Source organism: Durotheca rogersii, assembly GCF_024521655.1.
Source record: "Durotheca rogersii strain YMJ 92031201 chromosome Unknown GGS23scaffold_9, whole genome shotgun sequence".
Lineage (NCBI taxonomy): Eukaryota > Fungi > Ascomycota > Sordariomycetes > Xylariales > Xylariaceae > Durotheca > Durotheca rogersii.
Genome location: NW_026251240.1, coordinates 928,804 through 1,193,153, shown reverse-complemented (window position 1 = coordinate 1,193,153; position 264,350 = coordinate 928,804). Strand labels below are relative to the sequence as shown.

The window sequence follows — 264,350 nt, the reverse complement described above, 5'->3', positions numbered from 1 at the left end:
CAGAGGCTCTTATCTACCACATATTAGAAACTTCTCTCTCAACCCTCAATTTAAGCAATTACAACGGTCTCGATTTTGGCCTTATTAGAAATAAACTCATGTTATCATAATTCATTTAGGCCTTCCTAACCAGTTGGTTAATAGCGGTTGGTTCTGTCCCGAGTTTCCTTCAATCAAGTCTTCGTAATACTATGATTCAGTCAACTGTGACATAGTTGGTAGGGGCCAGGTTGTCCATGGATACGTGTTTATCCTTCCTACGATTTCAATATTCTCTCAAATTACCCTTCACGTGCTGCAGAAGTACGTCTACCCATTGGTGTCAGTACGCGCTTCGTGGTTGAAACCCGCCAAGGTCTCGTCGAGAGGAAGCCCCATCAACGACACACTCCGCCGCAGTAGCCAATTCCACTCTCTTTAGACTACAAACTGCCGCTCCGCACGACATCGCTCAACTGAAGGTCTGCCGGGATGTCCTATAATTAGCTTCCAGTGACTAAAATACAGATATTAAGACCGCCCGTGCCTCCATACGGCGATTCCGTAGGGCAAGGCCGCCTATCTGTAACTCGTCTTGAACTGGGGGCTACCCTCCATCGACCGACACCGTGATTAGGCAGCATCCATTAGACCCCGCGACTACTTACCGCTCGCTCGATCTCCTCAGTATAACCTGGCCATTGCCACCCTGGGGTAGCTCTGTTGGCATCTACATCCACACCCGCCCGGGCAAGCATCAAGGGTGTGAAAATTAGAACACAACTTGTGGCTACTAGCCTTACGCCACCTACAGATATGAAGGCATCTGCTTACCAAAAGGCTCCGCGCTTGCGGTTGTCGGGGGGTGACGAGCGCGGCATACCCCTGGACGCTAATATAATAGAGGCGCTTATTCTGCTGCCTGGAGATCCAGCCCTCCCGATCGCTGAATCTTAGTAACGCCCAAGCTTCACTAGAGCCTATCACGGTTGTCTCTGCCGAATGGTGTGGCCTGTAGGTGTGTTGACACGGCCGGCGCAGTAAAAGCGTGTTTCCATTGGACGATACGGCTCCGACGTTGTGTTCATAGCCATTGGTGGGCTCGCCAGGCACCCGTGGATATCCATCCTCCAACCGCAACGATGTGCCTTTCGTGAATTAGGCCTGCAGGCCAGCACCAACCTAGGACAGCTCTAATTCCAGCAGGCTCACATTCCGATCGAGGTACCTTTGGTCATTCGGGACGTCCCGGCCACCGGCAGCCTCCCTCTTCACAACTATGATATCGTTCGAAGTCGCTCGTTCCGTCATCCCGTATGAGAGGATCTCACAGACGCAATGGATCCTTGGCCTTGCTCCATCGACGGCACTGGTAGGGCTCGCTGGCTTGGGGTTGGCTCACCGTTCCTCTCCCGAGTGCCTATTTGGCTGTTCCTCTCGAGGTCGAGGGATGGACAGTGTTACTATGCGATAAGCCTGGGGCATTCGAATCCTACAGACTTTACGCTCGCACATCAACTACGGGGTACTACCGTAGCTACGAACGCTTCCTATCCAGAATGTATCCCCATTTTGCATAGCCCTCAAAGCGTGTAGATAGAACCGGTTCAAATCCCGAGCATACTTGACTAATACGGCACAGTGACCCCCCTAAAAGCTGAATCCAGGCCAGGTCCCAGCGTGCTACTGGTTTCAGTCGGCGCAACTAAGGTAAGATTCCTCGTAGGAATGTCATCAAGGCCCGTCCGTGTACGCGGTGGCGTAGCTGTCCTCGCTCTCATAGAAGTCGGAGGGGGAGAGAGGGGGGTGTTACTAAGCTAGCAGTTGATCCTTGCGGCCCTATACATAGTTGACTCCACGGTACTCAGTAAGCCTAGCCGGAGCGACTCAGCCCTGTGGTTAGTTTTCGTCCATCCCCTTCACGGCATGGCAGGACTGCTTCAGACGAATCAACCCTGTTGGAGGGGAGCGGCGTCTCTGTCTGCTCCTATAACCTAGCTAGGCCATCCCTCCTCGCAGCAGGGCTGCACGGCTATCCATGTTCAGGGAGTAGAGAGACTCGCTAACGATAGAATACCCAATAAGTACAACGCAACACAGCACATACCAACTAACGACCTAGCATGCTCGGCAATTTATTGTACGAGTACCAAGTTTACCATCTCAATACTTGAGCCCGCTCCACACCGCAACGAGAGCCTCGGGTGCGAGAAGGCACGTGTAGAGGAGCAGGAGGAAAAACAAGAAACAAGAGAGACACTGCTAGGGACCCTGTCTTCCAAGGCGCACGCTTACCCCGTTCAGGGCGGCGATAGCTTCGAGCACTGACTCCATGATGGCCGATCCCACTCGCGTAGGGCCTCGCCTGGCTTGTTGCCCTGGCCATAGCCTCTTTCGGCCCACAGCGGGCGCGCCTTCGAAACCAGAAACCCGAGCAGGAAATCGTAGGCCTTCCCAGCAAGGGCAGCAAAAGGACGCATACGTACAATACACCACACACAGGGCCGAGCCCTCCCCCTGCCCGCCCTAACGTTACGTGATTTTCCCCTTCTGGTCCCGACTAAGGCTAGCCCAGCTCCGGGGGCGAGGATCTTGCCCTCACGCTGTGCCGGGGATGCGACTTCGCGTGCGTGGCTAGTCTGTTTATGCGTCACCCTGCTCGGCCATGCCACCCATCGCCAGGGAACGATATTGGAGATAGGCATGTGCCATAGGGGCATGGGAGGTTATTGTAGGCACGCATGCATACATCCATCCGTACGTACATAGGGTACATACCTACCTGCCCACCTGCGCCGATATGCTAGATAATGTTCCGACCTGCCCCTTTGCTACGGGTTGCCCTCCGATCCGCAATCCGAATCCAGAGCGCTGCATAGGCGTACGTAGGACGACGAGTGGGGGGTGGGAGGGGGGCCCTGAGGGATCAAATATCACGCAGATTATCCCATCGGTAGGTTTCTCTCTCCGTCTCTCTGCCTTTCTATCCCCTCCCCTCCCCCCTTCTCTCTCTCTCTCTCTCTCTCTCCCTGGCGTGCCCGAGATGGAGGATGGCCCTGGACGAAACCAAACGAGGTAGGTAGGTAGGGTAGGTCGGTAGATTAGCTGCGTGCGACGGCGTCCGTCGCGGTGCATGACACCAGAGAGGGAAAACATGCTATCGGTACCTGACCTGGCCTGACCCGACCTGGCTGCCCTCCTCCGCATTCCCCCTTGAGGCTGTCGTGAGAGGCGCCCTGGTAAAACACGCCCCAGTCGGCCTCGCCGCCCGCGCGCATGGGCCCGTACATATATATGAGTATGCGTACCATGTTATCGACCAACGCCAAGCCCCGACTATGCGGATAGATATCGATACCTACTTCTCTCTATCTATCTATCTATCTCTCGCTCTATCTATCTCCCTTCCTGTCCGGCACTTCCCGCGTTCCCTGAGCCACTGGTGGGACGTTGGGTTGGGGGCAGCTGCTGAGCTGACGGAGGAGCGGGCTGGAGCTGAAAGAAAGAGAGAAAAAAAAAAGGGTGAGGGCGATTTGCTGCGCCGTGGGAGCGACGCAGCAGGATTATATGCATTACGCATGGACTTCCCTCAGCAATTGCCGTGGATATCCGCGATCCTGAGCTACGGCCGCGTCAAGGTGAGTCGAGTGGTTGATAAAGCCTCGATCGCGTTTGCGGCTCGCGTAGCTATAATACGGAGTCGCGTAGCTACATCGCGGAGGAAAACGGATTTGGAGGTAGAACGTCACGTTTTTGATGTATAGAGCACACGCCTCAATAAGAGGGAGTGTCAATCTGGCTATGATACTGTGCACGTGTAATTATTAGGGTTATTATTCCACTCTCCTAAGATACCTAAGTACCCAAAGTTGTCCCCACGGGCGTTGAATAGGTAGTAGTAGTAGGTATTAGTACACTACTACCCCAAGTGGTCACAATCAAATTATAAGCGGTTCCGGCTATACCTGCTGAACGGATACGTACCTTCAGTAATTTCTACCCTTAGGCAACGTGTGCGTGTCGCTGTTGTGCGCCTGGCACGCCCTACCACAACCCACCATCATAATCATATCCATGTCGATATCCCCACCCAATATCACGAATCCGGCTCCAACCATGGCCACGTCTACTCCCACGCCCGCGCCTCCGTCTGCGTCTGCATTAACCCCGGCTCCGGTATCGTCACAGGATGCCCAGCCCACAGTCCGATTCACAACAGCCGCGGAGCTGTTCGAGCAGATTGACTCCGTTCCTGGAGATATTCTCATCGTCACAAGTAGGTAAATTTATCGATAATGACGGGATTTCGCACTAATTCTGCCAAGATGTCTCTCGTCAAGATTTTACCGCCATCGAGCACGAGAGAGAGACCCGCCGGCGCAAGATTCGGTTCCGACGTTATTACGCCAGCACCCAAATTCTCATTGTCACGATCCCGACCATAATCCACGAACAACTCCATCGTAGGCTTTACGAAGGTCTTTGCTTCCAGGTCAACAGCGCGGGCCTATGGGAGGACTGGAGTTCCCTCGGCGGTGCTACATTTCGAGAAGGCCGCCCCAGCGGAAATAGTGGGGAAGGCGATTCGTCTGGTGGGCCACGGTCAGCGGGACGCGGAGCTTGGCCGACGCTGGTCATCGAAGCCGGGGTTTCGGAGTCACTAAGGCAGCTCCAGGAAGATATGAGATGGTGGTTCGCCGCATCGAATCACGACGTCAAGATTGTCATTCTAGCCAAATCTGGGCGCAGCCAAAACAGAATTATCCTACAAAAATGGATAGAACAACAACGACAGCCTCGACAAGGAGCTACCTCGACACGATGGGCTAGTACCTTAGAGCCAACGTTACACCAAACCATCACCATCACCGGGGATTCCGCGAACCCAGCATTATACAATGTTACTAGGGGAGCATTGGTGTTGGAGTTCCGGCTCCTTTTCCTCCGGGATCCGCGTCAAGGAGAGGGAGACTTTGTCGTTGACGTTCCGTCTTTGCAACGATACGCGGCGGCCGTTTGGACCTAGTTTGAAAGCATTTCTCTAACTAGACGATACTCCCAATTCCCATGCTGTGGATCCTCAGGCATCCAGAATGGAGGCCTGTGATTGGTGGAATTGAAGAAAAACACGCAACAGCTAACTGTTCGTAAAACGCTGTATTTAAGCCCTTTTAGCAGTTTAGTTTTTACACCTTCAATTGATCAACTAGGTTTACCTTTCAACTCGTCTTGCGTGCCTTACGATTAAGGCAGCGAGGCCACGAAAGGAACCGCCACCAAAACGCACAGTGTGTAAAATGATATCACCTTCTCTCCCCAGGAACTAGAAGTAAGAAGATTGACAGGATGAAGAAGTCAAGAGCGGTCGCGGGACGTGAACTCAGTGAACTGGCATTTTTCATCTTTAGGACTCGAGGGTGTCGTAAAGCACCGCCCGCGAGTAAAGCGGCCGTCGGGGGTTATGAACGATTGAAAGTTGGCGAGGTGCAACCGATGCGTAAAACAACAGAGAGAAAAAAAAAGCAGCGTCTCCTATTCCCCGTTATCATGATGGCTGTTCTTAGTAGTGCTAGTAATATCACCGAATTCGTAGAAGAACCTAGGTATCGAACCTCGGCCTCGGGCTCCGCTGACCCCGAGACGAAAGGGAAAAAAAAAACATCAACGCGGTCCCTCGGCTGCTTTGTTCGCCTGCGGGTCCGGCTCCCGACAGGCTGGCGCCTCGTCTCGCTCGCGGGCATTGGAGCTAGCTAGCTTATACATTATAGAGGCAGGCATGTTCTGCCGTTGCGGCGAGGAGTGTGTCTATAGTATGCCCTAGCGGGCTAATTAGGTGCGAATACGGGGTGGGGGATAAGGATGCTACCCGCGCGTCCGGGGCAGGCATGCGTAGACATGTGTTAAATATTCACCTGAGGGTTGACTTGGCGCGCATCGAAACACCGTTCGCACGCACGCATACATATATGTGGATTTTTATGGAGGTAGGTAAATACAAGGAACGTCGCTGTGTGTACTCACAGGTATGCGTGCGTAGGTATGGCGCACCGGGGGAGGGGGGGCGGTAGCGCCGACGACATTATCATCGATATTGATATTGGATAACTGCGGTGAAGCAAGACCGTCGTTATTGTATTTATCGTCACGCTAACGGGTAAGGTAGACGGACAGGCGGACAGACAGACAGAGAGAGTATGAGTAGGCCAAGAGTCGTCTCGTCTCCTTATCCCCCGCCCGCCGCTCGGCGCCCCGTCGTGGAAGCAGTTCTGGTCGGCAGGGATGGCGATCCTGCGATACAGAGTATTGCCCGTATTTGGCCCACGGGGGCTGTTAACGCAACGCCTTAGCAGCCGCGCTCGAGCAGTAACAAACGGTACATTGGCCTCCTGGGGTGTGCCCCGGGTGGGTGACGTTTGTACCGAAAGTTCTCTCGCCCTTCTCTCTCTTCGACGAGTACACATGGCTGCAAGGTAGGTATAACGTATTTCTCCGTATGCCTCAGCGTGCGCGCAGGGCTGGCCAGGGGTGGTGGATTAGTGGCGGTCCCCTCCCCCCTCAGACCGGACTAACCATCCATTTTCGACCTCTCTCATTTCCGTTGCGATCTCGCATTGGCCTTCCCTCGCTCGTCCTCCCCCTCACCTGAAGCCCTCCCGTCCCACGAGGCGTTTCCATGTCATATCATGGGAAATTGTCATGAAGAATATGCGGATGCAGAGCGACGGTTCGGGAGGAGAGGTGGAATTGGGGAGAGAGAGGGGGGTGGGCAGAAAGGATTAGTTCAGATATAGACGACAGGGGGAGACCTTGTTTCCTCTCGCTACGAGTCCCGCGTGCGGAACCCATTCCACATTCTCTCCCTCTCCTAGTTCTTTTTTTGTCTCGACGTAGAAACCCCTCGCTCTCAAACCTACTCATACAGGTCCGCCCATCATCCCACGTTGTTCGATCCTCGAAGATGGCGGGATGATCGGAGGCGAACACGGGGGCTTGGGGACGGGTCCAGCCCACCACTCGCGGGCGTCCCGGTTCTACGGTAGCAACGCTCTCTCGTACGTAATGACAAGGCGGTGTGTATAGCTCGACGGGCAAACAGCTAGGTAGCTAACCTACTTATCCCTTCTGAGTATACCTACATGCCTCTGCATGTGGTGGCCTACATGTCTACCGACGACCTACCGGTGTACCTCGCCACCATGTATTTTGCCCGACGCCGCCCCCCCGTCGACGACCCGTCCTAGCCCCCTACCGTACGCTACTGTGCGCCCCGCTAGCAATGAAACGTGCATACGTACCGAGTCGGGATCCCTTGACTTCGCTAGGGGCCCAGCGTCGCGCCCCATAGCGCTATCTACGTATTATCGGTAGCAGCGCCGGGAGCGGGCCTCCGAAAGAGAGCGAGAGAGACAGACACGAGAGAGGGAGCGAGAGAGACGAGGAGGGGGGGAACGGTGACAAACGGACGCGAAGAACCCGGGTTCCTAGGATGACAGTGGCGGTCCGATCATGAAGAGGAGGAGGAGGAAAAGAAGAAGAAGAAGAAGAAGAAGAAGAGAAATATAGACAAAAGTCCGCCTGTCAGCTCGGAAGGATGGCCTCGCGGTTGGCGCAGCCCACTAAAAGAAAATCGAGCAGCCACCGCTTCTTCGTTTTTTTTTTCGTTCTTCCTACTTTCTCCTTCTCGCCCGCCATCTTGTCTCTCGCTAGCTGGTGTCCGTCCTCCTGTCTCGACGGCTGTTGGAGCAGGCAGAGCTTCAGCTCCCATGCAGGCGTGCCGCGCGAACGTTCGTGCTCGTGTAGCCCGCAACGCATGGTGTGCATGTCGTGTGCTGCGTCGTGTTCGTGTCGTGTCGTGTCATGCTGCTGTGCTCCGAGGAGAAACCTACAATCCCATAAACTTGTTCCTCATCTCGAGGTCGCGAGGTTTCATCCATACACCCCCCCACCCCCCCCCCTTTCCCATCCGCCCCCATTCGATATGTCTGACGGGCGGCCGGCCGGCCGAGCTGATTCGATCCGCGACGGCGTCGACGCATCAGCATCATGATATGTGTGCACGCCGTCCATCCAGCTCGGTAGCCCGCCATCCGAGTCCGGTCACAGCCTACCGCCTACCGCCCCCGTCCTCTTTCCTGCGCGATGTAGGGTCCGTAACGTGATGCTGACGGATGCTCCTATCTTCTACTCTGCAGTGCTCTAGATTGATCTGTTCTGTTCTACTCTGGTCTGATCTGGTCTACTCTGCGTGACATACCTGCATGTACACAGGAGCGAGCGGCCACGCCGATGAGGAGGAAAAAGGGGGGAGGCGAGAGGAGATCTGACAAAAGACACACCGAGACCACGTTTTGGCTCCACGTGCGCGCCGAGGCAGGGGCCGCCGTGACGACGTGTGCGTGTATGGAGATTGTGGCATGTATGAACAGACATAGGCCTATTCCAGATACATGGACGATGAATGAACCCCCCCCCCCCCCCCCCCCCGGCGCTCTAGGCGAGCAGCATCGCCCATCCCGTCATTGTGCTTCCTTAGCACCCATCCTCCCCTTCCCACCCCTCCCCATCTCCCCCTCGCCCCTCGTCCTTCATTCCTCTCCTCTTCTACGTCGAGTCTAGAAGTCGTACTAAAATCGTTGGAGCCAATACATACACGAGCGCAACGCATGAACAAGTGTAGTAGCTCGATCTGTACTAGCCCTGGGTCCTGCGAACTTCTCCAGGTTGGGGGCGGCCCTACTTTCCGCCACAGCGCCATCGCGCGCGAGAGGAGGATGGATGTATGTAATGCTTGACGAAGAGGAGGGAGAGGGGCCCAGCCAGCGAGCACCGGACAGGGCCGGACAGGGCAGGCCAGGGCAGGGTAGGGGGGCGAGCAAGGTGAGTTAGGTAGAGGGCGAGCACTTCCGAGTAGGCACTGTAGCCGCCCCCAAAGTGGGACCAACGTCGACGCTGTGGTAAGGCTGAGAAGTTGCTGGGGCCTTCTCGTCCTATCCTGTTTCGTCCCAACCTGTTAGTTAGTCTCTAGTCTATCCATCTGTCAGTGACCAGGTAGGCCCCGTAGGGCAATAATTACCTAGGATTATCTAACCCGGTTGGCTGAGCTGTTCTGGCTATAGCATGACTCAGATAGCCAAGTCCGTCAGCCAGCTCCACCCTAGCGCTCTCCCTCTCTCTCTTTCTCTCTTGAAAACTAGAACTCTAGTTCACCAGCTAGTTCCTCGACAGCTCTTCGAGAAACAATCAGCGGAAGGCTGAAAAAGGACCCGCCCTTGCTAATATCACGCCCAGATGAAACTATTGCTGCTACCTTGGTCAACGACGTTGGCCGATCACATCCGCCCCTTGTGTAAAAAGTTGATGTTTCCAACGCTCACGTTACACGGCTGTTGACGCATTGTCTATAGGGTATTATACCTAGTCTCCAGGACAGAGCGCAGAGACGACGTCGTGTACCAACACCTGTACGTCAAACGCTTCGGGATGCGTCACCGAACTCGGCAAGTCCATCGTGCCATGTGCTACAGGCACACGTTACGTGCGACCGGGTCTGCGAAGCTGAGGAGACAGCGATGCACTATTATGCCCATGTCATCCATTCACCCGTCTAGTAGCGAGAGGAGAAAACAACCATGATGCCGAGAAGTCCTGTTCGGCTTCCTTCTCGCCTAAAGCGGCCCTGTCGAAATCCCCAAATCGGGGTTAACCGTCTCTGTCGTTCGAAACGCCGATGTAGTTACGCGCACACGCCGAAGGATTCCTCGTCTCGACCGTGTGATTCGGGTGCTATCGAATCGAAAGAGCACAAGAGCATGGCCATTGCTAGGGCCTTACCTTGCCCGTCCGCTCCCCATGTCGTGGACGAAATTAGCAGGCCAGCGAATCCTCCAGCTTACTTACGCCTTAGTGGTTTCAAGTCCCAACGTCCCCTCGTGGTGCTGTTCGACACAGGCACGCGGAATTTGCCATTATACACGGCATTCATCCACTCATCCATCCGCCCAGTCGCAAATCCCTCCATCCATACTGATGGGTCCCGCTTCGGTCTGCCCTGTGGAACGACAAAGCCAGACACAAGCCTGAGAATAGAGCCTCGGCTAAGAAGAAAAATTAAAAATAAAAACACACAGGGCAGAGCGGGACCGAGATGGACACGACATGAATCCTCGACAGCAGCTTCCAAGCAAAGAATAGATCAACGCCTACACGGCATATCCGGATCAAGTGGCATTTCGTCTCCAAGAGGTCGAAGGCCGATCGTAATTGAGAAGGGCTCGAATGCCTGCTCCCCGGCAGGCTGTGACGGGCTGCGGGCCTGCATCTCAACTAGAACCCCCTCCCTCCCTCCTGGTGTATGTAGGCATGTACCTGCCTCGTTGGAGTAGTTGTCATGCACTCATTTGCAATAACTATGGCAGCCACTCGCCGGCCAACCCAAGGAGCCAGGTAGTCCCCCCTATCGGAGGAGGGCGACGTGATCGGCGCCACCCCCTTCTAGCCGCAAGGGGGAGTAAGATAGCAGAGCTGAACGTGATTCTGCGTAGCGTTGCGCCGTGCTAAGCACGTATTCGTTCTCGACGCAGTCGGAGACAGAGGCAAGAAGACAGAGAGAGAGCCGTGCACGTAGACTAAGAGCCCACCGCTGGATTACCCAGGATCCACCGGGCGGTTTAGCTGAAGATAGCCTGCCCGTCGCTGACTGCCGGCGGTGGACGTGGCCATCCCCAATCCCCGTCCCATCCGCCACCATGCCTATCTCCCACCCCCCTCTTTCACACGTTTACACGCGCGTGCCCTAGGAGTTGTGATAGAGAAGAGCTGCCCCGCCCCTCCTCGCCTCACCCCGAAGAGGCACAGCCTTAGCTGGAGACGCTAACGGTGTCGGAACCGCAGGAGGATGGATGAGTGGGTGGATGGAAGGCTGCTATCGATCGATCAACGTATGGGTGAGAGGAAATTATGTCCCTACCGCGTATTGGCTTTTTTTTTTCTCCCTCTTCTCTCTCGGTTGGCACGGGGGTATCCAAGTTATCGGGGCCATAAGGATGCCCCGTAAGGGTCGATGTCACGAGAGCCGGGCCAGATATGCACGCGCGGGTGCAGGTAGTAGATGTAGGCGGTGTAACGTAAGAATAAAAGGGAAGAGATTTTCTTCTTAATAACACGAGGGCGTGAGGTGAAAATTTTCGGCTCTGGAAAGTAGAAGAGGGGGGGGGGGCTGGGAGAGGACGGAGTGCCGTTGTGACTTCGGGCCGGCAGCAAATTTCGATCACCACAATCTGATGGTAGTCGACCGGCTCGGTCGACGGATCGGGTCCAGGACAAGCGCGTGGCAGCTGTGTGTGCTACGGAGCTTCTGAGCGACGAGAGGTGGGCGGCGCCTCGGCGGCACCACGGCGCACGGCGCATGGTGCATCTCGTTCCAGGGCGCTCGTCCAGTCCCCTCCCTCTGGTCAGCCATCGCCCCATCGACGAACCCGGCCGCCGGCATTGTGCAACCTGCCGTCTACGTGTAGAGTCGTATGATGGGTAGGCGGGCGAACGGGGACGAGCGATGAGTGCATGCCGTCTGTAGGTTACTAACAGCAGGCAGATGAGAAAGACGTGGGCGGATCGACGATAGATCACCAAATGGGTTTTTTTTTTCTGGTGGAAGAGGCGCGGTGTGGTCACCGTTTGTACGGACGAGGTACATTACTAAGGTACGATGTATTACTAGACGTCGAGTACCTACAGTGGGTACTTCCCTATGTAGGACTCCATGTAGGTCATTACCACTGTACATGTAATACAAGTAATCAGGCCCACACATTCTATGGATCAGTTCGGTACAGTATAGCTCCTACAGTACCTGTGACACCTGTCTTGCTCTGAGGCAGAGAGGTAGCAGTACCTACTGGAGGGTGTACCCAAGTACGTAGGAGCACACGAGTACCGGGAGATACATTGCCTACGCACGTATCTACCTTCATAGTGAACGTACATAAGCAGGGCAAGAATAGCCTATGCGTGTAAGTCATAATCACCGCTTAGGTAAGCCCAAACGGAAGGTGGGCAGCTGGGTGTTAGTCAACCGAGACGATGAGATATACATGAGACAAGGCGGAGGAGAGAGAAAAAAAATCACCATCCGCCTTCTTATTTGCCTACCAGATGTAGGGACCACCCATGCACAGTTAGAAGCAACGCGCGTGCATGCATACGGGCGTGATCACAAGACGCGAACGACAGGTGAGGCTGTAATCCCAAGTTTTGGCCGGCGCAAATTTCTCCATACTCGTCGGGATGTAGACAGGGCCCCCCCCCCGTTCCCCTTTCCCGCGCCGTCCGCCGGGGAATCGTCGAGGAAGTGGTCCCCGTGAACCCCGCGAGCCGGATGAGAGGTGAGCTAATAAGAGGTACCTGCCTGTGTGCTTGTACATAGGGGCGGTTAGGAGGTGTCAGGTATGGGTCCGAGGCGCGTGTGTAGGAGAGGACTAAGACGCCAGCTAAGACAGCTAGCTAGCTAGACAGACGAGCGCGCCCAACCAGCCAAACCCATCTCGCTATGTTTCCGGCTATCCCAGTCAGCTCGTCCCTCGAGCACTCCCCATACTCAAGCCGTACGGGCAGCAGGGTGGGCACATAAACAAGTAGGTACCGAGGAGGAAGGGTGCAAGTAGCTAGGAAAGTGTAGCGTCGCACCATCATACCACGACGCCGGGCCTGGACCAGAGAGCGGGACAGGGAAAACGGGAAAGGGGCGAGGAACTGGAAGGGGACTTTGGGTGCTGCCTCTGGTATTGCCGTTGTGTTATGACTATTAGCATTAGCAGTAGGGGGAGGGCCAGGGCAGGCGGGAACTTTTGTTAATTTGCTATTCGGGGCCGATGCCCGTAAAGAGAAAGGAAAAACGAGACCCAGAGAGAGAGAGGGAGAGGGAGATAGGGGGAGCCAGCGAGTGTCCGTCCGCCCGGTCTCGGTCGTCTAGACGGATGGGACAAAAGCTCCGTACGCAGCTTCTTGGGATGATGCATGGTGGCGGGCTCTCTGACGTTCTGCTGGTATCCAGTGAGAAGACGGGACGAGAGATAGTCGGACGGCGAAGAGATGCCTCGGTATCTGCGGCTGCGGCAGTGGGGCACGCCAGACCAGGTTGCCCTACCCTGCATCTCGATCTCGAGTTGGTACCAGTAGCAGCATTTAGTGGTTTATTGTTTTTTTTTCTCTCTCTGTGCCTCTCTCTCGATGCGCTCGCCATTCCTTTCCTCCTTTATGTAATACGACGACGAGCATGGTATCGGTGTAGGCATGTACCCATCGTGTTTGTCCTGCCCCTACGTTCGGGGTCGGATGTGGAATCGACGATCGTATCGGCTCCAACTAGACTGGAGGTCCTCTCTACCTACACACCTACCTACACACCTACCTAGGTCAACGTGTAAGTACACATAGGTGGGGGTAGGATTGTCGTCGTGCGACGAGAGGAGAGCGGAGGGCTTCCGCAGGTCGCTCGGTGCCGTTGGGGCGCGGAAATGAAGGCAGGGTGAAGCTCGATGGATGGTGCTGCCAACCCGCCTCGCCGCATTTCGTATGCCGTATTCTTTCTCGCTCGTTTCCGTTAGATGAGATGACAAGCTCGCGTGTTCGCATGATCACATTACGTCCCAGCGGTTTTACCACGCTGGAGCTCTCATACGCGTCCTCGCCACCCGCGGACGAGTTCACTACATCAGGGCTAGCACCTCCAATACGTGCCACCTAGACGTCCCGCGAGTCGAGGGGGCCTGGGCTTATAGGAGGCGTACCACGGCAAATTTCCAGAGTCACATCGCAGGACAGTTGGAACTGGATCGGAGCCCTGCGCCGCCCCGACCGCGATGAAACTCGTGCGACGAGAGCAGATATCCTCATGGTGCCTCGGCCCTTGGGTCTCCTGCTCTCACACAGTCGTAACACATGGAGTGTAGGTGAGATATGAGGTAGGTATGGCACATACCGTAGACACCGCTTGCTCGTCGCCGAGTGGGACGACAAGGGGAACTTTTAACGGCCAAAGTGGAGCGCGGTAGAGGCTGGGCAGGTCGGCGATGAAATGTACCTATGCGCGCATACTAGATTGAGTAGTAGGTACCTGACCCGACCTGCCTCCCCTTCAGGTACCTAACCTACAATAGACCGGCCGGCAGATAGGCGGCAGGGGTGCCTATACTAGCTGCCAATGGTATGTTTGGGTAATGTCCATGGAATACCGGGTACCTACCTACGTCACCTATAGGTACATGCCTCCTAGTAGGCAAGGTTCCTACCAGGTTGTGCATAGATACGCAGCGCATGGATTATGCTACCCAAGACACGAAGTAGCATAATACAGGCGATGCCTACGAACAGCGCTGGGGCACCTAACGTCGTAACATCGGGACGTCGGGCGCGTGGCCTCCTGGTTCCGCCCTCCACTATACAGGCTTAGGGGCAAGAAAAGTGATAGACTTTCCACGCGGGAAAAAAAAAAGAAAGAAAAAAGGCAAAGGCGGGAGAGAAAGAAACGGAGAAAGGGAGCAGTGGGCGAAGGAGAAAAAGAAAAAGACAAGGCAAGGCCGCGTGGCATGATGCTAAATGCACGGTCAGCAACCCGTTCACGCCTCTCCCTTGGTTAGGTGAGGTTCGGCGAGAGCTAGCCTTCCCTTGCCCATCCCATCGGGAATGGATAAGGCGCATGGGGCCGCGAGGTGTCATCTAAGCAGCAAATCAGTGTCATGTAGATAGGCGACCAGGTAGCCGAATAGCACAGGACGGCCATTCCCCGAAGAGGAGGCGGGCCCGGCGCCGTATTCCTGTTTTGTGGTGAAGGCGGAAATGCAGGTAGCGATAGAGAGCAGCAACTCGTGCAGGTGGGGACCGTTGGCACCGCCTGAATCATGATCTGGCTAAGGGAGCACCTCTCCGGGCATGGGCGCTCCCATACCTGACAAATACCGAGCTCTATTAACCCGTTATAGCCTTCGTCAGCCCTATGAGAGCGAGGTCCCCCATCCGGGGGGGTCAGAACAGCAGACACCGCTCATGTCCACCCCCCCCCCCCCCCCCTCCCCTCCATATTGCCGGTCTATTTTGCCGATTGAGATGGCCTCCGTCTATTGAGATCGCCTTCTGGGATGGTCGGACCCGCTCGAGAAGTCCCGAAAAATCCGCATCGAGGCAATTGAGAGGGCATCATATCGCCCCGGTTTACATTTGAAACGGCGAGGAGTCGACGACGGCGGGGGCGAGTGGGATGATGGAAGGCCGGGCGGGGACGAGAAGCTATGTACCTAAGCCAACGAGGTCCCCCCGAGACCCTTCCCCGCAAGGAGCGTGGAGGTAGCAACTCGCTGTTGCATTTTAGTCTGAATTTCGAAGACAACCCAGGGGCCAAGAGAATCCGTCATGAAGCCGGCGTTTTAGCGACCAAGGGAGAATCGCCTTCTGCGGAAACTCACTGGCAGGATGCGGGCGACAGATAAAACTGCAGCCTCAGGCCGATTCCCGTTGATTGGGACGACCCCCCTCCCTAGACTGCTGGAAACTCCAATACGCGATAGCTATACCACCAACCGCCAATTAGCAAGTCACGCGGTGGGTGAATCGCAAATAGGTATTCCCGTAAGGCTTGATAAGAATGGCGTTCTAGAAAGTCAGCCTGAGCTTCTCTCCCGAGCTGCCTAATCCAGAAGGCTAAGAAGAGGGATCGACGGCAGGCAGGGGAAAGCCTCGGAAATATCCGCCAGGCAAAATACCGGACGAGAGTAAGAGAGATGCGTTGTCATCGCATATGCACTTCACTTTCTAGTGCCTACCCGTTCCTGAGATCGGCGCTCTGGCACGGCCAGCCAGAGGCGAGACGTGGATAGTGTCACGATAAGTTGCCGCCGGCCAGCGAACAAATGTCGTCGCGGCACCTGTCCCGAACGGTCGTCGATGGTGCGAGGCCCGCCCTAGCCCTAGCCAATCCTCGGGGGCGTACGGCGGACGTGCGTGTGCCATGGCACCTAACGACGCTTAATAGGGTAGGAGGGCCCTTGAGGCGGGAGAAGGAGAGAAGAAGGAAACGGAGAGGGAGGGGATGGAGGAAGAGAGAGATGCCATTGGGAAACAGGCGCCGGATGCTACGATCATGGCATTGTGTGATATGCCCTCCCCGTGCGTCGACGCCAATGAGTTGGCAGGGCGTGGTAGCAACCCGAGGATCCAACCGGGGGGGGGGCTGCTCGATAAGGTTTCTTTGCAGGTGAAAAAGGGGTCTCAGGAGCATGTTATATTGGAGATGCAGAGCGTACACCCGCGCCGGCCTGCACTTTTGGCTCCGGCTGATCAGCCCCAGCAGCCGGCGAATGGCCCGTCATCGCGGGGACGCGTGGGCGATCAGACTGGTAAAATCTCACGCCTCTCCCTTCCGGAGGCTGAAGAGGGGCGTCGGTAGGCCGGGGTTCTTCGGGCAACTATGTAGGCCTTGGTCGAGGCGGAAAGGTGTCTCACTTGGGTGGCACAAATCGTTCGGCACCGATCTTTCAGCCATCTCTGGGCCAGCACCAGGCGGTGGCGGGTGAAGGACTTTAACTACGCAGTAACCACTGGTGACTGGCGGTTGGCGACATGCGCATACGCATGCGCATGTCTGGATTCGAACGAGGCGCGCTGGCTTCTCAGAACTTGAGAATTACCTGCCAATCACCGACCCGCTAGATTGGTGATGCATTCGAGTCGGGATCCTCATTTGGGGGCTCGATAAATACGATGTGACAGACCCCTCTCCTCTTGCCAGTCTCGTTTGCAGTGGTTTCAGGCGAACGAGAATCAAGTCGCCCCGACTGCGGAATAGCGCCTGTAGTGAATCCCGTAGGCGTGATACGACCATACCCCGTGTGCACTTTACTGCAAGGGCCATGCGTCGTGTGAAATTCATTCGGACACGAAAGACCATACGCATGACGAAATGAGCAGTAACAAGAATCAGGCACGAAAGCCTGGGTGTATCTATAAAAATCGAAAAGGAGAAAAAGACGAAAAGACGAAAAAAAAATTTTAAATGATAAAGGGAAGAGGAGGAGAAATTAAGCAGAAATAGGAAGTAAATAAAAAGAGAAAGAATAAATGGATAGATACATAGGCAGGTAGTTAGGCATTTCGACCAACACATGATAAATCACCTCGGTGTACTTTTAAAAGTCCTATCGGGGGGGGGGGGGTTACTGATGGACCTCCCAATCACTCGATGCCTAAGGGAGTCGAAAAGATCGAACTGCCAACTCAGGTCGGTTGGAATTCCGGTTTCTGGAAGGGCGGGTTTTCCCCCCTCCTCTATTTCCAACCGATGCAACCTGAGAGTTGCGGGAGAGAATAAAACAGGAGCACCCACAGGGCATGGCTGGTGAACGCTGGCAAAAGGCAAAAAGCCGTCATGGCTCAAGACGGCCTAGGCGCTTCTGTCTACCGATGGGGGCAAGGGGAGACGGGAAACGGGTGCGCCGTAATAGCAATTGCTCGATTGTCGGCAACGTCAACCGCGACGAATGCGATTCGAGTGGTGCTCGTCTGCATCGCGGCCTGTCGGCACTTAAGCTCGAGACCCAATGGATCACCCGCCTCCCGGCCATCGCGGCCGTCGTCGTCCGCCCTCGCCGGTGTCGTCTGTAACGAGAAAAAAAAAAGGCGGGATATGACAAACGAGTAGGACGAGAATGTCTCGATGAACACGCATCGCATATGTATGCAGTAACAGCGAATATCGTTGCCCCCCCGGTGGGCACAGCCGCGAGCCCATGCATATCACGCGACCAGCGTCCGGCAATAGAATCAATCAGCCGGGGATGTTTTACTTGTCGTCAGCATCTCCGTCACGAATGGGTGGCCGGAAGGGGGTTGAAAAAAAAGCGAGGGGGGCTAGTAGGGAACTATTTTGCTGCTGCTGCTGCTGCTGCTGCTGCTCGGTGTGAACCGAACACGCGTAGTGCGAAAAGGGAAGTACGGGGTTGCGAGGGGACGCGACGGCTGAGGCTCTCTCTCTCTCTCCATCTCTCTGCGCCCGCTCTTGTTGACCGCCTTGCATAATATAGGCAATAGGCAATAGACCTTGCAGGAGGACTATCCGTTCTCACTTCCGTGGTTAGCCAAGAGTTGGGCGCAGCCTCATCGCCTCAGGCCGTGGATCTCGTATTATGGGTTTCGGTAGGGACCTGGATATGAGTGCGGATGGCAATTAAGCGTGGGTGGAGCGGGGAGATACATCGGGCGGGCAGCTGGCGTCGAGAGACAAAATGTGGCGTCGCCCCAAAGGGCCGTGCTGCCCTGAGTCAGGAGACAGACAGATGGGCTGGAATGGATTCAGAGCGATGCAGCCTTGCAAGGTTGCGTGCAGCTTGGAGCTGCAGGTCATGGCGGGCCAAGCCCTACGTAATATGTCGAGTATGCGTGGCGGTCCCGTCCTGGAGCGAGTGGCCGAATTTGCCGTCGCACTGATCTATACCTGTGCGTGTGCGTGTGCGTGTGCGTGTGGCATGTATACATATCCCTACCTGTGTGATATATATACCTGAGGAGGTAGGTAGGTAGGTAGGTGTGAAGCCCGGATGCAGGTATTGATGTATGGCGCCGGGGAAGATGGAGAGAGGTGGATGTAGGGTGTAGGAGGAGGCATCACCTATACCTCCGTGATAATAATACCGGGTGAGTTAAGCACCTACCTAGGCACCCTGCCCAAGTACACTAACTACCTCAAGTACCTAGACAGACTCATATAGGTTAGCTACCTAACGTAGCTATCTGCATATGTCCACCTAAGGCTACCGGTGGGTGTGCGTACGTCCCCATACATACATGCGTACATACATAAACGGCGGGGTTGGGGAAAAGGGGGGGGAGGGGGGCAGCTAGACCCGAACAACGAAGCACCCGTACGACCTGGCGAGCTCGAACTGTGCGCGCGCATCAGGTAGTTGTGCATATTTATTGTGGGCGGTAGGGGTGTGCCCGCTATTGGTTTGCCTATAAGGTAGGTATTTCAGTCTTTTCAGCGGTCGAGTCTCCCCGTCCAGCGAGTAACGTCGGAGCGTCGCCCACTGGCGGAACCGCCTAGAAGACTGCTGGTTAGCGCCCTATTACCAGCCAATCTTCCCCTCCGACACCTGCTCGATTCCCACCTAGTCCAACCTCCCCGGTCCGCCCTCAGTTAGCCTACTGGGACCCGTACGCCGATTCCGTGCATGGCTCTGGCGATTTCTTCGAATTGCATCGAACGTTGCCCACCTCCCGGCACCGTCCGAGACGCAAGACCATGGCGAATACGTAGCAGTCTGCCTCTCCTAGCCTACGATACCTGCATACCCGACGGTAGCATAAAAATGTCTGGGGTATTGGCATCTCGTCCACCGCAAGGCGCTACAGGCAGCATACCTAGGTACCTAGGTTACATCTGTGTCTCAACCTGAAATTTTGGCATGTGGCATACATATGTGCATACCCATCTCTCCCAACCGGCGGCCAGTGAGACGGGAGCGAGACAGAAACGCTCCCTGCGATTTTACCAAGTTCCAGTGGCCTACGTGCTCGTACGTAGCAGTACAACATACCTACACAGGTACCCCGGCGGCCGTGGGAGGTAGGGCGCGCCGTTCGCTTCCAAGACGCTCGAGTCCTAGCCTTACATGCAAGCTAACGGAATCAACGTCCCGCAGCTGGGATGGTAGGGTCTAATGCCAGCGCGTGTAGCGCGACCGGGAGAGGTATACGATCCCAACGCAATAAGTTAGCGCTGAACAAGACCGTTCGACCTATGGCGTCGTCTAGGCATGGTATTAATTACCGCAAGTCTGGAAATCCTAAGCCTGAGATGGCAGTTGACACGAAATCAGAGTCGCACTATGTAGTAAGTCGCCCCGAGGGCAAAGCCGCTGCTGCTTCTGCGGACTTGGACGGCAGGTAGAGCAACCTCTTGAAAGAAAGGATTCCGGTCTAGTATGGATGTGGGAACATTGGCGATGGTCTCTCTCTGCTTCTCGGCGGGCAGGTCGGGGTTGGTTATGTAGGTAGGTAGGTAGGTTAGGTAGGTAGGTTGGTATAGGTATCTCTTATCAAGACAGTTGACAAGGAGATGATGGCTCAAGACCTGATGGTGGTATCCAATTTTTTTGATAGGCAAGGTGGCGTGAATCCCACGAAACTGTTCGCTTGTTGCAGTCCGGCTACGGCTGTAAGGGCACCTCCATGCGATCGAGGTGTAATCGCAAATGCATGTGGCGGCCGGGCCGGGTACGAGAGAGGGCCAGTCGGTCGGTCTCAGCCCCCTTCGGTCGCCTTCCCCCTCTTATTCCACGCGGACAGAAGCTTGGGCCAGCCTCCCTCGGAGGTTGTGCGGGTCTGTACGTCTAGGTAAGGTAGTTGGGTACAACGACAACCTTTGTGAAGGATGGAGGTCGAGAGCTGGTTCTAACCCTTCCCCCCCCCCCTGAAAAAAAGGAATAGAAAGCAGTTATGGATGGCGAAGCCCTATGGTTATGTCGTTTGCGTCGAGGCAGTTAGACTAGGTTCGCATCCGTTTTTGTCGGCACTGAAAACATCGTGGGTAGCGAGCAGGTGGTGTACTATACTCATAAGTGGTAGAGGAGGTACTATATGTACCCAGTATAGCGGGCAGACACTTCTTCGCCAATCAAGAGACCGGCTTATACGTGCCCATGTACACAGCATACCTCCCCGCGCGGTGCGGTGAGATGCTTATCGCTTTTGGCTAGCGGCCCTCGTTTCTCTCCCGCTCCCCACCCCTCCCGCGAACCCGTCTCTGCTCCTCCTCCTCACCAAAGTCTCCCGTCCGTTGTCAAGAATTACTCGCACCCCGAACTACGATCGATGGCTCCAGGAACGGCAGCGGCCGGTTGGCTGAGGGCCGACCGGCTTAGCAGGCAGGCTGACTGGGCCAGACTACCTGCCGGTCTTCACAGATCTTGCATTACCCAAGTGGCAACGAGATCTTCGGCATATTTGGACGTCTCAGCGCCTCGCTGGCAGCCAATTCGGACCTACGTCGCGACCGCTCGCGAATCATGTCTCACCATCGAACGACGAGTGCCGTTAGAGGCGAGATCGAGGCCGACCGCACTGTGACAAGGTGGTGCCTGCGTCCGCGCGCGCCGCCTAGGCCGCCTGTCCTGTCGTCTGCCGGCGGCGGTACGGTATGTAACCTCGCACAAGGTCAGTCTCCCGTTCTCCTGCTCCTCCCCTCCATCGTCCCACTTCCACTTCTCCCCAATTTGTATTCGCGCCTCATACCTCCCCCCCCCCCCCTGTTCTTATCAAGCCCGGGCGAAAGAGTCTCCGGAGTATATATAATCATTTGCGCATGTGGGTAGATCCGTCGTGAAACTCGTCTAAACTTCCCCCAGCCACGGATACTGCAGGAATAGAAGGAGTCGGCAATAGATGCCTCTCCCATATTCCTAGGACGAGAACATCCATCGTGCGGCGAGGCGGAGATCGCATCCGATCTGCATCGGGTCTAAGTTGGCACGATTTCCTCATCCGTGACTGATTAGAGATACGCGGCGGATTGTCGCGGACATTCCCATCACGAGAGGATCACGGAGGGGCGGGGAGGACCCTAGTACCCGGTTTTTTTATTGCATGGTGGCGGGGTTGAAACGAGGTATCAAGGTACCAGTAGGGAAGGAGATTGCGTTCGGGATAGCAGAGGCGTATGGGTTTCTCGTCGCTTGGTCATATTTGCCCCGGGACATCAGTACCGCCGCTTCGACGGATGCCACGATGGCCACGCGGGATATGCAGACCGGCCTACCCGCGAAGCCAGGTGTGAGGCCAAACTCATATTCGGAGTCCGCGGCGGGCAACGCCTAGGATCCCCGAGAACCAACCACGCCGACGTGCTGTTCCTGTGTATGAAACGGGGGCACAGCGGGGTTGAACACGAGCGGGATGTAGGCACCAACCTTTTTCCCTTTTCTTTTACGGTGTACAGACTAAATCCATGGTCGCGAGGTTGATGTGACCTACATGCAATGCAATACCGACATGGTAGGCGATCCGCTATCCTACCTACTGGCAGATAGCAAAGTCAACGGCGACACACCCACGCTAGGTAGCCCTATCTGGACAAGGAGTTTATACACTACCACCTCGATTAATTGGTGCATACAGTACGTACCTAGGTACCTCTGCGTCAAGATTCGAGCGGTGCCGTCCCGCCCCGGCCGTTTCGCACGCGCGATATCTTGGGGCTGACCGGATTGACGTCGTCGATGGTGCTTGGCGGGTGGATCGCTAGGTGGTCTCCAGCGTAGGGCGAAATAGGGCCAATATGACGATGCTCGGATGGGAAATGCGTGCCATAGGGCTGGCGGAACGCGGGATCCGGGGCTTGCAGCCATTCCCCGGCGCGCGCCGTAGAAAAATAGGGGGAGTTCGTCGAAGCGCCAGGGACGTTTTAGATGTCGCTGCCTAGAGAGGATTCACGTTCATGTATGAGCAGCTCGGACCAGAGATCGCAGGATCGAACCTCGGGCACTTTCAACTCGGCGGCTTTTCTTTTAAGCCGCTCCCGATAGCTTCGCATGTATACGGGCGAACCCGCTCATCAACTGTGTCTGAATGAGGATCGCAGTTTCGCTCGGGGCTAATATTCCCCTGAAGTGGGCTCTGAAAATGGAAATTCGGAGTGGCCCGGCAGCCGAAGAGACCGGGCGATGCGAGCGAAGGTGGGTTTCAAGAAGCTGCTGCGTGATATACCTACCTGTATCGACGCCGGGAACTGGTGCGAAAAGTGCCCGCATCGTCTCCGGTGCACAGCCCAGTTGGGGAGACGCCTGCAATTGGCGCTGGCCTCGGCAGCGAGGACACCCGAGTCGGAGGCGCTTAATAAGTCCAGGCAGAGAAAGAAACAGAGACAACAACCGCCACCGCCATCCCCTAAAGGGTTTCACGGTTATTGCTATTCTTAGCTTTTGCTGCCCTCCAGGTGCGCATGCGCATGCAGCTCTCTGGCCACGAGATAGCGAGCAGCTAACCTCTACAACGAAGGCGGAGGCCCGAAGCTAAACCAAGGTGGTATCCGCAGGAACGAGAACGCCCGATAATCGATGACCCGGCGAGGGTTGCATGCCTGCGTGCTTAGTCCGTGGCAGCGGGTAAGCCCCCATGGGCGATGCGATGGTTACTTATACGGTGGTTGTGATGTTCAACGTTCCGACGCAAAAAGGGGGGGGGGATGGAGGGGGAGGGGAACGCTTCTCAGGTTTATTATTATCCATTTCTGTCAAGGTAAGAGTCTGCGGGGCCAATCACAAGGCGCGTCAGCAGCCGGGCTTCTCTGGCCCCTATGACCTAGGAGGCTTGTAGGGCTGAAGGCTTGGGGCGCTGTAAATAACCCCGGAGGCAGAGGGTTGCGGCTTTGGCTCTTGCATACAACGTGGTACCCGTTATATTGACACGCCGACGCAACCTGCTTAGCTGGGCCTCCCCGTTGGCCCGTCGAGGTGGGCGGATTGGCTCGGAGGCGTAGGACGTTGTTGGGATCTCTCGCTGTTAGGTGCGGCGAGTCGCTGGCGAGAGCCGCTCCATATCCCTAATCCCAAACCCCGTCGCCGCCCTGCAACACCGTGTCGGGACAACGTGTTGGGGAACAGAAGCCATGCACGCCCGTCGACCGCGCGGCGCAGAGTAGCTATCCATATCACCCAGTCCGTGCGATGTAAGCGTCCTGCGTGTCATCTAGTTAAAAGCCGGCGTGTTCTGATTTGCCTATTCGTAAAGATGGGATGGTTATCTATCCGCATTCGCAGCACCGTAAGCCGTTGGACAGGATCGGGCATGTCCAGGCGCTCCTCTGGACTGGTGCGGGCATCACCTCTGCCGGCAAACGGAATCGATCTATCTCGCTCCGCCTGCTTATCTCTACCTACATGCGGCCCTATCACGAACGCATGCGTAGCTACACCTACATTCTCTAGGTACCTACCTCCTGGCAAACGCTGCCTCCGACTATCGATGCCGGGTTCTGCGGGGGTCAAGGGTCTGTCCCGTCGTAAGCGTGAAGTACGCCAGGTTAGGTACCGACGGAGGCAAGATGGAATTTATTGCCGTTAGGAGAACTTGTTGGTTGGTTGCACCCAGTGTCTCTTTTGAGAATATCTCACGAGCTTCCAACTGCGGCGGTGACAGCCAGGGTGGGTCCGTTCGCGACCTCTGCCAGAGTACCTACCTGCATGCCTCCTGCCGGTACGGAGAAGTACATATACGAGGCACTTCGCAAGTGCCGGGAGCGAGAGTAGGTAGGGCAGGTACCGTCTACCAGCGAGCGACACCTGGCGGACATGGATCATGTACCGCCGAAGTCAGCGGAGTAGCAGTGATCGGACTAGTCTGGTGGGTGGGCTCTGTAATTTTAGTCATCAAGCCGCCTTTCGTCGCACGCGTCTGGCTCGGGCACATCCACAAGCGGTTTAGGACGTCGGTAGCTCAGGTAGGTTGAGGCCGGGTCTCTCGTCGAGATCCCTGGCGGTTAAGTAATCATCTTATAATCACACAATTACGTCCCCCAGAGACGGGACGGAGGGGAGGGATGGTATCTGGGTTAATTAGCAGAGTTATTTATTGCGATCCTCCCCCTGCAGCCAGGGATGCCCCGACTAGAGAGCTACCTCGACGGCCGTGCTGTGCGTGCGGTTGCCCGAGGTATCCCTCTCTCTACATATATAAGGCTTCTTAAGGCTGAGAACCCCATCTTTTTCCCACCTTCATCTGGTTGAGGCTTAATTCGGGCTAATGGCCGTCCCCTACCACGGTCCGATGGTAATTCTGCGTGGGATCGCGTAAATGCCACGAGAGAGCTATCCATGGTCGGACCGAAGACACCTGCTCCCTCCCAAGACTCCATATTTCGACAGACGGGAGGGGGGCGGAAGAAACCGAGTGCACCGCTGCAGAAGAGGACAATCGGCAACGGATGCAATTAATTAGGGGCTGAGCATAGCGGCACCCCGACTACGTAAACATCATGCGATGATCATCGCATTGCTATGGCGTCGTCAAGTATCAACTGTCTTATATAGGTACTTCTGTAAGTAGAATAAGAGGCCAAGTACGGAATGCATGCCGGTACTAGAGGCAGGTAGGTAGGTGCAGAACAAGTGGGAAGAAGAGGTATAGTAGTAGGCCGGTAGGTCGGGTGCACAACAACTTGAGGCAGCTGGACACGGAAGCGTATACATCCCTCCTACCGCGCCGAAGATATGGAGGTATCGATGCACCACCCATCCTGGACGGGGCAGCGTAGGGGGTTCGGAACTTGTTTTGATACATGCCATGGTGGCCTTGCGTATGTATGCCCATAGCTCACGGGCAGAGAGATACTCGACGTGCGCACGCACATACCGACTTGCGCCTACAGGATGGGGACATGCATCCATGCGTCGTCTACGTATCGCTCACCAGAGGGGGAAGAGGGGCATGGATGGCAGCGTCGACGAGATGGGTAGCAGCGCGTACACATACACACGCACACGCACGCACGCACGCACACATACGGCGGCCAGCATTGTTTTCTGAATTCGGCATAGCATACGTGACATGCAGGAGGACAGCAGGAGGACAGCATATGGGAGAAGATGGCGCTTCCTAGGCCGCGGTCGATAAGTTGACGGCCCGGTACGTAACAGAGAGAGAGAGGGGGGGGGGGAAGGGGAGAAAAGCGAAACGCAGAGGCAACAGGTAGAGAGAGAGAGAGAACATGAGAGGGAGAGAAAGAGAGAAAGAGAGAAGAGAGAGGGAGGGCGGGAGAGAGAGGAGAGAGGAGAGAGCAGAAAGACAGCCGGGCCAAGTGAGCGAGAAAGCCGGCTGCAGATACTACGCAGGTATGTATGTGTGTATGAATTAGGTAGGCCTGTACGTATACCTACCTGCCTACCTATGTATTGTTATAACCACCTCCAAGATGTACACACATACATCATATTGACCTCTCCCATCTACTACCTAACCTGCCTTACCTACCTAGGTGCCTCCTCTGCTAACCTTGGATACCTAAGCATTATCTAGTTTAGGTAGAATGCGTGACGTTAAATATACTTCTTCTTCTTGGATACCTAAGCGTCTGTCCTGCGGATGCCTCGATATTTCACCTCTTACATCATGGATATGCCGATGTACGAAGGTACGCGAGAGCATCCCGTTCGCCTCCCGCCCACGCGTATGAGCGGTAGGAATCGAGTTGCGGATGTGCGTGGAGGGGGTATACACACGCATCGATGCCCATAACACGTCGCTACGTATGCATACCTGAGATATAAACTCGATGTCCGGGGGGGGGAGGGGAGGGCAGGTAAGCAACCGACTTACCCTAAGCGTGCAAGTCCACGTCTATACGCCAGGCGTGGAGGAATGCTAGCAAGCCTGTGCGGTGGGTATGTGTGTACCTAGGCCTGGGTAGGTGTAGCAGGTAAGTGTGCAGTCCTCGGGACGTGCATCGCAACTCGGATTTACACGAGAGAAGAAGAAAGAAAGGAAGAAAGAGAGAGAGCTAGCTCGTCATGGAAGGCGGGCAGCAAGCAGTGCAGCAGCCCTGTGCCGACTGGGAGGACGGCAGCAATCCTACCATCCACATCAGTGCTGTGCTGGATGTACCTACTATAAGGTACCTGGTGTACGTACCTGCCCTCAGGGTAGGAGGTGGGTGGGTAGGTTAGGTAGGTAGGTACCTGGCTCGCACCGATGGTATAGCCAGGGAGAAGTATCCTGGACATCTGAGGACGTACACGGATCAGGTACCTGCTAGCGACATCCGCACGGATGCTGTACCTAGCCCAGCGCGGCTCGGCTGGTCGTGGGCGGGTATCTGGGTACTTCGGGCCGGCGTGGAGCGTACGTACCTCAGGTACCTCGCACCCCTCCTGCAGAGGGGACCCGCAGTCTCCTCCTGCCCTTGAGCACTTATTATGGGAGGGTAGGAAGGCATGTACCACCGCTCCTATGGCCACCCCCCGGGCGGCGTCTCGCCCCACGCCCCCGGTACGTAGCCCCCCTCGCCATCCCCGTGCTGCTGGACACACGCCCCCCACCCCGGTCCATCCTGGGCTGCAGGCCCACTCTTGCTGCGACAGACTGGGACAGGCAGCCCTAGCACCCATCGAGTGCCCACTCTCGCGCGCTACCACTACGTACCACCCTGTCTTGAAGGGCTGAATACCTTCTTCTCTCACGTACGTAGGGCGTGGGTGTGGGCTGCTCCTTGGAATTTCGGTTTTCATATGTACCTATATCCTCGCCCCTCCTCGCTTTCCTGCCGCCGTTCTCAGAAGACGGAGAACGGAGCAGACGAACGAGATAGGAATGATGCCTTGTAGTGTTCTTGTTTCTCTTATTTCGTTTTCTGGACCCGCCAGAGCCTGCCATTGACGGAATCTCTCTAACCAAACCGAAGAAAAAGAACTCCCTCCCCCTCCTCCTCCTCCTCCTCCTCCTCCTCAAGTCGAAGCTCGCGTAGCTGGAAGCCTCTCTCTCTCTCCACCTACTTACCTACTACTTGCCTACCTACCTACCTACCTACCACCTACCTGACCTACCTGACTTACCTTCATCCTCCTCGTCTCCTCTCTTCCTCTTCCTCCGCCTCTTCCTTGTCGTTCGTGCTGATCTGCTCCTCCGGCATAAGCGTCCTCTCTTATTGACCGATCCCGCCTCGCTGGATCCCTCCACCGCCGCGCCGCATACACTTCGACGGGGCCTCGAATACCTTCCTACTTAAACGCCCGCCGCGGCAACTGGACCTTGCCCAGTCTATACCTGCTATCGTCAACCTGAGCTCGCCTAAGATCTCCCTGGCCCACTTACCCTTCTCTTTCCCTTGGCCGCCTTTCCCAGTTTCCCTGCTGGCTCGCCTGCTTGCTTGCCTACCGGCTCGCCTGCCTGTCCGTCTGCCTGTCTGCCTAAGGATTTTATATTAAGGGAGGAAATTGGGGAACAGGACAAAAGTTGAGCTGGATTTGGGGACAATTCATCTTTCCCCCTACTTCTTCCACTTCCCACCACTACCCGTCGATACTCCCTGTCCGCGCCTCATATAAGCTTGTCTTTCCCCCCTCGCCGCCGGCCTCCTCCTCCCCGGCCTGGTTCCAATTGCCTATTAAGACGCTCCCGCTTTTTGGTGTTTTTTTTTTTTTTGCTCCTCAGTCGACTCGCATTTCTTATTTTAGACTTGTTTATTTGCGTCTTGCTTGTTGGCCGGAGGGTCGTGTTCGGTGTATTATCATCGTGTTGTTATTATGACATGTTCATTACTATGACGATGCTTTACGGTCTCCTACTCTTTTAGAATACCCTCGCACAATTGCTTTGCTTCCTTCTCTTTTTTCCCCTCGCCTCCCTTCCTCCTCGTTTCCTGGTTATGAGGTAGGGTCTCCGAGCAATTGCCGCCGATCCCGCCAGCTTCCACAAACGACGTCGGTCCTGCCGATACGAGAGTCTTGCCACCGACATCCTTACGGCGCTCCAACCCCTGGATCGAGCATTGGGTCATTGTTGGATCTTATTCTTCGCCCACAACAGCGCTATTAACCGCCTCGTCGACTCCACGCGTCTGGTAGTTGCCCTATCTTTTTCTCTGACAGTCGCTGACGGCTCGGGATTGACACATTAGCCTCTCCCTTGTCGTGCATCCTTCTCAGCTACCGGTTGTTAACCTCAAACTGTGGCGAGCCGACCATTGGCTCATGTCAAATTGAATCAGCTCCCGTGTGCTCGAGTCTTTGGAAAGGAGGGCGCGAAGATGGAGATCCCTAGATACGCTCCGAGGGAGCCAGGAGGTCCACCGCCGGCTATATACATCGAGGGTGCGAGTCACTTCGATCACCATGGCGGTCCGGGTCGGTCTCGCCCGCAACCTTCGAGATACTCTCCCGCTCTAGCCTCTGTCCCCGTGTCGATACCCAACCTTCGCCGTCGCGCCGAGGACGACGCGCCGCCGCCTTTAATCCCTCCAAAATACATACCCGGCCTAGAACAGCCGGGCTCTGTCAGACACGACCGTATACCTTCCGTCGATTCGAATGCGAGCTGGGAAAGTTCTAGACACGATTTAGAGCACGATCGACCTCGGTTCGGCAGGTGTGACAGCGACCAGCCGATAGTACGGCCCCACAGAGACGAGGGCTACCACAGTCTCAACTCGACGATGTACGTTAGCTGCACAGCGGCATGATTCGCCCGGCGCGAGTCGGAACAGACTAACCACCGAGACTTTAATCCAGGTCGCAAGACTCGCTTCCCAAGAAGTTGTTCATGACCCACGATCAGTACCAGTTCAACCGGCAGAACAGCGAATATGATATTGCGTTAATCAAGAAGCTGGACTCTCGACGGACCTTTGAGAACCGAACACCGCCTCGGCTGCCTACCCTCAGCGCTTCCGCTAGCGACGCATCGTCCCGTTTTGCCGGGCATTCCCAACGTCCGCACCCTCAACTTACGCCGCTGTCCTTACCTATATCCCTTCCCATCCGGCCGAGTAATAAATTGGTGATGGATTCGCCCGGACGATACACGGACACCCCACCCCAGTCTGCACTATCACCCCGCGGCGCGTCGTTCTACGGGGCTTCTAGCAACGAATACCGCTCTCCGGTGGAACTTACGGACCCGGACCGGTCGCCCTTCTCGCGGACGAGGAGGAACAACAGCGGCTCGTTCCCGGATGACGCGACTATTTCCACGCATAGCAGCTACGAGAATATCGTAGACGACAACGACTTCTCGATGGGGGATGCATCACACATGGAGGACGTCGTGACGCGTTCGGAACACCATGCTACCGGGCAGAAGAGGCGGGCATCTTCACCGCCTGGCGATGATGTGCCGATGCAAGGCATGCCTGGCTCCTACGACCTGCTACGACGCCGCGAGGGAGCGTCGAGAGCGTCACCGCAGCCGCGCCTCGCTGCCATCCCTCAGGGCTCCGTTTCGTCCGTTTCTACGACACGCAGCGGGTCCTACGCCTCGACTGTTTCGCTAGCTACTAACTTCTCGAGCATGAACTCCTTCACGGGGAGGTCGCCGGGCGGGTTATCCAGCGGAGGATTGTCTCCCGTCGACATGATCGGGAACTCCCCTTACAACATTCCCAACCCCCACAACCACTCACCACGCGCCTCGTTTGCCCGCCCACCTCACCAGCGGAACCTCAGCGAAACCCGGCGGTTGACGTCGCCCCGCAAGGTAACGGAGGTACCCAAATCCGGCATCTCCAAGATACCTGGTGGCTTCTTTATGTGCGAGTGCTGTCCGAAAAAGCCGAAGAAATTTGAAACGTCAGAAGAGCTCCGGTAAGTGGTGTGCTGCACGCGTCTATTGCTTAGCCCCGGCGATACACGCCCGATTCTACGGTGCATGGCTGATCGTTAACGCGGGTCTGCAGTGCGCATGAGGCTGAAAAGCAATACGAATGCACGTATTGCGGCAACCGGTTCAAGAACAAGAACGAAGCTGAGCGTCACCAAAACAGCCTCCACGTCCGGCGCCACAGCTGGTCATGTTCGGCGCTGCTCCCAGCGCGCTACGACCGGGCTTTTCACGAGAGCACCAATCGGCCAGGGGAAGCTGACACGTGTGGGTACTGCGGAGACGAATTTGAGCGCCGAGGCGGCGTTGGGCGCCCACGACAGCCAACGGAGCAGGATTGGGAAGAACGGCTGAGGCACCTCCAGGAGGTGCACAAATTCCGCGAATGCAACGCGAGCAAGAAATTCTACCGCGCGGATCATTTTCGACAGCACCTGAAGCACAGCCATGCGGGAACGAGTGGTAAGTGGACGAATATGCTCGAGAATGCCTGCATGCTCGAGGAAGAACCTCCTCAACCAGCACGATGAGCGAATTGAGCCGACCAGCGGAGCGATGGGTTGGGTAGCAATACGGCGCGGGGTGCTCGAGGAAAAATCGATACGTGGTGGACGTGCATTCATGCAGGCGGATTGATTTGTCGGGTTGGGGTAAGAGAGACGTCTTGTCGATGCACGACAACCCGCCACCGCGTTCGATTGGGCACTGAAGCCGAGGGAGGGCTTTGGTCAGTTGGGACAAGACCGGATATGCAGTGCGACTCAAGTCTCACCGCATCTAGGAGCAGACTCCGTTTCCTCTGTCGATCTCCCGCACGTCAGAGCGTTCCTCGCGCGCCCGGCGACGGGGTCTGCGGGCGCCGGCCGTCACGAAGCAATCCCAACTGGAGCCATCGGAGCAAGGAAGAAAAAAAAAAGAGGGAAGAGAAAAAGAAAAAAGAAAGCCGAGGGGAGGAGAGAGGGGACTCGCTAGTGATGACCGACCAACCCTAGCGTCAAGTATGTGGCTGGCGATATCAGGCGTCGCTACGGCGCCATGGGGGTCGGACGGTGTGGATTTGACGTTATCAATGGTGGATTTACGGGATACGGCTGCTTACTGACGGCACTACTCAATCGCGATGGGTATCTGATCTGCTTGGCACAGGAGGGCCCGATGCGGCCTGTCAATGCTCGTTCCAGAAATCGGCATGTTGAATAACCAGCGCATATAACCACAAATTCCACAGTTTTTTGTTTCCTGTCTCTCTCTCTCTGTGTCTTGTCCCTCTTTAGCGGTGGAGACGGGATATAGCGAGAAGAGAAGGGGGGCCGGGGTGGCGTAAAGTTCGGCCTACGTCTTATGTAAAACGGGAAAGAGGAAAACAAAAGCAGAAACGAATCTAGGTGTTGGCTGCAATTCTGGGAGGATATCTCAAATGAAAATGAACAATTTCTTCGAGTGGGCCGTGTAAGCTGACGATCGTGCTGACGCTGACTCTCATCCGTCATGGGGTCCTCTGCGTCTCTGCACCCGTATATACTTGTTTCTACCTATCACTCTCTAGGACACCAGCCCCCCGTAACAGGCGGATGTGGGTTGTGATACCTCGGTGAGAAGTTCGTTCGACTCGGAGATGCCATGCGACGCCCGAGGATCGTGTCTTGGGGCGCGAACCTGACCGAGGCCATCGTCTTTCAAACCATGGGAGCTTGCCTACGTATACGCCGTCACGCTGCATGCCGCTGTGGGGGCGAGATAATCTACGCGAGTGATGCTACCGGGATCACGGAAAATCGACGAGGCCATGCCCATCGGATCCGACATTCCCTCGGGCGACGGAAGTCGTTTCTGGAAGTCGGCATTTGGTCCGACGGCGGATAATACCTAGCGTGCCACGCCTCGAGGACCAGAGCGTCTCGGACCGGAGGTCGAGATGATGGTAGTGACGAGTAACGAACGCGCAGTTGCCGACTACCTACCCGCCTTTTCTTGGGACTTGGGAAGACGGGACTACAGCACGGGAGACAAATAGGCAAGACAGACAGCTAGAGCGGGATTTCCTTCCCGATTGCATACGGGACGGCGGCTTCAGGCTTGGTGCCGGGGTTACGGATGATGCTGCGGGCGAACGCGCTCCCAGTGAAGTCATCACGTACTTGAGGTACCTAAGCAACTCCGCGGGATTGGTGCAAGACGAAATAAGCCTGGCAGAAGTCACATGACTCAGCCCTACCGGAAAAAAGGTGTTGAAACTGGGATCACCTACATACATGGCACAGCCACGGACGCCACAGCATCTGTCCACGGGGACTGGCGGCGCTTACTCAGACTGAGCGGGATCTGATCTTTTATGGTTCCGATTTTCCAAAGCGACCGCTTATGTAATGCAGGCGAGATTGATAGGGCTTAAACTACGACAAGTGGGGGAAGGCCGAGGGGAAGGCCGAGAGGGGAGGGCCCTGATTTTTCGCGGGCGGATAATTCACGTCATCCATCAACTTCCCACTGATGAACATACCTAGGTATACCTACCACCTCGGTATCGCACGCGCGGTGCAGTCTCGTCGGGCGTATTCTACGTAGGGTCGAATCCCGCGTACAATCTCCGAGGCTTATGCCGTACCTACCTGTCTACTCTGGCCTGCCTGGGTATACTTAGGTATTGTAAACCATGTCGATATCTAGGGTGCCGGGGGCGGATAACCTCTACGTCGGAGGGTGAGCTGGCATCCCTCGACTTCCCACCCCCGCGGTCCTGACCGTGACGAGGGCTGACCTGGAATTGTAGGATCTGGATTCTAAACCTCGAGTCATGGCGCAGCAAGCTATATGAGTACAACATCACCCACGTGCTCTCCGTCATCAAGTTTTCCTTCGAGAACTGGGGCGAGGAAGCTAAGCGCTTCCGGCACATGAGCATAGACATCGACGATGTCGCAGACTCTGATATTCTAGTGCATTTTTCCTCCGCCGTGCGATTCATCGACGGCGGTCTGTACCCGCCGCCGGCCCACGGCGCCGGCCCGGGTGACGTGTCTGCGGGGACGGCCGATGCGACCTCGCCTGGCGCGGTTTTCGTACACTGCGCGATGGGAAAATCGCGTTCCGTGAGCTGCGTAGTTGCCTATCTCCTGTACAAGTACCCCCACCGCTTCGGGGGTAAGCCGCCTACCTCCTCACCGGTATCGGCGGCCCAGCGACATAAGACTGCCAAGGATGCCGTGCAAAACGCGCTGAAGTGGGTTCGCCAGGCGCGCTCGCTCGCGGAGCCCAACGACGGCTTCATGCACCAGCTCGAGCTGTGGTGGGAGATGGGATGCCCCGCCGACGACGACAGCGCCGTCGAGCGTCACCCCGTCTACCAGAAGTGGCTGTACGGGAATGTGCTGAAGGAAGCCCGATACTTGAACGTGGCGCCCGACGCCGAAGACATCCGGTTTGAGGACGAGGTGAAGTGGGGGAGTGAGGGCTCCGAAGGCTCAGAAAAACAACATGATGGCAAGGAAGTGCGTTGCAAGAAGTGCAGGCGTATGCTCGCGACTCCTGGGTTTGTTGTCCCGCATACCCCCGTAGGACAACTAGATACCCCCGGCTGCGCTCACATCTTCGTCGACACCCTCTCTTGGATGCGGCCGGCGCTGGAGGGCGGCGCTCTCGAAGGTCGCCTGTCGTGCCCTAACCCCAAGTGTGGCGCCACCGTCGGCCGCTTCGCGTGGCAGGGCCTCGAGTGCAGCTGCAGAGAGTGGGTGGCGCCGGCCTTCTCGCTCAACCGGGGCCGCGTCGACCAAGTGACGTCGAGACGGGCGGATGCCCCCGCAATCCGGCTGCCTCCAGGACGCAACGGTAGCTTATGATGTGCAATACTTCGCGCCCGGGCCCAGTATCGAAACGATCACCCGCATAATTTACGCCGTCTCACTTGGGTACACGTCTAACGAGTGTCTTATGCCAGCTGCTGCTGAAACCGCAGCTCTGTGGTCTCATGACAGGCAGACCGGCTGCGTGGGTTACCTCGCACTAATTCCTCCCATAAGCGCGAGCTGGCGATGCTTAGAGCCGTCGACCGATCTAGCCAACGCCCTCTTAGTTCCTTGGTAGGTATCTCACCTAACCCGCCGCTAAGTAAAGCGAAGGGCCGGGTCTAGGAGATAGAGGCTGGCTGAATTGGGCAATCTTTCTCGGCATCACTTCCATATGTATGAGCACACACACACACACACACACACACACACCCGCCTTATGACCCCTCCTTCTCGTCCCCAGAAGCTGTCACAAGACGGCCCCCAATCGCTACACATCACAGACCGTGCCGCCAACCGGGGTTCCTCTTTACGGCACACTATCCGGTTCCGTGCCACGTCGGCATGGCAAATCCGCACTCTAGGCTTAGGGCTTACCAGGTCCCTTCGCAAGAAGACCCGGGATGAACCTTGCTTACCGTCTAATCCTTGTGGGCATTCCTATTTCCCCATAGCGCGTGCGCGCGCGCGCGACGTTGTCGACATCCCGCCCCCCCTCACATGTGTCGTTACCGCTGTCGCTGTATGCCTACCTGCCTACAGGGACTTGCACCCCTGGTCTGCTAGCTGCGAAGCGTATTTCGCCAGAACGACGATGAAGCCAGCCCCTGCGCATCCTCCTCCAGCTACGCTGTACGTTCAGCCCTTCAGCGCCTACGCGCACACGTACGTGATGGGCCCGGGATTCGGATCGGGATTAGCCTGCGTCGGTCTCTCTTGCTTTCTCCCTGGCGGCCGGCGACGCGAGGCCATATTAAGCGAGCAGGGCCTTCCAGATAGGAGAGCGCTAATGCGTTGCGACCCATCATCAGCTCGGTCTGAGGCAGATATGAAGTGTCGGTGTGGACAGGTGGAACATCCAATCACCGATGCCCTTAGCCATGCTGATCTATGTACCTACCTACATACTTCCCGTGCGGTGGCACGCGATTGCAGACACGCCCCTCGCCATCCTCTCTCTCCTCCTCTCGACGGTGGGCAAATTTGGTCGCAGCCGTTGCCGTAGCCGCAGTACACGGCAGCACTTATTGCGCCAATGGCCGACGGCCTTTTGCCCCTCGGGCGCGAAGTGGAGGGCGGCCGAAATTATGTGAAGGACATGGAACCCGGACTGGTAAAACAGACGAGAGGAGAAGGAGTGGCTCAAGCCGGGGTTTTCCGCTGACGTCAAAACCGACGATGACCTGTCGCGCTACTACGGGCCCCATGGACCCCTAATATCTCTATAAGCCCAAACAAAAACCGACAACATCTTACCTCGGGATGCGGTTGCGGCTCATGTTGGGGGTCACGTTCCTGTAGAACTTTTTTTTTTGGGGCGGTATCGATGCGGGTTTGGGAGAATTCGTTCGTGGCGGCCCGCCAATTCGTCTCCGCCGTCCCCCGTTCGTCTTACCCGACTTGCGCCCGAAGCGTGCGCAGGCCGCGGCGATAGGATGACAACCAAGCTGCTCCAGGCGCCGTGGGGGGGGGGGGGGGAAGAGTAAGGGTGAAGATTTCCCATCACACCACTGAGAGGTTAGTTAGGCCATCGCGGAGGGACATTTCGCCTGATTACCTACCAAAGCTCCCTAGGGCTGACGGGTACGAGTCAGGTACATGGCTACACACGCCCACACGTAGGCTGGTGGTGGCTCCGGGCTACCAACGTATTGGAGCTTGGGTTTTAGGGCTGGAAGCTGGAAAAAAAACGATAATAAGAAGAAAAAAAAAAGTGATGAAATCCCACACTCCTCCCAAATGCGTGGACTTGCCGGATCAGACGAAAGCACCACGCAGCAAACCCACGTAGCAAGGTCGCGGCACAGGAACAGGGTAGGGTAGATAGGTAGATTTGTCACTCGATTGCCCCCCCCCCCCATGTTTCTGTCATCATCTTCTACAATCTGTCGCGTCTTGCCAGGGTGATTTCTATATCGTGATTATTACCGTCATCATCATTGTCGGCCGTCACCTCCTTAGGAGGTGGAGGCGGCGACGAGAAAAGTAAGCCGTTAACCCCCCCCCCCCCCCCTGGTTTAGCAATTCCACACGCGTATCAAACACGCCAAACCCGCCGTATCTGCCACGCGCGTGTATGAGTAGAAAGATAGCCAGGCGGATATATGTTTCTCCCCCCCCCTGCGGAGCAGCCACCTACGTCACCTCGTGGAAGGCCCGTCTCCCAATGCAGGAACGTGGGACGACGGCCACTCGCAGCCAGGGGAGAGGGGGGAGGGGGGGTGTGATGGGTGACAGGTCACTCGTCCCCCCCCCCTTCCCCCGCGGTCCCCGACGACGGCGACGACGGCGATACGAGACAGACTCTGACCTGCCGCGAGGTCGTCGCGCGCGCGAGGAAGCAACGCGTGATGCGCCACCGCGGCGCCCGCGTCGGTATACGTGTGCGTCTTGGTATACGTGCGTGTATACCTAGGTATACGTTGCGGGGGGGCGCGTGATTGGCGGGGCGGAGGTCGAAGAGCTAGGTCCCTGGGATGTAAGGTATGCCCGTATATGTGCGGACATGCGCGTAGTAAGAGCATGGGATGTAATGTAAGTAGGGTTCGACGGGACGGTTGCTTTTTGGGGGGGAGGGAAAAGGGGGGGGGGGGGGGGGGGAGAAAAAGCGAGGGAGGAAAGGGGGGGCGAGATGGATTGGTAATGCGGGCGAGCAGGATGATCGAAAGAGATCGGGTCGATAGAGATTCGAAGATGGGGCGATCGAGAGCAGAGCAGAGGACCGACGAGGCGGTGGCTAATACCGCCCAGCACAAGAAGATCCTACCGACCGATCGATCGACCGACCGACGGCGTGGGGATTTCCTGCTTCCTATTCCGTCCTGGCTGCGCTCCCACGGACGTGTCGCGCGTGGGGGGATCTGTCGAGTGCGTGGGCAAGCAGGTAGGTAGGTAGGTAGGTAGGTAGCTGGCGCGCTCTGTGCCCGCCTGTCTCTCGTCGGCGCCATTAGCGATTCGCGCGCGGGGGAAGGCAGCAAGCTGCTTGGTAATGGGCGCGTGTGCGCCACGAAACAATTACCCGAAAAAGGGGGAAGGGGGAAGGGGGAAGGGGGAAGGGGGGTCGCCCCTATATCCACATGCGGAAATGTCCCTGGGCTGTGTGCACCCTGCGAAGCAGATTTCGCACACACGCGCGCACATCGCGCTGATCAGGTATGGATACGCACACGCCGAGAGCGGCGCCATGCCGTGCTACCGCGAACAAGCGGTGCCCTCCCCTCCGTGATGGCACGCGCATTCTCGCGGCCGACATGCTTCCCCGCCCCGCCTACGTGCTCACTCGCCCATCTACCTACCTACCTACCTACCTAGGCAGGCAGGCAGGCCGGCTAGTCGCCGACGCCGACGCAGCTAGCTGCGCACCACCCAGGAGACGGAGGGGGAGGGCCGGTGTTGGTGGGAGGGGGGGAAGCGGACAGCTAGATAGATGCCAGACGCCGGTCTGCGTCCCGTACCCACCCCGTCTCGTCCCGTCGCTCGCCCGATTAGGCAGGCCAGGCGCATGCGCATTTTCCCAGCGCACGCGCGCACGATAACCGGGAGGGAGGGGAAGGGCGGAGGGGGGGCGGCGCTCGCGCTGGCGGCGCCTCACGACGTCGCCGGACCCAGCTATCCCACCAACCTGGTCTCATCCGCGTAAGCCCCGAAAACCGGGGAGGGTGTAGGCAGGGGGGAGGGGGGAAGGACGCGCCTCGAGCGCAACACGGAGATTAATAGGGCGATAGACGGCCCGGACAGGGGGGGGAGGAAGGAGGGAGGAAAGGGATGCGCGCCCCTCTCTCCCTGCCCCTGCGCTCGCAGCGGCGCGGGATGGCGAGGGAGAGAAAAAAAGAAAAAAAGGGAGGAGAAGGGGGGGGGAGGGGGGAGAAGCTCGCGAGGACGTGCTGCTGCGCACCACCCACTCCCGCCGCCGCCGCCGCCGCCGCCGCCGCTGCTGTTGCCCCGTCGGGGGGGACCCGACCCGCATGCCGCGGCCGACGAAGCGGCCGACCCGCCCACGTTACCGCGTAACCTGCCCCCGCCCAGAGCTAGGCAGGTAGAGGTAAGTCTCCCCCTTAACCTACCAACGTCCCCTGGCCCCTCCCCCCCTTCGTAGAAGCCGGGGAGCTCGTAAGTCCGAATCGACTTCAGCCCTACCGCCCTGCCTGCCCCCTGTTAGTAGGTAGGTAGGTAGCGAATTCACCGCGTGACTCGCTGCTTTTTTTTTTTTTTTCATTTTTTGCTTTTCCTCGCGTGAGGCCCCGACCATGGTGCTGCTCTGCCTTGCCTGCCTGTCCCGCACTCTGCTACCATGTGGTATATACCTACATCGCGCTCCACCGCGGCGCACCTGCGCTCCCGGCCTCTCTCTAGCATCCCTCCGTCCCGCCCAGCGGCGCGAGGTGCGCGGCGTGTGCGCGTAACGCGCCGCGTAGAATAGGGGGGGAGGGGCGAGTTGTTGGTGGCGCGCAGGGACTAGTATGACGAGGAGGGGGAGTAGGGTAGACCCGAAGTGAACGCCGCGGTGGCTTGTGGCCTCGCCCAGGCGCGTGCATACGTGGGAAAGGGGGAGGGGGGGCGTGTACGCAGGGACGCAGTGAGAGCGCCCACGTCGGGCGTGTGTGTAGCCACGTACGGGGACGTCGCCGCAGCACCTCCCTGCCCGCCTGTCTCTCCCTCCCCCCTACCCGAGTACTCATGAAGCCGGCCGCCTGTGCGCAGCCGTGCGTCCGCACACGCAAAGTAATCCAAGGCAGCCTCTCACGCATACCTACCGAGTACCTAGCGAGCAGATAGGCAGGCAGGCAGGCAGGTACCAGATATAGGCGACGGGGCGGATCGGGCGTACCACCCACATGCGCACCTAGGCGTATAAGGCATATGCGCGCACGTACCTATACGACGACCGCGGCGGCGACCGCGGCGGGACCCGGGAGGATCGCGAAGCTGGGGGAGGAGTGGGGAGGGGGGGGGAGGGTGCTTAGGGACCTACTCCATGCGTATGTATGTACCTACATTATGTACAGACATACTGCGTAGTACCCTGTTAGGTTTTCCTAAGCTTAGGTACGTCCTCGGTAGCTAGGATCGATCGAGGGTGCCCCGTCCTGCTCCGGGTCTGTAGTACGTAGGTAAGTATGCTGCTGACGCTAGCAGTGCCTTTCTTGTTCTTATCTCTCTCTCTCTCTGTCTGTCTCTGTCTCTCTCCTTTTTTACCTAAATTGGGAATTACCGAGGACCGGGGGGGGAAGGGGGTGTATGTAGGCTTCCCTTTCCTCCCTGCCCTACTACTGTTACTCTTCTTGTCCTCACACATACGCACCCCCCTACCCCCCTTGATCTTACCGGACGAGGCTCACTATGGTCGGCGAGCGAGCGGCGACGGTGATTTGTCGGCAGTAGCCGCAGATGGGCGGACAGCGCGTACGCAGTTGGCAGGGTTGCTTGCCCATCCGCTTCGATGGCATCTATGGATGCATGCATGGATGCATGCATGTATGGTTATGTGTATGTACACACAGATGCGTGGGATATGTGAGCGTGATACTGCATTTCCCCTGTACGAAGAGGGCGCGCCGCGGCGGCAGATAGGCGGATAAATGGATACCTCCTGTGTAGAGATGTACAGATAACTTACAAACACACTTTCCTACCCACCTTTCCGTCCGGGATTGTCGCTTTAGGAAATAGACGAGAGGGGGAAGTGATGGAGTGGAGTGGAGGAAACGAGGAGCGGGGAGAAGGGAGGAAGGGAGGGGGCGAAGGTGAGGTGAGTGGACAGAATATACAGAGGTAGGGCAAGAAGGCGAGAAGGATCAATATGCATCTCTCCACAGGTGCGGAGTACTAAGGCGGTCAGTCGGAGAAGGGAGCGGCTGGGGGGAGTTTCTCGAGATTTTGGCTAGGCGCCATGTCCTATCCCATTGTCCTGTTGTCCTGTCTGTCTGTGTACCTGCCCGTTTGGCTCCCTGGCGTGCTTGTCGAGGACTCCGTGATGGCGACGGTGATGGCGACAGAGAGAGACAGAGAGGGAGGGACGCAGTCGACCCTTACGACGTCGGATAAGCAGCTGCTGGCTTCAACACCCGGATAGCCTCCCACCCCATCCCCACCAGGCGATCAGCTGCCTCCTGGTCTATGTGGGTGCCGGGCAACGAAGGGGGGAGAATGTACGTACGTCCCTCCACCCCACCACCACCGTCCCTACATATATTGCCATGATGTGTCGGCTATCGTCTTTTCTAGGCCTAGATATGGAGCCCGCTAACACATCAGCACGTCTGTGTCAGAGCTTGGGGTGTGGTAGGGTGGCTGGTTGATTGGGCTTACGGATTTCCGCTGCTGGACCGAGAGCAGGGCAGACCTACCTACCTACCTTACGTAAACGTCAGCAGCACTGGAACTTTGTCGATACGGGTGCTGACGGTATCCAAAGCAAAAGTACGGTAGGTAGGGAAGAGGCGGCACGTAGGCAAGGCAGGCAGGTGATGTAATGACACTATCGCCGGGGGGTAAGACCGAACAAGCGTACATCGAACCCTCACCCCCCTTTCCTCCCCCCTACTTTACGATGAGCGGCGGTGGCGGTATCTTCTCGACTGGGGAGGAGGGGGTTGTTAGTTAGAGCTACCCGGTCAGGTCAATGGGCGCGTTTCCGAAGTCGAGACTGGTTTGGTTCGGCTAACCGCCAGGATCTCGCCAGATCTCGACTTTAGATGGTCCATATACCTTCCATCCCCCTTAGGTGCCTGACAAGCTGGGTAACACATACACTGTTACGAACACGGTGAGTGGAGCAGCGTTTCCATCTTGAATCAGCCCCATTTTTCCAACATTCGTCAGGTTTGTTCGCGGCGATATCGTGCTGCGGTGCTGGCTAAAAGCCGATACCCCTGGCGAGCAGACACGCCATTACGATAGCATGTCTTGTTAAGGGGACACCGTATCGTCTTTGCTTTTTGCTGTACGCCAGCCGCCACGGGGTTCCGGATAGAAGCATTATAAGTAACGCACACCTCCTGTGACACGCTCGCCTGAGGGGGTCACACGACATGGGGAGAGAGAGAGAGAGGACCCACCACCAGGGCTTAGCGGCAACGAGGGTCTCCGTATGTCGTATACAGTACGTGTAGTAGCACAGGGGAGGAATGGATCTTGACTTGCCATACGAGTTACACTCTCGGCCCGGTCCAGGCCGTGCCCAAACTTAGCACTATCTCCGATCCTACGCAGGGTGTGTTCCAAATTAGAACGCGCCGGCAGCCAGGGTTAGACAAGGATACAAATTTTCGTGGAGTAGTGCATAGTAGGGCGGTACTGAGACGTCTTACGTCGGGCTTTGGGCAGCTAGGGAGCCTTTCGCTGCGCGAGTGCTACGCGTAGCCGCCCCATCAGCCACGGAGACGCCAGCCCTATGCAGCCCAGAGCGAAAAGGGGGGATCCTATTAGCAGAGCGGCAGCACCCGCCCGGTCGAGAAGGAGAAGCAACGAGGAGAAGCCACCGGATTGGTCGCTAGAAGCGCCTCCACGGCCGCGGCGCCGTCGACACGCCTACGACACTCCTTTGCCGTTCCGAGAGACCCGGCCAATCTGCGGGTTCGCACGCGCACTGTTGGCAACCCCCCCCCCTCCCCCCCCCTCAGCGGGAGGTTCCAAGCGTGCCGATTCGGCGTTGGCGTAACTCGAGCGTCGCCCCGTAAACCGGTGCAGCTTCCAGATCGTTAGACCCCAGCATACACGTCCTTTCGGTGCTCTGGTGGCTTGTCGTTCGGAGACGCACACCCCTTTCCAGGATTATCGCAGTCGCCAAGGCGTACGTGTCCCAATAGACCATCTCACGCACGTCTATGATCTGAATGCAGAGTTAGATCTTTCTTCCAAAACCCTAGGTATAATGTAACTCCTTCGTGACTTGAGCCTCATCCCCAACCTTTAGGATCGTGAGGCGGTATGTCCACTCATTGATTCTACCTACGTCCACCCTTAAGATCTGAGGCGAGCCGTATACACACGGTGTGCTCTAGGGGCCTGGTTGCACAACTAGGCGATATGGCCCCCAAAGGCTGGTTATTGTGCGTATGGCGTGCGAACTTGAGTGGGATCTCGCCTTTTGTGGCTGAGTGAGACAAATCATGAGGACGGAAAGGGGCATATTCCGAGCTCAACCTAGTCCGCATCGCGCCTCGACAGCGCCAGCAAACCGGTGGCGCATAATCACTACTGTGCAACCGACGGTCATCGGCCCTACACAGAAAACAGGCACGGATGGAGATGTACTCGGTTTGGTGTATGCAGGTCTCGTTCGCTTGGGTCCTGCGCCGCACTAGGTGATGATTGGGATGGCTGTCCTGTCCTCACTTTATAACATCCCATGGTGACATCATCCCACGCTGAGAATCAACGTTACCAACAGATGAATCTGCTTCTCGGGTGCCCAATGGCTGTCTTGATGTCTCACCCAGGGGATGCCTCGTAGGGCGCTTTGCCAAGACCAGAGGCGCATCCAGACGACTCATCGGCAGCGGCATTAGCCCAATGCAGATGCTGGCGCACGGCTGCTATCTGGTGGGAAACTCCTCGCTCCATGGGGTAGTCCTAGAGGTAGATAGATGATCCGAATCTATTATATGATAGAATAGGGGAGGGGTACACCAATCTGAGCGTCAGCACTAGGTGATATGCGTCTCTTGTTAGACATCCCCACGTAACAGGAATATTCAAAGAGGGACCCCGGCTCGTCAACCGGTCCGAAGCCGGTTGGCAAAGCCCTGTATACGTCTCCAAATGCAGCTCGACAGCGCCGAGAAAAGTAGGGCAGGTCGCATGCAAGGCGAGAACATGAGATACCAGCAGAAGCGGAAAGAGAAAAGGAGAGAGTGTGCGTGCGCGTGTATGCACTGCCACCTATACCCGGGAGGCTTGCGTCGTCCGACTACGAATCTGTTGGGACCTTGGTGTTCTACAGTGCAAGTGGTGACGCATGACTTAAAATTGCGAAAATTCTCGTGAATCTTGAAAAGACCCTGTGGCCGACGCCAGAATCAGTAGCGGGCAAATTTCCATCCGTTATTAGACGTCGTGGCTCGACACCTCTCGCATCCTGAGAGCGGCGACCTGTCGTAAGAGCTGTGGTAGATAAAGGCTTTTTCGTCTGGTTGTTCTGCTGGGGAGGAGACAATAAACATCTGTACTGTACAAGAGGGGGGGGCACCTTGGCATCCCAGTGGTGACATGGAGGAGTAATCACGGCTGATTACCGTCGTGGATCGGGACGACTGCGATGCGGCACGCCGGAAATCGACGGGTTGGCGGAGATTGGGTTCGTCCCAATAGCTCGTGTCACTTATTGTAGGGCTAGCATCAGAACGTGCCTATGCCCCAGCCCATCCAGAGAAATCTCCGAATATCGCTAGACCTGATTCCAGGCTTACGCCGCGTCGTGCTTGTTGCTTTCGTGCAACGGCTTTTTAAAAATGGTGCTGCTGTGACGTTTCCGTTCGGAGAGGACGGCGGGAAATTTCTCAGTCGTCACACATCTATTAGGCATTGAAACCGCAGAGTCGTATGCCATGCGTAACCGCCGAAATGAGTGCCGCTGGTTTATCCTCGTGACCTTATCGGCAAAGCACGAACTGCACTTATGGTGCATGAATTCGTCAATATGGCAAGATGACTGGAAGATCAACCGCCTCTTTAAGCATCTCACATCACAGCATTCGCTGTTTTGTTTCTCGGAATGGCGTCAAGCCTGCAGTCGTGTGCTGCTAACACTGAGTAAGCGCTAGCCTCGTTCGGGAGGGTTGCAGAAACAGTCAAGTGGTTGGCTGGGTTAGGGGGAGTATACGACGGCATGGTTAGGTCGCATCGTAATATCCCAAGTGTGCGTTAAGTATGGACGGCGTGGAGTGCCGGGAATGAAGCTCGCCAAATATTTCTTTTGATGCTCGGAAGGTTGTCGGCGTGGGAGGGGGGCGAGATGGTCGCTGTCGAATGAGTTGTCGTGCAGCATATTTGTGCCAGCTCCGCGACCATTGTATGCTGTCAGCCTTGACAGGCAATTTTGGGTTGTACGACCCATAGGGCAGAATCAACGACCACTTCGCTTGTCAGCTTGCAGATGTTCCTCTTCGGTTACCAGTGTGAAGGACCCGTCCGGTTGAAGTACACACAACTGAAAAAATAAAAAATAATAAATAATAAAGCAGTCAAGTCTGTCGACCGAGTGCATATGTAGCGGGGATACATTTGTGGGTGTGGCCGCAGGAAGCAGTAGGTGCATCCCCGTAGGACTATCCCAACCCGAGATACGCAGCGGTGCGTCAGGCTCACCACCTTGATAGGTCGATTCGCTTCTCGATCGGGAACATTATGTAACCGTAGGGCACTTCGGCCATGTATCGTAAGCGGTTCGTCGGCGATCTGTTGTGAGTAGTGATACCATTCTGCCAGCCAAGAGGGCTACCACACAAAGCACCCAATACGCTTTCCGAGGGATGCTTGTCCCCGCACGTCGTCCATGCGATACCGCAACCTTCTCTGTGGCCTGGGGTCGAGCCATAGGAGACCGGTGAGAACAGCCGTCCGTGATAAGAGCCAGTTGAGGCCGAACCTGCGTGAGCATGGGTATGTCCGCTTCTCAAGGCAGGTCTCTAGGAACAGATGGGAAGAAGTTGGGAGTATTGAGACGCTCCCGGTTCCTCTTAGCCATCTCCGCTTGTCGTTTCCTATCTAGGCGTTGCTGGTAGAATGTCCTGTATGCTGTTAGCGACTGGTGGCGTGTGCGCCGAAAGGAAAGGGGGGGGGGGGTGACTTTTGCAACGCAAAGATTCGTGGCTCCTCCTCCGCCTTATCCTATGCACGTTAGTCTGCAAAGTCTTGGAGGTCCGAGTCGGAGACGTACTTGGTCGCCGGGGGTTGGCTCGTCTTTCTTTTCTGGCTTTTTGGCGTCCTCTCTCTTCTCTTCGTTGTCCTTGCCCTTTTCCTTCCCCTCGCCCTTTTCGCCCTCTTTCTTCTCCTGTTTCTTCCGCTGCCTCTCTTCGTACTCCTTCTTCACCTTCTCGAGCTCTTCTTCCATCTCCTTTTTCTTCCTTGCCGCAATAGCCTCGTGGTCAATGATGGGAGAACAGAACCCCCTATCTTTCAGGTGACCAGGGCATACGTAGAAGAAATCCTGGAGACAGGCAGATCAGGAAGAAGGCCCCGGAGTGGAGGGGGCGACATCTCAACCTACCTTGTTCTCCGGGGTAATGAGCACGCTGGTACTGGGCTTGAAGCAGATATCGCAGGCTTTGGCTGAAGTGTCAGCCACCTTCCGATGGTGCCAAATATTAGGGAACGACATGGTTAACTATCTCCTGCTCGGACTCGGATTGAGAGGTAGACGGGCACTGAGGATCGAGAAGGGAGATAACTAGAGGGGGGGAAGAGACGATAGGCGACCGATAGGCGGATACCTGTGTGTGTCCCTATAGCATCCCTACGGTGACGGATGAACCCCAGACGGGAGACGGGAGGCGGGAGACGGTGTGTTGCGTCTGGCTGTGCTGTGCTGTGCTGTGCTGTGCTGGGCATGCCTGACGAAGTAAGGTGGGAGTTGAAGCATTGGAGATTTGATCGTAGGAATTGGAGGTTCCCGAGGTCAGGTTAGGTACAAAAGATAGGGCGGGGACGGTGGGTATGTGGTGTGGTGGGGTGGATCGGGATTACCTTGGGTAATTTCAAGAGGTAGGTACGTACCTATACAAGCGTCAATCTATAGGGTCAGCCACATTTCGATGGGGTTATGCCACACAAGCCGCACAAGCTGCACAAAAGCCACACATGTGTAGGAGAAGTCTTGGCGGCACCGTGGATGAAACACTCATTTTCCAACAGCCAATTACGTAAACAGGGCTTGGAAATCCAGCTGCGCGTTCTATGTACATATTGATGTACACGCTCGCACAGATTCCCTCTAGCACTGCATCCAAAAGGTACCGGCACGGGTACCTGCCATTGGGCCCCTGTACGTCATGTCTCGCGGGCGTGGCATCATTGTATGTCGGCAGACGACAACCTCGACCGCGTCGTCTGCAACACACGCCCAGCTCGTCAATTGCCCGACTCCCTCCGCCTACAGCCTTCACCGAGCGTAGCCGGCAGCATAATTCGATATACTGATTCCATTATATTTTCATTTCACCTGATACATCCCCGAGCCGCCCCCCCTGAGGCTGCCGCTTCAGGCACCATGGCCGGTCAACTGAATGTCCAGAGGCTGGACTCGGTATTCCGCACGCGGCCAGATATATTAGAATCTATCCATAAGGCTGCTGGTAAGTCCTTGTCGACTGCAGTGCTTACTTCGTTAAACTTCTGGTGTCGCTGACTATCTAGTTCAGACTCACCCTCGCGAGTGCAGCTGTTTAATAAGATTGCCGATTTTGTATATGAACAGATCGGAAACCCGTCATCTTCCGGGCCCGCTGCTAAGCGGCGGCGAGTCGACGTCGAGCCCTCCCAGAATGGCAGCGCATCGAATGCCGCCACAGTCGCGACTTCCATCGATGATGTCGCCAGCGAGGATATCCTGCTGGAAATCAAGGATATATCCATCTCCATTCCACAGCGAAAGAAGTTCGAGTTGTGCTTTACCTCTAAACATATATATGCCCGCGTCCCAGGCACGACTGCCCCCGTGCCCGGGATCGTGTACGCCTGGAAGGATATCGGTACGCGCGTCCACGCCAGGCCAGATCGCGCGACTGCAGCTAACAGTTCGCGCAGAGTACGCTTTCTATCTCCCTGTTCCCGAGAAGTCTCAGGTGCAGCATAATTACATCCTCCTGCCGCAACATTCTTACTTCAACCTGAAATCCACAACACCATCGGTAGATCCTCTCGTTTTCACCGTCTCGGCCGGCGCGCCCAAACCAGGCTCTATTGGCGGGCCGAATGCGGGGGCGGCCTCTGCCGTGTCGGATTCGTATGCCACGCTATTCCACTGGGCCATAAACAAATGTCTCAAGGCGGGAGGGGGAGACGTGCAAATCGTCGCGGCGGACCCTTCGAAATTCCACAGTAAGGTCCGGCAGCCGCACCGGCCCAAGGAGCCAGCCGTCCACGTCAAGGCGTTCCGGGGCTCGAAGGACGGATACCTGTTCTTCCTAGAGAACGGAATCCTGTGGGGATTCAAGAAGCCGCTGATGTTCATACCGCTGGAAAAAATTGCGGCCATCAGCTACACAAACGTGCTACAACGGACGTTCAACATGGTGGTCGAAGTCTTCTCAGGCGAAAACGGCGGCGACGAGGCGACGGAGGACCTCGAATTCGCCATGCTCGACCAGGAGGATTACGGGGGCATCAACGAGAGCTACGTCGCGCGCCACAAGCTCCAGGACCGGAGCATGGCGGACCGGCGCAAGGCGAAGAAGGAGCTGGTAGAGAACGCGAAGGGCAAGAAGGGAGCGGACGATGCCAACGGCGAGGGGCGGGATGCTAACGGCCACGTCACCGAGGACGACGGTATGACAGAGCTAGAGCGGGCGCAGATGGAGGCCGAGAAACAGCTGCAGGATGAGGAGGACGAGGAAGAGGAAGACTACGACCCGGGCTCCGACGGCGACAGCGACGGCTCGGGAACGAGCTCTGAGGGGGACGACGATGACGACGACGACGACGGGGTCGAGGACGGGGGTGACGACGGTGATGAGTGAACTCACACCACGAGATAGTAAACCGCAGCAAACAGCAGGGCACTAGGCACGTAGGTAGATATAGGCAACCACGAAGCGTACCCCTTCTAGAGGGGAGCGTTACTTAGATGTCGTGCACATAAGCGGAATGGTCGCGAAAAATAATATTGATTTGGCCCTCGCAGTGGCCCGCGCACGTCAGTGATTTAAATGTTGGGGGCAACCAAACCTATCGATCCTATACACGGGAAAGCAAGACAGCAACTCCGCGTATGTATGTACCCGTATGAAACCGAGGGACACCAAACCTCCCACGTCAGCCCAACCTAACTCGTGGCAGAGGGCAGCCGACGCCTATCCCGGAGCGGAGCGCAGGGCCATAGCCCGGACGAGGATGGGTTGGCTCGGGGGGACGCCAGCCGCGTGGCGCTGGCGCCAGCGCCAACTTGTGTAATTGATATAACTAGTCGAACATGCCGGGGGAGCACCCCGACGGCCCCAGGCACTTGCTCTTGCCCAGCCTGCTCTCGGGGCTTTAGAGGACGCGGGGCCCTGAAGGTGAGCAAGGGGCGGAAGGGGAGGGAAAGAATAATCATTCGCGTGCTCTCGAGCTGCACCACAGCCGGAGCCGTCTTCCCGACGATAGCAGCAGAACAAGACAGGGTGGCGCAGCCCGCGTCGAGGGGCTGCGGAGACTGCGTGTGGGTTAGTGGTGCCGACCCCGGGGGAGCTGTCGACGGCGTAGTCGAGCGAGGACTCGCGGCCGCGAAGGAGATGTCGTCGCGGCGCAGCACCGGCATCCAGGGTCCTATTCGAGCAGCGGGCGACGGGGCGCTACGTCGAACAACTTCGGTTCGCAGCCGTGGCGTCGGCGGGCCTGCCGCCACCGTTGGGCACAAGGCTTGCTCGTTTCCTCATCGTTCCGCGACTCACCCATATTCTAGGCTGGGTTGAAATTCTCGTTGGGAGTGTAGGACGCACCCGGAACTGAACCTCGCATTTCGTGGGTCCGTCGCCGCTGCGACCCCCGGAGATCACGCCGTTTCCGTTCGTCCGTCTCTTGCACAGCTGTCGACTTCTGCTTTTTTCTGGCAATAGAAGGGGCCTCGGCTGCGTATAGGGCCATGCTGCCTTGAGTCAAAGTGAGAACGGGGTTCCTGTTGAGTAAGCGGGCCATGCGGATATTACAGCCAAGGCTCACGTATAGTGGCTACGTAGACACCGGCTGGGGAGACCTCCGGTGCACAGTAGGACCTCAGATCCGTCCTCCACCGAGGCGACATAATATAAATCTGTGCAAGTCTTTGGCCGTCCCAGGTCACTCTAGATCAGTGCAAGTAGTTGCTGTGTGCGATTGCGAAACCATTCGTCTGTCTCAGGCTCAACTGCCTACGCCTGCTCTCTGCCTATGTTACAGTTAGGGGGGGGGGGGCGTATACAGTGAAAAGAAGAATACTGGATGGTCTGTACGGCTCTCTCCCTTGGTGATCTCTCTCTCGTTCTTGTTTCGCTGCGTCGGTGTGGTAGCGAAGACAGTAGCATTCCATCTCCCAGTGTCTGTCTGTGTCCGTAATGGCAATACAACTGTGTGCTGGATGGTTGTCATAGAGTAACGGCTGATTCCCCAATGGCATAGAGTTGCGTAGTAGGGTTCGGGATAGTAACCTTAGCTCTAAGGCCACGACTTTTCGGGCATTGCTAGCTTAGTAGACAATCATTAGGGTAACTAACATGCTTGCGTGTTTCTATTAATGGTCCGTATGAGGTATACCTACACAGGTTAAATTACCTCTAGATCACAGCCAGTTCCCACTTACAACGACGAATAACGTGTATCTGCCTAGGAACTTTCGTCGAGTAGCTTATTGGTATCGCAGTGATAATACAGCTGATAGTGGATTATTATTCCTGCCGTGTGAGGCCGCGGTAGGGTTTCTAGTTACAGGTTGAAACCTGGGGTTTGTTCGACTCAGGCAAAACCCATCTCATACCTAAAGTCTTCGAAGTTCAATAGATTTAGCTGGTGCTTACCACGGCGGAGTCATAAGCCCGATTAGGGCGAAGGGGCTTCATTCCTTTTCCATCCTGAAGTTGTTTCTTAAATCCGCCCTTGAAAATACCCATGTATTAGGGGGAGATTGTATGGGGAGTATGTAGAGGGGTGGAGTTACGAAAGACATCGCTGTGTCTTTCTCCACAAAAAGTTTTACACAAGCAACACGTATAAAGCTGAACGGCGTAAGGCTAACTTGGAGGTCTGACATCAAACGTATCGTCTGATGAGATACTCAGACCACACTAAGAAGAAGCTTCTTAACGGGAAATCTTGAGAAACGTGGTAAAGATCTAAGAAATCGATGTGGAGATAGTGAGGTCTGACATCCGATGTATCGTCGGATGTACCCCCCCGACGTATCGTCCAGAAAGTAGACTCTCAGACTTCACCTCCATATGCGGGCAGTAGTCTTCTCAACTATGTAGGCAGGCAGGTCGTCGATCTAGAGCCGGCCGGCTTAGTTCGACGTCATCCCGGTACCTCAATCACTCCTATTTTTAAGCCGCAACGTGCCCGTAAGCCGTTGTGTAGGTATACTCGTAAACGGGGCTAGGCAAGACGGCGTTGTCGATCCCCTGATGAATTTCCTGTTCGTACGCCAATTGGCATTGCCGGGGCTCGGCTAGTTTAGCATGTCTTGCTACTGCCCGGACAGATGACCGGCACGGGGAAGATGAATCGTAGTCTAGGGAGTTCATTCTCTGGCGCGAATTTGTTCATCCGCCTGCGGAATAGCATCCCAGCTCCTATCCTCGTGTAAGCAGGGGGGGGTGAGCAGGAGGTATATGTATTATAGGCGTAAAAGTATCGTCATCCCCTGGGCTCGACCAAACTTTCTCTCCTGCACCTCGACTGGCAATTCCACTAGGAGGCTCTCTCAACCGTACTCATAATCGAATAGGGCTGATTGGCGGCAAGCGACGTGCAGGGTTGGCAAGGGGCCGATGTCGTCTTGATAAACTCCAGTTCAATGCAAGCTGTGCACCGGATTCCATCACAGCCACGCCAGTAGTTATGCCATCATATCCCGTATCCGTATTCGGTATAAGCAGCAATGTCTAATTAGTCTTGGAAGCTCGAGTTCCGGCACGCCGATGCGACTCTGCCCTCCACATCTGCCTCTGTGCGGGATCGCCAATGCTGCTGGGCTGATCGGGCATTTATTTAGAGTTGAAGGGCGGTTAGCCCGCAGCATTTGCGCGCACTACTATCGCCGGTAGGGTAGTTAAGGAGACCCAAGGAGCGGGCCGTACGCAACCCACGAATACTTAGCTGAAATGGTGGGATCGCAAGTGAGCATTGATAACTTAGAGGTGTATGTAGTTGGGGGGTTGATCACTCCTTTGCTGCTGGTATAATTATAAGATATCCACGTCCCCTCTAGTCAAGGTAGTGTGCGGTAACGGCCAGAGTCTCCCGCGCCACAACTACGACCGAGTTCGGAATGGAGGCGATCCAACGTATTCTCCCGGGGGGGCTGCTGGTGTCCCTCCAAGTGGTGCTGGCAACACTGGTACTCGGCACCATCTATTCGCTTGTCACTGCGGAGCGGCCCTTTGCCGGGTTCCCAGTCATCGCGCTCGAGGGCAAGAGTCCGGTAAAAAGTTGGACGTGGCATGGCCGGGAAGCCATCGCAGAAGGCTTGCGAAGGGTAATACACATATGTTTGGGCACAAACGCGATCCAGCTCGTTGCCGCTGACCTCGTTCGCAGTTCTCCGGGCCCTTCCAGGTCATGTCCGGGACTGGCCCAAAAATTGTCCTGCCAAATCGGTTCGCCGACGAGATTCGCAACCACCCTTCATTTGATCTCAACGAGGCATTGGCTAAAGTATGAGCTCCCTGGTATATGCCGTCACGCTGCCCTCCAAGTAGCTGACGCCGTGAAATAGGATTTTATGGTCAACTACCCAGGCTTCGAGCCCCATCGGCAGCTGCGAGGAAACCATCTATTTCTGGAGACAGTGCGGGTGAAACTTACACAGTCTCTCAGCTTGGTCACGACGGATCTCATCGACGAGACAGCCTCGTCGCTCTACGACGTGCTTGGCGATGGCGACGAATGGACGACACGAGCAATTAGACAGGACATGCTGGAAATTGTCGCCCGGCTTTCGTCCAGGGTGTTCTTGGGAAAGGACTTATGCCGAAACCGGACCTGGCTTGAGATCGCTAAAAACTATACTGTCGACTCGTTCATCGTCTCGAACATTATGAGGGCTGCCCCGGCGGTCCTGCGTCCAATCGTCTACATATGCCTCCCTCAGTCGTGGTCACTAATACGGGCCGTCCGGGACGCGCGAAAGCTTATCAACCCCGAGGTGGAGCGTCGCAAGGCCTTGGTCGACGCGGCTCGTGCCTCGGGCAATAAGGCGTCCAAAGTCGCGGATACCATCGGATGGATGTATGAGCTGGCGAAGGGCCGCAAGGCGGATTTGGTTGCGGGCCAGCTCTTGCTCACGATGGCAGCCATACACACGACAACAGAGACGACTTGCCAGGCACTGCTCGACATCTGCCAGTATCCCGACGTGGCCCGGCAACTTAGAGAGGAGGTTATCCAAGTCGTCGGCGAGCATGGGTGGGCTAAGACGTCGCTATACAAGCTTAGGCTTATGGACAGCTTCCTGAAGGAGGGACAACGACTCCACCCCATGGTTACATGTGAGTCTCCCATCCCTCCCTCTTCGGCCCCGGTATGGCTTTGCTAAAGGGAAGCCTAGCAACTATGAACCGCTACGTAACGGAAAACGTAGAACTCTCGGATGGGACTGTACTGCCAAAGGGCGCTCAGGTTATCGTGGCAACCAACTTCATGGACCCAACGATTTACCCCGAGCCTGAGAAATTCGATGCTGCGAGGTTCCTGAAGTTGCGACAGCAAACCGGCCAAGAGAACAACTGGCAGTTCGTCACCACAACCCCGTCCCATACTCTTTTTGGACACGGTCAGCATGCTTGCCCGGGACGGTTCTTCGCCTCGAACGAGGTGAAGATCGCACTATGCCATTTCCTGCTGAAGTACGAGTGGAGATTTCTTCCGGGCGAAGACAGACCAGCTCCCCAACTGTTTGAGTCCGTCTCCAGCGTTAGGCCAGACTCGAAGGTCCAGGTGCTGCGGAGGAAGGCGGAAATTGACCTTGACAATTACTGAGTCTCTCAAAGGACATTGTTCATGCCTAGTTTTTATGGGCCGGACAGCCCTATTGAACTGAGATCAACCGTAGGCATTGAGAAGGAACTGTGCGTACGCGCTGTTGGGGAGCCCGTAAATTGAACAGGAAATGCCCTCTATCTGCAACCATAGCCCGAGCGAGGCTCGTATATAGGTAAGGAATCCTATCGACATAAAGGCGAGGTATCCGACAATGCAATATTGTATTAAGTCCGGCCCATGGTTACTGAGATATAGTGGTCGCTAGCCTAAGGGGCATAAGGATATAAGTAGAAAAAGGGCATGGACAAAAGTCACACATTCGGCCATAGCGGCACGAGCAAGAGACTTAAATCTTCGCGATTAGGATAGGTGCATTGATTTGAAAGAGAGAAATTCAATGGTGCAAAGAAGTCTTTAATTTGAGTGAAGATACCTCAAGGCAATAAATAGTAAATGGTTATGTTGGTGGTGGTGAAGTCCGTGTACGAGCCTTCTGTGTCCCCTTCTCTTCATAATAGGTATCACTGCGCGCTTGCGGGGTGGTCACTCTGAATAGGCGTATGGCTTGACGTGTCTCTCCGTACAACTATTACAATGCGAGAAAAACTTCAACTCCTCTTCTTCTCTCCCTTCTTCACTTCATCTTGGGATCACAGAGTACGCAAGATTTCGCGTAAGTAATAAATTGTCACCCCGCAGCGCATTGATATCAGAGCCTTCCTGCCCCGCGATCCTTGCTTCAGCTTCCCAGACAGCCTTTCTAGTCCTTTCGTGAACCCGACCGAACGCCCACTCCCATAGTTGGGTTTTTTGCGCCAGCGCAGTTTTTGTGCGAATGACTGTTGTCTACGGGTGATGCGAGAACCCCGCGAAGAAGAGCTATGAGAGAGATGCTAAAGGTCACATATGCCTGTGTGAACCCTAACATTCTCTTTCGCGTGCCCTGGGGAGGTATTGGACCTTTTCTCTCTGGATGTGCCTTACTACTAGATCTAGTCCAGATCTAGGGCTATCCTACAGGAGCCCATACAGGGTCTGATTGCAATCTAGCATCGCATCCTCAACCGACGCGGGCGGTAGAAAACGGGGCTAGCCAACTCGCGATTGGGTACGCACCCGGGGCCTGGCAGAGCGCAATCACGATCTCTTCTGATGGATCATGATGGAAAATTCATGGACAGTGGAAACGCTTAATCTCCGTTTCACCATGATCCAGCTAGACCTGGGATGGGAAGGCTTCATATATGTGATCTCCTTCGATCTTGCTGCGGAGCTTGTAAAGCCCTTCTTACAGTCGGAATCAAGGCGATGCGCTTGCCAAAGTCGATGCGTTCATATTGCCTTGTTATTATCTATATTCGTAAATAGCTTTAACTGTAAGATAAGTCCCGTAAGGAGTAACCCGCCGAGAAATAGAAGTGTTATAGTTCCCGTTTAAATGTCGATATTAGCAGCTCTGAGTCGTACTTGGAACGTATTTGGTGCTTTCCGTTCCTGGAATGTTCTACAGAACGCCAGGAGACCTTTGGTGCGTGGTGGTCGCTCTCGGATGTTGTGGTAATTCGTGATAGAGGTTTATCAATCAAATTCACGAATCAGGAGACCGGAGCCAGTAGAGAAAGACGCTTATCAGAGTCAAACCTTTCGTCCATCGTTCTTTAAAGACGTGGTTCTGACCACACATGAGAGCAGCGGACCTGATAAATGTGGTAATGTCCCGGGTCAAAATTCGGAGGAAGAGGCTATCATGTGGAATATCAAGGCCGCAGCGTATCTTCTGAGTGACTTCTGGCCCCCAGTGGTTGGGGATATCCATGTCCTCATCCTTCAGCTCCGAAGACGGCCCATCCCGCACGTCTTCAGGATCCGGTAAGTGATATTATGGATAACCGTCTGATTATTTGTGGTGCTCCGGTTTGTCGGGTAATTCTTCCGTTCCCAGAAGGCCGGATAACTGAGACTGCCTTAGGTCTGTTAGGTTTGGGTTGTATCTCTGCGACGTAGGTACTCCATCGGCGCTTCGGTTGCCCAAGGTTCCAACGGCTACCTCGGGGTCAAGTAATGCGCTTTGTAAGACCGGCGACAAATGGTGTGTAGCCTCTCCTGGCAGTCTTCGATTGGCATGGACACCGCGTTGTTGCGTAGCTCGGGGCAACGATATGATGGCGTAGAGCCCCAGGCGGGCAACTTACTCCTAGTGGCCCGTAGGACGCCTGGTACTACACAGAGACAGTGGTAGTAAATGATGTGCAATGGGTGGCGATAGAAAAAGAGTTGAATTCTAGTTAGTATAGTAAGGAAGAAGCCCAAAATGAGCAAAGCGAAAGACATACAGGAAAGTGAAGGCCAAGTGCCCATTGTGCAATGCCGCAAACGACAATTGGCCAAGGTTGAGCTTGTAATATCGGTAAGTATGTGGACAATTCTCGGGTCGTAAGATAGCCGTAGACTGGAAGGACAGGTCGTGGGAGCGGTTGGTGTTGTATGGTTTACGTTGAATTACTGACAGTCCATTTTCGGTGCGAGCTTCTTAACGTTGGCCGCATTACACCACTTGATCACTAAACCTTGGATGGGTCCATTGGAGTAATGGGTTGGCTGATCAACGTTGAATCAACCTGATTGCGCAAGTCTTGCCGTCTGATTACTGCTGCCCAGCTGACCCGAGGGCGGCGGGGGAGCGGCTGTAGGTAGGCGAGTTGCTGTCTCGGCATATAAGGCTGCTAGTTCCGTATTCCCAACCCCCCAGCTTCAAAGACTTATTAGTAGCCATCGTATATTTTGTGTCCTATTCGCAGACAATATTATTACAGGCGCATATTGGCCAACGCCACATTATACCTAACTTGTTAGACAGACATGAGGTTAACTACTAAACGTACTGAACTACCGCAACCTCCAAGATATAATTTAAATATGCTCGGTCCTCCCCACGAATATTTCTATAACGATAGGATGCAGATAAAAGAATGCTATCGTTTCGTATTGGCATCAGTATCGTGCATTATCTATAAGATCGGGATGCCATTGCGTCTGGGTTGCAAAGGGGGCGATGCTCTATCGTATTTCGCACCTGGTTGTCATTACGCACGTTGCTGCTCCGCCCCCCCTTTTCTGAAAAAAAGGCCCTGTCAGTGATGACTCAAGTCTAGAATGTTCCCTCTTCTATCATGCAGCGCCGGGTCCTTCTAATGGTGTAAGCCAGCCTGGTATCTTTACGAAACGAAATTTCCCGTGTTCAACTCGTGGCGTGTAAGCAGTTCTTGCCATTTAAGAGTTAGGCAGTGGTTAAAAGATGTCGGCATCCCCGCCGTCCCACTCGGGGTCCGATTCGTCGGGAGAGTCGAGGAAGTCCTCCATGCCGTAATGTCTCTCCGTCGGTCTGTGGTTGTCGACGTGGATATCTACGACATCGCATAAGCCGTGGATAAATTTGTCATCGTGCGCCTGGTTCTTTGAAATTTTCTTGATCTTCCGATCCCGTCGGCTCCGATCAGAGTGATCGGCTGTCAGCTCATCCTCGCTCTCTTCGTCACCTCCGTGATGTTCCTTGAGGAGCATCCCGCTCCCCCTGAGTCCCCTGAGCTCTCGACTGACAGCCGAGATCCTTACCATTTCGCTCTTGGTAAGATACGACGTTTCACGCTCCGAGGACGTCGGCGTTGGAGGCAGCTCGGAGATGCGTGTGCTTCGTCGCCTTGGTAATATTGTGGATCTCGGCCCCCCATGCTTTTGCGCCTGCTTACCTTCACCGGTCCCCTGAGCTTCACGGGCAATTTTAGCGGACGGCAGACGGAGGGTCTTAAAGTCACACGGTGGCTTTGCCCTCCTCTTAAAAACTCGAACCAGTCTATCAACCCAGAACTCTCGGAGCTCTCGGCGCTGACGCCAGCTTATGTCCAGTGCGATCCTGAAGGCGAGCCGGCGAAGGTGGCAGAGGCTCGGCGCACTCTCTGCTAAACTCTCAAAAAACATCTCCGCTGCTTTTCGGCCCCACTTTCGCATGTGGAGGATTTCGATAGACTGCATCGAAGACGGCCATGTCGGTACTTCGTGTTCCAAGAGGAGTTGATCGTATTCGGGTTTGTTGTCGGCATAGTGCTCGTGATGTCGGAAATAGGAGAGATCCATATAGAGATGGGCGAGGTTTGGACAAGCCGACCCTAGGATCGGGAGAAAGCCTAGACTCAAGGATTGGCAGTGATTCAGGGTGAGAGCTTCCAGAGAGTGGCCGCGAGTGGCCAGGAATACCCCAAAATCCGTAGCCGTAATCTCCCAACAGTTGATGAGCTCGAGGTGCCTCAGCGTCGTCGGGAGTAGACTTAGTAAGGAGCCATTAGCTAAGGTACAGGACTCTAAGACGAGGTGCTTCAGGTTTGGCAAGGCTGATATGCAGCTGGAGAGTTGAGAGATCCTCCGCTGACTGCGTTCCTGTATTTGCTCGTTAAGTTGTTGTCTCTGTGGTAGACCCCAAGATGCAAGCTGATAATTAACGAAGGCCACCTTTCGGAGACCGGCGAAGATCGGGTTCTGGTGGGCCGTATGGAGCTTGTCTAAAGATAGGGAGTCGGGAGTGAGACGAGAATTCCAACGCCAAGTGCTCAAATTTGTAGGCATGGCTGCCATCTCATCCCCCACCCCGTCACCCGCCGTACGTGACAGCATCAATGTTTCCATTAGCTCGTTCACTGCGGGTACGAATCGAATACGCTCATCGAGCCGTCGATAGGGTGGTTCGTCCAGTTCATGATACAACTCCAGCTGGCAGAGATTTGGAAGACTCCGTATTAGAGGCTGGAGATTCATGTAGCTTCCGTTGTACTTTCTGGCCAAAGTCGAGGCTACTTCCAATCGCAAGATCTTAACCTTCGGGTGGTAATTGATCGCGGTCGTAGCCGAGGGCAAGGCCAAGGTCTCGAGGAATTGGCCGAGGCAAGTTTGGGGAGCTTTGGTGTAGCACCACTGTCGGTCGAAAGGGGGGCATTTGTATAGGCCTGCCAATGCGGGTTCGGCGAAAGCCCGGCATGTTCGACTTGCGGACATCAATGTTCCGACCGCCTGCGCTATGTCTTCGCGCCGCGACGATGGATCGCGGATTGCGGCGGCAGCGGAGTCAAAAATATTCTGGAGGACGTGGTACGGCAGTGTCTGCCAAGGAGGATAGACCAAGCGCGCACGCGAGGTTGCAGGAGCGGGCTCGGCTGAGTTTGGTGTGCTGGGCATGACGTTCTTGGGAGATGTTTTTGAGACGGCACTACGAGTCCGGCGGGTGGCCCGTTTCTTTGGCGTCGAAAGATGGCAGTTATTGCGGGCCTTGCGCTTCTGGGGCGGTAACGAATTACGTGCGCGAGGACTAGGAGTGTCGGAGTCATCGCCATCGTCAAATTCATCGTCCGGTGACGACGACAGAGAAGTAAAGTAGGCGGCGGTAGACCGCGTCTCTCTGACCGGTCTCTTCAACTTGGCGACCCGAGACGGGTTGCTTCGTAAGGCTCGTCGAGGGCGATCCATTGTTAGATGGGAGGGCGGCAATTCGATCGCGAAAGCGGCATAGACAATCGAGGCGCCACGCTGGCGAAGGGAGGCGGGCAAGTTTGCATGAACAGCAGCTTCGGGGAGAAGACGGTCGGAGGGGTTGTTGGGAGGGAGAGATGATTGGGCGGGTAAGAGGACGAGCCAGGCCGGAGGAAGATATCGTAGGCTGGCGGGATCGGGGGAGCCAGGAAGGTCGGGTATGTGTAGGAGGTAGGTAGACACGTTTGGCGGTGGTGTGTGTTGTGTGTGTGTGGTGTTCGATGTGCACAATTCACTGACGCATCTGCGGACGGCGCGAGGGCGATGCGGGTCCACTTAATAAGGTTTGGCTGACGATTTCCATTGAAGGATCGGATCTGCGCTGAGTACCTCCGTCCTGATGCACCGCGCCAAGGTACCTGAGGGAAACCTCCAGCCATACCTGCACTACGACGTAGCTTCTGGTAACGGGCAAGTAGTTTAGGAGACAGGTTAGAAGGTATCTAGGTAGGTACCTACCTACAGGTAGTGGTACATTAGGCTCACAGTTTACCTACTCCGGTACCTCCTCAAACACGACCGAAATCGTAAATCGATGAAAACAACATCGTTTCCTTAGCATGTACCCAGGAACCTCGTTTTCTGGGCCATGGACGCGTCCCGGCAACGTACCATATACCTACGCAGGCAGGTAGGCGGGTGCCGGCATCTGGTTGAGACCTCCGGGGGGACATGTCCGGTTGGTACGCTGGGTAGGTACCTGTAGGTACCTAGGTAGATAGGCAGGTACCTGGGCTGGGCACGTACCTAACGGGTTCCTGTCGCACCACATGAACCTGGCGTATGGGCGAAGTGCGCCCCGTCGCCAGTTGTAAATACCGCCCATTCTGCGAGAACTGCTGCAGGCATGCATTGCATGTAGGGACCTCTTACATACAAGGCAAGTGGCTGCATTGCGTGTAGGCAGATCGGAGGCCTATAAGGACCCAGCTACCTACCTACCTACCTACCTACCTACCTACCTAGGTAGACTGGAACACGTCGCCCTCTCACCCCCAAGATCAACTTCGGCACGTAAACCGGAAGTTTCGGCGTGGATGCTCGCCGATTAGCAATGGCTCCTCTCTGGTTATCAGCAAGCGGCCGACGAGACGGTGGCTGTGGATTGGGGTTTTGGGCCCGACTACGGACTTGCGGACTAGTACTCTCTCGGGGCTGGCTGGAACTGCCGGTCGCCCACGGCTCCTCTTTGAACCCGCGGGCTCATATAGCGTCCTGCGAGACAGAACTCGCTCGCCCGACGCGTTGCCGTCATTCTTTCTCTGGCTCGATTGGGGAGGTAGTTAGAATGACATATATACCTAGAACGGGATTGTCTATAGGCCCGAGTTGACGAAAGAGCCAGGAAGAGGGAACGAGAACTTCCGGGAATGATATGGTAGGTAGGTATACATTAGGTGTCTAACTTTATTACATTAGGTAGGCAGGTACCTATAGTTATGTGTCTCCCTCAAGTGCGACGAACCCACGGCGTCATTTGCGACGCCCCGTGGGTTGTTCGTCGTAGGCGTGTTCACGTCAACTCAATGTGGCTTTCGCCGATTGCTATCGCCCTGCCTCCTGGCCGTAGAGCCCCACAGGCCTTTCCCCTCCATTCTCCTCTGCGGTGGCCAGTCAAACGTTCCCCTTTTCAGATCGATCTTCCTATTCAAGCATTTCTCTTCTCGCCATACCCTGTTCGCTGTCGCTTGCTCCTCGAAACACACCTGCATGGACCCGAAGAACAACGCCACCTAGAAGCTGGGAGTGCGACCCTCTTCGGGTGCCCGGGATAGCTCCAGCGTCCCGCGCTAACAACCTAGTTTCCAAGTTAGCCTTTGCAGAGCTGGTTACTCGTAGACACCGGTAACGGGGGGGTTTTTTTTTTCTAGGGTTCGCGGACGGGTACAAATCGTTAACGTTTAACACCTGTAATGGAGAGATCTGTTTCGAAGTTTGCTGCCCGGCCCCCCTTGTTCAGGGAAAACCGCACGAGAATCTACGTCGCGATGGGGTCAGGTTAGTCCGAAGAGGTAACGCAGACTGGGTTGCGTCGTAGGCAATAAGTCGGTAGTGTGAGTATGGGCGACCTGGGCCACCTTGGGTGACCGACCGGGGCCACCGCGTGAAATTGAACGAGCCGATGTGGGCCAACCAGAGCCAGTCCAGGTACGCGGACCAGGTACCTGTCCACGTCCAGCGCTTGTTGAGATACTCGGGGTACTTCGCTGTGCCCAGGCCGCCCCGAGCGGTGGCCGAATAGGGAGGTAACACAGTGGGAACCCCCACAGACAATCTGTGGCTGGTAACGTCCGCACGCCAGCCGTCAGCCACACGAGAGAGAATGCGACCGTAGCCACGGCCCTTCTCACACCCCCTGGCTCTTCTTCCTCGCTCCAAAGTCCGCCTAAGATACATTAGTTGGGAACGCGTCGACCGCCGGCTTCTTCCACTTTTCACGCATCGCATCGCGGACATCTCAGCTGCATCACATGTCCTCCCATCCCGCCCTTATACCCGTCCTCTCTTCTCTACTCACGACCGCTGTCACGATTTCATGCACCTTTCTTCCCCACGGCTGCCGCCGCCCAATTCCCTACTCTTGCGTGTAAACAAATCTTATTCCCCTCGGACGCTTTTCTTGAAGAAAGCATTTCCCTTCTCACAACTCCCGTCTCTAGTCCTTACTTCTCTTCCTCGTTGCAGCTTCGTACTGCACTTCTTCTTCTCCTTTTTCCTCTTCTCCTCCTCCCCTCGGTTGTCGTATCTGGCGCCTCGCGTTTCAAGATAATGCTGGAGAAATCCCCCTAACTTCCAATTGGTTGCGCGGGGACGGTGGTGCATCTCGCATCGCCGGGCTACTTTCACACAATCCTCTCTTTTTCCTCTGAAGCAGAAGGCCGCGACACCGTGGCGAGCTGCGCCCATGTCCCCCTTCAGATATGGCAACCATCACCCCGTACAAACGCGACTTACCTTTTATTCACCGTGCCTGGAAGACGGCCGTCGATCACTTGTCCCCATACAGCATGGGCATCAAGTTGTCGTCGGCAAACGGTGACAATGTCGTCAACGGCGACCACGTCCCTCGTGCTATCAAAAGGCGTCGCATAACTGACTCGCCAGAGTCGGCCCCGAACGGCGCCGTAGGTCGCTTGCTGCCGGAGAATCCTGATGATTTCGAGAAGGCCCTTCGGGTCCACATTCTCCAGATCATCCACAAGGATAGCTCTAGAGCCACGAGCCTGTCCAACGAGACGGGGTCGCCTAGCATCAAGGAGATTCCCGCGATTCGGGTCCGCTGCAAGCTTAGCATTTTCCGATGGAGAGCGAACAAGGAAATCCGCGTTCTCCATTGCGACAGTCAAGTCTGCAGCCTCAGAGTCATCCGAGACGTCGATGAGACGGGTAGCCGAGCCAGGATTGACCTGAACTCGCCGTTCCACATCCCCGCGGAAAACATCTATGTCGAGCGGGACGACGAGCGCGGCTTTTCCTTGGACGACCACTACTTGGTCCAGGCCGAGTTGGAATCGGCTGGTGATCCCAACTGGCCGCCGGCCGACCTCCTGCCCAAGGAAATCGCCAGTGACATCCTCTCAAGCCGGCCGCAGCACTGGGTTTTTTCCTCGCAGTTCGTCTACCGGCTTAAGAAACATCGGACCGGCGTCCCGATAAAAATCAGGAAACGGGTCGGTGAGGAGACGCCGCTCGATCTGCTGATGGACATGGATTTGAGGTGGTCGACGGGCCATGCGGCAGGATGTGTCCCTGAAATAGAGACCGTTCCGCCGGATGTCAAACCAACAGATACGAACGGAACTTTGGAGCCACTGACAAACGAGAGCATCAATGGAAGGATGGAGAGCGCCCCGAACGGCGCCCCGAGAGATGACCAGGACACGCTGATGGACGAGGATGAGGACCATGAAGAGGCGGCTACTCCGAGTCGTCTGTTGAGAACGAGGGAGAAGCAGAACTATAATCTAAAGCTGCTAAGTGATAAAGCCCGCGGTAAGGAGCGCAAGGAGCGCAAACAGCGTAAGTTGGCAGATTCCAGAGGCCAATCTGGGCAAGTTACTTGGATTCCCCCCAACACTGGGGATGTCGTATTGAGAAATTATCAATGCATTAGATGCTATGCCCTCCACTCGTCCATCAGCCAGCTAGTATCACACATCAAGGTTCACCCTGAGTTCAAGTTTGATGTTGATGCAAACACCTCCCGTATCTGGATCATCCCCCATGACCAGGAAACCCCTCGCCGGTCAGGGTCGTCTTTGCTCGAGACGCCGAGCTCGGGGGAGGAGGATAGCGATCTAGGGGATAGTGTATTCCCCCAGAACGCCCAAAGAACACTGACGAGACCCAAGTCTTCGCAGGTGAGCCGGGAAAGACCAGCCGTTCAAAATGATAAGCTCATGCTAATTCGTCGCAATAGCCATCATTCTCGAGCAAGCCGAGAGACACTAGGCAGCTGGTTCCCAACATCAAGCAGCCTATGTATGATCGGCTCAGCAAGGCGCTGCTCGAGCCCGGCTCGTTCGTAGACCCGCCGGATATCGACGATACTTGGCTGGTACAAAAGCACAGAGATATCATTCGCGACTACAGCGACGTCCACCAGGACGAGAAAGAGTATATCTCGGAATGGGACGCCTATGTGAACAAGGAATGCGTCACCTCGGAGCCTCACTTGCAAGACGTCTATCTCAAATTCGTCCAGGTTAAAGCATCGTGGTTGCTTGGGTCTACAAGCCGCATGACCGAGTTCTCAAAGCATTTAAGCTACCTCAAGGCGAGAAACGCGCTAGCCGACTCGACAATTTCCGAGGCCCTCGCAACCTTGCGACAGGCGAGGTTGATAAAACGTCCAGAGCAACCCGAAGCTACAAAACCACCATCTCCGAGGACCGAGTACCGCAAGTCGTCTTCCGGATGTGCCGTCTGCGGTCAACCGATCCGAGGGCCGTTGACCTTAATCTGTGCAAACCTGGTCAGTTTCGCTCGCTTCCACGCTCCTCTTCGATAGTTTCCGGGCATCATATGACTAACGGCAGGTAGGACTGCGATAAGCCACTCTACCACGTCGAGTGCGTTCGTGAGGAGGCCAAGGTACCAGTACAGAATCGCAAGTGGCGCTGCAATAGCTGTTGCTGCACCTAAGCCTAACGCCAGGACAAATATTGTGACGAGTCCAACCTACATCGGCCAGTGCTCAGAATCGGGTGACGCAGCACGATCGATTCAAGCATTGATGTATAGGAAACGGAGACAGGACTTATAAATGGTAATCATTACGAGGCCCAGCTCGCCGGTAACCCTAACTTGTTAGCAGCGGACTCCGAAGGCACTTGCAAACCTCTCTAAGCTCTTAGCATTCTTGGAGCGCTCTCCTGCAAAGGTTCACGGAGCACCTCACAACACATTGCGTAATGGACACATCAACATGGAATGAATAAAAATATCGAAGATTCCCATGATCTCCTGCCTGACCTTTTTATGCCCAAGCTCGTAAAATAAGCACCCGCCAATCCCGCAGTCAACTGACACGGCCGGTCACATGGCAGTGATGATTGTCTCAATATAACCTCTATTTTCCCGAACGAAATGTATACCCTCTAAACGCATTTATATTTCTATCATAATCTCTCATGATTGACAGTATTCCTTGAACGCGGGCAGCAGTCTATACAATTCCTGAACTGTGGCTGAGACCGACCTGGGTTCTCTAACGCCACTTTGTTCGGGTCTCGTCCTTTCTCGAGACGACAATCCGGCCGATACTTAAATCTACCTCTGGACTTTCCCCTTCGAATAATGCCACCAGTTCCACACGGCATCCCTTGCACCGTGCCAAGAAGTATTCTCTCCTGTGCCTTCTCTAGCATCCTGACTGATGTTCTACCACAGCACGAACGAAGCTTACACTTTAAGCTATCGGGCCGGTTCTGGGGTGAGAACCGTGTGGCCGAAGTGGAACTGTTCGGCCCAGAACTCATCACACGGAAACACGAACGGTGGGTAGTATACAGCATACTGATGTTTCGTTGTAGTTAATTAGGTAGCCATGGACCCAAATATAGGGCGGTCACTAGTTGAAGGCTCGAACAGGAAAGTAAACCTTCACAGTGAGATATGTCAGCACGTTCCTTGAATAGCAAGGTATAAAAAGACTATGAAATGAGATACCTCTAGTTGAGGCACGTGTTAGATAACAGGACCCCTTTGGATCTATATATTTAAACTGCATAGGAAGACTCGATGTGGACAACCTTCGGGCACTTGCGGCCTCATACCCATGTTGACTGAAGGGTAGGTAATGTCTCTTTAGACCTTCTCCCGACGCGGGCGCACTCAGATGGAAATATCGTACCTACATGGAAAAAAAAATTGTTACTTTGGCTCGGTAATAGGTATTATGCGTCAAGGAAATCTAACTATTCTACTCCACGAGGGGCGTCCCCACAAACCCCGAGCTGGTAGTTATTCCATCTCCAGACTGACACGACATTTCCTGCAGAACCTACTAATTTATAGATAACTACATAATAAGGGGTATCAGGTGCGAATCTCACGAGGCGCCAGGAATGTGTCTCTAGATGCTTTTTACTTGACGATTCCTGCATACATAGCCGAGTCATCACATGACATCTCATTCATGGGAATTAATTAAACACCGGCTATTCCAGGTGACATCCCGTCTCTCCCTTACTGTTAGCCGATCCCGGACTCTCAAATCTCCCTCATTTAGGCAATGATCAGGCTCACCTGGCCCGAATGCCCCCTCTCCTCCCCACTGCTTAAAGAGGAAACAGGCAACGCTTCTATGCCCAAATCCCGCCGAGCAGACGGGCGTCACAAGCAGGGTGTAAGACTGAGAGGGACAGAGACGGGGGGCATGTTATTGAACATGCTGTTAGATGCAGACACACAACCGCTCGTGTGTAGGTTTGTATGTACCCCGCATCCAGCCATGGGATGACCGTGTCGTCGACCCAATCATGATAGCAGCAAGGGTTGCACGATAGTGACCGGCTGCAGGCATCATGCGGGTGTATGTTGTATCTCGGCTGCCCGTCTCTCAGGAGGCGGGATGGTGCATGGGAAATGTATAAAGGGGCGGGGAGTTATCGCGACGCTGTGGGGGGATGGAGGGAGGGGGAGGGAGTATTCGTCCGCCGAGAGTAGCCAGCATCCAGCTTATCGTCAGAGAGCGAAGCTCAACGTTCCGTGGCCTAACACGGACTGAACAAAGGGAGTCTCGCAAGTCGCAGGCCGAGTCTAACCCAATCCCGGGGTAAGCCAAATCCCTCTCTAGAGCACAAAGAGCATGCGCCCTCCTCCGGGATCTCCCAGAAACCCGAGCTCATCGTGGAAAGCAGAATGGCGCAGGTTCCCGAACGCAGCGGGCCGCCGCCTGGACGGGGGGGCGACGATGGAAGAGAAATAATAGCCCCAGCGCAGACGCAGCACGAGAACACGAGGGAGAGCGAGGGACACAACGCCGAGAAATGGCCGGGCGGGAGCGACGCTGAGGGCGGTGGACAGTACGCGCAGGTGGACCCGGCTATCGCCAGCCGCATCGCGGCGAACGTGGACGACTTTATGGTGAGCGCGCTATGCTATGTGTTCTCCAACCCCCCTCCTTGCACTTGGAGAGCAGCTCGGCAGTAGGGGGGGCGGACAGGGCGGCAAGGAATGCGGGCTAAACCCGCGTGCGTGCGATCCCAGACGCTCGTCAACGAGGCCAACGAGGCCAACGATAGGGAGCGCGGCATGGCGCTGTCCCACGCCTTCAAGGTGTATCCCAAGGCCATCGCCTGGTCCATGATCCTGTCCTCCTGCCTCATCATGGAGGGATTCGGGACGTCGATCGTCGGCTCCTGTACGTGTCCCCCTCCGCCTTTACTTGCCTTGTTCAGCACCCCGTATCGTTCGACGCCCGTGCGTGTGCGTGTGAAGGGTTGATTAGTGCAAGCTTACGGTTCTTCCTGGTAGACGTGTCTTATCCCCCTTTCCGCGACCGGTTCGGCACCCTAGCCCCCAACGGCGAATACCAGATCCCCGCGGACTGGCAGAACGGCATCGCCGGCGCGACGAACGTCGGTGAAATCATCGGTCTGCAGGTGTGTACCATCCCCTATACCCCTCTCCCCCGGGCCTTCTTCCTTCCTAGATAGCGTTGGGCGAGTCTGGTTGCCAACAAGAAGCGCGCTAGATCGCCGGCGTCATGTCCGAACGCTGGGGGTATCGGTGGACCCTCCTGGCCGCGCTGGTGGGCGTGTCCGGCTTCGTCTTCTTCCCCTTCTTCGCGGAGAGCCTCACCGTGTTCCTCGTCGGCGAGCTGTTCCAGGGCATGGCCTGGGGCATTTTCCAGACCATGACCGTGGCCTACGCCGCCGAGGTCTGCCCCGTGCCCCTGCGCCACTACCTCACCAGCTACGTGAACCTCTGCTGGATCATCGGGCAGTTCATTTCCGCCGGCGTGCTCGCCGGTCTGAACACGCGAATGGACGAGTGGGGGTGAGTTTGCATATATTCCTAATCTGTGGGCGCCGCTCCGTTCTAAAGGAAGCACCGTTTGCCTAGATACAAGATCCCGTTCGCCCTGCAATGGATCTGGCCGATCCCTATCGCCATCGGCACGTATCTCGCGCCAGAGTCTCCTTGGTGGTGCGTCCGGCACGACAAGAAAGAGGAGGCCCAAACTTCCTTGAAGCGACTGGCTAGAAGCTCGGGGTTCTCGCAGCGGGAAGCAGACGCCGCCATGGCATGTAAGTCCTAACGGCATCAGCCATTGGAAACGAGGCAGCGTGATCAAGTAAAAAAATTAACAAATGCGTCGTAGTGATGGTGTACACGGACGAAATGGAGAAGCAGGTCTCCGAGGGGACGAAGTACTGGGATTGCTTGCGCGGTATCGACCTCCGGCGCACCGAGATCGTCTGCTGCACCTGGCTCGCGCAGGCCATGTCCGGTACGGCGATCGGCGGCCTCTCGGCCTACTTCTACCAGCAGGCGGGCATTTCGGACTCGAACTCGTTCAAGCTCGGGTGGGGCCAGAGCGGGCTCAACGCCGTCGGGACCATCGCCAGCTGGTTCATCCTCAACTTGGTCGGGCGGAAGACGCTGATGCTGGGCGGCATGATGGTCATGTTCGTCCTTCTCATGTGAGTAGCACGGCGAGCGGGCTCGCCCGCCCGCCTCCCACTTCCATTCCCACCTGCAAAGGCCGCGCACGCACGCACGTTGAGCCGGTGCTGACCAAGCCGGCCCCCCCCCCCCCCCGCGCAGCATCACGGGCTTCATGGGGATCCGCGAGACGCCGAGCACAGCGGAAGCGTGGACGGCGGGCACGATGGTGCTGCTGCTGAGCGCGACGGCCAACTTCTCGGTCGCCCCCGTCGTCTACACCATCGTCTCCGAGGTCCCGTCGACCCGCCTCCGCTCCAAGTCCATCATCCTCGCCCGCAACGCCTACAACGCCATCAACATCGCCTTCGTCAACGTCGTCTCCTACCGCCAGCTCAACCCTGCCGAGTGGAACTGGGGCGCCAAGGCCGCCTTCTTCTGGGCCGGCACCAACGCCATCTTCACCGCCTGGGTCTACTTCCGGATGCGTGCGTAACCCTTATCCCCCCTCCCCCCCCCCCCCCTTTTTTTTTTTCTCGTTGCTGTCTGTCGTATCTACAGACGCTTTCTGCGTAGATGGGCCCGCTAACATCAGCGCGATATCCCCCCGTTCTAGCCGAGACCAAGGGCCGCACGTACACCGAGCTCGACATCCTATTCGAGAACCGGGTCGCCGCCCGCAAGTTCGCGCGCACCAAGATCCAGACCCTGGTCGAGGGCACCGAGGGTGCGCAGAAGGAGCAGGGAGGCCGCGCTGCTAGCAACACCGCGGAAGCGGCCCGCTAGGGCCTCTGCTCGCCAGGCGGGAAGCGATGGGCGTGGACGAATAAGGCTTGGCTAATGAAGGTGATGATGAAAGACGGTTGCGGCTCGTGCTTGTTGCCCTGGAGCTGTATTTAGTAGGGAAAAACACGCACAAACAAGCTGAGGAAAACAGAGCCGGTAGTTATTAGAAGAAAGCGAATTTCGCGAGTGCCACATATTGGACCTGTAGTCTAGACCTCGATCCCAGATGATAGTACCGATATTGATGGAATGGACACCCAAATGATGGATGCTTGCAAACTTGGCCGCCCCTCTCTCGCCTTCTATACATTAATTAAGTACACGGTGACGCACCTGTTCCCAGCCTCTGACGGCGGATCGTCCGCCTAGAACCTATACTTGCTGCCCTTCTTCTTGTCGTCCTTCTTCTCCTCGTCGCGCTTCAGCCTCTTGCGGCTCTCGTTCGCGATCATCTCGTCGAGACCCTCTTCGCGCCTCCAGTTGGCCCCTATGCCCTCCTCGCGCCGCCCTTCCTCGAACTTCCTGCGCATCTCGTCCTTGCTGATGCCGTCCACCAGCGCGTCCGGGTCGAACGACACGTCCACGTCGCCGGGCTTCTTGCGCTTCCGGCCGCTGTCGTCGTCTTGGCCGAGCACACGCATGTCCCCGCCCGCGTTCTTCAGGTCGTACACGCGGTCGCTGCCGAAGAAGCCCTCCGCTCGCGACTGCTTCTCTTGGACCACTGTGTACGCTGACCGGGGGTGCGTGCTATCTTCTGTCTCGTAACCGCGGCGTGATTTTCGTAGGTCCAGCTCGCCCGCCACCGACTCGGTAGTGGTGCCATACTCTGTTGGTACGCTACTAGCCAGCCCACCGGGCGTTTCCAACCCAGATGGAGTCTGCAGGCCGGCGCCCATATCGGACTCCTCTTCTTCTTCTTCCTCTTCCGATTCTTCTTCCTCTTCCTCGGACTCTTCTTCAGGCTCCTGCAGTTCGCCCCACAACGTGCGCTCGACCGGCTCACCCGGTGGGGGAGCTGCTTGCGACGGTTGCATGATACCAAAGATATCTCCACCGTATAACGGCCGGTTGTATTCGTCAACGGGAGGCTTGCCGTAGCACCCCGGGTTAAAGCCCCACTGGGCTCCCGCAGGGATGGGTGCGTTGAGTCCGGGAATGCGAAGGGAAGGATAAGAAGGTGGGGGGCCAAATCTTTGTTGGTTGATGAGCCACGGCGGCGGAGCGCCCGGAGGTATGCTCAATGCCTCCTTGAGAATATCGCTTAGCTCTCCAGGACGTAGGTGCCGTAAATCTGTTTCGTATTCTTTGCCTTCATAATAGACCTCGCCAAAGCGCGTCAGTGACGGCTTGCTCTGAAATCTGAAAAAGGCATCGTAGAGCTTTTGGTAGTCGATATCCAGCTTGCCTATCTTTGGCTGCACCCTTTCGCGCTGCTTCTGCTTTAGAGTCTGCTCCGCCTGCTTTTCCAGCACGGCGTCTCTCATTTCGGTAATGCCGGTGTCCGCAATGAACTTGGGTAGCTTGAATGCGGCCTTCTCAATACCTCGCTTGGACGAAAGATACTCGCGTTTTAATGACCAGTGCGAAGGCACCGGGACCACGTTTCGTTGCGCCTTAATCTGCACCAGTAGCCGAGGGTCTGACGACGATGTATCGTGCCATTCCACGACTTCGGGCTTCTTCACCAAAGCCTTTAGCTCCGCGATTGACAGTTTGTTCAGCATCTTGCGCTTTTTCTTGGATAGTTTTGGTTGCGTGCCACCCTCCTCTTCTTCGTCGGGTATATCGGCGTCCTCATCAAAGTATACCTCACCCTGGTTGCCAGCGTTTGCTTCTTTCGCAATGTCGTCTTCTTCTCTAGATGCGCCAAACTTGGTGAAGATATCCTTGTACATAGAGTAGGTAGGGTCCTCGTTATCGAAATCGAACTCTTCGACGGGCCCATCGGCGGGGATCTTGTCGGGCGAGGCTAAATCCTTCTTGACGTCAAGCTCTACCGCAGCGTCGCCATTGGATACTTCTTTGGCCGACTCCGGCTCACCATCCTCGCTTGGCTCAGCCTGGGGCGTATCTTCGGCTTTGGACGGCTCCTGGATGATATTTACATTGGCACTCGATTCCGGCGCCGACTGGGGACATTTCCAACGTACCTCGGTCTTGGTCTGCTTGTCCGCCTTCTTCTTTGCGCGCCGCTTCTGGTTCTTGCTCAACTTGGGAGCCGCCATCTTGTCGATTTGCTCGGAAGAGCGCGCGTCTATCGCTCGAACCCGATGCGTCGATGCGACAACTTCAGGCACGGAGGCCCTTTCCGCTCTCGTATAGAAGCGTCAGTAAGAAGCGCAGGGAACTCGAAGAGCGGCCGGAACTAAATCGCGGATGTAGGGGGCTAGGCGTAGGAAGGGGAACGATCAACAACGGTTCGATGACGAAAGATCAAAAGCGAGGTTTCCAAGATGTGTCGCTAAGGCTGACGTGAATTCCCACACGCGACTCCAGAAGGAGAAAAGAGCTAGTAGCAGTGAAGGCTCTAGTGCTACCCTACGGACTTTTGTTGTTACTTAAGCATTTACCAGCCGCATAGGACCCCACGCCACCAAGGAGGCGCCTGTGGCGTATGTCTCCGCCATGCTATGGTACCTGTAGGTACCTATGTACAGTGGCAGCCACTGAATTCCTTGTTTGGAGTGGGTGGAGTAGAAGGTTAGGTACCTCTCTGGGCAGGTATGAGTGTAACTATCGATAGAGGAGGTACATGTCTGCAGTGTGCCCGTAAACTATCTTGCAGGTACCAATCTTAGGTAACCTCTTAAAGGGGTGGTATTCGGTGGCGGGATTCCCTACCAGCGCCAGCTTACGTAGATGTACCTGTACCTATCTAGGTACATACTGTGGGCAGAGATTCCCCCAATGCCTCTCGATCGCGTCAGCCAGTCAATTCCACAGGGGTCACCACGCGGCAGAACTCACTTGCTTGCCTGTGCGCCGAACTTGCTGAACTACCCGTTGTGCGGTCGACGGCCTCTTATCTACTTTTTCGTATTCCTCCTTTATGGATGAATCAATCTGCACTGTCCCCCCGATCTGATTGTCAATCCGCAACTGCCGGTCAGCCGACTTCGGGTCCTCTTCCAACTCCGTGTCCGTTCGAACCAACCCTCGAGAAACGTCGCCTCTCTCGCCTCGTCAACTTCCGTAGCGATGGTCTTATGAAACCCCCCTACCTCCCCCTTTCTCGAGTATATGCGCGTTGCTACTTTGTCGCTCGTTATCCCACCCGTACCAACTCGCACCGCGGACTCGATAAACGACGATGCCCCATTCTACGAGCTCCGGCTCCTACCCCAGAGATTCCTCCGTCCCGCGGCCCGGCTCCAAGCACCCGGGAGAGCGTGATGGCGACCCTAGCTCCGGCTTGGAGAAGTTCCCGGATCACGTCGACTCGCCGTCAATGCGCGCTAATGGCTCGAGGTCTATAAGTCCGGCTGGATTGAACGCATATGGTGTGGGATTGAGCGGAGGACCTCAGCTGAACGGAGATCGCTGGCAGCCGCGCAGGGACCTGTCCGAGTCCAGAGGAGTGCGCTGGGGATCTCCCTTGGGCCCCTCTGCCGGTCTCGCTCGAGGCCATGGGCAGCAGAAGAGCATTAGCGAAGCTTTCCGCACTATCAGAGGCAGGAACAGCAGCGTGAGCCAGAATGCCCACGAAATAGCGGATGCGCTGCGGGCGCCGATATCTCCCAAGCTCGTTGTATGTCGATCTACATCGCGACCATCTTCCCACCGTGTGCTGACGTGGCCCACGTCGTCTAGATCCTCTGTATAATGTGGTATATGTCTTCTGCCTTGACCAATACCTCTTCCAAGTCCATACTAAACGCCTTCCCCAAACCTGCCACCTTAACCCTGATCCAATTCTTCCTGGTCGCCTTCTACTGTATAACGTCGTCGTGGCTCGCAACTATATTCCCCCGCCTGCGCGACTCGATCCCAGCCCTGAAGAATCCCATTCGTCACCCGTCGAGGGATGTCATCTTGACCACGCTACCCCTAGCCGCATTCCAGATAGGCGGCCATCTGCTCAGCTCCACGGCGACCTCTAAGATCCCGGTTTCTATGGTGCATACTGTAAAGGGGCTCTCGCCGTTATTTACCGTCTTCGCCTACCGGTTCATCTTCGACATACGATACCCAAGAACGACGTATTTTTCGCTGATACCGCTGACTCTCGGAGTCATGCTCGCGTGTTCGTCGAATCACACCTTCAAAGGCGAGATACTCGGCATCGTCTGTGCTCTCCTCGCGACTATCATCTTCGTTACGCAGAACATCTTCTCCAAGAGGCTTTTCAACGAGGCTGCGAAAGCGGAAGCGGACGGGCAAGCAGCCAAGTCTCGAAAGCTCGACAAGCTTAACCTTTTGTGCTATTCGTCGGGCTTGGCCTTCCTGCTTACGTCACCCATTTGGTTCTGGAGTGAAGGAATCGGCCTAATCAAGGATTTCTACCACGATGGTTCGCTGGATATCTCATCACAACCCGACACCTTCGACCACGGGCGATTGGCGCTCGAGTTCCTTTTTAACGGGACCTTTCACTTCGGGCAAAACATCCTAGCTTTCATCTTGCTATCGCTTGTGTCTCCCGTCACGTACTCGGTTGCATCACTCATCAAGCGAGTGTGGGTCATTGTGGTTGCGATCCTCTGGTTTCGCAACCCCACAACTCCGATCCAAGCTGTGGGTATCGCGCTCACTTTCCTCGGTCTATATCTGTACGACCGGACAAACAACAGCAACAAGGCCGATCGCCGCGCACGTATGCTGAGCCAGAGCGCAGGACGAGATCAGCCACTTCTACCACTCACCACCAACCAAGCGACGATGTCCGGCCAGATGCCGCAGGTGTTCGAGAGCCCGATTTCGGTCTCCAACGGATCAACCCCCCATCCGTACACCAATGGATACGCCCCACAACCCAATTCCGGGGTGGACGACTCGAAGAAGAGCGATGACGTAGGCAAGGGCCGACAGCGGGGGAACAGCAACGCAGCCTGGCTTCCCCGGGGCACGAGGCAAGAGGAGACGTGGAGATACGGAGACAGGGTCAAAGCTGCTCCCTAATATATGTAATATTTTGGGCCGTCCGCGGCATGGTATATGGTGGACGAAGGCTTACGATGCATGGACATGGACGAAATACGTAGACGATTTGTTGCTTGGCTACCTTACCACACCCGAAGCCATCGAAGCCATCGCTGCGACCACCTCGTGGGTAGAGCTGAGTTCGTAAGCTGGAGCTGGCAAGGCGTGGAGCGGACCGGAAGTCGGAAAGCGGCCGGTTTAGTAGTGTACAGGCACCCTGACATGTCAACGGGATGCCATTTCGCCAGGGAGTTCGGGGTCATGTACGGGATAATGGATACCACGTTGTTCCGGGTCAGAGGCCCGGGTCAGGTGGCTGGGGGGGGGGGGGGGGGGCAAAATAGATCTAGACTTGGCCGAAGCTACGATACAACCAGCATTCTGCTTATAGAGGACTTTGCGATCTCTCGATCTGTCTGGGCTGATGCCTCTGCTTGTTAGCAAGCGGCAAGGTAGGTGCACCAAAAGGGAGCATGCTGCTAATAGCTAGCTACGCAAGTATGTGCACATTCTACCTCAGCATGCGTTCGATCTGCGGGTGTGGATGTGCGCGGCAGAGGTATGCATCTGTCGCGCATGCGCTTAGCGGGTCAGCCGCCATACAGAGTTCCCGGTCGTGTGGAGATGGCATCGGCTGAGATCGTAAAGTCATGTGACCAGCACGTGCAGTAGCGGATTTTGCGCACAGCACAGCACAGCCGGTGGAGCTTCGTTCCTTCCCTTGGGGCGTGGCCCGGACGAAGTGGCCGCCAGCGCCATTTTTCCCCGACTTGCTTCAAATTATTTCCTCCCCCTCCAAACCCATCACCACCTCCACTCCATCCATTCTCTATCGCTCGGGGCCATCTTTCAAGATGTTCAAGAGGTAAGTTCAATACGTCCGAATCTGCCCTGTCGATCTTCCCCGACGTCAATTGAGGTCAATTGAACTGACAGCTTTTTTTATTTTTTTCCGTCCGATGTAGCGGCCTCTCCTCTTTCGCCAGAGCGGCCCGGCCTACTTTCGCGGCCTCAGCACGGCGCGCAATAAAGCCCGCGGCCCTGCGATACCCCCTCACTAGCCGATTCGCAAGCACATCGGGAGTTGGCGATGGCAAGATTTACCAGGTGAGCCGGGGAGATCGCATGCAGCTAGCTGGCACGGCCCGGTTGGGCTATGGGACGGGAGCTAACAAGCACGTAAATAGGTCATTGGTGCTGTCGTCGATGGTTAGTGAAGGCCTTGATGGTGTCGCCGAGCGTTTCCATCGCATCCGAAGCAGGCTGTATTAACACGTCTGCCCCGTATAGTCAAGTTCGACACCGCGAAGCTCCCTGCGATCCTGAACGCCTTGGAGACGACCAACAACGGCCAGAAGCTCGTCCTCGAAGTCTCGGTAAGCATGGCCATGTCGAGGCTTTCGGCCTGAAGCATCTTCTGACGTTTAAAAGCAACATCTGGGCGAAAATGTTGTCCGCTGCATTGCTATGGACGGTAGGTTACAACTCGGGAAAGGGGGAGGGGATGGGGGAAAACAGTCTTTACGAACCGTAAACTCATGTCGCGATAGGTACCGAGGGTCTTACCCGAGGCGCCAAGGCCAAGGACACCGGCGCTCCTATCACGATTCCCGTCGGCCCTGCCACACTCGGTCGCATCATAAACGTCACTGGTGACCCGATCGACGAGCGTGGACCCATCAAGACCGACAAGTTCCTACCCATCCACGCCGAACCCCCGGAGTTCGTCGAGCAATCTACCACTGCTGAGATTTTGGTTACCGGTATCAAGGTCGTCGACCTTCTGGCTCCGTATGCTCGTGGTGGAAAGATCGGTCTCTTCGGTGGTGCTGGTGTCGGCAAGACTGTGTTCATCCAGGAACTCATCAACAACATCGCCAAGGCCCACGGTGGTTACTCCGTCTTCACCGGTGTCGGCGAGCGAACCCGCGAGGGCAACGATCTGTACCACGAAATGCAGGAGACCTCCGTCATTCAACTAGACGGCGAGTCCAAGGTCGCCCTGGTGTTCGGTCAGATGAACGAGCCCCCGGGTGCCCGTGCCCGTGTCGCTCTCACTGGTCTGACCATTGCCGAGTACTTCCGTGACCAGGAGGGCCAGGATGGTATGGGGATCACCCCGCATTTTATGAGTGGACGATCGCTGACCCCCCCGCAGTGCTTCTCTTCATCGATAACATTTTCCGATTCACCCAAGCTGGTTCTGAGGTGTCTGCTCTCCTAGGTCGTATCCCTTCGGCCGTCGGTTACCAACCCACTCTCGCTATTGATATGGGTGGTATGCAGGAGCGAATTACCACTACCAAGAAGGGTTCCATTACTTCCGTCCAGGCCGTCTACGTCCCCGCTGACGATCTGACTGACCCTGCCCCCGCTACCACCTTCGCCCACTTGGACGCCACCACCGTCTTGTCCCGTGGCATCTCGGAGTTGGGTATCTACCCCGCCGTCGACCCTCTGGACTCCAAGTCCCGTATGCTCGACCCCCGTATCGTCGGTCAGGACCACTACGATACCGCCACCCGCGTCCAACAGATCCTCCAGGAGTACAAGTCGCTGCAGGATATCATTGCCATTCTGGGTATGGACGAACTGTCAGAAGCTGACAAGCTCACGGTCGAACGTGCTCGAAAGATCCAGCGTTTCCTCAGCCAACCCTTCACCGTCGCCCAGGTCTTCACGGGTATCGAGGGCAAGCTGGTCGACCTGAAGGACACCATCGCCTCCTTCAAGGCCATCCTGGCTGGTGAGGGTGACGACCTTCCCGAAGGTGCTTTCTACATGGTCGGTGACTTTGCATCGGCTAAGGCGAAGGGAGAGAAGATCTTGGCCGAACTGGAGAAGTCGTAAGGAGCTAATACGGACTGCTGTTAAATAGACACTACTAGGGAAAGAGAGGGGGTAGTGACTTGTGTACATCTATAAAAGGGGAGCAGTTACGGTCTGATGATGCATCTAGCTCAATCGAGTCCCTTTTGTGAGATATACCAACACCAATTCGCCATCGTTCCGACAGGTCTGGGCGAATATGCCTCACAAAAAGCCCGGGGTTTTTTAATATCTTTGAGATCAGGTAAAATCGAGTCAGTATATACCCTCCTTCGTCCAGCTTCGAAAAGGGGATGTATATTTAGGCATTTCCTAAGTACTTCTGGGGCGTGTGGGTACCGACCCTCGTCATCGAACATATGCATTCAACAATATGAGGCAAAACGGACGACAACCGAGCGGAGACGAAGTAGACCGTAGGCGATGGCGGTACGAAGTTGGATCTCGCGTTTCCACGCAAGTAACTAATTACTATCCCACCAGAGGACAAGAGAAGGAAAAGGCTTGCTGAATCGATATAGAGCTGAGTTACCTGCTGTGCGGCTATCTACCTAAGTATATACACTTGTTGACTTGCACAACCAGACGCAGCGGCGGGTACCAGGGGGGAGGGGGGGGGGGGGAGATGTCGCTAAGGGGGCTGTAGGATTTTTTTTTTTCACCTCTCTCCCCCCTCTTGTCCTGGGAGACACGTCGGGACTAAGCCTCTAGTACCGCGCGACGCGGAGACTGGACGTCGACGGGGATACGACGCGTGTGACGGAGGAGAGGGCGGCAGGACAAGGCGGATCAAGCCGCGCTCGCCCGCGCCACGCCGCGTCTCTCGGCGCGACGCTTCGGAGGCAGTCCTACCATGGGTGGCTGGGGGGTTTGCTTCCTGACTACGTAAACGCCTCCGAGCCCTATCGCGTCGGACCCGATTCTCGGCTCCGCGAGTCGCTCCCGTCACGGCCTCCGCTTGAGCTCACATGGCCGGATGCAGGGCGATTCGTTGCGGCGAGCCCGCCGTTCACAAGTCTCTACCCGCCTGCCTACCTCTTCCTCGCCCTGCAGCAGCCAATGCGACCATTCATTCCGTGCCCGCGTGCTCGTAAATTCATACCTACGTACAACCGCTTGTCAGGCCCGCCTAGTTGCTATGCAGGAGATTTGCTCCGTTACTTACAGTTTACTCGACGCCCCCCAAGGACACACAAGTGCTTCCAGAATACGCCCAACCCTGTCCTACGCCGCCGCGAGCAAAGCTGTCCCGCCTGTGCCCCTGGCTCCCCTGCTGCAGAGGTGAGGCAGGGAGGGCCAGACGTAGGCGAGAAGCCAGCTATACAGCCCCCCTTCGCAAATATTAAGTACACCCAGTATCGCACCTCGCCCCGCAATAACTCTCCCTTTTTCCTTTCATCCCTCCCTTCCTTCCTTTCCCCCTATCCACGACGCTCTCGCCAAGCCAGTCCCTCTCTCTACCGCGCCCTCCCGGCCCCCGCCGACGACGCACCCACGAGCAACTCGGTGCCGCGGCTCGGGCTCGTCTGCAGCTCCTCCGCGGCGCCCAGCCGCACGGAACCCGGGTCCGCGTCGGCGGCGGCCGGCGGCGCTGCGTACGGCGCGAGCCCGTACCAGGCGATGGTGGCGACGCCGAGCAGGCCGCAGAGGCAGGTCAGGGCGAGGGCGGCGACGCCGCGCGCCGTGAAGCCGGCGGGCAGCGGGTCCGGCGCGCGGTTCTCGCCCGTCAGGTCGAGGCCGGCGCGGCCCGCCGCGTTGCCCGCCGTCGGCACCGCCTGCGCCGCGCACGCCTCCAGGTGGTCCGCCGGCAGCGCGAGCGAGCGCTGCAGGTCCAGCGGCGCCTCGACGAAGGTGGCGACTGCCGGGGGTGTTAGCGAGGGTCGGGGCGGTGAGGGGGGGGGGGGGAAGACTTACTGAGGCCCGACGCGACGTGCCACTCGATGTGGCAGTGGAAGAGCCAGACGCCTAGGCAAGGGGGGGTCAGCAGGGGATCTCTACCGGGGGGGGAAGGGGGGGGGGAAGAGAAGAGCGAGGAAGACGCACCGGGGTTGTCGGCGCGGAAGCGCAGGACGAGGTTGCCGGAGGGGTAGAGGACGAGGGTGTCGCGGCGCATGGGGACGGCGGGGAAGTCGGACTCGGCGACGGGGGCGTCGGCGAAGGTGCCGGCGTCGTCGGCCGAGCGGTGCAGCGCCTGGAAGTGGTGGCCGTGCAGGTGGAACGGGTGCCGGCCCGTGTCCAGGTTGTTCACCACCACCTGCACCACCTCGCCGCGCTCCAGCACGAACGCATTCGTGAACGACCCGTACACCGCCGCCTCCGTCGCCAGCTCCCCCGCCGTCAGGGCCGTGTACAGCGTCGGCACCTTGGGCGACTTGTACGTGATGTTGTTGAAGAAGGCGCTGCGGGAGGGTGAAAAGGGGGGGGGTGTCAGCGCCGGCTGCGAGTATTAGGAGGTCAGGGCAGCTTACTAGTTCGCGCCGTCGCCCAGGTTGTCCATGACGACGTCGAGCTGGACGGTCCTGTCCGGCTCCCCGAGGCGGGGCTGGTTGTCGTGCGGGATCAGGGTCATGTCGTCGAAGGGGTCGAGCTCGTCGACCAGGGTCGGGTCGGGCAGCGGCCGGGCCTCGTCGTAGACCAGCCAGCCGGTGACGTTGTAGTTCAGGCCGTCGGGGATCGTGTCGAAGAGAGTCTAGCACAGGGCGACCACAGTATTAGCATCTGCCGTGTCCTGGGAGGGTGGGTCGACGGGTGAGAATAGAGAAGCGACTCGCCGTATCCATGCTCGCCACGAAGGCGTAGTTAGCCGTGGTCTCGTTCTTGGTCGTGACCAGGAAGCTGCAGCGCTGGGCGGCCGACAGGTAGATCATCTCGGCGACAGCGGGCTGGTGGTAGACGCCGTCGACTTCGACAATGGTCATGTTATGGCCCTCAAACCAGAGATACTGCCCGGCGAAGGCGCCCATGTTGACGACGCGGAAGAGGTACGTCTTGCCGGGCTCGACGGGGACCGTGAGGTTCTGAGTGTCGTTGAACAGCGCCGCCTGGGGCACGGGCTCAGCGCCCGTGGGGTTGGCCTTGTTGATGAACCCGGCGATGAGGTCGGTCATCTGGCCGTGGTACCAGTCGGAGACGGTCAGGATCCTCTCCTCGTCGTACTGGTCCAGAAACGGAGACTCCGGGTCGTGGACGATGAGCGGCCCCCTCAGCCCGTCCGGGTACTGCGCGTTAGTGTGGGAGTGGTACCAGTACGTGCCCGGTTGGTTGATCTCGCGGCCTCGTTAGCTTTCCCCGAGCGCGACATTTCTGTCGGTTAAAGATGGAAATAAAAAGGTGCGCGGCTTCTTACCGTGAAGTTGTAAGTGAAGCTCGAGCCTGGGGCAATCGAGCACTGCGATACTTGGGCAGGGCCGTCCATGTGAGTGCTCCCGTTCATGAACAGGCCGTGGAAGTGGAGAGAGGTGGGCCGGTCGCCTAGCTTATTTTTCACGCGGATGACAATGTTGTCGCCGACGTTGGCGACGATGGGAGGGATCGGCCATTGGTCGTTTATCCCGATGGTAGCTCTCTCGAAGGCGCCATCGGGATTCGACGTCACCCAGGTCACGTTGAAGTCGTGGGTGATGGTGGCTGCCCTGGAGAGACGGAGGAGAGCGGTGGTCAACGCCGCAAGAGGGACGAGACGCCCGAGGAGAGAAACCATGGCGAGCACCTGCAGTAGTTAGTAGTTGGTGGTTTGCGAAGAAGGATAAGAAGAAGAAGGGTGCGACGGGACCCTCGGGGGGGAGAGACGATACAGGACAGAGAGAAAGAGAATGTGCGCCGGTGTTCCTCTCAGCGGATAGGAGGTGGACCTCGGATGATATTGAGTACCTAGAGCTGGGGGTCGGGGTGAATAGTGGCTGCTGGACGTCCCGGCCTCGACGGCGCGCCCTGAGACCAATGAACCAACGATAGCCGAAGTTGGAATTTCTACGGTTTCGGCTTTCTCTGCCCGCCGCGGAATTGGAGGCCGATAGGTTAAGAGGGCAGAGAGCAGCCCCCCCGGACGAGTCCAAGGCGCATAGAGCACAGACAAATGTAGGCAGGCAGCCTGAGCATTCCGTTGCCTGGCATGCCCCTACCGGATCTGCACACCTACCTATTGCTCTTCTTACCCACGGGCTTCTCTACCTCCACCCCTGGCCTCCTCCCACCTCAGGTACCTAGCGTCTCTTCGGCCGCTGCTCAGGGACCGATATCCGGAGCTGTACACACCCGCAAGCTATGTAGCATGTCTCTTACATCGACGTATGTACATATATCCTACATGCGGGAACCATTCGCTTGCTACGGAGGAATGTCGTGTAAGCGACTGGAGCTACCTGAGGTTAGGTAGTTATAGGCTTGGCCGGGGGGGGGGGGGGCAGTCCAGGGGAGCAGTCCGGTGCAGGGGCTATCTTATCAATCTAGGTACCTACTTGGTGCCACGAAAATGGACAGGGGCAGACTTTTTTGGTTGCTGTTTTCGTTTGCCTAATCAGATTCGAGACGTCAGCTGGGTTGGATGGATAATAGCATGCTGAAGCGGCAGGGAGGGGGAGGCTAGCATTCGCAGAGGAGCAAGCAGTCGACTCGAGATGGCCCTGTCACAGCGTCTACCTATTCCACTTACCTAGGTAGGTATGCGTGTGCTCGCTTTGCCCTACTTGACCTCCCCGCCCCCTCGTGTGTTTCGATCCACAGCCCTTTCTCGGCGTCTGCGCAGTGATTCCTTGCTTCGTCGGCAAACAACGGGCGTGGCTCCATCCCCCCAAACCGGTAGCACATGTGCCGTCGGTTTCCGCGAGGAAATACTGGATGCCTACCTACCTATCTAGGCGCTACCTAGGTGCTACCTCGGTGCCGCCTAGATCACTCTAGGTGTAGAGTTACGGCCAATGCATCGGGGCTCCGTACGCGCTGGCGGGGGATAGATATAACTACTCAGCAGGTATCGATGTCTACCTACCTGGCAGACTGTGGAGAGTACTTGGAGCGTCGCTTGCTTGCTTGCTTTCCCTGTGACGCCAATATGATATGTTAGCCGTGTTGAGAGACGTTGCTTGTGGGTATGTCTACGCATGGATGTCGATAAGTCGGCAGCGGGGATACGACGGGATTGGTAGGTGGGTATATTCGCTACCTTAGGTCGGTACCCACCTGAACCTAGGTACGTTAGGTATCTGTCTATAGACCTAAACCGGCACGCTTGATGATCTGATAAGATGATGTCCGAAACGGCAAAAAGTGTAGGTACCTACCGTGTTGCATACTACTACCTACACATCGCTGCTACGCTCCGAGTGGGTGTGTGGGTTGTGTGGGTTGTGTGGGTTGTGTGGGTGGATGGGTGGATGTGGGGCGACATCTATCGTCCTCAAGACGGCTAGGCACTCATACGCATCGTATCTTCGTCAACGTTTGCACTGGTACGAGAGTCGAATGAGGCAGACTGGACGTCAGTTCGGGAACATGCCGCACGTGGATGCTTAGTAGGTATATAGATACATGCCTTACTCCTCGACGCCAACAACCGGCCGAAGCGGCACCAACGAGTAGCCCGATGTGGAAAAATCAGACCAAGATCGCCGACTACCTAATGTGTGCTGACGCGGTGAAGAATTCGACAGATAATGTGGAATTAAGACCGTGTTCTAACTATCTTGCTAGGTAGATTTTACTCCGGTGCAACACCTTAGGTACTACCCAACCTATCTGCCCTAAGGTAGGTAGGTGTCGGACGTAGGTAGGTGTCTACCACAGTCTGTATACGAGCCGTGACAGAGGCCGCTCTCAACTTTTCGGGAACGCCTTTTCCATGCAGGTGCCCTCTCGAGCTCACGAGATGATCCACCAAGTACCCAGCCTTTATCGTATTGTGCCCACCCATCCGTTGCCGCAGGTAGGTACATTAGTCGGGTACGAGTAGGCATAGTAGAAGAAGATTACACGGAGCTCCCTCTGCAGCTCCATATAAGAAGCCAATTTGCATCGGTGTCCAAAGCAGCTAGGGAGAACCTGAACCTGTGCCGGCCAGGGAATAGAGACATCCGTAAGTACATTTGCCTGTCGTACTGCCCACCCCTAAGGTACCCAATGCACAGGTTGACAGGCATATCCATTCGCCAAGGAGAACGAGCAGCCAAGCAACGGATCTACCGGTGGCTCCACGGGTTGGCAAAGCTTGAATCGCCAAGCGGAAAGCTTTTCGCAGCGCTATGACGGAAGACAAAACTACATAGGTAATTACCTACCTACGCAGATCGTGGTGACATCCTTTCCCCATCCATGCATCCCATCCCCAGGCCCGAGTCCTGGTCCCCTCCCCCCGAAACCAAGACATGCCCTCTTAAGTGAGCTAAGTGACTGGTAGCCACGCCGCGAATGAGGATGTAGCTACGGATCTACCTACTATACCTACCAACCTACCTCGTTTGCGGGCAAGCTTTGATGTTTCTCATCTCGGGAGGTAGGTAGGCATCGAGACAGCCAGGCCACGATATCCCGGTGTATCCCGGCCCGTCGAGGCAGGTTTACACAAGCAACCCCCGTCTTTTGTCGTTGCCACCTCCTCGCAGCAACCCGCAGAACCGATGGATAAGTCTTCCTCCCCTCTCATCCCCCGGCCTGTGACTCGGCCACCTCCTTGTTCGAGGAGGGCATGTCCACTTCCATCCGCAGCGTTACCTAGCTGCCAAGCGAGTTCGCACTAGTAGTAGACAACAACACGGATAAAATCTAAAGGAGGGGGGCCCTTGCTAGGTAGGTAGTATCTGGGTTAGGCATTCGATTTTCTTCGTCGATCGAACCATTCCCAACCTTCCCAGGCCATTGCCGTCTTTTTCTGCTGTCATCTTTTCCTCTAGCTGGCCGAGCTAGCACGTCTCTTCTTCTTCTTCTTTAGTTCAGCTCAGCTCAGCTCAGCTCCGCTTAACTTAGCTAGTCTTCTCAACCATCCTACAATTCACCACGCGCCAAGGTACCCAGCACAAGGGGCAAGGTGAACTTAACCACCTTCACCGGCCCGTAATCGGCGCCCGTCCCGGCAAATCCCCTTGGTCTCGTCCGTAACCCCCCCTTGAAAGGTACCCCACCCAAGATTATCTGATTGCATTTATCAGATTGACAGATAATTCGCGCCCACTTTCATCTCGCACCTGAGGGCTACACATACGCGCAACGCGAGAGAGACCAGATTATCCTCCCAGAAACTCTCCCGAGGATCAACGGGGCTCGAATCTAGTAGCATTCTCGCGATATCTTCACCTTCACCTTCACCATGGCGGATCAGACCAGCCGCGTCTTTGCCCCCCAAGTCTGTCTCGTCGTGTTTCGGGAGACCCTCGAGACCGTCATCATCGTCTCTGTCCTGCTGGCCTTCCTCAAGCAGACCCTCGACGGCCCCAGCCGCGACGCCAGAGTGTACAAGGCTCTGGTGAAGCAGGTGAGCTCGCAGCATCCCGTGCTCGACTTGATGAACGTTACCGAGGGGTGAAAGCAGAACTGCTAACCACGGAAGTCCTTAGGTATGGGTCGGCGTCGGCCTGGGCTTCCTCATTTGCCTCATCATCGCTGCCGGCATGATCGCCGCCTTCTACAAGCTGGGAGCCGACCACTGGGGCGCGAACGAGAACAAGTGGGAGGGTGCGTTCGCCCTCATCGCGGCCCTCATCATTAGCGTCATGGGCGTGGCCCTCCTTCGCATCGGCAAGATGCAGGAGAAGTGGCGAGTCAAGCTAGCCAAGGCGGTCGAGGCTCCGCTACAGGTCACAGATCACCGGAGCAGCTGGGGCAGGCACTTCGCCGAGAAGTACGCCATGTTCGTCCTGCCTTTCGTTACCGTCCTGCGCGAGGGGATCGAGGCCATCGTCTTCGTCGCCGGCGTCTCGTTCTCCGCACCAGCTACCGCCGTCCCGCTCGCCGTGGTAGTCGGCTTAATAGCAGGTTGTATCGCAGGCTACATCATATACCGGTACGTTCTGGCTTCGGCGCGCGATTTGGTTAGCGTCCTGCTGACCCCGTCATCAGAGGAGGAACCGGAGCCAAGTTGCAGTACTTCCTCGTCGCTTCTACGTGTCTGCTCTACCTCATCGGTGCCGGTCTCTTCTCGCGCTCTGTCTGGTATTTCGAAGCCCAGAAGTGGAACGACGTCGTCGGCGGTGACGCTGCCGAAGTGGGAGATGGTCCGGGATCGTACGACATCGACAAGAGTGTCTGGCATGTCAACGTAAGTGATGAATATTATATGCCGTTCTTTACGTGCCTACGTTCCTATTTACTCATGACCCGCCACAGTGCTGCAGTCCGACGCTGGACGGGGGCTACGGCTGGGGAATTTTCAATGCCATCCTCGGATGGACGAATTCAGCAACGTACGGTTCGGTGATCTCTTATAATGTCTACTGGATCGCCGTTATGATCTCGCTGGGCGCCTTGAGATATCACGAGGTGAAGGGCCACTGGCCACTCACGAAGGCGAAGGCGGACTCGATCGGGCAGACTTCGACCACCGAATCGGTTGATCTGGGTACCAAGTCTCAGGAAGCCGGTACCGTGCTCGGCAAATCGGTAGTCTAAGGAAGCCAGCGGCTAGCTATCTTTAAAGAGACTATATGGAGCTTCGTGTCGCGGCTTTCCGAGAGGACGCGTGGGAGCGCTCAGCCTGTTATTATAAACTCGCAGGTGTGAGTAATACGGGAAGAGGAGTGAAATAGGTAGGCTAGTGTAAGTGAGCTTACACTGGGTACCTAAGCATATACTACTATCTAGGGAAATCACAAAACGCGAGTTGACTATCTGTATAGACTATCTATATATTAGGTAAAATACCCTACAAGACACCTCTATATTACCTAGGCGTAGCATCTAAGAATGCCGGCGAAGTAAAATTTTCTAACGTCCATCGTAGGCTAGTTAGGTACCTGTTTTCCCTCAGCTATCGCGCCCTCGGTTAGTACATACTAACCTGTATAAGGGTAGAGGTATACCTACCTACCTCACCGACCTTGCCTAGGTACCTACTGTAGATCCCTTCGACAGGGAATCGTGGAATATAGGAACACATTAAGATATCCGTCACCTCATAATCCAGTACCTCTCTAGCTTCATAATGCAGATACCTGCATACACACGGTCAGAGTGACGTGGCCATGTTCGTGGAGGTGGAAATATTAGCTAATCGAGTTTTCCTGTATCGGCATCTAACGACCCGCCAAGCGTTCCCCCACACTGCCAAGCTATCAGCTCCCAGTGGCGTTGCTGTGCACATCCAGCGCTTCGTTGCCTAACCACTCCACATTCCTGCTACCACCGCCGAAGAAGTGCAAGTTCACCACAACGGATACAGGCATAATTACTCTCTTCTCCGACAAACCCTGACTATCGCGGGTCGGTCGATTTAATCTCGGTACCCGAAAATCTCGTGATTCGATACCCTCAAGCCGGCCAATCTGGGACCTTAGGTAGGTATATAACCCACCTGGTCGTGTGAGCTTTGCCGCAGGTCGAGCTCGGAACTGATGACCGCATCGAAACTCGACATCTTCAGGGTAGTGCCTCACACCGGAGACCGTCCAGATGGGCGACTCGAGCAGCGCCGCTCAGAGCGACTCGTCCGAGCCGGACCCGCCGGGCACGCGTCTTGAGCTTATCAGCATCGCCAAGGACGGAGACCTGATCCTGGACGTGACCTTTGAGAACTCGAAGGAGACCCTGCGGGCCGCGCGGGAGGCGCAGGCGAAGCTCCCGAGCCGCGAGCCGCGCGCGGCGCCGAAGGCGAGAGTCCGGCTGGCCTTCCGCGTTCGCATGGCCGCGCTGAAGAGCACGTCGAAGTACTTCGACAAGCTGCTGGGGGGCGGGGGCGGGGGCGGGGGCGGGGGTCACTTCAAGGAGGCGCGGGACGTGGCGAGCGCGCTGGCGGCGCTGGCGGCGCGGGGCGTGGCGCCGGGGGCGGCCGCGGCCGCGGACCTGCCGTGGGTCGCGATCCGCGACGACGACCAGGCGACGCGCTACGCGCACCGGGAGGGCGTGTTCGCGGACCTGCTGCGGGTGCTGCATGGCGGCGAGGCGGCGGCGATGCAGCAGCGGGCCACGATGCCGTACGTGACCACGCTGGCCGTCCTCGCCGACCGCTTCGACTGCACCGCCCCCGTCGCCCGGTACCTCGCCGTCCGCCTCAAGTTTAAGTGGCCCGTCACGAACCGCAAGTACGCCTCCTTCGCCGCCGTCGCCGCCGCCGTCGACGAGCCCGCCGCCACGAGCCGCGCCACCGAGGAGGTCCTGCGCCAGAAGATCCTCGTCTCCTGGCTCATGAACCAGCCCGCCAGGTTCCAAGCCGCCACCCGCGAGATCATCATGGACGGCTCCTGCCGGTGGAGCCCGTTCTCCCAAGACGACGACGCGCCGGACGCCACGTGGTGGTATCTGCAGGACGGCCTTGAGGGTACGCTTCCGAGGCCCCTATTTTTTCCTTTTTTATTATTTATTCATTTTTTTTGTTGTCTTTCCTCTTACTTTCTCCTCCCCACCTTATTCGTTTCTTCTCCAACCCCAACACCACATCTATCAAGCACGCAGGGCCTTTACGATTAACACGCCTCGGGCAGAAGAGCTGCAGTACCGGCGCCACTGCATCCTGAACACGGTCGGATCGGTGACGCGGCACTTTTTAAGGCTGTACGCGTCGCGGGAGCGGCAGTGCACGCTGGGCTACGACTCGAGCGAGGCGTGCGACTCGTACCAGCTGGGGGAGATGTACAAGTTCCTCGCGCACCGGCGGCTGCTCGCCGCGGTCGACTTTTCGCCGGCCTCGCTCGACGCCGTCGCCGACCCGGCCCAGCTCCCCGTCGCCGCCATCCTCGCCGCCCTCCGCCAGTGCCCCGCCTACCAGGTCAACAAGAACCACTACAACTGCGGCCTCCGCACCCGCCTCCTCCCCATCCTCGACTTCCTCCTGGCCCTCCTCTCCGCCGCCTCCGTCTCCCCCCCCCGCGCCGCCTGGGAGTCCGACCGCGCCGCCGCCGCCTGGCGGCCGCCCCCCGGCCGCGACCGCGAGCCCGCGCCCTTCCGCTTCACCCGCTCCCTCGCCGCCGACCAGCGCCTCCGCTTCGAGCACGCCCTCGGCACCGATAAGTTCGCCAGGAAGGTCTTCACCGCCTCGAGCTGGGACTGGACCGCCGAGTAGGGGGACCAGGACCCTGGGGCTAGCCTCCCGTCGACGACGCCGAGATGGAGTCTGAGGTGAGCGGCGCGGCGTAGCGTATATCTGATTTTCTTTATGGGAAGGGTTCTCAAGAAACCCGGTTCGCTGGCGGTAGTGATAGGCAACGATCCAACCCTACGAAAGTATTCCCGTCCTTCTTTTAACGAGAGGGTAGGATCGAACCTGTATAATACACCCATAGGCATCGCGTGGTTCCCATAGTCGGCTGCTCTGCCGGATTTGGAAATTAGGAACGTTGAGATGAATAGTATCCTACAATGTCTAGCAACCTAGTAAGAACCGCACGAAGTCTAGCTCAGCGATACCCAAGTAGGAAAGCCTTCTAATAGCGCAGCAATACTCTGTATATACGCGGTCTTCCCGTCCCCCTTTTCCTCCTCTCTCCCTTTCTTGCGCGGCTGGACGAAGACGGTGCTTATTAATTCACCGACCGCCGGAAGAAATCATGACGGGGAACAATAAATATTGGGAATAATGATGATGATGGGCGCCTGGTAGAGCTTGCTACGCCCGAACGCCGATACGCATCGCCTTGTAACACAAACAACGGTACGGAGTCCTTTTCCTAAGTAGGCCGCGGCGCGGATGAGAGCAGGAAAGCCGGAGCGATTGGGCGGGATTAGCTCCTTAGAGCTTCGAGCCTGTTCCTCATCTGGTCCATCATGGCCTCCTGGTCCTCCTCCTCCTCCTCGAGCTGGTGCTGCTCCTGTTCCTTGGCCGGCTGGGCGGCGGCGGCGGGCGGGGTGCTGGGGAGGGCGCCGGTCTTGTCCATGCGGCCCTTGAGGATCTCGCCGAGGACCTTGTCGACCTCGGCCTCGGCCTCGAGGTCGTCGTCGGCGAGGAGGTCGTCGTCGAGGGGGAGGGTCTCGCCGACCATCTCCTCGATGACGCCGGCCTTGAGCAGCTCGGTGCCGAGCTCCTGCATCGTGCCGGCGAGCTGGGGCAGCCGCACGAGCGCGTTGACGTCCCGCATCACCGTCACCGACGCGCGGATGCTGCCCTCGATCCGCCGCACCGCGAACGCCTCGTTCACCTGCATCTGCACGCTCGACAGCTGCGCCTTCGACGTCACCAGCCGCGCCGACGTCCGCCGCACCCGGATCAGCTCCCGCGCGAACTCCCGCGCCTCCCGCTGCGCCTGCCGCGCCTGCCCCGGGTTCCGCTGCCCCCGCCGGTCCGCCTGCAGGATCAAGTTCTTCGTCTTCAGCTCAGCCTGCCGCACCTGCGCGATGTCCCGGTCGAGCTTGCGGATATTCGAGCGGATCAGCGCGTTGCATTTTCGCATCTGAGAGAGCACGGTTATGTCAGCGGGTGATTTCTCCTCTCAATCTGTCTTCCCCCCTTGGGCCTTATTCTTCCTCGACGCGTTATATTCTACTCTTTTTTCCTCTGCCGCTCGTCCGCTCGCTCGCTCTAGTGTCTGTCTTCCTCGAGGGAGCGTAGGGAGGGATAGAGGTAGTTCGAATTCGAGGAACGGGGCGTTGGGGGCGCGCACACACCTGAGCATTGGGGTCCGGCTTGACGAAGAGCGCCCTGAGGCCCTCCATCTCCGTAAAGGAGCGTCCCGAGGAGGGGCTTGAGAATACGGGGTGGGATAGGAAGGGGTGGGTGTTCGATGTCTAGACGAGGCTCGACAGGCCGGCTCCTGTCGAGGGGCCGGGAATGGCTGCGATCAATTGTAGGGTCGATTATAGGTGGGCGGCTCGGAAGTGGGATGTAGATGGGCAGGCCTCGCGATGGACGAAGGGACGCCGAGATGGTACTGCAGAGCTGGTAGATGATCTAGCCGGTAGGAAATAGAGACGGAGAGGCGCGGTTAATGCAATGACGTTGGTCCGGGCCTGTTAGGCTGAAGAGGAACGAACAGCGGACATTAGCGGCCATCCATTGCATGTTTGTACATGCATAACACTAAAACACTAAGGTACATTGACTAGGAGGAAGGTTGCCTGAGGGCCGACCGCTTACTAAGGCTTCCAAGCCCCGATTGTAATCCATAAAGAATACTGCGAGGCGAGACGAGGAGTATGCATCTAAAGAGGTTTTCACAACTACTAAGAAATTTATCCTGTCCGGGGGACGATTACCTGTACAAGGTCCTAACTTGAGACCCTGTAAGCTACCTATAGATATCATAGGTACCAGCACCTTTTATAACACTTTTTAGACATTAAATACCATAGGATCCGTTATTCATCGTGTTTACCCCGGGAGAACAACCAACTAGGTGTATTTTCTCACTACAAAACTACCTCTACCTACTCATAAATACACACTCCCGGGACCCAACCCGGTGTGGATCCTAAGGCATCAGCTATATGTAAAGCATCAGCGCTTCGCCCAATCAAACGGCGACTTGTATTGATGCCTTACCTACCTAGGTAATCAAACGGAGGCATGTCGTTGATTGACTGCCAACGGCACTGCCAACGAGCGCTGCCAACAGCAGCTCAGGAGCTGTAAATGAGCTGTTGAAAAGCCGGCACTTAACCCCAACTCGGTTCCCGTCAGGTACCTAACTCATGTACTTTAGGAGACACCTAATTTCTCCCCTTAGGTAGTAAATACGTAGGCAGGTAAGTCCAGGCTTTAGGGATATGCTCTCGGGCCTGGCTAAGAGCCTGCGAGGTTGCGATACGACAACCCGAACAAACATACTCACGTAACCTCTGTCAATAGGTAACCCTGCCTACTTCTTAGGAGCCCTGCTGCCTCACCGGTTCTGAGGCAGCTCTTCTGATAATCAGTTCAAGGGTCACCACCATCTTCTGTTTGCCGTTGCCCACGCCCGCCCCCTGGCAGAGATCGGCAGTGACACCTCTTCTTAAGCTTACCCCAACATACGGTGTAGCTTGCGGGGACCTATGAGAATACGATGCCTCGAATGAATGGGACATCCCCTGAGGTTGTCGAGTTTCTTCTTTCCTTTTCTTCGCCACGATACTGTGTGCTAATAGTCAAGGATAGGCAGGGCCCCAGTTCTCATCGCTTGATCTCCTCTTTTCCCGCCCGTCATCGTTTGTAACTCGTTCTGTTCCCTTCCATGTGGAATCTGTTCTCGGATCGGGAGTGTGTCTCAGGATCTAGCACTCATTGTTATCTGTCACTTTGTCGTACCTAGGTAGGTAGGTAGGCATCTAGGTACCGATTTCGCTCAAGAGGAACTCGAAATCAGTTACTACCTGGTACAATCAGGGACAGCAACAGATGAGCAAAGTTCCACTAGAACCGACTAGTCACCTACTTGTTGGCTGAGACACTCGGCAGGTCGTTGATCCGTCTCCGCCCTGGTGATGACTAACCCTGAGCGTTACGTAACGGCCTAGTCGTCCCAGGATTTAAAAACCCTGAGACGACCCACCCTTTTATTCCTTTCCTGGTCAAGCTCGCCTACCCCGCTTCTGCGAATCTAGAAAGCATCACTATCAACGCTCGAGGTAGGTATGCCAACCCCCCCCCTTGACAAGCCACCGCTAAGGACGCGCTGATCTCTCCAGACCGGCGACTACGTAGTACGCACCCGCGCAAATTACACACCATGCGGCTCACCTCGACTCTCTCCGCTCTTCTCTTCGTCGGCGGCGTCTTCGCGGGCCCAGCCGCGTACGGGATATGCCAGGCGGGCTGTGCCGGCGTCGTCATGGCATGCTATTCGGCTGCCGGCTTTACTTGGGGTGCCACCTTGGGAGCTACGGCCCCTGCCACCGTTATCGCCTGCAACGGCGCATACGGGACCTGCCAGGCTGCCTGCGCGGCTGTGCTCCTGGCACCCACCCCGTGAGGGTAGCGCGGATAGAAGAACCACCTTGCTTGCATCGGCAAGACGAGGATCAGGGTGGGAGACAGGTTGGCTGCTTTCCGAAACAGCACTAGGCGATATGGACAACTGGGCGGTAGTTAAGTTTGAACCGTGGGCGATGCGAGACGGGCTTTCAGATAGCCAAGGCTATCGAACGTTCCTTAATACACAACCGAAGGATATCTAGCGATTGAAGGCTTCGTTGTCCTACTCACGTTCCGCCCGAGGTGAATGTACTGTATCACTGCGCCTATATTAGCAAGCGCACAACCTTTCCTAAGTAAATGCTTTTAGTTCCTGTTTTACGAACCCTCCTGTAATAGTGGGACACGGGAGCATCACGCTCTGTAATACTGCGCCTTGCAGTCCCACGGCATCGTGAATACCTCGTCGCACTTGGGGCGTTTTGTCGCCCGCGTTTTATGTCACCCGAAGGACGGAGTCTACGAATGATCTTCTCGTGTTCTCTCTAGCACATCATCGAATCCGATAGAAATCCCTCGTCTTGCAGCTGCCAACAAGAGTACCGAATTTATTATACAGGCAATATCCCGTAATTCATTCGGGAAAGATACGTGAAGCGGAAATCGTCGTTGGATGTATACATACTTCCATCGAGTAAATTTGCTCTGCAGGCCGAACTTTTCATCCAGGCGGGCTACCTTGCAGTAGGTAGCTCGTCTCGGGCCAACATGAGGTGGCGTGCTGCTCCCGCCAACAACTTGCAAGTGGCGAGATATGGCGCCTCCGGGGAAGGGTGGTTGTGTTCAAAGCGGCGTGTCGGTTCTATCGTGTTCTGCACTTTTCGCGATTCCTCCTAGCTGCAAGTAGGTATCGCCATCGAACATCCTCTCTTCGTGCTGAGTCAACAGGTTGAGATAGCTCGCGAATTCGTTGGCGTGACTCGGACTCCAAAAGCGTGCCGACACCAATGTTTAAGAGGGCACATGGCGGCTTATGGAAACTAGAGAGAGTTCTGGAGGGGAAACGCCGACAGAAACCCGTCCCGCTTGTCAGTACCTACCTCAGGTATCAGGTGCCTAACAACCTCCTATGCACTTAACGCGGTTTCTCCTCGCTGGAAGCTGCATGTATGCGTGTATCACCTACGTGCAGTGTGTGTTATATGTAGGCAGGCAGGCGTTGGTAAGGAACCCCCTATATCCTCCCTCTCGGCCCCATCTTTGCCCGATTAGGTCATCCGGTAAGGTGTGTGTGCTGGCTTGGACCTGCGTACCTAGGCATCTCCGAGGAACCTCTCCGGCAAGTACACCGGCTAGGAGAAGCGTGCGAGGAGATACCTTGGGCCTACGCCGAGGGGCAAGTACCTGGCTACAACGGAGGCGAGGCAGCCCGCGACACGCTGGCGCCCAAACTGCAGGTGGCTACACGGCGCTTCCCTGGCCTAACCTGGCCTGGGTCGGGTACCGTAGGTACCTCCCAGCCCCAGCGGATGTACCTGGGGGGCCGGGCGTAGAGGGCAACTCTGCATTATCTGTGTGAGGCCGGTACCTCCGACAACCCGTACGTCGGCCAGAGGTACCTCGTCCTGCTTCTCCTGCTTTCGTGCGGCTTCGATCCGATACTTCCTCATCGGAGGGGTGCATCATTAAGCTTTTCGCAGGAGCCTCACATTTTGTGCGATTTTTCAGTCCGCCGCCCCTCCCTTCCACTGCCTTCCCGCCAATTCGAGCCATCTCAGCTTCAACAACCCGCCCTCCTGCCGACACCCACATATACCCTCTCTCTTCCCTCTCCCTCACCATCCCACCGGCTCTGCCGACGTCACCCAACCGCCTTCACGTAACCGCTTTCTCTGCCCGCACCGACGACGTCCCAACATCGGGCTTCCGTCGCTACCATGGCACAAGTCACCCCCGAAGGTAAATCCTTACCCCTCCCCCAAAGCGCAGACGACGCGGACTGTCGCGCAGTCTGGATGTTCTACGCCAAGCTGCTGTGGCGGGACGATCGCGGGAGAGCTTCTGCGTGCCGGCAGCATTTCCATCACTCCCGCTCCTCTCCCCCCTCCCCCCCCCTTCCCAGCTGGTATCAGGTCGCCTGTGCTAACTAGCAACCCTCCTACGCGTAGTTCTATGGGCCCAGCGCTCATCTAATACCGATCCGGAGAAGAATTTCATCTACCTCACAATCTCGGTCCCGGACGTACTCAAGGAGAATCTGAAGCTCGATGTACAGCCGACAACGCTCACCTTCACCGGTCACTCTGAGACCTTGAAGCGGACCTACCACCTGGAACTTGCCTTCTACGGCGAAATCGATGCCGCCGAGACCAAAATCAACCATACCTCCCGCAACGTGGAGCTGAAGTTGCGCAAGAAGGAGCTCAACGAAGAGTACTGGCCACGACTCTTGAAGGAACCGAAGAAGGTTCAATTTCTGAAGACCGACTTCGACAAGTGGCTCGATGAGGATGAGCAGAACGAGGCTCCCGAGGAGGACTTCTCCCAGTTTGGCGGCATGGGTAAGTAAAAATATCTCTACACCCCGCCCGCTCCCTTGTTTTTACTCCATCCACCCCCACCCCCCCATACCGAGGTCGCAGCCTAGCATGACGTGTTTTGACTAACTTTGGCGGCTCTTACAGGAGGTATGCCTGGTATGGGTATGTAACAGTGCTCGTCCCCACTGGGATCAACGACCGTTAAGGGAAATAACTAATACGAGGTCTTTAGGCGGTGGCGATTTTAGTGGAATCGATTTCTCCAAGCTGGGCGGCTCCGACACTGCCGCCGGTATCGACGAGGAGGAGGATGATGATTCGGACGACGACATGCCAGCTCTCGAAGGCGAAGAGGAGGAGGCCAAAGGAGAGGCCAAAGGAGAGGCCAAAGGAGAGGCCAAAGGAGAGGCCAAAGGGGAGGCCAAAGACGAGGTCAAAGAAGAGGCCAAAGGAGAGAAGGAGGATGCAGCCAAGACGCCTGCGTAAGTTCTCTAGGACCTCGGCGGATCGCCAGCTCCCTCTCCACAATTGCCCGACACCCGCGGGCTTTGTTGGTCCTGTCAGGTCCTGAGAAGATGCTTCAGGCGTGCGAAGAGGGATTGACAAGTGGCCGTGCGGTTTACGCGTGTTTCGGGAGCCGGCGAGCTATTGATAAACTTGGAGGTTAAGGTTACCCTGACATCCGACGCCGGAATCTGGTCAATTTATTGAGTAGTCAAGCTGCTTCTGCATCATGACACACAGGCCTGTCTCTGCGATACCGATCATGAGCCGGGACCGTCGCATCAAGCCTTAGAAGGTTGCTCCCCACCCGTTGACTTTCCGTAGCCTGGCCATAGTTTTGCATCACCTACTCGGTTATTACCTACAGCATTCCGCCACGTTCGCGAGCACCTAGACATTTTCGTGATGTGTCTTGGACTTCCGCAAGCTGGCCGGCCGCAGTTCCCCGTTCTTCGTATGATTGGCCGTGCCAGTGTCCTCGGATCTGTGAGTCTCTAGTTAGTACGACGCTGGTTTCCATCGTCGCCCTCTGGTCTCTCCCCCCCCCCCCCCCCCCCTTCCCCCCGGCTTCATCGCCCCTTTCCTCGCCTCGTCTGGTTTCCCGTTTCCTGTCTGAACTCGATAATCTCAGCTCGCAAGTTGTCTCGGACTGCTTTATACACCCAAGTCGAGCCCCGGAACAGCAAGTAGGTGCCTACCTAGTGTCGGGGCTCGCCACTCTCCACCCGTAGCGCACGCACGCTTGCGAGATCTCGGGTTACGGCGCGCCCCTACTTTACCGGGGTTCCTAGGTAGATCTCGGCCGCTGCACAGCTGCGTACCCGTCTCAGGTATATTGCCGCGCGTGTTTCTCCGCCGCCCCGGGTAGGGCCCTTTGCCGGTTGCGGCAAGGTCGCGTAGAACAGAACCAGCCGGCTGGGTCGCTCGTTCCGTGGATCATGGCTGCAGCGTGGCGGGACAGAGAGAAGGTCTACGGTTAGCCATTGAGTAGATACCTATACAGGGAGGTAGGAAGTTAGGGTAGGCTGGCCTCCCACCCCCCCCCCCCCCCCCCCAACTCTGTTCCGCGTGAAATGGGGAAGGGCTTGCGACGTAGGTATTGGTTCCTATCTACGTCGACTGGCGGCCCCTACGCGCCCAACGTACTGACGGTCCGACATCACGAGTATAAAGCGTTGCCTCCTCCCCCGACACTTTGCCCCCTCGTCTCCAGCAAGCCAGCCATCCATCCTCTCCTCCTCCTTCTTGCCTGTTTCCACGCCATAGCCATTGCGAAGATGATGGCTTGAATCCCTTCACTGTATACCTACAAACAAACCCATCCGTCCGAGACCCACCACCTAGTACCGATCCAGCGAGCTCTCTCCTCCCTCCCTCTCTTTTCCCTTCTCTCTTCTCCCCCATCACTGGGATAGCCGGGGCAGCGTCGCCCTCCCAGCCGACCGACTGACCGACCGGCCGGCCGGCTTCCCATCGCGCCACAGGGATACATACGGCGCGGAACAGACGAAGGCGGCCCCGCGAAGGAGCACCTGGCGAGCCGAGCCCGCAAAGCATGCCGGGCACGACTCATCCGCCGTCGCAGCGCCAGCGTGCGGCCGGCGGCACGCCCGCCGCGCACCACCACCACCACCACCAACCACCGCCGCCGCCGAACTACGCGGCCCCCCCAGCTAGGAGCGGCAGCGGCAGCTGGACAGCAGCCGACGCGGCCAAGGCGTCGCGGGACGGCGCGTTCCTGGCGGCGTGGCCGCGCGACGAGAGCTACCAGGTGGCGGCGGAGGGAGAGGCAGCTGGGCGCGGGCCGGGGTAGGGGTAGGGGTAGGGGTTGCCGCGGCGGCGAGGCGGCTTACACTGCGAGGGGAAGGGGACGTCCTGGCTGCGGGCGGGTTACTCTGTGCGGAAAGAGCTGCGCGCCCGGCACCAGGTGGGCGGTGGTGGCTTGCGGGCGGACGGGGGGGGCCCCGCGAGGCTTGCAGGCCGGGGTCCCGTGGACAATCCGGCCGCCACCCGCCCTAGCGGTCGCACACTCCGTTTCACACACAAAAGTGGCGGCGTCTCGCCGTGCTCTGCGGTGCTTCGCGGCGCAGCCGGGCGCCCGGGATGCTCGCGAGACGTCGCCGCCTGCGCTATGGGCGCCGACACGGTCTGGCCCTGAGATACAGCGCCGCCGGCAGGGTGCCGGTAGACACGGTCAGGCACCCCGCCGCCTACCTCATCTCCCCTCCCGCGCCCGCTTCTGGCGCGCTGCCTTCTTCCCAGACCGCCCTGCGGCCGCCGCGATAGGCATACGTACTTACCTACCCTACCACCTACCTCTCGTCGCCTCTTCCCGTCGAACTGAGCAACGCGTATCGCGGCTCTCGGGCAGAGACGGAGGCCTCGGCCGCGGGAAAGGGGTATGCGTGCGCGCGCCTCCCGGGGCCGAGTTACGCGGCAAGCGGCCCGACTCCGTTGCCCACGGGAGACGGGAGGAATCGTGTCGCGGGGCGCGACAGAGACTCGTCCGAGCCTGCCCACGATTCGGCCGTTCGCAGCCTAGCGCGGGAGGCAACCCCCCCCCCACCCCACCAGCGGCGCAAGGAAGGGTTGTTGGTTAGTTGGTTAGGGGGGTTGAATATCCATCTTCGCTTACACCTACGCCAGCGTCCACGTGACGCGAGCGGGATCCGCAGCGAGAAGCAAGCTAGCCCTAGCCGCCTCGCAGATCAGATCAGATCAGATAACAATGTTGGGGCGTGGGGTCATGTGGGAGGGGAGGGGAGGGGAAGGGAAGGCGCGCTCGTCGCGAGCGAGGGCCGCGGAAAAAGAGACGGCGAGGGAGGCTATGCTGTCTTGGTCCTGGCTCCCTGGGGGCCGGCGTCGTGATAGGCCGTGCGCCCTTTGAGCTGGTCAGCCCGTCACGCCCGCCGAGGAGGGACCCATCGAACGATCTATCGTCATTGTCACAAACCCCTCCCCCTCGCTGGCGGTTATTTCGGACTGGAGAGAGAGAGAGTGAGAGAGAGCTAGGGGAAGCGGGGCGGCCACCGAAAGGGTTGGGCAGCAACCTAGGACGCGTGCGGCTTGGTCGGTCTCACCTGGCACCGCCGCGGTGATCGATTAATTGCGTTCATGCCTTCGCCCGCCGATCTATCACAAAATAGTCGCCCCCCAGGGCTCTATCGGGGGGGGGGGTGGGCAGGCGGAGGACGGGGAGCAGAACGACGAGGAGGAGGGTAATTTGCTATGGTGGATATGTATGTCTAAATCCAGCATCCCGCGCTGAGACTACTATCCACCCCCTACGTCCCAGGTACTTCGGTCCCAGGCCGGCCGGCACTGCGGCTAAGCGGGATCGCGCATGACATCGAAACCCCGTGACGGGCTTCGCCTGGAGCGCTCGTCACGATTCCCTCGCCGCGGCAGATAGGCCCGGCCGGGGGCGCGCCCTCCTGCTCGCCCAGAGACGGGCTAGCAACTCTCTCTCTCTCTCTCTCAGCAACTCGGTGTGCGCGCATAACACGCTATATAAGGCTGAGAGGGAAAACCAGGCTTTCGAGCCCGTCGCGTTGCAGGGAGGAACGCGCCAAAAATTTTTTCGAGACCGCGCAGTGTCGGTGAATGGGCGCGTAGCGTTCCCTGGCCCTTCATTCGCCCGCCGCCACATCCAATATCAAGATTGGACAGCCTTGGCAATGCTTGACCTCACCGCGGACCAATGCCTAGCGAGAGGTAGCGAGGGCTCTATATAAGCTGGTGATATAGCGACCCTCGAGAGAGAAGCGAGAAGGGAGGGGGGGGAGAACTACTAACTATTGCCTATATACGGCAAGTGGTTTGCGTCTCGAAGTGGGTCAGACCCGTGAAGTCCATCAGACAGCTCTTTGCGGCTCAGCGTTCCGTCAGGGGGGGGTGCGAGGAGGGATGATCATGTGCCGGGCCAGAGCGAGAGAGACCTGGCTCTCGTCACATCCTATCACACCCCCCCCGATGTTAGAACAGTCTCTGGCTCGAACCTGGCTGGGGGGAGGTCGGTATTCGGCCACTCGCACCTCCTCCCCAGCAGCCGCGGGGGAGCACAGCATTCGACGGCCGACGCATCAGAGGAGAGATGGAGAGAGAAGACGCGCGTGCTTACTGGAGCGATTGCCCCCTCCCCCTCTCTCCTATCTATAGTATGAACGTGATAGTGGTGCTATGTGCTGCCATGATCTGGTCGCACCCGACCAATCTATGCGTATTGAGATATCTATCCCCTCGACATGGCAAAGGGAGGGGGCAGATACGCATTTCGAATCGCGTTTATGGTAAAGCCGATCTAGGCGGTCGAGGAGGGTATCTTCGGTCGATGGAGGCCTGGGCGCTCTCTACCACGGTAGATAAGTGTGCCTGACTACGGGCACGACCCTCATGCCTACCCAACTTCACCTCCCGACCTAATCAACCTAAGCGGCCTACCTCTTTGCCTTCGAGGCACTCGCGAGACGAGGGAAGCGTGATTCGCGGCATGTCGGTAGGTAGGGAAATGTTTGGTACCGGCTGGTGATGCTTGTTCTGCCGGCCGGTGCTGGCGCAGCCGCTGGGTGATGGGTGCGGCTAGTGCTGCTAACTGCGACGGGGAAACGGGTTGCTTGCGCTGGGCGTGCATATGCCGCCCGCGCGCGAATCAGCTCGGGACTAGGAAGCCATCACGGTGCGGGAGGGGTCCGCGATGCCTGCTCGGACTTGCAGCGGCTGGCGCTGGTAAAACACCACGCAGGCCGTTTTGAAAGAAAAAAATTCTTGGCTGTCCCGCTGCACGCTCTCTCGTTCCTCCGCTCAATCCCGTCCGCCCATCCGCGGAATCAAACCAAGTTGACCCGCTCGTGAAGACGCCCGCTTCTAGCGCGTGGGTCCTGCTGCAGGTATGCCTACTATCTGAATCTGCGGTGAATACCCTCCCCTAACCTCCCCCGGGCTTATAATGCCCGCCGTGGCGGAGGCGAGAGAGAGGGAAGAGGGGGGGGGCAGGGAGAGGAGGCTTGTCTAAAAGCAAAGCCCGCTAGCACTCCCCGTCTAGTCACGGTCCATTCAAACACGACGGCTCGACATCGTCGGACGGCAGCAGCAGTAGCAGTGACTGCGGGGGGAGGGGAACGTTGTGATCGACAGCGTCGACTATGCGACTGCGCTGCCAGCGAAGAGTGTGTGTGTCGTATGTGTAGGTGAACGTGGATGGATGCGGTGGTGGTGGTAATGCGCGAAGAATGGCAATGAAACCCTGACCGGAAAAGAAGGAAGAAAAAAAAAACCCAAGACGAGACGAGACCTCGCTTAGAGAGCTTGCTTCCCTAAGCAAGCAGGTCCGCGGTAGTGACGCGACGGGGAGCGACGGCGACTTGCTGGGGTTTGTCGCCGGCAGGGCTTTTGCATGTCCATAGGCGTAGGTAATACATCAGGGCGTGCTGCATATTACTGTTGTCTCTGCTTGCCCAAAGTTCGCCAATATCATCGCACAGAACCTGCCTGTCTGACCGATGTATAGTATATCCCACCCGTTAGAGTCTGGAACTTGTTATAATTGAGGACCTTAGCCGCCGGCACCCAAAATCACATCTCTTCCTGCTCCTGTGGCGATAAGGCGTAGGTGTGTAAGTCAAGGGAGTAGTGATAGCCAGGGCCATCCTTACCGTTAAGGGCCGGGGTGGTATAGCACAACAACATAATACCTAAGGCCTATCTGTGTGTCGCTCTCGTGGTTCCAGCCGTCACATATCAATCGCCCCTAACGGCGAAATGGGCACGATAAACTGTAGTAGTTCTTTACTCGCATCCATCCTAACTGCATCCGGCCGCTCGTGGGATCATGATATCGTTAACGTCGTTCTACCACGGCGTTGCTGGGTGCCTGTCCGTCGGGGATCTTCGATGGCGTTTCTCGCGGGGCATGAAAGCGCGAAGGGCGGCATCGGCAGCCCAACCTCCCCTCGCTCGCTCTCCCTTAATCAGATCCAGTTACGTTGCAGTGGTGACATGCAGCTTCATCGGTAGGGCGCGGCATCTCGCTGCGAGCGCGGCCTAGGATAAGGATTTAGGAGGGAGGGGCGAGCATCTAGGAGGTAGGTACCATCTATCACATGACTACGGGCCACCCCCCCGCGGGCCACCCCTTAATACACTAAAAAACGCTAAAACAGGCTATTTTAAATTATACCGCTTCCCATTAGTTTTAAAGCTATTTAGGAAATACTATAAATATAATTTATATAAAGCTTTATTATTAATCTAGCGTTTTTTCGGATTAAATCGGATGCGTATTACTGGGGTTATTATTAGCTAAAAACGGCGGTAAATGGAATTATATAGCTATAAACTACTACCTAATTAATACGAGTAAATATTAATTAGATCTCGACTAAATAAGCTTCTTTTGCTATGAAATTCGTTAACGAGGATTTCATAGCGTCTGCTATCCGATTTATTACTTAGGAAGGCGTTTCGATACGCCGTTTAGCTATTATATACGGCGTTTCGCGAACCACGCTAACGGCTCGGCTTCAGGGCAGGCTAGCGTTATTAGAGCTTTAATTTCTATAGCGCTTAACGAATAAGTAGGAGGAATAGCTCGCTTCGTAGGTTTTACGTTAGGAAACGCTAGGACTAGCTCCTAATTACCGTATTATTCGCGGAATTACCTAGGATATCTTAAACGTAAGCGGCGATCCACGGCCTCTTAGTAAGAACTAGCTCTATAACTTCCTAAAGCGTAACCCTTTAATTACGCTAAAATCCGGGCGTAAAACTAAAGCTTTGCGTTTTAATTACTTTAATTAAAAGGCTATAAACTAATATTTCGATATCCGGGAGGCTAAATACGGCTAGATAAAGCCTTATTTTACCTTTAACGTCGATAAGGGGGATATTATACTTAACTAAGGTAAGGAGCCTTATCTAACCTTATCCTTCCGTTTTTATACTAATTAAGGTACTAAAGCTCGATAGCTTAGTTCTCGGGAGCTTAAATACTAGAAAAGCGATCGTTAAGAGCTCTTAGCTTAGGACTTAGGCCTCGTTTATCGAATATATTAACGCCACGGGTCATACTCTTCAACCGGATATTATCTTTAAAGGAAAGGAGCTTTAAACGACTTAATTTATAAATTAATTTAAGGAGATCGCCGATTAGTACTTTATTACCTTAGATAACGGCTAATCGGATAACTATATCGCGTTAGAATAATTAAAGGGGATATTTATTAAGGAAACGAATAGCCTCCTTTCCTACGAGTCTAACGCCCGCCTATTAATCCTAAACGGCTATAAAAGCCATATAATTATTAGTTTATTTATCTCTTAATTAACTAACGTTAATTTCGTATTTTTACGATTTTTTTCTGATTTTTTATAAGCGAATATTACTAACGTATTACGATCTTAGGATAAGTTTATAGCTACCTATTTTCGGCATAATATTTACCTATATTTCCTACTAACGCATACCTTTTACGGCCTATAACTACTCGATAATAGCCCATTTAACGCTCTTAAAATAACTTATAAGAAGTACTTAAGCTAGTTATATTCCTTAACGGATACCGCGCCGATTAATAAGCTAAACTTCTTACGTTACTTATACGCGGCGAAAATCGACGCCTTTACCGAGAAAAACGTCTATACCGGCTTTAGGGTAACTAGAAATTAGTTAATAAGCCGTAATAAGGCATTAATATACCTTAAGCTTTAACAGGAGAAAGATATAACTAAAACGAACTAACGAAAGAACCTTAAAAAGGAAAGCTTAAAGGTTTAGGTCTCGACGTTAAACGCGATTAATAAGGCTAGGAAATTCGCCGTTAATCGATCTTTATATACTCGCGTAACGCTTAGGAACGTTACTAACGACTATTACGACCTTTATACGAAGCTAGCTTTTAGAGATTACTAGATCTCCTCGTTAATAGCTTAATTAGAACTAAAAAGCTAGCCGAAAAGGAGGGCTATTCCTAACCTAAATAAGCGCTTCCAATCCCTTTACGAGATACTAGCGAACGATTAAGATAGCTAATAGCTACCTAATATTACGTTAGAAGCCGTAATTAAGTAATAATAGCAATAGGAGGAGGTAGTAGTAACGGTAGCCCAGGAGGAGGCTATAAGCCTACCAAGCGAGGATAAGTAGGATACTTAATTACTATAACGCGTCCGATTACCGCGCGTAATTAAGGCTCCGGCGCGCTTTAGGGATTAATTAAGCAACGGGCATTAATCTAGTCTAGTTTTTATAATTTTTCGAATTTATTTAGGTAAGCTATTTAATTTATAAAAGGACCTGTTTTAGCGTTTTTTAGTATATTAAAGGGTAGCCCGCGGGGGGGTAGCCCGTGGTCATGTAATAGATGGTACCTAAGGTAGGTATGTGTACATAGGTACATGCCTCCCTACACACATCCACGCGCTCGCGCATAGACGATACCTACATCCCTTATACCCTCCGAGCAGACGCGACACCAGCGAAAGCCACCAGAGTAGCATCGCCATCGCAGATCGAGGTGTGGCTACGAGATCTGTCCACCCCCCCTTTGCCGCGGGTCTCCATGCCCTCGACCTCCCTCTCGGGATTTGTTCCATAGCGACCCGGAGAAGGGCCTTAGGTGAGCGTCGCGAATGGGCGCGCCGTAACGCCGTTGTCCGGTGGGTAAGTCTGCAGAAACGAGATGGCGATTACGAACCTTTCGCGATCCTAGTGTCGTACTTCGGAGTACCACGGGCGCCCGCGGCCTTTGAAATCTCCGCATGCTGGGTTGTTCCTTTTTTTCCCCCTTCTTTTTATCTAGCCGTTTCGACGTGTGCACGTAGGTACCTACGCACATGTAGATGCGCACGCGTGCGTGCGTGCGTGTGTGTATGTGTGTGTGTGTGTGTGTGTGTGTGTGTGTGCTTGTATATGTGCAACTCTCCGAGGTTCGTTCTCCCCATAGCCGGCGCCATGCGAGCTGTTGGGAGATGCCTGATCCAAGTTTTGACGGGCCTCCCTCCCCCACGGCATGGGTGCCGGGCGTCGGCGAGTCGTCAAGACACTCGGCGCGTCGGCGACGACAACTACGTCAGTGCCCATCTCAACTGTGTAATCTCGTGAGGGGGCCCGGTGATCGAGGAGGTTGTTGGAGAGTTCGCGTTTTGTCTTGGGCGAAACGAACATCCTTAATATGAAATTCTCAGCCATGACGAAATGTGGCGTCCCTCCCCCCCCCCATCCTCTTCCCCTCCCTCCTCCCCCACGGTGCCGGTCTCCGGACTTCTCGGTCTGTGCTAAACACTCCGAGACCGTGACTAAGATAACCATGGGTTACACCGTAACTCCGCCGTGGGGATCCTCGTGGCACCCCCACGAACTCGATGGAGATGACCCGTCCTCCAGTAGCTAACAATCGCGGGATCGCGGGATCGCAGGTGGGAATACAGTAATAGCAATAATAACTCTATTTTCGGCCGCGGAGGAATCGAAACAACCGCTCCGGTTGCAGGACGCACCGAACGTCTATCTTGCCTATGACCTGCCGGTACGTACCGCGTGACAGGTAAGCAGAGGATCCCAGGGATGATCCCGCCGCCCCCCATCCCGTAGGGCGTACCATCTGTCACAGGACCACGGGCCACCCCCCCGCGGGCCACCCTGCTCCCCACCAAAAAACGGAAAAAGTCGCTATTTTCAAACACGCATAACGTTATGAATATAAGGATTTAAAGGTTATAAGTTATATCAGTCGAATTGTCTTTTTAAGCTCTTTAGATTGATATAAGTTTCTTTAGATATCACGGCTTATAACGAGTAGGATTCTTTACTTAATATAGATATAAGATTTTTATATCTTATAATAATATTTACCTATTAAAAATTAATTATGTTTATTAAATAAAGCTTTAAAATTATAATGATTATATTTTCATAAATCTTACCCACTCTTTTAAAAGGTATATAATGAAAAGTATTAATAATACTTATATATTAAATGTAATAATTAAATAGAAAATGTATATAATCTTGATAATAATATATATATTTCTTTAATATTATAACGTTATATAATATATAATTTATGAAATATTACTTATTATGTTTTAAATATCTATATTTATATATAATATATATTTAAAGTATATATTTTAAAGTTATAGTAAAGATAACAAGCTATTAAAATATATTGAAATTCTGCCAAATAAAAAGTTATATAATTAATTATTTTTTAACTAAATTTATATTTTATTTATAAATAAAATATACCTATATATTTATTACTTAATTAAAAGTTAAATACTATTTATTTTAAGGTTATTTGAAACGATATATATAAGAATTTATTTATAAATATACATAATATATAATATTAAATTAATAATAAATATATTTATTTAATTTAAAGAAGGTTTTCTTTATTTATATTATTATATAAGTTATAAATATAATATTATAGTATGAATATTACGTAATGTAAATCGAATAGAATTTTTATTATTTATATAAGTATTAATAAAATATATTGATATTTTCATTGCAAAAAGATTATGAAAAAAAACTTCAAAATTATAATTTTTATAACCTGTTATATAGAGATAGTAACAAAGAAAATAAATTATATTATATATATTTTATATCTTAAGTTTCATATGTAGAATGCTAAAGAGAAATAGGTATATTATAATATTATAATATTATATTAAATATTATATTATATATATTAATATAGATATTTTTAGAAGTATATATATATATATATATTATATATATATGACTAATTTTAAAAATTGAATTTATTTTAAAAAATAATTTAATATCGGTTCATTATTTATAAACTTAAAATTATTATATATTTTCAAAACTTTCCCCTCAGTTTTACCGTCTATATTTAGATGATAACCCTGTTCGGTATTATATAACTTATATTTACTTAAAGAGCTTGAAAAGGCAATTCGATTGATATAACTTATAACCTTTAAATCCTTATATTCATAACGTTATACGTGTTTGAAAATAGCGACTTTTTCCGTTTTTTGGTGGGGAGCAGGGTGGCCCGCGGGGGGGTGGCCCGTGGTCCTGTGACAGATGGTATATAGAGCTAGGCAACGTAACCCGATCAAGTACGACGTCAGCGTACTAGGGCTGACCAACTCGATGTCGATTACTAGGGCCGTCTACTCCTGTTACCCTTGGCAGCCAGGAGACGGCTGTGGGTGTGAGAAGTGTACGAAGGGTCGTCCCCGTACACACCTTCCTACTTGGTCGCCATTTGAAGTTGAGACGAGTCTCGGCGCCGTCATCTGATAATATATCCGAAATGCGTAGCAGTCTGGAGAGAGTAGGGTTGAAACCGTCCGAGCTCGATGTGCCGAGCGGCTGCACCCGTTGTCGCTCGATCTGATGACGATCACGACGACGGCATTCCTATCCTTCTCCCTTCTTCTACCTCGACCGGGTCGCAACGTCTGCACCGTGAATTTATATAACCCTGCGGACGTTGCGTTACACACCATACCGGCAGCCCGCGAGCGTCTCAAGTCTCAGCCGGGTCTCGGTGGCAGTGCACGGGGCAACTGGCGTGGCGGCTTCTCGTGATGAATCAGCGGGACGTGGGCGGACACTTGTGGATGAGTAGGCTTCGGCGAACCTCCGGCCACGCTCGTCTCGTGTCCCACCTCGTACCCGTGGCGGACGGGAGGCGATGCACATGTGATGGACGGCTCGACGAATGGCTCGCCGCCGATGTCCAATAGCCTCGGGTCTTCCGCGGCGCGGCCACTGGGCGGCGAGCCGAGGGAGGTGGAGTCGTAGGGTGTATCTTGTTTATTCCGGGGATTAGGAGGTTGGGTAGGCACGGATTGGGAGGATTGGTGGTGATTTCTTCGCGATCCTCGGCTATCATTTCAGACGGGCGTCCTGACGAAGCCTCGCGTCGAATCGACGCGAACCCGTGCGACTCGCGAGCGCGATGGAGAGATGGGAATCTAGAATTAGGGGAAGATCTACGGAATGCCCATGAACAGGACCTTCCTCGACTTTCCCACGCAGAGCCACTCGATTGTTCGCTGGACCCATGCTGGGCGGGTTACTGGCCGTCTATCACTTTGTCTAGACCCGTCGGGAAAAGCGGAAAATCTGGGGCGGTTGATGGCCCAGCTGCCGATCACTAACCGGATGGACGGTGGGAGTTGATAAGGCAAAAGACGCTCTAATGGGTACCAAGTGAGAGCTGCAAATACGAGACGGGTGGCCGGGCTGGAATTGGGGGTTCAATTTCCTTCTAGAACATCGATGGATGCAACCCTGCAGCGATATACACACATATATGGGTACCTCAGGTACTTAGGTTCCCTGGAGGTAAGCAGGTATGTACATATACATTGGGTTAGGTACCTTCTGTGCCTAACGTCCGTGGGTGCAATTAGCACTAATGGCACATAAGGGAAGTGACAGAGCAGGCGACGTGGCCCCGGGAAGAGGCCTAACAGAGGCACCCAGCCTCTCCAGACCCACACCGGTATCGTCGGAGGTACCTACCGAATATGTATACGTACCTACCTGCCCATGTACATGGGTGCATGTAAGGAATGGGAGTAATGGATCCGCGGACCTTCGTCGGTGCCCTGGCTGTTCTTGTTACCTGGCTGGTGGTAGGGAGGGACCAGCGGGTAACACGCATCGCATCCACTCCTGGACCAGCATCGGGTATAGCCACCATGTGTTTATTAGCCGGGTATATTCGGCGCCGAGTATATGTATACCGACGAGAAATCCTTCGGACCAGATGCCACCTCAGCATCTCTGGCTACGTACAAACGTATTCAACCACGTATTCCTACATACATCCATACACACCATACTCGTCTCCCCATCGTGTTATCGACCCCGTCGGTGGGCTTTTCCTGGATCGAGAGCTGGCGAGAAGGCAGGCTGCCGTCGGTACAGCGGCGGCCGCTGCCTGAGCGCGACGGGAAAGTTGACATCATCGCCAGACGGTGACGAACAGAGGGGTACCCATCCAGCGGATCCACCGGGGAAAAAAATAACACAGAGAAACATGAACATGAGAACATGCAAGCAATAATAACGATAAATGGTGGGTTGGTAAGCAACGAGCGCGGTACACACCCCGAAAAATGGGCTGGGCCGCGGGAAGAGAGTAAGCAGCGGTTGCTGGATGGATGGAATCAATCTAATCCTTCGCGCACATAATACATCCATCCACACACGCACGCATACGCGCACATCCTTCGTTTGTCGAGGCGGTGTCCGACCTGGAATTGCGTCGCGTCTGACTCATGGCCGCAAATCGTTCTCCAGGTTGCGAGATAATACGCTGTGGCATTTGGGGTCTGGGGAGGAGGGACCGTCATCGCCGCCATGGGAGGGGGGAGGGAAACCTGGCACACACACACACACACACACACACAAGGGATTTAGTACGTATATACCCAAGTATGCGATGCAGGCATGTACATGTGTGTGTACATGTGTGCTGCGTGTGAGTGTTGAGTGTGTGTGGGCGTAGTCGACGCTATTATTAGGCAGAAGACCAAACGCCGACGGACCTATACGAGTCGTCGTTTGTGGGCAGGCGGTCAGGAGAAATGCCGGTATTGGTCGGCACGACGAGACCGTTGCGGTCAGCCAACTCACCTTTGGTCCCGTTGGACACACTTACCTGTCTAGACAGCGCATGAACACACTTGCTCATTACCCAGTCGCCGAGGCTAGCTGACGGTCACGGCCGTCGGCGCCGTCGAGGAAAGGGGATGCGAAAGGGAGAAGGCAGAATAGAGAGAGAGAGAGAGGTGGGTGTAACCTCAACGAGTCATGTATACTACGGCTCTAGCCAATATGCATTGTCTTGTCTGTCCCTGCCGCAGTCGTAGCCGTCATCTTCACTACTACCGCCGACGCCAAAAGCAACCGATCGATCTCCCATCTTCCCTCCGGCCGGCCGTGGTTTTCGAGACGCAATCTCCTAAATCCCGAAGCACCTTATTGCCTTTCAGTTTTCCCGCTCAGCGCTCGGACGGGGGGTCCAGAAGGAGCCGGGGGGGGAGGGAAGGGGTGTAAAGGGCGGGGCAGGTAGGGGGGCATAAAAGTGGACGGACGAGATGACGGCTATTATTGTGGTAATTATTGCGATTATATTAGTATTACTGCAATGTAAAAAAACGAGGAGAGGGCTTGCAAAACGAAACCTTCGGGCGAGCGCAATTCAATGCAGGCCAGCGGAACAGCGTGCTCCCCCCCAATTTAACCCCAGCCCAAGGGTGAACATCGATGCCCGAAGCCCAACGGGACAGAAACACACAGGAAACACGTCCCTCGTCACAAGATTAGTAGGCCAGGTCCCTACCCTAGCCTGCTAACATGGCAGCGAGGGTGCTGTAATGTAAGGATTTTGCTACTGTCGTTCGTGTGAGTGCGGTACTACCTGTGGGTGCGTGGCAGCGGAACCGGCGCGGATTATTGTGGGCAGGGTGGTTGCGGGTATGTGCAATACATCAGATGCATCAGAGTGCCCGGGAGCCCTGTTAGTACCGAGGTGTATGTAAGCAGTGGTAATGGCAGTAGTAGCAAGAATAGTAACGGGCTAGCCCCTATGCGACAGCTTCTTCGCTTCGCACCTCCGCCCGGCGCAGAGGGCGGATGGAGATCCGGGAGCCGTGAGCAAAGGGGGAAGCACACGCGAGCTTCGGCATCTGCTCGGAACTCGATCCACACACATACGCGGACGCACTCTCAGACAACCCTCGCCCTCACACGCGTCCTCACACAAAACGCAGACGCGGAACAGGAAATTTGCTTGCTGCAATGGTAGGCAGGTTGCAGCCCTCGACGGCCCCCGTAAGCAACCTATCATCTATCATGGTGTTGGGTAGGCAGGGAGATACCGGATGAGTCTGCGCTGGTGGTGGTGAGCGGGGAGCTAGCAAGTGAGTGAGGGTGGCCACATTAGGAGGAGAGGAGGGTTGTGCGAAAGGCCTGGGAGGTTTGGTTGGGTTTACACGTATGTACCTAGGTACCAACCCAAGGTCCCTACTATAAGATAAGGTACCTAGGTACATAGGGTATCCAAGGTAATGACGCAGACGTACATCAACATGTCTGTAGGAGGTGGGTACCTACCTCCTACCTACCTACCTAGGTAGGTATGTACCCTACGTCTCTGTCGGCATGCAACCTCGCCTACACCCTCAGATACGCTACATACCTGTAGGTACCTAGTAAGTACATACATGCGTCCTACATGTACATACATTAGGCACGTTTGGAAGCTGCAGAGATACAAGTGTGTATGTACAGGATGTGGGTAGGTACATACATCCTGTGCGCCGAACCACGCCCCCCCCAGCTTCCCAGACGGGTTGCGACTCGAGGACTTACTGTGACCTGGGGAGCGAGATTATCCGTAACCAGGAAACGGTGGACATGGGAAGCTGGGCCTGCTGGGTTTGGGGCAGGCGGGAGACCAACCCGGCCGCGGCAGTCGGATAGCCAGAGGCCAAAGTGGACCCGGAGATGCGCCTCTCTCTTCTCCCTCCCTCTCTCGTTGTCTCTCTCACTCACACAAGAGCAGAACCCTGATCGTCATCGACGGCCCCATGGACTTTGTTCACTGGGATCATGCACGGCAATCCCACGGCCTGGTCCGGGCTACTGCCCATTGTCCACTCCCTCAGAAATCGGGCTTGCAGGGACAGAAACGAAGCAGACCGGGGAGCAGGGGGGGACGAGTCCAACAGCGAGCTGCCAGCGATGTTGTACATGCTTCTTATCTGGCGCGGTATATGCGACGGGCGTCTCTCGCTGTCGCTGGCATCGTTGCCAGCGCCTGTGCGGACAACGGAAAGAAAAGTAGGTCAGTACTGTTGGGTGTCTAGCCGTTACGTGCCTCGCCCACTCCTTCGTGATTGGGTGCTGAGGGTCGGAGACCGCCCTTCGAAAATGGGGGGTTTCAAAGCTGACTCCTCTTCAGGCGGTCTAGGCTGACTTGTGGTGTCTACACCTCTACCCAACCCTACCTTACACCCTATCTTTACACCCTACCCTTCCTGCCGGACCCCCCTTTTTTTTCTCTTCCTTTCCCAAGTGCAGGGATCTGACAGGCGGTCTGATGGGACGGATTTTGCAACGTGGGGGGGTGTGAGGACCGGGCGAGACTGGGAGGCAGGCCCTGCTGCCTCCGTGCGGCGATGATTCACTTCCCACCACCACCACCGCTACCACCACCGCCGCCACCACACCTCTTTCCGATATATATTTGTTCCCATGGCCTCGCCATGTGTCCCCTCCACATGCCTCCGGTCTCCGTGTTTGATCCCCCAGATCATCTATCAATAGCTACCGCGCCGCTAATACTTAATACCTCCTCGTCGTCCTAACCTACACTCTCACATCCTTGACAACCGCAACACTACAACACTCAACCTAATACGCGCACCCTATCAGCGACGACACACAGCGCAGCACAGCAGCACTCAACACGCTCTACTCACCCAACACGCTATATATACTGGAAGCTCGACGCGGATTTCCGCAACCAACACCGAGCAACATCCACCCTCGACACCTACACAAACCTCTCTCCACCATGTATAGCCCATACGGCTCCTACAGCTCGCTCAACTCCGTCGCACAGCCGATGGATATCGCGGCGAGCAGCTACCACACCTACAACTCGTCCTACCACGAACGCTGCGCATTCCCCTCGTGGCCGCAGCGGTCGTCGCTGACCGGCTCCTCGGACGAGGAGCGCGCCACCTCGTACTTATCCGACGACGACCTGTTCCCCTGCGACGGCCTCGAGGACGATGTGCACAGCATCTCGAGCGCCGGCAGCACGACGCCGACCTCGCCGGCCGCCACCGAGGTTGACCTGCTACAGCTCCAGCGCGAGCAGGCTGCCATCCAGCGCGAGGCCATCCGGCTCATCCTCAACGAGAAAGAGCGCCGCCGCGCCCTGTTCAAGAAGCAGCAACGCCGCAGCAGCGCCGGCTCCAAGAAGAGCCCCAAGTCCAAGCCCACCCAGCTCGATGCCATCGCCGAGACCGGCGAATGAAGATAAGGGGAGGAAAAAGGAGGAGACAATTTGACCGCGGATACGATGCAACAACACGCTCTCGAAGGGTAAGCCAGCTTCGATGCTGGTATCCTCCGACAATGAGAGGTGAAACCAGCCACCGGAAGCATAGCTCTTTTGGATTCCCTTACGTGCACACCTACCCATACACACACCACATGCACATATATTATGCTACGACGATTACGACATTATGCCCTATGATACCCCCTTTTTATTGTTTTTTTTATGTAACGGCGATGACACGGCGCCACTGGAAGCCTCATATGCTCCAGCCACGGTGTCTGTGTGCGCGCAGCAAGCCCACGGCAAACCCATCTTATTACGTATAGTCCACCGGATACCGGGTATCCGGAGGCTTTCGCTTCGGGTGCATCACGGCGTTTCCCCTATCCGGCCAGGGAGTTTTATGTGCGGGGGTTGGCCCATCTCTCTAATGAATAGAGGGAGGGAATGGATGCATGTTTCAGCCACTTGCAGAGACGGGAGGAAAGACCTCGCCGACTCTCAGATCACTACAGAGATTACTACAGTCTATTCCTTTCGACGTTCTACGCACCCAGAGGCTTTCCCGAGCAGGGTTTTGTGGGGTTCAGATTGGATCTCGCGGCGGTGAGAGCGACGGAGGAAGATAGAAGTGGGCCATCCGCCACTCCCAGTGGAGGCATGGCTGGATGAACGGATGTACGGATAACAAATGGGCGGAAGGATGGGTGGGATGGCGAAAGGGAAAGGGAAAGGGTAAAAAAACAACGGAATGGGACTCACCGCAGTAGGTGATCCAGGCGTTTGGGTTCTGGTGATAGGATTGGACAGGTGGAGGGAAATCGGTGCAGTTGCACGAACCTCCCCGGACGACAAGCCAATTGGCCGCGGCTTTTTTTTCTAGTCGTACATGTAGTGATATATATCTGTATTGGAAACCTATTGGGAATGCCGAGCGGGAGGGGAACGATGGAGGGAGAGACTGCGCACGCATCTACTAGCCCTCGGGCGTGGAGGGCGGGCGTGTAGCTGTAGTAACTGAGACCAATTTCAACCAACAGACGGAGACCGTCGAGCTTCGTGTTTGAGTAACCAGTAGCTACCGCTCATGATTCGCAGCTGAAAACTCTCCTTTGGGACAGGGTAAACTCGCCAACACCATGCTCCGACATTGGCAACCCGTAATCAGACGCGAGGAGGCCGGCTCCCGTCACGCGGGCTCAATCTATACGGTACAGTGTGTCGTGGTCTCTCTGGCTCTCCATAACCAGAGTCTCTATCTACCTACGTAATATCGGCGGGTGGTTGGCATAGGCGGAAAAAGAGAGGGCTACACATTTAACTGGATTACCAGCTGGTCGAGAGAGTGTAAAGGCGGGGGGCGGTGTCTCTCTTCACTCTAGGGACTAGAAAATAAAAGGTAATAGGCTACTATGCGTACATACCCAGATGAAAGCTATTCGCGCCATCGAGTTTCCCTAGCGATTCACCCATTCCGACCGGCTGTGGCGGGCGTGAACAACCCAATAAATGTGTGATGTTGTCTCGAGCGCGTTACTAACAGCCAAGGTAGGGCCTCAAGCTGCAAAAGGCTGGTGATTAATCTCGGTTGACGGGACCGACGGGGAGGTACCTCTCGATCGCTGACGCCGTCGGGGATGGGCACGAATGAGAACGCGCCGCCCACAGACGGAGCCGGATCGTTCGCGTTGCACCTCATTCGTTGCGGCTGGCAAGGGGCGCGGACGGGACAGACAACCTCACCACAACGGGCGCGCTGGGGTGGCAAGGAGAAGAAGCCCTTGCCCTAAGCGACCACGCCATGTGACGGTGATAGGGCAGGTAGCCAGCCATGTATACACCTATACCTACACCATCACGTCTCCGTGATTGCTTGCCGGTGGGGCCCGGAGAGGTCGACGGGAACGCATAATGATCCATAGATTGCGGGTGCGTGTCGGTGAGCGAGCTGCCTCCTCGTCAATAGTCCCACATCGTGTGTGTGGCGTGTGTGTGAGTGGGCACCGGAAGCCAGAAAGCAAGCAAGAAAAAAAATAAATCCAGATACAGTAGAGCAGCACATTCATCAGGTGGGCGGTTTGCATCATAGTCGGGCCAGCGTACCTCGAGGCGGTAAGGTCTCATACAGCTTGGTAGGCCGCGTACTACTACCCACCTCTGCATGGAATTCTGCATGGAAAAAACCGTTGAGCATCGAGTGGTCAACAATGCATCGAACGAGATGTTGAAAAAAAAAAAGGTTCGATGTGGGGAGCAGGAATGGCCTCGTGGGAGCGGTGATCGCCAATGAACAAGCTACATCACGCTATGAGGTCTTGGTTGGCTTCTTGACCGCTGAGACACCGTCGAGTCTCTCCGGAGGATCGTCCGTCTAGGTGTCCAAGGGTAGACCCTCTTCTCTCCCTCTCCCTTCTCTCGCCGCCCCTCCTCCTCTTCCGCCTCCTCCTCCCAGTTCCCGTGATGAGGGACGGGCTGAGTTGGGCAACAAGAGTCGACAGACGGGAAGATCGCCGCCAGGGCTTCAGACTAAGTCGGTCGTGGCGCCGCCCGAACGCAGATGCCCATTGGGGCGGCGACGCAGCGCGTGAGTCGGCGTGTACGTACGTGTGTGGACCCCACGCCAGCGAGGAGATGCCTGTCCGCCTCTCGTTCCGTTGTGCCAGCCCCTTCGTCCAGCCCCGGATGACTTATAATAACGGCGTGGCACCCGTGGTTGCCTCCCACCAGCCACGAGCCCTATCGCCGCGGGCGAGGTCGTGTCTCTACTCCCACGATGAAACCTGCTTGCTTCCCCCCCTCCCCCCATATCCAGCCGCCAGGCCAACGTCAACTTCAACGCCGACGCAAGCAATACCTCTCCCTCCTTGCCTCGTCGACACGTATGTACAGTACATGGGATGCTCGAGGGGGAAAGGGAGTGGGATTTGACAGCGGAGCGAAGCAAGCGCGGAGTTGTTCAGCCATGCGTGGCTAGCCAGCAATCTCAACCCCCTTGCCGCCGGGGGTGCTTAGATGGGCAATAGCGTAGATATATGCTAAGCTGTGTGATGCTCGATTTACCGGGACCTTGGAGAGCATCCTCTCTCCCGTTCTCCCCCTCGCCCGCGCGCGGCCGTATGCTACCTAGGTGCTACGTAGCAGACACGATACGCACTCAAGCGAACTCAGCAGGCAGGGTTTGCAGGCCTGCACATCCCGTCGACACCTACAGAAACACAAATAGTTAGAGAAAATACAAATAACTTGCATGTATACCTACATAAAGTTGGGAAAGCGGATAAGCCGGTGTAGAATGTCAATGCTCTTCTCTCTCTCTTTTTCATTCCCGCAGGCCGTGCGCTGGGGACAGGGGGACCGGGGTGAGGAAGAGGGATTTCGAGCCACGGAGACTACCTATGGAGTTGGTAATTACACCATCACGATCGTGATCACGTCGCCTAATCTGTGGGCAAGCCGCGGCCAGCCTTCTCTCACTGGAGGGAAGCCCCACGCCCACCTACACTACCTCTGCCGCCTGCGAGCGCGGACCGAGGCCGAGAGCAAGGACATGCCTCCTTTCCGACCTCTGCTTACGGTCGAGGAAGCAGGGTTATTTGAATGAGGTGAGGGTGAGGGTGAGGTGGGTACCGACATTTCTTTTTTTTTCTTTTTCTTTCTCTTTCTTTCTTTCTTCTTCGCCTCCTCTTCCTCCGTCCTCACATCCAGATATGTATGAGTATACCCAGGCCATAACATCTTTGCGGCCCTGCGGCCCAGAAATAAGCCAGCGTAGCATTCCATCATTTCGCGTTTAATCGCCTGATTGCGCCACCGGCGTGTCGGACGAGAGCTGGGTCGCATTGGCCCGGAGGGTTGGCGACGTGCCTATCTGAGAAACCCCAAGCGAAGAGAGAAAGACGCGAGAGACATACGCAGAGAGGGAGTGAGAGAAAGAGTGTGTGTGATAGAGTTAGAGTGATGAGTGAAAAGGGGAGGGCTTTTTTCTCTTCTCCGATAAGTATCTCCTCCCCCCTCTCCCATTCCTCTCCTTCTTGGCTAGCCTCGTATGTTGGGTATGACAATATGCAAGGGACTGCGGATGAGGAGAATGCGCTGCGCAATCGGCCAGCTCGAAATGAGGCTGTCACTGGGCAAGTAAGGCGTGAGGTTGACGCAGGTCTCTCTCCCGGCAGCCGCGGGGTTAAGGGGTTAACACCACGAAGGAGAGCGAGAGAGAGGGAGGGAGAGGGAGAAGAGAGAGGGGAAGGAAAAAAAGCTCCTAATGCGCGACATCTGCAACCCCGAGCCGATCCTGGAAATGGGGTCACACGGCGGGGAGGGGAGGAGAGGGGCTTTCTGAATACGATCTCTCGTCACTTATTGTGAGGCAGTTCATACATGAGTAAAGGCATCGAGAAATTCGTGTTAGTTTAGAAGAGATGCAGTACGTCCCTACCTCTGCCTACCCGTACCTCCCCGTCCCCGATTAGTTGAGGGGATTGGACAGAAACGTGTGTGTGTTAGTTACCTAGGCTATATAGAGATCTTAGTCGTCTATCACAAGGTTCTGACATTAATCAGCGGACGCCAACTTCCGGGATGTCGAGGATGGTGGCGTCGGAGTTGACGAGGGGGACCATTCTCATACCTGCTACAAGTTCTCTGGTTACGATATCTACATAGTAATAATGGCACAGAGATGTCGCTCAACCAAGTCTTGGTCTCTGCGTGTAGAGGGCATGGGCCGGTATTCTCTAACCTCCTCGTCGGACTCAATCCGCCTGCCCATGTACCAAGGTATGTATATGCCTAGACATATGTTTATATATGCCTATATATGCGCTTATCTGTATGCATCTGTCATAATGGGGCAGGTAATCTATTTATATAGGTATAAGCGTACATATATAACTCGAGTCCATACGTCTTCCCGGGTCGGGTTCGGGTTCCAGCTGCCACCAGCCTCAACTTGCCGTCGCCGTCCACGCCTCCCCCCACTCCACCCTTGCGCGTGCATGTGCTCGAACAAGTTCAACCTAGATTCCTTCCCCCCCCCCTCCCCATCCCACGCCTAGCCACCGAGGGCACGACATGATGTGTGTGCTGTGCCCTCCTGCTCGCAAGACAGTCCGAGAGCGAGAGACAGAGACAGAGAGGGAAAATTGTGTACTACGCGCAAGGTAACGTGGGCAAGACGTCGGCACCTATCATCGGTGAGGGAAATAGGGCCCGCGATAACTCAGGCATGCACGCAATGTCGGCAAGCAGGTATGCACGTATGCACGCTCTCAATGTGATTAGGGGTATAAGTATGTGCGCATATACGTACGTATATGTGTATGTGCGCGTGCGCGTGATGATCTTGCTTCATTGCGGGGGCGCGTCCTCGACAGACGCATGAACTATGAGCTGTGGCATTACAAGTCGAGTCCCGGCGTCCTATAAGGTGATAACGCTCAGAGAGAGAGAGAGAGAGAGAGAGAGAGGATACCCTGGGAAATTGAGGTGAGAAAAGCGTGGAGGATGGGGAAACGCGGAGGAGAGACATAAAAATGGGGGTAATAATAGAGGCACCTAAGGGGCGTGCCTCCTAGCCTATCTAAATCTAGAGTCGATGAGTGCGTGTATGTGCTGTACGTGCTTAATGTGCATACGTGTATATGATAGGTGCATGTACCAACCTGTCTATAGGTAGGTGACTTACCTGCCTAAGGCATATGTTGCGTCACTATATGTTTAGCAGCGGCAGGCACCTAACGAAGCATCGTCAGTAGAGGAATCGGTTATGCTAGGTACCTAAGTAGGTGGGTGATTACCGTGTCCGTTGAAGTTGAAGCAGGTTACAGACCAGCTCAACTAATCCCCTACGAAAAGTGTACTCTCAACTAATTCCTTTTGGCAATCAAGTGAAATGTCTACGATATTCATTTTAAAGCATTGTAATAAATCGCTATTCCGGTGGTAGTGGTCGTGGTCGTGGAGCAGCTAACTACCTGAATTTAATGGTAGTGGTTAGTACAATGGCAGCAATGGGCGGTAGTAACTTAAGTAATCAAATAAACCTCATCCCACCCTGTTAGTGGAGTATGGTTGTTTTGGAAGGAGCCAATGGAATCTTCAGCAAGCCGCGACCCGCTTTGAGCCGGTCTGTATTGTATTCTTCTCAGTTGAAGTCATCGCGTCTTCTCTTCCGCCTCTTCTTCGTCTTCTTCGTCTTCGAGGTGCTACACAACCTGCTGTCTGTCTTCCCCATGTTCTCCAGGATCCAGGGGATAGCTAGGTACGTCAAGACTTTTTTTTTTTCTTCTCTTCTGTCGCCCGCCCGCCGAACCCTTGCATCCGTCCACCAACGATCTTCCTCGTCACTGCTTTTTACCGCCGGGCCCAGCCTCAGCAGAGCCGTCGCGTCCAATCACCCCCTCCATCTCCGCCCCCCCCTTGCCGACGACGAGCCAATCTTCTGCCTCAACCAGCCTTTCACGACAGTCGGCGCTACTGCGAGGAACGAAGCTCGTCAACATCCATTCTCACTTGTCCCTAATTGTCCAGGCTAACCCCCCTGCGTCCGCCCAACCACACGTCGCCGTCAGCTTTCTCCTCAGTTGCGCGGGAGAAATAGCCAAAAGAGCTTGTCTGGTACCTACGTTCGCCGCCTAGCAGCACCCAGTGCCCGAGAGCTTCAGAGGAGCGAAGATCGAGCCGTCCCCGTGCCCTCGAAGCGACGCTGGCCAACGAAACGTGGTAGCCACTTTTCCAGAGCCATGCCACTCGACCCAGCGGTATTGCCTCCTCCCCACCATCTTCGTCGTGCTCTCTCCCTCTCTCCCTAGGTCCGGTGCCTTGCTGCTGCTGCTGTTGGTATCGCAGCTGCTACGGCTGCTGCTCCTGGGTTGCGGCGCACTTGAGACCTCAAACCCGCCCCCGAATCTTTATATATGGAGAGTACGGAGGGCAGGGTTGCGTTGAAGAGGAGCAGACCGTCGGTGACAACGCCCCCCTGATAGATAGCCGTTCCCTATGCACCCCAAACGTGCTTCCAGCTCGGCAATGCATGATCAACGCCTCTAGCTAATGTCACTCACCTTGGTCCCTTTCTATTCCCAGCCTTCGGCCTAGTGGCGAAGCTGGTCGAGCCACCCGGGACGTCAAGGGCAACCAACAGGAGAAGGGAGAGGAGAGAGAAGAGGTGAGGCTAATTATATCGGGCATCGTGATATACTGTGCCCTCCCGAACATCCCCTGTCTCGCATGATCCATCGCACTACTGTATCGAGGGCGATTCGATCACCTTGGTACCCTGAACCGCACCCTGTCCACTCGGTAGGCGAGTGGCCGATTAGACCCCTGCGCGATGCTGCCAATGCATGTACAGAGACTGGGCTTAGCCGGACCCGTACCCGCTCGAGATATGGCCTCTCGGTTCTTTACTACGTAGTATGTGCGATCTGGGCCATTGAGAGGTCAGAACAACTCCTCTTTAGGCGCTGGACTTCTTGACAGAGATACACGCCTTATTTGCTCTCCCACCCCCCCCCTCTCCTTCCAATAGCTCGCCCGTAGGTGTTATGTATGTCTCTCTGCGTGTGTGCCATTTCCTCTACTTCTTCGCCTCCTAATCCAACACCCAAGTTGCTCCTGTCCAATTCAGCATTCGATCCCGAACTCGGCTGATCGAGGAATCAGATGCAACCGGCGGGCGCCTCCCAGACATTATACCTCAAACGCAGTGACACTGCTGTCACCGTAGCACTCTCCACGAGGAGGTAATCAGGCTCGTACGCCGTCTCGCTACCTACCCTCTTCCCGCCCCTGGACCTCCTTCTCAACCTTTTTTTCTCCTCCCAACCTTCTCCAACCCATTTTCTTCTCTCGACAGAAGAAGAGAGAGAGAGAGCGCCACCAACAGCAGCACGCTACCGAGCTGCCGCAACGTAGCAGCGTGCTATCGTGGAACTAGGCGCTGTCGTCGACCTAATTGCGCGCACCTGACTCGCAAAACCGGCACGGTGGCTGAGGAACGTGGGCCGCGAGAGAGAAAGAAGTAACCTATCCGGGAACGGGAAGGCTTAGGTGTTGCGTGTGATGTTCGGGGGCCGAATTGTATAGCGCCCCGCTTGCCCTCGACACTGGAAGAGATCCTTCCGAGCGGGTATACACGCACGTACACAAGTTGAGGTGAGTTGGCTCGAATTGAGACCCGCTTGGCTTATAAGAGAGATCTCGGCCCCCTCCTCATAACCGCTATCCCACCTTCCCCGGGCGGATATCTATCTAGATGTGCCAGATAGACAAGATATTAACACGTCCGTAGGTCGCGGACACAGCGATGTCGTCCTCCAGCCATCAGGCGATGCCTCGCCATCGCACCGCACCCAAGGGCTCCGCCGGGCACTCCTCGAGACAAGGGAAAGTCGCTGCCGAGTCGATAGACTTCACGTCCCCGACTACTACACTCGTGAGATATTTCGAGCCCACGGCGGCCACAGCCGCAATGCTGCTATATGGACGTGAGTGAAGAAGGAATTCGAGCCACCCGCGGGCTTGAGAGGTAGTAGAGAAGAGACTAATACCCGGGATAGAGGGCAGCTCCGTAGTCGTCGCACACCATGACACCTTAACGATCGAAAGGCGGTTCTCACGCCATTCTGCAGAGGTACAGTTGTTAGCCGTAGATACGCAGAGCGAGATTGGGGCCGGCCGGCTGGTCGTCAGCTACGACCTGGACATGACCGCGATCGTTTGGGACCTAATGACAGGCGATGAAGTCGCCCGGTTTGCTTCGTACGAGACTCTGACGTGCGCCGCCTGGATGCGTAACGGAAACGTCGCATTCGGTAGGTCTCCCACGGAGGGGGAGGCATTTTTTTTCACCCGTCTATATAGCTAACATTGTGGTGCCAGGGAACACGCAAGGAAATATCATCCTCTTTGAGCCTACCACCTCCGAGCATATCTCGGCCCGGACAATTGACCAGATACCGGTAACTGCTCTAGCCCCGGCGTCCGACTGCAGAACATTTGCCATTGGGTAAGTTTCAAGCCTCGTCCCGACTCCGCTTTCTGTGTTCGTGTAGCTTGTTCCTGACTAGCCCTTTGAAGGTATCAAAACGGCTCTCTCTTGATAGCCACTCTTCAGCCTAGGTTCACTATCCTGCACAATCTGAGCACCTCGAGAGCCCCGTCGCCGATCGTGAACTTGGCTTGGCACGCGTCATCTTCTCGCCAGAAGTCGGACATGTTGGCTGTGCAGACCAACGATGGTGACCTGAGAGTGTGGAGCGTGGCTAAGTCGTTCAGCAGCCAGGATCCCGCCAAGGTGGTCAGGATACTGAAGCGTACGGAGAATTACCAGAACGGTCCCAACTGGATGGGCTGGTCGAAGAATGGCCGCATAATCCAGTATTCCGAAGGGTAGGTCGACCCTCCATCATGCATGGACAAGGCTACGCGCGCGCTAAATCCACTCGATGCTAACGATGCTATTCGCTGTAGGGAGACCCTCTCGTGGGATGTTCGAACAAAACATGTCACCCACGACAGCATCCCGACTCTGGAACACGTCCGCGGCCTCGCCGTGTACGGTCCCGCGGCGACCTTGTTCACTCTAGGTGCCAATAACACCGTGCAGCAGTTCGATCTGAACACGCCGTCTCAGATTGTCGCTAACGTCCAGCACCCCGCAAATCTCTTGCCGCCGTCCCCGCCGGTCTCCATCGAGGAGCAGCCCGAGCAAGGGGTTGTTATCATTGGTACTTCCGAGTCGGACTCGTCTATCCCCCTCAATGCCGAGATTTCCGAAAGCGATGACGAGCACCTTTCGCCCATCGCGAGGATGGCGCAGAGGACCGGCCCTCCCTCGGAAGCTTACGATGACCAGGACAGGTACATGTTGGCGAGCCCGACATCCTCCAGAAGCCACGCCTCGACTCTCTCCAAGTCGTCTACCGGCTCCGGCACTAGAGGCCGATATCAGCCCTCCGTTATATCTCGTGGCATGACCGAGAATACTTACATCTCCGCAGGGTCTTCTCTTAGGTCCTCAGCAATGCCGCCGTACGGTGACAAGGACGCTTACTCCATTAGCAGCATGAGTTCGGCTTCTATAACTTCGTCATCGCGCTCCCATCATCACCGGCCTTCTCGATTGAGAAATGAGGTTTTGCCTAGCCCCGAGGAATCCAAGGTTAACGACCTCTTCAAGTTCACGAGGAGCCGTCTCCACGACATTCCATACAAGCATGCTCATTTAGCTGACCAAACTCTGTTGACCAATGATGACCTTCGTCGACAGATGCTGAGCATTATCTTCGGCTGGAATAGGGAGATTGAGGACCTCGTTCGGGACGAGATATCACGGCATCCTCTCGGCTCGCCGAGCCGCATTCTCCTCTCCAAGTGGCTCGGTGACATCGATGCGGACTTTATGACGGCGACATCCGAGAACATGACGTCGTCGGATTGGATGCTGCTTGCCCTAAGCGGAATTGGCGGCCAGGCCTCCCAGCACAAACTTGGGCGCGCGTACGTACAGCGCCTTTTGGAGAACGGAGATGTGCATGCTGCGGCGACGATCATGATAGGGATGGGGGACCAGAACGACGCGATTGAGATATACGTCTCTCATAAGAAGTACATGGAGGCTGTGATCTTGCTCTGCCTATTCTTCCCGCATGTTTGGGAACGCCAGGCCCAAGTTATCAAGAAATGGGGAGAGTTCGCCGTTCAGCACGGCCAGCAACAACTGGCGATCCGTTGGTAAGTGAGGAGAGCACAGGGCGAATGTCCCAGCCATTATGAAGCCTCGCTAATTACATCAACTAGCTTCGCTTGCACCGGTGTTGAATCCAGCGAGCCCTGGACCTCGCCGTCTGCAGCTCAAGTAACCTTCCAGAGCCTCAACTCGAGCATCCCAGAGATTCTCAGCCCACCGTTGTCTCCTCCGGGCCTGAATCGCGGGCCACAACGCAGCATCGCAAAGACCTCCGCGCTGAAGCTTATCACGTCGTTCGGCGAACAAGGCAAGAAGTCGAAGTTCTTTGCAGCCGGTGGCGCTGATGGGGGTCAGACTCCCATTGCAGCAGGTGTCACGCCAATTGCCGAGTCTGCTATTTCGCCTGGCGTTCAGGATCCTAGCACCGCATTCCTTCGCCCGTCACAGCGAAGTGCCTTCAACACGCCGGCCTCTGCGAAACCCACTACGCCCGGTGGCTTCGGACGGCAACGCCTCCCTTCGATCGGAGAGATCCCAGCTAACGCCCTCTCTCGTAACCTGGTGAAGAGAGATCTGCCAGTGCCTCCGAGTGACCCTAACCCTGAGGCGGGCCAAACCCCCAACCGTGTGCAGCATGCTCACAAGCCCTCCACCGAAGAGCAGTTCAATGCTGGTATATCCGTCCCCAGGTCCGCCACGGCGAGCCCGAGGATGGTGAACGAGAGTCGTCGTCAAAAGGATCCGCCTCCTCCTTCGCCGTCGCCTGCATCGCTCCACGCTCTTATGCAGCAAGGCCGCTCGAGCCGGAACGGGGCCCGAGAGCGAAAGCCCGAGGGGATGCAGCTGAAGATCCAGTCCCTCGAGACCGCGATGAATAGCGACGTGACGTCCCCAGAGCAGTCGGTGGCATCTTCCACTCGCTTCCATTGGCCGACCCGTCGCCGCGGGCCCGGGTCAATTGCCAGCTCCGTCACGTCAAGCTCCAGCGTAGGACGGGGTTACCGTGCCCAAGGGGGCCAGGGTGCCCGCGGTTTGAACGAGTACATACACAGCCTGGACACCGCACAGCATTACTCGCGGAAGCAGCGCAGCCGTGAAGGTAGCCGCCACCGCCAGGAGACCCGGAGCCGCGAGAGCAGCCGTAATCGTGTGGGCGGTACGCGAGAGAGCTCAGAGGACCGAGGCAGGGGTGTTTCTCGAAATTGGACTCCCAAACCTGCCAAGCGGTCCCCTACTTCGCCGGTCCCCATGTCACCCGAAGACCTTATCAACCTGGGCACTCCCATGCACATTGATACTAGTCTGATGGACGAAGCGATGACGCCGATGGTGTCCGACCTCCCAGAGCCATTGTCCACTGTGCGAAAGTCGAGCCAGATCCGGCATATGTCGCCGGGAAGCGCTCGCATCACCAGCCGTGCTTCGAGCCGTGCCGGTCGCCAGAGAAGTCAGGAGCGGAGGCCCCCGGCGCTCGAATTACGTGGTAGAAGCCAGAGCCGTGGTGACGGGGCTATTGTGAGATCGCCCTCATCGCCGCTGCCCATGTCGGCTCCCATGAACTTCTACGGTTCGGACGACGAGGAGGACTATAAGGCTGCCGTCGCCGCGAAGGAGTCGTTTAGGAATAGGCACAACCGCAGTGGAAACCTCAGCGCGAAGGACCCGGCGTCGCCCGCCGTCTCTCGGGCTCGGGATCGGTCAGAGAGCCGCCGCAGGAAGAACAAGACTCCTGCCGACCAGGAGGTTGCTCCCGTGGCGGCGCCGGTTGTGGTGCCGGCCGTCCAGCTAGCGCCCAAGCCACCCCAGCAGCAGACGAGCGCCCCGCAAGCCGGAGATCTCAAGCTAATCTCTGCCGAAAGACAGTTGAAGAAAGAAGCGGCGGCCCGTGAACTAGAGGAGCGTCGCAAATCTCTCGCGCGCCGCCCCTCCGCACCGCCGATCCCTCACCCAGATGAGTTGTCCCCTATCGTGTCTCGCCCACCGAGCGCGTTTGAATTCCCTCACACAATGATGATGGCTCCGAGGGACATGCCGGCCAGAAGTCATACCGCCGACCCCCATAGGAGCCCTCACGCGCACGCGCGCGGCGGGACCGCCCCGATGGTCGGTCTCCCGGCCACGCCTAAGGCGATGCGCCTCCAATTCGAGACTACCAAGCACGCGGTGCCACCAATCCCCGCATCTTACAAGGCGTCGCCGACGTCTTCGGGACAACCATCGCCCGACCGGCCCCCTAGTAACTCGCCGACGAAGTCTCCCTCCAAGTCTCCGGCCGAGTCGCCGACCAAGGTGCCGGAGAAGGAATCGGCGCCGCTCCTTACCCTCCTCCCGTCGACCGTCTACTCGCCTCCGTCGCGGCCGAACATCCCGAGATGCATGTCGGCGCCGATCCCCGAGGAGAACCCAGCCCGCGCTACCCCGCACCAGCAGGGCATGCAGGCGAGCAACCAACCGGTGCGCAGGGGCTCCGTCTCGGCGCGAAAGATGAGCGTCGATACGAACGCTGGCATGCCCGTGATCAATGAGGCGCTCAGCCACGTTGAGCGGCACGCGCGACGTCCCTCGCGCGACGACCAGATCCCTCCGCCGCCACCGCCACCGCCACCGATGCTCAAGGAACTGCAGCATCTGGCAGTACCACCTCCGCCGCCGCCGGCGCCGATCCCGGGTTCGCGTCCCGGTGTGTTTCAGGCGGCCGGGTCCGGGACGATCGAGATCGTGATGGACGAGGAAGAGCAGCCGCAGAGCAACGCCGCCCCCGCGGCTGCCCCCGAGGCTCTAGCCGCAGTTGCGGCGGCGGCGCAGCAGGCGCAGCCCTCGAGCCCGCCCGTCTCGTCGCCGTCGCGCGGACACCACCGCGGGCGCAGCATCACGGACAACAGCATTGCGGGGCGCATCAGCCGCGCGACGGAGCGGATGCGGTCGGCGAGCCGGCCCCGCGCCAACTCGATCCTAGGCAGCCGCACCAAGTCGCCCGAGGCGGTCACGGTGCCGTACGAGAGCGTGCCGCCTCCGGCCCCCTACGTCAGCAACGGCAGCGGGGGGTTCGTCTCGCCGACGAGCCAGCAGGCACAGCTGGTGGAGCGCCACCCCCGCGAGGTCCGCGCCGCGTACCGGGAGCGGGAGCAGTTCGGCAGCGGGCTGCACGTCAGCGAGATGATCTAAGCCTGCCGTTAACCTCGTTCCCTATCTAAGTTGCAATATTACGCCTTCGTCTCGTCAACTCTTGGGTTTCCCATCATTTTTTTCTAGTTTTCCCAAACTTCGTCTCTTGGCCCCCTTGGGCATTGTATCCTTCTATTCTCTCTCTAAGCGAATTTCGATCACGCGAAGGTGGTCGCCCGTTTCGCCCCCTTCTCTTCCGATTCCCTCGATTCCTTTTGCTCTTTCTGCATGGCGTCGGCGTCGTTGCCTTCTGATTCTCTACCTATCGCATTATTACTATACTCTCTTCGGAAATTTTGATACCACTTCTTGACCTTTTTGACTCTTTTTCGGATGCTAGGCCTCTCCCCGTTTAACGCGCCCGCCATTATTATCTGTATGCCTATTTTCTTGTAGTTTCAACATATGCATTACATTATTCTCCCTAATGGCATCACGGGCGAGCAATCGACGACGACAGAAAATTATCATTCTCCCCCCCCCTCCTTGTCATCCGCTCCCTTCACCCACCAACTCGGGGTTTTTTTTAGTTCGTCTTCGCTTCGGAATTACTTGTACACTTCATCCGTACCTACTGTCTTTTTGGAGGTGTGGCAAGTGAGTGGCTGGGAAAGATCGTCAATACCCACGGTCTCGGCGTCGCGCAAGCCCGCCGGGGACCCTGATCACGATTTATGACCGATGGAGCGGAAAGAAGGAAGCTAGCTATCTTTAAGGGGAGGGCGACGGAAAGCGAAAAAAGCGAGGACGAAGTCGCGACGAACCGGGAAGCCGAAGGAGTAGGTAGCTAGCCTGCGACGAGGTGGCAGGGGAGGAAGAAGAGGCTGGTTGTACAGAATGGCATTGCGGCAGTACAGTGAGCCTGCGTGATTATGATGATGACGATATCCGGACAAGACACGGCAGAGGAGAGAAACGTATAGGGGCAGGGGAAAACAAAAAAGGGGGTGGTGAAGGAAGAATTCCGAAGAGAAAAGACGTTAAAAAAAACTCTAAAAAAAACCCCCCGACACGCAAAAGTCATGATGACAAGAATGGTGCTGCCTCACGGCATCCTTGTACTTCGCTTCTAACCCCTTTACCATTTGCCTTGGGAGATTTTGATAGTCTGTTATATAGTTCGTGCCCGCCCCTACCTAGTTAATTGGAGAGTTCCTACGATGCGTCGCCGCTTGTGTGTCAGTTGCGAATGATGAAGTGTGGATGTTGAGTTAGCCTAAGCTGTTGTTACGTGGGTTGCACGGAGATGCTAAGAGCGTGTGTGCTCCTATGGGAGCGAGGTCAGGTGACAGTGATGGATGGGCAATGCTGAAGGTCGGCGCAGGGGCCCAGGGAGAGAAACCACTTCGGCGGAGGTCTCGGATTCAAATGCCTGCAACGGACAGGCTTTTCACAGGCCGCGCAGGGCAGCGACAAGGCACGCAAGGGACGGAGGCCGTAGGGGAAGCCGTGGGAAATATCGCAGCAAAGAAAGAGGGCGGGTGTGTTGGGCGGTGTGGTGGTTTTTTTTAAAAAAAAAAAGTATAGGTAAAAAAAAATAATGGGAGTTGACAATCTCCATCTCACGCCTCTAGCCCAAGTCTCCGGGTCCAACGTGTTCCGCCACACCACGCGACGGGGGAGATTCTCTGCAGAGTGAAGCCTCCCTGAAGGGTGCTCTCCATTTCCTAGGACCGCCTAGTCGACACTAGTTACCTAAGCGGACAGGCGATCACCGCGGCGTTTGCAGCGGGCGCGACACGGAGGTTCTGATGGAATTGGGAGTAGCGGCGTGAGCATTGCAAGCGCCTTCAACCGATATGACCATTACAGTCGAAGATTCGCCGTTGCTATCTCGCCTGATAAACGCCCCTCGCAGCGCTGCCGGGTAAAGTGCGGGCTATCGGGGTCGGTGCGAGGTTACCTCCGATGTTGGGCCGCCTTGAGTACCTACGTACTTGAGTACCTCCTAATCTTCCTCCAACAGATCGAGCCACCGCTACAGCTAGGGTACCAACCTGCCTACAACATCGCCGAGTTCCATCACGCCCTGTACCACCACTACCACCATACGAGATGGCCCACGACGGCCGCTGCTAAAGTCGCGGTGCGCACGCAGCGCCGTAGCGCGTACCCTACTAAACAAACCCATTCCTCCCCTCTCTCGACACCAAACCGCGCTTTCGGACCACCTCTTCCCTCCCCCCGTCGACATCCTAACCCTCCCGCCGCCATGCTCACCACCGCGCCCTACCTGCGCACGCGGCGGCCCTCGCCCACCACCGCCGAGTTCATCGTGTCGACGCTGGCGCCGCCGACGCCGGCGCGGCGTCTCGCGCTCGCGGGCGTGTACCTCTTGCGGCTGGCGCTGGCGCTGGGCGTGCTGCTGCTCGCGTACGCGAGCTGGGCGCAGAGCCCGTACGCGCCCACCACCACCACCACCACCACCGCCGCCGCCTCCTCCTCGCCGTTCTCGCGGGCGCGCGGGGCGCTGGACGCGGCGCTGGGCGCGACGGCGGCGGGGCGGGCGGTGGCGCGGGCGGCGGGGGCGGTGCCGGGGTGGGCGCTGGGGCCGGGGGCGGCGGCGGCGCTGTGGGCGCTGTCGCGGCGGGTCGGGGCCGAGGAGCGGCTGCTGGTGCTGCGCGGGCTGGGCATCCAGACGCGGTCGAGCGGGGCGTCGGTGCTGGCGGCGCTGGCGGCGGCCGACGGCGGCAGCCGCACCCGCTTCGTCCCCACCGCCAAGATCGTCGACGTCCTCCTCCACGAGGCCTTCCGCGGCTTCGAGGTCCGCCACTACCTCGCCGTCGTCGTCGACGGCGAGGACGACCTCCTCCTCGTCTTCCCCCGCCTCCTCCCCCGCCCCCGCATCCTCGAGGCCGTCTGGCGCGGCGTCCGCGAGTGCCTCTACGACACCGATGCTCCGCCTCCTCGCGCCCCCGCCGCCTCCCTGCCCCCGCCCGAGGGCGCTCGAGTCTGGAAGGCCCGCCGCCGGGATCTGCAGGTCGAGTAGGATAGCGTAACGGTGGGGAATGCCGCAGATGGCTAGTTCGGAACGATACGCAGATGGTCGAGGACGCTAGAAAAGCAGACGCGGACAGGTTGGCGGATTGTTATTAGGTACCTATAATTTGCCATTGGGTGGAGCGTGGAGTTACTCGGGGGATACACAAGGATATATCTGAAACACGGCATCCGTATACAGTGTCAACGGGTTGTCTTGTACATAATCTATCATTTCATCCTTAATATTCATTCCTTGGATCGTTGACCCAGTTCTTCTATCTTCTATCCGGACGCCTGGTCCAACGCCACAGGCGCCTCCACCTGGGCTGCCTCGGCCTCGGCCTCGGCGGCAGCGAGATCCCTCGCCGCGACCCTCTTCCTTTCGAGCGCCTCCCTCATGTCCGCGGCGGACGCGTAGCCTTTCTTCTGCGCCTCGCGGTCGAAGATCTCCTCGGGCGCGGGGATTCGCGGCTTCTCCAGCACGGGCTGGTAGCGGCCGGCCTGGCGGGCCGTGTTGCCGCCCTCGAAGACCCAGCGCGTGGGGCGGGTCCGCGCCGGCGCCGACCGGTGCTGGCCCTCTGCGCCGTCGACCTGGGCGGCGATGGCGCCGAGCAGCTGCGCCGACAGGATCTCGTCCATCTTGCGCTCGCGCCAGTGCTCCCACGCGCGGGTCGCGACGCCCGTCGCGCCGTACCTGTCCTGGGCGTTCTCCTCGCCGAGGTACACCCACCGGAGCGCACGCGTGGGGTCTGCCACCCCGTCCCGCGGGAACACGCAGTCCCACAGCACGAGCGGCACCTCGTCCGCGAGCACGTAGCTCGGCCGCCGCGGCTCCGCCTCGACGTCGAGCAGGCGGTCCACGATCGACGGCGCCTCGAGCCCCTGCCCCACGAGGAACAGCACCGCCACCATGCACCGGATCTGGTGCCACAGGAACGCGTGGCCCCGGACGTGGAAGTAGTAGACGCTCGGGGCCCGGCGCGCCGACGCCGGCGGCACGAGGCCCGTGGCGGCGTCCGGCCGGAACTCGTCGCGGTCGAGGTGCGGCAGCCCCGTCTCGGCGCCGGGGAGCTCGACGATGTCGCTCTCGAAAATGCGCCGCTCAAAGTTCATGGTCACCTTGCTCGCGTCGACACGGCAGAAGTTACGGAAGTCGTGGACGCCTTCGAACTTCTTGGCAGCCGCGCGCATGGCCTCAATGTCGAGCCAGCCGCCCTTGACCGCGGCGCCCGCGACGCCGGCGGCAGCAAGCTCTGGGTTCTCGAGATGCGCTGGCAGCGGTGAGAAGGCCGGCTGCGTGAAGAAGTAGCGGTACTGCCGCCCGCCGCAGTCGTACCGCGCTGAAAAGTCAGCCGGCGTCGTGGGGCACCAGGCGAGCATCCGGATCTCGGGCGGCAGGAGCCGGTTCAGCATCCGGCAGTACGGAAGCTCGTCTCGGACGTCGTCGAATTCGCACTCGGAAGCTTGCTCGGCCTCGTCACCTCCTTCTCCTGCCCCTAGGCCTGCTTGCGTCGCTGCCGCCGCCGCCGCCAGCTTCTCCTCGCGTCTCAAGGGCCTGTTGCTCCGGACCCGGAGCGCGATGACCTGGCCGAACGCGCTGACGCCGCGGTCGGTGCGGCCGCACTTGGAGTAGCCCCAGGGCTCCCAGTCGACGACCTCGGGGCGCTCGGGGAAGATGAGGCAGGCCTTGACGAGGGCGTTCCAGAGCTCCTCCTCGATGGACGGCGCGTTGGCGTCGGCCGAGAACTCGAAGCCGCCGAAGTCTTTGCCCAGGTACGCCAGCTTGAAGGCCACCAGCCGCATCGAGTACTTGGACGCGTCGATCTTGCGCGCGACCTTCTTCTTCTTCGGTGGCGGCGGTTGGCTGTCCGACGGGCCGCCTGCGGCGAGCTCGCCGCCTTCCTCCGGCGGCTGGGCCCCCCCCGCGCGGAGCAGCTCCTCCTCCAGCTTCCGCACCCGGGCGATCAGCGCCGCCTTAGTCCACCGCTCGTACGCGAGCCGGTCCCCGTCCATCGTCTTGAGACTCGCCGCAGCGAGCCCCGTGGAAAAGCCACACCAGCCCCCGCGGCGGGGAGCGGAGAGGGCGGTCGCAAGCGATCTCAGGAGGCGCGGGCTACACCTCCCGCTGGAGATCCTCATTCATCCCCCTCCCGATAGGGGTCGTATCCTCGAGAGGATAGGACTATTCGTGCTTTAGATGTTTTGGCGGGGGGAGGGGAAGAAAGGAGGCGAAGATGTCGTTGGTCGTTTTAGTGAAGAAGTAGAAATGAATTCCGATTTGGCGCTAGGGAGGGAGAAGAGAGACAGAGAGAGAGGTATGTAAAAGAATTGTGATAAAAAGAATATCTACCATTAGGTACATGGGGTCTTATCTACGGAGTCGCATAGCTACAACTGGGAAAAAACTCCACTTTTCGGTACGTACACCCTAGGGGTGTGGTAGGTAGGAAGGTGCAGGTTGAATATTTAATTATACGTAGGGAAGGAGCTACCCTCTGGTTAGGTCGGCCAATAGGTAAGCTAGACTACCCCTTCGCGAGCTAGGTATTTTATATAGGTTTATATAAAATAAGGCCCGAATTATTCTACTTCGTAGAATAATTCGGGCTTATTTTTAACGTAAACGCTAAAAATAATAACTTATCCGGAGGATAGAGAGATATAGAAAGTATACTTAGTTTATTTAATAACGATTTTTAGAGCTACGAACTTTATTTATTATAGAAAACCTAGAAAACGCAAGAAATTATATATAGAAAACTTATAGTTCATACGAAACTATTTTTTATAAATTCGAAACTAGTTTAAATTTTTACGTTAACGTATATTATATTAAGTAAAGCGTATATTATTTACGATAAAAAACGTATATAGTAAAACGAATTTAAAAAGAATAAAACATAAAAGAAATCTAGTATAGAAAATTTTTTTTAAAGTTAAAATTACGTAGGTACGTAATTTCTATATTAAAAAAGGGCGTTATACCTAATAAAACTACGAACCCCTTAAACTTATATCTTTATTACTTCTTTCTACGTTTCTTTTCTACTTTTTTCTACGTACCCGTATTTTTTTCTCGTAATATACGTAGGATTTCTCGTAATAATTCGTTACTAAAAAGAGCGTTAATATTTAATCCTTATTACTCTATAACCCGCTTTTCCGCCTTCCGGATTACTTTTCTAGTTTTCTTATAGACTTTATTAAAAGCCTACTTTAAATTAAAATTTCTACGTTAGCGTACTTTATTATATATTAACGTACCTTTTTATTAATTTTTTTAAAATCGAAAGCTTTTTTTAATTCTATAAATTTAACGAGCTCTAGCTCGGCCTCCCGGGGTACCTTAGCGTAAACGTAATAGCCCTTATAATAATAGTAGTAGCGATTATTTTTTATACTTTGTCACGTAGGCATGTACCCCTAGTGGGAACCACCTAGCTTACCTAAGCTAGCTAAGTACTACTATATATACCTATAGATCGCTCCATACTCTCTAATAGCTTTCCTTCTTTTCTAGTTAATTAATATATACCTTCTTACCCTTATTTTATTACTTTCCTTACGAATAACTTATTAACCTAAGCTTAGCTCTCGCTAGCTACGTAATAATTATAAGCCCGGGGTACTTTTAAGGAGCTATTATTACTTAAGTTATTTTAATATAAGTAAGTAATACATTTATCTATTTCTTAAATCTTACGATTATACTTCCTTCTTATTTCTATACCGGTACTCTATCCTTATATCTAGTAATAAATAATCGCTTACCTATTTTATTATAACGACTAATACGTCCGAATTCTCCTTAAATAAGATTCCTATTAACGTTTACCTACGAGCTTACGATAAATAGTTACGTTAATTCCTTACGCTTAAATCGATAGTTATTTAATTCGGTATCTAAAAGGACGTTAATCTAAATAGAGCTAAGTTTAACGCTACTCGAGTCGTAGTAAGTACTCTTAAGGAATATATTACTTAAAAGAACGAACTCCTTAAAGAAAACTATAAGAAAGCTATCTACGAATAAGCGTCGATCCTAACCGAAGACCGAGGAAATTAACTACTAAAGCCTAAGGTACGAACTCGAAAGTAATAAACGGCAGCGTATAATAAGCTCGTCTCCTAGTAAATAACGATCGAAGCTTAGGTTATAGCTACTAATAAGTAATATAAGGTCCTCTATAGCTAGATTCTCGTATTTATTTCTATAGGTTTTCTTAAGGTAGTTAATATGGAAATATAGTTCCTAAACCTTAACCCGACTATTTAAAATCTCGTAAAGATTTTCCGTAAGTAAATTACTCCTACCGAAGCCGCTATTAAAACGCTCGTTAAACGAAAATATCATAAGGTACTTTAGAAAATAAAAGCAGGTACCTATAATCCTAAGTAATTCTACGTTATATAATAACATACCTTCCTTCGCGCTCGCGCCTATTATATTAACGAAATTAAAGGCGTTATAGGAGCAAAGGATTTCCTCGAAATAATTAAGGCTAAGATCGTAATCGACTAAGCCATACGGGTATTAATCGCTTTCATTAAAGCTAATAAACTCGGCGAATAACTAAAGACCTTTAAGTAATTAAACATCGTATTTAGCGCTCTTACTACCGAAAATAAGTAAAAAAGTAAATTAAGTTATAGAATTTTCGTAATAACCTACTAAGGACCGACTCTAGAACCGAAATTAGGTAATAGTAGCGGCTAAGGAAAAGTAACGAACTACGAATACCCTTATAAATCTAGAAATAAACTATACTTATAAGTAACTCGCTCTTATAAAATCCTATAGAAATCCGTTACTAATTAATCTATACGTAACCTAAAGCCGATCCCGGTTAATATCATACGAAAAATTAAGGCTAAATACGACTTACCTAAATACGCTAAGCTCCGAAACTAAATCAACCGCTAGGGATAAAACGTTCCCGTAAATAATATATCTAATAATCGCTCCGGAAACGAGAAAGGAAATAACTCTACTACCTAGCTAACTAATATTAACGTAATAATAATCGACCTACGTATCATATACCTATCTACCTAAATTAAGATCTATTCTATTATAAACCTAGTCCGATACCTACTATCGGAAAGTACCGTCTTCGATAACTATAAAGCAATCTACCTTATTAATAATCGTAATCTTCTAATAAAAGGGTCGTTCGTTCCCGCTAGAGACGGATAAACGGTCGAGGCTAATACTACGAGCTTTCCTATTACTAATACGGGTCGTAAGATTATCGAGAAATATATCTTAAATTAATCTAATAAGCCTACCTTTAATCTAAAGCTTAAGGACGTCGTACTTATTAAAGATTTCTACGTTAATATTATCTCTAAAGTAAAACTTCGTAGTATAGGTATTTAGTTTTACGGTTTAAATTATACTTTAAGGAATAAAACCCTCGAGAAAAGTACTATAATAAGAAAGCTAGAGCGACGCTTTAACCTAATCTTTTTTAAATTTAAATAATTCTTTTCTTATTCGTAAATCCTACCCGTAATACTATCTATAATACCATCGAACATTCTACGTAACGTAGCGTCGATCGTAATAATACCTTATTTCCCGGAAAGAAACGTCCGGTAAAGAAGATCAAAAGATACTACTAAATTAAAAAAAGACTCCGAGGTATTCTAGTACTAGCGAATAAGGCATCTTAATCCTAAGGCGCTTAAAGCCCTCGTTAAAAACGCCCGGAACGTTAAGATTAACGATATACCTATAATTAAGTACGAATATTATAATTAAGCGATAGGTAAGAGAGTAATCTCGCGCCGTTTATTAATATATCGCTCGCTACGTCCTTTTTAAAAGGTATACTAGGATCTATTTAACTACCCGGAAGGTTACGACGGATCTAAATAACTTATCGTAATTAAGGATAAATTTAACGAAATATTATAGGTTAAGACCCTAAAAAGTAAGCAAGGTCTACTAGTAATAAGAACTCTTCGACTCTTTAAAAGATAGGTTCGGAAATAATTCCGACTCTTAATCTATAAGATACGCTACGATAACGAACGCTTAATAATAAGTATTAAAAATATATCCGGATATAAGATCTAGGTAATAAAAAAAGGCATTAATCTCGAACTCCCGCCGGCTAATACTAAAAAGCTAACCGGTAAGGGAAAGAAAGCTAAATAAACTATTATCGTTAAATCGATTAAAATAAGGATTAAAGTAAGGCTACTAAAGAAACTATAGCCGGAAACCGTTAAAGCCGCGGCATATCTAATTAACATTAGCCCTAGCTAAGCTTATAATCTTCGCATACCTTACGAGCTCTTAAATACCTAGTTTAAGTAATACTTTAGATAGTATACTCCAGAGGTAATAAGAAAGCTAACAAGCGACCTACGACCGAACTAAAACGATATCTATACATACGGATATCGCGCGTATCCCTTAATAAAAGAACGTACCTAAGACCTTAATAAGAAAGGATTTAAAGTAAACCTACGAACTTATATCGGGTATTTAATAAGATATTATACTAATAACCTATACCGAATTTAGGTTCCTAAACTAAGTAAAGTAATCCTAACTAAGGATATAGTTTTTAACGAAGAAACGTTTTATAGCTAGATAAATAAACTAAAAGCTTAGTAACTCGAACGAAAAAAGATTAATCGAATAAATCTCTCGATACGTATAAGTAATAACGTTACTTAATTAATTATCGAAGTACTAAACCTATAAAATTCGCTCGTACCATTTAATCGAAAGCTAAGTAACGAATTAATTCCCCTCGGAAATAGCGAGCCTACCTCGGGTAACGAAGATCTAAACACGACTTAATCCGCCGGTCCTAACTCGGAAAAGGGGCAGCCTCTAGAAAAAGAACTAAAGATAAATTCCGATAATTTAAAATACGAAACGGCTAGGTCTAAAGACGAATAACCGCAAAAGCTAATAAAACTACTCGAATTAATCAAGTAAGAGATATAAAAATAACTCGAAACGGAAACCTAGGAAAAATTAAACGAAGAAGCGGATATACCCTATAGGCTCCCGAATCTAAAACTTACTCTAATCGTACCCGCGGAAGCTACGGAAAGTAAGAATACTCCGATAAGAAATACAAAGTAACCAGAGTTAGATACGGCTACTAATAAAAGCACCGAAAGTCCGGAGCAACGAATATACTTCGCCGACGGAATAAATACTCGGGAATAGCCTCTAGAATAATTAACTAAAAAAACGTATACTTCCTCCGAAAAAGAAAAGTAATATAACCTATCCCCGTAAACCACTTAGCGTAAGTAACGTAAAAGAAAGGTCCATCCTCCTACTATTCGTTATAATAAAAGGAAAAAAAAAGAAAGCCCGGAAAGGAATAAAGTAATAAGTAGCTTAAGTACTAAAGTCTACGTAACATCGGATAACCTAACGGCTAAGAGCAACCTCTTAAGAGATCGCTAGTTCGACTTCGTAACAACCTTCTAGCTTAATTAACTAAAAGGGTAATAAATAAAGAACTACGATAAATATATTACGCTATACTTAATTTTCGTAGCAGCCGTTAATTAAATAAAGGCCGAACGATTAGGCGTATCGCCTAATAAAATAAGAATTTACCGTAACGATTTACTTAAACCGCTAAAGATATAAAAGGACCTAAATAAGTATTCATTAGGAAAGCGATTTAAAGAGAACGCTAGATCTAAAATCAAAGCCTTCCTACGTATTAAAATATAGCATATTATTAATCGCAAACGGATAAAAATAAAGCTAATTCTATTAATATAAATCTTCGACTATAAATTCGACGAAGATAATTTCCTTACTACCTATAAGTCGCGTTTAATAACGCGAGGAAATTTATAACCTAAAGAGTTACTCGAGAATACTTACGTAACTACGTTAGTAACGAAATCGTTCCGTATAATAATAACTATCGCAGCCTAATTCGACCTCGAAGTCAATTAATATAACATTAAAAACGCATTCCTTAACGTAGTAAAACCGGAAAGCGACCTTATACCTATAGAATTACCAAACGGATTTAAGGAAGAGGAAAAATACGCCCTCGCTATAAAAATAATATACGGGTTTAAAGATTTACCCCTACTTTAATTCAAGGAAATCGAAAGTACCCTTAACCGCTTAAGACTTCAAAGCTCTCCAGAGAAGCCGTACTTATTCTATATAAAAAAACGAAAAGTCTTCGTACTAATATACGTAAACGATATATTAATTATAAATTATAAAAGCTTAAAAGCGATAGCCTAAAAGGTAGCTCAGGGGTTAAAGGATACCTATAAAACGAAAGAACTTAAACCGGTAAAGTAATATTTAGGGATCAAGGTAATACGTAATCGCAAAGCACGAACTATAACCTTAATATACGACGCTTATATCGAAAAGATTACTAAACGCTTTAAACTAACGGATAATAGTTAATTTCCGATAATACTACTATTAATTACCGAGCTAATAAAGTATATAAGCGTTACTTCGAAATAATAAGTTAAGAAATACCAGAAGAAAGTAGGGTTATTACTTTATAGCGTAATTATAATACGCCTAAACGTCGCTTTCGTAACGTCCTAACTATCCTATTTCCTAACTAATCTAGGACCTTAGTACTTTAAAGCGATTAATTAAACGATTAAATACCTATATACTACTCGCTTCCTTAGCATAAGGTATAAAGATAAAAGTAATAACGCTTAGATATTCTTAATTAATAATAACGCTTCGTTTATAAACGATTTTAAGTTAAGAAAGTCGTCTTAAGGATACGTAATATCCTTATTTAAAGGTCCGATTATATAAAGAGCCGTTCGCTAGAATATAATATCGATATCGACGATTAAAGCTAAACTACTCGTACTAAAGCATATAACTAAAAAAACGATAGCTCTTAAACGTTTCTTTAGGAATATTACCTTAGAGCTAGGAAAACCTTAGAGGATATATAGCGATAACTAGTAAACGATAAGACTAATAATAGAAAAGAAAGAAAGAATTAATACCAGGCTACGTTATATAAACATATAAAATATATAGCTACGTTAGGAATACCAAAAGGATACCTTCGAAGTAATTTATCTCCTTACTAACTAAATGCTAATAAACGGACTTACGAAAGCTTTATTACGTTAATCGTTCGAATACTTTAAAGCATTACTTAACCTATAGGACGCTTACGGAAAAATAATCATAATAATACTTAAAGAATCGCCGTAAGTACTAACGGTACGTAAATTCTTCCCTTAATTAATTAATATATAGGTATAAAATACTACCGCTATATAAAGATAGCTCTCCTTACCGTTAAATACCGAACTCGTATTACTCCTAGATCTTAATATAGAAAAGCTACTTTAAAATAAAGAACTTAATTACGGAAGTAATAAGTAAAGCCGGATTAACGGGAAATATAAGTACTAGCGGGTTCGTTTTAATATTCGATAATTTCCTCGTATAAGCGGTCGGCCTATCGGTATAATACTTCGTATAGGTATTACTCGAAAGAAATAAACGCGGGAACGCGAGCGATCTTAGATATTACTTCCTTAAAAAATTACTCTTCGTCTTCGGAAGTCTCTTCTCCCCTTTCCCTTCCTCTAACGTCTTCTATCTCTATATCTAACTCCTATTCGGAGGCGATAACGAACGAAGCTACGCTAGATACTACGGTCGATAAACCGGCGAAAACGTTACTTACGCTAGCTAAAGTAATAAAAGAATTAATAAGTATAAAGCTAAGGGCGAATACGGTAAGGGCGGTCGATAATCCGATAACCGAAAGACTTACGCCTAGCTAAGTAAATTAACCGGAATTAACTACGCTTCGTCGCGACTTTACGGTTTCGGGAACCGCGGATATCTACTTCCTATCCTAATAAAGGGTTAAGAGTTCTTTTATTATCGTAATAAGTTTAAAGGCCTATAAATAACGTTAATAAATACTAACTAACGTAAAATAAAGCTTATATATTAACCGAGGACTCGATACGGGCGACGATAAAATAAATAACCGATAGAACTAAAGCGTCGGCCTTATATAATATTAATTCTAAACCTCGATATACGGAAGTAAGAATACTTATAAAGATACGTAAGCGTAACCGAATAAGTAGCGGTAATAACGGCCGGTACTTTAGAAAGAATCGAAGTACTCTCTAATAAACCTATTCTAAGCCGTATTACGTACGTAACTTAAGTAAAGAACTATACGACGAACTCCGTATTCTCGATTACGGATAACTAAAGTAATTCTTAGGGCGACGGTAGTAAAAGCAGGAACGGCCGGAATAACGAAGGTATTAAACGGGACCGCCGGAGCGGCCGGGCTAGAGGAAGTAACGGAAGCGGTAATAACTCCGGAAGCCGAGGAAGCGCTACGGCCTCGTTCCTATTCTCGTCCTCGTCTTACGATATTATTACGGATCGGTATAATAATAATAACGATCGCTTAGGTTACGCGAGTAACGGCGATATTATTAAAAAACGTAATCTAATATACGTAAGTTTAGGCTCGGGTTTTACGCGAAAGAACCTTACGAGTAATTAATATAGCCGGGCGGTCGCCTTCCTCGACTATTCCTTCGTATAAAAAAGGGAAGTCTTCCTCGGAGGATTCCTCTTTAAAGAATTCGTTAATAGAAACCTTAATAACTCGGGATACGGTACCTTAAGAAACGCGAGTTATTAAGGCCTAGGTACGTTACGCTAAAACGCTAGGCATAATTATATCGACGTTACCTTCGTCGATAAAAGGGTCCTTAAGGAATTAAACGATAACTAAGGCCCCGGACCTAGGAATAAAGGATATCCCTCCGCGGCGGGCTTAACTACCGGCCGAAGTTCTAGCGCTACTTCCCGTACGTATATAGGAGGTAAAAGGCTAGGTATTCGTAGCGAAGAAACCGAATACCTTTTACTCTAGCGAGGCTACGATACCTTAAAGCGTTAGTACTATCTTACGAAGCTCTTAAGTATCGGATATACTAAAAGATCGTTAATTACGGCATTATACTACTACCGGTAAATAACGAATAAGTAATAAATAAATCATTTCGAATAATCCCCTACCTATTAATATAAAGTAACTAACGATCGCTTTATCGTCCTAGAATATTTTAATATTAAGAGTAATATATTAATTATAAATAATAACCCTTACCGCGATAAGCTAAGATATTATCCTACGGTCGCTTAATGAAAATATATTACGACTCGTATAATACGCGAGCTACGCTCTACGTAAACTATAAAGGAAGTAAACTTACCTTACGATAATAAATTAACGAAACTTTACTAATTATATTAACTTACGATCGCGTAATTAATGGAATTACTTAATTATAGTTAGGTATATATACCTATAATAAATAACCTAGGAAAGAAAGGGAAAAAGAAAAGCACGCTTAATTCGAGAGCGAAAAATCCGAGATATATTTATACTTAACCGCCTTCGTAAGAAAAACGGCAGAATCGGTTAGCATAAGTAACGCGCGCGAACGTACGCGATAATAATAAAGGAAATTAAATCCTAGTATTAATACTAAAGCTACTACTATTACTACTATTACATTACTTATATAATTAACTACCGCTTAATCGAAAGTAAATAATTATACGAATAATTATACGAATAATTATTTTCATTTATAATAAACTATAAAGTACTAAATAAGGGATACGAAAAGCATATAACTTAAAAGAAAATACCACTAGTAATAAACCGAAATATATACGAATAAAGAAATATAAAAGAGCCCGAAATAAGGTACCTAATAATCGATTAACCTTAACGAAACATAATAAAACTAAGGAACAACCCCTTAGGCCACTATCGTAAGCAAAGGACTATAGTTAACCTTACTATCGTAAGCTTAACTAAGGGATATATCACGTAAATATATACCCCTAATAAGAACTACCTAGCTTACCTAAGCTAGCTAAGCACTATTATATATACCTATAAATCGCTCTATACTCTCTAATAACTTTCCTTCTTTTTTAATTAATTAATATATACCTTCTTACCCTTATTCCATTACTTTCCTTACGAATAACCTATTAACCTAAGCTTAGCTCTCGCCAGCTACGTAACATACTTATTAATTATCGCGTATATATAACTTTCCGCGTTTTCTACGTTATTTTATATACCGGTTCTTTTTACGTAAGCGTTCGCTTATAATCGATTAATTCGTTTAAAGCATACCTTATAAGGTAACGCTCTTTCCTCGTCGCCGTCGTCGTCGCTACCGTCGTCGCTACCGTCGTCGCTATCGTCGTCGTCGTCGTCGTCGTCGTTACTAGTAAAGGAGCGGACTCGGTTTATAGGTAGATTTTATATAATAAAATTAACGCCTACGTATATTATTACTTAATCGCGTACTTTTTTTTATACTATAAAGTTCGTAAAGTATAACTTACTTTATAAAATATACTAAGAAAGGAAGGGTTACTACCGCCGCCGGCGGCCGCTAAGCCGTTAATACTACCTATCGTAATATTAATACTAGCTACGCGGCAGGCGTCGCTAGCCGATAATTAATCGAAGCTTAGGTTAGTAAGCTCGGTAGTCGAAATCTTAAATATTATTCTAATTAATTAAATCCATCGCGCGCGTATTAAATTTCTTACTTTTTTTAACTACTCTAATCTTATTTCATTAAATAAAAGACTACGAAATATCGTTAGCGTTCGTTTTAAGCTTAATTAGCTATATACGAAGGTTTAAACTTACGTAGTTATAGGAAGAATAAGAGGCGTAAGGAAAAAGGAAAGGAAATAGTAAAAGTAATTAATAATAGGAAATAGGTTATTTTATTTCGTAAATAAGGAAGTGTTATAGGAAGTCGCGATTAAAGGAAGGTACGGCGCTAGTTACTAAGGAAGTCGCGATATCTTTATACGTTAGGAAGAAGCGGCGTACTTTAAGAAACGCTCCGTAATTAAAGTAAAAGAAACGTACTCCTATATAGAAAATAATATATCTACGTTACTTTTATACCCGTACTCTTTACTTCTACGCGGTTTAGCTATATAAAGATTAATTAAAGTATTATAAACTATACTCGCTCGATAAAATTAACGTATATACGTTACTCTTATTCGTTATCTATAACGCTAGAGTACGTTATTTATAAGGGTATCGTAGTAAGTATAGAAGTTAAGTAAATAGCTATATACGTAAACGGAAATCTTTATCTTCTAGCTTAGCTTTTATACTTACGAAATATATATTAGTTTAAATATTAGCGAACGTAAAAAGAAACTTACTATTTATTAGCTCTTTATATACCGTATTCCTATAAAACGGCTCGTCGAATATTAGGCCTTATAACGAAGTAACCCTAAAGTAGGCGACGTAATTTAACCCTAACGCGAATTCCTTCTCTATAATTCTAACGATAGCGTAAAGAATAGTAATACCTTACGCTTTATAAACGGTTATTACGTATAAAATAGTTAGGGGAAATTATTCTCGTATATAAGAGATACCTTTATAATCGAATTCCTAGCGCTCGCGTAATATTAATACTACCTTTTTCCCTCGAGAATCGCGTAGCTTATTTCCTTAAGTATTTTTAAACCCGGGTCCGTCGTAATCGTCGAAAGCTACTATAATTATTATTAGCGGCTTACGTTTAGGATTAGCGCCTTACGCTTAACTTATATCGTAAATAAAGCCTTAGGAGCTATTTATAAGCCGTATTTCGGAAGAAATATTACGTAATAACATTATTTAAGCGCTTATATAAAGTAATAGCTTAAAGGAGAGGTTACCGGCTAGGTCGCTAGGCGCGTTTAACGCTTCTCGGCCGTAATGAATAACGTACGTTTAAATAACTAGCGAATTAAGCGTTACGAGATAGTTAAAATTATATTAAAGTACCTTTTTACGCGTAAAATATATACGTACCGCTTCTTTAAAGCCGAAACGATTTTACTTAGTTAGTACCGCGGCTACTCTCGTAAATAAGAGCTAAAACGACTCGGCGGAGACTTACGTTAAGCGTAACTCGTTTAGCGCTTTTCGAAAAGGCGCTTAGTCCTCGCTTACCTAGCGTTAAACTACCGATAGAAATACCGACTTAGAAAAAGCTTTATACGTATTATAACCGACGAATTCGTCTACCGAAAGATACGTCGAATTAAAAATATAGATAAGCTTTAATAATACTAGGGATAATTAAAAGAAGTCGCCGATTAAGATTATATTTACGCTATTAAAAACCCGCGAGCTACGCGGAAATATCTACCGTAAACGGCGGTTAATAAACCTAAGTATACGTAGCTTTAATATATTCTTTTCGTCGATAATTAAATAGCGAAGGTTAATAAGGCGTCGTTATACCTTAGCGAAAGCGTTATTAGAAAGCGGTTTAAAGCTACGTTTTACGGGTAAACGAAAGAAAGAATATATCGTTTTCCCGCGAATGTTATTATTCGTAGCGTTAGTTAGGATAGTAAGGGCTACCGAGTCTTAAGTAAAAGCTTAACGAACGTAAGAGGCTAAAATCTTAATTAGATACGATTTTTTAGTACCGCTACTACCGTCGATTTAAAATAAGAGCTAGTTTTAGCTACGACTTTATACGTAACCGAGAACGGTATCGTAAATTAACCTCTATTCCGGATTTAACGTATTACGGATATCTAGGGAAACGATTTCCTACTCCGGCGTATCCGTAGTACTTATTATCTCGCGCTAATAAGTAAAATCGTAGAAGTAAGGGTACTTATATCGGGCTACGTATATAGCTTAATCGTAGTTTACGTCGATATCTTTATTCCTAAGTACGTTAAATATTTCCTACGTAAGCGCTTAATTCGGGAGTAGACGCGCTAGTTTAGCCTAATCCTTTTCGTTTAAAGCCTACTCTTCTTCCTTTAGGAACTCGAACTTCTCTTCGTCGGGTCCGGGAAAGTCGCCGTAATAGTTATCCTCGTATTAATAGGTTATTTAATATCGCGTATACGCTAGTATATACGTTAAAAATTAAGTACCGTTAATTAAAAGTAACTCGTCCTCGTTAATATACGGATAATTTAATATAAGCTTAACGCGGTAAAACGATTCTAGCTCGCTAGGGCCTTTATTTACGCGGTAAATAAGGTAATAATTAAGTATACGCTTTTCTACGTTACGTTAAAAAAGGCGTTAATCGTAAGCGTATAGCTTATTAAAATTCTAAATCGATACGAAGTAAAAGAAGCTTAATTTAATAACCTCTAGTACCTTTAAATCGCGTTAGAGATACTTCTTATAAGTATTACGCCCGCTAAAAACGTCGCTAGAGCCGAGCTCGAGGCTATAATCTTATTCCGCTAAGGGCCGGTAATTTACGTTACGTATAATACGCGAATTAACTTATAAGGATAGCTTATATAATATATAATAAACCTCTTACGTAAAGTAATCTCGCTTCCTAATTAATTTATTTATTAACTTCGATATAAAAAAGAGAAGAAGATTTACGTTAAAAACCTTTAAAAGGATTTACTTAATAAGGACGCTATAATTATCGGTTTTAATTTCCGCTTTAAAGTAATACTTCGCTACGTAATTTATAATAGCTTCTACGTTAGTATAAGGCGAAATATCGATATTAGCTAGCTAAGTAAAGGTAATTATTCGATTATATTAATTTAATTATTCGTCGTTACGTTACGCTTTAAATAACTACTAGGTTTTATACGGCCGTATAATAATCTCGGCGTAAGCGCGGTACGGCCGCGGGAAAAGAAATCGGCATTTTAAAGGTAGTAAAACGTTATTACCCTATCCCGCTTCTCGCGCTTTACGCTTATTAATACGGAGGTAATATACGGGGGAGTATTTATAACGTTAATAACGATTAATAATTTAAGAGAGCTAACGAAACGATAACCGCGCGTTTAAAGGCCGTAGTACGAATAAATTACCTTTATTTTAATCTAAGCGCCGGCGCGGCTCTAGGTTAACCGTAAAAGCGTAATAGCTCTAAATACGAGCGTAGTTTTAGCGCTATTCGAAAAAGGTTATATTAGGTAACGGATTACCTTCGAATTAAAATAGCCCGTAGTAATACGTATTCCCGCGCCCTTAAAATTCGTATCGATATTAATAATCGCGTAAGCCGAACTTCTTAACTAAAACGATATTACGGAAGAGCTAATTCCGAACGTAAAAATACTACGCGGTAATATAGGGATTAGTTTTTAATAGCTCGTAGGATAAGCGCATGCGTTAGATTTTAAGGGAGGAAAGCTATTCTTAAAAGCGTAATATATATTAAAAAAGGCTCCGCTAGTAAAGATTAATAAGGCTTAAGGTAAGAAAAGCGCTAGAAACCTTAAGGTATTTAGTAAAAGTAACGTACTTACGTTTTCGTTTAAATTAAAAAAGCCGCGTATCCTTTAAATAAACTATAGCGCGCGTAATACTCCTTAATAACGTATTAGCCTCGGTATTCTTAAGGTTTTTTAACGCTTACTTGAGATTTTATCGCGTAATTTATTACTATTAAGCGCCTTTTTTCCTTACGAAATATTTACTTACTATTATCGTTTATTAGCGTATAAGTATATTAAGCGCGATAAAGCGGAAAGTAAGGTATTACGCGAATCGATTATCGCGTTAACGTATAACGTATTATACCTAATCGTCGAAATCGATCTTACGCTACCTTAGATATATAAATTTAGCTTCTTTACGCGGAAATAAGGTAGGAAACGCTAATAAAAATAACGTAGTTAAACGTATAAATTCGTTAATAAGGGTCTAGCGAATAAAAGGCATAGATAAATAATAGGTACCTATAAGCTTAACGGGATAACCTTTAAAAATAAGCGCCTCCTTTAATTCTAATTTTAAACATTTTATCTTAATTTATTTTAACGTAACGTTTAGTATAATAAATTTATCGTATTAAGCCTCTAATCTTTTTAGGTCGCCTTCCGTAACTAGGCTAATCTAGAGCGCTTAACCGTTATCGACGAAGTCTTAAATATTAAGCTACTTAAAAACATTACCGTCGTTAAGTAACTCTTCTAACGCGGCGCGATTTTATTTAAAGTCTTTATAACCCGGGTAATTATATCTTAGATACTTAAGCCATACCTCGATAACGCGCCGGCGTATTTTAAACTTAGTTCGAAACTAGGTTATTTACTTAGGATTTTACGCTAGTTCGCGTAGGCGTAATAAAACGATATTAAGATACTAAGAAAGGAGGGGAAGATAGTCGTATACTTTACTAACGTTACGTATAAAGTATACGACGTAGCCGCGATATTTATATTACTAGCCGCGGATTATAAATATATTTATTACTACGTAAATCCGCGTAATAAATAATTCTTCGATTATTATTAGCTTTAATAGTAAATTAAAAGAAGGAAGAATACTAAAGTTAAAATAATTACTTACGTTAAAAAAGAAGGGCTTATCTACGCGCTTTTTCTAGTTTTTATTACGATAACGCTTATAAATACCCGCGGTATTTAAATCCATATTAAATTAATATTTCCCGTAACGACTATAATATTTACGTCGTTCCTATTCTAGCGCTAATTAAAACCGTATTAGAATCGCGTAATCGATATCGCTAACCGCGTTAGCGTTAAGGTCTCCCTCCTACCGTAGCGGCTTAATTATAAACGAGCTTTAACGATTAAAAACGCTACTAAGTTCTTAAAAGCGAGCGGTATTTAAGGGGGAGGTTTAATTAAAAGGTCGGCCTAGGTACGGTTATTCTCGCGCTAGTTTTAGCGTAAGAGGTTCTAGCGTAAAAGGCCGTAAAGGTCGGCCTCGACGTACTTATACTTACTCTAGCGCTAGTTTTAGCGTAAACGCGCGTAAAGGTCGGCCTCGACGAACTAACTCTCGCGCTTATTCTAACGTAAGCGTACGTAAAGGTCGGCTTCGACGAGTTAGCTCTCGCGTAAGTACTCGAGGAAGTCGCCTTCGGGGCGCTAGTTTTAGCGCTACCGTTAAATCCGTTAGTTATAATTATATTATTAACGAAGAAAGTAAAGGAATAGGAAAAGGGTTACCGCTATTACGTCGGGTTACCCTATGCCGTCTTCGAATTTATTATCGTAATACGTTACCTACGCGTAAAGCTACTTCTTTAGCGCTTAAACTATATACCCGAGGCTACGCGGTAATAAAATATAATCGATAATAAGTAATATTTAATCGCGGAGCCGGTTAAAGCGTCTTAAACGTAGGATAAGATCGGGAATCCTATATAGAATTAGCGGTAAAGTATAAACTATTAATAGAAAATATTAACCTAAGTAAGACGGCGTATGTTTTCGCGGTAAGAGAGATAATTTTTTATAGATATAGCGTAATTTCGTAGATTAATAAATTACTCGATAGCTTAAATTCTTCCGTATATACGACATTCTTTAACTTAAAGCGACTTTATTTTAATTAAACTAAGGATAAATTATAAGAATAAATTATAAGATACGGAAAAGAGTAGGAATTATATAAATAAAAGTAGAAACGTATAAATAAACGCGTTAGTAAATATACGTAGGGATTTTAAGGGATAATAGGGATATGCTAAATAAGAAAAACTCCATTTATTCCGCCGTTTTTATTAGGTATATATATTTTTAAAGACCTATAGCGCGTTTTTTAGCTAGTAAAAATAAAGTTTCCCCTAAAAGACACCCCTTTATAGGGGTATTTATAAGGGTATTTATAAGGGTATTTAATCCCGTAATTAATTAATATGATAAGGGGTTATGCGTATTATAACTATCCTCCGGATAGGATAAACGATTTATTACCGTAAAAAACCAGAAAAAAATCGGAAAAATCGGAAATTTACTTACGTAATTAATTAGCTTAATTAAATTAATATATAAACTTTTCAGATTTTTTACTTAGTAATATAAGAAATTATTTACGATTTAAAGGGTTTTAAAACTATATTAATAATTTATTATATAATTTATTAATAACCTTATTAACTATACTTATATCGATATATTTATCTAATTTTTTTACGGTAATGAAGTAGGTCTATTACCTAATACTTTATTTTATAAAGAAAAAAATTGCTAATATTAAGTAATCTTATTTTTATTCTTTATTTTCGTTTTTATTTAATTTATTATTTTAAGAAAACTACGTTTTTAAATAGGTTAAAACTTTTTAAAATCGTACCTATTTTTATAGTAAGAATTCTACCTTTCTAACTATCTTCTTTTTTTATATAAAGAGGTTCTAAAAAAGAATACTAAAAATTAACGTTTTTAAGACTTAATTAATTTAAAAAAAAAGTTACGTAATCTTAATTATTATTTTATTTATATTATAAAGGATTAGGTAATAGACCTACTTTATTACCGTAAAAGAAATAAGTTAAGAGGCCGATATAAAATATAATTAATAGATTTATTAATAAATTATATAGTAAATTATTAATATAGTTTTAAAACCCTTTAAATCGTAAATAATTTCTTATATTACTAAGTAAAAAATCTGAAAAGTTTATATATTAATTTAATTAAGCTAATTAATTACGTAAGTAAATTTCCGATTTTTCCGATTTTTTTCTAGTTTTTTATAGTAATAAATCGTTTATATATAAACTTATATAAAATACCCGGCTCGCGAAGGGGTAGCTCGGTAGCCTATAACTTTATTCGTATATATATAAGCTACTACGAATATAATATAAAGCTATCGGGGACTTGCATCAAACATACATACCTCCTCCTATTAGGGGCGTATGTATAGACGATAAAACTAGGGCGTTCGACCGAAAAGTGGAGTTTTTTCCCAGTTGTAGCTATGCGACTCCGTACTTATCGATAACCCACGACACCTCGGGGCATCCGAGGACAGCCGGCTAGGCCAGCAAAGCTAAGTTCCCAGCTTGCAGGTACGCACCTAGGTATAAATTAGTTCGCGTACTGCGCTCCCTCTCAACGGCCTCTACAAGATTCATCTTAAGCCCCTAGAATGCTAAGACTTTCTTGCAGCTGTCTTCAATCTTTGACGGGCAGCGAAATACACCTCTTTACACCCAGAATTAATTAATTGGTTCTTCGCCAATGGATGAAGTGACTAGCAAAATCCTGCTGCTCGGGGACGAGCAAGTAGGGAAAACGACCTTCCTCTCGTTCGTAGCGCTCGAGTACCCTCAACCATCAGTGCTAATATGCCTCGTAGACGAATCAGCGGGGGCAGTAGCGCGCTCGAAGGCCACGCTTCCGTCACCCTGTTGCGCGATGAAGACCAGCCCTTTATTTTCGAGCTACGGAATCGGAGGCGCACCTATCGTCTCGAGTTCTACGACACGTCCTATCCGGGAGATTGGCGGCTGCTGCAGCCGGATCTCGTCTTGATATGCTACGACATCAGCCAGCGGCTAAGCCTCATCAACATGACTAGAACCGTGAGTTTCCAGAATCCCCGTCCTACCCATACCGACGTTGCCTGCCTTCTCATGTCTCTAATAACGCTGTCTGCTTCCTCTGCTTCTCCAGTGGATCAAGCAGGTCCATGCCACATTCCAAACGAGCGATGACCTCCCGGTCATCGTGGTCGGGTTCAAGAGGGACCTACGGCCCGAATCCGATCCCACCGGCACCATATACCCCGCCGAGGGGCATATGGTGGCGCAGGAGATGAGGGCCGATAAATACGTCGAGTGTTCGGCCGTCACCGGCGAGCTTCTGAAGCTCGCCTTCGAGGAAATCTGCAACACGGCGGCGAAGACAGCGACGGCCAACGGCGGGCAGAGCGACGGTGGATGCATTGCATCGTAAAGCCTCAAGATAAGCCTGGGGGGCGTGGCCTTTATCCGGCCGGGGGTGAGGACCCGCAGACATGGAGCACTGAGAGGGGGGGGTCCTTCTCCCTCTCCTTTCTTCCATTCTTTGCTTCGTAAAGGAGTCTTCATCGTCATTGGCCATTTTCCGTGGTTTGCAGGACGCCGCCGCCTTGACCGTCCTCCCCCCCTTCGACGGGGAATTGGCCGAGTATTTCGACGACGATATCGAGGATCTCCTGCTGTTGGTCGGCGTTGAAACGGTCCTCCATATCCTCGACGACGGTGTTAAGGACCGGGATGCTGGTGGGGCGGATGTTGAGGACCATGATGCACTCGCCCTTGGTGATCTCGTACGGGACCAGCCGCTTGACCAGAACGGCGATGGCTTTGGAATCGTAGGGCAAGGGCTTCTGGCTCAACGGGCCCGGGGGCGTCTCAAAGTATTGCAGAACCTGTGCGGAGGGTTGTCAACTGACGGGTTCCGTCGCCCGCGGGCGCTACATGTCGTATGGCTGCATCGTTTTACCTCTCTGCGGAGCGTCTCGAGGTTCCCCGGACCTCGACGCTTCTGTTCCTGGTACTGCTTCGCTTGGTTGGACAGAAATTCGTAGACTTCGACATTGGTCAAGACTGCCGACTGCGCCTCCAAGACCTTCATCCTTGCTGCTGCAGGCCTCGAGCCCGGGATTCCTCGATGCGCGAAGGCGTAGGCAGGCGAGTGCGATCAGACTTACTCGTCGCAGAGGGCCAGGACGACGGAATTTACGGTCGAGGGGCGGGTTGAGAGGTCGAAGCTTGCTCAGATAGGTCTCGATTGCCAGATATGTTACTGTCATCTGTATGCGTGCATATGCGTTTTGTTCTGCTTTCCTGGTCCCGAGCTGTCTACGAAGGGCACTACAGTGCCTGTGTGGTTGTGAGGAAGCATTTCCCAAAGGTAGTAGGTATGGACAGAATGAGAAGGAATTTGGGGATTAAATTTCTGCTGACGTAAACTAACCTCCGAGGGTGGATAGCCTTAGGTAAGCATATATGACGTATTTGCATGGTACCTGCCTGCCAAACACATCCTGCCCCACACCTGTAGGTTCAATTCGGTACATCCTTCCGATATATGTACCTAGGTATACCTATATACCTAGGTACCTCCAATCCCGCAACTCCCCCACCGCTAGGACACCGATATGTGCCGTGGGCGTCACCTTATTATTTCCGTGCCCCGCTGAATATATCCTCCCAAGATTTCAGCTCCGCCCGTTTGCTATCCGGATAGTTCTCCCAGGTTGCCGGTGTCCGGCCGGCAACCAGCCGCTCGGTTAGGGATGCCGGCGGGCTTCGTAGATAGGCGTCCAAGTTGTAGGATGCTGCCGGTTTCTGCTGTCGGCTTCCGCGCGAGCTGTTAGCACATAACTACCAAGGTCTCCGTCTCCTCGACGGGCGAGATGTAAACCAACTTACCTGCCATCGCTGGACACCGCGGCTGAAAAGGGTGGTCTCGACGACATTAGGTGGGCTTACGGGTTGAATGGGGCCCCGGCCGAGAGAGCATTCGTTCAGATATCGTTTTTTGCTTCGTATGGGAAATCGAGCATCTTCTAGCTTTTCCTCTCTCTCGAGAAGTGAGAAGTGACAGTCTATGTCTATCTACCCTTATCTATATACAACTCCCCTAGCTCCAGACAAAGATACATGTATACATATAGCGATAGCAGGGGGGTCTCGGGATTTACCTCGTTTACCTCGCCAGCCAACGCACCTTAGGCAGTCAATGACCATTTCAACGTGAGTCAAATCGTGCCTCGATGTATTGCAATCAGGACAATAGCCTAAGATGGAAAAGCCAAATTGACAGCACCGCACTTGAGACATGTTCTCCGGTCGCAAAAGCGCTCTCTAGCTAATGTGGCGCCGCCAGGGGATGCGATTGGCCGCGGTACGCCGCAGCGCAGGTATACGTAGGGGTTCCGGGACTCGGCCAAAGCACATTGGTGCCTAGCGGCAGCTCGCTTTCCAATCAGGAAGCACAAGTTGCGGTCCAGGATAAGAGAAGTACGTATAGGGAGCGCGCGAGGAGTCAGCGGGTTGTCTACTCATATATCCTTCGCCTCTGCGATCGGTGCGACGCGGGCGCATTACCTACCTACAATATCAGAACGAAGAGGCCTCCCGGGTGCCCGGGTAGAAAGTCACGAGCAAGCCTCGCTAAGAGGCTACTACCCCGGCTGCATGTTCTGGTCGTATACGAGTCACTAGGGGTTCCAGCCGACACAAATTCCGACAACTCTATAGACGCACCTGGCTAGGGTGACAAATCATTCGTCGACAGCGTCCAGGCAGAAAGGCCGGAGTCATTTCCAAATTATTGGAGGCCTGCCCGGAGTCTCTGCAACTGGCTCATTATGCCATAGAGCGGCTTGTTCTCCGCACCTCCTCCCCCATCAGAGCTGGCGGCGGGCTTCCGAGCACTGCTCTCCGAATCTGCCTTGCCGTCGCGGCGACTAGCCTGCTCCACCTCGCGCAACAGCTCCTTGTGCCTGTCTTCGACCATCTTGGCCAAGCTGTCGATGAACTTGGTCCTCCCCTTCTCCTCCGCCGTGCCCTTCCACACCTTGGACAGCTCTTTAAGCTCCTCGATGCGGTGCGCCGCCTTCTCGATGCCCGCGACCGGGTCGGCGCCCTTGGCGAGCAGGCCGGCGATCTCCTCCCGCAGCTGCCGCAGCACCTGCTGGCCCTTCTCCTCCGTGCTGTGCGCGTGCGCCCCGGGCTCCGGCGCCGAGACCGACAGGAACGACGAGCTGACTGAGAGCTCCGAGGGCGGGAACACGAACTCCATCGCGTCGCCGAATGTCTTGACGACCGAGTCCAGCCGCGCCCGCACCAGCGTCAGCGTCTGCAGCTGCCCGATATAAGGCGGGTCTTGGCTGTCACCGTCTCGCGGCGCCGGTTCCAAGCCTGGAGTGGTCGGGTCCGCGGGTGCAAGCCGCGGGGTCGGCGGGACCCCCCCGCTCGCCTTGCCCTCCATCGGCTCCGGCACGCCGCCCGGGACGAACAGTGCGATTTCCTTGTGCAGGCCGTCCGACAGGGCCTCCGAGAGACTTAGCGTCTCGCCGCGGAGGAGTTCGACCTCGTACGCGAGCCGGCTCCCGCTCCGCAGTATGTCGTCGGTCAGCTGGGTGAGGGTGCTGGTCAGTCGCACGGCGTGGGCGTTCAGCTGGGAGAGCTGGGTCTGGGCCTGGACCGACAGGTCCGCCAGGGGAGACGCGCCGTCGCGCTCCCTGGCTATCGAGGAGGCCGGCGTCGAGGTCTGGAGCGACGGCAGGGAGGCATTGAGGTATTCGGCGGGGTCGAAAGACGGGGCGAGGAAGCTCTGGAGGAACGGATCGGTGACGTGGGAGGACCTCGGCGGGCGCGGAGGGAGCTTCGATAGTTGTCTGGAGTGGGCGGGTAGCGGCCGGGTTGAGCTCACGGAGCTGTTATGGCGCCGCCTGGAGACAGACTTGGAGTCCCAGGACATATTTCAAGAGGGGGGAGGCGAGCGGGCTCGTGAGGGGCGGCAAGTTCAGAGTAGAAGTAGAGGGATGCTGGGCTGTCCATTGTTGCTGTTCCTGACGGGTAAGATCACTGGATTTTAGTGGGTCCGATGATGCTCCTCAAAGTATGTATGTACATAGGTACCTCAGGTACTTGTGAGGTTACACAGGTTAGGTAGGTACCTAGCCTGCGTACCTTTGTTCGATCAATTAGGCGGGTGCTATCGGAATGCCGAAGAATTTAGATACCTTCACAATACTTCTAGGTACCCACATGAGATATAGAAACCCCATCTCAGCAGTTTCGCAAGGTACCTAAACCTAGTGGAGACGACCCTAGATCGTGTTGCGACAGATGACACCCCTTTAACCTACCCTACTTCTTACTACCTCCGCCTCATACCACTTCGATGCTGGCCCCCCCCAGAGTTTACGTAGGTATACTCACAGTATTAGCCCCCGTGCGCCTACTGAGGTGCCTAAGTAAGTATCGATTAAGATGCAAAATGACGCCTAGTCTACTGCGCCTGCGTTAGCTGGCTCCGTAATAAGAGGACTAGGTACCTACCTACCTAGGTACATACCTACCTCTAGTAAATTGCGGCTCTGCCTACGACAACGGTATAAGATGTAGTTGCACAGCTAAGCGCCTTAGGCCGGTGCCCCGTCGACACAGGCCGCTACCTATAGGCAGGGTTGCAAAAAAAAAAGGTTTATGTTAAGTTCAGGTCGAACTTAACTTGAGCATTCTCAACCCTGCCTATAGGTAGAGGATGGGCACTTACCAGGCCCAGCCAACCCCCCTACCTTGGTTAGCTACACGTACTTAGGTGGGAGGTTAGCTACTCTAGGTTAAGTTGGGTCTGTGGTCAATACTGCAAGCAAGCTATAAGACCGATGAGCATCGACATCGAGCCACTTCTAGTAATGAAACAAACACGTAGGTGTCTGCGCAAGCAGGCGCCCGTCCAGGTTGCCCTAGTGAGGCACCTAGCCCATTAACCTTTAGGTCTCGTCATGTCGGTCTACTCCTGTTAAAGAGGTATCCAGGCTCCTCGGTACCTACGGGCGTATACGTACCCGGGACAGGTTAAGTACCTGTCTATACCTTTTACAGGTAAATATAGGTAGCCAAGAGTCGTAATTCTCTGTAGCCTTGAAAGGCTGTTCTCTTCCTTATGTATCTATCTCCGTAGCGACAGCATCGGTAGAGGTAGGTATACATCAGGAACGAAGTGCTCGAGCTCTTTCTCGGTCTTACGCGTTTGTCTTCTCTGCCTGTTTTAGTTTAAGCCTTATCTTTATTGTGTAAATGCCATCTGCCTATGATAAGCTCTAGATATAGAACCTCGCCAGTAGCTCGTCTCCCCCCCTCCCAAAGTTTCATCCCGCATCTTCCTCCGGCTCCAACCAACTACAATACACCCAGACCAGCTATCATATACGAAACCATAAAACTTAACCCGCTACTTATTCCCTCTCTGCCGCCCCTAGCATCCCTCAAGTCCTGTACGGCCCGCGGTGTCGACAAGCCCAGCACACGTAGATGTAGTGGGCACACAATATTCCACCCGTTCTCATCACGCATTTAAGTGAGTCTCCATTCCTCCAGGCCATTCGCGGCAGACAATCATCAACCTGCCAGAGCGCCATACCACCGTCGGACAGCCCGATCTTTCGGGAAATTGCCATGCCACCTTCCACGGCACGATCACGATTCCGAGCCGACCTGAACTCGGCAACGGAGAAGCACATCGAAAACGTAGTCGATATCAAGAAGGGCGACGTCGATGACGAGATCACCTTCAAATTTTCTCACCCGCATCTCGCTGGCTCCCCCATCGAGATAAGCGTCCAAGCACAAGGTATGTGTTTTTCCTTCTTTTTAGTTGTCCCTCTTACGCGTGTTTTGGTCAGGTATGTTAACTGTCGACTTTTTACAGAAGTAGGAGGCTATCCGCACAAACATATCTTCCTCCCCTATACCAGCAGCGATGTCCCACCGGCATTCGGGAAAATCCTATCGGAATCCATGTTTGAGACCCAAGGTATGGATGTCGAGCACATGCTCACCCACCTCTCTCAGACGCTGCGAGCCGGCTTGGAAAATGCCACGTCTACGCCCGTCGGTGAGACTAACATCGTCGACCTTGATACACAAAACCCTGGCGACGACGAGGGCGAGGACGAGGACGACGATTTATTTCCCACAAGCGGTGATGACGAGGGCGGAGACTGGGACGAGTGGTCTGCACCGCAATCCGCTGGCCAAAAAAGTGAGCTTAACGAGCGAATGCGTCGTGATCTGCTTGCGGTGTACCGGGCCGGATTTCATCCGGGAAGGGTATACCACGATTCCCAAGGAGGCGAAACCATCTCCATCTCGATGCGGGTAAAAAAGTTATCCCTTTCCAAGGAGACCCTGGAGGCGTGGGACCTGGCCGCATCGGATTACATCGTTCTGCTTATTCGCTATAAACTACAGTATGCCCCTTTCGAGGTAGTTCTACAACAGCCGGTCGGACTTCTCTACATCGACTTCTGCGTCCGAAAATGTCCCAACAAGAAGCCCTCGCAGGAACAAGCTACTGCAGCCTTCGGGGACACTTCCGCGGTCGTAGGCAGCAGTCTAGGATTGTCGCCACTTTGGATTAGCAAGTCTATCGAAGGGTTCATGAACAACGAGTTCGCATCGCTGTTGAAACTCAGGCACAGACACCGTGTTTCTTGGGACTCGGCAAAGGAGATGATGCACCTCCGATTAGGGGCCGTCCCGGAATCGAACACGCTTCCGCCTGGCGGAAGCCCCCAGCCGAAAGACACCCGACGAGCGAATGGGAAGAAGGCTAAGGTGCCTTCTTTTCTCGCCGAGGATCATCTGCTGAGCAACGGAGAGATCTCCTTACCCCTGGTTGCCGCCCAATTTGCCCTACACTACCTCGTCCGGTGTACCGATTACTGCACAGTGTGCCATCGGAAGGTCGAGGGCAACTTCGAGGCTTTGAGGCCGTACGTCTGCGGTGGACTGCTTTGCCTGCACCAATATTTGAATCTCGGCTTTGGTCCAAGCATAGAGTACGAAATCGTTAACCAACCTTACGTCGTCGACCTGTTGGTTAGCTTCTGCTACGCCAGCCTGTATTGCCACTCCCTAGCCGACAAGAAATGCATGCGAGAATTTCCCCAGGGGTTGAGCCTTCAAGTGCCCAAGATTGCCCTGGCTGCGAGTTCGTGGCTCCGTTCCGGTCGTAATAAGATCACCTCCAATGATTGTACCCTTATTGACCCCGTGGACATACTTTTCAATTGGGGCACCTCCACCGCCAACATCGGACCGCGGGATGTTGATCTACAAACCGGCCAATGGGTTGTTATAGCAACGGAACAATCTGCGCCGGATTCCAAGCAGGCCGAGTCCGAGAAGCGGGTTGTGCTTCACCATGCCCGCATCAATTCAAGGGATGGTACAACGCTCTGGCTTCACCTCGTTTCTCATTACTCAGTATCTGACCATAAGATGCTGAACGATATACCCAAAGAGGGCCAGATATCGGCTCAGCTGGTGCTCTACGACGACATGGGAAGTTTGGGCAGGGAACGAGATCAGGCCTTCTCGATGCTGCTCTTGCTCACGGCTCTGCCACCGATTTCCCAGATGAGAGGCTTGCTCATGCACAAGACATTAAATTCGCTGGCTGCGTCGGATCAAATCCCACCTAGCGCCGTCGACCTCCTAAGGTGGATCGTAGCGTCGAATAGGTCGTATATCGTGCAGGTAGACGAACTTTCCGGCGCCGATGGCCCTGCAGGCGGAAAACCGTCACGGCGGCACGAGAGGATTTTCGGCGTGGAGGGCTGGATCCAATTTCGATTCGCTCAGGGATCTCCAGAGAAGGAAAGCCTCTTCAACGATGTCCTAAGCACGGTCGATAAGCCACACAAATCTATCGTTGCGTGGCATGGGAGTCCGCTAGAGAATTGGCACAGCATCATACGCCAGGGCTTGAATTACGATGTCTCATTGCACGGCCGCGCCTTTGGTGACGGAATCTACTTCAGCAGGTCGTTCGATTACAGTCTCTATTACAGTAAAAATCCGGAAGCGAACCAATCGGCGCCCCAGGAAATGATGTGGCCTGGGTCCGAGTTAAAGGTCTGCAGTGCGATAAGCTTGAACGAGCTCGTGAACTTGCCCGAACGATTCACCGCCAGGACACCATGTTATGTGGTGCAGTGTTGCCATTGGACTCAATGTAGGTATCTCTTCGTTAGGCCCGCACCACTTGTAGAAGAAGACGGCGGGAGGCCCCGAACCCAACTCCTTAGTAAGACGCGACCGGCGCGCGATTACGAATCCTTCATCCAAGATCCGTCGTGCAACGCGAGCGGGCCGGCCAAAAGTGGAACAACACTGTCTATTCCCCTGGTTGCGATCTCTTGGGCGCAAAGCAAACGCGAGAAGTCGAAGAGGTTGTCGGGAAAGGAGCCAGAGATGGAGAGCAGTGACGAAGACGAGGAGGATAGAAAGTTCTTCCTCGCCGAAGACACAGACTGCCAGGATGTGTCGACAGATAAAACCGACTTCCGCCCAGGTACCTTGGACTTGTCTAGCCTCCCGCAGTTGCCCCTCCCATCCTACGCGACCGAGCTTGCTCAAAGGGCCCTCGGACCGGAGATCAAGCGACTGGAGAAGATCCAATCTACGACGCCGCTCCACGAGCTCGGCTGGTACATCGACTTTGGGAACATGAACAACATGTTCCAGTGGATTGTCGAGCTGCACTCCTTCGACCCGGGCCTCCCGCTCGCCCAGGACATGAAGAGCGCCGGCCTTACCAGCATCGTCCTGGAGTTCCGCTTCCTGCGCAGCTACCCCATGTCGCCTCCGTTCGTGCGCGTGATCCGTCCTCGATTCCTCTCTTTCATGAACGGCGGGGGCGGCCACGTCACGAGCGGAGGGGCCATGTGCATGGAGCTCCTCACCAACTCGGGCTGGTCCCCGGCCAACAGTCTCGAGGCTGTGCTCCTGCAGGTGCGCATGGCGATCTGCAACACGGTCCCTCAGCCGGCGCGCCTCCAACGCGTGAGCAGACCCAACCCGGGCGATTACTCCATCGCGGAGGCGATTAGTGCCTACACCCGCGCCGCCAGACTACACGGGTGGGAGGTCCCCCAGGATTTGCGAGATGCCGAGCAGTAATGGTGGGAAACTAACATTCCCCCGACCGCGTCGTCTGAGCTTGAATTGGGCGCGAAATACCTAGGTAGCTGTGACGAGACGGCGGGCTTGGCTGGATTCTGTGTGGTCTTGAGTTGTTGGTGGGTGTCTGTCGTTTTCATATCTTCGCACCGAACGGAACGAACTCGCTTCCCGGAGAGTTCTGCAGATAAAAAGAGAGCCTTCTGGCGGCTCGAGCCCGTTACCGGAGGTGTAGGTAGTTGTATAGGCCATGTACCTAGTTATACCTAGTAGGTAATCATAGGTAGGTAAGATTATGGAATGGATTCCGAAACACAATGGTCCTTGGGCCTACGACCTCAGCATCGGTGTGATATCAAAGTGGTCTTCGGACAATATATTTAGAACCTGGCTGTCCCTCGTGTCCTCGTTTTCTGGGGTTTGGTGCGTCTGGTTACCTAATACCTAGTCGAAGCAGGCGGGTATCGATCGCGAGGTCGTTTAATCAACGCCCCACTCTCCATTCCACTTCTGGCAGGGCGATAAGTATGGCGTTGAAGGAGTATAGGACCATCTACAAAGAGATCTCAGGGAGAATATATATCCATTCAGAAAGGCCGTGCCTGTAAACGATGACGTTTAACGCAGGTGTCACGTCTCAAGGCGGCTCCTCGCACGGTGGGTCTGCAAAATGGCCAGGGGCAAGGGGTCTTGCTTACTTCAGCAGCATGGAGGTGGTACCTTGGTAAGTATACCTACCTAGGTATATAGGGGTATTATTAGCAGCGCTATGGACTCACTTACTTCCAACAGGCAGTTCCGCAGCCAACTTCTCTACCAGCCAACTGGTGGCATGATTAGATACCTCAGGTACCCAAGACACTGAATTAGGAGGTACCTAGGTACCTACCTATCTACGAGTGTATGAGAGGATGTACCTCACTTAGGACCAGAAGTACCTGCCTAACAGGCATGTCGACCACAATATTCACTGTTAAGCTCCATGCCATCATCCCCCCCCTCCGTAACGACGACGTCCACCCCAGACCTAGGCCAACATATCCTGGCGACTCACCCCCAGCACAACCTCGCCGTCTCAGCCTCTACCGATGTCGCCACGAGCTGGGGCATACTTTGGCAATACTCAGGGAATACCCTGGCTAAACTCTGGGGAAACCCACCTCCTCCTCCCTCCCCCCAGCCTGAACAACCTCCCGGATTCGTCATGTTCTGTGAGTGGTATTGGTCCGGGACATCTTCGGGAGGCGGGACGGGCGGACGTATGCCAAGTCGGGACGGCGGTCTGCGCTACGATGCATATGCAGATGCGATGCAGGGCGACGGCCTCGATCGACCCCGTCTCTCCATCCATCCGGCCCGTCGGTCCCATCCAACGCCATCTTACACGTCCCTGCGAGCCCATGCGCTCGTGATCTCGAGCTGCGTCTTGCGCGCTCTGGCGAGCTCGTGATCGAGCCGTTGGGGAAGATGGTGTGCTCGACGACCTCGCTCTTCGGAGCGTCGACCCGCGTTGAAACCCTACCTCGACCTGCACGCCTCTCGCCGCGGCGAGGATGGGGTGCTGCGGTCGAACTCTGTCGTGCCAGCGACGACCACAAGCAACGTGTTGAGCGCCGCGTCTATATAAAGCTACGTCCGACGTCCAAGTCGAAGGCAGGCCCACCTAGATTCCTCTCGCACACAAAGCGCTCACCCTCGACAGCTTTAGCCATCGCACCTAGACAGCCTCTACCTACTCGCGCTCTCGCACCCACCCACCCACCAGGTATCTCAGCTCCACCAGCCACCATGACCATCCCAGCCGAAGACATCTCCCCCGCGCCTGACCCCGTGCCCCGCGGGCCCGTGACCGCGACGCTCAACTTCGCCTCGCGCCCGGCGCCCGGCGTCAAGGTGGTGAACCACGTGGACGGGGGGCCGCGGAACCTGGGCGTGGACGCGCGGGCGGTCCTCATCGCCGACATCCGCGGGCGCGAGGCCGCCTTCACGCTCGACCGCGACGGGTTCGAGCTGGTGTCGGGGCTCGCGCCGTCGCTCGAGGACTCGGCCCCGGGGAGCGGCTTCGCCGACGACGCGTCGGTCCGGCGGCTGTACTACCCGGAGGTGGCGCGGCTGCTGCTGCGGCGCGTCCCCGGCAGCACCCGCGTGCTGATCTTCGACCACACCGTGCGGCGCGCCGACGCCGCCGCCCCGCGCCGCCCCGTCTTCGAGGTGCACGTGGACCAGACGGCCGCCGGCGCCGCGCGCCGCGCGCGGTTCCACCTGTCGTCGCCGCCGTCGGCCGCCTCCTTCTCCTTCCCCCCCGGCGCCCCCGACCCCGACCTCCGCCGGTGCCGCTACCGCATCGTCAACGTCTGGCGCCCCCTGACCCGCGGGCCCGTCGCCGAGCGCCCGCTCGCCTTCGCGTCCGGCGCCTCCGTCGACGACGCCCGCGACCTCATCCCCGTCGAGCACCGCTACCCGCTCGCCGCCACCGCCGCCGCCGCCGCCCCCATCGCCACCCCTCCCGGCTACGTCGGCGAGACCGCCGCCGTCGCCTACCACCCCACCCAACGCTGGTACTACGCCAGCGGCGTCCGCCCCGACGAGCGCCTCCTCCTCGAGTGCTTCGACAGCGCCGCCCTCGCCCCCGACGCCGCCGTGCCCAGCCGCGGGCGCACCCCGCACACCGCCTTCGAGGACCCCAGGACCCCCCCCGACGCCGAGCCGCGCGAGAGCATCGAGGTTCGCGCCCTCGTCTTCGGGCCCTAGACGCGCCCGAGGCTCCGCGTCCCCGCTACCGCTCTACTGCGGCCGGCACAGGTGCGCGTCGACGGGAATATCTACGTGTCACATCGTAGCGCAGCATAGTTCAGAGTAGATTGTATCGAATGAAGAGCTCGCAATATGGGCGTTTGTCATCTATTTACATGTGTGCCAAACCGCTCGTCTGGTGTAACCTAACGTGGTGCTTTTCCTTCGTTCTCCTTCGCTGTGTCCCCGCCGGGAATAATCATCGTCAAACCGCTAGTGAACGCCCGCCTATCCCTGTGGCCCTAGTCCTCACGTCGTGATCGACTAGGGATGCATGCATGCATGTTGTTATGTACTTATGCGCGCGGCGTCGACCTCGACGACCGCACACATCCAAGAGAAGGCTCCATCATATACTCTCCTCTCGCCTCCCCCGGTCAACGCCCGAATCGATCCGATCCAAATACTCGCGATCACTTGCGCTTGCCTCGGGCGCTACCCGATCGACTCATCGCAGCGCCTCCGAGACTGCTCTGTCTGCTCATCGGCACGCCGGCCGGAGACTCCTTAGCGCCTACTGCCGGAGAGCCCTTGGCCGGCACGGCGGCGGGAGAGTCCTTCGCAGCCGCCGCGCTCTCGGGAGCAGGCGGCTCAGCGTTGGGTGGCTCCTCCCTCAGATCGCTCTCTTGGATGCCCAGGGATTCTGTCAGATTCTCGAACGGGGGTCGCGGACCCTGGGTATAAGCCACGTATTTGCTCTCGTGGAGCGGCGGCGCAAAAGCCTCGAGCAACTTGCGACCCGGGTTGTTCACGTCGAGGTTGGCGCCGACACCGTGTCGGGCCTGAAAAGTCTTGAACAACTTCATCACTGCAAGATCCCTGTCTCTATCAGCGTCGTGAGCAGGAGGAGGTGCATTAGACTCCTCCCTCCTATATGCCTTCGAATACTGCGAGTGAATGAGCGGAGGAAGCTTCGGCTCATAACCCGAGACTTTGTCGAGGTTGCCTGGAAAATCAAAACTAGCCAGGGCTTCGATTCCCAGCACTTGATCATCATAGTAGTTCTGTTGGCCATGTCCACCTCGGGTGCTTCGCGTAGCGTGAGAGGGCTGTCGCTCCATAGTAACCGCAGACTGGCCTTCGTCGTCGTCATTTACATCACCGTTACCAACGACACTCTCGTCGGGCGAAGGAAGGATGTTTCCGTTCGTGTCGCGGCGTGTCAGCAGATGCTTATAGGCAGCCAGAGCTGCGGCGTTGTACGTCATGGCGAGTTCCCTATCCGTAAAGAGCTTCTCGATGCTGTATACTGGTCCTGTCTCCTTCCGTAGACCCCTTACCCTCTCGCTAGACCAGAACGGGGTGGTATTAGAGCTGTCCAAAGCCCCTCGCTTGGGAGCAGGCGACCCGTCTTCGTCTGCTCCGTTCCTCTTTCTCTTCTTGCTATCGGAGAAGCCTGGAAGTTCCTCCATCTCTCGTCGCAATCGGGTGTTTCGTTTTCCGTGCGTTCCGCCAGGGCTCGAGGGGTTGGTCAGACTGAATTGGCTCGGGTGCAGGAGCAAGGCGGAGCTGTCGGAGATTTCGAGCGCTTCCTTCTCCTTGCCTAATCGGTACTTCTTGGAGCTGATGGCGTTGATAAGGCGGTCTCGCAGGGTGTTGGAAAGGGTCTTGTGTTCGCGCTTAGCTAGTTCTACCTTGTAGGCGCGGGTCTTGTGGTGCTCTCGGAGTTTTCTCTCATACTCGATCTGAGGGAAATTAGCAGACGATCCCACGCACCGCGTAACAAGGACGAATTAAGCGGGAACACACCTTCTGGCAAGTCATCTCGTAGTCGCGATGTTCGACTAGGTCCTCGATCTGGTGAACCCATTCGGAGAAGGTTGGGCCTGCCATTTCAAGCAGACTGCGCTTCGGGCTACCGTTCCCACTGGCACTTGCGGCATGCTGGGCATTCGCGGTCTGTTGGATGTCGCGATACTCGCGGTCGATTGCGTCCAGTGGCCGCTCGGCATAGGGATTGACCCGGCCAACGAGATTCACGTCGATCTGGATCTTGTGGAGCTCATCGCGGTAGTGCTTGTCCTTGTCGCGACTGAACTTGTCTGCTAGGATGGCTAGGCGGTCGTTCACCACCTGGCGCTTCTTGTCGCGCTTCGAGGGGGCAGGAGGGGAGGCACGGCCACCTTTACTGGAGATAGCCGCCAGAGCCGACGACTGGGCAGAGTCGGCGGCGGCCATAGGGACAGGCAGGAAATGTGCGAGACTTAGTAAATGGAATTTCTGTCTGCCGGGAGCGCTGGAAATTTCTACCGGCCAAACCCAAGCAAGAAAAGAGGATGGAGAAGGAGCAGAAGAACGTCGACAGCAGGGGTCGGGCAGAGTTGGGTAGGTGGATGGTTGGCTGAGAGGGTGCGCAGTGATCGGAGAGAGAAATGTAAAAATAATACCCAGGTCGCGGGCGTGGCAGATGGCGCCTTACACAGCGGCGTCTACTTCGCTTCTCCCCCGTGTGTTCAGGCCGAAGACGAAGCACGGGGCATTCAGACGGAAGGGGGAAGGGTTAAGGAAGAGAGGTAAGAGGTGAGAAGATGCCGAGGGAGGAATTGCGGGCAGTCAATGGGTTATGGTGTGGTGTGTGGTGTGGTGTATGTTGTGCGGGTGTAGGTGAAGCTGAGAGAAGCGGAATAAAGCCGACAAATGTCAGGTAGGCAGGCTACGGGCAAGTTACAGGAGGTACTTGTCTCAGCTCCAACCACCATGTACCTGGATACATAGGTACCTAACCCAGGTAGTATAGTGCTACAACAAAGCCCGCCCTACGCCTTCTGTGGTCTCCGAAAACCCACTGTTGATCATTTGAGCTTCCGCTGTAGAGGGCTAGCACACGCCGCGAGAGAGGTACTGTGTACGTATCGAGGTTCGTCTGCGCGTAAAATCAGGATGTACCTAGGTAGGTACTTAGGTAGGTATCAGGTAGGTGGGTACGTCTGGAGGCTGTAGGTAGGTACCATGTACCTCGCGTAACACCACATCGTGCAGGCGGTGGTGCAGGTACACAGTAGTGCAGGAGGTAGGTACCTACTTACCTCTTACCTCACCTCCTAGCATTAAGTACTTAACCTTAGGCAGGTAGGTAGGTACATCCTAGTAACCCTTCCTCAATCAGGAGCAGATGCCGCTGAAACGAAATAATAGGTAATAAATCGAACACGAATCTCTTATCCCCTAAAGCCCTCTGTGGTGATGGTCAACCCATAGGCAAAGGGAGCGTGCCCTTATCGTCGATAACCCAGAGTTGCCCATTTACGTGGGCAAGTCTGGGCAGGTCTCGCAACTAGGTAACTCAGACATGGGTGTAAATAATTGTCTCTCAAGTGGGCCTTTGACCCAAGATCCATTCCAATGTGTGCTCACGACTCGAAGGGTTTCCCAAACCCGCTGTGTTCTCCCTCTACTCATTTACATATGCAGGCACATTCCCCCTCTTTCCATCTTAATCCCGAAGCCTTCCCCCGCCCCCCGTTTTGGCATCCCACACGTCTTGAGATGACATTCGAAGCTGATCGACATGATCAACGAGCTCTAGGGATCAACCGTTTTCGCTATAAGACCACAATCTAAACCCAGAGGGCAGCCAACAGCTGAGAAAGCTTCCAACCTAAGCGCAGAGCCATCTCCCAGCCTTATTATTATCTCCCACATCTCGGAGCCTTCGTCGGAACGCTTATCTCCCGCTCTCGCAGCATACGGTCTACCCCCAGCTAGCATCTAACTGCCTACGTATGCATCATGCATGCCTACCCGTTGCGTGACGCACCTAGCAGTAGGCGGCAAGCTACGCCTCCATACGCTCGCAGCTAAGTATATTCATAAAGCTTGCGGACGCTTCGGTTCCTGACTTTCCGAGATCTTGTTACCTTTTAGTCTATACCTACCTACCCATATGCTTGTCCTCGAAGTTGTCCCCAGCGCGGTAGAGAGTATTGTCGCTGTGCGGTCAACGGGACACGGGAGAAAGTGCCCTGCTCCGTTATCGAATCTCTGCGCCACTGTTACAGTCTCTTGGAAACATCATCTTCCCTAGCACGTAAAAAAAAAAACTCGCTGTTCTGATTCTTGCTGTCGGGTGCCCCGCCTGAGTACTCGACGTAATCCCTAACCGACTTGGTAAGAAACGACGATATAAACCAGCTGTCTACGAGCGAGTGGGTGCCATTAGAAGATAACATACGTTCGTGCTTGCCCTCTTCTGTCGTCCTAGTCTTGACTAGTGTTGGAAACTCGGCTTGCGCCTAGACATAAGACGTCGGATTAGGCTCATGATCATTGCGCATATAATCAAGACAAACGTCCCCAGTTGTGGAGATGTAAAGCCTCTCCGAGAGTCACAATGCTCATGCACTCTTTTGCATTGATATAGGTTACCTAATATCTATTAGTATTAGAGGTAGGCAGGGCCTTGCAGTTTCGCTCTAGCGCTATCGGTCTCGGATCGGTAACTTCTCGACAGCTTCCTCCTTCTATTTGCGCATCTTACACATTACTCCGCTCAATATCTGTTATGTCCTCTGGACAAGTAATTTAGTTTCAGCCAGTTGCAGCAGAAAGCGCACATGGTTCTCGCTAGATCTTGAACAGGTTACATTCTACTAGGAATCGTATGGATTCCTTACGTACTTGCTCTAATAGCTATATATCGTTTAAAGTAACTCTGTGGGGGATGATCATTGTTGGAACACTTTCTGCGCTGGACGTCCGGGACTGGCTTCCGAGTGCTGGATACATTTCGTTTCGGCAGCCAGCAATGCGATATACCTATCCTTAAAATAAGAAACGAACCAAGTGCTCGTGACAGCAGAGGGTAGAGGGAGGATGAGAAGGAGAAAAAAGTTAAGAGCAGAGCCTCTCCGGGAAAGTCTCGATCTTTCAACCTCCTGATTAACAGTCAGACGCGCTAACCAATTGCGCCACCGGAGACGTGGTAGGAAGCACATTGACTACGAACACTTATATATAGGTATTCACTTGGCGCATGCAACGGTCAAGCCACGTAGGGACAGCATGAGGCTGTGAGAATTATGGACCTCACTCATTTATGAGTATGCCCACTTTGATCTCTCTGGTGGTCCAAGCTTCTTAACTGCCCCCTCTTGCTGATTACTACATTATGTACCTAAGTATCGATTCTGCGGGTACTGAGATGATGGATTTGTTTATTATTTATCGGGTTCTGGAGTCGAGCGGTAACGCCCTTGCATGCACCTGTCCATCCACCCAATCGCAGCCGGCACATACGACCGAACGCAACATCACCCAAATCTCAATGCGCTGCCGACCGCACGCCTATCTCCTGGCCCTCTGGTAGATGTGGGAGCTTATACCGGCAACACTGGAGCCGTCGCTTCTCGCCGTCGCTGGTATTATGGACATTCACTCGCTCGCGACGTCACCATAGGTTAGCCATGTCTGACGGCTCGTCTCCCGATCCGCTGGGCGACGAACCCCCGAGCTCTGCGCGTCCCCATACGCTACGCACCGCGAGGAATACCTACCCGATCGAGGATCCCTCGACAATCTCCATCTCGCGACATAGCATCACGCCGAGGAGGACCTCTCCGATCAAAAGGTCGCCTAGAAAGCGTATCTTCGAACTCGATGTCGGCAATGATCTCTCGCCGCGTAAGCTCCTCGTTACCGTCGAGGCCGAAGAGGCTCTGAAGCGGGGACTCAACCGGGCCCTCAACCGCAGGCTCTTCCAGTCATCCTCTCCTATACGAGGCGACCACCGCAGAGAGGCTGCCACGACCACAACCGTGCCGTTGAATGACGAACTAGTAGATGGCGAGACACCGCGACCGCGGGGCCGACCGCGCCGCATAAGCAACGGTACTCCCATGCCGAGAGGCAAGAAGAGGGCTGGAACACCTTTGCAAAAGCCTGCTCGAGCAACGCGCCCACGAAGCGACCCGGAATCCGAAGCTGGCTTATTAGGCGATGAGTCAATCACGGCGGACGCGGGAGTTACACCCAAACCGAGGCCGAAGCCTCGAAGGACACCTAAGAATGCATCTTCCAAGACACAAGCTGTGCCATCGTCGCAGCCGTCGACCAACGAGCCGAAGAGAAAGCGCGGCCGCCCGCGGAAGACACCAGTCTCGGAAGAGATCTCTACACCTGCAGATACGGATAACAAATCTAGGAGTCGTGCGGCTAACACAATCCAAGGAAACTTAAGGCAGCTGCCATCTTCCGCCCCAGTACCGACGTCGGATGTTATAGACGACGCCGATGCTCAGCAAGAGATGCTTGACGACTACGAGGAAACCCCTATGGCTTCTACGAGACCGAGAGGCAGGGCACCTATATCGGCGAACACATCCGACTCACATGACCCGGATCTCAAGCGACGAGAACTAGGATCGCCTCACCTGGAAGAGCGCACAGACGATATCGAGGACGATGTGAGCGATAACTACCCAGCGATGGAGCCCCGTAGCGACTCGGAATCCAACCTAGAGGATATAGACGATATCCCCCGCAGCGGACAGGACACTCTTGCACACGCCTCTGACTTCAGCATGATAGCTGTAGAATCTCTTCCCTCCTTTCAAGCGTCGTTCCAAGCGAACACGAACGGTATTCCTTCAGACCCCCCGGAGATGGGCGAAGAAACAAACATGATAATCAACCAAACTCTCGAATCCTGGCGAAAAAGCACTCAATCGGAAGATGCCCACCCATCGCCGGCACGGCCGAGAGCGGATATCCCGATGGCAGGCGACAACGAGGCCAGCATGTCAAATGGCTCGCTAGGAGAAGTCAGTAAGGGCCAGCAAGGAAGACAAAAGCCTCTTCCGCTCAACCGGCAAATTTTCGCTGTCAAAGTGCCCCATATGGATGACTCCTTCTCCAGCATTCCGGATAGTATTCTCGAAGCAGCAACCCCCGGACGGTTGCCCACGAAGCCGGCCTCCGTTGCCCCGGCACATGGAAGCCCGGGTGTGTACGATGATTCATTTTCTAAGATATCCGAAGCCCTTCTCGCAGCTGCTACCCCAAAGCCAGCAACTCGTACGGCCGATCCAGCGGAGGAGGTAGATGTCCCCGCTTCTCAGGGTCAAAGCAGTTCGGTTAATAGGAGCGTGGGATCCAATTTCGGGTCGAGCAGACTGCCCACCCCAGCAGATACGTCGTCTTCGAATGCCGGCTCTAAGAGGGGACAAAGTGATAGTGTAGATACGCTGGCGGAGGCTGAAGCCGAAGCTGGCCCTTCTTCTAACGCAGGCATTCGATCTTCGCCACCCGTTATAAACCGGCCACGCGCGATGAACCCAGTGCCTTCACAATTAAGCCAAGAGGCGAACAATACGCCAGGGTTACAGCAGTCTTCTCCTCAACTACCTCCTTCTAGCAGAGCGCCCTCAGAGCCGCCCAAGTCCTTGGAACCCCCCTTGGGTCACAGACCATCCCTATCGCCTATTGTACGGGTCGGACGAACTCTCCAGAATGTAATGTCAGACAGATCCTCCCCCGAGGGCCGCGAAAGCAGCCTTGGCAGTCCTTTCAGAGGGTCTACCGGTAATGATCATATTGGACAGTCGTCAACGGCAGGCTTGCTAGCCCGACCCAACCCTAACATCACTGCCCAGTCTAGTGCCCGATTTCCGTTTAACTTAAACTCAACTCTCGCTCAACAAGCACCACCCAGCTTCTCTCAAGGCGGCCGACTGCCTCATGGCATGGTCATCGGCAGCTTCGAGGATCCGTTTGGTCCGGATCGGCCGGATTACTCAGAGACCGAGGCATTGAAGAAATCTGCATATGGCACCAACAACGACCGGTCTCAGCGTGATCACTCTGCTGCCGCCCCGTCGGTAACCAGTTCAACTAGAGCGCTTCCAAGTGAAGATGATCAGAGTTGGGTCGCAGATAGCGAAAACCGTCAACAAGGACCAAACCAGCAGCCAGACTTACGACCCGTAGGTCCGCAAAACTCCAGAGATTTTGCCTCCCGGTTCTTTAATGAGAGCCAAGGAGCGGCTATGGATACAGACACCCTCGAACCTAGGGGGATGGTCGAGAAACGGCTAGAAGGGGACGAAGATAACGGCGCAGTTCGAGAATACGAAGCGGAAGAAGATGATATATGGGATTTTGAGGCATCGCGTCCAAGTCCCGAGAAACCGGAGCCGGCAAAAGCTACACCCCAGCCGGATGGCTTGTCCGCCCGGCGAAGTAAGATCCCAAGCCCCTGGAGGAGGACCAGCAGGCGACTAATCTACCAAGACAAAATTGCGAGTCCTTCTCAAATAGAGATTGAGGAGAGCGCACAGAGCGAGGTGGAGGACGTGGCAGCAGAGCTTCCCAGACGACGGTCCTTGAATTCCCAACCTAGGGCGAAGGAAAGGAAACCCGAGACACCGAAGGTCACCCAAAGCCTACCCCATCCGCTTAAACCACGAGTCGAACTACGAGATGAACCGCAAGCTATACCACAAGAGAAGCCGCGAGATGAACCGGAAGACCATCCACAAGGTGAACTAGACGACCAACCGCAACACGAACCAGACGACCCATACGACCACCCGCAAGATGACCCCTACTACGAGTCGCATGATGAGCTGGAAGGCGAACTACATGTTGATTCTGGCACTAAAGCAAGGGCAGAGCCGCAGCAGCAAATTACGAGTCCAGAGATAGAAGCGCGGGGAAGGGCAACAGTGCCGGTAGACGCCTCCGAGTATTCGATATTGGCCCAGAGAACCGACGATGCCCCAACTACCCAGCAGAAGCCTCCGCCCACCAAGTCTCGCCTTTTCGGCGGATTCGATATCATGAGCTTCTTCTCATCACCGGCAGCGTTGCCCCAGAAGAACCCTCGGCCCGAGCCAGCGGATACAACCCGCAGGGCAGAGAGGGCTCCTCAACCTGCGCTTGGAAGACTGCCGCCGCCTAGGGAACCACAGCGATCACTATGGTCCACAGGGCTTTTCTCCTCGATTCCGCAGAAGGAATTTCAACCAAGTCTGGATCGACGGGTTGATCTGCCCTCACCTGCTGGCGCCTTGCCTTCGGACAACACAGTTCCCGATACCTACGAAGCGCCTTCTCCCTCGCCCCCCCCCTCACCGTCACCAGCACCATCACACTCGCCTGAGCCTGAATCTCCAGTGTCACCCCAGTCCTCGACTCCCGAGTCGCAAATGTATCCGCCCATCGCGCAGAAGCGGAATTTTACACCGCGCCCTGGTCAATCTGGCTCGTCGCTATTCCAAACGGGCCCGCCGTCCGCCAACAGGAGTGAAGCAGATGATAGCTCTCTTCAAGTACCAAGCGATGATATGGAATCTTCCCGCATGACGGATGACACAGACTACGAGCGCCTCCCGCCGAGGGAAAAGCCTTCGCGGTGGGATAGGACGCTCTCACCTTCCAAGTCGTGTTTCCGTTCCCCGATGAAGCCTACAACGCCGGGCCGGGTCGTCGCTTTCACGGGTGCCTCCCTTCCTCCCCCGGTCCAGGCCCAAATGCAGGCGGCAAGGCAACAAAATGGCAGCGCGGGCGGCGAGGTTAACACCTTCTTCCAGGGCCCGATCCTGCAACCGGGCGTCCCTAGAGCAAGGGAGAAAGTGTCAACGGCTTTTCCAGCCACCGCTTCCTCTGCGTCCTTCCGCGATGCTCCAACCGCTTACGACAATGACCACCATAACGTCCTCACCGCTACTAGCGATGCCACCGTTGACCCCCCCCAAACCACAGAGCCAAACGTCCATATTGACGACAGAAATCATGACCCCGCAGTAGAGACGTCACACCCTTCCGTTACTACGACTACTACTAGCGCTACCTCTATCGCAGCCCCCGCCACTGTCAATCTAAATCCGGGTTCCGCCGCCGAGGAGGAGCCGTTACCGCCACCACCACAGTGGACGCGCGCCCACTGGGCGCGTCTAGATGCTCTATTGCAGCTGCGGCAGGCGGACCCGTTGCGGTTCCAGCGACAGTGCGGGCTGCCGTCGCGGGCGGCGCGGTGGGCGGTCGACACAGCCCTGCTAGGCAAGGAGGTAGCGGCCCGGGGTGCGCGCATGGTTCTCGCGCCGTGGCATCTCGAGGTGGTGCACGCGTTCCGGGTGGCGGAGGAGAAGCGGGGAGACGGCGACGGCTGTCCTTGGGAAGCGCGGGACCTCGCTAAGCGCGTGTTCGCGCTGATCATCGGGGAGGAGAGGCGGCGGGCGGCGGGCGGTGTCAACGGCGTGGACGGGGCCAGAAGAGACGGGTGGGGAAAGAGGGATAACGGGGTAGCTAGGGAGAGAACGAGGGCGAGGAGGCAGGAGAGGGCGAGAGCGGGCGAGAGGGAATCTGAGGCGCAGGGGGAGGCGGTTTGAAGAAGAAGAAGAAGAGGGGGAAGAGGGGAAAGCTGGAATGGCGACAGATAGAGCTTGGCTAGTCTGCTTTTGCTGCGGAGAGATGCGGATACCCAAACACACACACACACACACACAACCTAACCTAACTACCCGCTCGAGGATACACACACAATCAAACGCACGCACCGCATATCCGCCGACGGACGCGGGATTTCGAAGAAGAGAGCTCGCATTGGCTGCTGCTTCGGCGAGAACACGCCGCGCACACATGTAACACAGATGTATATGCATACTGTATATAGACGGACGGGCAGGCCGGAAGGGATGGCGGGAGGGAAGGGGGGGGTGCAATACGACGTTCTTCTTGCTCCCATATCCCGCCGCGAGTCGCGTGCCTGAGTATCGGGAGCGGCCGGACGAGCGAGTAGCAGCCGTGTCAGTTGGCGAGTTGAGCTGGTTGGCCCCGGCGGCGAGCGAATGCTGTCGCCAGACCGTCTGCTACCTGCTACCACGGTAGCACTTGCTCCCACCACTCCTCGCATGTAAACGTCCGCACGCGCACGCGGTCCCTTTTTCCCCTCCCCCCCCTTACCCCCGCCGACTCGCTCCCGCCGACTCGCTCCCCCCTCCCCCCTCCCCCCTCCCCCCCCAACGTCCCGGGCCCGAAGCAGGCGCCGTGACGCCAGCAGGCCGGCCACCCGGGCGGGGAGGGCACAGAACTAGCTAGGAGGAGGCCCTTGGTTTCCTGCGCTCGGCTGACCACTTAGCTATGGACACACACACACCGCGTATATGTATATACAAGACTACACACACCATCGCTACGTCTCGAGGATGGAATACGCGAATTAGCTCCCGCGAGTTGACCGTCTCGGGCGTTATAGGCTACGGAAGTCAGACAGAGAGAGGGGGTGGTCGAGGTATAGATGGAGGTATGCAGGCTGGAGAAGGAGGGGACGCTAACATGCATACGCCGGCACACACGCAGCACGCTCTCGGAACGGACCTGACAAGACCCCTCTGATCGATCTCTCCCTCTTTTCATTTCTCCATTGCCATCGGGAGGGTGTTTCTTTTTTGTTTCTCGGCCCGCGTTCCGCTACCTAGCAGCAGTAATATTACAACAGTCGGTCGCAGTAGGATGTTCCGCTCCCGGCCCCTTCCCTTTTCCGTACCTGTGTCTACGTGCGTTTCCCGCTTCCTCCTTCTCCCCATCGCCGCCCCCGGATTTCTTCTGTCCGGCCCCTGCGCACGCGTGTGATACCAGTGGTAGGTAGCAGCGGCAGTAGTAATCGTAGCCATAGCGGTGCAAACCCCCGTAGGCAGACGACGTCGCCACACCGCCCGGCCCGTTCCAGAACCCCACTTCTCCCGTTGCTTCTATTCTAGCATCGAAGCCTGGTTCGTGTAGAGGACGTCGACGACGTTGCTCAGCTTCTCGATGGTCTGGAGGGCGGCGTCGTACGATTCGTCGCGCTCGGTCTCGTCAAAGATGATGAGGCACCCGGCGCCCTGGTCGAGGACGCCGATGATGACCTTATCGAGGATCATCTGCGAGAGCTTGCGCTCGACCTGCTGCTTGTCGAGACCGACCATGCGCGCGATGTGGTCGATCTCGACCCGGCTGAACGGCTCAATCACCTTGATCAGGTTCTGCTCCAGCATCGCGTCGTACAGCCGCCGCAGGTGGTTGCGGATGAAGGGGTCGCTGCCGAGCTCGTACCGGTACGTCGCGAGGGCGCGCTCGTACTCCTCGAGCGAACGGTTCGAGTGCGCGCGCGCAATCGCCTTCATCGCCTCGAGGTTCTGGCCCGCGTACTTCTGCGCCTGCTTCGACGCCATCAGGTTGTTCACGTCGTCGACGAGGTTCAGCATAATCTTGCACAGCAGCATGTACTGTAGCGCCGCGGTGGCCTTGGCGGGCTCATCCTGGGTGTGGTAGCCGTCGAGGGCCTCGATGAAGTACGAGTAGGCGGTGTTGAAGTCCTGGTCCATGGTGTGCAGCATGCCCGACTGCATGTCGAGGTTCGCCTGCAGTAGAGGGGGAGTATACACGGAAGCAGCGCTCGTTCTTGCGCTGGTGAGAGCGGCGCGGGCTTTTGAGTTGTTTCCGAGAGCGTGGTATACCCTAGACTCCAGCAGCTGGACCTCTACCAGAACCAACTTGTCGTCGAGACGCTTGAGCTCCCGGAGGAGGCCGTTGATGAGCGTCAAGGCATCGTAGTACGACTGCTTAGCCATGTACAAGGTGACGAGCCTGGTCTCGAGGTTCTGGCGCAAGAAGCTCCGCCTCTCGGAGGTAGCCCATTCTATACATGACTTGGTGACGGCGATCTGAATATCGGTCGTGTTGGGGATGGCGTCGAAGAGATCGAGGAGTTGGCGGACTATGCAAGACGAGGAATTAGCAGGCAGAACGTCATACCATGGCAGTAGCCGATATTCTAACGCAGCTATACAGAGGCGTGGACGTACCCAGTTTGGCCGTCTTTGCCTTCGCAAAGCTCGAGAGTATTGTCCGGCTGGTGGTCACTAGGTTGACCAGTTCCTTAGGGTTCCTAGTACAGCCGTCAGCGACGATGGAGGTGGGATGGCAAACGAGGGGGGGGCAACGCAAGCTCACTTCTCATCCCGATACAGCTCCCCTAAGCTGATGAGGGCCGTCTCGTACTCTTTGATGGCGGCGTCTGACGTGACCGACGGCGGCTGAGATATGATGTCCTTGTAGATAGCTTCCGCTTTTCGCGGGTTCGTGCTGGCGAGCGATTGCGCCTCCTTCGCAGACGGCTTCGTCGCAGCCATATTGGACAGGCGTGGGTGTTTGCTGCGGTCGAGGCTGCTACGGAGACGTATATAGGAATCGCGGCCGATATCAGGCGGGAGCCGAACGGGTGCGAGTCGAGAGACGTCTGGAATTCGAACGCCAGCGGGGAAGAGGAAGTCCTAAGCAACGCTTGCTGTGCTAGGCGGATATCAATAATCCTGGCGGTAAGTGAGAAGCGCACGCAGACCCGAGGCGGAAGCGGTGGTGCTGGCGGCAATGCTGGCGCTGGTGGTGGGAGTGGGAGTTGCTGATAGTGAGCTCAGCTTTACGGCTGCCAACGACAGGTGGAAATTGAAGGTATGTTAGGGTACGTACATACGTACTTGCGTACTTTTTGGCGGCAGCTGCCCTCAGCAACTTCGAGAGCCCTTTGCCAGGTTCGAGTTAGGGAATTTATGGGGACCCGCCTTATGAGTACTGACGCAACTCGCCGAGTGCCTGGAACGGAGCAGTGGATAATTCCGCTCCGGCACTGGGAAAATTATGTCATCAGAGTATATTGGCACAACGGAGGCACTTAAGGTAGGTACCTAACAGGTACAGGGTAAGGCGGGTATCTTCGCGTGAGGTCATCGCCATTCCGATATACGAAAACAACCAAACTACCTAACCCAACCTAACCTACAACCAAATCCTTGGCATCAATCATATTTACATGCTCGACACGGCCGAGCCAGCTGTACGCACACTAGATCAGATGAAATAGGTATACCTGTCCCCTGCTATCCGCCGCCCGCCTGGACTCCGCTGGACCAAACTAGTCAAGGAGGGCGAGAGAGGACAGGTCCTTAGATAAAAACGCCGCCGCCGAGTTCTTTTTCCCCGTGTGGAGAGGCCATTCTCACAACTCCCAATGGACCCTATAATTGTTTTCACCCATAGACTAATCGACACCCTCCCATCATTCTGAGTTACCTGCGGCTCGCCTGTGTTGCCACGTCCCCTGGGTGCGACCCTATGCCCTTCCTCTCTACGTCGAGTCGGCGCCGGCGATGCTGCTCGCGCTGCCTTCGCACATGTAAGACTGCCAGCTTTGCGCCTTGCCCGTCCGCGTGTTTTGCGCGGGACGGAAGCCGGAGCCATTGCTACTACCGCTGCTGCTGCCCTCGCCGGGAACAACGCCTCTCTCCCAGGCGGAGCTGCTGCTCGGCGGCCGGCGCGAGGCTGGCCGGTACGAGCCCTGCCGGGACGACCCGCTATATCTCCTTATCGCCGTTGCCGCCGTCATTGTCGCCGTCGTCCCGATAGTAAAGTCGTCGCTTCCTCTGCTGATATTCAAGCCGCCCATCCCGAAGTCCCACCCGCCGTACTGGTGGACGCAGTGAGGCTCTGTGATCTGGCAGTTCTCCGTCAGGATCCTGTACGTGAACTGCTCCACCTCTCGCGCGGTCGGCCTCTCGTGTGGCGCCATCGACAGCATCCGCGCCACTACTTGCAGCATCGGCTCGGCGCCCCGGAACACCAGGTCCTCCTTTTTTGATGCGTCCTTTGCCAGCCCCGCCATCCAGGACTCGACTTGCCCGAGGTTCTTGTGGAACGATGAATCCAACACCGCCCCACCCCGCCCCGCCTGCTTGTGTTTTGCGGCTCGGTGAGAAGCGAAGGCCCGTGTCTGGCGTTTCATGAGAAGGCTTAGTATCTCGAGCATCACGCAGCCCAGCGAGAAGATGTCGGCAGCCTGGGCGTTAAGGGAGGGAGTATGCGGGTGAAACGTCGACCCCGAGTGGTTGCCGTCCGAACTCCCCCGAGTTCCGGAAAAGGTAGAGTTATTCGATGAGGTTGATGGCGAAGAGGCGACAAGGGTACTCCTTCGGTGCGGTGCGGAATGGGTAGGTGAAGGGCGGTACCACTGTTCAGGGGCAGCGTAGTCGTAAGATTCCTTGTCGAATGTGGGCTTCTCCGAGGTGTTCCCTATTGCTTCCATGCTTAAGCGACCGGTGTCCGCAAAGAAGATGTGGTTATCAGTGTTGAAAAGTATTGTCGACGGTTTAATGTTACCGTGAGATAAACCGCGGCTATGAAGGTAGCAAAGCGTGTCGACGAGGCAGTGGATCCAGTTCATCAGCATATTACGCCGGTCTTGCTTTGCCAACGACTTCACCGATCCCGGCATTGTTACTAGGAGCGACTTGAGGCTGAAGTCGCTAGGCAGCGTGAAGAGGACATAGCCCTGGCCGCGATGAGTATACGACGCAAAGTAAGACACGAGGTGGCCATTTTCGATATTCCTCGTCTGGCTAATTTCCCGGGCGAACTCCTCCTCTGTGAGGGCGCCGGGCCCGGTCCTGATTGGGATACGGCGCCGAGCCAGGATCTCACCCGGCCGATTTGGCAACTCGACCCTGTCCACGACGCTGTTGAGGCTCAATCCGGCGCGCTTGTCCACGACGTCGATGGGCGGGACTTGAGGGTCCTCGTAGACTACGTGGTCGCCCTTCTCCACGAATTTCAGCAGGTAGAGAAACTGGCGAGCGTAGAATTTTTTCTCGACCTTGTCGTCCTTGGTGGCCGTGAGATCGAGCCGCTCGATTTGGTCGAGCGGGATGGGCAAGTCGTCGTCATCCCAGCTGTCGTCGACGAGGCCAAAAACCTGGTCGGGCACACCCAAGTCCAGCAAGATGAGGAAGATGCGCTTGGCCTTCTCGTCGATCCACTCCCAATACGTTCCGTCAGTCAGCCCGTCGCCAAAGGCTAGTGGGCGGTCGAGCCGCTCGATCTCCTCGGGTAGGAGGTGCGAACAGACAAACTGTCGAGTGACAGTGGCCTGGATTCGGCAAGAATCCCACCACACGACCATGATGAACGCAGCAAGGGTAGCATCAGGCACATTACACCCGATATCCACCCAGGCCAGGTCAATCCAGTCGCACAGCTTCAAGCTCCTACCACATGGGCAGGTCTAGGGGGGAGGGTGGGGAAAGGGGGATGGCTCTTATGACGATAGCGACGAGGTATAAGGTTGGCAAAGCCAGCAGAATCTGGGCCTGAGGCGGTTTATACGATGCACCTGCGAATTTGGGGGCGACTCCCGACCGATTAGGCATTTTGTCGGTGTGACATACGTCGGTCAGCACAGGGCGAACATTGCCCAGAGGCAACATTCCTCGGATAGGAATTCGAAGCGCATGTGTTATCCGACAGCTCACTACCACGACCTCACATGGTATACACAGGCAGTCGAGCAGGCAGAGGCGAGGCAGGGAGGTAAGCTAGGTAAGGTAGGTAAGGCAGGCAAGGTAGGTAGAGAAGCAGGTATGGTAGATAGGTAGGTAGGTAAAAGCAAGGTTTGGGATAGGGGGGACGGGGGTGGTTGCAGACTGGCTGACGGCGTACTTGGCGAAAAGTCGATGCTGGGGGGGAGGGGGGCCGTCTAGGGCGAATATCAGATGGCCTTCGACTGCATGATTGGACGACTGAGACAATACTAGATAAGAGAACATCATCTCGGATGTCTGGATCGACCCCTGGAGTTGATAGATAGGCGGCCCCCCTTCCTCCTTTTCTTTGCCCCTCCTCTCGTTCTCTCGCACTCTCCCTCTTCACGAATCCGCGCCACCCATGCGGGATCCGGTCTTGCGGCTCTCGATGGATGCTGGTCACTTACATACGCATATATCGACGCGCGCCTCCGCCGCCTGTTCATATCGCGCAGAGTTACTCGGCAATCGTGCCGCATGAGGCGGCGCCCGCTCTGGCGAACAACCAGCATGCCTGCCACGCTTCAGCTCGCCAACCCGCAGGCCTCCGATGCGAGGCTGGCTTGCTCCTGTAGGGAGGACATAGTTCTGCGGGTGGAAGAAGCCGTGACCCAGCCCTAGATGTGGCCAGGTTGGCATCTGCAGGCGATGATCTTCAGGAGAGAGGGCGAATGAAGGAGGCAAATACAAAAATAATATTAATAGTAAATGGTAACCGCTTTCTCGCTATCTCTCCCCATCCCCACCACCCCGCGGGCTCTAGTTTAGCATGGACCTCGATAGCACTTGGCAGGCCCTGGGGGCCGTGTGCCCACGCATGTACGCACGCAGTTGGGTGAAGGGGGGAGGACGGTAGCAAGGAGGGCGGCTCAGAGCCGAACGGCCCGGAGTACGTGCAACGCCTTGATCCGGGGTTGCGAGGTGTGAGGGGATGCCCCACGGACCTCTCAACTGGATATCGACACCTGGGGGTCTTATCCACGCCGGTTGGAGAAGACATCACATCTAACACATCTTGGGGTTTTTTTGGGCGATAGGCGATCATCTGCACGATTGCGGCGAAGCGGAAGCTGATAACGACAGTGCGAAGCGCTTCGCTGGCGGAGCATCCGGGCTACGGGGCCCCCCGGATCGCGGAAGTTGGGGTGGAGGAGGCCGCAGACGAAGAAAGAGGGCGGGAATTGGTACAGTAATATTCTTCATCGGGTCTGCCCTTATCGTCGACGCGCCAGACGAAAGATCTCCCGGGTGGGGCCCTATCGGCGCACGCCTGTGTAGGCGTAGGGGTGTAGGTCCGGGAGCGAGGACGCGGTGGTGATGGTCGTGAGGCCACGGTAAAAGAGCGGTAGGCGTTCCGCTTCCAGGATGCCCAGGGCAAAATATACACAACTACTTGGAGACCCCGTCTTCATACGTGCGATGCATACATATACAATGCATGGATACCCTCGCGCACGTTCAGTCCGAGCCCCCGCCCCCTCAAGAGGCGAGTGTGATGGCTTCTGTGTTTGGCCACCGACAACTGTGTATGCCATCGTACGTGCATTAAGAATCTCCTTCCTCGCCGGGACGTCTTTCGAGCGGAAATGTCTATGTATAGACACACGTATACACAGAACGCTATCTAGGTACCTAGGACCCCCCAATTCTGGACTCCAGCTCTTGTCCCAAGAAGGGGGGAGGGAGGGGGGAAGAGGGACATGTTGCTGCGAGGCAGTACATAGGGGCGTCGATATGCACGCCACGATGTATCAGCGGATAAATGAATTGCTGCGGTTGCATCGATAGACAGGAGCGCGTGCTATCTCGCAGTGTACGCCTCGTCATATGGACCATACACCACAGGTAGCAGCACCCAACGCTGTCCTAGGCTGGCTTGACCGCATCCCAGCCTCTTCCTGTGGAGATGCGATCGATAGGTGGTGCTCTTCTGGTAAGGAACACTCATGCTGTACCACAACCAGATATTGGACATGCAACGCTTATCTCTCGTACGAGTCGTACATGTTCGCGGGCAGGCTACACGACAGTGTCTACAGGCTCTCGTGGGCCCGTTTGGGCTTACGCTCTCAGGTGGAGCGCGCGCGCGCTCACGCTTCAAATGAGAGAGGTTAGCTAGTCTAGGGGCGGCTACACGTGTAGCTAAGATAGAGAGAGAGAGAGAGAGAGAGAGAGAGAGAGTAGATGCGCGTGTGAATACAGCATGGGTATTTGTGCGAGAGAAGATGTCCGGTATTGCTTCGCCCGAAGCGGCACGGCGAGTATGATACCAATATCCCTCAACATGTCTCTACTCGTCCAAGGGACTTTGATCTCGTGCTCTTCAGATCTGGTCGCCCCATTCGACACGGCGTTAGCCGCATCCCGTTGTCTAATACACGCGCCGCAGCCTCCTTGTTCTTCGGTCCCACTTAGCGTAGTGCAGTTTGTGGTTGCAAATGAGACGGCCTATACTAAATCGCGTCTCGCACCCAAAGTCGGCGCAAATTTGGCTAGGGGGCCGGCAGGATCTCCTTCGGAGTGGGTTGAATCGATGGCATCCCAAGACCGGCGCGGAGAAGCATCATGTCGCACGTATCCTCGTCCTCGAGGGAGAGCATAGACAGCAGTCTAGCGAGGCTGCGAACGCGTACCGATTAAGATGACGTCGCCTACCGTTACAACACGGTCTCTCTCTCTCTCTCTATCGCGCCGCGGGGGTGGGCAGGCAAACCCAAACATACAGCGATGCTTTTATCTGCGGACGGGTTACACGCTGTCCCCGGGGGCAACCCAAGAGCTCGGCAGCGTCCGTCAGCAAAGGACTCGGGCCGATGTGTCCAGTCACAGCGAGCGATACGCATACCTGACATTGGATGCGGTACTACATACCCAAAGGACGCAATCGGACGTAGATGTTTCCGTCGTTGCTCGATGATTCGTGCCCCTACGTCTGCATTTTTGGCCGTCCTCCCCGAATAGGATTAGGATGTGAGGCTGGCCGTTATAATGGGTGGACGGATTTGGATACCGGTGGTGACCTATTAGGACGTAGAAGTCGAATCATACAGCTCTGAAAGTATAGATAACCACCTCGGCAGATTGGAAGGTCTCTCAGATGGCCAGTTTGTATGTGGAAATGTGTAGTTTTTCGCTCTCCTTGTCGACTTATAATTGTACATACCTTATACATTACAGAGCACCTAGCAGACGAGCGAGCGCCAGCGTCCTCCCGTCCGTAACGTAGTATTATCATAAATCGCCCTTCCTGCTTATCTTGTCCTCCCCTCCGAGCCGGCCCAAGTCGGTAGGCGGTAGATGGGCCGTTACATCGGGTGCCCATTCTTCTCGCTCAGTTCCGTTCCCCTGCGGCCGACAAATGTCGTCATGCCTTTGTCTATGCCAGACAGCCTCCGAGCAATCTTCTGCAGGCCGACTGGCAATACATTATACCAATCGACCCAACGAGCGTAGAGGGGGGTGCCGATATGATCGCTTATACCGAGATCGATGGCCTTGATGATCTCCCTAGCGACTTCTATGGGCTCCACTACTGGCGCAAAGAAAGAGTTGGGAGTTTTGACGCCGGAGAAGAGTGGTGTGCTTAGCTGACCCGGGGTGACGAGGATCATCTTGATTCCCGGGTGCTCCTGTAGCTCGGCGGCGAGGGACTTGTGCAGGGCCGTGACACCTGCCTTAGCGGCAGCGTAGTCAGCGAGTTGAGCGGCCCCGAGATGACCAATAACGCTCGAGACGTTCACGATGGTGGCACCATCTTCGCTACGAATCATACCCGGAAGGAAGGTCTTGATAGTGTAGAAATAACCGAGGAGGTTCGTCGTAAGGCTCTTCTCGACCTCCTCCATATCCATATCGAGTAGCTTCTTACCAACCACTTCGGCGGCATTGTTGATCAGGATGGTCGGCGGTCCGAGCTGGACGGTACTATTAGCCAAGTGCCACATAATGGCGGAAGGAGGATGCATACATCACGCTCTATTTCGCCCGCCACTCTGGCGATCTCGGCCTTGTCCCGTACGTCGCACTTGTAGTAAGTCACGCCGCGGACATCGGTGTTCTCCAGCTCGGCGACGTCCAAAACAGCGACGGTAGCGCCCCTCATGCCGTACACCTCAGCAATCAGCAAACCAAGCCCGCTAGCGCCCCCGGTAATGACGATGACCTCGTCGCTCAAATTCACCTCGCGGTGCATTCCGTAGGCGATCTTGTGACTGAACCTATTTGCTATCGCCAGCATGGTGACGAAAGAAGCCCACGCGATACTAATGATCATGGGCTTCGTATTGAACTCTTGGTGTTCGGCGCGAAAGCAGAGCGGGATGATCCACGCTACGAAGGGATGGAGCAGGGTAATGTTGAGGACGCGGAGGAAGAGGTCGGCGGATATGGACGCCGTCCACGATTCGCGCACCGGCGGTCGGGGATACTGGTTCATGATGTCGGACGATGCGAGATGCGGGATCGGAGAAAGCAATTATCGGACAGCAGCAAACCGCCTGGAGCAAGTGGGACAAGTAGGAGAGAACCCGAGGGCTTGGGGACAGATTGAAATCGAAATATAGGCAGTCAGCTCGAAGGAGTCGAGAAGGATCAAGAGAAAGAGAAAAGAACAGAATAGCAAGAGACAGAGAGAAGCTCAGCTCGTTGGACCTGCCTGGCGCTCCTGAAGAAATAAAAATAAAAATAAAGAGTAGAGGAACAGCCGATTGCCAGTCCTATTCCTGTTCCTTCCCGTTCTTATTTTTATTCCTATCCCTATTCCTGCTGCTACGCAAATTCCAAGATCGCTTAGATGGATGTATTGCTATAAAGGGGGGGACTTTCCCCCCCCTATCGGACGCTTGAAACGAAGGGTCCGAGCGTTTTCCGTTTCAACCACTACCAGCTCGCGCCTCTCGGCTGCGCCTCCTCCAATCAAAGGTCGCCGTGTACTCGGCAGAGGCCCCTGCATTGACCACCTACATATCATCTTAGGGCCCCGTCATACTGATACGTGCATACATATATGTATAACAAGTAAATCGGGAATATGCACATATCGCGCTTCAACGCCCTATGTTCGTGGTGGGCACAGGTGTTACCAGGATCCTTCAGAAAACAGATAGTTACACCCTTATCCACTCAAGGAGGCAAGCTCGCTTCTAAGGTGCTTTGGGGAGGACAGAAGAAATAACCCCCCACAACCCGTGAATGTTCCCCTGGTATCATCGCCATTCGTATTTTCCCATACCTCAAAACGCCCAGCAAATGCAGCTCTTCATCGATCAACTTCACTTCTCCCTCGCCAGAATCGCCTTGTCTCGTTCGCTCTTCCTCTTCTCGAACTGCTTCTTCGTGTGCTTCCTCTCGTTCTCCTCCCGACGTTTGATAGCCTTCAGCTCTTCCTTCTTAATCTCGCTTGCCTTCTTGACAACCTTCGGCAGATGCCTATGACGCTTAATGCGCCTTACCTCGGGCTAGTTATCTACGTCAGCAAGTCGCCCCGAGAAGGGGGGAGAGCGCCCCGGATCGGAGGCGTAAGCATACCATGTGGCTGTATCGCTCGGACAATGCGTCGTTGTACTCGAGCGCCTGCCTGTGCCGAGCAGACTTGACACCTTCCCGCTTGGAGGCATTCGCTCTCCAGAGGCGAACGTTCCCGTCGTCCGATCCACTCAAGATGTACTTGGAGTCTGGGGTCCAACGGGCGCAGAAGACCCTCTGCATTCTCTTCGTGTGATACACGTCCCTCGAGTGTCCCCGGTCGCGGCTAAACAGTCGTATCGTCCGGTCGTAGGATGCCGTGACGAGCTCCTGTCCGGTAGGTGAGAATTCCACATCCATGACAGCTGCCACGTGGTCTTTGAGCACGTTGAGGGCCCGGTCGAATCGGCGCATATCGAATATATACACGTTGTGATCTTCGCTCGCCGCCGCAAAATTCATCGGCTCCACCGGATTCCAAGATAACTTGTTGCAGCTAAAGTGGATGAAGGTACGCGCAAGTGGCGATGATGTTCGGAGGTCGTAGAGGATGATAGAACGATCCGTAGAGCAAGACGCTAGCACAGAAGTCTCGCTCTGGTTGAAAGACACCGAGGTGACCGTCTCGCCAGACGCCGGCCAGCGAAGAACTTCCGGCGCAGCTGTATACCGGTCGAGATCGTAGACGGATATGACGTCGGAAGAAACCGCGAACGCATTTCTTGACCTGTGTACGCTCAAGCTTGTGAAGGCGTTGGTACCGAGCCAGGAGTGGAGAGGCGGCGAGTCGTCGGGGGTATGGTAAGGGTCGTAGATTTTGATCGATCGGTCCGCGGCGCAGGTAAGAAGTTTTTGATCGGACGTCCAGGCCATGCCCTTGACAATGTTCTCGTGGGCAGTCGTATGCCAAATCTGGTCCCTACTGGTCAAACTCCAGCATTTCACGACGCCGTCACCCGATCCCGAGGCGAATCTATCGAGGGACTTGGGATCCTTCGCCAGCGAGTATACGCCGTCGACATGTCCATTTCCAAGTTGTCCGATGACTGCGGCGGGGTGTGCGTCAGTGGCAGCGAGCGCGGGGGGAGGGTTCGGATAGGCGACGAACACGGCTGAGCGAACATGCGCTCTAGTTTCACGGCATTGAGCGCGCGCGTATACTCGCGGGCTCTCTCGAACGGATGTATCGCCGGGTCCAGGTTACGGGGCGCCTTGATAATAAGAAACTTAGAACGAGTTGTGTAGGAATTTTCGAGCCGAGCTACCTACCTTGGGCACATCGGATCCAGCAGGGTGGTATGCCGACAGCGAATGGCTTAGCGCCTTAATCTTCTATTAATCAGGTTAGAATATATGAGGCGCAAGCAATAGAGCCCAAATACTAACCATGATGGCTGTGGGTGAAGATTAACGGGCTGCTTGATGATTGATGGCGGATGTTCAATCAGTAGGTAGAGAAAAAAAAAGCTGTTTCTCCATGCCCCACATTCACGTGCGTCGAGACCCAAACACCATGTTGATAGTAATACCTACCTACGTAAGCCAGTACCAGCACAGGCGCCTTAATAAGGCAATAAGTTCTAATCAAGAAATCATCCAGTATTTTGTAATTTAATCAATGGGACTCTTATACTTCTACTTCATGACGTTTCTGAAACCAATACCTTTGAGTTAGGTATATGGAATTGGAATGGAAACGCAGGTAGGAGCCGATAATATGTGTGACGCTATCTGTTTGCCCAACTCCGGGAAGACAGTCACCTACCTATCTAGAGACGCTTACGATGTAGGCGCAGCCAAAGACAAGTTCCCCATTTTGCGACACAAGAAATCCTAGGCACGAGGGTGAACCCGACTAGGCTATGTCCTGTAGACCACAGGGACTTAAACCCATCAAAGTTCCCCGGGAAGATCCCGAAAACACTCCCACGTTCCAGCGCTTGATCCTTATAGTTGGCGGCCGCCCAGGTCGATAATTATGGGTTGTAGGTAGATACGAGCTTCGTTATCTGTCTCGACAAACGACCTTAACCTTGTTATGTGAGTTAGTAACTTAGCCGCAACGAGCTGGCTATGAGCGTTTCTCTACTCTTCAAAATCCCGCTGGCCCGGACCTTGCGGCACCTTAGTTATGGCTTGCTCCCACCTCACAGTCGTCCCATACAGCCTGTAGGCAGCGGGCCGCTCTGCATATCCCCTTAATTTGAGTCTAACGTTTAGCACTCCTTACGCCTTCCCCAACCAGCCCTCCAACATCTGGTGTTGCAGCAGACCATTCGCTCTTCAGGATCTTAGTCGTAAACTAAGAAGCCGGTGTAGTTAGTGATTCTCGGCTTCCAGCAGGGGCCAGTGGGCCGTGCGATAATTTACCTAGCTCCTAGCTGGCTGGCAAATCTTCCTTGGCCGAGGTGATTGCGCAGCATACTTACCTACCTGGTATCACCTACAGGTACTACAGAGGACACATTTCTCTCTAATCGACTCCTTACCACCCCCAACTCCAGCTCCTTCCTGTAGCGCCAGCTCAAATGCGGGCCACCAGCACGAGGCGGCGGCCTAGATACCACCGCCCAACCGTCCCGTCTTGATCCCGTTCCTCAACACTGGGTCGCTCATGGCGATGCTTCAACATCGAAAGCAACAACAGGCCTACACACCTTCGCATGCACACGCTATCCGGGTACCCCGACCCCCCTACGGATGGCACTTTAGTCAAGAGCTACCCCTACAGAGAGCACAACTCGGATTACCTATGCTAGGTTGAGTGTATTACCTATATATTGTGCATATGTCAACAGCGATACGAAATTCGTGGAGCTGTTGAGTGTTTGGAGGTAATATCTATTACCTACAGAGGAGGTCTCCCGAACCACCGAAATCACTCGTGATCGGACTGGTCACTTCTCAAAGGCTACTAGGTATTACAATAAAGCGGCTATCTGAAACCATTCACTAACTACTAGTAGCCACCAGCGTTTCCGATCATGTCGATGACTACCTCCCGTATACTCGCCATGAACCTACGAAACCACCAGATCTCGTCTTACCCATCACAGTCCACGTACCGCTGTAAGTATTACCTGTCGGCTTTGTCGGACCCTTCCCGTCCTTACGAGCAGCAAAAGCTGGAGCAGTTCGGGTGGCGCCAAAGCAGGAATTTGAGGCACCGGGCTTTAACGACCCACGTTTTGTGTCGAGCTTCATATTAAGCTTGACCACCACTAAGTGTCCTAAGCAATCACTCAGTCGACCCAGGCTCAAACGAGCCAGACTAGGTAGAGACGTATAGGGGCAGCGCTGAGGTATATAGGGATACGGAGGGCCAGGAGGCCAAGTCTAGGATTGAGGGCTAGATATAAGACAGAGCTGATAGACTCTGATGCTTCTATTATTGGCGAAGCACAAGGGTAGGACGGGTAGCTGGGACATTTTAGGCGATCGAGTTAGCAAAGGAAGCGAAGAAGGACGGGAGACGCTGTACATGCTTATTGTGTTCTCACGAATAGTGCCTGTTTTCAGCAACGGTACAGGTCGAGCGCACGTCTTAACGGCCCGTGAGCAATGAAGGCAAATTGCCTGATACTGCGGACACGATGCCAAGGTACGATACGGTTTCTGACATCATGACCATCCCCGCCGCGCCGGTCTGGACAGGGTATGCCACGCATAAGGCAGGTAAGAGGCAGAGAGGCAAAGCTTAACCCTGCATTACGTCATCGATGCATCTGGCGGAGGTACTTCGCGATACCTAGGTACCTAAGGTAATAGGCAAGTACCTGCCTCCTCCCGAGGCAGTTCCCTCTTTGAGGTACACCAACCCTTTGGGATTGGACCGAACAGGCACTAGGTACCTCCTAACCTACCTCTACTAGGTAGGTACTTGTTGCATTAGTTCCTCGGGATAGCGACCCCGGCCGGATAGGAACCTTACGCATACATTAAGAGGTACCGGGAAGCCTAGGAGAAGACGAGAAGCAAGGCACCCGGGTGCCTAATCTAAGGCTAAGAGGCATATGTAGAAAAGGCATCTCATTATGCCGGATTTCTCACCCCCTCGGGATTCACCAAAGGACATTCAAATGCTTTGCTATACCTAGGTATACAGCAGTAAGGAGGAACATACGTGTAGGCAGTAGGTACCCAGGTACCTAAAGGAGGAGGCGGGCAACGTGCCAATACACCATGCAAGCCTTTATACACCGCATACAGAAATCCTCTCCCAAACGACTTCAAACCAAAAAAAAAAAAAAAACATCCCAGACGCCACGTCCCACGAGCCAGTGAAGATGCGCGATCAGCAAAGGGCCATGCGCATGTGCTGGCTTGTTCACCAGTCAACCATCGCACACTCTCTCCCATGCTCCTATTGTATGCGCCGCCACTTGACGTAGCTCCCCTGGTCTCTACACAACCTAAGCTGTAAGAGGCGTCATCGCGGAATTCGTTGGTGGGAGAAGATAGCTGGGGGGCTGGTCGATCCTTTTCGCGGGCTTGGCTTGCCCGCGCCAGATAACCCCCAATCCCGTCGAGAGATTCCGATGTCCAGACCATCGAGGAGCATTCCCCCCTCGGCGCTACTCTCTCCCTGGCCGCCAGCATCGAGGCGTTACGAGCAGGTATGCGTACCCGGCTTTCCTAAATCAGGTCTAAGTGATCTTCCTGCCGCGGACGACCAGGGTTGGCCGCTTTGCGAGATCTGGTCCCGCTACACCGGCCATATACCTGCCGCCGTGGACCCAGCATGTCTCGTCTAATACTACCTACCTACCTACTTATGGTAAGTAGCACGCAGGTATGGAGGTACCTACAGATGGGTGCTGCTCTCGTGAGACCTTCGACGCCTCCATATTTATTTTATCTCAACATCTCGTGTCCATCCTTGTCTTTCTCCCTCTCTTTCTCTCTTTCTCTCTAGTCCAAGCACGCCTCTTGTTTTTTCTGTAGCTGACCACCTGTCGAGCCCGGCTGCAGACCTACGGACCTAGCCGAGTCGAGTTAATCGACTGGAGCGCAGAGATCACCAACACTCGTTTGCCCGTCCATCGCTGCCAGTCCTGTGGCGTGACGCCTTCATCTCCGCGACAGACTCATTCGCTACTCATAGTCATACATTTCCCCAGGATGCGCAATTGACATTCGTTATTCCACCACCGTATCTACCCTACTCGTTTGTGGGTGCGCGCTATAGATGGTCTAGGTTTGCTGCCGGTGGGCCGTATATGATCGGAAAGAGTCGTGACTTGAGTCTGGATCTGTAGGAGGAAATTCTTTTTCTAGAAAAAAGATTTCTTGGGTCACGTCCAATCGACCGATCCTTTATGATGCGTTCCTCGCTACTTCTGGCGCTGGGTAGCGCTACTGCATCATTTGCGTTACCCACGATCGAGGCGGCTGGTGGCAAGTTCTTCACAAGCGATGGTGACCAGTTTTTCATAAAAGGAATCGCTTACCAGCTCACTCCGAGTAAGTTCGATGCCGGAAGATCCCACGGACGTGATCAATAACCCCAAATGTCGCTAATCTTGCTTGTACTTAGACGATCCGTTAATTGATACTGAGCAATGTACACGAGATGCCACGCTTATGAGGAGGCTGGGTGCCAATACCATCCGTGTCTACCATGTCGATCCAAATGCAGACCACTCCGGCTGCATGGCCGCTTTTTCAGATGCTGGCATATACGCCATGATAGATATGGATACTTTTGATACTTACATCCTGCCGGTGAGGTCGCCCGAGCGTGTCCTCAGCCAACGGAACAGAACACGGAACTCTAACAATCTGGCAGAATGACCCTTGGTGGAACCAGACGCAGTTTGACCGATATTCCGAGGTCATGGATGCTTTCCACCGATACGATAATCTACTCGGCTTGTTTGTCGGAAACGAGATCATCGCGATCAATAATCAGTCTCTCTCCGCCCCGTTCATCAAGGCGAGCAGCCGGGATCTCAAGGCGTATAGGGATTCCCAAGGGTACCGGAAAATCCCAATCGGCTACTCTGCTACCGACATCGCCGAGCTTCGGCCCATGCTTCAGGATTATCTGACCTGTGGCGGCAACGCATCCGAGAACGTCGACTTCTATGGTCTGAATTCTTACCAGTGGTGTGATCCCACAGACTACCAGACCTCCGGATATTCCAACCTGCAGACCCAAGCCAAGGATTTCCCCGTTCCCATATTCTTCTCGGAGACCGGATGCAATACACCCGGGCCGCGGCTGTTCAACGATCAGGCCGCCATATTCGGCCCTAATATGGTCAACGACTGGAGCGGAGCCATCGTTTACGAGTGGATTGAGGAGGCTAATGAGTACGGTCTAATTTCGTACGGCCCCAGGGCCGACCCGACCGCCACGGGCCGGAATATTGAAGGAGGCTACACACGCGCGGGCACGCCGACGCCGGTTTCTCCTGATTTCGATAATCTCAGTAAGCACTGGGCGACGATTACTCCCACAGGGGTTGCCAGGTCCGATTACGACACGAACGCAGTCTCGACGCGCGCTTGCCCAACCTCGACGGCTAGCGGGTGGCTCGTAAACGGCAACGTCGCTCTCCCCAGCTTAGGGGAAACCTTGACCAACAGCTACTCGTCCGTACCTAGTGCTACCGGCGCCGCCGACAGCGCCAGCCCGACAGAGTCCCCGAACTCCGTCTCAGGGTCTGCCGAGATCGCCGGCATGGCTGCTGGCCTCGTGGGCGTGATGATGATTTTCGCGCTATGGTTTTAATTGTAATTTCTACCGGCAGCATGCCGCCCCCGGTGTAGCCTCCTATCCGCTTAACTTTCTATATGCGGGAAGTTTCATAACCAACATAATCAGTCGAGAGGCCAGCCCGCCGAATTTTCTCGCAGAGTCGCTACCAGCGGGGAGTTGGGGATTGGGCGTATCGTTTAATTATACTATGAGAGACGAACGTGGATGCGTCCTCAGGCAGTCGACGCTAATGACTGCCACGAGGCTAGGATTTCACAGCTGGGACACATACCCGCCTTAAACCAAATTAGCTACCTAATATACAAGTTATATCGTATCTGGTTGCGGTATACAATACCTATGGCCATATGGCTTTTGCGGCGGCAACGGACTCCAGGGACATGTTTCCTTACGCTCGAGATGTCTCGTCGTCCCTGCCGTAAAGACGTTGGATTCCCTCAACGCTGCTATCACCTAACCTCAAGGCAAGAACCCCGGGGCCAACGGATAGGTATTATGTGCCCATGGGGGTTTGCCGTCTCTATTCCTAACCACAACCTCTCCGCCCACCATCTTTTCTCAGTGTTACGAAACAATAACGTCCACTCGCTCGCCCCCCGGCTGTAGAACACCAACATACATATAGATACGCACGTATCCACATACGACCCATGACTAGTATTCCAGCTTACTCGGATAATCCGGCTCGACACCGGCGTTTCTACGCCGCCGTCCCGCCTGGGGACCGAACTCGGCCTGAAGCTACCGCGATGGCCGCGTCAGGAGCCGATATCGAAAGGGGACCGGAGCCGCCAGGGCCAGCATTCCCGGAAGTACCATGGGCGGTACCGGTACCAGCATCGCCATCACTATCGGCATCAACATTAACATCGACTTCTGCTCGGGCATCGCGGCTTGCCAGGTTCCAAGGGAGGTGTCCGAAGTTGGTTTGGCTGGCGATAAATATCCTGCTGGTGCTCTCTGTGGGGCTATTTATCTACACGGTCATCTCACAGACCGGACTTGTCAAGCCTGGTATGCCTCTTTCTCTCCCTACCCTTCTTCTTCCCCGCGGCTTTCTCGCCTATGTCTGCTACGGCTCCGAGGCGCGGACGCAAGCTCATCGAGAACCCCTAGGAAGGCGTATCGACCGCGATGGACACGGCTATCTCCCCGAGGACCGCGGTCCCGTCCCACACGCCCGCACGGGGATTGCGGAATCCGACCCCGAAGACCACCACCTGGTAGCCTCCGAGATGGGCGGGATGGCGTAGGGCCGAGGGCCGAGGGCTGGAAAAGGTCGTAGCCGCGCATTGGCTTCTCGCAAGCGATTCGCTACTGAGGGGCACGCTCTCTCTTTCGCTCGCTCCTGTCGCCACAGTGACGTACGGCGGGACCTTGCGGAGCTGGTTTATCGATACGTCTGAATTTGGCTATTAGTCTTTCGGTTACTTATTAGGAGGGTAATAGCGGTATGGGAGAATAGAGGGTAGGTGGAATGCTAAGCGAGGCACGGGGAAAATGCCCGGGCTGTTTGAAGCGGTGTATAGGTACTTTTCGATCAAGGCACTATTCGTAGCTAGGTAGATCTAGCCGTAGCGCTTCAAGAGTTTTGTGGAAAGTGACCCGATTCCGCGTCACACTATGCTCTAGTTCCTAGCTTCCCGCCTAACCTTGGTAGCGGGCGTGACTTGGCCCGGGGGCTCTCGCGCCTCGAAGTCCAGAACGCTCTACGTCGGGGGACGGACGGGGTTGGAAGAGCGGCCCTCGACTCCACGTCCTTTTCCAGTCAAGGGTTCCCGAAACGTATGGCCCAAAGATAGGCATGCAGACATACTATACATCTGGCGCCTTGACTGGATGCAGCATTGTCACCCTCTACGCATGCACGTCCGCGACATGTCTCGGGAGCGGGGGTGCGCAGCCGTACGGGGCCGCGGCTGGGACGGGTACCTGCCTGCTCATCGGTAGTGGGCAAACGGCAAGCCTTTGTAGAAGCCTTGGGCCTTCCCACCAGGTGTAGCAGCAGCATGCCGAGCTGCAGAACGGTGAAGGAGTGCGGCGAATAATAGGTATTAGATGTGGATAGGATGGTGTGAGATGGGATGTTTATGAGTTGTAGATTGGCATTTCTAACCTCCGATCCCCTGCCTCTTGTCCTCGGTGATAGATAGCATATCATTCTCTCCATATAATAGGTAGGTGATACACACATACCCAGACGATAATTATCGCTGGAACTGTTGTGCTCGTGCTCTGCTGACCGCCCCGGGTTTCCTCGCAGAGTCGTGGAGGTGGACCTCACCTTCTCCAACCTCGCCCTCCCGTTCCGGTACCCCTGAATACCAGGACGGAGTTGCGTCTACCGCCTTTGCTGCGAGCAGGGTTTCTGGCGACCAGCGTCGTCGACTCGGTGTGAGAACATACCTTACCTAGGTGTATATGTCCCGTCTGCGCACGATACATCGGAGAGCTGAAAAACTGGATACGTGGATATAGGTAGTAAATACCTGCCGACCTAGAGGTGCCTGCGGTGTCCAAATCTGTGCTGAGATGCTTGGTACTCAGAGGTGAGGATGCTGCAGCATTTTCTACGGTCCATAAATATGCATATATAGGGTATAAGATATAGCAATGAGCGGAAATATGCGGTTAGCGGTGTCATGTCGTACGTAGTTAGGTACCTTTGCCCAGGTAGCCGGGACTGGCCCCTGGCCACGTACCTGCCTAGAGTGTGTCTGCCCTGAATTGCGGCTCAGGCACCACGTACAGGCGGACACTGTTATTACGCATGCCGCGCGGGCCATCCCTTGTCAGCGCAACTCACCGTGTTGCTTTTGTATTTTCTAGCGTCTTCAACCGCTTACCGGGCCCCCATCGTAGACGACAACGAACTATAAGCTAGTTTGCACCGCTTTGAGGCGTGACCGCGATGCTCGTAGCGAGCTGCACAAAGAGTAGTACCAGCCGTACCAGTGGAACTTTACCATGGCAAGCGAAGCGGAAGCTCCCCTGATATCGCGCCGGGACGACGGGTTGGAAGATGAATCCCACACCGATGCCGAGGACGAGGCAGTCGAGTGGCCGGCCGGCCGGCCGGGGCTCTTCATCTGGCTCCTGACCCTATCCGCCGGCATCAGCGGGCTCCTGTTCGGATGTAAGCACCTACGCGAATACCCCCCTTCCCTCCCTCCCTCCTCTTGTCCGACGCACCCCGCTTACACCCCGCGACAAGACGACACCGGCGTCATCTCGGCGACGCTGGTGTCCATCGGCACGTCGCTGTCGGGGCGGGCGCTGACGTCCCTCGACAAGTCGGTGATCACGTCGTGCACGGCGCTGCTCGCGCTGGCGGCGTCGCCGGTCTCGTCGGTGCTGGCGGACCGCGTCGGCCGCAAGCCGGTGATCCTGCTGTCGGACGTGCTGTTCGTGGGCGGCGCGCTGGCGCAGGCGCTGAGCGCGACGGTCGGCGGCATGGTGGCCGGGCGGGCGGTGGTCGGCGCGGCCGTGGGCGCGGCCAGCTTCGTCACGCCGCTGTACATCGCCGAGCTGGCGCCGCCGGCGCACCGCGGCCGCCTCGTGACCATGAACGTGCTGTCCATCACCGCCGGCCAGGTCGTCGCCTACGTCGCCGGCTGGGCCTTCGCCGAGCACGCCGACCCGGCCGCCGGCTGGCGCTGGATGGTCGGCCTCGGCGCCCTCCCCGCCGCCCTCCAGTGCGCCCTGCTCCTCCGCATGCCCGAGACGCCGCGCTGGCTCGTCCGCGCCGGCAGGTCCGCCGACGCCCGCCTCGTCATCGAGCGCACGCTGGCGCCCGACTCGGCCCCCGCGCCCCGCCGCCGCCGCGTCGTCGACGCCGTCGTCAAGGATATCGAGAGGGAGATCAGGGAGGAGCAGGGCCGGGCGCCGCCCGGCGCCGCCCCCGCGTGGCTGCGCGGCTGGCGCGAGCTCCTCGGGGTACCGAAGAATCGGCGAGCGCTCACCATCGCGTGCCTGCTCCAGGGCTTACAGCAGCTGTGCGGCTTCGTAAGTGCTCAAGACACCCCTCTTCTTCTCCTCTGTATAGTAGCACGTAGACACACATACCCCCACGGACGTACATGCGGTAGCTGACAGACAGCATTAGAACTCGTTGATGTACTTCTCTGCGACAATCTTCACGATGCTAGGCTTTTCGATACCGACACTGACGTCGCTGACCGTCGCCGCGACTAACTTTGCATTTACCGTCCTCGCGTTGCTCCTGATCGACCGGATTGGGCGCCGGCGGATCCTGCTCTACTCGGTACCTTTCATGGTGGCTGGCCTGCTCCTTGCGGCCTTCGGCTTCAGCTACGTCAAGCTTCCGTCGACGGGGACTGATTCCTCCGCGCCCGGCGGAGCCTCCTCGCCGCAAGGCGCCGCCGTCATTATTCTCGTGAGCATCATGATCTACGTGGCCGCGTACGCGCTCGGGCTGGGCAACGTCCCCTGGATGCAGAGCGAGCTGTTCCCTCTCAACGTGCGGTCGCTCGGCAGCGGGGCGGCCACGGCTACGAACTGGCTGGCCAATTTTATCATCGGACTGACCTTCTTGCCCTTGGTACGTACTTCTCCCCGCGGCCCCCGAAGCCACCCCCGTCGGCGGGACCCGTATCCTTTTATCTTCCTTGTCCATATTTACTAACGCAGGAGCAGTAAGTGATCAACGCGTGCCTTATCGCAACCCACTCCTCCTCACCGATCACGGATGAGATCCCTTATTTTTATTTTTATTTTATTTTTATTTTTATTTTTTTGCAATGGGGGGGGTTTTTTTTTTCAATCCTCTCACTCTGCTGCTACGGTTGACTGACAATGCCGCAGGATGGAGTGGCTGACGCCGACGGTGACATTTGCCTTGTACGGTGCCGTCTGTGCTGCGGGCTGGTTCGCGATCTGGAGGATATACCCGGAGACGGCGGGCCTGACTCTGGAGGAGGCTACGTGTCTGCTGGAAAACGGGTGGGGTGTGAAATGAAACTGTCGAGAGCGGGAGAGCGCGCAGATTGCTCGCCGGCCCACACGACGCACGGATGGGCGGCCGGTGACGAGGCCTCCATGGATCGGAGATAAAAAGCTGGCTGGCTGGCTGGCTGGCTGGTTTCGGGTTTACCGCCACATGTGTTCGTATGTCCATAGGGCTTTCTCCCCCTCTCTCCTCTCTCCTCGCCATCAGCTTCGGCGCCCGTATCTTACCTGCGCCTGCGTGTACAACGGCCTTCATAATGGGCCGAGACCGCCCTCTCGGCTCGACACCGGTCGCTCCGACTGTCCGCTGCGGGGAGAGGTATGTACATACTAGTGTGTGCGCATGGCCTTAGTGCGGATCCCGGGGTTCTGGAGGGCGACGAAGATAGATCTGCTGCATATATGCTAGTCGGGTCCTCGGCTGCCCGGTTGCGCTGCTGCTGCGTGCATTATCTCTCCATACGACTAATTTGTATAACTATATGTGTGTAAGTGTGTGTGCGTAAAACACGAGAACCAGTCATCCGAGGGTATCTCACATAATCTAGCTACCTTAGCTTACACCATCTCCGTCGGGGTCTCCATCGACTTTTACCACGCACACACAAATTATATATATATATCTGTTTATCCTACGTAGGCTACCGTTAAAGCCGGCGTGAATAAGCGGGGTGCATGACACGCGCATATTGTTACCGTCTAGAGCACATTGTCTGTCGGCGCACGGGTTTAATACTAGTCCATGTACTCATAGGGAGTAGGTATATGGAAGGTAGACAGAATTTTGGGCTGCGACGGTGGCCAGTGGTGCGATGAGTCCACTCTTCGAATTCATATCCCTGCGCGGATTGTCGAGCCTCTTAACCTGGGTATAAACATGGATCGTGTGTTGTGTAAACGCATTGATGTTTGGTATGCGTGGCATGCAGGTCCGCCCCATGGACTCATCTCCCGGAGGCTGCCTCTAGTGCGTCACCGTGTATATGAACATGCTAGGTTGTGTCTTTTCGTCTCCTTCTCGATGCGCGTGGACAGCCGATTTCCGACCGACCTGCGAGGAGCTATGGGGGTAATAACCGGGTCGCGACCATGGATGAGGTTGCGACGGGATGGATAGGTATGTGCGGCGGGAGGTCGGCACAGCCATGACTCCATGTCAAGTCATGTCCAGGCCAGTGATGGGCGCACGGAAAACGTCGAATCCCGGCGCTGCGTGGTATGTACTACCTAATGCCTCTGTGCCCAGCCCATAGACCGGGTACCTCGTAACCCTGCGCGGGTTTAGGGATTATGGAATGGAGCCCACCTCTTCTATCATGCGTGCGTGTACATATGGCCTGTGCATACATGTGTACATGACATGTACACGCCCGACGCTGTAAGGACCGGCTAGGGCTGTAGGCAGAGCAGATGTTCTACATGGCATATACCTACATACATATGTACCTCTGCGTATTTATGGTAGCATCGAGGTAGGCGCTATCCCTCGGGCGCTCCTTAGCGCCTCCTTAGGCGCTCACCAATTTCCCTACTAGGCGGCAAGCCGAGGCTGGTTAGATAATTAGGATGCCGTGGCTCGTTAGAATAGCCGAGATAAGATCTGACACGAGGTTTGAGGAAGAAAAAAAAAATAGGAAGAAGGGAAAAGAGAGACACAGAGAGAGAGAGGAAAGGGGAGCCCCTCGATAGAGGAAAAAAAAAAGTTATTAAATTTCTTCGGGGTGTGGGATTCGACCGCGTCCAAGCGTCACCAGCCGAGTGCGGCGATAAGCCCAACGCGGCCGGGCCATGGATTTGGATGGGATGGGTCGATCTCGTTTCTTTGTGTCACAATCTCGACGGAAACAAAACCACCACACCGCAGATTTTCGACGAAGCGAACCAGGTCCTGGCCAATGCCCGCGAGATGCCAGAGTCGATCCGTCGCGCCCCCTGTCCCAACCGTGCCATTCGTTCCTTTTTTTTTCTTTTCCCTTTCCTCGCCTGTCCCTCTCGGGTCAGTTAATTGGGTCGACAATGTACGTCCATGCCTCGTCCACGCGATACGGTGTAATGCTGTGTGGCTGTCTCTGCTTAATAATACCCTAGGGCTTCGCCAGCCAGGTTTATTGCCATATATCAGATCCGAGGTCTCCACCGGCCATGGCAGAGGGCCGCGGCCCTGTCACCCAGAGGCCGAGACGAGGAGGAGATCACCGGCCTGGGTGCCTCCTATGAGTACACAATAACATAGGCACCTACAGATCAGTAGGTTACTTAACGAAGGATAGGTTCGATTCCTAACAGCGCTACTTAGTAGTCTTCGCTATTTAGCTCATCTCCTACCTAGGAGGTACCTAAGGCAAGCAAGTGACTTACCTTAGCAGACATGACATAGCCTTAGTCACGCCTCGTCTCGGCACCTTCGCGCCTTTTCTAGAACTCAGAAGGTACCACGAGAAGGTCAAGCTTTCCCAAGAGGCGCGGCCGGTCGCCTCCTAACGCAGCAACGTCTAAGCCGTAAGCGGACGTGGGCCGGTATCCGCCGCACATGACCCCCTATACGGGAAGTATTGCTCTGTACGTACCGAAGTACAAGTCTCTGTTGGAGAGGATCCCAATTGGATTAATCGACGAATGATCAAGCAATAGATCGAGAGGGCGAGCAGTATTAGTAGAGCTAGCGACGGGTGGGAGGGACGGATTTGTATTCTCTGCCTGCTCTCCCAATCCCGTCCCGGTCCTTTCGTCATCGGGGCCGGGATCGCCTAGAGGGGAGGGAGAAGGGGGAGGGGGAAAAAAACCCCCCCCCTGGAAACGGTTGTCCCGCCGCTCCATGACCTCTCGCTCTTTTTTTTTCTCTCCCCTTTCCGTTAGGGTCCATAATTTGAGGCAAAAAGGCGAGTGCCGAAAGCCCGCTCGCGACTCTGTCGTAGCGGCGAACTCGACCACGGATGTACGTAGGAAATGTATCTTCTGCCCCTAATAAACCTGGGCTCCGGTCCCATATATCACCCACTTTCTACCACACACCCTTGTGCTCTTGAAATAATGCTAGGAGCAACTACTGGAACCAGTGCCCGAAATATCTTGGAACGCATTGTTGGGGTTTTATTTTATTTTTTTCACGTTCGGCCCCCTCTCGACTATTTAAACAAGTCTGGCTCGAATCTCCTGATCTCGTAGCGAGAAGCCCTCCGTTTTGGTTCTCGCCCCGTCCCCCATCTTCCCAATTGCCTCCTCGGCTCCCGTGTCTTTGTTCCCCGGCCTATATTGCCAGGCATCTGGGGTTTCTCTTCTTTCATTTAAGAGACAATTGCCTATTACGTACACATACCGGGTTGGCATATACACCTCACATATCCGTTGGACGACGACGCTATCCTCTTATACTTATACGACGTTGTAATACCTCTAACGAGTTGTCCGCGCGCGTTTACGTTGCGTGCCAGTCGACCAACCCTAGACAAAGACGCCGATCCCACCCAGCATTGACTCTCCGTCCGGGGCTATATACGTAGCTATCGACGCCTAGAGTTAAGAGCTCTCCCCGCGCGATGCCCCGTCCCGGATCAGCCATGGACGAGGTAGACCGCGAACTCATACTGGCGTCGGAGGACGCTCGGGTCCACATGTCCCGCTCCAACACCGAACAGCAGCAAACGCAGCACCGGCCCAGCAGCGAAGTAGAGCGCGTGGTCACCGCCACGTCCATATCGACGTCGTCGAGCGACGATGCCGTGGCGCGGCGGCACGGCGGCCTGAGCCGGATCCCGACCCAGCGGGACCAAGAGAGAGACCCTACCGTGCTGAGCCGGATCAACACCGCCAGGAGTCAGCACAGCGCTACCGTCGGACGGAGCGCCACCTCGAGAACGCGCGAGTCTCGGCGGCCCTTACCCGCCTTCGGCGCCGGCAAGCCCTTTCCCCCGCCTCTACCCGACCAGGAAGAGTACGTCGTTGAGTTCGACGGGCCCGACGACCCATATCATGCCCAGAACTGGTCTCTCAAGAAGAAGTAAGTAGTAGTAGCAGTAGTAGTTCGGCGCCGGACGGACCCCCCCCCCCAAAACAAACGTGCTGTCCCTCGCGGCTAACACGCGCTCGCTCTTCTCCAGGTTACTGACGGCTGCTATGCTGGGGTATACCACCATGACGGCAGCCTTCGCGTCCAGCATCTTCTCCGCCGCCACGCCGTACGTCGCCCGAGAATTCAACGTTAGCTCCGAGGTCGGCATTCTGGGCCTGTCCCTCTTCGTCCTCGGCTTCGCCACCGGGCCGACCCTATGGGCCCCCCTGTCCGAGCTGAAGGGCCGGCGCCTCCCCATCGTCATCTCCATGTTCGGCTTCTCCGTGTTCTCCATCGCCTGCGCCACGGCCAAGGACCTGCAGACCCTGCTCCTCTGCCGCTTCTTCGCCGGCTTCTTCGGCGCCTGCCCGCTCGCCGTCGTCGCCGCCGTCTTCTCCGACATGTTCAACAACGCGACCCGCGGCGTGGCCATCACCATCTTCTCCATGGCCGTCTTCACCGGTCCGCTGTTCGCCCCCTTCGTCGGCGGCTTCATCGTCCAGTCCTACCTCGGCTGGCGCTGGACCATGTACATCGTCAGCTTCATGGGCTTCCTCGCCTTCGCCCTCGACCTCCTCTTCCTCAGCGAGACGTACCCGCCCGTCATCCTGATCGAGAAGGCGGCCGAGCTGCGCCGGCGCACGCGCAACTGGGGCATCCACGCGAAGCAGGAGGAGATCGAGGTCGACTTCGGGGAGCTGCTGCAGAAGAACTTCACCCGGCCGATGCGGCTCCTGTTCGGCGAGCCCATCGTGACGCTGCTCTCCATCTACATGGCCTTCATCTACGGCCTGCTCTACCTCTTCCTGACCGCGTACGGCTTCGTCTTCCAGGGCGTGCACGGCTTCAACGCGGGCGAGTCGGGGCTCGCCTTCTTCGGCATGATCATCGGCCAGCTGATCGCCGGCATCGTCGTGCTGCTCGACCAGCCCGCGTACCAGCGCAAGCTCGCCGCCAACGGCGGCGTGCCCATCCCCGAGTGGCGCCTGCCCATCGTCATCTACGGCGGCGTCGCCTTCACCGGCGGCATCTTCTGGTTCGGCTGGTCGGGGTACCGCGCCGACGTGCACTGGATCGTCCCCGCCGCCTCGGGCATCCTCACCGGCTTCGGCCTCATGGCCATCTTCCTCCAGGCCCTCAACTATCTCGTCGACGCCTACCTCATGTTGTAAGTTCTCCCTTCCTCCCTCCCTTCCATATAGATAAAACATTTTATATCCATAAAAAGAAAAGACATGAAGACTAACCTCGGAACCAACAACAGCGCCGCCTCGGCCATCGCGGGCAACACCTTCCTCCGGTCACTGTGCGGCGCCGGCTTCCCGCTCTTCTCGACCTACATGTTCAACGGCATGGGGATCGAGTGGGCGTCGACGCTGCTCGGGTGCGTGGCGGCCGCGCTGGTGCCCATCCCCGTCATCTTCTACCTGTACGGCCACAAGATCCGCCAGCGCAGCCACTTCGCGCCGACGGGGGGCCCGCTCGCGCCGCCGGCCCCCGCCCCCGGCGCGTCGAGCTCCAGCAACGACACCGCCATCGACGCCGGCGCCCCGCCCGTCGACCAAGCGGCGGCCGCGAGCGCGCCGCGCACGGTGACGAAGGAGGAGAAGGCGTGAGGAGCAAAAGTGTGGCAACATCGCGTTGCGGCGTTGGTTTAATGTCTTTTTTTTCCTGCTTTGCTTTGAGTTATTAGCGATCTAAGACACGATTCCCCTCCTCCCCTTCCCCCCCTCTTCTTACATCTCTCACCTCTCCCCTCTCGGGGGCATAATGTGCAGACTTATATAGACCTCCCGGTGGTTTTTTTTTTTTTTTTTGGCTTTCTCGTCCCCGGGCTTCTCGATCGGGAACGTGGAAAACGGGATACAACGAGCGAAAATAAGGATGGAACTTCGGGAACAACACGAGCGGCGCACATAAGGGGCGCGGAGCACGTACGGTACGGCGCGCATATATATATATACACATGTTATAGCACGGCAGCATGTGTCGCATAATGTTGGTTGGTTAGTTGGTTAGCGGCGCGGAGGCAGGACGACGACGACGACGACGGAGAAGGGAAACGATGCGTGCGCGCGCGCGCGTAAGGATACGACGGGATGCGGGTGTAGACAGCGGGGCCGCATGTTGTGCCGGTCGGCCCGGGGGGGGTTAGGTGGCGGGTGAGGAGGCGGCGGCGGAGAAGAAATTAATGCCCACATGGCCTGTTGTGCAGCCTCTGCGTGCGTTTCCTTGATTTCTTGGTTGTCTACGTAGTCGTAGTAGTAAGCCGCCAACTGCCCCTCCGTCCCGCCGTCCTCTGCGGGTAACAATGTCGCTCGGCATCTGCGGCGCCGGCGCGCAAGCAAGCCGGCTGTCAACGGGCCGGGCTTGTCGGCCTAGCGGCACGCAGTCACGGCCGCGTCGGACGGGTAGCGCCGCAGCTCGCAGGGCTGGCCGCGACGCATGCGCGCTTCGCGGCCTCGACCCCACCAGCCTTGGTCTCCTGGGGTTCGCTCGCTCTCGCGCTCTCCTCGGATCGCCGGCGGCGCTCTCGCCCTGGGCCTAAGTACGGGCACGGCGTATCCCTGGCTAGGGAGACTCGCGCTTAGAGTGGTGCTCAGATTGATAGTGGGAGGTGGTAGGACTTGCACGCACCGGGCTTGAAGGCAGACATACGGACGACGGCGGCGGCGGCAAAGCAACGCGAATTACGAAGACTTCTCTCGTCCCATGTCAACGCATCGCGTTTTATTCCCTTTCCCCCCCCCTTTCCGTTCGATTCCCTATAGCCCTATTCTATTGAAAAAAATAGGAAAAGAAGGGGGAAAAGAAAAGAGGAGACCACAGCACCACTGGGATGCCTATCACCTTGCCCGCAACCATCCCGTCCCCTTCTTTTTCTTTGGCGCCTCGCGTAAACCTGCCCAGTCCGCCTAGCACCTCTCTCCTCCCGCCAACCCTCACGGCCGTCAGTTCTGCCTCCGCGCATACAGGCCTTCGGCCGACGTGATGCAGTGGATGTTGGCGCCGAGCTTGTTCATCGTCTCGATCCACTCCTCGTACTCGTCCGAGTCGAAGACGATACCGCCTCCTGCCGGCTGGGGTTAGTCCTCTCGCGTGACATGTAGGAAGAAGGGGGGAGCAGAAGGGGGGGGGGAGGAAAGGGAAGGGGAAGTGGCGGAGGAGGTGCTCGTCCTTACCAGCCTGGAGGTACGCGACGCCGTCCTTGACCACCATGGTCCGCAGCGCGATGCACGTGTCCATGGCGCCGGGAATCTCGCCCCCGGCGGCGTCGACCGCGCCGTACCCGAAGTACCCGACCGCGCCGGCGTAGACGCCGCGGCGCTCGCCCTCGAGCTCCGCGATCAGCTCCATGGCCCGCACCTTGGGCGCCCCCGACACCGTGCCGGCCGGGAAGATGGACCGGAAGGCGTCGAACCGCGACTGTCCCGGCCGCAGCTTGCCCGACACCTGCGACACCAGGTGCTGCACGTGGCTGAAGCGCTCCACCACCATCAGCCGGTCCACCCGCGTCGTCCGCGGGTCGCACACGCGGTTTACGTCGTTGCGCGCCAGGTCGACCAGCATCACGTGCTCGGCGCGGTCCTTGAGCGAGTTCCGCAGCTCGTCGGCCAGCCGGTCGTCGTCCTCTGGTGTGCGCCCGCGCCGCACCGTGCCGGCGATCGGGTGGGTGATGATGCGGCCGCCGGCCTCCTTGACCAGCAGCTCCGGCGACGCCCCGACGATCTGGAAGTCCCCGCAGTCGACGTAGAAGAGGTACGGCGACGGGTTCACCGTCCGCAGGTGCCGGTAGATGTTGAACGGGTGCAGCGTCGTCGGCCGCGCGAGCCGCTGGGAGGGCACCGCCTGGATGATGTCGCCGGCCACGATGTGCTTCTTCAGCTCCGTCACGTGCGACTCGTACCCCGACTGCCCGATGTTGGACGTGTACTCCTGGTTGAGCTTGATCGGCTGCTGGTGCGGTATGGGGATCTCGGGCGAGTTGAGGACGTCGATCAGCTCATAGATGGTCGCCGTGGCCTTCTGGTACTCGCTCTCGAGGGCGGCCGGGTTGTCGGGGATGCGGAGGTAGGTGATGACCTTGATGACGCCGAAGAACCTGTCGAAAGCCACGATGGTGTCGAATAGCATAAACAGCGACTCGGGCGTCTTCAGCACGTCCTTCAACGGTCGCGCCGTCTTGGGCTCGAAGTACCGCACGCAGTCGTAGCCCACATAGCCGACAGCGCCGCCAGTGAGGGGCGGTAGGTTGAGGTCTGGCACATGGGCGATCACGTACTCGGCCAGCTCCTTCTCGAGACCGGGCAGCGGATCCACGGACTCGCCGTGGCCCTCGCCCGTCTTGAGGACCTTGCGGGGGCCGGCACCGACAAAGCTGTACCGGCCGACGCGCTCTGTGGCGGCGCTCTCGAAGAGGAAGGAGAAATCCGACTTGGAGTGGGCCGAGACCTTCAGATAGGCGGCCGAGGGCGTGATGAGGTCGGCGGAGATCTGGCCGTAGAGAGGAACCCGGTTCGGCTTCTTGGGGCCGGCCTGGGGCTTCGAGAGCAGGGTCTTGACGGTATCTAGCGAAGGTAGGATGAGATCCTACAGCAAGTAGATGAGATTAGACGACCTGCCCACCAGAGAGACACAGACGGGTTGAGGGGGGTGGGCATGTTTATATTCGTCGAGCACAGCACCGCGTATAGCACGGCGCAGAGGCGGTACGTGAGCTGTTCGACTGGGTATTTCCTTACCGCTTGAGCCATGGTGACTGGTGGCTGTTGGCGACCGATTGCCTAGGGATTTGGGGAGACGGGCTGGCGAGAGGCCATGCGTTTTGGGTGCGAGGTCGTCGGTGTGACCTACCTGTCCCTCTCCCTGCGGTGTATTGATATAGACATTTTATCGCCGACGACGGAAGGCTGGCAGGTACGGGGGTACCTCCACGCACCTGCCAGCTTTCTTTCCTGTTGGCTAACCTCAGATGTTGACCGACCTAAGCATGTACCTGGATATGTAGGTACCTATATAGCAAACATGTACCTACATTATCGACTTATCCGTAGGTGAATCAGCCGCTAGTCAACCCCGCGGGGAGGAGAATTTCCCTAGCTAACGCTTATCTGCCCAACCGTTTGTGTGGCCTATACTACACCTACCTAATACCTGCCTATACCTATAGATAGCCGACCACGGCGCTTGACCGAGGGGAAGTGGCCAAGAGGCGGGGTGGTGGATAGGCAGGCTACCCCTCACCGTGTCCCAAATGGAAAGAGACACGGTACAGATTCTACCCGATCTTGCATTCTCGCCTACAGTACGAGCCGAAATTGATAAGCACCTTATCATGCCTCGATCTCTTTATCGCCAGGATGCGTAGGTATTATACCTACCTGCCTATAGGTGCATACATACACGTACCTAGGTCATGTAGGTACCCTTAGCTCCCACACCTGGCCCGTAACGAACCCCGTCTCCTCCGATCTCGAGCGCCTCCAATTGACTGGCCCCCCCCTAACTCTCGATCGCCAGCGCCTTGGCGCCGACGAGCTTCGCGCCCTCGCCCTTGCCCTCCGTCGCCACCACCCAGTACTCGACGCGGGCGCCGCCGCGAGGGACGCGGTACACGCGGACGTCGTTGCCGGCGCCCGCCGCGCGCACCGCGTCCACCACCGCCGCGTACTGGCCCCGCGGATCCCACTCCGCCGGGTCCAGGATCTCGATCGACGCCCCCGCCGGGTCCGGGTGCCGGATCAGCGACGCGAACTCCTCTGCGCGCGCGCGCCGGTGTTAGCCTCTGGTCTCTCGCACCCCCTGTCTCCTCGTCTCGGCGTCGTCCCCGAGCGCTAGGGGACGTGCGCACACGCCCGTGCAGATAATGCTTACCTAGATATCGCAGACGGATATCTAGATAGCTGGGCGACAGGAGAGGGGGAGGGGGAGAAGGGGGCAGTGATGTTACCACCTCCTCATCGGCAGAACGTACCTTCGTCCGGAAGCCCCTTGCCGCCCTCGTCCCACGCGAGGTAGACCGGCAAGAACGGCTCGTCGGCGTCGCTCACGTAGAAGCTGTCCTTGGTCACGTCCGCGATGACGGCCGGGATCTGCGCCCCGTCGTCCGTCGCCTTGAGCTGCTGCTGCTGCTGCTGCCCGCCCGCTCCCTGCGGCTGAGCGCGCCCCTCGCCCGGGTCCTGGTTGGCCTTGTCTAGGAAGGCTATGTAGTCGCCGTCGGACGCCATCCTGTTCGCGGCTCCGCCTGCCGTTGTCGCGCCAAAGCTCCGCGGCTTCCCGGGGGTAGCCGCACTGGCGGTGGTGGTAGAAGCGGTGGGTCGGAGATGGATTCGACTTCGTAGCGCCGTCAACCCGGTGGCGGTGGCGTGGCACGTAGGCTGCTGTGCTCTTCCTTCGGTGATGGTGGAGGAGGAGGTGATTGTACGGCAATGTACAGCCGGGAGCGTCGGTCTCGATCGAAGGCTGTGTCGATGGAGCGGTATGCGAGTAGCGCTGCGTTTGCTCAGCAGGGGGAATGCGATTGATCCAGACATTGATCTAGATATAGGTAGGTATGTCAATCGCACGAATTGGGCAGCATCTCATGGAGGGGGGGCAAAAATCTCCGTCGCACCATCTAAAAAGCAAGCTTATCACGTTGTTTTTTCTCTAACTCACCTAAGTACTCGTCATTAGTCATTAAGGAGGTAGTAGTAGCCTGACTTTAGGTGCCTCAGGTACCTATTATATGTAGAGGTAGGTCGGTATGAAGGTATACGTACCTACCTAATGCATACCTAGGTAGGTACCTAGGTAGGTAGGTACCTACGTAGGTAATCACATAACGCCTTTGACGTCACCTCCGGGCACAGGACGGATAACGCAGGTAAGGTAAGATACCTAAGGTACATTCTCTAATACCTCCAGGTACAGGTGTCTACCTATACCCAGTACCTGCCTACGGCACCCAACGTGCCTGGTAGTGTGTACCTACCTGATGCGGCCATTGACCCACTAATACTGCGCCCGTCTCCTAGGGCTGGCGCCGCAGCAATGCAGGCTATCTAGACTTGCCAAGGAGGTCAGCAGCAGGACGACAAGAGAGACTGGTTCGAGGACCCCGTGAGATATTCCTGCGCGTAAGCGGTTAAAGTGACCGTGACATGCCTGCCTAGACTAGGTATGTAATACGGCCCTGTTATCCTCCGTGGCATTCCGCCCGGCGCGGAGTCGTCGCGATGGGCGTGGCGCGAGAGAGGGCGAGAGGGTTCGCCGCATCACCGACTCCCTACAAGCCCGCTTTTAGGCATGAGAACATGTCGTCGTCGTCGTCGTCGTCGTCGTCACGGCCGGAAAACTAGAAGACAGGCAGTGTTTGTATAACTCGATTTTACGACTTTTGTTTCGTGCATTTGTTCATTATCAACCCTAAGACTCAAATGCCAACCCTAGACCATGCCCATCGCGCAGAAGCCGAAAAGGGAACCAGGAACACCGATGCCGAGACAAGACACGAAGAAATGCGAACCCTCTTACGAGCTCTGCACGAGGTCCTTCTTGAGTGTGCCCTGGAACTGCTTCTTCTCCGCCGGCGTCTGGAAAGCACCGTGACCAAACTCCGAAGAAGTATCGATCCACTTCAGCTCCACCTTCTCCAACGCCTTTCTCGAAGTGTGCGTGAACATCGACTTCCGTAGCGTCACCACACGCTTCTTGACACCGGGGATTGAGCCCTTGACCATGACGAAGTCGTTGTTGACCTCGCCGTATCGGACGAAACCGCCCAAGCTACACACACCGGTCGTTAGCATGCACCTAACCGATTCTAACTCAACTGCAACTTACGGAGTAATCGTCTTCTTAGTGACGTCCTGTTCGGTCGAGCCGTTGCTCTCGTTATCACCCTTGCCGATGCGGTAGACCTTGTGGTTGACCGAGGTACGGTGGTGGTAACCTTGCTGACCGGCACGGGCTACGGTCCACTGGACGTGGGAAGGATGCCAGGCACCGATACAGGCGACCTTGCGGAGACCCTTGTGGGTCTTGCGGGGGAGCTTCTTGGTGCCCCAGCGAGCGGTGACACCGCTGAAGCCGTGGCCCTTGGTAACGGCGATGACGTCGATCACCTCGTCCTGCTCGAAGATGGTGTCGATGCTGACGGGCTTCTCGAAGAGGCCGTGGCCAAACTCGACCTTGTCAGCGACGGAGCCGCCATTGATCTGAATCTCCATGAGATGAGCCTTCTTCTGCTTCAATGGCGTCTTCCGGATCTGAGTGTGCGCCAGAACACGGACGACCGTGCAGTATTTCTTGATGCGCTCAAGCTCTCGGGTGATGGAGGAGCCGCTGCTCTCCGAGTGCTTCTTGGCGTACTTGGTAAACGCCTTCTTCTTGCTCTTGTACCAGTTCTTGTAGAATCGGCGCTTGAGTTCGTCGCCCAGATGCTCAGCCCAGACGGTAGTGAGCGATCGGAGACCACGGGGCGTCTCAATGTAGCCCACAAGACCAACAACGATCATCTGTTCAATAGATGTTAGCCATAGGCACAGAGCCAAGCGGGCTGCGTTGTTCGTACAGGGGGAGTGTCGATAATTGAGACCGCCTCGACAATTTCCTTCTTGTGGGACTTCGCGCCGGGTCGGTCGAGGTCGCGGACGATGGTCGTCATGCCCGCCTTGTAGCCCATGGCGGCGGTGAGGTGGACCGGCTTTTTGGGGTCATCCTTGGGGAAGCTGGCAACAGCGAGAGCAAATTAGCACTGCCCCAGCTAGATGATGGAGAGGAGACGAGAGGCGATGAGCGACGAGTGACGAAGCTTGTCACCGAGCTGGGGGGAGCCGGGGGGTTTCTGGCGACATGGCGTATACTCACGACTTTACCTTGCCACGGTGACGAGAGGCGCGCTTCCTCGGCAGGAAAGCGAGCGAACCGTGACGGGGGGCCTCGAACTTGCGGTGGGACATCGTGGATTGATTCTGTCCTGGTGCAGAAAGAAATCAATCAGTCGGGGGCAGTCGATGGTGGATGTGGGAGAAGCGACAACTAAGAAAATGTTCAGGAAAAGGAAATCCTTCCCTCGATAGTGAGAAGAAAAAACCTCCTGTGGGTAGCAAAAAAAGTGAAGCCCGAAAATTAACCGAAGCTCAAGTGGGGTGGGCAAAAAAACGCACTCCCGCCCATTGCACAGAAACCCTAAGAATAGTCACGTGATGCACAGAAGGCTTAGGTACCTAGGTACCTATTTACTGCTCAACCTAGCACATACCTACCTTAGGTAGGTACACCCTTGTGTTAGGGGGAGCCCCCTTGATCTATGTACCTCCTATGCATATCCGTCACAGAATCGTAAACGGGGTTATCTCGTCAAAAGAGTCTCAACGTAGGTAGTTAATGTTAAATTGATTCCTCGAGAGTAATAAAGTAAACAGTTAAAAACGATTGTCAGACTTGACGTCGCCTTCTCTAGTTTCTAACAGAGAGGGGCTGCCCGCCAACTTAGCAACTGATATACACAGTTTTGAAGCAATCCAAGCACGATGGCCAACGGGGGTATGTATCGACGTTCCAAGTATTCATTAAGCCAGGTCGCTTCAAGCGTTTCCCTCAACCTTCGGCGCCGGCCCCATGAGCCCGTTAATGCTCGAGCTCGTTGGCGTGGTATTCTTCAGGTCCCCGACCGCTGAACCGGCGCCCGAAGCCGGCCCTCCGACGTTGACCTTCTTTTCCTCTTCCCCGCTATCGTCGTAATCGTCATCGACATCCATCTTCCTAGCCGCCCGCTCGGGCTCATTTATCTGGGGCGGAGCGGGAGCGACGGGATGTTCGAGTCTTTGTCGCTCGTCAGGATAATCTTTTGGGGCCGGGCTCGGTTGCGGTCCGTCGTGAATTAAGCCGTTGATGGGTGGAGGACCCTGCTGCATGGGAGGTAGATGGTTCTGGTTCGTCATGGCATGAGTAGAGGGGTGGTGGGCAGCCTCCGACGGGTGGTAACCGTCGTTTGGGTGCCGTTGCTCCTCGACACGCCGCATCTCTTCGACCCTCCTCTGAGCATCGGCGAGCCGTTGTTCTTCTATGCGGCGCGGATCCTCGAAGCGATGAGCGTCGGGCGAACGACGATAATGCTCTCGGGGTGGCGTTGACGGCCGGCGGTGGCGCATATCCTCCATACGCGCTCGGTTTTCATCGTTAGCGGGCTTCTTGATGGAGGGCTCGTCTTCCCACTCCCGCATCCTCTTCGATGCCACAGATGCCGGGCGGTCATGATCCCGATGCATATCGGGGCCGATCGGCACTTTCGGGTGAGGCGGAGCACCCGGCTCCATGCTGCTAGGCATCCCAGGCTCCGGGTGATGAGGGTACGGAGGTTGATGCTGTGGATACGCTGATTTTGGAGAGGGCATGCGGTTGTCGTGGATGGGCCGCGGCTCCGAGCGCGGAGAACCGTTGCGGTAAGACAACAAGGAATGCGGTGGCGGTGGTCCATTGGGCGGGCCGTTGACCGGGGCCATACTGGAAGAAGGTGCCGGTGTATAGTTAGGGTTAGTAACTCTGGCCGGCCCTTGCGCCGGGGGTGGCGGAGGCTGCTGGGACGGGCCTGGCGGAGGATATTGGTTGGGAGGGCCGGGGGAAGGGCCCCTTCGAATCGGCGCCGGGCCCGGGCGGGAGGATTCCCCATACTGCCTCATCTCCTGCCGAGGACTGGGTTGCCGTGGAAGCGGGGGCGCCGGCCCGCGAAAGGGCTCCCGCTGCTCGTAGGGATTGGGCGGCTGCGGCGGGTTGATATCGCTAGCTCTCTGGCCCCAGCCGTTCGCGGCGGCAGGCCCCGGCAGTGGCCTATGAGGGGCTCCGGGTCCGGACTGCTGCATCGGCGCAGAGCCGGTCCACGGAGGTGCCTGCGGTCCCTGGGCCCCGTACGACTGGGGGTGGACGTCGGTAGGTACAGCTTGCGGGAGACTTCCCGGGGTCTGGCCGGCACGTAGCAGCTGCAATCGAGCCTTGATGTGCGGGTTGGTAGGGTCCAACTCGGCAGCCCTCTGGTAGGCGTCGAGGGCGTCGTTGATCTGATTGTTACACGACTCGTACTGCGCAATCTGTCAGTTCCCCCCTGCTGGAGAGGCAAAAGACAGCTCAGCAACTTACCAAAGTACCCAGGTCGTACCAGACCTCGGATATGTACGGGTTCAAGCGTATGGCACGGGAATATGCATCCAATGCGTCGCGGTACTGATTGATCTGGTAATAGAGCACACCAATGGAACACCAAAAGGTAGGATTCCGGCCGTCGCGATACACGGCCTGTTGGTACGCTTCGTAGGCTTTAGGATACTTCTGCTGTGACATGTAACATCGACCGAGAAGATACCAGCTCTGAGCGTCGTTGTTGTCTGCCACGTGTGAGTGAGGAACGAGCGAACGGGGGACATCTCGACGTTGGTTACGAAAAGACTCACCAGCGGCAACGGACTTCTCTAGATACTCGATTGCGCGTTCCTGCGTCTGGAAACTACTGCTTTGCTGGTGATGTAACCAGCCAAGCTGCTGCAAGACCTTGGCGTGGTTTGGGTCACGGTCAAGAACCCGCATGTAGGCCACCTTTGCGCTGTCATACTATACATACTCTAGTTAGTAGATGCTTAGACAGTGCGGCAAGGGGGCGAGTGGGGGCGGCACTTACGTCTTTTTGCTGTTCGTGGACGTGCCCGATTTGGAACCAAATATCCTCCTCTGTCAGCGGCGGAGGGGGGGAGTTTACGATGTATTTAAAGCACTGCCGCGAAACCGGTTAGCTAACAGAAGCAAGGGACAGCGCGCTTCCAGGAGACTTGCCTCTAGACTCGGACCATACTTGGACTGCTGTTTGTAAATTATACCCAGACGGAAGTAGATCTCGTTGGCCTTCTCGAAGTCGGGCTGCATCTGCATGACTTGCGAAAAGGCTTCCTCGGCATGGTCGAGGGAGCCATACCGATCGTATAGGATCCCTATACCGTACCAAAGTTTGGGCTCCTGCAGCGGTCAGCTTTGTGCGAGACGCAAAATGGGCAAGGCACGGCGACGCGCGGGGGGTGGCAGAGGGGGGGGGGGGGAGGGGGTTCTCACTTTGGGGTTCGGTAAGTTCACCAGTGCAGACTGGTAGGCGGCGTATGCCTGTTGCAAATCGTCCATCATGAGATAGCAATGGCCTAAATAAGGCAACGTTAGTTTTTAGTCACAGACGGTGCATGTGCATATGGGCGTGGAACATACCAAGACTGCCCCAGACCTCGCCATTGTTGGCGTCAATCTTGAGTATAGCTTGCAGGTACTCGACCGCCTTGTGGAAGTCCTCGCGAGTCCTGAGGATCAGACTAATGGCGTTCATCGCCGGGATCGAGTTCGGGTTGGCATTCAGCGCGCGCTCGTAGGCAACCATAGCATCTTCGAAGTTGCCGAGAAGCTCGGAGAAACTGCCTGCGGAGGGTGATTAATCGATTGAGCGACCACGCGGACCGGGCGGCGCAGAGAGGGGGGCGAGGGGGAGGGGGCCTACCTATCTGCATCCAGAGCGCCTCGTTCACGGCCACGATGTGTCGCGACGGAGTCGTCCACGGAGCCCCTGGAGCCGGACCGGGTGGAGGGGGCGGCGCCGGCGGCCCATGGTGCAGCTGCATCGCCATCTGTGGCGAGGGATGATGATTTGCCATGAGGGTCTCGGTGTGCGAACTCGATCACGCGTCACGACGGCTTCGAATGCAATCCCTCTCGGTCTTCAATGCCGCACCCTGGGGCGGCCGTCGGATAGGGACCAGGGGGAGAAGCCGCAGCGAAAAGTTGTTGTTATTGCTGCGGACTTATTACCAGCCAGATTGCGAGCAGGGCTAGCGTAGAGAAACAGGCGCGACGCACGGCAAGGCGGACAGGAGGAGAGACTCTTGTTTAATACAAAATAAAAAAAGGCGCACTGGTGCGGGACGTTGTAAGTGATGGAGGGTTACTACCGTCGCAGGTCCGCCGAGTCGCAACTTTGCAGACGACGATGGACGCTGACGAGCGCTTGTGACCTGGGGGGGGGGGGGGGAATCGCTCCCGGTACGAAGGTACCAACAACGCTGATCTACTCAGTACGGGCGACGAAGAGGGCTGGGATGGCACGACGGCGGGAGACGTGCGATGGGTTTCTCGATGTAGGCGAGGCGAGCAGCAGAGGAGGAGACGGGGAGCACGACGCAGCTATCGAGAACTGGGTGCTGGAGGAAGAGGGAGGGGAGAATAATAAGCGGTGGAGAGGCTGGACGGGAAGAGAAGAAGAGTTGGGAGGCGGCCCAAGGAAGATTTGGACGGACAACTGTATCTACCCTAACCCACGAGAGCAATATTTAGGTAGATAGAACTAGCATGGGAGCAGGTGTGGGGCGTGCCACAAGAGTTCCTGGACCTGGATGCCGCTCAGGCCCAGGTAGCCACCAAGTACCCGTCAAGTACACGGTCTAACCTCTCTTGGCGGGTCTTTGGGGTCTTGGCCCACATGCAGCTGACATGCCGCCGACTCTTGATTTATTATTTCCCTTTTGATTTTAGCCAGTTTTATTATATTTATTATTAATTTTTTTTTTCCGTATTATTCTTTTCCAATACTGCCCATTCCCTCCTTCTATCCTTTTTCTCGTCGCTCTGCCCCCCGGTTCCCTCTCCCCACCACCTTCGCAACCCCATCTCCTTCCCCTCCCCTCCCGGTCCCTGATCCGGATTGGACCCAGGCAGAACATGCATGTGTGTTGCTTACTGCGGTTTTGCCATACGGCGCTGCTGCCACCTAACCCCGACCAAGGGCGGCTAGTATGGTTCAGTAAGTAGGTATACGCCTAAACACCTCTAGGCCGACGACGTCCGAGGGAAAAAGGGTCGGAGTTAGGTCCTTCGAGAGGAGAGGAGAGAGTTGGTCGGGCGTAAGGGGGCAATGCGTTGCGTGGATCTTGGAGCCGGCATGGCGACGTAGTAGCACGTTGGGTACCTACCTATACTCGGATTCCTGGCGGTAGCATTTCGTGGGATTGTCATGAGCCACCTGGTCTGATTGCCGAGCCGAGGAGGAGACGGGGTGTGAGCACGTTACGTGCAAGGTGGCTGGTGGCTACATCTCCGTCTGCGTTTGTCGTGCATGTCCCTCTCGGCTGCGTCACCACCAACTATATGGTGCCTATGCGAGCCCGCATCTCCGACGCACGTACCGGTAGATATGTGGATGTCAGGCCAGGCCAGGTATTGGCAGCGCTGATATATAGCATTATATGCGCTGCCCGCGGACCTGCACGGAGTGCCTAGAGAAAGGTTAGGACGCTAAAGAATGCGTGTGGGAGGTAACCTAAGCTGCGCTCCCTGCCCTAAGCAGGTCAATTAGGTAGTGCACCTAAATATGGATTCTTTGCGACGTTTTGTGCATAAACGCCGTCTGGGGCACGACGGGTTGCGGCTAAGGCCCACACGGGCTAACAGGAGAGACGTAGGTTAAGGTACCTGCCTGTAGGGAGGCACATGTAGGTACCTACCTAATGTATGTAGGAGGTATGTAGGTTATGTAGGTACCTGGGTATGTGTATATGTGTGTATGTATGTACCTATGCAGATGTATGCACGTACTGGTTGGAAAACCCAACCTTACCTTCGCATCATCGAAACCGAGCTACTATATCGACGAAGGTTCCCGCGAGAATAGGAGCACGGAGGGGGGGGGGGAAGGCCAGCGCAAGACCAAATGCCCTACATATACAACCAAATAACCACGATAATAAATAACAGTAGGCAGGGTACCTGGGGGATACTTAGCAGGACTTAGCCCACGCTGCGGCCAAAGTTCCGAAACACGTACAAATTGGGTCAATCACCGGTGGTGGCGGCTCGGACGGATTCGCTCTTGCCGCTTGGCCTGGGCGAGCCCCAGAGGAGGGTTTGTTTGGTAGAGGCACGCTTGCAGGGCTTGGTAAAAAGGGGGGGGGGGTGGGTGTGGGTAGTCATATTGCATCCCTTGGCGCTCCCGTGCAGCCCGCCTATCGAAGGCGAGGTACCTGACCTACGTACATATACGTGTGGCATGTAGCTAGGCGAAGGTACCCCGGTACTGCCAGGGGTGCCTCCTTGCTGACATGGGAGCGTAGGAAGGACATGCGCCCACTTGCCTGCCTACCTCATACGTACATATATACATAGGCAAGGTGTGGTGTGTGGTATGGGTATGCGGTGCACACCCACGTATCTCCATGCCGGCCGACACACACACACACATACACACACACACACACATACACACACACACACGCACCGCACGCACACACGCTCACTCACCTCACCCTCAACCTCACACAAAACCTACGCACCCGCTCTCCAATTCCACCCACATTCCTCATTGCGCACCTCCTGCCTACATACGTACTACGTAGCATACATACATCATGCTATGTGCGCACGTATATCCGTACATGGATTAGATTAGATTGATGTCAGTACAGGCACGCAGCCCTCCCCCCTAACGTATGGACGTCCATCTGGCGATACGCATGTACGTTATATGCCCGCATACATACAGGTCCAGGTACGTACGTACATACACAGGCGGGCACGTCCTGCCCACCGGCCCACTGGCTCTTCTTACCTACCTACATACCCAGGTACCTACCTATAACCTACAGAAGTGTGCAAATGCATGTATAATGCCAACTCGGGCATGTAAGTGGGAAGGTTATCTACCCAGGTACCTACCCACCTACCTAGGTACCTATATAATATATGCATGCGCGTATATATCTTAGGTACCCAACCTGCTGCTGCATGCAAGGTAATGGTCAGGACGATGTCCAGATGCATGTATACCTATATACTATAAGTCTACCAGGTAGTAGGGGAGGTATACACGTAAGGTAGAGGTTAGGAGGTAGGTATGTACATGTGTACCTATATATATACACCTCCCGCCCGCCGTCGATTTGGTGTCGAGGAACCCGAAGGAGGAACAATCTAAAAATTCGAGCGACGCTTATCTCTCTTGGTCGGAGTATTTATCCTCTCACCAAACCCCTTCCCTGCCGACGTTTGACGCACAGCTTCCCGCTAAACATCATATTACCCAACACAGCTAAGCCTGCACTGCAACCGTGCCAGACGATTCTCGCCTGCCACCTGTCCCGTTATTCATCCAGGACACGGCAAACGACGCCCTCCCCCCCCCCCCCCCCTCCATCTGGCTGCTAATATCGATTACTGTAAATCCCAACCCAAGGTACACCTGAGGAGGGGGGCTGCAGATGGAGGAGGTAGTGGCTGCCACGGTAGAGAAATCCACCCTCGCCCCTCATCCTACTCATTCTTTACCTACCTACCATTCCCTCTCCCGTTAAGGTTGAGCACGCAGCCATTCCCCAAGGCTGCCCAGAAGGTTAGGGGAGGCGGAAGGGGGAAATCTCGACGAGACTGGTATCAGATCGACGTATCCGGCAACCTCGCCATTGCCGAGGGCTGCGTGCCCGTAAATTATGCGGAAGCTGGTACAGGTAAAAGTCGTCTCGCCGCTGCAGAGAGCGCCCCCAGACCTCTGGTGCCGTCGCTGGACAGGGGGTCTGGGGAGAGCGGCTAGGGGGGGGGGGAAGAAGGACGTCGAGAAATATACCGCCTCGCCAGCGGTCAGTCGGCTGGAATGTCACCGCAATGCGACGAGGGAATACGATAGGGTTTGAGGCGTCGCGCGACACTCTAGACCAGGGAGGGGGGTTAAATGGTGAGGCTATTGCGGGTTGGCTGAATCAGGTCAGCAGGGAGATTGGGGTGGGCGTAGCCAAGCAGCCAATCTCGTCATCTCCCGAAGATCGAGGGTTAAGAAACACCGACGATGTGGCACCAATTTTCTTTTAGACTTCGGGGCGAGAAGGGGGGGGGGGGGGAGGAAACGAGGGAAAAAAAAAAAGGTCGAATCGGTCATTCCCGTTGAGGCAGTGTACGCCTCCGCGCTAGCACAGTTCAAGGAAAGCCCACGTGTCATAAGAAGGGGCTGGAATCTCGTCGCGGCTCACCTTGCGCCGTTTAAGGCCGTCTGGCGGGTTGCGTAATTACCATGTAGGCAGTTCCTGCCCTTCTACAGCATCCCTGGGGGTACCACCGGGGGTGGGTTCATAAATTCGTATTAAGAGTTTCATCACCCGGTGATCGGGGCGTTCGCTGATTGACCTCTCGCCGTTCATTGCTCCTCCCGCTGCCTCCGCCGGTCCAACTAGAAACCAGACGTCGGGCAGGGCGTCGGCAACAGCAAGGAGAGGGCCCATCTGGCGTGGGATAGCTGTGTATTCATATATCTGCCTGCGCAGCTGCGCGTGTGTCTGCCCCGGATGCCACGCGCCGTCGCCGGGTTCTAAGAGGCGGGTCAGTCAAGTCGGTCGGGACCGGCGTTGCTGCGCGGCGTCGACGGTGGGCGACTACTGAGAGAGCGATATGCAAGGTTGCGTGCGCGCGTATGGGTATGTGTGTGTGTGTGTTGTGTGTGTGTGTGTGTGTGTGTGCGTGCCTGCGTGTGCGCGCGTGTATGTGTGTGTGTTCGCAGCGTTCGTGAGTCGGGATGTTAGGATGTCGCCTTTCGATAATCGACTGAGATTGATCATTTGGAAGAGGGCCGGTTGGTCGATGGCCAGCGTGTGATCGTCGCCATCCAGCAGGCGAAGGCAGCTTTCTCCCGCAGGCTGCACGCAGCACGCATGCAATATGTGATTTCCCGGCATAAGCGTCCGCGAGATGGGTGCTGGGAATTTCCCATAACGAGCAAGAGGGTGTGGACGGAGAAAACTGCGACAGACCTGGGCAGGTTGCACGATTCGTACAGGTAATGAGGTGTCTGGGAGGTTGCCAATCACCCTGGCTGGAGGTTTCGGGGCGGCGTACGGAAAGGCGACGCAGGGCTAATTAAAATAATGGCAGCGATAACAATAATAGCAATTAATTAATTAGATAGGTGGAATAAGAGCGAGGACAAGCTGGAGAAGGGGGCGGCCGCGCTGGTTGGCCGGTGTGACTTTTTCGCATTATTCATCGTGTGCATGTCTTCCCTCCGTCCCACTCCCCCTCCCACCCTCGACAGCCGTGTGCATGTACTCGCGTACCTAGTTGCCTCCACGGGTGCTCTGTAGGCGGTAGGTGTGCACCGATGAGGTATGTGGGTTGCAAAAAGGTGCAGGCAGGTAGGTACCTAAGGGATGAATTATTATTAGCCCGGCCAGATTGGGTAGGATGTACCTGGGTACGAAGCATTGCTGGGTGCTGCATCTCGCGCATATGCGGCCGTTGGTGCGTGGGCTTTTTCATTCGCCAGTTAGCGGCGGTCGGTATGGCTGACGTGCCACACATCCAGATACAGATCACCCTACCACCCGTGTGAGTGGAGCTTGCCGACCCTGCTAGCCGTCCTGCCTGCCTGCGTCGGGCCCCGGCTTGTCCAGCGATGATGATGATGATGGTGTGCCTCAGGAGGCACGCAGTCCGTACCGCCCAGGCGCGACAAACCTGGCTCGCCCGCCACGCCCCCCGGCCGCGAGTTACGTACCAGGCAGGCAGGTCGGGTACGGCTTAGGTACCCCCCTACCTTGGGCGTCTAGGTAGGTACCTAAGGCAGGCAGGAGGCCGAGGCCGACATGCAAGGTAGGTACCTAGGTACCTAGGTAGGTGCATACCTCTCAATACAGGGCTTGTGTATGCGTGTGTGGACATACGAGGTGTTCGCTATGCATGAGTACATATGTAGTCGGCGGAAGGCAGGCATGCGGACAGGTACCTTACGTATGAACACATGTACATATACGCGATAACCTACCATATATCTGCGGATGGCCGTCTGTCCTCGTCGTGGTCGCCGCCGTCGCCGTCATCATTACCGTCACCGTGGTTGCTCGCGGACCGACACGTCGATAGTGGTTTGCTCAATAGGAAGGGCAACAGCAAGGTCAAGCGTATAGATTTGCACGATCGTCACCAATCCAGCGGTTGGTCTGGCCGACAAGGAAGCTAGACGTCCCGCTGTGCATAGTATATGACTATAGACAAGGGGGGGATATCAAACGCGGTTAGCGCTTGTACTCCGATGAGTTGGTCGTGTTCCTCGCCGAGGCTTAGATAGGCAGCACTTTGACGACGGGCCGGCGAGCGAATCCTGTCGGGAGGCTGCCCAAGGACAGCCTGGGAGGGGGAAAAAACGGCAGGTAAGTAGAATGTTGGCGGGTAGCATTACCTGAGGGCTTAGAAGGGGGAATGGAAGTTGAAACAAACCCGTCTTGTTTTAGTAAATTCGTGGGTAGGATGACCGGGGTGGAAGGGTGGGGACGACAAGTCCGAAAGAGAGAGAGAGACAGAGAGACAGAGAGCGAGCGAGAGAGGGATGCCGGATGATGGATGCTGGGGAGACGGGGAGATGGGGGGGGGGAGAAGGACGACTGGAGGAGGGTTGCAGGGATTCGGGCAGATCGAATCGTTTGGGAGAGACAAGCGCGGGCGCTGGAGAGAGAAGCTCCATATTGGTCCCGACCGCATGAGATTTGCGATTTGCCGGCTCGCACACTCGTCAAAGTCACATGCAACGGACCTGAATGGCTGATGTCTCAACGCATCGGGGATAGGAGCCGTGGAACTCTCCTCGAGCGATACGTGTACACATGTGCTCAGCCGATCCGGTTGTACCCAGATGCAGTGGAACGGGCTGGTTATGATGAGACAATCTGTGCCTGTCTGACCTTTCCCCAAACTGACGTACAGCACAAGCCACTTTTACCGACCGGCCCTCTCCCCCCTCCCTCCCCTCTCTCCTCCCCTCCGGCCTGTGACATCGGCGGGAGTGCTGGAAGTGCGGGATCTGCCCAAGCCACGATTTGCCGCCACACCCACGCACGGATCCATGTGTCCGCGGACCGTGCGGATGCACATCTGTACATGCGTATGTATAGTACACACCTACATACCTACCTACTACGCGCATGCCCGCAGTCACAGTCATCGATCGCTGGGCGTCCTCGACGGGCTCAATCTTGCAAAGGCAAGGCGAGCGGCAAGGTCAACTAAGGCCTGCTTATCTGCATCCTTGAGGGAGGTGGTCCGCGTACATACCTACCTGGGTAAGTACCTACCTATGTATCCAAGGCACCTCACACCTTACGTAGGTAGGTACCCAGGTTACCTTAGGTACCTAGGTACCTCTTACCTCCTTACCTCCCGGACCGGGCCTCAGCTTACACTTACCTACCTAGGTACCTATCTCTATATACGGTATTGTGCGAGGTTCCCTATGGTGGACGTTGGGTACCTCAGGCAGTGACGGCTTCTATGGATAGGGTTCCTCCTCACATCACCTAAGGTAGTAGGTATTATCCGAGGTACTACAAAGTGGAGGTGGCCTGCCTACCTGTATACCAAGTCGGGTCTCACCTAGCCTCGGGTGGGTTACGTACGTCACCGGCCTTGGTCCTCACCCTGAGTCATTGCGTCTACGCACGAACGTCGAGGTAATCGTGGACAAGACCTCAACGTCGACTCCGGGACAGGCTGCTTACTCCGAGCAACACAGGATGAATCTATTATGCTTAGCTCGCTTGCTTATACATACACATCATTCCGTCCTTGCCAACGCCATTTCTCGTCAAGTCGCTAGTGCTCGTCGACCTTTGCAAAGCCCACGAACGAAGTAAAAAAAAAACCCAAAAACAAAATAAAAGCTACAATGCGCACGCTTCGAGAAGTACATTCAACTCCTCGTCGTGGGTCGAAACGAAGAAGATAAAGAGCAGATGAGACGCCCGTCTGGGTTGAACCCGTCTAGGTTGAAACACAACTTCCTCGAAAGCGGTAGACGTACACACGAAGATGACGCGGTGTGCAATTTCGTCTCATATTATTCCAGGGCTGGACAACCAGGCACCGGTACTATGTTGTTGTTCGCTGTGAGGGCCGCTGTGGACGATTCCACACGAGGTCCGATATGCTGTTCTCCGACACAAACCGGATGGGTATCACCTTCCAGGCCACGGTTTTGCATATATATATACCACTTATTCGATCCGAGCGATCGTCTTGCCGGCACCCGACATGTACAGCTAGAACGTCAGCGCTGCTCATCAGAGCGTATGCCAGCCGCTGAACCCGACTCTCAGGTGACGCATCCTTTAATACCGACTCGGAGGCTGTCCCCTCCTTCGTAGCAATACGTATGTATTCAAGCTCGGGGTAGAGATGGTCCGAAGCCTCGAGGCAAGAGCGATCTCCGCAGCCTCTCCGTGGGGCGGATACCTCAAGATTCCTCCCTCTCGCCGTGATCTTGATCAGGGTTATAGTTCGTCTCCCCCAGCACCGTCGCGGGCTGCGAACTCATCGCCGCCTGCGTGCTCGGCCGAGGCTGCGTCTGCACTGTGGGGGCGGCCGGTTGCGGGGGGGGTTGAGATGGACCACGCGGAGCGGTGCTTGGTCCTGCGCCTGCGGTGGCGGCGTGCAGTCGTTGGTCAAGTACCTTGAGAGCCAGAGCTCTCCGTCTCTCGGCTTCGGCCCTCACGCCTCCGTGGGCGGAGCGCTGGAAGCTGCCGCCCTGCGCGGCGGATATGTCTGCCTGCGAGAACGGCGTACATATTTTTATCGCGACCATCGCGTTGAAAATCTGATCTGTAATCGCCGCGACGAACGGCTTCACCGGTCCGGGGAAGAACTCGGCAAAGGCGAACGTTTCGCTCGCATCTCCTCGCATAGACGTTGCTTGCGAGGAATCGAGGTCCGGGAAGACCGTCTTATAGAAGCGCAGGTAGGTCCAGCTCGAAAGAAGGCCAAATATAGCCAAGAAAAGCGATGCGCTCGAGAGCAGTGGTGTTAGGGAGAGAATTCCGACGAAGCCGATGTAGAGCAAGGGGAACCGGGGTACGCGCAAAGACAGGACACCTCGGAAGAGGGTGACGGTATGTGCCGGAACAAGTTGACTGAAAGCAACGAGAAAGGAGATCTGCAATGGTATCGTGCCAGCGATCGTCGTCAGCCTAGGTTGTTGTTGAAAAAAACATGGTCAGCGCACATATCCGCCCTTCGTTTCCTATGGCTACGAGATGGTACTTACGTCCATCTCTCGTTCCGCGTGATCGTGAACAATGTGACCAAAACCAGAAAAGACAAGCTGTTGGGAATCAGAGAGGCCACGAGAAGGAACTTGGCGAACTCCCTCGAGGACCATGCCCTTTCCAGATACCTGCCCCCATGGTAAAGAGTGAGCCCGGCGATAGTCAAGGTAAAGATGTTATTTTCGACCAGAGTAGCCGTCAAGAAGGTCCAGGGATAGAACAGCGAGAGTTGGGGGATGAGAGTCAGCCATTCGACGACGATCTCGGAGTGTGCGGACCATTGGCGATAGCGCACTGCTGCGCTCAGGACGGACTGCAGGAGCAGCACCACCAGGAGGATGCGAGTGACGGGCGGGATGTTGAGTCGGGGGGGCATGGCGGCAGCGGATGAGATGTTGAACGTTCGGCTTCGAGTGGCTACATGAGAATTTGTGAGATGCCGGATTTTCGGAATCGCGTCGACGCCCACCTGCCCTCACAGGATGAAGATGAAAACGGCGTGCCGTTGGCCTGTGCGCGCCTGGCTGTCAGCCACATTATGTAAGTGAGGCTGTCTGGAAGGTTGCACCCCTACGAGGTAGCCACATCAATGGCCACCTGACATCTATAATTATGAGAACAGGCATACCTATCTACCTAGGTACATGCAGATGTCCCTTCTTGGTCATAACGGCATCGGTGGCTGGGAGGTTCTTAGCCTATGGCGGCCCGCTTACGATTGGATCGAAGCTCAGGTCTTCCAACATACGTGTGCAAACGGGTTACGAAGTACCTGAATACATTTGGCAGGTATCCTGGTAATCTTCTGACGTGTAACCACCCAGATACGGCTTTGCCTCCCCCGACGCTTGATCCTTTTCCCTTTACCACGAGGGGAACAATGACCTACATGTAGAGCGGAGATGCGTATACTAATAATAATATAATACTATAGCATTACATGAGGCACATAGCCTACAGACTACATCACGCGTAGCCTAGGCACTGCATCCCGTGTTGTACCAATTTGGGTTAGGTACCTAACTCTGGGCCCACTCTATACAGGTAATAAATCGATACCTGCGTGTGGGTACCTAACCTACCTCGGGTACAGGCCGTCTGCCTTAATCCTCAACCTGTCAGTTGAAGCTTCTTTCAACTAGGAGGAGGTAGGTAGAGGTATTTGCTGAATCGATGGGCGCCTAGGAATGATATACATATATATCTACGCCCCTCTAATAACTGACCACGCCTTCATCAACCCATCTATGCAACGACATCTCACCCGTCTACGTGCGGAATGTGAGGATGAGAGGTTTATCCGCGGGCCCGATTTGAACTAACCAGGTAGTCATTAGGGCGACCAGCTTCTGGGGCGGCGAAATCTCTGCAGAATAGCAGGGTTCGAGGATGTTTGGATAGCTCGATACCTATATGAGTAGGTGCCCACGTTATTAATGTAAATATCTAGGTAGGTATACAGCAATCTGTAGGTGCACCGCACGTACCTAAGGTGGGTAGGTGGGTGAGTAGCGTGCATCCATTATCTAACGTAGGATGTAGGTATGCAGCAGGAGAAGATGATGTGTAACTCTTGGCGCTGCTCAACCAACATACCTCCCGTAGCATTCTCCCTAGGCAAGCCGAGATCACGCTGTTCCACCGATGTATGTATGTAGGTGCCTCTCTTCCCGAAAACGGTATGTGGAAGAGCGGCTTACGATTTCGCGCATACGTAGGTGACCTAGAGATGTATCGTGTAGACGGTAGGGAGGCTAAAGGGGTGTGTATACACGGGCATTTGCTGTATATACCTATGTTTGTCCTGCCCCCGGGCAACTGTGGAGGCTTCCGCTCCGCTCAGGCTGTTTATTGCAGGCGCCGTTATCGATGGACACACTGAGGTAATAAGAGGGACCTCTCTACCTACCTACCTACCTCTACCTTAGGTATGGCAATATGTGTACCTAACCCAGCCTATAGGGTTCCAATAAACGTTCACTTACCCCCTACCGTATACTTTTATCCGTCGACTGTAAAAAGTCAAGAGGAGCAGAAGACAGGTCCACACCTACCTACTCCGTTGGACAACGCTTAACCTTCTGGAGGCTATCGTCGACGTCGAGCGTGCGCCGTATATGTGTGTGCATGTATGTACCGTACACATCCTTCCTTTTAGTGTGGTCGGACGGCCCTTGGGTGATGCCGACGAGGCACAGTTCTATTTTCAATGCACTAAGCCTCAAGAGGACAAGGCGACTCGTTAGTCGAATGGCAAAGGGCTTGCAGACGGACCGCCTGCGGTAGGCGAAGTATGTACTAGGTATGTATCGCATACCTACGTGGTAGGTATGTATGTACATAGGTGATACCTACACCCCATCCACCCGGGATCTTCGTGCCAGAGGTAGGGGTACGTGCCTGCTTTGTTTCCAAGGTTAACCTCACCGAATTCCATCCGTCCACTGCCAGCCCACGACTCTCATCATTCGGATTGCCTGCAGCGCCATACCCAATCTCTGGATGCCGTCACATCCACCAAAAGATCCCGAGTTGCTGAAGGCTATACTGAGCAGTCGGAAACAATCATCTGCGCATTGCCACGTAACACTCCCGTTCTACCTCCCCCTCGACTAAGAAGCACGTCCGATCTCAATTGAGATCCCTCTGTCGATTGCGAAATTCCGGGAATACCCCAGCCCAGCTACCAACGCCAAGCCAGGATGACGGCGGATTAATAAATAGTGAACCCTGGCCAATGCCGGTGGGGTCGCCTGGAGTTTCGCTGTCGTTTCCATTGTTCAAGGGAAGGCCACCTCATAGGCTCAGCCGTCTTGTCTCGCCACCCCCCCCCCCCTTCAGTAAAATCCGAGTCTAGCCTCCCTCCTCCTACCCGCCTGAACACCTGCAGCAGCCGCTGCAGCAGGGAAATGCCCTACTGAGGTTACCCTACAAACATGCATAGAGCGGGTTCGCAGCGAGCGAGCGCGACAAGGTGGTAGGCCAACGATGCGCCCAAGTACCTCGCCGGGGTGCTGCGTGACGAGGGAACAGCAGAGCAGGAAAATGGACGGGGGGAAGAGGGGGGGAAAAAAAAGAGGAAGGGAGGGAAAGGGGGAGAATTGCGATATCCAGGACAAATTGGTGCTGGCAGAATGAAAAGCGACCTTGACGACTCTGGCAATCCGGAATGCTCGTGAGGTAGGTACATACACGCAGCCTGATCATTGATCGTCGACCACATAACAGGATATACTATATGTGCGTACATACGAGGTAGCACCTATAAGCCTCGCCTAGTGGCCCAGCCAAGAAAAAGAAAGGAAGGGGAGAGAAAGGCCAGCAGAGCGGCAGCCCTACATGTACAGTGTGATCAAAAAACGCGCCGAGGTAGGACCCTACGCATCCAGAGTCAGAGGTTTCCAACTCGGGCCCTCGTTACCCATCCCGACGCGCGTGTGGTGTGTGCGGCATCCATCTCCAGGTGCATCCCCCCCCCCCATCTATACACCTCCTACAACTTGACATACTCATACATCAATATCTTACATACCGGATACCTCTTACACATATACGCACATACGTAAACGTAGGACATGAATGGTTCCCTACCTCTCATACTCTCCCTCCTAACTCTTGGAGGCCATCGGCGTTAGGCACGTAACATACGTTAGGTAACTGTGACTGACCAAGCCTCTTCTCCAGCGGACAGACGCCACCTAGGTACCCAACCTAGGTAACATAGGTAATTTGCCCTCACCAACCGCACCTAAAGGTACCCCCTGAGAAGATCTACCTACTATTTTCATCCCCGTACTCGAGCTGTGACATGGCTCGCCTACCGGGGCCGCGGTGTACCTACGCGGAATGGGTGGAAGCGCAAGACCTCGGATGAGTGTGTGCGTGCGGATGTAGGTGTAGGCAGGCACCTCGTTAGGTACCTAGGTGCTTGCCTCGTAAGGTACCTACACCTAATGAGGCGGGCATGTATGTACATACGTTCTGCACATCCTTACATGCCTCCTAAGGTAGGTACCTACCTTAGGTACCTACCCTGGCGCGTGTGGTGTGGCATGGGATCAATTGGCCTGGGAGGCCCCTGGCTGTCTCCAGTCCCCCAATCGTGTATTCATCGAATTGATGACCGATCCGGACTGGCACAGAGGCATGTACCAGCGCTGCGGAAACGCTCGCGATGTCTACCTCCATCCACCCGCGACGGGGGGCATCCCTTGGGTTAGGTAGGTACCTGTGTACATCCGACGTAGGCTGGGCGTCCCCCTTTCCCTTGCCCGGACTGGAGGTAGCGGCAGGGAATCCGCAACGTCTTTGGGCGAGTTGCGGTACCTGGGTACCTCCGTACTAGGATGATTCTGGTGTGGATCTACCAGGAAGTCACTTAGCTTGGCCCCGACCCGTGGACATGCATCTTAATCGTTCCCAGGCCTCACAGCCAGAATCTCGTCGTCTTCTTTCCTTCACCAACCTCAGAACGAAAACTTGGAATACCGCCTCTTCCGAACATCCTGTCGCTGCTCACAGAGTTGGTAGGGAACCCGGATCCAGAGCTTCTCGAAAGCTCATAGTTTGCGACCATGAAGGAGTTCCTAGACTCTAATCGAGTCAATTTCTTGATTTGGAGGTATGTTTTGGTGTTTTTACTTTATTTTTTATTTTTTATTTGGCTCCCCCCGTCCGCCGTCCCCGGCTTTCCTCCCACCACCCAAAGCGCTGGTCTTGCCCCCTTCGCCTACCCCCGTTTCTCGACGCTGTCGCTTTCCTGCCGGGTTATTAACAAGAGGTGCTAGATATCTACTAGAAGGCAGTATGTGATCTTGTAATATGCCTTGGACAGACGCCATGCATCGCCGAACGGCGCGCTATGGTGCCGTGCCATGGGACGGCCACAGTCAAATTAACCTAAGGTTGCAGATTACCGAGAGACGGCGGTCAAGTTCCAGAAGGAGTGGCACGTCGAGGAACCTCACCGGCAGCTAGACTTCGCGCAACATGTCAAAAGCCATGCGCTAGTGAATGTCATCAACAAAGGCCTCTTGTATAACTCCTTAGAAAGGGAGCATGCGCAGTCGCAGCAGGTATGTCATTTCGGAAGAAAAAAAATGCTGTGTCGAGAGTAGTATGAATGGTGGGTTTGATCCGGTTGGGATGCTCAAATCCGAAAATGGGTTCGACGATGGATGAAAACGGTGAAAAGCGAAGCAGATTGTCCAATCTTGCCCGGGATTCGGCCAAACGGGCACTGACGGATTTCTGCACAGGTACCTCGAGATGCTTCGGCGACGGCAGCGCTGGCCGAGGCGATGCAGCTGGGGATATTCGGACCACTGCTTGCACATCCGCTGGCTCAGCCTCAGCAGCAGCAACTCCTCCTGGAGCAGCAGCAGCAGCAGCAGCAGCCGTCAGAACAGCAGCCAGGAGTGGAAGCGGATAACGAAGACAAGGTAGACGCGGAGATAGCTGCATCAGCACCAGCACCCGGGACGGACATGGAAAATATCCGAAAGCGTCAAATGGACAGGCAACAACAGGCGCCGCTCCTGAATGGCTCCCCGGCTAAGCGACCACGCCTAAGTAATGGGTACGAAAATGGGGTGGATGCAGCCACAACCCCGATGGACCTGGACGGGCAGAGCCCCGGCGATAATCACGCCTACCCATCGCCCCAAGAAGGCGAAAGGGCACCAACACCGAGGCCCCGAACCGAGGGGCCAGATCGGGGCACACAGGTCGACAAAGTCGAAGAGTTAGCCACCGAAACCACCTTCCTCCCTCTGACCGGTCTCGATGAAGCGCCGACAGCCTCGCCAACCACAGGGTCAGCCAGAGTCGATGGCGACGGCGCGCCTGTGCTACTGCATTGCCAGTGGCATCCCCGAGATCCCACCATCTTGGCGGCTGCTGGGACGGATGCACTAGCCCGCATCTGGAACGTCTCTCGTGGAGCCACAGCCGACCCTGCGTCTGACGGTCACGTGAACGGCTTCGCCCCGAATTTCCACACGCTGGTCGAGGACGACATACAGCCCCGAGCCACCGTCACCGCCATGGCCTGGAACTGGGATGGCTCGGCTATCGCGCTCGCCACCGACTCGGATTCGAAGGCTCGGATCACCCTCTGGACGCCCGAAGGCGCCCACATCCATCACTTCGAGGTGCCCGAGCCGCCCGTCATCAAGTTGCGGTGGAACCCCAACAATGCCGCTATCCTGGGTATCGCGCCGGACAACGGGGGTGCGCTGATAACCGTCTACCATGCCGTCACCCCGAACTCGACGACGTATTTCCTGCCACGCCACGATCTCGAGGCCGACCCTCTCGACGCAGCGTGGACTAGCGAGACCGAGTTTCTACTATGCGGCGGCGACTTGCTGATGGCCTTGAAGTGTGTCGATGGAAAGATCACCGAGGTTAAGAGGTTCGACACTCGCGAAGGCGATAGTATAACGCAGGTGCAATTCGACTGGCGGACCTCGCTAGCGGCGACATGCGGAGAGAAAGGATTCGTCGACGTATGTTCTCCCTCGCCCTCGCCCTCCTCGCCGGTGCGAGGCTACTCTTACCTGCTAACACATGCGACTTCCAGATCTGGGATCACTCAGGCCGCAGGCGTGAGATAAAGTCTCACACCGAGCCCGCCACGATGCTGGCTTGGCAACCGTTACCGGAGTCGGCATCCTCGAGCGGTGAGCGGCTCCTAGCTTCTGGAGGCGACGATGGAGCAGTATTTATTTGGGACGCCCTCGCCCCCGATGGAAAGGCCAAATGGTCCATTACTATGGGCCCGCCCATCGTTGCGCTGGCCTTCACGCCCGACGGTGCCTTTCTTGCGACGGCCACGAGTGCTAAGATATTAATCTGGAAGGTCGGAGACCATACCATTCCACGGGCTGCTTGGTGCAGGGCACCTCACCCCGGTTGGCATAGTCCACGGATAAACCCAGAGGCGGACGAGGAAGACGAGCATTGCCTAGGTTGGGACGCGACAGGACACAGGCTTGCTTACGGCGTTAATAGTAGAGTAAGTTATCTCGGGCAGATCTGCTTGCCCGTTCAGTGTTGAGCTCACAAAATCCAGCTCGCGATAATCAACTTCCGATAATTACCAGCTCCCGCGCCCCTTCCTCCACGCTCGACCGCGAAGAGAAATCAGGCTTTATCCCCGCAACGGCTCTCGCTCAGCCTAGCCGCACCCTGTCGAGATCGAGAACTAGGCGCGGTGCTAGTTCAGCATTACGAGAAGAGATGCAAAAAGTCTCCGCTTCTGCAAGCGCCCGTAGGGTGACGACGGTGTCAATGAGACACCATAACATTACCATAGCAAGGAAGGGGGGGCCTACAAAGGGAAGGGTCTGTAGTATAACTGTAGCGTTGGATGTCAGAAAGGACTTTCGAAGTACGTGTTCTGTAAAAAGGGGGTGGGAAGGGTCGAATTACGGTGTTTACAGAACGAATGGCGGCGGGGGATATCACCACGGAGCAGGCATTGAGTCACCGCCATCGCCATCGTCATGGTGATGTACATGCATCATCACCATTGGTGGTTTGCGACGAGGGGAAATGGCGAATCGACTACTGCTCCTGGCCATTACCGTGGGGAGTTAAGGAGATTCGCGGCAACTAAGACATGGATTGGGGGCTATAGCATCTGTCAGGTATACAACACCATGTAAGGGCATCCCGTTTGTACAAAGGCTATACCTGCGATCCAAATATATGACACCGGTGTGTTTTTTTTTCTTGCCTTCTCCGGGAGCCGGATCAGAAACCTCTTCTCTTTATCTTTTCTCGTGCCTATGTTGCTTGTCGATTAGATTCTACGTCGCCCCATCTGTTTCTATTACCTCGTTCATTCACCGTTTCCCTCTCCGATCCTTTTTCCTAGCTTGGGAGACCATTTCGCAAACGAGGACCACCGCCTCAGCCGTGTGGCGAAGGTATAATAGAGAAGGGGGGGAAGACGGGGGGTTCTCGTGTCCCTTTCGGCAAGTGCACGCCGCCCTGCTCGGCCGGCCTACTCCCTAAGTCGATCGAGCCGGCGGCGTGTCCGTAAACGTCGCCGTGGCCCCGGCACGTCGTATCGCTCGCGGGGTTTCGTCGGCCGTCTGTCTTGACTCGCTAGAGGGGAGTTGAGCAGCATTCGTTTCCTAAGGGCCCTCCGGCGAGGACCGGCGTCACTAGAGGTGTTCGGCATCGGCTTCGACACCAGCGCCACCTTCATCACGGCGAAGGCGCTCGATGACGGGCAAGGTCTGGCGGGCGGGTGCCGTCGCGTCTCCTCTTGGGCGCCGGATCACGGGCTAATCCCCCCCCCCCCCCCCCCCCAAAAAAAAGGCTTGCGCGTCTGATTGGCTCGCGGGCAGATGGACTGGGTCGTAAGAATCGCCAAACGTGCAAGCGAACTCTTACTAGGCGAATCAGCCATGTGTATTATATATATAGTCCTGTGTTACCCATGTCTGACAGACAGGGCCAGGCCTGGGAGAGGGGATTGATTTGCGACAGCCACGCCAGCGACTGAGCAGCCTCGACGCGGCGATCATGGCGGACAGCCTAGGGGGGGCGAGTCGCTTCCCATCCCACGAGGCAGGGGGGTTTTCCTTTTCCCCTTGCTCTCTCGACTTCTTCGGCGTCTGGGCTTGTTCGGTCCGAGAGCATCTGGCGCTCGACCCAGGGGGGGGCCCGTGTAGCCCATCGCTGGACCTGGCCCTCCCCTGGCTTCGAGGGGCTCCACCTGTGGGAGGCGGTTCGATTCGTCGACGGGATGCCGAGTTGGTCTGCATAAAACCCAAACCCTCCCCCCCCCCTACTAGCAGATCGTGACAAGCAAGTTGGGTTCGGCCCTCATTCGCCGAAGGGGAAACGAGCATCTGACCTCCTGACACGTTTTCCACCGACGCATCCATACGTACATTACATATATACATCGGGGACTCGCTACGTAGGTCGAGGTAGGTAGTAAACAGGGTGGGGAACTCGGGGGGGGTTTCCATTCTGCTTGGCTCCCTGACGCATAGCTGGCCAGGTTAGGTTAGGTTAGGTTAGATAGGTAGGTGGATAAGTAAGGAGACAGACAGACCACCGGAGAGAGAGCGTGTTCATTTGGGGTTCTAACATATAGATAGATAAGTAGATGGGTAGATATAGGAGAAAAAGGGAGGAGGGCAGGAACAGGAAGAGAGGCCACGATAGAGACGGCTCCCTCGGTCGGAATCGGCTTTTGCCTAGGAGGTACCTGAGGTTAGGTAGTTGACCATTTGGTGTCGGCTGGTGCTGGCTGGTGCTAGCTGGCGAAGAGAGGTACCTCTACTTCGGTCTGCGCCTACGGAATGCAACACGGCAGGGAGGTACCTGACGGCTGGACGATGGCCAGGCCTGCTACTTAGGCATGTGCCCCGTTCTCCTTGCGAATGCAGGTACCCACCTCTTGCGAGGTTCTGTGCCGCTTTTATCTTGGCTTCGCTCGCACGTACTTCTTACGACTTCGATAGCTGTGGGTGCGCATGTACGTACATGCTTGAGTAACCGCGTCGACTAATCAGACGAGCTGCCCGGAGCGGGATAATCCTCGGGTTCCCGCCATCCCGCCTGTCTGTCTGTCTTGTCTGTCTATCTGTCGGTCTCGATTTCTTCTCGTATATGTCGGGTTGTGCAGCCGTGTCTCCCTACCGCAAGGTGCGTCGCCCATCTCCCGCATGACCTCGCCCATCCGCCCCCGGGAGGGAAGACGGAGGCAGCTATTCCACTCCATTCCGCAATCCGTCCGCCCTGGGTCGTCGCCGTCGTCGTGTCCTCCTCCTACTCCTCCTCCACCTCTTTTTTCTTCTTCTACTGCTGCTGCTGCCGCTGCTGTTGGGTGCTGTTGGTGCTGCTGCTTCTTTTCCCTCTTCTCCTTCTCCTCCCCCCGCCACCACTACTTGTACTTCTGCCTCTCCGCCCTCGTCACCCTCGATTGCAAACTACCTACCTAGCTACCTACCTACCTTACCTACTTACCTACCTACATCCTTGCGTGCCGTCCACGCCGCAATCTACATACTACGCACCCAAGCTAGGGGTACCCGGGATATATCGTATCATGTGTGTGTGGTAACGGCCATCATACCTGCTTACAGAGGTACGTCTTCCCGTCCACATTCCGACGGCCAATCCCAGACACGTCGATTCGACAAACGCCGCCTACCCCCACGCGCTCAGCCCGCCCCATACCGGCGCCACGGGAAGGATATTCGCTTACACGTGGGGGACGGCCAGCTACACAGCATCGACGAGACCGTCCCGTCCTCCCCCACAAACCCTGATAGGCATCCCCAAATAGGAATATCTACCTACTGTAATGTGTGCGCGTCTCGGTACATGACTATGCGCGTTACTAGACTACGGTCGCTAACCCCACGTACCTAGCGTGCCTAGCTATAGTACCTGGCCATTGTCCCTGGCCGCAGTAGCTACCTCGACAGGTCCGCACGATACCGGACACCCGCCCACCCCGCGTACCTACATAAAACCCCCTCCGTGCATACTTACCCACCTACATATCTCTCCTCCTGCCTAATCTCCCGCCGCCTTAGGTTACTCGCATCGAGTAGTAGCAAAGCCCTTCACTACCCCCTTTATCTGCTCAGGAATTTTCCCACCAGTCCCCCCCGCGAGAGGCCGAGGGAAAATAAACACAACAAGACTGAGAGCCGCCTGCCGAGCAAGTCACCCCCATACCTAATAAGGATAATCCATCAATCCACCAATAGCCTGCCCGCGTTTCCTTCCCCAACCGTCGCATACGTCCTGACGCCGAAGGGGGGCGAGAGATAAAAACAGACGAGAGAGAAACCCCGTTACGGACGGAGAGCGGGAAGCCCGTGCACGCGAGAGCGCGCGCCTACGTGCGTGTACGTGAGAGAGAGAGAGAGAGAGCGCGAGCGGCCGAGCGGCAAACCGACCGACCAGTGAAGCGACCAGCCCACCACCCACCCACCCACGATGAGCGGCCACCACACCGCCAGCCCTTTCGGCCCGGACTCCCCGCCCTCGCCATCTCGGGCCCCCACCGCCGCGGGCAGCCAGTCGCCGGGCGCGGGATCGGGCGGGGTCCCTGCGGCGGCGACCGCGGCGGGAGTGTCCGCCGTCGACGGATTTACGGCCAAGATGCGGGACCGCCAGGCCCGCGGCAAGGATCCCTACGAGTCCTCGGACGGGGGCAGCGACTGGATCGGTGAGCGAAACAGGTATCGCATCGGCGGGTACGTTCCATCCTCCTCCACCTTATATATATATATATAAACGACATACAATCTCTACCTATCTACCTGTTCATCCATTCAAGCTTTCCGTCACGCTACGAACCTATTTTCTGTTCTTGTTGTTCTTTTTTCGACAACAATACGTCGATTATGAACTGATATCCATAACCCTTGCACTCAGTAACGGTGAAGAGGAGTCGTTTGCAAGCATAGAGAGGCGCCGCGTCGCCGCCCAGGTCCTGGATAGCCCAGAGCTCCTGATGATGGCCGCACAGCGGGACAACGAGGTCTGTGAAATTTTCTTCGTTTCTCTTCTCTCATTTTCCTCTTTTTATTTTTAAGAAAACAACGGTAATCCGTGTTTCTATACCGCGTTCTCCCCCCCCCCCTCCTCTCGCCATCCACCTCACGTTGAGCTACACATTGATATATCCATCCTTGCCCTACCTCATCTCCCCCCACTTCCTTGCTCACCAACCAACCCCCTTACCGTACGGATATTTTAAACTCCCTTAAAAAGGAGCGGCAACTAACCCCCCGACAGAGTATACCCGCCACCCGCCTCCGGTACACCCGCATGTTGTGCGGGTTCGAGGAGCCCTCGGCGCCCGCGCCGGGGCGCAGGAACCCACACCGCTCCGGCAGCGGCAGTGCCGGCGGCAGCGGCGGCGGCGGAAGTAGTAGCGCCGGTACGGGCGCCGGTGCCAGCTCGTCGCGCGCGCCCGGCGGGTCCGGCGGCGCGGGACGCTCGTCGCGCAAGGACGCGCGGTGACGTGGCTCTCGCGCGCCACGCGCGAGCTGAGGACGGGACGGGAAGGGAATGGGACTGCTAGGCCGGTAATAGGGAGATGAGAGGGGAGGAGGGGGAGGGGAGAGGGTCATGTTGTAATGCGGGATGGGATGGGATGGGATGAGGGGAACGCGGAGAAGGCTTGGAGGGAAAGAGAATATACGCGGGAGCATGGGTACGGAGCACACGAGTATATCCCTGACGGACGGAGTCACCGCGCGGGGGGAGGGTGGGCAAGTGCTAGCGGGCGGTGGACAAAGCAACAGAAATCGATAACGCTCCCCCGTCCTCCCGTTGTCTTTCCGCCGCGCTCGCCCCCAAGGAGACAAAAAGCAACAAACGAGGGAAAAGCGGAGGGGCCCGGCGACGGGCAAGGTCGTATAATGAGTGTGTTGTTTACGTGCAAGGTTGCCCTGCCTTGTTTTCGTCGTCTAATTCTTCTCACACCCACACCTTTTTTTCTTCTTCTCTTGTTTCGCCATCAAAGATTATACCTAATTTAATAATGTTGGTCGGGGCTACTTATTATCCCCGGGCTTGTGTTGATTGCGCTTCCCTTTGCTCCTGGCAAGGGGTAGTTAGTTGTAGTAGTAGTAGTAGTTGTAGTTGGTGGCTGAGGTCAGGGTCTTGAAAAGGTCCAAGGTTGGATTTCATCACGCCGTCGAGTCATAGTAATATTGGGAGCGGTAATTATATATGTATATATATATATTACCTATATCCTGGAGCCCCCCCCCCCCCTTGCCTTCGAGAGGCAGGCGGGAATACCCCCACACTCTTCTTGTCGTCATCCCGAGAGAAGAAGCAGCAGCAACAGCAAGCTGTGACTGTATAAACCTCGACTCTCTCCTCACTCGCTCCCGCACCCGTCGTTGATGAGCAGGCGTCATGTCAGGCCTTCTGGCCCGAGGGGAAGAAAAAAAAAAGTGCGCTCAGTTTCCAAGTGCCAAACCTCCAATAAAATTGGTCTAAAGGGATCAAGAAAATCCCAAGGTCGTGACCATAATATATATATATATATGTATTACGGCAGTGGTAGAGCGGTAGCCGTTGTAATGCATGCCGTAGCTTCAAAACACCCGAAACGCCTTGATATGACTGATGACTGATGATATGGTGTTGGTCCTCTCTATCCAGCGAAACCGTTTTTGCTGGTCGAATAACCCCATCTCTTATCAAAAATTGCCACGTGCATTTGCCTCCCCCCCCCCTCCCCGTCTCCCGAGATTCCTAGATAACCAGCCCAGGTCCCTTTTTCAACGGTAAGAGCTTGTCTCACGCATAACGCATCGTAGATACCCTCGGGCCCCACTGGCGGTTGTCCTGCCAAGGCTGCGGCGGTCTGTGCATGCCTGGTCCTCGGGCCGCGACGGGTGGGCGTGCAACCGAGTTGGCCGCCCAGGCGCCGCCGTGTCCAGCTGCCCAGCTGCTGTTCGGCGGCGGCACCTTGGCCGCTCTCCGCCTCCGTATCCTGCGTCGGCACGACGTACATATGCAGCAGGCGAGCCCAAGCAAGATGATACCGCCGACAGCCGACGCCACGGGGATGACGATGTTCCTGTTATCGTTGATCCAGCTCCCCACTTGATCAGTGAAGCTAGACCCTTCGCATCGTCCACTAGAACAGCGACCCCCGCCTTCACAAGGGGTGCCGTCGAGGAAGTACTGCCCCAAATCGTAGCAGCTATTTGGTCCGAGAAGAGGCGAAGAGCATTGCATTGTACAGCTCTGCGAGTTACAAGCTCTGATACTGTTGTTGCTGGTGAAGGTACCGACCAGGGTCGAACACTGCAGATCACGTGAGGTGCACTGGCCGGAAGCACATGATAGACCGGCACCACTGGCGCCGCACGTGTCGCCGTCGTTCGCCTTGAGATCGGTAGGGCACATTCCGGACTGGCCGCTGCAAGTTTCCTCGGGATCGCACGAGCCCGTACTAGCTCGGCAAACCGATCCTGACGACCTGAACTGGCATTGGCTCGTACAGCAGTCCTCGTTAGACGGATCGCATACAGCGTTCTCCCGGAACTGACACGTAGTTGGATCGCAGCAGCTGTTATTACCGCACCCGTTTGGACCGCCGCAATCGCACTGCTCGCCCGCCTCTACAATGCCGTTACCGCATTGGCTTCCCGTAATGGTGACGATGTTCCGGTTATCGGCCAAGCAAGAGGACCTGACGCTATTACGGCCCAGGGCGGAACAGACATTGCCAACGGTACATGGCGAAAATTGGGTAAGACCGGGCAGGGTGGAAGGGTTCATGATGAAGCCCGCCCTGGCATCGCAGCTCGAGGTGCTAAGAGGGCAACATTGTTGCCTCGACACGGTGCCGTCGGAGCACGATTCCTGGTTACAGTCATGGACAGCGCCAAACGTATGGCCGGCTTCGTGAGCAAATACTTGCCACTCGGTCGACGTCCGAACGACCACGTTGGCCCCAGCTATCGTTCCGTTCCCGCCGCTCGAGTCTTCCCGCACCCACGAGCCCTGAGCGCATAACAGGCCCAACCACGCGAGACCTACTGCTGCGTTGGTGTTGCACGTGCTCAGTAGGGTCCAGTACGAGTTGGTATCGTTAAACTGCCCTCTCCAGCCGGAAAATAAATTGAGACGGTCGGTGATGGTGACGCCTCTGCTACAGGCGACGTTCCACGGGGCGTTGGCAGACGGAGTCGCAGGGCAATCGCGCTCGCTGATGGTCAAGTTCTGTATGCCTAGGGAGATGTTGAACGAGGTCTCGAAGAGCGCCGAGGCCGAGTTAACCAGTTGGATGATATTGGTACGTACGTCGGCGTTGGAAGCGAACTGGGCCGTGTATGTGCAATCGGTAGCGATTCCCACCAGGGCAACTCTCCGGGTGGTAGGGCAGCCTTGCGTGGATCCGATACTCCCCGCTAGGTTAACACCGGCGCCGTTTCCACCGGTTGTCCCGTCGATCTGACGACCAAAGAGCGAGTGTGCGTCTACTACCGAAAGGTCGCGCAGGTCTAGTCCACTCCGGACCGGATGCTCGTTCTCGTTGTTGAAATCTAGGGAATCAGACAAGCATGTGTTTTCGTCCAGTCCACGTTTCAGCTCAGAGTTGCTATACGAATTCGGTTTGATATCCGAGTCTCTCCAAACGACCATGTATTCGTCCTCAGCGGCGTCGGCGGCGGGGTCTTCCTCGTGTTGCGTCTGCCTGTAGTTAGAACTGGTCTGGATATGATGGTGGTTCCCGTTGACGCGGAATGTGCCCTCGAATAAAGGCTTGGGCCCATCTCGGAGGACGGATATCCTGGCCCAGCCGGTGTTGAGCCACTCGGCATGACCTGGATGTCGTAGGAAGGCGTGGCCCTTGAAGACGCGGTGCTCTGTCCTTTCTACCCTCTCGTGTCGGACGGTGCCGTCAGCGCCGAGGTATTGCACGGTTGCCGAGTCGGACAGCACGTCGGGATTAGGCTCCAGCGATATTCGGATCTTGTCCTCCCCTTCGTGGAGGAGAAATGTGAGGTCGAAGGAAGTGTGGGAGCGAACTTGGTGAGAAGGGGTATGGAGTACGGGGTCATCGAGTCGACTGATATAATTCAAGGCATTTCTCCTGACGGAGTGGGCGTCTGAGAAATGCGACAATACGGATAGCACAGCGGCCGCAGCCTGGAAGAAGCCGCGCATGTTTAGATGGGTTTACGCCCTGCTTCGAGGACAACGGCAACCTGTTTCCTCAGACCCCATGCGACGATGCGGTTCCCAGGGATATCGTCGCGAACACGTCGAAATAGAATACAGGGAAAATGAAGAGAGGGGAACAAATCGAAAAGTAGCAACGGTGATGTTCGTCAAGCCGCTCAGCGGAAGAGAGCAACGCACGGCTTGGAGGAAGGGGATTTTTGAGGGAGGAGGTGGAACGGAGAGTGAAACAAGCAGCAGACGGATACAGTTAAGGGCGAGTGCTAAATGTTATGGTTGTTGCTGGTAGGGGCTGACGGGGTCCCGGGATGGGATTTCTAATCCTGGAAAGGCTGGAGGGACTGGCTGGGCTGGATGGGTCGGCGAGACTGAGCCCGGATTTATTATTTATCGACCGCTATCCGACCTCTGCCTTGGCTGGGCTTCGTGATATCGACGCCGAGTTGCCGTGAGTTCCGACAGTGACGCCCTGCGATGATGCCAAACGATCGAGTTACGAAGACGGGGTCCGGGAGAGGGGGGAAGAATAGTCTAAGAAACCACAACACGACCAGCAGATGGAGGTTCTGGCTACGAAGACGAAGCAGGGAGAAGTAAGGGGAGAAAGAAGAAGGAAAGAAAAAAAAAAAAAAAAAGAAGGTACAGCACCAACCCGGCAGAAGGGGGAGAAGAGGAATGAATGGTTGGAAGACGTCGAAGTCGCAGAGATGGCGGGAAGAAGGGGAGGGAGAGAGGGGAGAGAGAGGTGTGGGAATTGCTGATTCGACGGGACAGACGGCGACGGAGAAGAAGACCAGAGCGAGGCCTGGGTCCTTGGTCTCAAACCCTGCAGGAAGGTTACGGTGGTCACCTTACCGGTACGTAGGTACCTACCTCCTATCCATATACACAACCCTTGGGGAGGTACCTAATCTACATACCTGTAGGTACCTAGGTGCCTAAGGACCCTAGAGCAATTGCCTAGGTAGGTACCTACAGGTATTGATCACCCGCCTGGATAAGGCACCTTGGGCATCCAATACATCCAGCGGCCGGCAGCACATGTACCTAACGTGCGCGCCAACCTACCTATCCATAGGTACCTAAGATGCCTACGAGTTATGCACATGAATGGATTGTCCCCATGTACGTACCTAGCCAACAGCCGGCCGGCGTGCCCTGCAGACACAGCCCGAGCAGAGGCTGCAAGCGGAGAGCGGTGATTGGCGCCGCGAAAGTCTGCGAGTTAGGGTACGTAACACACATCCATCCTTCGGAGGCGGGGCCACTCACGGAGAGCCGCGCGCAGGAAGGCGAAGGAAGAGGAATCGAGTCGAGATGGGAAACGAGCGTTGGGGGGGGGGGATACAAGTGTGTGCTCCTTCTACGGCGCTCCCCGGCAAGTCCGCGCGTGAGAGAGTGAGAGAGAGAGAGAGAGAGAGAGAGAGATGGCGGGCGACGGGGTGTTGTGGTGCGCAGAACTGGTTGCCCCGAGTTCACCACCAAACGTGGAATATGTACGCGCCCGGTAGGAAGCACGAGCCCTACCTAGGTACCTAACCTAGTACGTTCCACCTCTGCTACCTGGCCAGGCCGGGTATACCAGTCCACAGAGAGAGGTATGCATGTACGGGACGGAAGCAACCTGCGGGTAATTGGCCTATCATCAGTGCCCTGTTGTCCCTTGCCCTCACTAGGTACCTACCTCCTAACCCAGACTTAACCCAACCTACCACTCTTCAGGGTCTCCGAATAACAACCTTCCTTAGGTGGACCGGGGGGTACACAATACGTCCTACCTGTGAAAGAGGTACCTACCTACCTCCTACCTATAGCGGACATGTCTGGGTACGTGGGTGTATCTCCGGGACCCAGCAGTTGTGGTAGGTAGGTATTAATACGACAAGTCTAAGTTAATCTCGGTAGTCTGTTGAATACCTACCCTTAAGTAGGTCGATGCGACCTAACCGGTTTCTTCTCTCTCTTCTCTTCTCGTGTCTTCTTTCTTTCCTTCCCTCTCACCATCACGTCGTCGCTGTCCTTCCGCTTTCTTTGCCCCCCCCCCTCTGTCCGGAAAAGCTGTAGGTACCTTGGGTCCGTAGGATGAGTGGTTGCGGTATACGATGCACGCGGCGCAGGTAGGTAGTACACGTACACGGCTACGTAGTACCGTATGTAGGTGCAGTCGAACTCGAGGCATTGGCGCATCGCAGGTTCTCGCGCGCGGTCCGCTGCCGAGCAGATGAGCTGACGCCTCATTGGCCACCAGATGGTCAGTCGGCTGGAGGCATGCGATATATGGGATATCTGTGAGTATCTACTGTAACCTGCCTGCATACCTTCCTACATCTAGGTATGTGCATATGTATGTGTTCGTTCAGGACGGGAACAAGCTTGATTCTCTCTCAATGATGGTGCCCACCTCCCTCGTGCCTAAGGTGAGTAACTAATACTGCGTATTCCGCATGTGCTCTTGGTGGTCCCTTTCTGAGGAGAGTCACTCATAGAATTAATAAAGAGGGTGTGTTGAGGCGCTCGCCCTGCGCCAGCCCCGCGGCCTCAGATAACTGCTGCTGCATCCCACCACCGCCGCAAAACCCGAGTTATTAATAACCCCGTATGGTCCTACCCAGCTCGGCATAGCATAACGGATCCCGATCTGCCTCCACGGCATGCTCTTGGTGGAACCCGCCGTATAGGTAAGTAAGTAGGTATACGCAAATTCGGCATGTAGAGCGAGAGTGGCCGGATGGGAATACCAGCCAGGCATGTGCCTAACCGAGGTGGTGCGCCGTCCCCGAACCCAAAGCACCAGCAAAACCCCCAAGAGATGAGAAAACCTGCATCCAACAACCCCCCCCCCCCATGCCGCCGTCTTCCGAACATGTAGGTTGGTATACACAACCTCACCGACCTGCATACGCACGCACGTGCATGCGAGCGCGCCTCCATCTGACTGACTGACCGACTTGACAGCACCACAAACCACATGATATGCAGATATGCGCCCTCGCCCCCGCCGTCGCTTACGTCGACGTCGCCCGTAGATAGCGCCGTCAAGACTTTGCCAAGCAGCCGCCGCTTGCCAGTAGCCCGCCTAGACCGACGCCCCATGACGCGTCCACCCCTTTCCCAGCCTCATCGACCCCTCTCTCTCTCTCTCTCCACATCTCTTTTTTATCTTTCGTCTCCCGATACCCTACCTCTACCTAGCTGATCCGCCCACCCGGGCCAGCTCCATCGGGGGTGGAGCGTGTCCCATTCCCGAAGTGGGAAAATCTTGTTGTACGGGCGACATCTGATCTGAGCTCAAATGCCCGACAGAGGAGAGAAAAAGACTGCGCCGCCTTCCGGCCACGTATACTTGCGGAGCCGCCAAGCTCGGTAGGACTCGGATCTTCGGCCGCTTTTACTCGTGTTAGGTACGTCGTCGTCAGTCATGTAGAGATGGTGCAACGCTCGTAAAACGAGTGTGATAATTTAACTCCGAGGTCGGGTAACGGCACCGCTTCAACCAACGGCAAACCACGACCTGTTTGATCACCCTCGGCGTTAAAGCCGCCGCGTTATAGGAATGTACAATCAAGCTGATATAAGGTGGCTCTAAAGCTGACAAATCAATAAAAAACACGCCGTCCATATCAGCGCAACTATCCCACCCTTGGCCGAGCGATTCCTCAAAGCCTCCACACCAAAGGGCGCGCGCCACTAGCTGCTGAGCCGGTGGCGTACCGTCTTCCTCCGCTCTGTGGCTGTGCCAAACCACAATGTTGCCGTCAAATAGCATACTATACTCATAATTCTCCAACTTATCCGATGTCTTGGGACCCTTCCCCGCATTTGCGATCCAAGGCCCTGTCAGGTGTTCTCCAATCGAGCCGCCTACCTACCCACTTATATCCGTATCCAACCATTACTTCTTCCGAGCTTCGTGAACGGTAGCAATAATCTTCTCAACCACCGACGGGTCCGATAACTATTAGACGGTCAGCACATGAGCTACTAGTGGCCCGGGAAGCGCGGCATGTGACGGGGACTGACCGTTGATACGTCACCGAGCTGGTCCTCCTCGCCGGCCAGAATCTTCCTCAAGATACGGCGCATAATCTTTCCGCTCCGGGTCTTTGGCAAGTCGGGTACGATGTACACCGCCTTGGGGGCGGCAAACGGTCCGATGCTCTTCCGCACTTGCAGAATGAATTCCTTCCTCAAGGCGTCCGAGGCTTCGTTCCCGTTCTTGATGGCCACGAACGCGTTGACGGCTTGGCCGGTCAACTCGTCGGTGACGCCGACGACGGCGGCTTCGGCTACCGAATGGTGCTCGATGAGGGCCGCCTCAATCTCGGCAGTCGACAGACGATGCCCGCTAACGTTGACGACATCATCGACTCGCCCTCGGATCCAATAGAATCCTTCGTGATCACGGCCAGCTCCGTCGCCGGTAAACTAGCATCCGGTCAGCGACTATAGCAGCAAGGCATGTTCACGCCCAACACTTACGTAGTAGCCCGGATACACATTCAGGTATGTATCTAAATATCTCCTGTGGGCACCCCAGACAGTCCGAGCCATGCTAGGCCACGGCTGCTTAAACGCCAGCACACCTTCAACGTCATTTCCGTAGATTTCCTCGCCGGAAATGGGGTCGATGATGGCTGGTTCTATTCCGAAGAAAGGCAGCGAGGCACTGCCCGGCTTCGTGGGGGTTACGCCGGCCAGGGGCGTTATTACGTTCGAGCCAGTCTCGGTTTGCCAGTACGTCTGTCCCTAGTTAGAGCGCGCGCCCATAGTAATCGTCGGTGGCCACACTTACGTCGACAATCTGCGATTCCTCCTTGCCAACAACTTCAAAATACCACTTCCAAACCTCGGCGGCGATAGGCTCACCCACCGATCCCAAAACCCTCAGCTTCGGCATGTCGGCATTGACGAAGTCGTCGCCGGCGCGTTTCAACAACCGTAACGCCGTCGGCGCCACGTAGAACTGCGTGACCTCGTGCTTCGCAATGATCTCCCAGTAACGTGAAAAGTTCGGGTAGGCCGGAGTGCCCTCAAAGACCACCGTGGATATGCCTAGGAGAAGGGGCGCGTAGACGACGTACGTGTGGCCGGTAATCCAGCCGACATCGCCGCCGCAGAAGTACCGATCTCCGTCGTGAATGTCGAACACGTATTTACCGGTTAGCGCGGCGCCGAGCAGGTATCCGCCGGTAGTGTGCATAACGCCCTTGGGTTTCCCGGTCGAGCCCGAGGTATACAGCAGGAAGAGGGGATCCTCGGAGTTCATGACTTCGGGCGCAATGTATGTCGGCCACTTCTCGACCTCCTCGTGCCACCACAGGTCGCGACCCGGCGTCCAGGGGATGTCGGCGCCAGTGCGCTTGAAGACGAGCACGCCGGTGACATCGGGGCATTGCTTGAGCGCGTCGTCCACGATCTTCTTGGTGCCGATCAACTTGCCACCTCGCTTCCCCTCGTCCGTGGTGATGACGACCTTGGATTGAGCATCGATGACACGGTCGCGCAGGGAATCGGCGGAGAAGCCGGCGAAGACGACGGAGTGGATAGCGCCGATACGGCTAATGGCCAGGAGAGCGACAATGGCCTCCGGAATCATGGGTAGGTAAATCGCGACGGTATCGCCCTTTCGGACGCCCATCTTCTTCAAGACATAGGCGACCCGGCTTACCTCGCGAAGGAGCTCGCCGTAGGTCAGATTTCGGCCTTGGTTAGGCTCGTCGCCCTCGTAGATAACGGCGACCTTGTTCGGGTCCTTGAAGGCGTGCCGGTCGACGAGATTGTAGGAGGCATTGAGCTGGCCCTCAACGAACCATGCAACATTCCCGTCGGTCAGAGTCCCGGTTCGGACGGTCTGGAAGTCCCGCTGCCAAGTTAACAGCTCCCTAGCATTTCTCGCAAAGAACTTCTCCGGCTCGGTGATGGACTCCTTGTACAGCCGCTGGTAATCTTCGAGGCCTGGATGCATTGTTAGCGACGGGGATATTTGGCATGTCTCCCGCTGGACACGGGAGAGGGTGCGAGGGCCTTACCATTCAGATGAGGTTTGCTTGGATGCTCTAGTTGCGGGTCAGCTCGGCTCAGATCAGTGCGTCCCGGGACGTTCCAACCTCCCGGGTCAGGGGCTCTCACTCTCAAGCATCTTGTGGGGGGGATCTGTGTCCGGTTCCAGTCAGCATTCGGATCACGAGCTTATCGACCCATAGCAAGTATGGCGTGGGGATCTCACGGTAGGTGTCGACCAGATGGGCCTCCGCGACCACGGGGGTCTTGACTGGCTCACCCATGGCGATGGCGGGGTGGGAGGAACGATTTGGCTGAGTGTTCGTTGACGCTGCACTGCGGGGCCCGAGGAGCCAAGACGGCGGGTGCGAAGGGAGAATTGGCGTTTCGTCGTGGGTTTAAAAGAGAGGCAGACTTCACGTGCCTAGCTGGCTGGAGATATATATATTATATATATCAACGAAGGGGTAGGAAAATGTATGTAGGTATATGCAATGGCAATGGCACGGTCCGATAGGTATAAGCTCGAGTCGGAAAGCCAATTCGGTAGGGGGGAAGTGTGAAGGAAGAAGAAAAGAATGGTTAATGGGGTGGGAGGCAAGTCCTCTAGCGAGGAGGAGGCACTTTTTGTATTGCGGCAAAATATTGGGCTGGCCAACAAGAACGCAATGGCCGGGGCCCGGGTTGTATCGGGTACATCCAAGAGGCAGTCCCAGGTACTTACCACGGCCAGTAGGGGTCGGTACAAGGGTAGGCTAGGCGTTCCCCAGGCGCTATCAGATAGGCCGGGGAGTTTCTGCTTCTTCAGCCCCGAAAGCAGTGCACTACACCTCTTAGTCGCTATCCCAGGACCCCAGACCAGCATTTGGCGGGACTGGATTGGGGAAATCGCCGACTTAGGCCGGGGGTTTCGCTTGGCTGCGATGTGGGGCTCCACGCTTCCGCTCGACCGTCGACCGTATCGTGCGTTATGTAGCGTGTGTGCATCGGACCCTTGCTTTGTTCTCGTCTGGGCGATACGTTGGAGGGGGGATATCTCTCTCCTCTGCGTCCTGGCGAGCTTCCCCGCCGAAACCCCATGGGAATGCCCAGAAAGCCTCAGGCTTGGCCGGCCGCCGCGCAAGCGGGCAGACGCGCACCTACGGGCACACTCATCTCCGACACGGCACATCGGAGAGCCACAGGCAGAGAGAGGCGGGAGGGGAGAGAGGGCGAGCCAGAGAGGGCGGCGGCGGCTGGGATGGCGCCAGTGTGGAAACGCAGGCTTTACCTCTTCCTCCTACACGTCTCGGCCGCGGGACCCTTTGGGCCGGCCCCGACGCATTCCTAGCAGAGGAGCTAAGGGCCTGCTGGGCGCGGCACTCGGGGCGACCTAGGCGAACGTGGTCGAGAAACAGGACTAGAAGGATAGACGCACCCATGCATCCGCGATAGGCCTATTTTCGTCCATGCCCGCGACGTATCGCACTCTCCCGGCCACTTCTTACGGCGCACGCGCCTTACCAGCAGGCCGGTCCGCTGCTGCAGGTCGGCAAGCTCCCGGGTGGGAGAGTGCACAAGCGGGCGGGCAAGCGAGCAACCCAAACCCCGTCATCCCACGCCGGCGGCGGAAATGGCAGCGGTTCATTGGTACGTTGGACTGACGACACACCCGAGTCATTGCATTGGAGGGGACGGTGGCGTGGTAGTGCGTAGTGTCGCGGGTGAATCGCGAGGTGAGATGGGTAAGGTAGGTTGGTGACGGGGTGAACGGGGCGGGCGAATTGATGCTGGGCTTCGGCAGTAGGGTAGGACAGGTAGGTATGAGAGAGAGCACACGCATACCGACGTAGAAGATGTAGGGTTACCTACCAAGCGGTGGGCAGGGCAGGTCATACCTCACGATGCTACACAATTAGGGAGACCGTTAGTGTGATACGTGATTTTGGCGTGATACGTGGCATGGAGGATGGAAGCGGTAGCTAGGTACATCCTTAGGTGCGCAAAACCGTCCTCACCTAGCCTCCTAGTCGGGGCGGGGAAGATATAACGTCGGGCGAGGGGAGGAGGAGGTAGATAGCAGAGTAGGCGTAGGTACCCGGAAGCGGGTTGCAGCTCATCCGCAGATTAGAGCCCAGGCTAGGGACCTGCTAGGTACCCAAGGAAGGGAGGCAGCGCCAGCATTTGGGAGGATGCTTCCAACCAATCGACCTACCCCCCCGCTACTCTGCCCCGCGGAAGCGCCCGACCTCGCACAGGCAACGATAGACGTAGGGAGGGTTGGTTACCTGACACCTCCAAGGGGTTGTTGCGCTTCACCGGGTACATGGACTCACGAGCCCAGCCTCTTTCACCTACCGACACATGTCCGGTTCCACGGGTCGTTCCATCCTGTGGGTAGATGCGCGCGCCTTGCACCTCCTAAGCGGATGAAAAATAGCTTCATCTGCGGGTGTCTTTATGCCGGGATGAGGCACGCAAAATACGACCCGTTCGCCCTCCCCTTCCTTACCTACGCCGTCTGCAATGACACGGTCATCGTCGCCACTACCGCCCGCCCAACATCCCCTGCGCAGGACGATGTACCGACGTAGGTTACACCCGATGCGTGCGTGGATCTATCTGCCTACACAGGCACCGACGGGTTTCCCTCCATCTCGAGGCGACGACGTCGTGTTATAGGCGCTATATGTATGCTATAGGGAGATGCGACGTAGTAAGGGCCTAGGCAGGGAGGGCCAGTCGGGAAATGGAGCGTTCCAACCCCTCGTTCCCCCAACATTATCCCTCCCACCTCGCATCCTTCCCCTCGCAACCCCGCATTCCCGTTGCGACCAGGACCGCGCGGATCCTGGCAGCCAAGAGGCGTGTTAACCCTCATCATACAACACCTCCGCAGCTCCGTCGCCCGCGTGCCCACGTCGGAAGGCCCAATGGAAACCCGCGTATTTCTCGTCGTTTACGTACTGACGCGCGAAGGAAGGCATGGGAAAAATCAGCTTGTCACCAGGCCGACGCCCGCTGCTGCGCGCGCCTCGCAACTTCTTGTCGTCCGCTATCTATACCATACGTGATCTGTGATATAACATACCTGTGTGTTTATATATCGCACACGTACATATACGCCTGCATGTGCTGGGAGAGGACGACGTTTCGTTGAGGGGTTCCGCTGATGCTGTTGCTCCGCGGGGGAGGGGGGGGGGTTGGCTGACGCTGTAGCCAAGGTGCCGTCTGAGTCAGAGTTGCTGCTAGCTGCCCGCTCGCTCCCCAAGCGGCGTAGGCGTGTAGGCATGCTAGCGGGATTACTACGAGGGCCGGAACGATGATGAACAACACACTGACGGCACCGCGGCAACCCAAGACGCACTTGTGTGTGCACGCACGCACTTACTCACACGCACTCTCGCACACACACACGCTTGCACACAGGCTCACATGGTCGGTAGTAGCGGCGGTAGTAGTGGGAGCGACGGTGATGGCTATGGTGGCCATGGTGGTGTCATCTCTCTCGTCCTCTCCCTCTTTTGTTTCGGGTCAAGCTTCCATTTGCCCTTGTCTAGAACTCCTCTATCCTCGTTTTCGTCGTTGGGGTTGTGGGGGAAAGGAAGCTAACATTCTCCCTTTCCCCTAGTGAACCAATGAGACACCCCGCTTGGCACCACGGTCATCCCTATCCCGTGAGCTGGCCAGGATGGCGAGGTACCAACACGACCCGCATCATGTAGCGTCGCCGTCGGTCGTATGTACCCGCTACATGTATGCATGAACTGCTTCCTGCTGGCACCACAATCCAGAAATGGTGGGGGAAAGGGATAGTTCTCCTTTGTTTTCTTTCCCATATTTATCTCCCCGAATCCTTACATCGCCTATCTACATATCCTAGATACCTGCATCCAGGGAGGCGAGCAGGCGGGATGTGGGAGCGCAGTGGAGATAATAACCTACCTAGGTACTACGCAGGTCAAGTAGGTAATACCTGGCTAACATGCCTCCTGCTGGCGCGGATGCGGATACCGTTCGTAAACATCTGGCTATGATAGGATACGGGCCTCCCTCTTGCTGACCTACTACGAATGCAGGTACTGCATGTGGACGGCACTAGCTGCTCCTAGCCGAGGTAGAACAGACACACGGCCGTGGCCACGTTTTCTATGCAAACCCGTCCGTCATCGCAGACCCCACCGTCACGCCCGTCGCGCGATACGGAAACTGGCAGCTCTCGGCTACTCGAAGAAAAAAAGGGGGAGGGGGCTCTGCCAGTTATGACGTCGTACTCGTACGGGTGGTTGCGAACTCGGCGCTTCGGGAAGGCCGCCATCGTGGATACTTCGGCGTTGAGGGGAATGCAGAAAGGGGCGGGCCACACAGCCGTGACTGGCGGGAGGTGTTATACTTATGTATTCACGCGTATCCGCCCAACTAAATGTAACCCTTGACAGCCGAACCAGTCCCGCGTCTAACTTCGGCGCGAAATCGGCTACGGCTTCGACGAGGCTTTCCTCCTTCTGTCGGAATGAACCGGATGTCCTCTGCCCAAAGGACCCTCCGCGCACGTCTACCTGTCAGGTCGGGCGCGGTCTAGCCATTATCGTCCCTCTGGGTGCCCCCTCCTGGGTGCTCCGTGCCGATTCGTTCGTCTGCCCGTCTGCCCCGTCCGCCCCCGCTGCTCTCCGTCCCTCAATCCCTCGATCCCCGCTCACATGTCTATGCTCATCAAATACATCTCGACTATCCTCATGAACTTCGCCACGAAAGCCTCCAGGTGGAAGATGACCTTGGTGCCCGTTCTTATCCTGTGCTCGTAGAAGGCCGACCACTTGATGACCTCGCATTTCAGCCCGTCGTCGATCATGGGGATGAGCTTGAAGGTCAAGGTCTTGAGTATCGTGGTGGGCGGTATGCAGTGCGTCAGCAGATCGTACAGCTTCGAGCGGACCTGCAAGATGCGGGCCGGTGAGTGCTCTGCCATGATATCCTTGGCGATCTGCGTGATGAGCGCCTCCCAATCCGGCGGCGGTATGGGCGTGTCATCCGTGACTTTCTCACTAGAGCGGGTTTGCCCGGATTAGCTAAGTTCGCCTGGAGACAGGGCCACGGAAGAGGTGTGGACACATACTTCTGCGCGTGCACGGCCTCGTACATCAGCAGCGCCCTCCTGAGGTTCCGCCCGCTCTCCTCGGCAATTCTCTTATGTAAGCCCTTGACGACGGGCCAGCCCTCTCTCTCGGCCGAGTCCGCGAGCACGCCCGCAATTTCGTCAATCGTGGGCGCGGGCACCCGTACGAGGAGTGTTCGACTCCGGATCGGCGCAATGATGTTGGCAGTGCTGTTGGCTAGGAGGATTAGTCGTAGATTCGGGCTATATTTCTCCATCGTCCTCCTTAGCGCGGCCTGGGCGTCTCGTGTCAGATGGTCCGCCTCGTTGATGACCACCACTTTAAACCTCTGCTTGGCCGACTGGTCGACCTGCTGCGTCTGGGCAACCTCTTTCAGCAGATCCTGGACGACGACTCGATCATAATTTCCGACATCGGATGGTGTGATCTCGAGATGGTAGACGGACGCGACGATGTTGAACTCCAGCTTGCGGTTGGACGTGGTTTGGAAGACGCGAGCATCGATCTTGATCTTTTCGACACCGGGGCCGTAGAGCTCCTTCAGCGTCGCGACGATACGGGTTTTCTTGCCGGCGCCGGAAGGACCATACACGAGGAGATGAGGGAAATCGCCACTTTGGGCCTACAGCGAATTGTAAAGTTAGCGGACGGGAAAAGCCGGAAGAAGCACACTGCTGGAGGCAACAGGTACGCAGTGCTATATACCAGTGATCTCAGTCTCTCCGATAACTCGGGATGATAGGTTAGGGTATCGAGGGAACGCGGTCGGTGCTTATCGACGATGAGAGCCATTTTTCGGTGTTTGATCCCGATTTCGAAGAGTTGCGCTGGCTTGAGAAGAAGGGAAAAAGCCTTGGTACGCTGCCTCGTACTGCAGTCGGGTTAATCGAAGTCGAGATTGACGGCAGCGGGTTATTTTGCCAGGAAGCTAAAGAGGGCCTCGAAACGCGCGTTAATTGACTGCGAACGCGTCTGAATATTCTCTGCCACCGCTCGCCGCCTGCCGATTTTGGGGCACTGCATTCTATGCCTAGGTATGTACTTCAGTACCCCAGGCGCGCCCCGTTGCCTTAGGTAATCGACGAGATACCTACCTAGGTACCTACCTACCTTCTACAGATGGATGTTAGGAATGACGCCTCGTACCCTTGAATTGACGCTGATGGGCAGAACAGTAAGTCTATCCAAGAGATCATGAGCTAAAGGCAGCCGTGGCGTCTTTCTCGGCCCTTTAGCCTTTTCCGCTGGCCTCGAATGGATTTTCGTGGACCGGATGTTTCCGTCTGATCTGCAAGTCAAGCCGCCTCTTTACCGTCCACTGCGTGGTAGTTGACCGGTAGCCGGCCGATGAAACCCTGAGGAGATATTCTTAGGCCTGGCTGCTCTTTGGGTCCTCGGACCGCGAGCGTGTGCGGCTACGTAAACTGCAGTCGATCGATCGAGTCGGGCAGGAGACAAAAAGGGGGATGAAACCTCACCACACGCCGGTGACGAGAATACAGGATATCAGACCTGTTTCACAGTCAGCTCACCGGTGCCACCGATTTCTCCTTTTCTTTCTTTTGGCTGTCTTCCTCCTGCAGCCCGGGACCTGAGGTACGGCAACAGGAGAGGTGGCGGGCAGGAATGCATGGCCGCCCTTCAAGATCCATCCCGATTTCTTCCATGCCCGGGCACCAGAATGACCTGCCTGCTGATACCTATACGAATATACCCAAGCGCCGCCCACCTATCGTCTACTCCTTCAGCTACCTACACGCGATGACCGCGAGGCAGTGCAACTGCGTAGGTCTTACCTTACCTACCCTCGTGCATGGATGGATGCACGGATGGCCACGCACATATACGCATCCCACGCCCTCGCCCACGCCCTCGCCCTCGCCCTCGCCCTCGTCCTCTCGTACGTACATCGGGTAACACCTCCAGGCCAATGTCTCTCCACCCCGCGCCCCGACGATCTCTCACCGCGTACAGGAAAGGAGTCTTAATTTTCAACCTGGCAGATCCCGTCAGTTGTGCCGCCGCCACCGGACATCTACCTGCATGCCTAGTGAGGTGTAACGACTTGGTTTCCCAGACACGATGAGAGGGATGTTGTGGGAAGCATCGATAGGAGGGATACGCCCACGTATCCTATTATCGGAACCATCCACCGACTACCTACCTCACATACCTACGTATATAGGTTGGGATATACCTACATATGCCTACTTGGTGCGCCTCTGGCAGCCCTGTACGCACATCTCCTCCGTGCGCACGGCATCACGGCAAGCCAGAGATTCCTTGTGCCTACGTCGCCCAGGATACTGAGAGGTAGGTCAGGCACGGAATAGGCAGGTCGTCGTCCGACGTTTATCCCTACATCCCTACCTATACCTATCTAGCTATATGCTGGCCATCCGTCGAGAAGACGTATCCTGTCTTGGATTTGTCTGGGTGCTTTATTTTCCCATCCCATATCCGTTGGTTTCTTTTTCTCTGACTGCGTTGCTACACCCGCCTCCCCCGTGGTGGTCTTCCCATAGTGCCATCCAGGACCAGAGGCGACGAAGGAGGGCCAGCTCCGCAGGATTGCGCATCACTGCCGGGAACAGGGCCCAGGCGCCCGGCTGGAGGTCTGGAATACGTTGGATAAGCGGGTATATGTATCTAATATTGGAGATACCCTCGAGAAGAGGTACCTAAGGTATGGGGCGGGTGGGTAAGCAAGTAGGTAGGTTAGGTAGGTGAATAAGAAGAGGTTAGGTTAGGTACCTGGGTATTGTATGCCTATAGGAGGTAGGTTGGGTACCCGGGCGGAATCGGTCGGGTGTTCCACTCGGGAGTCTGTGTCCAGTTGGACCTCGAGACAGGCACGGCCATGGAACTGGAGATGTACCTACGACTGGCTACCTCATAATCGAGTTGACCGGTGCAGGTGCATAAACAACCCTTTTCCAATTCCAGCTGGCCGCCCGTCTGTACTTGTGGCTGCTAGGTACCTAAGCCGACCCTGCTAAGCCTGGCTAGCTAGGGAGATAGGTACCTGATCTAACATGGACCTACACGGCATAAGGTCCCTGTCGATTCACTGCGGTGCACTGTCCACAAACAGCCAAAATTTGCATGCTTCACTCTTCCCTCTGTCTCTCTCGTCCTACCCCACTTTATCTCGACAACCCAAAGGACACACCGACAACCATCGCGATACCTCCCACCTCCCTTTCCCTTACCCTCCCTCTCCCTCTCCAGCCGTGTTCATTTTGCACCGCCTCTTCCCTTCCTTTCATTTCTCTCTCTCCTTTTCTCGTCTCCCGCCCCCCCTGTCCGGCTGATTCCCGTTCCTTTTAAAGGCCGGTTCCCTCTTATCACCCGCCCAACTGTGGACACTGGGCAGCTTACTGAGGGAGAAGGAAGAAAAAAACCACCCCTCGGACACACATACTCTCCTCCCCCAACTTACACCTTTGCCTTTCCCTCCCTCTCAACGGCAGCGTTACGCTCCGTAGCTTGCCAATATGTTCAACAATCGCAAGTTCTCGATGTAAGCTCATGCCTATAGCCTTATAGCTGGCTTCCAACGATACTGCGCAGCATCAGTGATGGATTCAACTTTCCGTCCCAATACGCAAACCATAGGTTGGGGTTGCGAAGGAACTCTTGCTAAAACACCACGGCAGGAATAGGAACACTGGCGTCCCAAGACGTCGGTTCAGTATCGGAGACCCGAGTGCGAATGGTACGGTTGATATAATTTTTTGCTACCTCCCACTCTCGTATGGCGTGCGGGAGAGGGGGCGGCCCGGCGAATATACTGGCACATATATCTGCAAATGCTGTCATACCGCCAAGAACCCGTCCTGCTCCGTGTCCGGCCTCACAGAGAAGCTGTGGCGGCCTTGGCACTTGGCAAACGTGGCCTTCACGTTGCTGTCCCCAGCATGTCTCGGGTTTGCTATCGTGAATCCGATCTCCTGCTGACAATCCCTCTTGGCAGAGACGAGCTCCAAGATCCATCGCCAGTTCCGTGCTGCCAACCCGGGCCATCTGCCCCATGCCGGCTTGGACGCCACACGTGCCTCCACCGGCGTGGTCTGGTGCACTGAGCGCGCTGCCGAGTACGGCTTCCTCGACGAGCCCGAGAAGTGGGCCAACCTCGGCCAGGGCGCTCCCGAGGTTGAGGATGACATCGAGGGGTGCTTTGAGCGCCCTCACACCATAGATGTGTCCGTCGCGCTCCGGGAGTACGGCCCGACTGCCGGTATTAAGCCCCTGCGCGCTGCCGTAGCACGGATGTACAACGAGATGCATCGTCAGGGGAAGGAGAGCCAGTACAGCTGGGAGAACGTAGCCATCGTTCCGGGCGGCAGAGCCGGCCTGATCCGTATCGCCGCCGTTTTGAATAACGCCTATGTCGGCTTCTTCATCCCTGATTACACGGCATACAACGAGATGCTGTCTCTCTTTAAGAACGTAAGCTAGCTAGCTCGTCTTGCAGGCTGTCCCCCCATTTTATGGCAAAAGAGAACAATAATCTAAGAATTCCTAGTTCGCCGCCATTCCAACACCACTCTCCGAGGAGGACGGCTACCATATCCACCCTGATGTGATCGCCCGGGAGATCGCTCGGGGCACTTCGGTCATCTTGACCTCGAACCCGCGAAACCCCACGGGCAGGGTCGTAGCCAACCCCGAGTTGGCCGAGATCCAAGACATCTGCCGCGGACGCGCGACGCTGGTCAGCGACGAGTTCTACTCGGGCTACAACTACACCAGCGACTGCGATGGCACTACCATCTCCGCCGCCGAAAACGTCCACGACGTCGATGAGGATGACGTCCTCATCATCGATGGCTTGACCAAGCGATTCCGTCTGCCGGGATGGCGCATTGCGTGGATATTGGGCCCTAAGGAGTTCATTAAGGCGTAAGTGCCACCCGCGGATATGCCATGGCCTGACGGGGCTTGCTAATTCATCATGTCAAGTATCGGTTCCTGCGGCTCATACCTTGATGGTGGAGCCAACGCTCCGTTCCAAGAGGCGGCCGTTCCTATGCTCGAGCCGTCTCTCGTCAGGAGGGAGATGGAGGCCCTCCAGCGACACTTCAGGGTAAGCCCTTTTTACTTCCGAGGCCGGTGAACACGCCCCGCACTGACGATAACCCCGCAGGATAAACGAGACTACGTAGTTAAACGCCTACGGGATATGGGATTCGTGATCAAGTACGTGCCGGACAGCACATTCTACCTCTGGCTCAACCTCGAGGGCCTTCCTGGCCCGATCTCGGACGGCCTGAACTTCTTCCAGGCTTGTCTCGAAGAGAAGGTCATCGTCGTCCCGGGCATCTTCTTCGACCTAAACCCGTCCCGTCGTCGAGACCTATTCGACAGCCCTTGCCATCACTGTAAGTTGCCCCCCCCGCCTTCCCGTTTGCGTGGTCATGTCTAGTTGCTGATATGAGATCATAGTTGTCCGCTTCTCCTACGGCCCTAGAATGGAGACCTTGAGAATGGGCTGCGACGGTATCGAGAGAGTCGTCAACAAGTAAGCAGCGGCACCCTACTTTATCCGCACCTCTTTCTAGCTACATTGATGCAATGGAAATTAACAACGCCGTTTAGATTCAAGAAGTACGTCGACTAGGGGAGGAACGACCAAGTTAGATGCTCGCCAGACTAGGTATATCGTGGTGGCGCATCGGCAATGCTAGCTAGGAACCTCTACACCGAGACGGATGAGATGGTATACGTATGTCACCTCCGTCTTTGGATCAAGATCAACGGCTATGGATAAGTCGGAAAGCCCTCCCTTCCTAAGCAATCACTTTTCCCACCTCCCTTTTCTATTGGTATAGCCTGCGGAACGTTTATTTATACTCTCTTTTATGATGAAGTGAACTATATCTCCCCATCTCCCAGCCTCTCCCATGATCTTAGAAATGCTACTCTTATAATGAGGCGCCGCGTTGTCACCCTCGTAAGGAAAGCCGTGCTGCAGGCATATTCGCATCAACTAGACTAGGCAACTTTCCACCTTGTTATATATTATTTCATCCGTCTCTGCGAGCAATACGTATTCAACCGACTCGCAGCCAATCTCTCTAGGGCGCGACGAGCTCGACTCCGTGGTACTTTGCTAGGAGCCAAGCTCGTCGCGCGCTCACCAAAAAGTTAGACCAAGCCATTTAGGAGATGCCCGGCCTCAAACCCCGGCGTCGCTTCGTCCCTCCTCCTTTTCTACTTTCCCTGAGAGGGGGGGGGGGGTTCCCCGCCGTTCCCGGCGGGCAGCGATGATAATATACTGCATCAAATCACATACACGCACGCACCCCCAGACCAAGTTTGCAGACACATCCGTAACGCCTCTTCTCTTTCCGTACGTAATTAACTACCTACAAGTCCATACCGAGCCGGGTGTGAAATCACAATCTTGAGGGGATTCGTCGGGCGCAGGAAGACGAACCAACTGGGAACCTAAGAGAGAAACACAGGTCCTGCTACCCCGTCGCCCCGCCGTTCATCTGAGCGGGAAAACCGGGAAAAAAAACAGGAAGGGGCCAGACTGATGAGACAGAAATATCATGGCGAGATTTTGTCGCTTGAGCACGGTCTCGGAACCATCTAGACCCAGATCTCTGACTGCCTAGCACACCATGACTCGTTTACTATGCACCCGTTAGCACAACTGTCACCCAAGAACCGGGGGGCTTTATGCGAGACGTACTAGGATCTCATCATCCATTGGAGCGTCGCCGTTGGTAGCCGCGGGAGCACCGCCGTTGGCATTCTCATTCTGGTTCCCCGCCTCGAAGTAGTCAGCCATCTCGGAATCGAGCTCTTCGGCCGTCTTCTTGGCTGGGCGGGCGTTGCGGGCTCGACGCTTACGGCCGCGCAGGCCGGAGCCGGCAGCTTTGCTGGCAGCCTCCTTCTTCTTGTCACTGGCCGCAGACTTGGGTTGGGCCTTGGGCTGGCTGATGCGTTCGGTCAGAGTCTTCGGAGGCGGCGCGATCTCGGCAGCCTTGGCAGCAGAAACGACAATCTCGATCTAAGAATTCGTTAGCAAATGGGGAAGATGTAAGCAGTCGGTATTAGTAGAGTCATCTACCTTAATAGGCCTGTTGTCGACAAGAAGGCCGTTCAAGGCGTTGAAGGCCTTGCTAGCGCCGTCCAGTTTGGCAAAAGTGACTGTGGCGATACCACGGCTAACACTATTCGGGCCGTAAGAAAGCTCCACACGCTTGATCGGACCAACTGAACTTGAGAAGTACTCCTATGGGGGCACGCGCGTTAGTAACATGGAATCCATTCGGCGTCCGTTCAACGTAGCAAGACAAAATCGGCCATCCAGGCGTCTTAGCTACCCAGATACCCTTCGTAGCATCCAAAGGCAAATCAACGTCAACGAGCAGGCAGTGAGCGTCAGTAGACAGCGTCGAATCCAGCAATCGACGTAGTCGGGTCCTTATCGTTTGCCACCAGAGTCGGCCTCCGCTCGACTAACGAGGCTGTGCATGACAGGTTTCCGTTGCGTAACGATCAACCGTGGTATTCGCTGCGCAAACCCATCCCAACCCACGCCCGGTATGAAATAGAATGCCACCGCATTTCGGTCTCGACTCGATACGACTTGTCTCGCCCCCCCGCGTTCAGACCAAGTAGTATCGAGAAAGCCGGCCAATCACCATGATAACGTGCCTCTTATCGATGTCCGCTGTAACTCTGTTGCTCACTGCGATGCTCGCTGGGTTGGAATTGTTCAATATACGGATGAAGTTTCGCCAAAGAGAACGACCCCGGGAATCGAGGATGGAAGCTGGACATTAGCCAGTGCCATGGTCCTTTCAACGTCTGCGCATTGTAGCCTGCGATGAAGGGTTGCCAAGCCCGATCGAGGACATGCAATATTTGCGCGACAAGGACGGCTCAACTCCCAACGATGCAGCTGCTCAGAGCGCACGTTCAATAATAGGAGGAGGCTAGGCGAGCTGGTAGTTCCAAACTATCCAGGACGGTCCATTCTTAGAGACCGTGGAAATCCATTTCGGTCGGTTTTACGCGCGTACGTTCAAGGGAGATGTCGACGAAATTCCGCAGGCGATAGCCTTAGGAAACATACCTTAATCTGGCCTTCGTTCACATCTTTGGGCTGGAGCTATGTTAGCAATCTGGAAATTCCTAAGCGGCAGTTGGAAGGATAACTTACCAGGTTGCTCACCACAACCTTGCTCTCTCCGTGATTTCCGGCAGTCTTAGCTGGAGCCTGCTTGGTTGCGGCAGTGCGAGGCTGCTTCGAGGTCTTTTGCACACCGCCAACAGGGGCAGTTGTGGCAACTCGTCCAGCAGTACGACGCTGGGATCGGCGTGGGCCGCCAGAAACGCGCCGCTGGGTCGAGAGGATCTCATCAAGAGACTGGTCGAGCTTTCCAGACATATTGATGTTTGGAAGGATGTGTCGGTATTAGTGAAGGCGTAGAAAGGCGATAGCGCGTCGCGAGATGAGAGCGCGGGTGGAGTTCGGCCTTGCGGATAGCGTGATGTATGGATGCACAAGTGACTGGAACCCGTACAGGAGGGGGGCGGTGGGCTTGAGTAATGACGCGAGGGCTAGAAGGCGTATTGGCTATGCGCAGCGCGAGAGAGGGAGGGCGAGGGCGTCGGAAGGATTGACTGGGTGGCAACAGGTGGGTTTGTGAGGGTCCTGGATGCTTTGCGAGATGGCAGCCAGAGGCAGATACGGCTGACGAAGTTGGACGCAACCGAAATGAAGAGATGAGAAATGGAGAAATAATCGAAAAGGGCAGTTCTATGTTGGAAGCTTTCCCTCGGTGGCAGATTTTGGGAAGGAATGCTATCCTCTTGATGGGTGATGAAGTTGAAGATGGCTGGCTGCGAAAGAGTCGCGGGAGAGAGAAGAGGAGATGGAAGAAGGAAGAGGGTGGAGGGAGCGCGAGGGGAGCGCGAGGAGGGAAAAACAAGTTGGCAAGGCTCATCCAACCTGATACGACTATGTACCCAGGTACCGCTATAGGAGGTGCAGGTTAGGTTAGGTAGGTGCGGACGGTTCCTATCGTCAATATGTACAGATACCTACATAATTGAAGAATCACATGTATGTATGTATATATGCAGTATGAATCAGGCCAAAAGATACTTATATACGTACTACGTAGAATTGAAGAATCCTATTAGTTATGTACCGCTACGTTAGGTATCTAAGGCTGGTGGGCATCTATATACAGGTATATTAGGAGGTACCTACCTAATAACATCTCCGGGTTGTATACCGAAACGTACCTAGGTACCTATCCTATTAGAGGTAGGTACGTACGCAGGTACCTTAGGTGCCTAACAGCCCTGGCTCAACAGGCCACACTAGGTGTGTCCATACCTTAGGTACCTACCTATGTACTTACATGTCTCGAGGTCGCAGCTTTACATGTTGGGTTTGCTCCAACAACCTGCATGTACAGGCTTGTGATAGCATCATGTCTATCGTTTATTTAGTCCCTATGCATACCAATGCTTGGGAAGGTCAACATGGACTATCCATATCCAACTTACACTTAGCCAATGTAATCCGCAACACTTAGAAGCACTAGATGAATGCAGAAATCACAAAATGCGACGACACCCGAGTAGCTGGAACTCCTAGACTGACCATTCATCCATTCGCATTCAGAGGCTACTAGGAGTTATAGGTTAGAGGAGGCTCCCTTAATCTAGCATAGTGGTCCTGCCTCTTAAGGCCTTCTCAACTAGTAGGCAACACATAGATCGCCCTGTCAAGAGCTTTTTGGCTTGGGTGGCACTCCCTTGATCCATTGGGGCCTCTAGCAGCCTGTGTAAAGTACTGATACTGCCTTGCTTTTCCTCCATGGATATGGTCTATGTCCGTAGATATTCTTTCAAGTCTGTCGAGAACCAAGATCATCCCATCTCGTCATTTGGTCGCGCCTGCTGGCTTTCCCACTGCTGCAGGCTGCTGTTCTGGCTTAGATTTGGCAGCCTTCTCGCCCAGTATGCCATCTTCGCCCGAATTAACCTCGATAAAATGGTATACAACAATCATAACCATGGCGAGGGAGCCGAGGGAAATAGCCAGTTGGTATAGATCATTGTCGGAAATCATGATGGATGTCGCGTCAAAGGACTGCCTGAGCTGTGCGCCGGGTAGGAGGAGCGACACTACGATGTTGATTAGGTATTTGACGGATCGGTAGCTAGGAGGATAATTAGTGAAATTGAGCCTACAGCTTGCAGATATGTCTCTTTGCTAATACTTCGTTCGTGCGATTCAGACGGGGCGCAAAAAGAGAAGCTGTTCGTGGTGGGCGAGGGGACGGATGTCTTGCTCGATGTTGGATAAATTAAGGCCAGCTTGGAGCTTGGTGGGCAGCCTTCCAGTTGTATGGGTGTTACGTATGGGAGTAGAGAGGCGCACAATACCTCCTACTCATAAGTACCTACCTCAATGTTCAGGGGTTCAGGTGTACATTATCATTCTTACCCTACCTTCAGTATGCAAATAGAGACCAGTCGCTGTACCTATGCGCTAGATAGATAGGTACCTAGGTACATACCCAGGTACTATATGTGGCTTGTGGCTAAGCGGTGGGTTTTCAGCCCCAGATCCCTCCCTACCAGAAATCATGTGACGTAGCTTCGAGATCTACATCTTCATTGGCTTACGGCTTATTACTCGGGTTGGCCTCTCCTCGAATCCACAGCCCACCAACCTACTCGTGCTTGAATAATTCTGCGAAGTACTCGCCTGCTTAAACCGCCCAGTTCCATCGCGCTGTCGCCAATCGGCCGTCCGACTCGTCTCCTCGTATACCCCGTTCCGCCGCATTAAGAACCTACCTCCCTCTCTCACAGACTATTCTACCGCGCCTCGGTCTCAGCCAAGATGCCTCCCAAAAAGAAGGACGAACCCAAAGGCAAGAAGCCGTCAGCCGCTAAGGTCGCCGAAGACAAGACCTTCGGCATGAAGAACAAGAAGGGATCGGTTGCTCAAAAACACATAAAGCAGATAGAGGCCTCCGCCAAGGCTGGCGGGAGCGCCGAAGAGAAGAAGAGGCAAGCAGAGAAAGACGCTCGTGCCCGAGAGAAGAAGGCTGCCGAGGATGCCAAGCGGGAAGCCGAAGCCCTGCTCAACAAACCGGCCCAGATCCAAAAGGTTCCTTTCGGTGTCGACCCGAAGACTGTGGTCTGCATTTTCTTCAAGAAGGGCAATTGCGAAAAGGGGAAGAAGTGTAAATTTGCACACGATCTCTCCGTAGAACGGAAGACCGAGAAGAAGAATCTCTACACCGACGGTAGAGAGGAGGAGGAGGTAAAGAAGAAACAAGAGACATCGGAAGACTGGGATGAAGAGAAGCTGCGGAAGGTCGTGCTCTCCAAGAAGGGTAACCAGGTAACTACCACGGACAAAGTCTGCAAACACTTCATCGAGGCCATCGAGGACGGGAAGTACGGTTGGTTCTGGACGTGCCCAAACGACGGTGACAAGTGCAAGTACAAGCACGCCCTCCCACCAGGGTAAGTTCCCCACGATTAGACGCTATAACGTGGCATTCCCCGCTAAAAGCCCATACAGTTTCGTGCTCAAGACGAAAGAACAGCGTGCTGCCGAGAAAGCGCTCATGGACAAGTCTCCGCTCAAGACTCTGACTCTCGAGGACTTCCTGGAATCGGAGAGGCACAAGCTCACCGGGACCCTCACGCCCGTCACCCCGGAAAGCTTTGCAAAATGGAAGAAGGAGCGGTTAGGCAAGAAGGCTGCCGAGGAGCAAGCTCGGCAAGCCAAGGAGTCAACTGGTCGCGCCCTGTTCGAGAGCGGGAACTGGAGATATGGCGAGGATGATTCCGAGGAAGAAGACGATGACGGCGTCTGGAATCTGGAGAAGCTGCGACAAGAAACGCTTGCGATCCGAGATAGAAAGGAAGCGGAACGGATAGCTGCCGAGGCAGGTTATTCAGTCGACTCAATTCAACCTCCGGACGACGGTGATGGTACATCCGTTGCCGATGGCTCTTGAGATCGTCGCCCTTGTCCTCGTAGACCGAAAGAATGATCATTCGGCCAGGCCCGCGGGGACACTTGACGAACAACACACATTTAACATAAGCGACGAGCCGAGCCCAACGACGTATCGCTTGACTGGTACAAGTAATAGGCTTGTCACCTTCAGGTCGAGGCGGACCTTTCGTAAACCGAGCCGCCGGCTAGTCCTTACAAATCATGCAGAACTACGAACCCCGTTGAGATAGGACCAACAGAATCGAGCTTCCAGCTTAGGTTCATAGGCTATACAAAATAAACGGCAGATTGACAAGTTTACGACACAATTGGTCCGCATTACCCTTCAGGCGCCGCGAACCCCTCAAAGTAAGAATGCGGGTGAAGTATCAAACTAAAAGCCTCCCTAGTACGTCAGCGAGATATATGGCTTTCCTTTGAGGCATCCCCGCTGTCCCGGGTATTCCACACCCTTATACATGACTCACGTGTACGAACACGCGGACTTCGGAGTTATCTCACGATAGACTCACAATATCCTTAGCTGATACACTCTACGACTTAGAACTTCTCAACGTAGGGCCGCATGTCGATCTCCTGGGTGAAGGCAGAGCGATGTTGGGTGTGTAAGTGCCAATAGCTGTCGGCGATCTAGTTGCGTGTTAATAGTGAATATGCTGCAGGAGGCGTTATTGACTAACCGCGTTGGCGCTGAGCTTTCTATCTTCGACACCGTCATCTGCGAAGAAAGCAGCCGTTCTAGGAATATCGATTACGCCGTCGATGATGGCGTGCGCTACGTGCACCCCCTTGGGACCAAACTCACGCGCTAGGGACTGGCCGATCGCCCGGCGAGCGGACATGCCGGCAGCTATCGTAGAGAACAGGGCGGAGCCCCGAGCGGAGGCTGTGGCGCCCGTGATGAGCAGCGTGGGCGGGTGCTCCGACTCTGGCACCGCCTCTAAGAGTAAGGGGATCGCCTTTTGGGCAAAGTTGAAGAGCCCGCGCCTAGCGTAAAAACACAACAATTCCCCCAGCTCAGTACGGGTCAAAGCAGGTCCGAGTAAGTAAGAACTCTTCATACGTACGCGTTAGGGTTGACGGAGGCGTCGAAGTCCTCGACGTCTAACTCGAGGAAGGGCTTCCTCTTGTAGCCGCTGCCGACGTTGTAGATGGCGGCGGCGAGCTTCAGGCCGGACAACTCCTTCGTGATAGCTTCGAAGGCGGAGGCGACCGACTTGACGTCCGAGGTGTCGGTGCTGATGCCGATGGCCCTGCCGCCCGACTGGTTGATCTCGGCCACCGTGCTCTGGTACGAGTCCGGGGTACGCGCCAGGAGCACAACAGGGTAGGCCTTGGCAAACCTGAGGGCAACCGCCCGACCTGGAGAATTCTGGTGAGCCCCGACATCCTCGACTTCCCGGCGCGAGAGTTGTCTCACCTGTGCCGGGGCCAGCTCCCGCGACAACGGCATAGAACTTGGAAGACATGGCAGTGGGACTGTCGATTCGCTAGGGGTAAGGATTATGGTTGGTGATGATGCCTATCCAGTCCGGACTAGGTCAGGTGTATATGTATTTGTTATAGGTATGTGTTAGATAGGTGCGTATCGCTTGGGGAAAAGGTGAAGACTGATCGAACGGTCCGTCTTTTATAGCTGAGCTCCGGTAGGTATTGTATTATTAAGAGACGGCCATGTAACTATCCGGCAGTTCCATACGACGCCGGTCCTGAGGTGCCGAGACTAGCGACTGAGGGATGTCGATACAACTCCCACCTGTACTGGAGAGAGATGGATGGGGTGCTTGGAGAGGGGAATGGCAGACTTGGAGTGGGAGATGTCGCAATTCTCGACCGGCCGAATCGCGGATTACCAACCCGGTCGCACAGTTTGAGGAGGTCTCCTAGTAGAGAGGGCACGTTCGGACGCGGGGAGTGGCCGGACTGCCTCCAGTTTACCAATCGAGGTGACGTGCATCTTTGGCTAGCAGATGGGGGGGGGTTTACTAATCGCCCTCGATTTCTCTCCCGCTTGCCTCGGTACCCTACCTAATGTCTCTATGTACCTGGTATATGCTAGGGAAGCTGCAGACACTCCAAGTTATTGGGAGCTATGGCTATTAGATACCTAGGTACCTCTAGGTATTGACCTCCACATTAGGTTAGATTATGTACCTACCTATGTACCTAACCTGCACGTGCACCTTCCCCCTCTCAGCTTCAGGTAACCCAAGATACCTACCTAGGTACTTTCCGTACTTCGACGCGTCGACCAACCGCGATTGTCTAATGACACGATCTGCATAAGTCTGCTTCACCTACCCTCTTCATGAGCTATCCTCCTTTTCTCTTCCGCGGAGTAGCAAGGCTAGCTACTCGCCTACATAGCTCCCTGCTCACCCAATGATGCTCCTTTATTTTATTTTTTATTTTTTTTAGATTGCTGTGAACTGATTCTTATTGTTATTGACGACTCTTAATCAAAATTTACAGCCTATCAGTGGCGCCTGGCATAGACACCCATTCAGATGGATAGTGCAATGCTCCGTCATTCCATGGTAGCGGAGGAGATCACAGCCGGCACCACTAGCGAGACAGATAAGCCTGGGACGGGGGCCGACCATGGCTGGAGTGTTCATGCTGCCGCAGATACCGCCACCGGCTTCTACCCGTCTGGCCATAGCCTCGATGCGAAAACTATGGAGGAGGATGATCCCATACCTTCAGTCACTTCGGACATTTCACCAAGGCGTGTTGGCCGGCCTAGAGCAACGCTCTTGCATCAACCAAATCAGCAAATCGGGACTGAGACGCGAGATACACCTATCACTTTCGGGACGCCGGCATCCCCGGCGCCATCAACCTCGCGAATAGCCGTACATATCAGATCCTTACCGGTAACACCGCTGTCTTACATACGCCGGGACAACCGATCTGCTAGTAGAAGCCTTCGGGTGCCGCAATCCGGGGCAGAATCGTCCCCCATAAGACGCGGGGCCTTGCTCTCCGTTGGAGGGACGGCTGACCTAACGAGAAAGAGGGGAAGACCAAAAGGTTGGAAGCCTAAGTTGTCTTACGCCGAGCTCAAGGGCGATGCCAGCGCTGCAGTCTCTCGGTCTAGGAGAGACAAGAAGCCGGTAGTGCAACCCGAGCCGAAGCGGCGCGGACGGCCGCCTCGCCCCCTCGAGCCTACGGCTAGGGAACGATACCTGCGGACCGATGCCAAGTACGTATCGTTCAAGTGCGAATGGAAGGAGGCGTCGGGGAGGACGTGCCCGGCGGAGCTGCAGAACATGAAGACGCTGCGCGAGCACGTCCAGGTCATCCACGGCGACGCGGACCCGCTCGTGTGCCGGTTGGGAAAGTGCGCGGCGAGGGACCCCGCCGTCCGGTTCGAGGCGGACGAGGAATTTGAGGAGCACGTGGAGGAGAAGCACTTCCGAGCGCTTATGTGGTACTTGGGGGAGGGGTGCCAGAACGACAGCGCACCGACAGCAGGCAGCGGCAGCGAAGCGCTGCCGGCCTACCTCTTCGACAAGGACGGCAACCAGGTCACGCCCTCGGTGGCGGGGCAGCGGCTCGAGGACGAGCAGCAGCACCGCGAGCGGAGGCGGAAGCTGAAGCGACTCCTCCTCCAGGCGGAGGAGAATGCTCCCTCCGAAGAGGAGTACATCAGACAAACGCTAGGGATGGTCTGATGCCTGGTGGATGGGATAGCTCGCGTGGTGCACCAAGGCAGTTCACCGGCTATAGTAACTGCGACTGGCCCGTCATTTCTTGATGAAACACGCAGTCGGCGTGCAGCCGTTGTTTTCCTATTCGTCCGGCGCCCGAAGGTGAAGTCAAGATTCCAAGGGGAACAAGCGCCCGTTCCTTGGACATCCGAGGACGGGTGTGCGCATATATATATATTTATTTATACCCCCGGGTAGCATGTCTATCACGCTTCCTGGTCTTTCTTTCTGTCTAGCATGCTTTTTGCCTACGCCTACTCATTTGGATCCGTCATTAAGAGGCATAGAACGTTCATCTATGTGCGTGCACCCAGAATCCTAGGGCAACCGTTGAAGTAATCTCCAATATGTGACTACTTTACGGAGTAGCATTATGGCCGTCGAGGACAAGTGACATGCCAGGCTGAGGCTGATGGCTACGTGGTATGGCTGATTACTGACAGAGGCGTACGTAGGGTGGCTAAAGCCCCATCGGGTTGCCGCGAAAGCCGTCGCGATGACGAAGAGGCGGAGTCTGCTGCGCCTGTCGCACTTGTGCTGGGTGGATCGGGTACATTCTTCATCTTCCCTCCTACATGCATACGGTGCATGTGGGTTGTGGAGGGTTCACTCTCGTTGCTTCGCTGCCTTATTTATAAGGCATACAAAACGTTGAAAGCCCAACCTCAGTGATCATTGATATTGAAAGGAGGTAAAAACTAAGGTGCTAAAAGAGCTTAAATACAGCGTTTTACGAACAGTTAGCTGTTGAGCGTTTTTCTTCAATCTGACCAATCGCAGAGCTATATTCTGGATGCCTGAATGCCTCAGGTGCCACAGGCACCGTATAGATGAACCATCTAGGTACCTACCTACCTACCTACTAACGGGTATACGAGGTACTCAGCTCAAAGGCATGCGAGGTTCACGGTACACACAGGAAGATTTGCCGCAAATTCGCCCGATGGATGGGATGGCGCGGAGGCTGACCAATCTGGTCTACATAATAATATGTACATACTACATACCTAGGTAGGTAACTAACACGAGGATGATGCGGCGTGTCTGTCTGCCTGTCCTTCTGTGTGGACGGGATGTGCAGACCGGGGGGTATCGCCATTCGTCAGCGTGTTGTCGTCCCTCCGATGCGCCCACGAGGGCTTTTTTAATTGTATTCATATATTGTCATCGCGACCAGCATGGCCTTGTCTTTTCCGCGTTATGACGTAGGCGCATCGGCAAGTTACGAGAAATGAGAGAAGGGTAACGTCCGTATGTGCGTATGTACGTGCCATGTATTACTGTCTGCGCATTACATAACACATTGCATCAGGTATATGCTGATGGGTCTGTCCGTTCCAGCAACACGGGTTCAATCCACGCGGGATTGGCGGGCGAG

At 54.8% G+C, this 264,350-nt stretch overlaps 61 protein-coding genes and 1 non-coding gene across 62 annotated transcripts; 33 read left to right on the top strand and 29 right to left on the bottom strand.

The window, feature by feature from the left end:
* The first annotated feature begins 3,998 nt into the window (after nt 1-3,998).
* GGS23DRAFT_567522 (uncharacterized protein) lies at nt 3,999-5,210 on the top strand. Its single transcript, XM_051516343.1, has 2 exons — nt 3,999-4,255; nt 4,305-5,210. The coding sequence occupies exons 1-2, from the start codon at nt 4,054-4,056 to the stop codon at nt 5,003-5,005; spliced, it is 903 nt and encodes a 300-aa protein (XP_051372255.1). The 5' UTR covers nt 3,999-4,053; the 3' UTR covers nt 5,006-5,210.
* Nucleotides 5,211-7,458: 2,248 nt separating this feature from the next.
* Nucleotides 7,459-8,100, top strand: GGS23DRAFT_539109 (uncharacterized protein). The gene has a single exon (XM_051514797.1). It carries the CDS (start codon nt 7,571-7,573, stop codon nt 8,024-8,026), a length of 456 nt encoding a protein of 151 aa, XP_051372254.1. The 5' UTR covers nt 7,459-7,570; the 3' UTR covers nt 8,027-8,100.
* A 1,090-nt stretch (nt 8,101-9,190) lies between these two features.
* On the top strand, nt 9,191-10,397 carry GGS23DRAFT_539082 (uncharacterized protein). Its single transcript, XM_051514796.1, has one exon. The coding sequence runs from the start codon at nt 9,609-9,611 to the stop codon at nt 10,359-10,361; it is 753 nt and encodes a 250-aa protein (XP_051372253.1). The 5' UTR covers nt 9,191-9,608; the 3' UTR covers nt 10,362-10,397.
* A 3,997-nt stretch (nt 10,398-14,394) lies between these two features.
* On the bottom strand, nt 14,395-14,753 carry GGS23DRAFT_567507 (uncharacterized protein). Its single transcript, XM_051516342.1, has one exon. It carries the CDS (start codon nt 14,689-14,691, stop codon nt 14,422-14,424), a length of 270 nt encoding a protein of 89 aa, XP_051372252.1. The 5' UTR covers nt 14,692-14,753; the 3' UTR covers nt 14,395-14,421.
* A 1,695-nt stretch (nt 14,754-16,448) lies between these two features.
* On the bottom strand, nt 16,449-17,260 carry GGS23DRAFT_539052 (uncharacterized protein). Its single transcript, XM_051514795.1, has one exon. The coding sequence runs from the start codon at nt 17,129-17,131 to the stop codon at nt 16,652-16,654; it is 480 nt and encodes a 159-aa protein (XP_051372251.1). The 5' UTR covers nt 17,132-17,260; the 3' UTR covers nt 16,449-16,651.
* An 11,372-nt stretch (nt 17,261-28,632) lies between these two features.
* On the top strand, nt 28,633-31,102 carry GGS23DRAFT_538817 (uncharacterized protein). The gene is made up of 3 exons (XM_051514792.1): nt 28,633-29,163; nt 29,238-30,308; nt 30,401-31,102. The coding sequence occupies exons 1-3, from the start codon at nt 28,757-28,759 to the stop codon at nt 30,852-30,854; spliced, it is 1,932 nt and encodes a 643-aa protein (XP_051372250.1). The 5' UTR covers nt 28,633-28,756; the 3' UTR covers nt 30,855-31,102.
* A 1,638-nt stretch (nt 31,103-32,740) lies between these two features.
* On the top strand, nt 32,741-34,330 carry GGS23DRAFT_538820 (dual specificity protein phosphatase 12). Its single transcript, XM_051514793.1, has 2 exons — nt 32,741-33,024; nt 33,095-34,330. Exons 1-2 carry the CDS (start codon nt 32,978-32,980, stop codon nt 34,158-34,160), a joined length of 1,113 nt encoding a protein of 370 aa, XP_051372249.1. The 5' UTR covers nt 32,741-32,977; the 3' UTR covers nt 34,161-34,330.
* GGS23DRAFT_538842 (uncharacterized protein) lies at nt 34,331-35,472 on the top strand. The gene has a single exon (XM_051514794.1). The coding sequence runs from the start codon at nt 34,501-34,503 to the stop codon at nt 35,329-35,331; it is 831 nt and encodes a 276-aa protein (XP_051372248.1). The 5' UTR covers nt 34,331-34,500; the 3' UTR covers nt 35,332-35,472.
* Nucleotides 35,473-44,526: 9,054 nt separating this feature from the next.
* Nucleotides 44,527-45,645, bottom strand: GGS23DRAFT_621220 (DUF1742-domain-containing protein; the record flags this gene model as incomplete). Its single annotated transcript, XM_051521155.1, has 4 exons — nt 44,527-45,055; nt 45,115-45,155; nt 45,205-45,474; nt 45,535-45,645. 4 exons carry the CDS (start codon nt 45,643-45,645, stop codon nt 44,941-44,943), a joined length of 537 nt encoding a protein of 178 aa, XP_051372247.1. The 3' UTR covers nt 44,527-44,940.
* Nucleotides 45,646-46,533: 888 nt separating this feature from the next.
* GGS23DRAFT_596710 (uncharacterized protein) lies at nt 46,534-48,001 on the top strand (the record flags this gene model as incomplete). The annotated part of the gene is made up of 3 exons (XM_051518516.1): nt 46,534-46,618; nt 46,685-47,014; nt 47,070-48,001. 3 exons carry the CDS (start codon nt 46,534-46,536, stop codon nt 47,999-48,001), a joined length of 1,347 nt encoding a protein of 448 aa, XP_051372246.1.
* A 3,479-nt stretch (nt 48,002-51,480) lies between these two features.
* GGS23DRAFT_596709 (cytochrome P450) lies at nt 51,481-53,189 on the top strand (the record flags this gene model as incomplete). The annotated part of the gene is made up of 4 exons (XM_051518515.1): nt 51,481-51,687; nt 51,750-51,866; nt 51,928-52,699; nt 52,759-53,189. 4 exons carry the CDS (start codon nt 51,481-51,483, stop codon nt 53,187-53,189), a joined length of 1,527 nt encoding a protein of 508 aa, XP_051372245.1.
* A 2,704-nt stretch (nt 53,190-55,893) lies between these two features.
* GGS23DRAFT_567471 (uncharacterized protein) lies at nt 55,894-58,989 on the bottom strand. Its single transcript, XM_051516341.1, has one exon. The coding sequence runs from the start codon at nt 58,701-58,703 to the stop codon at nt 56,481-56,483; it is 2,223 nt and encodes a 740-aa protein (XP_051372244.1). The 5' UTR covers nt 58,704-58,989; the 3' UTR covers nt 55,894-56,480.
* A 2,157-nt stretch (nt 58,990-61,146) lies between these two features.
* Nucleotides 61,147-64,467, top strand: GGS23DRAFT_567467 (uncharacterized protein). Its single transcript, XM_051516340.1, has 3 exons — nt 61,147-63,127; nt 63,187-63,741; nt 63,810-64,467. Exons 1-3 carry the CDS (start codon nt 61,688-61,690, stop codon nt 63,909-63,911), a joined length of 2,097 nt encoding a protein of 698 aa, XP_051372243.1. The 5' UTR covers nt 61,147-61,687; the 3' UTR covers nt 63,912-64,467.
* A 1,433-nt stretch (nt 64,468-65,900) lies between these two features.
* GGS23DRAFT_567464 (sugar transporter) lies at nt 65,901-68,387 on the top strand. The gene is made up of 8 exons (XM_051516339.1): nt 65,901-66,045; nt 66,131-66,356; nt 66,480-66,633; nt 66,747-66,874; nt 66,967-67,271; nt 67,338-67,522; nt 67,597-67,918; nt 68,043-68,387. Exons 2-8 carry the CDS (start codon nt 66,132-66,134, stop codon nt 68,374-68,376), a joined length of 1,653 nt encoding a protein of 550 aa, XP_051372242.1. The 5' UTR covers nt 65,901-66,045; nt 66,131; the 3' UTR covers nt 68,377-68,387.
* A 331-nt stretch (nt 68,388-68,718) lies between these two features.
* Nucleotides 68,719-70,995, bottom strand: GGS23DRAFT_538468 (DUF382-domain-containing protein). Its single transcript, XM_051514791.1, has 3 exons — nt 70,817-70,995; nt 69,000-70,756; nt 68,719-68,764 (listed from the first exon to the last, which is right to left on the bottom strand). Exons 1-2 carry the CDS (start codon nt 70,889-70,891, stop codon nt 69,032-69,034), a joined length of 1,800 nt encoding a protein of 599 aa, XP_051372241.1. The 5' UTR covers nt 70,892-70,995; the 3' UTR covers nt 68,719-68,764; nt 69,000-69,031.
* A 601-nt stretch (nt 70,996-71,596) lies between these two features.
* On the top strand, nt 71,597-74,128 carry GGS23DRAFT_567457 (TPT-domain-containing protein). The gene is made up of 2 exons (XM_051516338.1): nt 71,597-72,414; nt 72,477-74,128. The coding sequence occupies exons 1-2, from the start codon at nt 71,977-71,979 to the stop codon at nt 73,782-73,784; spliced, it is 1,746 nt and encodes a 581-aa protein (XP_051372240.1). The 5' UTR covers nt 71,597-71,976; the 3' UTR covers nt 73,785-74,128.
* Nucleotides 74,129-74,484: 356 nt separating this feature from the next.
* On the top strand, nt 74,485-76,710 carry GGS23DRAFT_538368 (ATP synthase beta chain mitochondrial precursor). Its single transcript, XM_051514790.1, has 7 exons — nt 74,485-74,670; nt 74,771-74,912; nt 74,993-75,014; nt 75,096-75,181; nt 75,237-75,279; nt 75,356-75,910; nt 75,964-76,710. Exons 1-7 carry the CDS (start codon nt 74,660-74,662, stop codon nt 76,653-76,655), a joined length of 1,551 nt encoding a protein of 516 aa, XP_051372239.1. The 5' UTR covers nt 74,485-74,659; the 3' UTR covers nt 76,656-76,710.
* A 1,381-nt stretch (nt 76,711-78,091) lies between these two features.
* On the bottom strand, nt 78,092-80,539 carry GGS23DRAFT_621206 (putative ferroxidase; the record flags this gene model as incomplete). The annotated part of the gene is made up of 6 exons (XM_051521154.1): nt 79,981-80,539; nt 79,406-79,900; nt 79,103-79,323; nt 78,678-79,033; nt 78,549-78,599; nt 78,092-78,492 (listed from the first exon to the last, which is right to left on the bottom strand). Exons 1-6 carry the CDS (start codon nt 80,332-80,334, stop codon nt 78,092-78,094), a joined length of 1,878 nt encoding a protein of 625 aa, XP_051372238.1. The 5' UTR covers nt 80,335-80,539.
* A 3,062-nt stretch (nt 80,540-83,601) lies between these two features.
* Nucleotides 83,602-85,524, top strand: GGS23DRAFT_538317 (iron permease FTR1). The gene is made up of 4 exons (XM_051514789.1): nt 83,602-84,096; nt 84,179-84,624; nt 84,681-84,879; nt 84,948-85,524. Exons 1-4 carry the CDS (start codon nt 83,932-83,934, stop codon nt 85,227-85,229), a joined length of 1,092 nt encoding a protein of 363 aa, XP_051372237.1. The 5' UTR covers nt 83,602-83,931; the 3' UTR covers nt 85,230-85,524.
* Nucleotides 85,525-85,879: 355 nt separating this feature from the next.
* GGS23DRAFT_538183 (uncharacterized protein) lies at nt 85,880-88,163 on the top strand. The gene is made up of 2 exons (XM_051514788.1): nt 85,880-87,093; nt 87,257-88,163. The coding sequence occupies exons 1-2, from the start codon at nt 86,229-86,231 to the stop codon at nt 87,832-87,834; spliced, it is 1,443 nt and encodes a 480-aa protein (XP_051372236.1). The 5' UTR covers nt 85,880-86,228; the 3' UTR covers nt 87,835-88,163.
* GGS23DRAFT_567440 (Snf7 family protein) lies at nt 88,153-89,785 on the bottom strand. Its single transcript, XM_051516337.1, has 2 exons — nt 89,373-89,785; nt 88,153-89,158 (listed from the first exon to the last, which is right to left on the bottom strand). The coding sequence occupies exons 1-2, from the start codon at nt 89,418-89,420 to the stop codon at nt 88,493-88,495; spliced, it is 714 nt and encodes a 237-aa protein (XP_051372235.1). The 5' UTR covers nt 89,421-89,785; the 3' UTR covers nt 88,153-88,492.
* A 3,612-nt stretch (nt 89,786-93,397) lies between these two features.
* On the top strand, nt 93,398-94,772 carry GGS23DRAFT_538002 (HSP20-like chaperone). Its single transcript, XM_051514787.1, has 5 exons — nt 93,398-93,555; nt 93,765-94,157; nt 94,281-94,298; nt 94,369-94,508; nt 94,545-94,772. The coding sequence occupies exons 1-5, from the start codon at nt 93,534-93,536 to the stop codon at nt 94,620-94,622; spliced, it is 651 nt and encodes a 216-aa protein (XP_051372234.1). The 5' UTR covers nt 93,398-93,533; the 3' UTR covers nt 94,623-94,772.
* Nucleotides 94,773-108,676: 13,904 nt separating this feature from the next.
* GGS23DRAFT_537865 (uncharacterized protein) lies at nt 108,677-109,107 on the top strand. The gene has a single exon (XM_051514786.1). The coding sequence runs from the start codon at nt 108,738-108,740 to the stop codon at nt 108,993-108,995; it is 258 nt and encodes an 85-aa protein (XP_051372233.1). The 5' UTR covers nt 108,677-108,737; the 3' UTR covers nt 108,996-109,107.
* Nucleotides 109,108-111,220: 2,113 nt separating this feature from the next.
* Nucleotides 111,221-111,688, top strand: GGS23DRAFT_596696 (uncharacterized protein; the record flags this gene model as incomplete). The annotated part of the gene is made up of 1 exon (XM_051518514.1): nt 111,221-111,688. The coding sequence occupies one exon, from the start codon at nt 111,221-111,223 to the stop codon at nt 111,686-111,688; it is 468 nt and encodes a 155-aa protein (XP_051372232.1).
* Nucleotides 111,689-117,704: 6,016 nt separating this feature from the next.
* Nucleotides 117,705-118,584, top strand: GGS23DRAFT_567407 (uncharacterized protein). The gene has a single exon (XM_051516336.1). The coding sequence runs from the start codon at nt 117,781-117,783 to the stop codon at nt 118,246-118,248; it is 468 nt and encodes a 155-aa protein (XP_051372231.1). The 5' UTR covers nt 117,705-117,780; the 3' UTR covers nt 118,249-118,584.
* A 1,436-nt stretch (nt 118,585-120,020) lies between these two features.
* On the top strand, nt 120,021-125,570 carry GGS23DRAFT_596695 (uncharacterized protein; the record flags this gene model as incomplete). The annotated part of the gene is made up of 6 exons (XM_051518513.1): nt 120,021-120,201; nt 120,274-120,528; nt 120,596-120,722; nt 120,794-121,105; nt 121,187-122,449; nt 122,516-125,570. The coding sequence occupies 6 exons, from the start codon at nt 120,021-120,023 to the stop codon at nt 125,568-125,570; spliced, it is 5,193 nt and encodes a 1,730-aa protein (XP_051372230.1).
* A 2,212-nt stretch (nt 125,571-127,782) lies between these two features.
* On the top strand, nt 127,783-128,559 carry GGS23DRAFT_596694 (GPI-GlcNAc transferase complex, PIG-H component-domain-containing protein; the record flags this gene model as incomplete). The annotated part of the gene is made up of 1 exon (XM_051518512.1): nt 127,783-128,559. The coding sequence occupies one exon, from the start codon at nt 127,783-127,785 to the stop codon at nt 128,557-128,559; it is 777 nt and encodes a 258-aa protein (XP_051372229.1).
* Nucleotides 128,128-131,015, bottom strand: GGS23DRAFT_567401 (pseudouridine synthase). Its single transcript, XM_051516335.1, has one exon. It carries the CDS (start codon nt 130,689-130,691, stop codon nt 128,835-128,837), a length of 1,857 nt encoding a protein of 618 aa, XP_051372228.1. The 5' UTR covers nt 130,692-131,015; the 3' UTR covers nt 128,128-128,834.
* Nucleotides 131,016-148,599: 17,584 nt separating this feature from the next.
* GGS23DRAFT_596691 (P-loop containing nucleoside triphosphate hydrolase protein) lies at nt 148,600-149,316 on the top strand (the record flags this gene model as incomplete). Its single annotated transcript, XM_051518511.1, has 3 exons — nt 148,600-148,667; nt 148,718-148,943; nt 149,035-149,316. 3 exons carry the CDS (start codon nt 148,600-148,602, stop codon nt 149,314-149,316), a joined length of 576 nt encoding a protein of 191 aa, XP_051372227.1.
* Nucleotides 149,317-149,452: 136 nt separating this feature from the next.
* Nucleotides 149,453-150,255, bottom strand: GGS23DRAFT_621178 (HRDC-like protein; the record flags this gene model as incomplete). The annotated part of the gene is made up of 2 exons (XM_051521153.1): nt 149,848-150,255; nt 149,453-149,773 (listed from the first exon to the last, which is right to left on the bottom strand). Exons 1-2 carry the CDS (start codon nt 149,977-149,979, stop codon nt 149,453-149,455), a joined length of 453 nt encoding a protein of 150 aa, XP_051372226.1. The 5' UTR covers nt 149,980-150,255.
* A 192-nt stretch (nt 150,256-150,447) lies between these two features.
* Nucleotides 150,448-151,221, bottom strand: GGS23DRAFT_537655 (uncharacterized protein). The gene is made up of 2 exons (XM_051514784.1): nt 150,780-151,221; nt 150,448-150,705 (listed from the first exon to the last, which is right to left on the bottom strand). Exons 1-2 carry the CDS (start codon nt 150,824-150,826, stop codon nt 150,528-150,530), a joined length of 225 nt encoding a protein of 74 aa, XP_051372225.1. The 5' UTR covers nt 150,827-151,221; the 3' UTR covers nt 150,448-150,527.
* A 214-nt stretch (nt 151,222-151,435) lies between these two features.
* Nucleotides 151,436-152,948, bottom strand: GGS23DRAFT_537672 (uncharacterized protein). The gene has a single exon (XM_051514785.1). It carries the CDS (start codon nt 152,833-152,835, stop codon nt 151,681-151,683), a length of 1,155 nt encoding a protein of 384 aa, XP_051372224.1. The 5' UTR covers nt 152,836-152,948; the 3' UTR covers nt 151,436-151,680.
* Nucleotides 152,949-154,541: 1,593 nt separating this feature from the next.
* On the top strand, nt 154,542-158,051 carry GGS23DRAFT_596687 (uncharacterized protein; the record flags this gene model as incomplete). The annotated part of the gene is made up of 2 exons (XM_051518510.1): nt 154,542-154,716; nt 154,795-158,051. The coding sequence occupies 2 exons, from the start codon at nt 154,542-154,544 to the stop codon at nt 158,049-158,051; spliced, it is 3,432 nt and encodes a 1,143-aa protein (XP_051372223.1).
* Nucleotides 158,052-159,646: 1,595 nt separating this feature from the next.
* On the top strand, nt 159,647-161,030 carry GGS23DRAFT_537627 (uncharacterized protein). Its single transcript, XM_051514783.1, has 2 exons — nt 159,647-159,704; nt 159,754-161,030. The coding sequence occupies exon 2, from the start codon at nt 159,840-159,842 to the stop codon at nt 160,800-160,802; it is 963 nt and encodes a 320-aa protein (XP_051372222.1). The 5' UTR covers nt 159,647-159,704; nt 159,754-159,839; the 3' UTR covers nt 160,803-161,030.
* Nucleotides 160,901-163,504, bottom strand: GGS23DRAFT_567388 (Sds3-like-domain-containing protein). The gene is made up of 2 exons (XM_051516334.1): nt 162,594-163,504; nt 160,901-162,529 (listed from the first exon to the last, which is right to left on the bottom strand). The coding sequence occupies exons 1-2, from the start codon at nt 163,020-163,022 to the stop codon at nt 161,258-161,260; spliced, it is 1,701 nt and encodes a 566-aa protein (XP_051372221.1). The 5' UTR covers nt 163,023-163,504; the 3' UTR covers nt 160,901-161,257.
* A 2,183-nt stretch (nt 163,505-165,687) lies between these two features.
* GGS23DRAFT_t50 lies at nt 165,688-165,761 on the bottom strand. Its single transcript has one exon. It is a non-coding gene; the product is annotated as a tRNA-Asn (tRNA).
* Nucleotides 165,762-165,826: 65 nt separating this feature from the next.
* On the top strand, nt 165,827-171,476 carry GGS23DRAFT_567384 (uncharacterized protein). The gene has a single exon (XM_051516333.1). It carries the CDS (start codon nt 166,247-166,249, stop codon nt 171,167-171,169), a length of 4,923 nt encoding a protein of 1,640 aa, XP_051372220.1. The 5' UTR covers nt 165,827-166,246; the 3' UTR covers nt 171,170-171,476.
* Nucleotides 171,477-171,831: 355 nt separating this feature from the next.
* On the bottom strand, nt 171,832-174,373 carry GGS23DRAFT_567382 (PCI-domain-containing protein). Its single transcript, XM_051516332.1, has 3 exons — nt 173,775-174,373; nt 173,627-173,709; nt 171,832-173,538 (listed from the first exon to the last, which is right to left on the bottom strand). Exons 1-3 carry the CDS (start codon nt 173,951-173,953, stop codon nt 172,532-172,534), a joined length of 1,269 nt encoding a protein of 422 aa, XP_051372219.1. The 5' UTR covers nt 173,954-174,373; the 3' UTR covers nt 171,832-172,531.
* A 140-nt stretch (nt 174,374-174,513) lies between these two features.
* Nucleotides 174,514-177,274, bottom strand: GGS23DRAFT_567381 (kinase-like domain-containing protein). The gene has a single exon (XM_051516331.1). It carries the CDS (start codon nt 176,770-176,772, stop codon nt 174,946-174,948), a length of 1,827 nt encoding a protein of 608 aa, XP_051372218.1. The 5' UTR covers nt 176,773-177,274; the 3' UTR covers nt 174,514-174,945.
* Nucleotides 177,275-180,437: 3,163 nt separating this feature from the next.
* Nucleotides 180,438-181,787, bottom strand: GGS23DRAFT_537350 (NAD(P)-binding protein). The gene is made up of 2 exons (XM_051514782.1): nt 181,140-181,787; nt 180,438-181,086 (listed from the first exon to the last, which is right to left on the bottom strand). The coding sequence occupies exons 1-2, from the start codon at nt 181,605-181,607 to the stop codon at nt 180,478-180,480; spliced, it is 1,077 nt and encodes a 358-aa protein (XP_051372217.1). The 5' UTR covers nt 181,608-181,787; the 3' UTR covers nt 180,438-180,477.
* Nucleotides 181,788-181,902: 115 nt separating this feature from the next.
* On the bottom strand, nt 181,903-184,426 carry GGS23DRAFT_567366 (WD40 repeat-like protein). Its single transcript, XM_051516330.1, has 6 exons — nt 184,401-184,426; nt 184,022-184,164; nt 183,905-183,967; nt 183,744-183,846; nt 182,699-183,681; nt 181,903-182,628 (listed from the first exon to the last, which is right to left on the bottom strand). The coding sequence occupies exons 2-6, from the start codon at nt 184,022-184,024 to the stop codon at nt 182,443-182,445; spliced, it is 1,338 nt and encodes a 445-aa protein (XP_051372216.1). The 5' UTR covers nt 184,025-184,164; nt 184,401-184,426; the 3' UTR covers nt 181,903-182,442.
* Nucleotides 184,427-187,594: 3,168 nt separating this feature from the next.
* GGS23DRAFT_537201 (glycoside hydrolase family 72 protein) lies at nt 187,595-189,690 on the top strand. The gene is made up of 3 exons (XM_051514781.1): nt 187,595-188,098; nt 188,172-188,359; nt 188,424-189,690. The coding sequence occupies exons 1-3, from the start codon at nt 187,954-187,956 to the stop codon at nt 189,369-189,371; spliced, it is 1,281 nt and encodes a 426-aa protein (XP_051372215.1). The 5' UTR covers nt 187,595-187,953; the 3' UTR covers nt 189,372-189,690.
* Nucleotides 189,691-192,326: 2,636 nt separating this feature from the next.
* On the top strand, nt 192,327-194,337 carry GGS23DRAFT_605053 (general substrate transporter; the record flags this gene model as incomplete). The annotated part of the gene is made up of 5 exons (XM_051519701.1): nt 192,327-192,495; nt 192,574-193,364; nt 193,465-193,920; nt 194,010-194,014; nt 194,184-194,337. The coding sequence occupies 5 exons, from the start codon at nt 192,327-192,329 to the stop codon at nt 194,335-194,337; spliced, it is 1,575 nt and encodes a 524-aa protein (XP_051372214.1).
* Nucleotides 194,338-197,759: 3,422 nt separating this feature from the next.
* Nucleotides 197,760-200,028, top strand: GGS23DRAFT_537086 (MFS general substrate transporter). Its single transcript, XM_051514780.1, has 3 exons — nt 197,760-198,324; nt 198,425-199,543; nt 199,640-200,028. Exons 1-3 carry the CDS (start codon nt 197,864-197,866, stop codon nt 199,989-199,991), a joined length of 1,932 nt encoding a protein of 643 aa, XP_051372213.1. The 5' UTR covers nt 197,760-197,863; the 3' UTR covers nt 199,992-200,028.
* A 1,096-nt stretch (nt 200,029-201,124) lies between these two features.
* On the bottom strand, nt 201,125-203,482 carry GGS23DRAFT_536976 (anthranilate synthase component 1). The gene is made up of 3 exons (XM_051514779.1): nt 203,118-203,482; nt 201,558-202,965; nt 201,125-201,448 (listed from the first exon to the last, which is right to left on the bottom strand). The coding sequence occupies exons 1-3, from the start codon at nt 203,127-203,129 to the stop codon at nt 201,327-201,329; spliced, it is 1,542 nt and encodes a 513-aa protein (XP_051372212.1). The 5' UTR covers nt 203,130-203,482; the 3' UTR covers nt 201,125-201,326.
* Nucleotides 203,471-205,021, bottom strand: GGS23DRAFT_567340 (uncharacterized protein). The gene is made up of 2 exons (XM_051516329.1): nt 204,350-205,021; nt 203,471-204,134 (listed from the first exon to the last, which is right to left on the bottom strand). The coding sequence occupies exons 1-2, from the start codon at nt 204,906-204,908 to the stop codon at nt 203,878-203,880; spliced, it is 816 nt and encodes a 271-aa protein (XP_051372211.1). The 5' UTR covers nt 204,909-205,021; the 3' UTR covers nt 203,471-203,877.
* Nucleotides 205,022-205,614: 593 nt separating this feature from the next.
* On the bottom strand, nt 205,615-207,501 carry GGS23DRAFT_567336 (ribosomal protein L3-domain-containing protein). Its single transcript, XM_051516328.1, has 4 exons — nt 207,226-207,501; nt 206,930-207,086; nt 206,200-206,873; nt 205,615-206,142 (listed from the first exon to the last, which is right to left on the bottom strand). The coding sequence occupies exons 1-4, from the start codon at nt 207,315-207,317 to the stop codon at nt 205,887-205,889; spliced, it is 1,179 nt and encodes a 392-aa protein (XP_051372210.1). The 5' UTR covers nt 207,318-207,501; the 3' UTR covers nt 205,615-205,886.
* Nucleotides 207,502-207,583: 82 nt separating this feature from the next.
* GGS23DRAFT_567333 (TPR-like protein) lies at nt 207,584-211,652 on the bottom strand. The gene is made up of 8 exons (XM_051516327.1): nt 210,884-211,652; nt 210,601-210,804; nt 210,454-210,536; nt 210,181-210,360; nt 210,029-210,121; nt 209,805-209,961; nt 209,494-209,738; nt 207,584-209,435 (listed from the first exon to the last, which is right to left on the bottom strand). Exons 1-8 carry the CDS (start codon nt 211,035-211,037, stop codon nt 207,945-207,947), a joined length of 2,607 nt encoding a protein of 868 aa, XP_051372209.1. The 5' UTR covers nt 211,038-211,652; the 3' UTR covers nt 207,584-207,944.
* Nucleotides 211,653-219,589: 7,937 nt separating this feature from the next.
* Nucleotides 219,590-220,903, bottom strand: GGS23DRAFT_536780 (eukaryotic integral membrane protein-domain-containing protein). Its single transcript, XM_051514778.1, has 2 exons — nt 220,442-220,903; nt 219,590-220,364 (listed from the first exon to the last, which is right to left on the bottom strand). Exons 1-2 carry the CDS (start codon nt 220,816-220,818, stop codon nt 219,635-219,637), a joined length of 1,107 nt encoding a protein of 368 aa, XP_051372208.1. The 5' UTR covers nt 220,819-220,903; the 3' UTR covers nt 219,590-219,634.
* A 4,113-nt stretch (nt 220,904-225,016) lies between these two features.
* On the top strand, nt 225,017-227,626 carry GGS23DRAFT_605046 (WD40 repeat-like protein; the record flags this gene model as incomplete). Its single annotated transcript, XM_051519700.1, has 5 exons — nt 225,017-225,073; nt 225,347-225,517; nt 225,701-226,951; nt 227,026-227,460; nt 227,549-227,626. The coding sequence occupies 5 exons, from the start codon at nt 225,017-225,019 to the stop codon at nt 227,624-227,626; spliced, it is 1,992 nt and encodes a 663-aa protein (XP_051372207.1).
* A 1,119-nt stretch (nt 227,627-228,745) lies between these two features.
* Nucleotides 228,746-229,667, bottom strand: GGS23DRAFT_567315 (uncharacterized protein). Its single transcript, XM_051516326.1, has 2 exons — nt 229,515-229,667; nt 228,746-229,456 (listed from the first exon to the last, which is right to left on the bottom strand). The coding sequence occupies exons 1-2, from the start codon at nt 229,554-229,556 to the stop codon at nt 228,857-228,859; spliced, it is 642 nt and encodes a 213-aa protein (XP_051372206.1). The 5' UTR covers nt 229,557-229,667; the 3' UTR covers nt 228,746-228,856.
* A 1,652-nt stretch (nt 229,668-231,319) lies between these two features.
* Nucleotides 231,320-233,163, top strand: GGS23DRAFT_536542 (uncharacterized protein). The gene is made up of 3 exons (XM_051514776.1): nt 231,320-231,679; nt 231,861-231,966; nt 232,224-233,163. The coding sequence occupies exons 1-3, from the start codon at nt 231,420-231,422 to the stop codon at nt 232,449-232,451; spliced, it is 594 nt and encodes a 197-aa protein (XP_051372205.1). The 5' UTR covers nt 231,320-231,419; the 3' UTR covers nt 232,452-233,163.
* A 577-nt stretch (nt 233,164-233,740) lies between these two features.
* Nucleotides 233,741-236,575, bottom strand: GGS23DRAFT_536617 (zinc metalloprotease mde10). Its single transcript, XM_051514777.1, has one exon. The coding sequence runs from the start codon at nt 236,124-236,126 to the stop codon at nt 233,745-233,747; it is 2,382 nt and encodes a 793-aa protein (XP_051372204.1). The 5' UTR covers nt 236,127-236,575; the 3' UTR covers nt 233,741-233,744.
* Nucleotides 236,576-239,633: 3,058 nt separating this feature from the next.
* GGS23DRAFT_536457 (uncharacterized protein) lies at nt 239,634-242,572 on the bottom strand. Its single transcript, XM_051514774.1, has 7 exons — nt 242,368-242,572; nt 242,271-242,294; nt 242,171-242,197; nt 240,934-242,096; nt 240,621-240,881; nt 240,162-240,566; nt 239,634-240,096 (listed from the first exon to the last, which is right to left on the bottom strand). The coding sequence occupies exons 1-7, from the start codon at nt 242,423-242,425 to the stop codon at nt 240,034-240,036; spliced, it is 2,001 nt and encodes a 666-aa protein (XP_051372203.1). The 5' UTR covers nt 242,426-242,572; the 3' UTR covers nt 239,634-240,033.
* Nucleotides 242,364-243,570, top strand: GGS23DRAFT_536531 (uncharacterized protein). Its single transcript, XM_051514775.1, has one exon. The coding sequence runs from the start codon at nt 242,720-242,722 to the stop codon at nt 243,515-243,517; it is 798 nt and encodes a 265-aa protein (XP_051372202.1). The 5' UTR covers nt 242,364-242,719; the 3' UTR covers nt 243,518-243,570.
* A 2,931-nt stretch (nt 243,571-246,501) lies between these two features.
* On the bottom strand, nt 246,502-248,434 carry GGS23DRAFT_567286 (P-loop containing nucleoside triphosphate hydrolase protein). Its single transcript, XM_051516325.1, has 3 exons — nt 247,943-248,434; nt 247,237-247,859; nt 246,502-247,165 (listed from the first exon to the last, which is right to left on the bottom strand). The coding sequence occupies exons 1-3, from the start codon at nt 248,027-248,029 to the stop codon at nt 246,817-246,819; spliced, it is 1,059 nt and encodes a 352-aa protein (XP_051372201.1). The 5' UTR covers nt 248,030-248,434; the 3' UTR covers nt 246,502-246,816.
* A 2,300-nt stretch (nt 248,435-250,734) lies between these two features.
* Nucleotides 250,735-252,860, top strand: GGS23DRAFT_605042 (PLP-dependent transferase; the record flags this gene model as incomplete). Its single annotated transcript, XM_051519699.1, has 8 exons — nt 250,735-250,760; nt 250,897-250,955; nt 251,214-251,689; nt 251,766-252,142; nt 252,203-252,326; nt 252,387-252,621; nt 252,686-252,761; nt 252,839-252,860. 8 exons carry the CDS (start codon nt 250,735-250,737, stop codon nt 252,858-252,860), a joined length of 1,395 nt encoding a protein of 464 aa, XP_051372200.1.
* Nucleotides 252,861-253,552: 692 nt separating this feature from the next.
* On the bottom strand, nt 253,553-255,816 carry GGS23DRAFT_536180 (RNA recognition domain-containing protein). The gene is made up of 5 exons (XM_051514772.1): nt 255,420-255,816; nt 255,333-255,362; nt 254,322-254,486; nt 253,941-254,261; nt 253,553-253,881 (listed from the first exon to the last, which is right to left on the bottom strand). The coding sequence occupies exons 1-5, from the start codon at nt 255,645-255,647 to the stop codon at nt 253,879-253,881; spliced, it is 747 nt and encodes a 248-aa protein (XP_051372199.1). The 5' UTR covers nt 255,648-255,816; the 3' UTR covers nt 253,553-253,878.
* Nucleotides 255,817-256,656: 840 nt separating this feature from the next.
* GGS23DRAFT_567274 (Oligosaccaryltransferase-domain-containing protein) lies at nt 256,657-257,708 on the bottom strand. Its single transcript, XM_051516324.1, has 2 exons — nt 257,468-257,708; nt 256,657-257,401 (listed from the first exon to the last, which is right to left on the bottom strand). Exon 2 carries the CDS (start codon nt 257,343-257,345, stop codon nt 257,157-257,159), a length of 189 nt encoding a protein of 62 aa, XP_051372198.1. The 5' UTR covers nt 257,346-257,401; nt 257,468-257,708; the 3' UTR covers nt 256,657-257,156.
* Nucleotides 257,709-257,942: 234 nt separating this feature from the next.
* On the top strand, nt 257,943-259,793 carry GGS23DRAFT_567273 (uncharacterized protein). The gene is made up of 3 exons (XM_051516323.1): nt 257,943-258,757; nt 258,816-259,639; nt 259,771-259,793. Exons 1-2 carry the CDS (start codon nt 258,126-258,128, stop codon nt 259,255-259,257), a joined length of 1,074 nt encoding a protein of 357 aa, XP_051372197.1. The 5' UTR covers nt 257,943-258,125; the 3' UTR covers nt 259,258-259,639; nt 259,771-259,793.
* Nucleotides 259,479-260,879, bottom strand: GGS23DRAFT_536063 (NAD(P)-binding protein). The gene is made up of 5 exons (XM_051514771.1): nt 260,680-260,879; nt 260,327-260,621; nt 259,940-260,246; nt 259,772-259,889; nt 259,479-259,632 (listed from the first exon to the last, which is right to left on the bottom strand). The coding sequence occupies exons 1-4, from the start codon at nt 260,726-260,728 to the stop codon at nt 259,800-259,802; spliced, it is 741 nt and encodes a 246-aa protein (XP_051372196.1). The 5' UTR covers nt 260,729-260,879; the 3' UTR covers nt 259,479-259,632; nt 259,772-259,799.
* Nucleotides 260,880-261,505: 626 nt separating this feature from the next.
* GGS23DRAFT_567268 (uncharacterized protein) lies at nt 261,506-263,685 on the top strand. The gene has a single exon (XM_051516322.1). The coding sequence runs from the start codon at nt 261,767-261,769 to the stop codon at nt 262,934-262,936; it is 1,170 nt and encodes a 389-aa protein (XP_051372195.1). The 5' UTR covers nt 261,506-261,766; the 3' UTR covers nt 262,937-263,685.
* Nucleotides 263,686-264,350: the final 665 nt, after the last annotated feature.

Coding starts and splice junctions, on each gene's coding strand:
- GGS23DRAFT_567507 (XM_051516342.1), bottom strand. CDS start 14,691: ATGACACCTCGCGGCCCCATGCGCCTTATCCATTCCCGATGGGATGGG.
- GGS23DRAFT_538317 (XM_051514789.1), top strand. CDS start 83,932: ATGGCGGATCAGACCAGCCGCGTCTTTGCCCCCCAAGTCTGTCTCGTC. Junction 84,625..84,680: donor GCAGGCTACATCATATACCG/GTACGTTCTGGC, acceptor CCCCGTCATCAG/AGGAGGAACCGGAGCCAAGT. Junction 84,880..84,947: donor AGAGTGTCTGGCATGTCAAC/GTAAGTGATGAA, acceptor GACCCGCCACAG/TGCTGCAGTCCGACGCTGGA.
- GGS23DRAFT_567268 (XM_051516322.1), top strand. CDS start 261,767: ATGGATAGTGCAATGCTCCGTCATTCCATGGTAGCGGAGGAGATCACA.
- GGS23DRAFT_537865 (XM_051514786.1), top strand. CDS start 108,738: ATGACGGCTATTATTGTGGTAATTATTGCGATTATATTAGTATTACTG.
- GGS23DRAFT_539052 (XM_051514795.1), bottom strand. CDS start 17,131: ATGTGTTGGTCGAAATGCCTAACTACCTGCCTATGTATCTATCCATTT.
- GGS23DRAFT_567286 (XM_051516325.1), bottom strand. CDS start 248,029: ATGGCTCTCATCGTCGATAAGCACCGACCGCGTTCCCTCGATACCCTA. Junction 247,860..247,942: donor CGGAGAGACTGAGATCACTG/GTATATAGCACT, acceptor AATTCGCTGTAG/GCCCAAAGTGGCGATTTCCC. Junction 247,166..247,236: donor GAGGCCGTGCACGCGCAGAA/GTATGTGTCCAC, acceptor AACCCGCTCTAG/TGAGAAAGTCACGGATGACA.
- GGS23DRAFT_538002 (XM_051514787.1), top strand. CDS start 93,534: ATGGCACAAGTCACCCCCGAAG. Junction 93,556..93,764: donor GGCACAAGTCACCCCCGAAG/GTAAATCCTTAC, acceptor TCCTACGCGTAG/TTCTATGGGCCCAGCGCTCA. Junction 94,509..94,544: donor AGGAGGAGGCCAAAGGAGAG/GCCAAAGGAGAG, acceptor GCCAAAGGAGAG/GCCAAAGGGGAGGCCAAAGA.
- GGS23DRAFT_567315 (XM_051516326.1), bottom strand. CDS start 229,556: ATGTTAGAACCCCAAATGAACACGCTCTCTCTCCGGTGGTCT. Junction 229,457..229,514: donor CGCTCTCTCTCCGGTGGTCT/GTCTGTCTCCTT, acceptor TAACCTGGCCAG/CTATGCGTCAGGGAGCCAAG.
- GGS23DRAFT_567388 (XM_051516334.1), bottom strand. CDS start 163,022: ATGGCCGCCGCCGACTCTGCCCAGTCGTCGGCTCTGGCGGCTATCTCC. Junction 162,530..162,593: donor ACGAGATGACTTGCCAGAAG/GTGTGTTCCCGC, acceptor AATTTCCCTCAG/ATCGAGTATGAGAGAAAACT.
- GGS23DRAFT_567457 (XM_051516338.1), top strand. CDS start 71,977: ATGCCCCATTCTACGAGCTCCGGCTCCTACCCCAGAGATTCCTCCGTC. Junction 72,415..72,476: donor CGATATCTCCCAAGCTCGTT/GTATGTCGATCT, acceptor CACGTCGTCTAG/ATCCTCTGTATAATGTGGTA.
- GGS23DRAFT_567273 (XM_051516323.1), top strand. CDS start 258,126: ATGCCTCCCAAAAAGAAGGACGAACCCAAAGGCAAGAAGCCGTCAGCC. Junction 258,758..258,815: donor AAGCACGCCCTCCCACCAGG/GTAAGTTCCCCA, acceptor AAGCCCATACAG/TTTCGTGCTCAAGACGAAAG.
- GGS23DRAFT_567274 (XM_051516324.1), bottom strand. CDS start 257,345: ATGATTTCCGACAATGATCTATACCAACTGGCTATTTCCCTCGGCTCC.
- GGS23DRAFT_538820 (XM_051514793.1), top strand. CDS start 32,978: ATGTCGATATCTAGGGTGCCGGGGGCGGATAACCTCTACGTCGGAGG. Junction 33,025..33,094: donor GATAACCTCTACGTCGGAGG/GTGAGCTGGCAT, acceptor CTGGAATTGTAG/GATCTGGATTCTAAACCTCG.
- GGS23DRAFT_567407 (XM_051516336.1), top strand. CDS start 117,781: ATGGTTGTTTTGGAAGGAGCCAATGGAATCTTCAGCAAGCCGCGACCC.
- GGS23DRAFT_567440 (XM_051516337.1), bottom strand. CDS start 89,420: ATGGAGGGCCTCAGGGCGCTCTTCGTCAAGCCGGACCCCAATGCTCAG. Junction 89,159..89,372: donor AGCCGGACCCCAATGCTCAG/GTGTGTGCGCGC, acceptor GTGCTCTCTCAG/ATGCGAAAATGCAACGCGCT.
- GGS23DRAFT_567333 (XM_051516327.1), bottom strand. CDS start 211,037: ATGGCAAATCATCATCCCTCGCCACAGATGGCGATGCAGCTGCACCAT. Junction 210,805..210,883: donor GGCGCTCTGGATGCAGATAG/GTAGGCCCCCTC, acceptor CACCCTCCGCAG/GCAGTTTCTCCGAGCTTCTC. Junction 209,436..209,493: donor GGTACGACCTGGGTACTTTG/GTAAGTTGCTGA, acceptor CAGATTGCGCAG/TACGAGTCGTGTAACAATCA.
- GGS23DRAFT_567471 (XM_051516341.1), bottom strand. CDS start 58,703: ATGGATCGCCCTCGACGAGCCTTACGAAGCAACCCGTCTCGGGTCGCC.
- GGS23DRAFT_567464 (XM_051516339.1), top strand. CDS start 66,132: ATGGCGCAGGTTCCCGAACGCAGCGGGCCGCCGCCTGGACGGGGGGGC. Junction 66,357..66,479: donor CGAACGTGGACGACTTTATG/GTGAGCGCGCTA, acceptor GTGCGATCCCAG/ACGCTCGTCAACGAGGCCAA. Junction 66,634..66,746: donor GACGTCGATCGTCGGCTCCT/GTACGTGTCCCC, acceptor TCTTCCTGGTAG/ACGTGTCTTATCCCCCTTTC.
- GGS23DRAFT_536180 (XM_051514772.1), bottom strand. CDS start 255,647: ATGTCTGGAAAGCTCGACCAGTCTCTTGATGAGATCCTCTCGACCCAG. Junction 255,363..255,419: donor AGGTTGTGGTGAGCAACCTG/GTAAGTTATCCT, acceptor ACATAGCTCCAG/CCCAAAGATGTGAACGAAGG. Junction 254,487..255,332: donor TGAACGAAGGCCAGATTAAG/GTATGTTTCCTA, acceptor GTGCCCCCATAG/GAGTACTTCTCAAGTTCAGT.
- GGS23DRAFT_538183 (XM_051514788.1), top strand. CDS start 86,229: ATGGGCGACTCGAGCAGCGCCGCTCAGAGCGACTCGTCCGAGCCGGAC. Junction 87,094..87,256: donor TCTGCAGGACGGCCTTGAGG/GTACGCTTCCGA, acceptor CGCCTCGGGCAG/AAGAGCTGCAGTACCGGCGC.
- GGS23DRAFT_537201 (XM_051514781.1), top strand. CDS start 187,954: ATGATGCGTTCCTCGCTACTTCTGGCGCTGGGTAGCGCTACTGCATCA. Junction 188,099..188,171: donor CGCTTACCAGCTCACTCCGA/GTAAGTTCGATG, acceptor GCTTGTACTTAG/ACGATCCGTTAATTGATACT. Junction 188,360..188,423: donor TTGATACTTACATCCTGCCG/GTGAGGTCGCCC, acceptor ACAATCTGGCAG/AATGACCCTTGGTGGAACCA.
- GGS23DRAFT_567467 (XM_051516340.1), top strand. CDS start 61,688: ATGGCAACCATCACCCCGTACAAACGCGACTTACCTTTTATTCACCGT. Junction 63,128..63,186: donor CGAGACCCAAGTCTTCGCAG/GTGAGCCGGGAA, acceptor TCGTCGCAATAG/CCATCATTCTCGAGCAAGCC. Junction 63,742..63,809: donor CCTTAATCTGTGCAAACCTG/GTCAGTTTCGCT, acceptor AACGGCAGGTAG/GACTGCGATAAGCCACTCTA.
- GGS23DRAFT_538842 (XM_051514794.1), top strand. CDS start 34,501: ATGTATGAGCACACACACACACACACACACACACACACCCGCCTTATG.
- GGS23DRAFT_539109 (XM_051514797.1), top strand. CDS start 7,571: ATGGCCTCGCGGTTGGCGCAGCCCACTAAAAGAAAATCGAGCAGCCAC.
- GGS23DRAFT_538368 (XM_051514790.1), top strand. Junction 75,015..75,095: donor CATTGGTGCTGTCGTCGATG/GTTAGTGAAGGC, acceptor TGCCCCGTATAG/TCAAGTTCGACACCGCGAAG. Junction 75,911..75,963: donor TGACCAGGAGGGCCAGGATG/GTATGGGGATCA, acceptor ACCCCCCCGCAG/TGCTTCTCTTCATCGATAAC.
- GGS23DRAFT_537672 (XM_051514785.1), bottom strand. CDS start 152,835: ATGTCCTGGGACTCCAAGTCTGTCTCCAGGCGGCGCCATAACAGCTCC.
- GGS23DRAFT_537627 (XM_051514783.1), top strand. CDS start 159,840: ATGACCATCCCAGCCGAAGACATCTCCCCCGCGCCTGACCCCGTGCCC.
- GGS23DRAFT_536531 (XM_051514775.1), top strand. CDS start 242,720: ATGGTTAATGGGGTGGGAGGCAAGTCCTCTAGCGAGGAGGAGGCACTT.
- GGS23DRAFT_536457 (XM_051514774.1), bottom strand. CDS start 242,425: ATGGGTGAGCCAGTCAAGACCCCCGTGGTCGCGGAGGCCCATCTGGTC. Junction 242,295..242,367: donor CCATCTGGTCGACACCTACC/GTGAGATCCCCA, acceptor AACCGGACACAG/ATCCCCCCCACAAGATGCTT. Junction 240,097..240,161: donor AGCTCGGTGACGTATCAACG/GTCAGTCCCCGT, acceptor ACCGTCTAATAG/TTATCGGACCCGTCGGTGGT.
- GGS23DRAFT_567401 (XM_051516335.1), bottom strand. CDS start 130,691: ATGAGGATCTCCAGCGGGAGGTGTAGCCCGCGCCTCCTGAGATCGCTT.
- GGS23DRAFT_537655 (XM_051514784.1), bottom strand. CDS start 150,826: ATGTCGTCGAGACCACCCTTTTCAGCCGCGGTGTCCAGCGATGGCAG. Junction 150,706..150,779: donor GCGGTGTCCAGCGATGGCAG/GTAAGTTGGTTT, acceptor CTCGCGCGGAAG/CCGACAGCAGAAACCGGCAG.
- GGS23DRAFT_567384 (XM_051516333.1), top strand. CDS start 166,247: ATGTCTGACGGCTCGTCTCCCGATCCGCTGGGCGACGAACCCCCGAGC.
- GGS23DRAFT_536976 (XM_051514779.1), bottom strand. Junction 201,449..201,557: donor CGTCGCGTACCTCCAGGCTG/GTAAGGACGAGC, acceptor CCCAGCCGGCAG/GAGGCGGTATCGTCTTCGAC.
- GGS23DRAFT_536063 (XM_051514771.1), bottom strand. CDS start 260,728: ATGTCTTCCAAGTTCTATGCCGTTGTCGCGGGAGCTGGCCCCGGCACA. Junction 260,247..260,326: donor GCCTCCGTCAACCCTAACGC/GTACGTATGAAG, acceptor TTTTTACGCTAG/GCGCGGGCTCTTCAACTTTG. Junction 259,890..259,939: donor GAAAGCTCAGCGCCAACGCG/GTTAGTCAATAA, acceptor ACACGCAACTAG/ATCGCCGACAGCTATTGGCA.
- GGS23DRAFT_536542 (XM_051514776.1), top strand. CDS start 231,420: ATGAGCGGCCACCACACCGCCAGCCCTTTCGGCCCGGACTCCCCGCCC. Junction 231,680..231,860: donor AACAGGTATCGCATCGGCGG/GTACGTTCCATC, acceptor CCTTGCACTCAG/TAACGGTGAAGAGGAGTCGT. Junction 231,967..232,223: donor CCGCACAGCGGGACAACGAG/GTCTGTGAAATT, acceptor ACCCCCCGACAG/AGTATACCCGCCACCCGCCT.
- GGS23DRAFT_567336 (XM_051516328.1), bottom strand. CDS start 207,317: ATGTCCCACCGCAAGTTCGAGGCCCCCCGTCACGGTTCGCTCGCTTTC. Junction 207,087..207,225: donor CACCGTGGCAAGGTAAAGTC/GTGAGTATACGC, acceptor CGCTGTTGCCAG/CTTCCCCAAGGATGACCCCA. Junction 206,143..206,199: donor ACTAAGAAGACGATTACTCC/GTAAGTTGCAGT, acceptor CGGTGTGTGTAG/CTTGGGCGGTTTCGTCCGAT.
- GGS23DRAFT_537086 (XM_051514780.1), top strand. CDS start 197,864: ATGCCCCGTCCCGGATCAGCCATGGACGAGGTAGACCGCGAACTCATA. Junction 198,325..198,424: donor AACTGGTCTCTCAAGAAGAA/GTAAGTAGTAGT, acceptor GCTCTTCTCCAG/GTTACTGACGGCTGCTATGC. Junction 199,544..199,639: donor GTCGACGCCTACCTCATGTT/GTAAGTTCTCCC, acceptor AACCAACAACAG/CGCCGCCTCGGCCATCGCGG.
- GGS23DRAFT_537350 (XM_051514782.1), bottom strand. CDS start 181,607: ATGAACCAGTATCCCCGACCGCCGGTGCGCGAATCGTGGACGGCGTCC. Junction 181,087..181,139: donor CGGGCGAAATAGAGCGTGAT/GTATGCATCCTC, acceptor AGTACCGTCCAG/CTCGGACCGCCGACCATCCT.
- GGS23DRAFT_567382 (XM_051516332.1), bottom strand. CDS start 173,953: ATGGCTGCGACGAAGCCGTCTGCGAAGGAGGCGCAATCGCTCGCCAGC. Junction 173,710..173,774: donor GAGCTGTATCGGGATGAGAA/GTGAGCTTGCGT, acceptor CGGCTGTACTAG/GAACCCTAAGGAACTGGTCA. Junction 173,539..173,626: donor GGCAAAGACGGCCAAACTGG/GTACGTCCACGC, acceptor CGTCTTGCATAG/TCCGCCAACTCCTCGATCTC.
- GGS23DRAFT_538468 (XM_051514791.1), bottom strand. CDS start 70,891: ATGGCGGCTCCCAAGTTGAGCAAGAACCAGAAGCGGCGCGCAAAGAAG. Junction 70,757..70,816: donor ACAAGCAGACCAAGACCGAG/GTACGTTGGAAA, acceptor AATATCATCCAG/GAGCCGTCCAAAGCCGAAGA.
- GGS23DRAFT_567366 (XM_051516330.1), bottom strand. Junction 183,847..183,904: donor CTGGATCCGATGTGCCCAAG/GTAGGTAGCTCG, acceptor CTTATTATCAAG/GCGCCCCGTAACCTGGACCC. Junction 183,682..183,743: donor GCGCATGTTCGCTCAGCCGT/GTTCGTCGCCTA, acceptor ACCCCGCCGCAG/TCATCGGACAACTTGGAAAT.
- GGS23DRAFT_536617 (XM_051514777.1), bottom strand. CDS start 236,126: ATGCGCGGCTTCTTCCAGGCTGCGGCCGCTGTGCTATCCGTATTGTCG.
- GGS23DRAFT_567381 (XM_051516331.1), bottom strand. CDS start 176,772: ATGGTCGTGTGGTGGGATTCTTGCCGAATCCAGGCCACTGTCACTCGA.
- GGS23DRAFT_536780 (XM_051514778.1), bottom strand. CDS start 220,818: ATGCCCCCCCGACTCAACATCCCGCCCGTCACTCGCATCCTCCTGGTG. Junction 220,365..220,441: donor ACGCGGAACGAGAGATGGAC/GTAAGTACCATC, acceptor ACAACAACCTAG/GCTGACGACGATCGCTGGCA.
- GGS23DRAFT_538817 (XM_051514792.1), top strand. CDS start 28,757: ATGGAGATCCCTAGATACGCTCCGAGGGAGCCAGGAGGTCCACCGCCG. Junction 29,164..29,237: donor CACAGTCTCAACTCGACGAT/GTACGTTAGCTG, acceptor ACTTTAATCCAG/GTCGCAAGACTCGCTTCCCA. Junction 30,309..30,400: donor GAAACGTCAGAAGAGCTCCG/GTAAGTGGTGTG, acceptor GCGGGTCTGCAG/TGCGCATGAGGCTGAAAAGC.
- GGS23DRAFT_567522 (XM_051516343.1), top strand. CDS start 4,054: ATGTCGATATCCCCACCCAATATCACGAATCCGGCTCCAACCATGGCC. Junction 4,256..4,304: donor AGATATTCTCATCGTCACAA/GTAGGTAAATTT, acceptor AATTCTGCCAAG/ATGTCTCTCGTCAAGATTTT.
- GGS23DRAFT_539082 (XM_051514796.1), top strand. CDS start 9,609: ATGATGCCGAGAAGTCCTGTTCGGCTTCCTTCTCGCCTAAAGCGGCCC.
- GGS23DRAFT_567340 (XM_051516329.1), bottom strand. CDS start 204,908: ATGTCTGGATCAATCGCATTCCCCCTGCTGAGCAAACGCAGCGCTACT. Junction 204,135..204,349: donor CAAGGGGCTTCCGGACGAAG/GTACGTTCTGCC, acceptor GCGCGCGCGCAG/AGGAGTTCGCGTCGCTGATC.